At 35.1% G+C, this 288,358-nt stretch overlaps 1 protein-coding gene, 2 long non-coding RNA genes and 1 pseudogene across 3 annotated transcripts; 2 read left to right on the top strand and 2 right to left on the bottom strand.

Moving 5' to 3' along the window:
• The first annotated feature begins 27,459 nt into the window (after positions 1–27,459).
• On the top strand, positions 27,460–28,582 carry LOC114097228 (L-lactate dehydrogenase A chain pseudogene; annotated as a pseudogene).
• Positions 28,583–68,983: 40,401 nt separating this feature from the next.
• Positions 68,984–211,103, bottom strand: Dtwd2 (DTW domain containing 2). Its single transcript, XM_027941116.2, has 6 exons — positions 210,834–211,103; positions 184,566–184,656; positions 181,392–181,486; positions 180,867–181,059; positions 80,505–80,633; positions 68,984–70,426 (listed from the first exon to the last, which is right to left on the bottom strand). Exons 1-6 carry the CDS (start codon positions 211,049–211,051, stop codon positions 70,256–70,258), a joined length of 897 nt encoding a protein of 298 aa, XP_027796917.2. The 5' UTR covers positions 211,052–211,103; the 3' UTR covers positions 68,984–70,255.
• Positions 211,104–211,170: 67 nt separating this feature from the next.
• LOC139705678 (uncharacterized) lies at positions 211,171–215,346 on the top strand. The gene is made up of 3 exons (XR_011707496.1): positions 211,171–211,325; positions 211,613–211,733; positions 213,615–215,346. It is a non-coding gene; the product is annotated as an uncharacterized lncRNA (long non-coding RNA).
• A 26,578-nt stretch (positions 215,347–241,924) lies between these two features.
• On the bottom strand, positions 241,925–244,330 carry LOC139705679 (uncharacterized). Its single transcript, XR_011707497.1, has 2 exons — positions 244,143–244,330; positions 241,925–243,021 (listed from the first exon to the last, which is right to left on the bottom strand). It is a non-coding gene; the product is annotated as an uncharacterized lncRNA (long non-coding RNA).
• Between the last annotated feature and the right edge of the window lie 44,028 nt (positions 244,331–288,358).

Raw genomic sequence — 288,358 nt, forward strand, 5'->3', positions numbered from 1 at the left:
TAGAGGAAAAGTTTATTGGGGCCAGGTGGTGGAGGGGAGCTCATGGTTTCAGAGGTCTCAATCCTTAGAAAGCAGGCTCCATTCCTCAGGGCTCCAGGTGAGGCAGAACATCATGGCAGAGGAGTGTGGCAGAGGGAAACAACTCACATGATGATTTGGAAGCAGAGACTCCACTCTCCAGATACAAAACATATAACCCAAAGCCATGCCCCCCAATGCCCCACCTCCTCCAGCCACACCCCAACTACCTTCAGTTACATTCAATTAATTCCATCAGGTGATTAATTCACTGATTGGATTAAGGCTCTCCTGACCTGATCGTTTCTTCTCTGAACATTCTTGCATTGTGTCACACATGAACTTTTGGGAGATACCATATCTAAACCATAATACTGACTTACACAAACAGTACCCTTTCCATTTCTAATACTCAGTCCTATTAATCTAAAAAACTTCAATCTGATATCTAATTCAGATAATTTTTTGTCTGCCCCTATTCCCCCTCCAACCTAAGAAAAGACCAGGGCTTTGACTTGACTGACTGAAGTGGATGGGTAGGTGGCAGGCACAGTCTAACTTCCACCTTCTCTTCCAACCTTCCTCTGCCCACTGCTGCTTCCTCCCTATCAGAGTGGGACTGAGGGATCAAGAAAAGAACAGAAATTACCGTGTTGACTGGGCCAAGCTGTAATCTTTCCTGAGTTTAGAGTAAATGCCTTTCTCACTTACTGTATATACACTTCAGGGGCTGGCACTGGTGGATGGCAGCTCCAACATCATTCGCTAGTAGAAAGCTCAATTCCCTGGTACAACATACAGCCCAAAAAGGAACAAAAATGGCAGTCAGCCTTTTGGAAGTTTGCCCTTTAAAAAAAAAATTCATCTGGGACCTACATTTGGTCTTAGGAAAAACCAGCATCTCCTTCACAGAATGTGAATGGGGGCTCTCTCTCTTCCCCTTATGTTGGCTATGTGGAAAGAGAGTGGTTGGTGGCAGAGCTGCTTTCTGAATTTGTGTCCATCCTAAGCCTGCGGGGAGGTAGCTGAGTATCCTGTTGGCTTTGCTCTGAACTTAGAATGTATAATTTTGCCATTATTCAGAAGTAATCTGACAGCTTTTCAGTTACATTTATGTTAACTTTATTAAAAATAAGGATTTTTGTAATAATATATGCCCTGTGAATGATAATAATGGTATACATAAAGAACACTTTCAGAACACAGCAAAGGGACTGTTCACCAAGCAGGAGGGAGGATTGAGGACAATTTGCTAGAAGAGAAAATGACTTACCTAGTTTAAAATTGAAAAAGTAGAATTTTTTCTAGTAGAAATAGAAAGGTGGAGCAAGATTTCTCAGCCTTGGCATTATGTACATTTGGACCACATAGTTCTTGATCAGGTAAGGCTTTATATGTATCCCTGGACTCTGCACACTAGATAACAGTAGCTCCTTTCCTCAAGTTATAACAAACAAAAAGGACTCCAGACTTTGTCAGTTGGTTGAAACTGACCCTGGTTGAAAACCATTGGGGGAGAATCTTAAAGGCAGAGGGAAAATCATAGCCAAAAGTACTAGGTATGAAACAGCATGCCACTTCTGGTCGTGTAATTCTATCTTACTGGAGTATGAATTACAATGCAGCAAGTGTTGTGGTGTAGGGATGAGAAAACTGGGAACCTGATAAGGGCAGGGTGTTAAGGCATGCAGATGTGATGGAATGACTTCCCTATGGTGATAGCCAACCACAGAACAGAAGGACATACCTGGATTTGAACTGCAGACAAGAGGCCGTGGAAGGAGCAAGACTTTAGCGGGGTGTACCACTCAGGTGCTTTGTTGGAAGTCAGGCAAAGAGGCAAAGAAAATCACCTGAGCTGCAGGAGTGTAAGGAGACTGAGATGCCTGGAGGAAGCCTGGGGGAACAGTCCCACAGCTGATGACATGAGGATCAATCAGGAGGGATAGGCTTTCCCGTTCCTTGGCTAGGAGGAGAAAAAAACTTAGAAGTGTTGAGTTGTGGAACTTTCTTGTCGATGCATTTAAGAGTTTAGCCTACTTGCATTTTGACAGTTTTCTGAATTTTTCAAGGATGAAACATTCTGAGAATTCAAGTGACAAAGATATTTATCTTTTGACCCTGATCATTTTAAGTAACTTATTCAACACACAAAGTATCACAAACAAGCTGCTAGGCTTTGTCAATACTTTAGAATCCCTCATTTCAAAACTTATTCTGACATTACTTCAGCAAGAGTCAAACTACCAATGAAAAGTTATCAGGGTTTCAATATTCTCTCTAAAATAAACAATTTTTAAAATTATTAAGGCCAAGGTACTACCTACAAAGAGAAAAAGGAAACACTTTACAAAGGATTCAATACTAATGACTTTGTCCTAGGTTGTCGCTTTTCCTTAGAAGCGAACAGGGCTACAACCTTGCTTTGATACATTACAAATCAATTCCAGTGCAATCTTATTTCTGTAAAGGAAAACTATGAACCAACAGAATAGATAAGCAAAACAATACTGCTATAGCATTGATAAACAAGCACCATTGGTATTTTTCTTTTCTTCTTCTCCTTTTTTTTTTTTTTTTTTTGGTGCAGTACTGGGAATTGAACCCAGGGCCTCATGCATGCTAGGCAAGCACTCTACTGCTTAGTTAAATCACCAGCCATATAGCATCAGTATTTTTTAATGTCCTATATGGAGTAAATTGTCCCTCCCTGGTGGTCTAGTGGCTAGGATCCTATATGGAGTAAATGTTTTAAACGAGATTTGTCTTCTAAACAAACTTCTTGGGGTAAGCAACCTAGCCAGTTTAAGCTCCCCTTATTAGCTTCTTTTTCTATTATTTCCAGTGGCCTAAATCATTTAAACTGATATACAGAAGCTAAACTTCACACACACATGCATGCACCACCACCCCCCCAAAAACAAAACAAAACTCCTGATAAACAGCAGCTTAAGAGAGGACAGGAAAGGGGTAGAATTCAGCTCCAGTGATATAAATCTCTAAATGCAAATCCAAAACTTGACACAAGGCTACAACAGTGCCCCCGAATGACACAAAAGGCATTTGCCCAATTTTTTTTCCATGAGTTAATGTTGCAAGAACATAAAAAAGATTCCATTTCCTGCTGGACATATTCATTACCAACGGCTTACAGGTCCAAATGAAGATTTGGAGACTCTCCAAATAACATAATGAGAGGAAGAAGGAAACGAAGAAAATAGGGGTAAGGAGAGGAGGAGAATAAAGAGCAATTTGCACTTTGTTCCAAGCTTGTTTAACTGACTATAATCAATATCACTATTTACTGGATTTCAGATAAGTTGTAAGGCACGTGTCTGTGTTAGGAAAGCCAACTTCCAGGTTGAAACATCACATATGGGATAGGAAAGAATGACTATATTTCTTAGGCATCCCTTAGTTAATAGTACCTGTGTTTCATTCTTGGTTGCCCATTGCAAATTACTCCTCTACCTAACATAGTCCTAGTAAATAAAACAGGAATGATGCATCCAACATATTCTATGACTAAAGGCCATTTTTGATGTCTACTTTGACCCCATTAGAATTACCTCCAGAACAGTGCAACTCAAAGTATGGTCCGTGGACCAGTGACAAGCTCCAACTTAGATTTGCTGAATGAATCAATTTTCTTTTTATTAAGATGTGCAAGTGATGTACGTAGTTCAAGGACCACACTTTTAGCACTGCCCTAGAACTATGCTGCAAATCTGCAAACTGTCTGTAGTCCACTACTAGCTGAGTACAGAATTTGGATGTAAGCATTTAAAATATTTATGGTCATTTGACCTCGTGGTTGTATCTAAGCACCTAAGTAGTGGGGGGGCTCATCTCTTTCAATAGAAATGGACCAGTGGGGGTTTCAGGTCTCATGTGGTAAGTTGGATGTGATACAAGCAACTACCAATAATGGACAAATGAATCACGTTTTGTCATGATGGATTTTTTAAAATTTTAATAGTGCTTTATAATTATACATAATAGTGGGATTCATTGTGACATGTTTGTATATGCACACAAAATATTCTGGTCAGTTTCATAACTCAGTATCTCATTATCCCTCCCCTCCTCTCTCTCTGGTCCCCTTCTATTTTTCATGAGATTTCTTTCCCCCTCCCCCAGTGCTTTTTCCCCCCTTTTTCCTCTCTAGCTTCCACATATGAGAGAAAACAGGATCCTTGACTTTCTGAATTTACTTATTTCACTTAACATAATGATCTCACGTTCTATCCATTTTCCTGCAAATGACATAATTTCATTCTTCTTTATGTCTAAATAAAACTCCATTATATATTTTATATATATATAATATATATTATATATATTTATTTTATATATATTTTATATATATATAAAATATTTTCTTTATGCATTTATTGTTAATGGACACCTACACAGGTTTTATAATTTGACTGTTGTGAATTGTGCTTCTGTGAACATGGATTTTCAAGTATTGCTACAATCTGATGATTTTAATTTAATACTAAAGAGTTGTACAGCTGGGTCATGTGGTGGTTCCATCCTAGTCTTTTGATGAACTTCCATACTGATGTCCATAGTGCTGTACTAATTTAAAATCCCACCACCAGTTTAAAAGTTCCTTTTTCCCCATATCCTCACTAGTACTTTTTATTATTTGTGCTCTTGATGACTGTCATTCTAACCAGAACAAGATGAAAACTCAGTATAGTTTGATTTGTATCACCCTGATTGCTGAAGGTGTTGAACATATTTTCACATTATTTTTTGGCAATATGTACTTCTTCTTTTGAAAAGTGTTTAGTTCATATACCCATTTATTAATTGGGTTGTTTGGGTTTGGTTAGTAAGTTTTTAAAATGCTTTTTATATTCTAGGTATTAATTCTCTGTCAGAAGAGTAGCTAGCAAAGATTTTCTCCCATTCTACAGTTCTCTCTTCACACTCTTAATTGTTTTCTTTGCTATACACAAGCTTTTTAATTTGATGCCCTCACATTTGTTAATTCTTGGTATTATTTCCTCAGCTTTAGGGGTCCTATTGAGGAGGTGTTGCCTGTGCTTACAAGTTAGTCAGCTTTTTGTCACTATGACTGAAAGACCTGACAAGAACAACTTAGAGGAGGAAAAGTTTATTTGTCTCACAGTTTCAGAGGTTCAGTTCATGGTTGGCCAACTCCTTACCTCTGCACCCAGTGTCATGGCAGAAGGGCATGGCAGAGGAAAGCTGTTTAGTTCATGACATTCAGGAAACAGAGAGAGCTCTGCTCACCAGGGACAAAATATAAACCTTAAAGGCATGTCCCCTGTGACCCTCTTTCTCCAGTCACCACCTGGGACAATATCCCATTCAAACTTTAAATTCATCAAAGGGTTTAATACACTGACTAGGCTATAGCTCTCCAAATCCAATTATATCATCTCTTGAATATTCCTACATTGTCTCATGTGTGAACTTTTGAGGGACATCTCATAACAAACCCTAAGAGATTACATGTTGGAGTGTTGAAGCTATGCTTTCTTCCAACAATTATAGAATTTCTGGCCTAACTCCTGGGTGCAGGGTGAGAGAAAAGAATCTATTCTCATTCTTCTATATATGGACTACCAGTTTCCCCAGCATCATTTGTTTAAAAGGCTGTCTTTTCTTCAATGTATGCTTTTGGTGCCTTTATCAAGGATTAGATGACTATATCTGTGTGGGTTTGTCTCTGTCTTCTATTCTGTTCTATTTGTCTATGTGTCTGTTTTATGACAGTACCATGCAGTTTTTGCTACTATAGCTCTGTAGTATATAATTCAATATCAGGTATATTGATGCCTCTAGTTTTGCTTTCTTTGGCTTAGAATTGCTTTGTTTATTCTGGGTCTTTTATTCTTCCATATGAATTTCAGGACTATTTTTTCTATTGCTGTAAGAAATCCACTGATGCTTTTCTGGGGATAGCATTGAATCTGTAGATAGCTTTTGGGAATATAGCTATTTAACAATATTAATTCTATGTATCTATAAACATGGAAAATCTTTCCATCTTCTAGTGTCTTATTAAAGTTCTTAAGTGTTCTATAATCTTCATTGTAGAATGTTTCACCTCCTTGGTTAGATTTATTGCTAAAGTTTTTGTTTTAGTTTTGAGGCTACTCTGAATGGAATTATCTTCCTGATTTCTTTTTCAGCAGATATATTATTGGTGTATCAGAAAGCTATTGATTTTTGTATGTTAACGTAGTATTCAACTTTGCTGAATTTGTTTATTAGGTCTAGAAGTCTCTTGCTGGAGTTTTCTGGATCTTTTAAGTATAGGATCATATCATATCATAATGGATTTTTAAAAAATTAATCCTTTATCATAGCATATGAAAAGCATTACTTTAAAGCAGGGATCAGCAAACTTTTTTTTTTCTTCAAAGGGCCAGGGAATGAATATCTTTGGCTCTGTGGATTATAGGTGTCTGTAATGAGTGTTCAACTTCATCACTATACAGTGACAGGGACAATACATAAACAAGTGACTGTGGCTGTATTTCAATAAAACTTTATTTAATAAAATAGGTAGAGGGCTACATTTGGCCCATAGGTAGATCTGTGCCAACTCTTGTTTTAAAGGCTATGTGTTACCCAACTATAATGCCACCAGAAGATTGTGCTGCGTTAAAAAATCCTTCACTTTTTGTATATTTATGTGACACATAATAATTATATATATTTTGGGGGCACAGAATAATATTTCAATACATATATACAATGTTATGCCCAGATCAGTGTAATTAGCATATCTATCACCTCAAATATTGATTATTTATTTGTGTTAGAAACACACAAAATTCTCTCTACTGGCTATTTAAAAATATATAATTAATTATTGTAAACCATAGCTACCTCACTGTGCTATAGAACATTAGAAGTTATCTCTCCTATCCAACTGCACACCTGTGCAGGTTAACCATCCTCTCTCCATTTTCCCCTTCCACCCTGACTTTTCCAGCCTCTCAACTTCTTTGAGAAGTTCTTTTCTACTCTCAACTTCTATGAGACCAACTTTTTTAACTTCCTCATATGAGGGAGAACGTGCAGTACTTGTCTTTCAGTGCCTGGTTTATTTCACTTAACATAAGATCCTCAGGCCTATCTGTTTTGCTGAAAATGACAGGATTTCATTCTTTTTATGGCTGAATAATATTCTATTGTATATATAAATCATATTTTCCTCCTCCATTCTTCTCTGTATGAGCACCTAGGTTTATTTCATATCTTGGCTTTTGTAAATAGTGCAGCAATAAATGCAGTAGTGCAGATATCTCTTCGGCATACTGATTTCCTTTCCTTCCAGTGTGGATTGCTTGATCCTGTGATAGTTCTATTTCTCATTTTTTAAGAACCTACATCTGTTTTTCATAGTGGCTGTACTAATTTACATTCCCACCAACAGCATATGAGAGTCCCTCTTACTCTGCATACCCACAAATCCTTATTTTGTAAAAACTAAGGAGAAAGTGGAACCCACAGCCAAGGTCCCCTGCTTTGACCAGTTATTTTCCCTATCTGGAGGCCACAACAGAAATAGAAACTGCTCATCCCCTTGTGTTCCTATAAAGTGGGAAGTCCCTTAGGACAAGAGCAAACACCTCTCAACAGCCATCAGCCACCACCCAAGAAAAATAAGAGGATTAAAAAGGAAATGTTTGTATCAGAGAAAGAAAATATTAAATCTCTCTTCCTTCACTTCAGGGATTTGTATACTATGGCCCACACACCAAATCCAGACTGCTGCCTGTTTCCACGAATAAAGTTTTATTGGAACAAAACTATGCCATTCATTTGGATATTGTCTATGGCTGCCTTCAAACTGCAGAGGCAGTGTTGAATAGCTGTAACTGAGACCTATGGCCTTCAAAGCCTACACGATTTACTATTTGGGTCATAACTCAGCCCCTTTTATCAGAAAGTTATCAACAGGTTTTGTTACCATCAGTCAGACTACTTCCAACTACTTCCACTGGAAAATCTTCCTCTAGTAAACAAAATGGCAAAAAACCTTCTTGCTGAGTTTCTCTCAAGTTTCTTAACAGCTTTCAAGTAAAAATAAGTTCTTTTACTGTTAAGAATACATAGACAGAGTTATTTATTCATGAAGCAGTCTATTTTTCATGTAAAGGAAGCAATAACTTGGTGCCTTTTTACATTAGATTTATACAAAACTATCAAAAGCCTTGACACATGCAAAGCTTGACAGGGTAGATAATATTAAACCTGCATCTAGGCCTCTTGGAACAATCCCAAAGTTGGTGAACAGAACAGGGAGAATAGTTGCTAAACAAACAAGTTCTCTTATTTCCCAGAGAATTGGGGGCTGTTTTTGTTAGAGCTTCAAAGAATAGAAAGCATCATAAATACAGGGAGCAAACTTCAACAAACAAAACCTTCCGGACTTTGAATTCACAGTAAGCAACACTCCTAACACGGCAGGAAAGTAGGCTACAATGGTTTGAATAAGAGCATAAACACACACACACACACACACACACACACACACACACACACAGTGTAACATGGTGTTAACAAAAAACACAGTTGTTTCACGTTTAGACAGTTGCCGGGCAGCAAGTGCGGCATCATTTACCTCGTTCTGCAGATGCACCTTGTAAATACTATTAGTGCCACCTTCTGGTCATCTGATTCTATTACATGCCTCTTGTCAAAAAGCTTTGTTTTCCCCAAGCCATACAATGTGTATGGTAAATCATGGACCCCCTAGGAAAAGAGATCCTCAGGGATGTCTCGAGAACCAGATAGATTATAGGGAGCCCAGACCAAGTTGCCCTTGAACTAACTTTTAAGACCATATGTTCCTTTGATTTCACTGTTTAGTCACATTGGGAAGACCAGGAGAAATTCCTACTCCTTGACTCCGAAAGCTTGAGAACTCTTCATCAGCAAGAGAATTTTAGCTATATTACTAAGCTTTGACTACCTCACAGCTCTCCCCTTCCCTAAAGATATCCAAGGAGAAGGACAATTCACTAGAGAAAAACAGGTAAGTCAGTGCTTGGAGTCACTTTCCCTGGACAAAGAGTAAAGGAAGCCCCACTCAATTCCCAGGTATTAGACCAGGTTTCTTAAGCAGGCTCCCATGCTCCTTGTGGGGAATACTGTGGAAACCAGAGATTGGTAGGAGAGCTAATTGCTCTTCTGTTTTGCAACTCTCACTTCAGATATTAGATTAATAAACAAATTAATAAACTTTGCCAGAAACTGCCAGGCAAAGTCCTCCTACACAGTCACAAGGATGGAACACATTTCCTTCTCCCCAGACCAGGAGCCCTCTTCCTTCCCTGTCTTTGTGCCCAACCGCATCTGAATAGAGAACAGAGCAGGGCCTAGCTGAAAGGTTTTGAAGAGGGAGACCAGGAAGGAAAGGCTTAAAACACAACAGGGAGGTAAGGTCCAGTGGGAAATACATGAGGGCATGGGGGGAAAGTGAGAGTTTAGCTGTCACTCCCTTGACAGAAATGTGGTGCTGTCCTCCCTATATGAAATCCTTTTGCTTCTGATTTGAAAAACAGTTGCCTTCCTGAAAAGTAAAAACTATCTGAGGCCTTTTCTTAATCCATCTTGGACAGACTGAGTTGACGTCAACAAGTCACAAAGGGAGTTTCTACCAGTCCACCCGGACCTCGTAATGATGACAGTGAGACAGGACCAGGATGGCCCAGGCTCCCAAAGGGAGGGAGTGGAAGGATGTTCATAGGGATCCTCTGGGCTCTGTCAGGAAGAGCGAGAAATGCATCCCTCTGAGGAGAAAAGGCCTTTGTCTAGAAGACAAATGATTATGTTGGGGGAAATGTCAGACTTTGTGAAGCCAACCCATGGTAAAGGAAGCAAACTGCTGTCTCTATGGAACGTTAGATAAACATCTGTGTGCTGAGAAGATGCTGTCTAATTATAGCTGTGATTTATTGGTGAACATCATTTTCTTTAAACGTATAGGCATTTACTATCTCTGTTTTACTGAGAACAAAACTGAGGTGTAGGTAAGTTCATTGACTTTTCCAGAGTCAACAGCCCAGTTCCATTCCCAAAGCCTGTGCTCTGTCCACTCTACCCATACTTCCACGATTATATCCATTGGTTTTCTCTCACAAAATACTCCGCAAAATGGCACTTATACTGAAATGTCTGCATTTCTGAAATGAGGACCGAAACACAATTTTCACATTGGGATCATAATGCAGAGGTGCTCCTCTGCACAACTCATTTCTGCCTTTACACTCCAGCTGAAATGGGCCAGGAGCTTTGAAGTTGGTGCTAGTACCAGCTCTTCTTGCAGCCAAAGCCACAGTAGATGTTCCAAATCTTGCCCAGTGTCTTAGTGCAGGCCGCTGCTGCAAAGCACCATAGACTAGTTAACCTATAAACAACACAAAATTTATTTCTCATGCTCTGGAAGATTGCCATCATGGCTTCTGGTGAAAGGCCTCTTCCAGGTTGCAGACTACTGACTTGTTGTATCCTCACACAGCAGAAAGAGGACAAAAGAGTTCCCTGAGTTTCCTTTCATAAGGGCACCTATCCCACTCATGAGTGTTCCACCCTCATGACATAATTACCTCCCAACGTCATCATCTTCTAATACACTACAGGCTAAGATTTCAACATCAGTTTAAGAAGGACACAAACATCATTCCTTTGTACCCAATCAACAGCCTGAAATATACTTCCCATCCTCAGCCCCACACAGTCATCATCTCTTTTTCATCTTTCACTCTTTCTCTGGACCCTGCCCGGATGAGAGAAGGGCTTATGATGTATGGTAGGTAGATGTTTTACCCTGATCCATGAAAGTTTCACCAGCCACAGACTTTTCATAGCAAATGCTAATTGCTTGATAATCAACACAGATAAGAAACATGTCCACAATAACTATAGAAGACCCCAAAGATAGCACACAGACCCAGAAAAGGACTGGCTACCCTACACTGACCTCCTCAAGGTTGCACTCAGTAATATCCACATGGCACCATGGGGAGCAGGAAGTAGAGGAGCAAATCTTTGAAAGAGAAGAAATATGCTTTTCAGGTAAGAAGTCTGAACCTTGAATTTGAATGACTTTGCATCCAAAGGACACAAACCCAACAGAAACTTTAAAAAAGAAGAGGCCAAGTTACCAAAATACCGAGAACTGGAATGTTTTCTGTTTATTTCTTTCTGCTACCAAATGGAATATGGGATTGAGGTCACAATGAGATTACTAATAAGAATAACAAATACTATTTTTTCTGTGTACATTTAAATTGTTATATGTAAATGTTATCCCATGTGTACTTGTGTGTTTGCTTTATGTTAAATAGCCTCATTTCCTTTTGACACAGTTAATCCAGATTTCAGCAAGGCATTTTTTTTAAAAGTGTCCCATGACATCTTTGTGGTCAAGATGGAGAAATGCAGGACAAATGATAAGCTCTCACAGAGAGCTTATGTGAACTCTCATGTTGCCTATATTTTGTTCCTTTGTGCACAACAAATTTTCAGGGAAACATTAACAAAAGAGGATTTTCCTGTAAAAGAAGGACCAAAATGATGAAGAATCTGGTAATCCTATCCTAGGAAGGATGGATATTTTATCTTAGAAAAATCAAGACTCTGGGAGAAGGAGAGTAGGGCATATGCATCTGTGTTCAAGTGGAATGAGTATCACCTGGAGGTAACCAAAATGTAAATCATGAATCTTTCTTTACTACAAAATGCTCTGTGTCCTCCACATTCATTTGCCGTGCTCTATATTGTGACTCTGTTGTTTTCCACAATATCTACAGGTCAGGGTAAACAGTACAGAATGCTGAGAGATAGAAAGCCAGAGGTAGAGAGGAGATAGCAAAACTAGGAATGCTGGGAGAAGAATCAGCAGCCCCGGGAGGAGCTAATGTTCATCACTAAGTCCATATTCTCACACGATATCTCTGGTGCAAGTCCAAATGGAAGGCAAAAGGGTTCTATCACAAAGCAGAGGGAATGTGGCTTCATAATTGTCAAGTAGTGTGGAGATGGTAGGAGGGCAAAATCTGGAGCAGGTCTGTGTCCAGGAAAATTGCTCCAGGAACTGTTGGCAATTGTTGTAACATGGCCAAGTGCAGACCCAATAGAAACAGCTAAAAAGCTAACTTCAGTCATCATCGTTACAAGGAAGATTCCTTCCCACCCCCACTCCACCCCCCCCCAAAAAAAAAAAAAAAACTACTGAACAAGCAAGACACAGAGAAAGCCCAGAAAGAAGGGGATTATTCTGTCCCAGAGAAGATAGAGAAACTGCCCTCTTTCTATACCTGAACCATAAAATTGCCTAATTTTACCCACATTAGGATGATCATTTGACTTAAATATAATTGACCTTTAAGTGTTTCTTATCAAAATTCCTACATCCCTGGGAAAAATAATATATTAAGCCATTTCAATTCATTAATACTTTAGTGATACTTCACTCCAATAATGGCATTCATTTCCAGTAATGGCAGATAGCTGGGATCCAGGCTGCAAAATTAGAAATCTACTTTGTTTAGTTGAGATGACTGGTGGAAAGCCAAATTCCAGAATGATGCACTGCCCGGGGCTGGAATGTCTTTGCAGACACAACAGAGAGGAGACCAAACAGAAAGATGGCCTGAGAACCCTGAGTATCTGAGTATCTGGAGGTGAGGATAGGTAGAATATGAGACCCAGGAAACAGGAATGAGACAACAGGGGAAGATGTGTGAAGACTCCAAAGGCTACCTCATCCACATCAGAGTTCAGCTGAGAGCCAGGCCTTCCCACTGCTGTTTTATTTCTTGTCTCTTTTTCAACAGAAAAATGCACATGTGTTCGCTCAGTGAATTTCTACAATCTTTCAAAAAAAAAAAAAAAATCTTAAAAGAAAACTGCTTTTTCCTTCATAAAATTAGATTCCTTGCCAAAATTAGATTGTTTTACCTGAGATCCTTGAAACTAATTAGTAGACCTTTGCCTTTTGCAAAATGCAAAGGCGCAATCTCCCTCTGCCCATTTTTCATACTCAAAGCCCAGTAAATAAACAGAAAATAAGGAATGGTGGAAAAGCATGCAAGAAACTAAATTTAATGCTACATAGTCTGTGAACACATGAACTTGACTTATTTGTAAGCCAGCCAATTCCTCCTTATCTTAGAAACAATAAGGAAAAGGGAAGCCCAGGAATCTCCTAAAAGCAGGTACACTCATAGTTAGAAGTGACAGTTTTCAGGAAAAAGAGAGAAAGAGATACATACAATAAAACTAAGTAGAAGGCCTAACAACCAGGGGTCAAGTACACAGAGGAAGGAGCTCTAGTTGTTTTAAAACCCTTGAGGATATTGGAAGATCAAAGTTCACAGTTAAGGCTCAGTTGTTAGGAAAGGAATAATACTAAATGATTCAGGAATACTTATCACAAATCATGTCTTGCAACCTTTATTACTTGTGTCCTTGTATGGTGGTGTCCTTCTAGTAATTGAAATTATTTAATATCTTCAATGTATCCCTGGGCATGTCAGAGTTAAAGGTTAAACAATTACTGAATTCGGGTCCTGAACTGATGAGAGGTAAGGTGCCACATTAGGAAAAATGGGGAAAGGGCTAATATAAGCAATAAATTAAAATATGAAAGGGACAAAAATATCTCTCAACAAATACACACAAAAAAGAATTTATTGCAAAACAACATAGTACAAAAAGATGCCAGCAGGAAAGGATTAGAGAATCACCAGACAGACCTGTCTATGATGGTCCCTCACTTCTGAAGCCAATAGGTGGAGAGAGAGCACAGAGGTTCCCAACCCTATAAGTCAGGTGGTCAGGGCAATGGGGTAAGGGTCTTCTTATTCAAACTCACTTGCCAGGATCTGGCACTAACTTAGGTATTCCCCAAGGAGGAAGCAATGGTCTAAATATTTGTATCCTCCCTGAATTCATATGTTGATCTGCTAACCCCCAAGGGAATGGTATAGACCCCTAACCAGATGGAGCCTTTGGGAAGGCAATTCGATGATGAGGACATTGCCTTCAGAAATGGGAGATTACCCTTCTAAAATATTCCAGGGGATCTAGTTTGTCCGTCCTGCATGTGAGGACACAGAAGGTGCCAGCAATGAAAATGAGCCTTTACCAGACAGCAAGTCTGCTGATGCCTTGCTTGTAAGATTTCTCAGTCTCTGGAACTCTGAGTAATAGATGTTTGTCTCTACAAGCCACCCAGTTTAAGGTGTTTTTGTTATAACAGCCAAGATGGATTAAGATAGAGGAGTAATCGGCCATAGGTCTGAAAAGAGTTCATTCCACCCCATCCAGCATTTTCATGTCAAAGATACATCAAACAAAACACTATTGGTGACAATTCACTAGGACCCCTAGGACTCAGATGGGAAGAAGACAGACTCAAAAGTGAATTTACTAATTAATATACTCCATATCAATATATATTCCTTAAAAGGGCTACATGTAAACAATGTTAAACATGATTGGCCTTGCACAGATCAGCATGAAAATTAGAAAATGCATCAAGTACTGAGAATAGTGGACTTTGTTGACACAACTAGTGCTTTTATAAAATATTATTTTTTTCTTTAATAAGCTACTTTAAAAGTCAGAAGAATCATGTTTTTAATAAGGTAAATTTTAGTATATGTGGTAGACAATTGTTGACTTTCCTACTTCCATTGTATCTTCATATGCTTCTGATTTTTTTTTTTTTAAGAACTTATTCTTGCTCTTTGTCAGTCCCGTGGAGAGTTGGAGCCACCGACCCAGACCTAAACCAACCAGTGCTTTTCCCTACATCACAGTGAAGGTTCAGAGGTGGGTGTGACCTTACTCATTTCAATCAGAATGAAACCCCACAAACTTTACAGGACTACCTGGAAAAGAGGCAGAAACTAGTGAGTATATGGGGCAGGAATGACAGTGCTGACCACCGGGAACGTAATCCAGAGGAAGCAAAACACAAGAGATGGAGAGAAATGGGGGCCTAACAATCCCATCTGAGCCCCTTCATTAAACAGCCCTATTTGTACCTTTCACTTTCTATAACCATTAAATTCCCCTTTTGCTTAGGCTAATTTGGTTGTTTTTTTGCTAATAACCACTGAAATCACAGGCTGTACAGATTTCAGATAAGTGAGATGTTACTGTATATCAATGAATATTTATAAAGCCAATATAATTACATATAATATAATTATGGACTTATCACTTGCATCTCTAGATCCTGTTTTCCTTTTCAGCTAAACCTCAGGAATTATGAATTCTTCCTGAACACAAGACTTCTGTGTTTTGCAGCTCTAACCTAAAGCACACGGGCTATTTCTTCTTGTCATCTAATAACCCCAAAATGGGGATTATTTTTTTCTCATTAAATTATCTTTACATTTTTTTCTCACTAAAATTTTCTATTTAAAAAAAAATCTTAACTCTTTTTGGCTGAAATCTGTTATGTAAAATTTCCTCTGGCATAAACATTTTCCCCGAAAATTGCAATGAGTGAAAAGATTGCATTTGAAAAGATGATTTGTAAATTATTCTTAGGGATTATTCTCAGAGGGAAAGATTGTATTTGGTCTACATAACACTAAATTGTATACACAATATGTAGAATTAGTTTTAAAAGTGATTAGGAACCCAATCCAAAATACAAATAATTGCCTGTGAGTAACACAATAAAAGTTTAGACATGTTCTGCATCCATCAGTGTGAGTCTAGTGTGAAGGGTTACTAAAAACTGAACTTATATTAGCTTGTCATCTTCAAACCCAAGTCACTCTGCATCAGCCAGATCTTCCACAACGTCAGCCTAATTTCCCCTGATCCAGCCCAGGCTGGCTCTTTCTCTCAGTAGTGCTCACACACCCTGGAATAGAGACAGCTTTCAAAGTGTTTCTTTTTGAATATGAATAAAATGGTCACCTAAAGCCAGGAAGCTTCCTCCTTGGGGGGCTGACCTCAGACCTTGCTCACATTCCTCAGAGGTAAGGACAGTAGCTGGAGCTGAAGAAATGTGGTTCAGTGGTTTTGTGCAAATGAAATTTGAATCATTTGCATGATATATATATGGAGACCACTGTTTGTATCTAAGCTTATTAGCTGTTTTCCTTGTGAGCACACAAAAGAGTTACTGAAAGTGAAAAGAAATCCCCATCTGATGAGAGGAAACCTGAGGGGCCTCCCAGAGGACTCTTTGCTGCAGGCCTCATTTCATTCCCAATGACTTCAGCAGAGGCCTATTTAAAGGAGGTCACAGGTATTTACCTTTCTTCCCCATCTGTTTCAATCCGTTTTGTGAAGGAGAGAAAATGCCAATGCCAGTGCTCATTCTTGAGCCTTCAATACATTCATACTGCAGATTTTTTTCATGACAAAAGGAATGTCATTGGAAAAGATTTAAGCTTTGTTTTGCCTTATAATAGATTTCTTCTCTTAGCTACACTGGACTGTGTCCACCCAGTCCTGTCACCTGTACAAGTGATACTTTGTCAGAACAAAATAGTGGTGAGCATTTATGACCTAACAGGTCCCTAAATATCACCAACCTCTAGTCATACTGCAACACTGCTCACAAATAACCACACAGGAGACAAGAAGCCTGAACTGCAATTTACAAATGCAGTTATTTGATTGTTAGGCTAACATGTGAAAAGTAAGGTATAAAGAATCCTAAAGAGCGGATGTTCCAAAATCTAACTACATTTGCCCTTGTTTATATGTTTAAATATGTTAGTAATTAGCCTCAGTTAGTATACATTTTCATTCAATAAATATTAATTATATGTGTGCTTTCTGCCAGGCACTGAGCTCAATGCTAAATACACACAATAATGAAAAAGAAATATCTGCCTTAAAAGGATTTTCCCTTGGGTAAGGCAAACAATAAAATAGGCACGATTCTATAGTAAAGGTTGCATATTGTTGAGGAAAATGTAAAATGTATTTGTATTTAGATGTAAGTACTACCAAAATGGGTCACAGCTAACTGCCAAGAAGCTTCTCTGGGGGCCTTACCTTGGTAAATTTCCATGTACATGGCCTGATCAGTGATCCCTGGAAGGCACAGCAATCTGATTTCGTCAGCACACTGAGCATGAATCTATCTCTGGTGCATCAGCTTATATTGACTGAGTTTATCAACACTAATGCATAACCCAGAACTCTAATTAACCAGTTTACAATAAAACTTCACATTATTCTACTTCTGAAGACATATCTACCTATACACTCAATCTCATTTATATTCAGAAGAGTGTTTAAATGATTACAGAATCAAAACTAGGGGAATTATTTGATGACTTCAGGCAATGAAGACATGAGACATCCATCTCCACACTAGAGATACTGGTGAGAATACCTGGATAGTTAAGACAATAGTGACACTATCCCTGACCAAGGCAACAGAATTCTTTTCCTGCTGACCAAACTACATCTTCAGTAAGTTTTAATATATCTCATTTTAGTGTGTGTACATTTTTATAGCTGCAAATTATGAGCAAAATAAAAATTATCCATAATCACCTCCTATATTTTAGAATACATTCTCCCCCAATCTTTATCATGTTTATAAAAATAAATGGATGGATATGTGTGTGTATGTGTATAGATAGGTAGACACATAAAATAACTAAGAAGAAGACTATTAGCCTGACACTGTCCCCATACTTTCCTACCTAATAAGCCACAACCTAATGTAACAATATTTTCTGTAAGAAATAGCTGAGTTTTAGTCAATCACAAACAGCCCAGCTTCAGCCAATCACAAGCAGGCAACAGATCAGATCATGTCCAGATAAGACAAACATCTACCTATAGTAAATCAGATGATTTCTCTACCTTGCTTCTATGTTTGGTCTATAAGAGTTTGCTGTTCATGCTGCTAAATCAAGTTCTCTCAAACTCTTTGTTCTAAATGATATACAATTCATGTATCATTATTTGCTCATATATATTCTGCTAAGATAATTAGTCTAAAGTTATATATATATATATATATTATAGATAGATACTACTATACACACAAACATATATATGTATATGTGTATGTTTGTGTATATATACATTTATATATGGATATATATGTACACATGTGGGTGTATACATATATATCCACAAACTAGAGACGCTTCAATGTTTCATTTTGTTAGTGTCAAGATCCAAAGATATTCAGTTCAGCATCTAAAATAACTGAAAGTAACTCAAATATATGTAACAGTCTCTTGCCAAATAAAAAGATAATGCAAGAATACATTGAGCAGAAATTTTTTAAAATTCTACATTCTCTTTTTTTAAATTTTTTAATTTTAACTTATTCTCTTATCTCTCAGCAAATTTAATCCCCTCCACACACACACACACACAAACACCAAAAACCACTTTACCCCTTCTCATTCAGTCTCTTCAAACCAACAACCTCTTTTGCTCATTCCATTTTCTTCTTGGTCATTTTCCAGTGTGAATCGGGCTATTACCCCAGTCAGCATCAGCACTGTTTAGTATGAATTTTCTCCACCAATCTGTAAGCAAATCAAGGGAGACAATTATGTCGTTCTTTCCCATGGAGTCCCAGTGCCAAGCAGGTGTGCTCAGAACTATTGTTGATCAATGTACACACACACACACACACCCCTATACACAGTGTTTTATAGAATCAAATAAATCCTCTATATACCTTTGAATCACATTTTACATGATGGGTAATTTTCCAAGTTGTTATACTCTCATCTTATAGACCATATCTTATTGATTCTATAATGACCCATTATAGAACTGTCTCATAGTTTCATCATTTCCTTATCTATATATTTCTTTGCTTTATCTGTGTAAATAATGCATCAATTAACAAATCCCAAAAAAAACAAGAACTAAATGATTTCTCTGATTTAAGGATACCAATTCATAATATGCTGTGGGGGTGGGGTGAGAGGATTAAATGAATTCTAGATAGGGCGAAAGGAGAGGGAGTGAAAGGGAGGGGGCGTTGGGGATAGGAAAGATGGTGGAATTCGATGGTCATCATTATCCTAAGTACATGTATGAAGACATGAAGAATGTGAGTCTACTTTGTGTACAACCAGAGATATGAAAAATTGTGTTCTATATGTGTACTATGAATTGTAATGCATTCTATTGTCATATATAACAAATTAAAATTTAAAAAAACAGCAGTGTACATAATTATCTCTGATTAATCCCTCAAAATAATTTTCTAAAAATGGAATTGTTGGACTTGACTCAATATGAACTTTATCGGGTCTAATGCACATTGCCAAATCACTTTACAGAATACTTGTAACAATTTTATTCATGTAAGAGTACCCTTCTCCCTGAACCCTAATGGCAGGCACAGAGTACTGATGTTTGTTTTTATCTTTTCAAAACTGAAAATTGAAAAGCAATGTATTTCTACTGGATATATTAGTACCTTCAGGAAGCACAGACCTAACCTGGGATGCAACACATATTAAATCCTATGAGTTATACAGTTAAAGTTTCCAAGGTGACTCACTGTCCCTTATTTCCAAACTGATGCCTTAAATTTGTTTGGAATAAAGTAGAGTATAAATGAATACATTCTCTAAGTTCTTGATGAGCACCTCACTGCCGCTCCTAGAAGAGATAATAGAAGATTTCCCCATGTGCAGCAGAAACAAGCATAAACAACTCTGGAAAAAACATAGAAGGCTTTTTGGAGAAAAAAAATAATCAAAAGGACTTTGAATGAATGTTTTTTAACTTAGAGGTCTTCAATGAATCATGTGTCCTGACATCCAAGTCCTTGCACAGTCCCCTCCCACACTGAATCTGAGCCTGGCCAACCTCGTCTGTTTGGTCAAGGGAACATTAGCAAACATGAGCCGGCAGCAACTATAAAGGATCTTTCCACTGAAATTTTCTCCTATTATGTGAAGAAGCCCAGTTGAAAGACCACAAGCAGAGAAGAGTCTAGTCATCCCAATGATCCCAGTGGAGACACCAGGATATAAGTACGGCCATTTTAGACCAGCTAGCCCCAACAAAGCAGCTGACTGCCACCACAAGAGTGAGCTCAAATTAAACTAACAGAAAAATCATACAAATAATGTTGTTTTCAGCCATAACTCTAAATGGTTTGTGGTGCAGAAATTGATAACTGATCCAACACATTCTAAGCATAAGAAATGGCATTCATTTGACTTGTTCTGAGGGGAAAATGTGCATGTTTTTGAAAGTAACTAGATGATGTGACAAGGGCTGCAGTATTTGATAGGTAGTGGGACAAAAGAGGGAGTGCTTTCCTTGGTTAGTCAGAGGATTCACAGGGAAAAAAAAATACATGAATTTTATCTTGAAGGATAATCCCAACAAACTAAGAAAAAGATTCTAATAATTAGAGGAAACGATGAAATTGTAGAAGTGAGAAGCCAAACTGGATTTTCAGGAACTTGTATGTGATTTTACCCAGTAAAAATAGAGATACTTACTGGGAAAAAAAACAAAAAAAAATGAGGTTCTTTCGACTCAGAGAAGGATGAAATAAAATCCTAGTACCGCATTTTATAGACATTATGTAGAAGAGTCAGAAGAGAAGTCAGTGTGTGCTCTTGAGTCTTCGCTATTCTGTTTCTCTAGAATGCCAATATATTTCTGCAGGATCTGAACATATCATTGATGTATAAATGTCATGTTTCAGTTTGACCATGGTGATAAGGAATTGGGCTGGGGAAAAGTACTCATCAGGGTTAGGTCATATCTCACTTTGTATAGCTCATTCAGTAATAAGTTTATTCCAGTCCAATATCAAACTCATCATTTAATTCAGAAAACTTTTTGAAAAATTATCACTATTATTATACAACCTGGTATAACTTAACCTACAAACAAATTCAACAAGATACGGGGAATGGATATAAAGATCTGAATGATATTTTAAAAAAAAAACATGAAACTAGCAGCAACAACCTTTAAAAGGTCACATTAATTGTTTATGCTAATTAAAGAATTAGATCCAAAGTTGTTATTTTAAGCAAGTCACTGAATATAAAGATACTGAGAGTTAAATGAAGCAAGCAGCAGCATCTGATGTTTAGCTAGCAAGAGCAATTTAATGACTAAGTCTCTGAACTCCTTTTCCACATGGAGGCAGAATTTTACATTAGTAAGAATAAAATGTGACAAATAAAAAGAATAGTGGAAGACAAAATCAAAATTTAGTTTGTGTATATTCATGCTGGTATGGACTGTGCAACTATTGTGGAATGTATAATTTGGTCTTGGAAAATGTGCAAGGCAGCAAGTCCCAGACCTGGCTCTCTACAGAGATATACACTGTGAACATTAACTGACCCCAGAATAGACTAAGCCCCTTTAACCTCATTAGCTGTTGCTATCTACAGAAGAAGTCTACCTCTCAATTCAGATAAGGAATGACAGACCATGCAACAAAATTAGTGAGGGTCAATAGAACAAGAGTCAGCAGTTAATCGATTACAAAAGGAAAGCTTCAGTGAAAGGAGACAGACCCCTGTTTTCTCAGGATAATCAAATGCCTGACTCATGTAGTCTCATAAAATTGACTTTATTTTTTTTTCTTGGTCTAATTGACTGATGCCTGAGTATTACATAAACCTTAGGTATCCTCAAGATAAGACTAACTATACTACTAAAGCCAGACATCTGATTACTTTCATTCCACATGAAAGATAGCCCAGTGCAATAGATGGATGTCTTTCCCACCAAGACAAGCCCTTGTTTTGAAACTGCCCAAGGAGTACTGTATAAACTTTCTAAGGAACACCTTCTTTAAACCATGCTGAGAAAAAAACATTCAGCTATCAGCAGAAGAGATGAAGTTATAACTGCAAAACATATTAGACACAGAACTACTACTCTAATTTCTGTTTTGCTTATTCAAAACTGACTTCACTCTGGTATTTTATAACCTAGGATTCTATTTTAAATATTCAAATATTAGACTTAGGAGTTGGGGGTTGAAATTTTTTTAGACCAATAAATCATCCTAAGGAGAAATTTCATGTATAATATCTCTGGAGTTCAGACCACAATGTGCATGAAGAAAAGAAAGAAAGGGGGAAAAACCTATTAAAAAAAAAAAAAAATATATATATATATATATATATATATATATATATATAATCAACACATCATTTTTTTAATAGTTCTAATTATAAGAAAATTCTCCCATAACTTGGGGGTAAATGTGATTATCAAAATTTCTATTCCAGTGGCACATTCTGGGAATTCATGTGATTAATCTAGTACATTTGTTTTTGTATGCATACAAAGCTGCATTATTGAAAACTGCTATTTAAAAAAAATGTGTTTAATTCTACAAAATACAATAAGCTAAAACAAGAGACACTCCTGGAGCAAAGCCCAAATATCATCCCAAACAAAGGCATCACAGAAAATGATTCAAGTGGGCTGAGGATATAGCTCGGTTGGTAGAGTCCTTGCCTCGCATGCACAAGGCCCTGGTTTTGATCCCCAACACCACACACACACACACACACACACAGAGTTTAATATATTACCTCAATCTGTAAATATTTATAGGAACACCTTAAAATGCATGCAGACCTACCTCAGCTGATCTTGGTACTAAGTCAATTGCTATTGTTTGAATGTGTGCCCTCCAAAATTCAGGTGTTGAAACTTAATGGTCAATATAATAGTACTGAGGTGGGGCCTTTGAGGGTCGATTAAGCCATAAAAGTTTATCCCTCATGAATAAGATTAAGACTCTTATAAAAATGGGTTTCCAATAGCCTTAATTTTTCTTGTCTTTTCAACCTCTGTCATGAAAGGACATAGCATTCAATTCCTCTGGGTGCAACTATAAGCCACCATACAGGATGTAGACACTGAGCCTCCCACCAGACATTGAAACTCACAACACCTTGATCTTGAACTCCCAACTTCCAAAGTTATGAGGAAATACATTCTACTGTTTTTAAATTACTCAATTTCCTATGTTTTGTTATAGACACACAAACAGACCGAGACACTGACATTGTGGAACCAAACTTTAGACCAACCCCTAAAGACCCAGTTTCATGGCCTTTCCAGTACCAAGCCAACCCATGTGGTTTCAGGACAGCCCCACAGATTCAGGATCCTAGTCCATCCCCATGTACTGTTATAGACACCCTAGTAGTCCCTGGGACAAAACCAGCACCCAGGTCCCAGGCCTACCTCCACAAAATGAGCAACCAGGGCTACCTGGTGAAACCTGCTTCCAGACCTAGGATCCAGGACCACCCCAGGACACCCAAGTTTACAAGTTAGACGAGGTAGACCCAAGTACCAGAACCACCCTTGGGCTGACCTTTTTCTGAGCCAGGCAAGGGCCATCCTGCCCCAGGGCTTCAGTAGAACTTCCACAGAGGTACTCCCACCAGCATATCAAGAATCTCTGGATAGGTTTATGCTGTGATTTGGATATGAGATGTTCAAAAAAATCTCATGTGTGAGATGATGCAAGAATATTTTCAGAGGTGGAATGATTATGAGAGCTATGACCTATCATTGAATTTATCCATTTGATGGATTAATAATTTGAAAGGACTACTGTACTAGGTGGTAACCATAAGCAGACAGGGTGTGACCAGAGGAGGAAGGACACTATGGGTGTTCCCTTGGGGATTATATAGGAATGTATATCATGTCCTGGGCTCCTTGTGTACTCGCACCCGCCCTCATGCCGCCTTCTCAGTCATGATGTTCTGCCTCACCTTACACCCAGAGCATTAGAGTTTGCCAGCCATGGACTGAACCTCCGAAATCATGAAGCAAAATAAACTTTTCCTCCTCTAGTTTGTTCTTCTCAGGTACTTTGGTCACAGTCAGTAAATGCTGACTAACACAGCTAACTAGTAAAGGGCTTTACCTGCTGAATCCAATCTATAAAGAACAGTACAGGCACCAACTTCTTAAAATGTTCACATGCCCAAAAAGGCCAAAAAGATTGTGAATAATCAGGCAAATACAACACCACCAAAGGAACAAAATGAAGTGCCAGTCACTGACCCTAGAAAGGCAGATCTATGAACTGCCTGACAAAGAATTAAGAATAGATGTCTTAAAGAAGCTCAGAGAACTACAAGAGAATACAGAAAGACAAATAAATGAAAATGGGAAAATGATATTTACATTAAAAGAGAAGTTCAACAAACAGAGAAAGAGAAAAAAAAGTTAAAAAGAACCTCAGAAGTTTCCTTGGAAAATTTGGAATGGAACTACCCATTTGACCCAGCTATTCCTCTCCTCAGTTTATACCCAAAGGACTTAAAAACAACATACTACAGGGACACAGCCACATCAATGTTTATAGCAGCACAATTCACAGTAGCTAAATTGTGGAACCAACCTAAATGCCCTTCAGTAGATGAATGGATAAAGAAACTGTGGTATATATACACAATGGAATATTACTCAGCAATAAAAGAGATTAAAATCATGGCATTTGCAGGTAAATGGATGAAGTTGAAGAATGTAATGCCAGGCGAAGCAAGCCAATTCCACAAAACCAAAGGCAGAATGTCTTCTTTGATATGAGGATGCTGACTCATAATGGCTATGGGGGTGGGGGGAGCATGGGAGGAATGGAGGAACTTTAGATAGGGAATGGGCATAGGGTAGGAAAGACAGTGGAATGAATTAGACATTATTACCCTAAGTACATGTATGAAGGTACAAATGGTGTGAAAATACTTTGGGTACAACCAGTGACTTGAAAAATTGTACTCTGTATGTGTATTATGAAATGATTTGCATTCTGCCGTCATATATAACAAATTAGAATAAATAAATAATTTAAAAAAGAACCCAGGAAATTCTGGAGTTAAAATTCCAAGAGCACTCAATCACAAATTCTAAGAAATAGAATTAGTGCTCAGAAAGATCATTTGAAATTACCCAATCACAGGAACAACAACAACAACAAAAAGAGAGTGACAAAACATTTGGAGGAAAATGGATGGAACTTGAGACCATATACTACACAAAATAAGTTAAACTCAGAAGATCAAGAATCCTTCTCTCATATGTGGAAATTAGAGAGGTAAAAAGAAAAAAGGTGTGTATTGCAGGAGCAGGAGTGTCTCATGAAAATCAAAGGGAGATCAGTAGAATAAAGGGAAGAAGGAAGGGATGGAAAGGAAAAATACTGGGGAATAATATTGATCAAATTATATCATTCCATTGTGTGAACGTGCAAATATGTAAAAATAAACCCCACCATTATATATAACTATAACGCACCAATAAAAAGTGAAAAAAATAAACTTTCATGAGAAAAAAAAAGAGAGTAACAAAAGCCTATGGAATTTATGGAATATGATCAAGTGAACCAATGTACACATTGTAGGGATCCTGGAGAAACAGAGATTGGAAGGAGAAAAAGCTTAATTAGAGAAATAATGACAGAAATTTTCACAAATAACAGGATGAAATTAACATCAATCAGTAAGAGACAAAAATCACACAATTGTTTCAGAAAAAGAATTCAACAAAGTTAAATATCCTGTCTTTGATAAAAACTCAACAGCTTAGGTATAGAAGGAAGTTCCTCAACTTAATAAAGGCCACTTGTGAAAAACCCAACTAATATAATCAATGGGGGAAAAATGAAAGTTTTTCTCTAAGATCTGGAACAAGGCAAGTGTATGCCCACTCTCCTCACTTCAATTCAACACGGAAGGACTATCTAGAGTAATCAGGCCAGGGCTGGGTTTATAGTTCAGTGGCAGAACACTTGCCTTGCATGTGTGAGGTGCTGGGTTTGATTCTCAGCACTGCATATAAATAAAAGTCCAGCAACAACTAAAAAATATTTTTAACAATACAATAATCAGGCCAGGTGCAGGGGTGCACACCTATAATCCCAGTGGCTAAGAAAGCTAAAAGAGGAGGATCATGAGTTCAAAGACAGCCCCAGCAACTTATCGAGGCCCTAAGTAATCCAGTGAGACTCTGTCTCTAAATAAAATGCAATAAAAAAGGGCTGGGGATGTGACTCAGTGGTTAAGTGCCCTTGGGTTCAATCCCTTGGAGGAGAAGAAGAAGAAGAAGAAGAAGAAGAAGGAGAAGGAGAAGGAGAAGGAGAAGGAGAAGGAGAAGGAGAAGGAGAAGGAGAAGGAGAAGGAGAAGGAGAAGGAGAAGGAGAAGGAGAAGGAGAAGGAGAAGGAGAAGGAGAAGAAGAAGAAGAAGAGAAGAAGAAGAAGAAGAAGAAGAAGAAGAAGAAGAAGAAGAAGAAGAAGAAGAAGAAGAAGAAGAAGAAGAAGAAGAAGAAGAAGGGGGAGGGGGAGGGGGAGGGGGAGGGGGAGGGGGAGGGGGAGGGGGAGGGGGAGGAAGGACAGATAAGAAAAAGAAGTTAAAGATATTATATTGGAAAGGAAGAAGTAAAATAATCTGTATTTGCAGATGACATAATCCTATATGTAGAAAATTTCAAAAAGTTCAAAAAAGGGAATTAAGTTTCAGTTTATAAAATCAAAATACAAAATCTGTGGCATTTTTGTATATAAATAATAACCTTGCAAAAAGAAATTAAGTAAACAGTTTCTTTTATTATAGCATCAAAAAATAACTAAAATTCCTAGAAATAAAATTGATCAAGGAGGTGGAAAATTGGCACACAAAAAGCTATAAAAACAAACTGATGAAAGAAATTGGAGACAACACAAATAATGGGGAAATATTTCATGTTAATGATCAGAAGAATTAGTATTTTTTTTAAATGTTCATGACACCCAATTCAATATACAGGTTAAATACAATCCCTTTCAAATCCCACATTATTTACAAAAAACGGGAGGGAAAAAAACAATCTTTAAATTTGTATGGAGCCACAGAAGACTTCAAATATAAAAAGCTATTCTGAGACAGAAAAACAAAATTGGCAACATCACCAATTTAAAATATATTACAAAGCTAGGATAATCAAAATGGTATAGTACTACCATCAAAGCAGTGAACAGAACAGAACAGTAATACATAAATAATCTTAACAAGGGCACCCAGAAGACATAATAGAGGAAGGAGAGTCTCTTCAATAAATGTTGGAAAAACTGGATTTTCATATATAGGAAAATGAAGATTGTATACAAAAGCAACTCAAACTGGATGGCTTAAACATAAGAATGGGAGCCATAATGCTCCTACAAGAAAGCATAGGGGACCATCTCCTTTCCATAGGTCTTATCAATGACTTTTATATATAACATCAAATCTCAGTCTATGAAACCCAAATTAATAAATGGAATTACTTCCAACTCAAAAGTTTCTGTGCAATCAAGGAAAACAATTTTTTAAAAATGAAAAGGCAGCCTATGTTTATAGAAAAAAAATGTTTGCACACCATATGTCTCATAATTTATCCAAAATTTATAAAGAGCTCATATAGGGTGCCGGAGACTGCTGCTAAGTGCGGATTCTATTGCTGCGCACCCCCAACGCCTTCTCAACGTGCACTCCCGATTCCTTTTGGTTCCAAGTCCAAGATGGCAAGTCTCAAGGATCAGCTAATTGAGAATCTTCTTAAGGAAGAATAGGTCCCCCAGAATAAGATTACATTTGTTGGGGTTGGTGCTGTTGGCATGGCCTGTGCTATCAGTATCTTAATGAAGGACTTGGCAAATGAACTTGCTCTTATTTTCATGGAAGATAAATTGAAGGGCGAGATGATGGATCTCCAGCATGGCAGCCTTTTTCTTAGAACACCAAAAATTGTCTCTGCAAAAACTATAATGTGACTGCAAACTCCAAACTCGTTATTATCACAGCTGGGGCACATCAGCAAGAGGGAGAAAGCTGTCTTAATTTGGTCCAGCGTAATGTGAACATCTTCAAGTTCATCATTCCCAGTGTTGTAAAATACAGCCCACATTGCAAGTTGCTTATTGTTTCCAATCCAGTGGATATCTTGACCTATGTGGCTAGGAAGATAAGTGGCTTTCCCAAAAAAACATTTTATTGGAAGTGGTTGCAATCTGGATTCAGCACGGTTCCGTTACCTGATGGGGGATAGGCTGAGAGTTCACCCATTAAGCTGTCATGGGTGGGTCCTTGGGGAGCATGGAGACCTTAGTGTACCTGTGTGGAGTGGAGTGAATGTTGCTGGTGTCTCCTTGAAGAATCTGCTCCCAGATTTGGGCACTGATGCAGATAAGGAACATTGGAAAGAGGTTCATAAGCAGGTGGTTGACAGCGCTCATGAGGTGATCAAACTAAAAGGCTATACATCCTGGACCATTGGACTGTCTGTGGCAGATTGGGCAGAAAGTATAATAAAGAATTTTAGACAGGTGCATCCAATTTCCACTATGATTTAGGGTCTCTATGGAATAAAGGATGATGTTTTTCTAAGTGTGCCTTGCATCTTGGGACAAAATGCAATCTCAGATGTTGTGAAGGTGAATCTGCCTCCTCAGGAAGAGGCACATTTGAAGAAAAGTGCAGATACACTTTGGGGAATCCAAAAAAAGCTTCAGTTTTAAAGGCTTCTAATGTCATACCACTTCACTGTCTAGGATACAACAGGATTTTAGTTTGTCTCTGGCAAAGACTATATTGTGACTGCAAACTCCAAGCTCATGCATGTTGTCCTTTAGATGGCCTGGGAAAAACATCAATTTTCTAAAGTTAGAAATAGGAATGGCGCATAAAACCTTACAGATATCCTGATGCTGGGTAGTACTTAACTTGTGTAGTCCTAAAATAGTTAGTGTAAAATAGTTCCACCATCTCTGAGATTCCACTGCCAATGTTACACAACATTGTGTATGTTGTGTGATACACCTTTATCAGACATGCCTAGTCCAACTTTTTTCTCATTCAGTCACATCCTGGGATCCAATGTTAAATCCAATATCGCATGTCTTATGTATAACTGTTCTAAAGGATTTTATTTTGTGTATTATATGTATCTTGTAGTGTACATTTCCATATAATGTAAAAGAAAGATCTACAAATGAACATTACAACCAGCTATCCAAGTGTCACACCAACTGAAATATCAAATAAACCTTGAACAGTGAAAAAAAAAAGAGCTCATATAACTTAATAAGAAGAAAACACAACATTCGATTCAAAAGTGAAGAAATGATCTGGGTAGACACTTCTTCAAAAATGACTTAAAAATGGCTAACAGGTCTTTGGAGAGGTACTCAACATCATCACTAATCAGAGAAATGCTAATCAAACCCACTATGAGATATCTCCTCACACCCATTAGGGTGGATATTTTGAAAAAGACAAGAAATATCAAGTGTTGTCAAGGATGTGAACACTTTTAACACTTTGGGTAAGAATATAGATTAGTGCAACCATTATGAAAAATAATATGGAAGTTCCTTTAAAAATAAAAATAAAACAACTATATGATCTAGCATCCCTCTTACACTCAAAAGAAATTAAATCACTACCTTATAAAGATATCTGCAGGCTCCCACATTCATTCCAGAATTATTCATAATAACCAATTGACAGAAATAAATCTGTCAACAAATGAATGGATAAGAAACTTTGGTAAATATATACAGTGGAATATTTTTAAAACAGGAGATTCTGCTTATTACTATTAAATTAAGTAATTAAATAAATAATGCTCGGGTCTAGAGGACACTATATTAAATAAGAGAAATCAAAGACAAAAAGTATTGCATATCACACATATGTGGAATCCCCATACAGAGTACAGAGATAGAGAATAAAAGAGTGGTTACCAGTGGTAGGTGGATAGGTGGAGAAAATAAAGAGGCTAGATCAGAGGATACAAAGTAGCAATATATAAAATGAACAAATCTAAAGATCTAATATATAATATGAGTACCATAGTTCATACATTGTATCTAAGATTTTGTTAAATGAATACATTTAGAGCTGCTTTTGCCATGATAGGGATGGGGGAATTAGGGCAAATAATGGATATGCCAATTTGTTTCACTAAAGTATCCATTTTATAACATGTTATATCCTTAAATATAAACAATGGAGTTTATTTAAAGCAATAATGTAATTTTAAAGTTGCTCAAAGAATAGATTTAAATGTTTCTACCATAAGAATTAATAAGGTGATAAATATGATGAATATGTTAATTAGATTTATTTAATCATTCCACAACATGTACATATATTGAAACATCACATTGTACCACACAAACATATAGGATTATCATTAGTCAATTAAAAATTAAATAAAGTTAAAGGATGAAATATCTTAGGAAGAAAAAGATTTCTAAAGTACAATCCTCAACAGAACTAACAATCCAGGCCTTTTCAGATAAACAAGTTCTCAAAAAACTTCCCTTAGATATGCATTTTATCAGGAAGCCATCTCTAGCAAAATGAGAGATTAAATCAAGAAAAAAAGAAAGTATGAGGTAGAGCAAACTGGGAAATAAACAAAGAAAGAAGGCAAAGGAAATTCCAAGAATGATGGGAAAGGAAAATTAAGAATGATAGCTATATATCAAATCAAGTTAGCAGATCTAGATAGTAATATGATTGTCACAATTATAGAAACACTATTTTAAAAAAAAATTTATATGATTATACCAAGACATTGGCAGTAAGGCAAGAGTATGAATATGCAAAATACAGAACAAGATCCTTAATCTTTTAAAATAACAGATCATATTTAAACCAGAAACATCTAGAAATAGTAGTATTGGGGTATTATTTAGAAAGGTAGAGATAAACTGCAAATGAAACAGCCTTTGGGGGGAAGAGCAGCAATGCGTTAACTAGAAAACACTTTTTATTATAAACATTTTTATAATAAAAACATTATAAACTTTTTTTCATTTTTATACTGGGTATATATACAAATATATGTCTATATACACATACACATGTACATATATCATTCACACACACACACACAAAGTTAAGTTATAGGGAAAATTTAATAAGTCTACTATTTTCTTCCTAGAACTTAGTGGATTGTGAATCAAGTTGTGTGTATTCTCTACTTTGGAGACCATAATTTTATATAATATGATACAATGTTATTTTAATCAATCCTTTATAGAAATTTTGCAGGTAAGTAATATGCAGAGACCACTCTAGTGTATCTCAAATAATTCATAAAAGACATTTCATATAGAGCCAAGTATCTGCCTAAGTCATTCCTAAGGGTTCAGGAGCCCTATATCCTTTTCCTGCACAGAAAGATTCTCGCACCACAGTGTTCAGAAAAATCACCTGGACCATATATAAAAAACACAGATTCCATGTTCTGCATAGCTCAGTGCATTTCTCTTCAGTAAAAACTATACTAGGACCTAGGAATCTGCATTTTTACTATTGCCACAGATGACTTTATGTCATTGATGACTAGATCTTAAGAAAAAAAAACCATAAAGGTGCTCTTCTTAAATTCCATTTATTACAGTCAAGGGTTGGTAATCTTTTTCTATAAGGGGCTAAATAGTTGGTATTTTAGGCTCTACCAGCAATAAAGTCTGTATTGCACTGTTATGGTATAAAAATAGTTATAAATAATATGTAAAGAAATGAATGTAGCTATGTTCCAATAAAGATGTAGTAATTGACATAGAAATTTGACTTTCATGTAATTTTTACTAAATATTATTATTCTTTTGATTTCTTTCTACCATTTAAAATTGAAAAAAACCATTCTTTTTTTATAATTTGTTTTAATTAGTTATACATAACAGCAGAATGTATTTTGACTCATTGTACACAAATGGAACACAGTTTTTCATTTCTCTGGTTGTAAAGGATGCAGAGTCACACCATATGTGCAATTATACATGTACATAAGGTAATAATATCCATCTCATTCCACCATCCTTCTCACTTTCCTCTGTCCAATCCAAAGTTCCTCCATTTTTCCCTTGCCTCTGCCTCCCATTATGGATCAACAGCTACATATCAGAGAAAACATTTGGCCTTAAATTTTTTGGGATTGGATTGGCTTATTTCGCTTAGCATGATATTCTTCAACTCCATCTATTTACCTGCAAATGCCATAATTTCACTCTTCTTTAAGGCTGAGTAATATTCCACTGTGTATATATACCACAGTTTCTTTTCCATTCATACATTGAAGGTCATTTAGGTTAGTTCCACAGTTTAACTATTGTGAAATGAACTGCTATAAACATTGATGTGGCTACGTCACTGTAGTATGCTGACTTTAAGTCCTTTAGATATAAACTGGGGAGTCGGAGAGCTGGGTCAAATGGTGGTTCCATTCCAAGTTTTCTAAGGAATCTTCCTACAAGCAACAGTAAAAACCATTCTTAATTCCAGGGTCTTGTGAAAACAGGGGTGGGCCTTATTTGCCATCAGGCAATAGTTTACTGACTCCAGATTTCGGGTACTCCGCGGCCAGTTATGGTTTGGGTATGAGGTTGTCCCCCTAAAATTCCTGTGTTAATGCAGGTGATGCAATGATTACATTGTGAGAAATGTGACCAAATCAGTGGATTAAACCATTTGGTGGACTAATAATTTGAAAGAACTACTAACTGGGTGGTAACTGCAAACAGGCAAGGTTTGGCTGGAGGAAGTAGGTCACTGCCATCTGTCCTTGGGATTTTATTTCCCTGGTGCTCTGTTTCTGCTTCCTGACTGCCATGAGTTGAGCAGCTGCCGCAGCCCGGCTGGCTGGGCAAAATAACCGGGGGGTGACGAATAACTTGTGTATGTTGATACAGCAGGAGTGGAAGCCATTTATTGCAGGACAGGAGCAGTATTTATACATTCCACACAGCTTATCTAAGATACATCAGTCAACCAATAAGGAATATCCACACTTAATGGCTCGCTGGTGTTACTTCACAAACCACTCCCTCTGGCATTTTGCCAGGCGCCATCCAGACTTGTTTACAGACTCTAACATTTCTCTGGCAAAATGCCAGGCGCCATCCTGACTTGTTTACAGACTCTAACAAGTAGCTTTCCTTCACCTCACCCTTCTTCCACGATGCTCTGCCTCACCTTGGGCCCAGAGTAATGGAATCACTCAACCATCACTGGACCTCTGAAACTGTAAGCCAACATAAACTTTCCTTCTCTGTTGTTCTTGTCAGTTATTTTGGTCACAGCAATGAAAGCTGCCTAACACAACCACTAAGTAAGCACAGACTCACAGAGCACATGGAGAGAAGGAGGCTCTAGAAACCAAAACTAAAAGAGATCTGTGACTCACCATAAATCAACCATATAACTCTTAATACCAATGAAACTGACTGTGTAAAATTGGTCCTTCCTCTCTTCCCCACGTATTCTATCAGGGAGAATGATTTGTGACTTCCTTTCATCCTCTAGTCTTACCCCATTCTTTTGAACTTTCTTTGATGATTATTTTAATCTGATTTCACTCACATAAAGATACTGATAGGAAAGGTGAAGCACAGCATGCTCTCCTCCAAATAGTTTTCTTTTAGATTAGGATTCCCATCAAGAATCAGGCTTTCTGCAGGACTTAAAATTACCTTCTTAACTTATCCATATACATTTTGAAGTTGTAAAAGTAATTCTGAATTCGGGACATCCACTGATACACCAAAAAGTTTAAATTTGTCTGAATTGCTAACTATTGTCCGTCATACTAGACAAGATTTTTGTATCCCAATAAATCACTCATTCTTCTTGTCACTTATTTGATGATATTTATGAATAATAATACAGGATATAAGGATTAATAACAGTATATAATTAAATCTGGTTTAGAGTAATGGATCCCTAACTTGAATTTGGGATCATAAATATGATCATTTTGATGTCAGTTGTTAGGGTTTCAGACTAGTCCCTTGACCAGAAAATCAGGATGATATTTTTTCTTAGGTTTCAGGCTTCCATTAAAGATAGTCTGACATCTCTGAGGTTTTACCTGTCTTGAATTTTCCTTTTCAAGCACTCACATTTAGATAGAAACTATTTCAATTAAATATTAGCTTGTAATTAAGGTTTTCTCCTTTAATATTTAGAATAAAAATACATACACCAGGCTAATGCATATTTTTATCATCAATTTGTTGTCATTATTTTAGATTTTATAAAATAAATAATCCAATAATTACTAGACAAATAAACCAATCAGTATATCTTCTTATATTTTCAAGTTATAAATGAGGGGGTTTTACAATAATATAGTCATTTGAGACAATTCAAAAATAAAACTCACATATTAAGTGTTCAAGTTGTGTATCTTTGATTTTATCATGAAAGGCAATTAATGATTCCAAAATGCAGTACAATTTAATGGTCTGTTAGAAATTGAAAATAAAAAGGAAACATACTTCTGTGCAGGGTCTCCAGACTTAGTGAACACTAATAATCACATGGCCTTGAAAATGAATTGTCTACAATCTATTATCAGCTCTGTCCCATTTACATCTTAATTGCCACTTCACATTCAGACAAATAGTTTTCAAAAAGTAAATGAAACTGTGATTTGTCCAATCCTTTCATTGTTACTAATTCGATCAATTATTCAACATTGAAATTCCTTAGGCATTAAAAAAAATGCAAATATTAGCAGCAGCCAAGAAAGCAGATGTGTAAAAATGTACACAAGAGAAGAAAGTTTTGGCATTTTAACTCTATACTCTGTTTAATCTCACAGGTACCTCTGTTATTTCCAAATTGGTCTGAATTCTTCCCTAAAATTACACCACACACACACACACACACACTAACCTCTCTCCTCCCATTTTCTTCTCCACATTCACCCCACTCTTGACACTCTCCAGAAAAACTAGTTGACCTCAATAATTTAACATTCACTTTCTAAAATCAGAATGCTTGCTTTACTCTCTGGTATAAATCTTCAATATCCCCTGCTCCCTTCTAGCTATAAACATGCTAGAGAGATTAAAAGAAAAATGGAAGGTGAATAGCCTTTGAAACTAGGTTTTTCACTAACCTGCTGCTTCTCTCTGTTGTTCCTTATGACGCACCTAATGAACTTTTAAAGAGTCTGTCCATTCTAAAGCTGATTGCTACACATCCCTTCAAGGCAATTTGTTCATCATTCCTATATAATTTGTCCTCAAGGACTGCTGTTAAAATTAAAAATGGATAAAATGTTTCAAGTGCAGACAGAAGCCATAGGATATGCCCTCATGGATTGTCCTTGTCTCTACCACAAGGAACAAAGACCAAGTCATACAGCTCAGTGCATATTAAAATATGATCATTTTCCACCAAAGGACTTACACTAATACATCTGGAAAACTTCCACATGCATAGCAAAACCTGAAATAATCTTAAACAGAACAAATGCAACATTTTAAGTTGATTTTTTGAACCATAAGATCAGATAGATACAGCGAGAGCAATGTTAGCAGCCCCAACTATAATAAACGACCCAAAGTACACTGTTGGAAGCATGGAAATGCCTTTCTTAGCATCTTCTTTGACTAAAAGGAGGTTTAATGTAAGTACACAATGCAACACTAAAATAAAAGCTGCAGGTTCAAATGACAACAGAAGACAGGTAGTATAAATGATGTGGTAGGCTGGGGAGAAGTGGGAATAAGAATGTTAATCAATGGATGTGCAACTGATGTGATTCTGCAATCTGTATATGGGGTAAAAATGGGAGCTCATAACCCACTTGAATCAAATTGTGAAATATGATATATCAAGAACTATGTAATGTTTTGAACAGCCAACAATAAAAAATTAAAAAAAAAAAAAAGAATGTTGTCTAAATGGGGCTGGCAACACTGATTTCCATCTGAGTGTTGTGAGAGAGACTAAATCTTTTAATTATTTTTAAATAAGGTAGAAATCTTGATTTTTAAGTAAGATTCCCCAATGTGAAATTCTAGTAGCTATTTTTAAAAAATTAAACTAGGTGCAAGTCATGAAAAAAAATCAAGTCTATGAGCTCCTAGTCTGTCATATATACTCTAGAGAAATTATCATAGTCCCTCCTACTCTATCATCATAGGGCAACTCTTTAGTAATCCTGGTTTTTGGTTTTTGTTTGTTTGTTTGTTTTGGGGGGAAGGTATCAGATGGAGCAACTCCTTGGATGAGTATGTGACAAAACTGAGAAAAGAAGTACCACAAAATTATGCTTCATTACTACCTTTCCTAGGGCTAAACATTGGGTACTTTGGTCAGAGAAACATGGGATCATGTTAGACGTGAACTAGGGTAATGCTAACTCTCTTCTATCAATGACTACCTTAGTATGTGAGAGCTAAAAGTGAAGTGGGCTGAGAATGCAGAGAGCCTCTATAGAAAGTGTCAGGCCTTCTGCAGACAGATGACTTAGCAAACTAGCAAACATCTGTATAGAAGGTTAAGGTGATAAAAACAGAGCTGGAGGACTAGGTTCTACCATATCATACAGCTGTAACCCTAAAGCTGGGATCCCAGATCCTTGTCATGCCAGCAGGAAGAGGGAGCATGAAGAACCAGAGAGCTTCTTTACCTGGCTTACTGACCATTCTGCTGCAGGTGCAGATGAATTAGGAGAGGTCATCAAAGATGATATTTGGCCAAATCTATTGCAGTACTACTTGGTTTCTGTTATGGATGATGGAGAAGTGAAAGTAGAAGAAGAAAATGATAATGAAGAAGAAGAAGGATTGGAAGATATTGATGAAGAGGAGTATGAAGGTGAAGAAGATGAAGATGATTATGAAGGGAAGAAAGGAGAGGAGGATGAAGGAGAAGATGATTAATTGAACACTAATGGATTGCAATCTTTTTTTTCTTTTTTGATTTTTAATTCAATCCCTGGGAGCAAGTTGCATTCCATCCCTCTCCCTGCCTTGTGCTTAGTTGCTCTGTTCTTGAGATCTCTTTTCTCAAACCAGGGTGCTCAAATACCTTGAGCAAAGTACAAAGGGAAAAGAATCTCTACACCCTAATATTCTAAATTCATTTTTATTTCTTCTTGTCTCAAAACAAAAATCTGTATGGAATCAGCACCAGCATGCTCTGTGGGAAAAAATGAAACCCTTCTGCTTCCTCACTCTGCTGGGAGTGGAGGGTGCTGGGCCCCTGTGTAGGAGTGCACAGAATTCTAGATTTTTTTTCTCCTTTCTCTGTATATTGGGCTCAGAGATTACACTGTGTCTCTATGTGAATACGGATAGTTAGCATTAACCAACATGTATCTGCCTACTTTTTTCTTGTTTAAAAAAAGAAAAAAAATGTTTTAAAAAATGGGGTTATAGAAGGTCACCAAAGGATGGGTTTGAGATGTTTGGGTGGGTTAAGTAGGCATTTTGACAACATGGCTTCTCCTTCAGCATGTTTAATTGTGATGTTTAATGGACATCCTTGCAGTTTAAGATGACACTTTTAAAATAAAATTCTCTCCTAATGATTATATGAGCTCTGCCACTTGACAGGGGAATCAGTAGGATCTTATTTGAAATTGACATTCTCTATTGTAATCTTGTTTATTTATTTTTAAATTTTCTTTTTTGTTTTTACTGGAAAGAAAAAATGATGCTCAGCTTTAAATGATAAAACTGTACAAGTTGCTTTGTTACAATAAAACTAAACGTGTATACAAAGGACTTGATGCTTTTCTCTCAGAATAAATATATTTTTAATATGACATTCCAAGTTTGACTTATATAATAACATCGTTGTCAAACTTTGTCACCCTAACTTTATATAGGATATATAGTATATATTTGGATATGCACTTTGCATGATGACCTCAGGGCAACGTGGATTGAGTGAAGATATTTGAATCAATGTCTTAATTTCTCCATAGCTGGGAAACATGGATACAATTTGCTATTGGTTTCTGAAAACATAAATGTCATTTGGGATACTAGAACTGAAAAGTGAGTTCTGAGTGATACCCTTGATTTTTTGTCTCAAATTGGCAGTTTTTAAAGTGGGCTTTCATTTATCTGGATATAGTAGTGCTTGCTGCCACCATCAAACAGACCTGATGCTCTATTGACATGGGACAGTTGCTGGCATATCTTCATTGGCTCTATAAAGTGTGGCCAAGAAAATGGGCTCTCAGAGTAAGAAGTCCGGATTAGTGGTCAGGAAGACATTTTTGTCTCTTTAAGTCCCAGGTATCTGGCATACAATTCTCCAACACCAACGTGTGGATCTTGGTAGGATGATGTCCTGCTCTGTCTGCTCAATGCTGCTGTGCAGAGGGCAGCACTTTGAAAAGCTACCTAATGCATAAGCTTTTTAATGCTGTAAAATATAGCTGAAATTAAATGCTACTTTTTCACAGGTGAATTAGTGGATAGCCTGGTCAAATTCAAAGCTTTTTGTTGTGTAAAACTTTATATATGGAACTATTCCATCAAGAGGCAAAGCCTAATTAAAACCTGTCTAGATGGATAATAAGTAATTTGTGCACAGGTCTCTGTTTAGTAAATACATCACTGTATACCTGTCAGAAAACTTGCTCCAATAAAGGAACATGAAGATTTTTTAAAAATAATAATATGGAAGAAATGTAATGTGGGTTCTGGATAAAGTTTCTGAAAGTATAAACCCCTGATCTGATTACACTGCTGCTTGGAATGTAAAAGCAAGTGTATTTGCTTAAAAAAAAACACTTTAATAATTTTATGATAAAATTTCTACCATGAATATTTCATAAAGGAATCTGATTCAGGGAGAGACTGGATATTCTTGAGACTGTTGGCAATAGATAAAGCATTTTACATGGCTAGAATCCTTCCTCTTATGAACTACCTCTATGCCTCTCTTCTCTCCTGCTACCTCCTGTTTGTGAGGGTCCTATAGACCAGTGAACATTCACAAGAGCTCCAGATTGCTCTGGAGGAAATTCCCACATCTAGATACAGACCAAAGAATGTTAGGATCCACAGCAGCATGTCACAATCCAGAGCAACCTCTCTGCACCAGGAGGACCACACCAGTCACCTTCTAAGGCTGTATTGCATTTCCTTTGTGTAGCATAACTGAGAATGTGACTGTCAAGTGGCCTTCAGGGAGGGCTCTTCTACTGCTGGTCCTGAGAGTTTCTTTCTTAAATAGTTCTCCTGGGCTGGGTTGACAACTTGCTCTCTAAGGCAATGACAAACCATTAGCTGGTCCATCTTCAGCACTCAGCAGGAGACAGTTATAATATAAAGTCAAGGGGGAGTAATCCAGAGCAAACAGTGAGACTTTAAGTGTAAAGCCCTTAAGTAATAAATTTGGCCTTTTTCCTCAAAAGGCAACATACACAGTCTAAAATTCAGTATATTGCAGGGACCAATATTTCTTTTTGCTCTTGCTGTTTTTTGAGTGAGTCAGACAATTTGAGAGCACAATTTTTGGTATTATAGTATAGATTTTGTCATTCATTTCCTTCTTCAAAGGAGCGGGAAGGTCCACCATTGACGTTGTGTTTGAAATGCTGTCTTGGAATTGGTTGCAGAATTTCTATTGAAATCTTAAAAGCTGATAATCAGAAGCCTGGCTAATAACAAAATCAGACTGTCACTCTAAGAATTAAGAAGAGAATTTTGAGAATTATTTTTTCTAATATAGGAATAAACTATAATAAAATAAAAATAAAATATAAATAAATAAATTTTATAATAAATAAAAGTTGAAATAGGAGAAATTCTTCTGATGTAAAACCTATGGCTTATAAAACACTGTAATTGTGCATGGCTGATTGGTGAGATCACAGCAATGCATAATAAGAATTTTTATTTGTGAAATAGAAAACTCAGATTTCAAATTAGATCACTTAAGTACATACTTTATAGAAAAAAAGAGATTAGAGATCTATGAGCCATCTTTGACCTTACTTCCATTGCATACTTTATGAAGCTCTAAGATAAAAAGTTAAAACAGTTCTATCAGATGTATAATGTCCATTAATGAATAATTATTTTAGGATTTTTTTCACATATCACTCAATTCTCTTTTCCATATTACAAGAATATGCGGGAGACCTATCTTTATGCTATAATATAATTTCAGAAATGTTTTTCTATATTTCTTCATAGATCTTTGGTTATGCCTGCTTATTCATAAATACCTAAATAATTGAAGAAAAGAGATCTCAACATTAGCCTTGAAACATGTCACTTCCTTTGTTGCATGTGTGCTGGGGTGCACGTATGTTTATGTATACTGCTGTACTTATAACCAGAAAGCATTTTTTTTAAGCTTTACCTTTTGGGGAAACTCTATATTCACATCAAGTAATGCTGCTACAATGCCAGACAACAAGCACTCAACCTCCTTCTGGTTCTATTTTTTAAAAGATTGTTTTGACAGCTCTAATTATGGCAAACAGAAATGCCAGTCAGGTAGCTGAACTTGCGTTTCAAAGACTAACCCTCAGGACTGGATTTATTAAATATTAAATATGAGCATTAAGAATATCATACATTTTACATAGAATATTTTGGTTCCAACATGACTTCCTCACTGGAATCATTGGTCAATCCAGTCCCTTGCTACTATCTTACCTGAATTATGCACAAGGCATGACATTTTCCTGCAGAAATCAGCAAGTGAACTGGAACAACCTCTCTGCAGTAAGGCCCTGTCAACATATATTATGCTTCTTTTTCTGAATTATACTCTGATGATAATAAAGTGAAGTAGGTTAAGAAAGGAAAATTAATTTTCTTTATAAAAAACATCTAATGAAGCTTTTATTCACTTCTGGCAGAGATTCACCACATGTTGAGAGCAACATCCTGTGCTTAAAAGAAAATATCAAATTCTGTTCCCCACTCAAAAAGGAAGTGCTTGTGACATGATTTCTAAAGTGATAAATTAAGGAATTAATGACTAGATCACAAAGAGTGAGATGAGAATTGTAATAAAACAAGTACATAAAAATATTATTGTTGTTCTATTCTACCTTATAAAGACCTGAATAGGATTAAAATATTTACTAGATTACTGATGCCTACTACTCTGATTAAAAGTTAAAGGAAAGTAACAGATCATGTGCCTAGGATTAACATTCATTTATTTCTACTAGACTAATAAATATATAAAGAATATTAATTGTGTGATCAGTTGTACAAGTTGGCTTTTTTCTTTTAAGAATAGAATTTATTTTAGGGACAGCATCTATGTAAAAATATCTTTGCATCATCAATTTTTCCTATCTAAAACCCCAAATACATAGATGAATTGTAAACATAACCATTCTGATGACCCTAAAACAGTGTGCTTGTCTTTCTGAAATGCAATTTGAGTTGCAAAGATATTAATCGTATTCAATGTCATTTTAATGTTAAATATAAATTATTGGAAAGTAGATATATTTCATCTTAACTCACAAATAATTATAATACACAATTAGAAAGAACAAACAATACATTCTCCAACCATTCTATATAAATCTGAGTTCTACTGTTCTTTTAGAGTTGTTAATAAATCTTTAAGAGTAAAAACTCAAGGAATTTTTCTTTTGCAAGATTTGTTTTGATGGTTCCCAAGAGATGAACTAGAGAAAAATTCATCTTATGAGATGTGCAAAGGGAGCCAATTTGTTTTATTATGCAGGCAGGTTAGTCTCTTCTGTATCTTTATCTCAGGTACAAAAAAAAAGGACTTCTATCCAGCAGAATGAAATTCTTTCATATAATTATCTTTGCAGCAATAAACATGGACTTGCTTTTTCTTTCAAACGCATACTAAAATAAGTTTCCCTATGCTATACTGAGGTATATTAAGGACAGTTTCTCATGTAGGAAGTGCAGAGTGATAGTTAACAGGAAGAGCTCAGGAATAATAAAAACTCAAGTTCAAAGTTGGTTATGCCACAGTTTGCTGTTATTTGCCATTATATTTAGAAAAAATTTTTGAAAGCCTCAGCTTCCTTATTTGTGACATATATTATATATATATATATATAATTTATTATATTTATATATAATTTATTTTATACATACATAAATTATACATATAAATTATATTAGAACATACTTTACAGGGTTTATTATGAAGTCAAATATTTTATTTTCATAATTTTTAGGATTCAAGTACATAGTAAATACTTATTATTGTTTGGTTTTACAAAATTTAACATATTTTTACAAGAAAGTAATACAAAAGTAGTATCATAATACAAAAGTAATAGTTTAGTACAAATATATCTGTATGTACTGTGTTAGCTTTCCACTACTGTAACAAACTACTTGAAATAATCAACTTTGAGAAAAAAGAGCTGGGTGTAGTGGTGCAACCTGTAATTCCAGTAGCTCTAGAGCCTGAGACAGGAAGATTCTAAGTACAAACCCTCAGCAACTTAGCAAGGCACTAAGCAATTTAGTGAGACACTGTCTCAAAATAAAAAATAAAACTGGCTGAGAATGTGGCTCAGTGGCTAAGTTTCTTTGGGTTCAATCCCTGGTACCCCCCCCCCCAAAAAAAAAAATAGAGAGAAAAGTCGGATGTGGCACCGTTGCTTAAGCCTATGAGTGATGGAATAAGCTGCTCACCTGATAGCAACTGGAAAGAGAAAGAGACCAGCATCCTATAATCCCTTCAAGGAAACACCCCCCAATTACCTAACTTTCTTCCAACATCCACACCTCTTAAAGGTTCCACTACTGACCAACCCTTAAATATATGGGCATTTCGGGGCCATTCCAGATTCAAACTACATCATTTACCTTTTGTGTGTGTGTGTGTGTGTGTGTGTGTGTGTGTGTGTGTGTATACTTTGAAAGAGTATAAGAATTGATAATAAAAAGCAACAGTCTTGTGGCTGGGCATTTAGTTCAGTAGTAGATCACTTGCTTAGCATTTGTAAAGTCCTGGGTGGTGCTATTGGGAGGTGGTGTGGACCATTAAAATGATCAGAAGGGAGGTCCTTGGTCTGTTAGGGCCTGCTCTTGTAAACTACTGCTCTCACTCTCTTTTGAGACTGAGACAGCATGTCAAGTAGTCTGGCCAACCTACTGAATAGGCTAGATTGGAAAGAGACCAAGAGAGTGTGCTGCTGCCATTCTAGCTGAGGCAAAAGCCATGCAAATGAAGCTATCTTGGATCATCTAGTCCTGGTTGAGATTCCATATGACTATAGCTCCACATGCAATCCCAGGAGAGTAGCTACTGGGATTGACCACTACTGACCAATGTACCACATGGGCATTGGGGGGCCATTCTACCTGAGACCAAACCAGGTATCCAAATACTGAGCAAGTAAATGGTGGTTGCCTTAAAGCCCTAAGTTTGAGGTGGTTTGTTATAGAGCTATAGAAAACTCAGTGTGAAGACATTTGTGATCTATGCAAATAATCACCAAAAGCAACTTCAGTAGAAAAGGATCTTAATAATTAAATAGACAATATAACACCATCTGTAGGTGTTAGTCATCTTTCCCTGCCTCAACCCCAGCCCCTACCCTTAGTTCATGAACACTGTGATCATGAAGACAAGGATGAAAGTTACATGTGGGCTCAACAGCATGGCTTTCCATTTGTCAAGCCTTATCTGACTATATCATTGCCAAGTGCCCAAAATTCAGAAAATAACAGAGTCCAGTGCTATTCCATGGCTGGAACAGCCAGGCACTTAGCGCCAGCTTGACTACACGAGACTGTTTTCATCATGGAAAAAGCAGGGCTTCATTTTCAGTGGAATAAACATTTACCATGGATACTGATTTGTCTTCTCTGCCCACAATGCTTGTGCCAAAACTACATTTGAGGACTTGAAAAAAGTCTTATTCACCATCATGATGTTACACACAGCATTGTTTCTGAGCAGGGAACTCCTTTTATAGCAAATGAAGCTTGGGTATGGGTGCTTGCATATAGGAATTTACTGATACTGCCTCATTTTCTAACAACCAGAAGCAGCTGGTCTAATAAAATATGGAATGACCATTCAAAGACTCAGTTCTGGCACAAAGTGGAATATGTAAGGCTGGGTAATATCTTCCAAGATGGATACATACTCTGAGCCAGCAATTAATATATGGTACCATTTTTTTTCTATAGTCAAGATTCTTGGCTCCAGAAATAAAGAAGCAGAAACGGGAATGACTCCTTCAACTCTAATGATCTAGCAAAATTTTTGTTTCCTGTCCCTGCACCTCTAAAATCAGCTGGTTTAGATATCTCAGTTTCCAAGGGAAGAATATTTCCATCAAGAAATATAATAGTGGGGGTGGGGGTTGTGGTTCAATGGTAGAGCGCTCGCTTAGCACGAGCAAAGCCCTTGGTTCGATCCTCAGCACCACAGAAAAATGAATAAATAAATAAAATAAAGGTATTGTATCCATCTACAACTAAAATAAATAAATAAATATTACAAAAAGAAAAGAAATACAATAGTGGTTTCATTAAGGTGGAAGCTGAGATTTCTGCATTCATATTTTGATTCTTTGTGCCAGAAAACCAACAGGAAAATAAGATGCTTCTTACCAGAGAAAAACTGTGTTTTCAAGAACAAAAAAGGATGAGGAGAAGTTTGCCTAGGATGAAGATTTTATGGTACATCTATTAGTTCTCACATGTTCTGTGATAGATTAATGAAAATCTAAAAGAACCCAGAAGCCAGTCTTCTTTTGTCACCAGTCCTTCAGGTGATTTTTAAGATCACCTCACCATGCAAAGAACCACAATCACTAATTGCTGAAGGCAAAGGAAATGTTGAAGGGGTAGTAGAAGAGGAAAGTAAATAAAACTACTTGCCCAGTTACAGAAATAATGAGTTGTGATTGTTATTTTGATGTGTGTGTGTGTGTGTGTGTGAGTCTCCTCTCTCCCATTTCCTTCTAACAGAAGCTATCTTAATAATAGTTAATTATATACTCTTACATTTCCATATTTAAGTTAGAAATATAAAAGGTGGTGTGAGATCCAGTTGTAAGAGAAATAAACTTCATTCAAAGATAGATCAAATGAATTTGTACTTTGTATATCCTTTTCCAGGGAGAAATTAGCATGTTTTCAGTTGTTCCATAGATAAATACATCACAGTAAATAAAAGCACATTTTATTACTGTCCTTAATTGGATATTAGATATAGTTAAAAGATGAAGTAAAGGGCAGATTGTATGTGGTCACTGCATTGTAAACTTGATTAAAATGGAAACTCTATTTCCCATAATTATTCTATTTCATTTTAGAATCCAGGGGTTTAAGTTGGCCTGAAGAGGAAGGTGCTTGAGATTTGAGAGGTGGAAATAAATCAGCATCCATTACTCTGTGAAAGTCAATTAATATGCCAGGCAAATAAAGAGAAGCCTGGTAGCTTCTGTCTTCTAAATCTCCTTTTCTCTTTTCCTCCCTGCTACCCTATCTAAACAACAGGGGCCCTGGGCCCCTAGCAGATGCCTGACTGATAACACACACACCCTTCACAAAATTCCCCTGGCATTCTCACTTTGGTGCAAATAGTGCTTCACTTCTCAGATACTTCCCTTCAAGATCTCACTTGCCCACCTCTACCAGTGCCTCAGGAAGCTTTTTCAGTTCCACCCATAATTGTATAAGGTCTTACTATAAGAAATTCTTTTTTCGTAACAATATTGATTCTGCTTCTCAAACTTAACCCTAATATAAGGTCAAATCACAAATATGTATTACTCAGTTTTGTGCTGCTATAACAGAATACCACAGGTTGGGCATCTTAAAAAAAATAGAAATTGATTTTCTTACAGATCTGAAAAATTAGAAATTCAAGATTGACAGCTTGACATCTGGTAAGGGCCTTCTTTTTGCATCATCACATGATGGAAGGAAAAAGTGCAACAGAGCAAGGAGACAAGCTTGCCATATTATATAAGGATACCAATCCCACTTAGGAGGCAGAAACCCTCATGGCCTAATCCCTCTTAAAGTTCTCACCTCTTCATAATGTTATAGTGGCAATTCATTTCAACATAAAAAAAAGTTTTGGAGAGGACATGCAAATCATAGTAGATAATTTTTAAAACTATCTCCTTTTCTAATATAAAATATTTAAGCTACAAAATTTCCCTTTATCAACTGCTTTAAATGTATCTCACAAATTGTCATTATAACTACTTTCAAAATATTTATTAATTTACATCATAACTTTTTTGACCCAGAAGTTATTTAAAATTGTCAGTTATTGATTTCAAATTAATTTCCACTGTATCAGGGAACATGCTCTGTTGGCTTTCCATCCTTTGTAGTTTTATGTTAAGACTTGTTTAAGACCCAGAAGATAGTCTGTCCTGAATGTTCTATTTGCACTTAAAAAACCTAATATATCCTGAGTTTTGCAGCATAATGCTCTACAAATGTCAATTAGGTCAAGTAGGTTGACAATTGTTCAAAATTTTCTACATCTTTACTATTTGTTTACAAAGTACTAAGAGAAGATCATTTAAAATTCCACCAATGATTATGGATTTTGTATTTCTCCCTTAGTTCTGTCATATTTTGCTTCATGTATTTATAAACTCTGATATTGGTACGCACACATTTAGAATTGTTTTATCCTAATGAACTGATCCTCTTTAACTCTGATAATCTTTGCATGCAGTCCATTTTATATGAGATTAAGATAGATACACTAGTTTTTTGATTGGCACAGTATATCTTTTTTCTGCTTTTACCTTCAAGATTTTTTTTTTAAATATTCATGTCTGGTACCTGTTATAAATGGCATACATTTGTTTCTCACATTTATTCAGTGTGAGTAATTATGTCTTTCAATTTGAATGTTTAGTCCATTTATATGTAATGTAATTAATAATATAGATAGATTTAAATCCAATATTACTTTTGTTTTCTATTTCTCACCTCTGTTCTTTATTACTATTCTTTTTTTCCTACCTTACATAGGATTAATTGAATATATGTTTACTTTTTCATGGTGTTTCATTTTATTTCCCTTATTGACTTTTTACTTTATGCCTTCTTGAATTATTGATTTTTAGCAGCTGTTCCAAGGAGGTACTATATAATAAAACTTCCTCTGACAATAGAAATATTCTATATCTTTGTTAAACACAATAATCACTGATCATATATGGCTGTGGAACAGCTTAAATATGGCCAGAGCAACTGAGGAACTGTATATATTAAGTTAATTAAGTTTTAAATGAATGAAAATAGTCAGGTGTGGTTAATGACTACCATAATAAACACAGAAAATATAGGAATTACAATATGCTTCCTTATCTTGTAAATTAATATCATATCACTTTGAAAGCAAAATTGCATTCCTTTGAATTATTTATTACTGTCATATATTTTACTTCTACATATTTAATATAAATCCCATAATGTTTTTACTATTTTCGCTTTAAACAATTGCTTTTAAAGAATTTTTAAATGGCAGAAAAATAGACAAAATTTGTCTTTATATCATTATTTTATAGTTTTATAATAGTATTATTTAGCATTTTCAGTAGTAAAACATAATGCCGAGACTGGAGGAGGAAGCCCAGCCCTGGCCCCCGCCCGCCAGACCGGAGGAAGCCCATCAACCCTTAAAACCTATCAACCGGGGGTGTGGCTACCAGCACGGTTCTGCGGCTGATCCAGGTACCCAGTTTCCAACTCCCCCGCCCTTAGCTGCAATAACTCAAAATTTTTCCCACAAGCTTTTGGGGGGTGTAGCTATCAACGCAAAACAAAAACTGTATAGGCACCTGGTTTCCATCTCAGAGAGTAGAGTAGCGAGGCTACAGGTGGAAGCTCATGTCCTTTCACACTGGCTACATCCACCACCACAAACAGAGGCTCAAGCTAGGAATAGACAACCCCACCTACTAGAAGAAAGGAAAAGAGTGTTCTGAGAGACTTTTTTTTCCTACCTTTTCTTCTCTCTCTTTCACAACCTCAACATATGTGAAACCAAGAACTGTGCATGAAATAGGACTTTTAACAACTGACACCAGAATAATATAATATAGAGAAATTGTATATGCCCCACCTCCCCCCCCTTTTTTTCTTTTTCTTTTTTCTTTCTTATTTTCTTTTTCCCTCTCTCTTTTTTCTCTTTTCTTCGTTGATATTTTTTTTTCTTCATTCTTACTCCCTCTATCCCACTTTCAACCCCCTTTTACTATCTATACGTAGGGTAACTTACTAAATACAGATAGGAGGTTGAATCTATACATTCTTCCATAAATTACCAGTCTATTGGTTAGAGTTCTCCAAAGTTGCTAAGTTAGATTAACCTCATACCCTCACTCCTTTCCCCCTAAGCAAAACATCCTACGTCTGAAATTCAGTTTTTTATATGCCACCAGAAATGGTATGCCTTTTATGAAACTAATGACTATATTTTTAAATAATATTTGAAGCCAATATCTGTAGACTTAGAGTCTAACTATAAATGTATTAATAATGAAAATTTATGCTTAGATGATGTACTATTGATATTGGGAATTGTCAACATTGTCTTTCTCAACAAAATAGAGATTTGGAGCTATACAAGAGCAATATAAATATATAAGGGGGAAATCATTAACACAACAGTTTCACAAAGCTGGAAAGAAACATGAGCAGTATGAAAAGACAAGGAAAGAAAGAACCACAAACAATGCAGTTCAATTCAATATTAGAAGGGGTAATATCTGCAGCAGATGGAATGTCAGATAAAGAGTTCAGGATATACATGCTTCAGATGATCTGGAGTCTCAAGGAAAACATTAGACAGCAAAATCAGACAATGAAAGATCACTTTGACAATGAATTACATAAACAAATCCAAGAAGCAAAAGATCAACTATACAGGGAGATAGATTATTAAAAAAAATAACAAACAAACAGAAATCTTGGAAATGAAGGAAACAATGAACCAAATTAAAAGTTCAAATGAGAGTATTACCAGCAGAGTATAACACTTAGAAGATAGAACATCAGACAACGAAGACAAAGTATTTCAACTTGAAAAGAACATAGACAGCTCAGCGAGAATGTTAAGAAACCATGAGCAGAACATCCAAGAAATATGGGATAACATAAAGAGACCAAACTTAAGAGGATATAAGAGGTCCAAACCAAAGGAATGAGCAATCCGTTCAATAAAATAATACGAGAAAACTTCCCAGACTTGAAGAATGAAACAGAATTCCAAATCCTAGAAGCCTACAGGACGCCGAATGTGCAAAATCACAAGAGATCCACAACAAGACACATCATAGTGAAGATGCCCAACATACAGAATAAGGAGAGAATCTTAAAAGCCACAAGAGAGAGGAAGCAGATTACATTTAGGGGTAAGCCAATCAGGATAACAGCTGATCTTTCAACACAGACTCTGAAAGCTAGAAGATCCTGGAACAACATATTTCAAACGTTGAAAGAAAACGGGTTCCAACCAAGAATCATGTATCCAGTGAAATAAACTTCAGGATTGAAGATGAAATAAAAATCTTCCACAATAAACAAAAGTTAAAAGAATTTGCAGCTAGAAAACCAGCGCTTCAAAACATCCTTGGCAAAATATTACAGGAAGAGGAAATGAAAACCAACAGCGGGAGGTAGTACAGTAAAGGAAAAACTAATCAAAGAGGAAAAACAAATCATGTTAAGTTACATAAATAAACAAATATGGCTAGAAGTACAAACCATATCTCAATAGTAACCCTAAATGTTAATGGCTTAAATAGGCTAATAGACTGGATTTAAAAAAAAAAAGATCCAACAATATGCTGCCTACAGGAGACTCATCTGATAGGAAAAGACATACACAGACTGAAGGTGAAAGGTTGGGAAAAATCATACCACTCACATGGACCTCGAAAGCAAGCAGGGGTGTCCAAACTCATATAAAATAAAATAGACTTCAAGCCAAAGTTAATCAAAAGGGATAAAGAAGGACTCTACATACTGCTCAAGGGAACCATACACCAACAAGACTTAATGATCATTAATATATATGCCCCAAACAATGGTGCAGCTACGTTCATCAAACAAACTCTTCTCAAGTTCAAGAGTCAAATAGACCACAACACTATAATCATGGGAGATTTTAACACACCTTTCTAACCACTGGACAGATCTTCCAAACAAAAGTTGAAAAAAGAAACTATAGAGCTCAATAATATTAGACTTAATTGACATATATAGAATATACAACCCAACATCAAGTGGATACACTTTTTTCTCAGCAGCACATGGTTCATTCTCAAAAATAGACCATATATTATGTCACATGGCAAATCTTAGCAAATACAAAGGAGTAGAGATACTACCATGCATTTTATCTGATCACAATGAATGAAATTGGAAATCAATGATAAAATAAGGAAGAAAAATCTGTACATCACATGGAGAATAAACAATATGCTACTGAATGAACAAAGGGTTACAGAAGACACCAAAGAGGAAATTAAAATATTCTTAGAGGTAAATGAAAGACACACCATATCGAAATCTCTGGGACACTATGAAAGCAGTACTAAGAGGAAAATTCATTTCATGGAGTTCATTCCTTAAAAGAAGGAAAAGCCAACAAATAAATGACCTCACACTACATCTCGAAGCCCTAGAAAAAGAAGAATAAATCAGCAGCAAATACAGTAGAAGGCAAGAAATAATTAAAATCAGAGCTGAAATCGATGAAATTGAAACAAAAGAAACAATTGAAAAAATTGACAAAACTAAAAGATGGTTCTTTGAAAAAATAAATAAGATTGATAGACCACTAGCCATGCTAACAAAAAGAAGAAGAGAGAGAACCCAAATTACTAGCTTACGGGATGAAAAAGGCAACATCACAACAGACACTTCAGAAATACAGAAGATAATTAGAAATTATTTTGAAACCCTATACTCTAATAAAATAGAGGATAGTGAAGGCATCAATAAATTCCTTAAGGCATATGATCTACCCAGATTGAATCAGGATGATATATACAACCTAAATGGACCAATATCAATTGAGGAAATAGAAGAAGCCATCAAAAGACTAGCAACCAAGAAAAGCCCAGGACAGGAGGGATATACAGCAAACTTTTATAAGACCTTTAAAGAAGAACTAATACCAATATTCTTCAATCTATTTCAGGAAATAGAAAAAGAGGGAGTACTTCCAAATTCATTCTACAAGGCCAACATCATCCTAATTCCAAAACCTGATAAAGACACTTCAAAGAAAGAAAACTTCAGACCAATATCCCTAATGAATATAGATGCAAAAATCCTCAATAAAATTCTGGCAAATCAGATACAAAAACATATCAAAAAGATCTTGCACCATGACCAAGTGGGATTCATCCCTGGGATGCAAGGCTGGTTCAATATACGGAAATCAATAAATGTAATTCACCACACCATAGACTTAAAGATCATCTCGATAGATGCAGAAAAAGCATTCAACAAAATACAGCATCCCTTTATGTTCAAAACACTAGAAAAATTAGGGATAACAGGAAATTACCTCAACATGGAAAAAGCTATATACACTAAGACTCAGGCCAGCATCATTCTAAATGGAGAAAAATTAAAGGCATTCCCTCTAAAATCTGGAACAAGACAGAGATGCCCTCTCTCACCACTTCTATTCAACATAGTTCCTGAAACACTAGCCAGAGCAATTAGACAGAAAAAAGAAATTAAAGGCATAAATATAGGAAAAGAAGAACTTAAATTAGCACTATTTGCCGATGACATGATCCTATACCTAGAAGACCCCAAAAGTTCAACCAAAAAACTCCTAGAACTGGTAAATGAATTCAGCAAAGTGGCAGGATATAAAATTAATACCCATAAATCAAAGGCATTACTGTATATCAGTGACAAATTCTCTGAAATGGAAATGAGGACAACTACCCCATTCACAATATCCTCAAAAAAAGTAATATTCCTGGGAATCAATCTAACAAAAGAGGTGAAAGATCTATACAATGAAAACTACAGAACCCTAAAGAAAGAAATAGAAGAAGATCTTAGAAGATGGAAGGATATACCTTGCTCCTGGATAGGCAGAATTAATACTATTAAATTGGCCATATTACCAAAAGCACTTTACAGATTCAATGCAATTCCCATCAAAATCCCAATGGCATTCCTTGCAGAAATAGAAAAAGCAATCATGAAATTCATCTGAAAAAATAAGAGACACAGAATAGTTAAATTCTAAGCAGGAAGAGTGAAACTGGTGGTATTGCGATTTCAGATTTTAAACTATACTACAGAGCATTAGTAACAAAAACAGCATGGTACTGGCACCAAAACAGGCTGGTAGATCAATGGTACAGAATAGAGGACACAGAGACAAATCCACAAAATTACAACTACCTTATATTAGGCAAAGGTGCTAAAACCATGCAATGGAGAAAGGATAGCATCTTCAACAAATGGTGCTGGGAGAACTGGAAATCCATATGCAACAAAATGAAATTGAATCCCTTTCTCTCACCATGCACAAAAGTCAACTCAAAATGGATCAAGGAGCTAGGAATCAAACCAGAGACTCTGCGTCTGATAGAAAAAAAGTTGGCTCTAATCTCCATCTCGTGGGGTCGGGCTCCAAATTCCTTAATAGGACACCTATAGCACAAGAGTTAAAATCAAGAATCAACAAATGGGACATACTCAAACTAAAAAGTTTTTTCTCAGCAAGAGAAACAATAAGAGAGGTAAATAGGGAGCCTACATCCTGGGAACAAATATTTACCCCTCACACTTCAGGTAGAGCTCTAATCTCCAGAGTATACAAAGAACTCCAAAAATTAAACAACAAGAAAACAAATAACCCAATCAACAAATGGGCCAAGGATCTGAACAGACACTTCTCAGAGGAGGATATACAATCAATCAACAAATACACGAAAAAATGCTCACCATCTCTAGCAATCAGAGACATGCAAATTACAACCACTCTAAGATACCATCTCACTCCAATAAGAATGGCAGCCATTATGAAGTCAAACAACAATAAGTGTCGGCAAGGATGCGGGGAAAAACGTACACTCATACATTGCTGGTGGGATTACAAATTGGTGCAGCCAATTTGGAAAGCAGTATGGAGATTCCTTGGAAATCTGGGAATGGAAACACCATTTGACCCAGCTATTCCCCTTCTCGGACTATACCCAAAAGACCTAAAAATAGTATACTATAGGGACACAGCCACTTCAATGTTTATAGCAGCACAATTCATAATAGCTAGACTGTGGAACCAACCTAGATGACCTTCAATAGATGAATGGATTAAAAAAAATGTGGCATTTATACATAATGGAATATTAGTCAGCACTAAAAAATAACAAGATCATGGCATTTGCAGGGAAATGGATGGCATTAGAGGAGATTATGCTAAGTGAAATTAGCCAATCCCTAAAAAACAAATGCTGAATGTCTTCTTTGATATAAGGAGAGCAACTAAGAACAGAGCAGGAAGGAAGAGCATGAGAAGATGATTACCACTAAATAGGGAAGAGAGGTGGGAGGGAAAAGGAGGGAGAAGGGGAGTTGCACAGAAGATGGAAGGAGACCCTCATCGTTATACAGAATACATGTATGATGTTGTGAGGAGAAAAAGAAAAAAAAAAAGTGTGTCACATTAGATTGGATAGAGAGAAGTGATGGGAGGGGAGGGGAGGGGAAGGGGGGATAGGAAGGACAGCAGAATAAAATAGACATTATGATTGCTGTATGTATATAGGTGACTGTATAACCAATGTGATTCTGCAATCTGTACAATCAGACAAATGAAAAATTATACCCCAATTGATTCAAATGTATGAACTGCCAAGATCATTGCAATGTCATGTGTAGCTAATAAAAAAAATAATGCCATTTCCTTTTGTAGATCCAATTTCCATCTTGTATTATTTCCCTTCAAAAATTTTCAAGAATATCCTTTAGAATTTCTTGTACAGGACTGCTAGGCATGAATTCTCTTGGATTTGGTTCATTAGAAATATCTTTACTTTTTTCTTTATACTTTTTTTTAAAATTTATTTTTGTCTGGTGCTGAAGATTGAACCCAGCGCTTCACATGTGCTAGGCAAGACCTCTACCACTGAGCCATAACCCCTTGCAGAAATGTCTTTACTTTTTTTTTATATTTATTTTTTAGTTGTTGGTGGACACAGTACCTTCATTTTATTCTTATGTGGTGCTGAGGATAGAACCCAGTACCTCATACATGCTAGGCAAGCACTCTACCTTTAAGCCACAACCCCAGCCCCCTGTCTTTTCTTTTAAAAGATATTTTTGTAGGATATAATTCTAGTCTGATAGCCATCTCCCACCCCAGAACATTTAAAATATCTTCTGTAGTCTTCTGGCCTCTTTTATTTCTGATGGGGTTAGATATAACTTTTATGATTATTCCCTGTATATAATGTATTCTTTATATCTGTATGCTTTTAAGATTATTTTCTCTTCTCAGTCTGATGTCTAATTATGACTTTCTTTGGATTTATCCTGCTTGTGGAGCTTTCTGGACCTATAGTTTGTTACTTCTTCAAATGTTTTTCCTGATATACTCTTTCCCTGCAATTAAACATATTCAGTCATTTAATATTGTTCCATAAATCATTGGTGTACTAATTTTTTTGTTTTTTCTTTTAATTGTATGCTTTCTATGCTCAAGTTTGGATATTTCTGTAAACGTATCTTCAAATTTAATAACTGTTTTTCCTGTTCTGTCCGTTTTGTTCTTAATTCTATCCAATAAATTTCCCATTGCAGATATTATACTTTTCAGTTCTAGAATTTGGTTATATACACAGATACATAAATAGGATTTTAACAAATCTCCCTTTAAATTCTTCCACCTTTCTTCCAATTATATTCAGACTTTCCTATAATCTATTAGGGATTATTTTCTATGAACATTGTAGAAACTCTGTACCTACTGTCTTCTTCTGAAGAGTGTTGATTTTTGTTCTAATAGTTAATCACCTTGAATTTTTGCAGGCTTGATTTACACTGTTAAGGTGAGATCTATATCTGTTTTGCTATTAGTCCTAGAATTAATCACTTAGTCCTGAAATTCAGTTTTTGTTTTTTTTTCTAAAAATGTGGTTTCAATGGATGGGAAGCATTAGTTCTATACCAGATCTCTCTAACTTGGAAAAATTCAGACCTTCCAACACTGTCTCCATTGAGGTTGGCAACCTGCTGAAATCTCTGCCCAGCTCTCTTGTCTTACAGTTTATTTTCCCTTGATGCTTGGAATCTCACTCACTCAGGCAAAATTCATAGGTCAGCTAATAATTTAACAGCAGGCTCTATGCAAATTTTAGGGTACCCATTGTCCCCATCGCCCCCCTCACACACACTCAATTTCCATTCTCTCTACAATAACAAACTCTGCCCTTAGTTCTACTCTTCCTCTGCTGTGTGGACTGGAAAGGGTTCTCAGGATAAAAGCTGCATAAAATAAATGTCATTCAAGGTGGAGTCCTTTCTTGAAGGTTAAGATCTTACTTTCAAATGATCTCACACATTTTTTATTATTGTTTGGGGAATTTTTACTGAGAATTTTTAATTGTTGTATTTGCAAGACTTTTTTTTTCTGATATGAGTCAAGCTGCCAACCTAAAATATTGCTTTTTGTTTATGGTTCACCTCCAGTCTTTCATTTATTTTCACATACTATCATTTATTTTCACATAGCATATTGATTATTTTAAAACATAACTCTCTAGCTCCTGTACCCTATGATTCACTAGAAAGGAACTTTCACATGATGCCTCCTTAGGCCTCTTAACTTGAACTATAATCTGTCATATTAGCTTTTTAAATTCAAGAACATGTGGTTTGGCTTAATTTTCCTCTCCCTAAATCTCTACAGAATTCCCAGAATGTGCTCTGTTTTGAGCCTTTAGCAGGTCACGTGATTAAAAATACTTTACCAAGTGTCTATTAAAAGCACAAGGGTAAATTAAGTGAGGCAGGTATATATAAGCACCTAAAAAATTCAATCCAATAAACTAGTAATAATAAAACTGTGTCAAAGACTTTGGAAAATGATAATAAATAAATAAATAAGGTAGTCATATAATCAAACTTTATACTCTCATATGAAAAATGTCTTTATATATCCTTTAGACTAATTCACACCTCCAGTATATTAAATGTGTCATATAATCTTCATCACTTTATATTTACACATCAGTCACTTCCCCATAAACAATCATCTGGAGGATTTAAACACTGCATGTTCTCACCTCAGGGTGAATCCTTTATCTTACACAGCAAGTCATCTCCACGCAATCAGAAGTACAAATCTTCTAGTCTAGTTTTCTTTATATCGACTGACCTCTAGGTTTTTCTATACAATCCATTTCCTACCTCCTTCATATTCTTACAAATCCTTCCACTCTATTTTTTATAACTCATGGTCATCAACAGTGTAATTATGTTACCCTGTTTAGCAAATACTATATCATTTTACTGTTTTTCTAGTCCCCATCTAATTGAAAAAAGTGTCCTAATTTATATGACAAATCTAATTATCAGTAAACTCCCCTTCCTCTGGATATTTCCCTTACCATAAGAGAAATCTGATGTCCCCTGAGGATATTGCATCCTCTGTAGCCTTCTCAAATGGATGCTACTTTCCTCTTATTTCCCTCATATCTCAAAACCTAGAGACAAGGCATATTTCCACAGAGATGGCCAATATCATTTCCCACCCCACAGTCTCTTCCCATTCCATTAAAAACCTCAGCTCCCTTTGAAATACATTACCAGGCGTTATTACACCTTCCCCACCTTGTTAATATTACCTGTTGCTTTCCAGTCATCTCTGCTCATTCATTGACAAATTTAGAATCTACTTTCTACCACTACTCTTTTTATTCTTGAGAACTTCCACATCTCAAAAGTAAACCTTCCAATTCCATTCCCTCTTGATTTTCTAACATCCATAGCTCTAAACATCTATTTCTCTAAACCTCAGCATCATGTCTATGGTCTGCATATCATTATTATTAATAACTGTATAAAACCTTGAAATCCCAATTTTAAACTTTCTGTTCTCTGACCCTCACCATCCAACTTATTTACTATACAATACTCATTCCAATAATTTTCTGACTTCATTAATATTGACTTCTAGTCAATGACCACACCAATATTTCACTAACTACAGTCCGGCTGTCCTTTTCCCTCCTTACCCAGCCTAGATTCCTAAGTCTAGCACCATAACAATTTACTCCCTATCAACACCCCAATCTAATTGTTTCCTTACTGGAGAATATGGCACTCATATGCAAACATGCACACACACAAATCACATCACCATGGTGGCCATAACTGCTTCACTTTGAAAGGGGCAAACAACAATGTCAAATACTACTCTCCTTCCAGTAAGTTCCCCCACTTCTTCCAGATTAACTAGTTTATGTCCCCTTGCTCTCCATACATACATCTCAGTATTTCTCTTTACACTTATCTGATAACTTGTTACTTTCTCCAGCAAAGGAAAAAAAATGATAAAGAAAGGTAGACATAAGCAATGGGAACGTGGAAAATGACTTAATTCTATAGATTGAGCCTATGTGTCAGCACTTAACATGTTCTTAAAGAAAAAACTTACACATAGTATTTCTGGTCCTTAATATCCCTGTAACAACATATTTTTCATAGGATTGAGAAGTGTTTGTCCAAGATTCCTCCTTTGATAAGAGGAAAACAAATTGCACTGACTGAAGACTACAGAGCTCAGTGGTTTCAAGGTCTGTTATATCAAGTTCTAGACAAAATCAGCTGCCATGGACCAAAATGGTCAAAGTTGCTTTAGGTTACTTGGCATATTTTTAAATCTTATTACAATTATAAATTTTCACTCCTTTGGATTTCACTTAGACACTCATGAGTAAGACACACAAAACAGGGATTTAGAAACCTGATGCAATCCAACTGCCAGTTAAGAGCTAGGAGGTGGTGCTCAGGCAAGACCTTCTGGAATTTCCCCTACAATCCCCAATAAAATCTGGAGCACAAAGAAGGAAGGTGTTGCTCTCTTCTCTGAGAGGACCCTCTCTCTCTCTTGAGGATGCTTCCCTGACCTTCTTCTTTCTTTTGTAATAAACTTTGTTATACTTTTAATATCTACAAATCTACCCAGAGTGCCAGTCTTAATATCATGTCCTTTAAAAAAAAATCCTCTCCTTTGATCTCTTTGAACTATTGTTCCTCTGAAACGCCTTTTCCTAACTTGTGACTAACTGTCATCACATCCTACTACAGGATTCTTTTTGTGTCAGTTATGTATATTTGGAATTATTTTATTATGGTCAAACTCCAATCACCAGAATTTCAACTTGTTGAACACAAGAATTCTGTCTTCTACGTCAGTTAATTCTCTAGTACTTAAAATAGTACCTAATATATAGTAAATGCTAAATAAAAATATCTAAATATAGATATTGGATGGTTTATTGAACTGATTATTAAGAACTAGTAATTAAGTAAATCAAGATCTATTTAATAGGAGACATAAAAGATTTTACAGAAACTGCTTGAAGTCTGATTTTTATATGGATATTCAAGTCTATTTCACATATCCATTATCCAAAATAACGATAGATGTAGGAGAATATATATAATACCCAAGAAACTCTGTTTCTGCTGCTAAATACTAGAAATGATTCATATATTTCATATTAAATATTTATGTTATTTTAGTAATGGGATTATTGAGAGTTATCAGCAAAATAAAACATAGTAATTATATTTTTAAAAATTATTTTTGGTTGTAGGTGGACACAATGCCTTTATTTTATTTATTTTTATGTGGTGCTGAGGATTGAACCCAGTGCCTCATACATGCTAGACAAGCGCTCTACCTCAGAGCCACAACCCGAGCCCCATAATTATATTTTTAAAAAAATCATTCAGGTAACTTTTGTTACCAACAAAAAATAACAAAGGCATTATCCCAAATAACTTTATTATTAGCAATGTAACTATTTATTTTAAAATTAAAATAAAAGTTTGACATTATATTAATAATTTATTGAACATTGGATATAACAAATCGGAAATGCTTAGTTCTAAGTAAAAACTATTATTCTGTTCTATCAGTGAAGGCTTTAATAAACTAGACTAAATTAAAGACCAGTACCCTTAAAAGAAATGAAATCATTTAATATAAATGAAAAACCAAAACCTGACATTATAATTCACTTTTATTACTATTGCAACTTATGAAATAAACACTTTTTGAATTAAAGAATTAGCCACTTTTTAATATGTTTTACTTCGTACTTGTCTATTTTTACCATATTTACTAAATGGATTATTTTCATAGACTACATATGTTTTGAGCGAAAGTCTTGGGTGGTGTTGTTTGCCACACAGAATTTGAATTTGCAAATACTAAGAGTTACTAAAAAACTAAGTATTAAAATATGATGTCAAAACATTAGTTTTGTTTCTATAATCTTTGATAACTACACGTTTTAGTCAGCTTTTTCATGGTTATAAACAAAAGATCTGACCAGAACAATTTTAGGGAAGGAAAAGCATATTTGAGGGTTCATGGATTCAGAGGTCTCAGTCTATAGACAGATAGCTCTTCCTTGGGGCTCCAGTGAGGCTGAACATCATACTGGAAGAGTATGGCAAGGGGAAACAGCTCACATGATGATCAGAGAGCAGAAAGACTCCACTGAACAGATACAACACATAAACCTTAAAGGCATGTCCTCTAGGACCCACCTCCTCCAGCCACACCTTACCCACTTTCAGTTACTATCCAGTTAATCTCATCAGGGGATTAATTCATTGATTGGGTTAAAACTCTCATAACCCAAGGCGGACCTGCGACCCACCGGCAGAACAGGCGCAGCGGCCTGCTGAGGGGCAGAGCCGCCCCCTCCCCCCGCGCCTGCAAGGTAGGCGGAACTGTGACCACCGACGGAACAGGCCCAGTGGCCCGTGGAGGGGCAGAGCTGCAAACCACGCCTGCAAGGTAGGCGGGCCTGCGACCCACCGGCAGAACAGGCGCAGCAGCCTGCTGAGGGGCAGAGCCGCCCCCTACCCCTGCGCCTGCAAGGTAGGCGGAACTGTGACCACCGACAGAACAGGCCCAGAGGCCCGCGGAGGGGAAGAGCTGCCAACCACGCCTGCAAGGTAGGCGGACCTCTGACCCCCCGGCAGCACAGGCCCAGCAGCCTGCTGAGGGGCAGAGCCGCCCCCTCCCCCCGCGCCTGCAAGGTAGGCGGAACTGTAACCACCGACAGAACAAGCCCAGCGGCCCAGCGGAGGGGCAGAGCCATGCCCCGCGCCTGCAAGGTAGGCGGACCTGCTACCGACCGGCACAACAGGCCCAGCGGTCTGCCAGCGTGGTAGGCACATTGCCCCAATTGGAGGAGGGGCAGAGGCGCCGCCCACGCCTGCGAGGGAGACTTTGCAACTATATAAGAGCAATATAAATATATAGGGGGAAAATTCAATAACACAACAGTTTCACCAAGCAGAAAGAAACGTGAACAGTATGAAGAGACAAGGAAAGAAAGGACCACAAGCAATGCAGGTCAACTCAACGTTAAAAGAGGTAATATCTGCAGCAGATGGAATGTCAGATAAAGAATTCAGGATATACATGCTTCAGATGATCTGGAGTCTCAAGGAAGACATCAGACAGCAAAATCAGACAATGAAAGATCACTTCAACAATGAATTACATAAATAAATCCAAGAAGCAAAAGATCAACTCTACAGGGAGATAGAGGTTATAGAAAACAAACAGAAATCCTAGAAATGCAGAAAGCAATAAACCAACTTAAAAACTCAATTGAGAATACTACCAGCAGAGTAGAACACTTAGAAGATAGAACATCAGACAATGAAGACAAAGTATTTCAAATTGAAAAGAACATAGACAGCTTAGCAAGACTGTTAAGAAACCATGAGCAGAACATCCAAGAAATATGGGATAACATAAAGAGACCAAACTTAAGAGTCATTGGGATACAGGAAGGGATAGAGGTTCAAACCAAAGGAATGAGCAATCTATTCAATGAAATAATACGAGAAAACTTCCCAGACTTGAAGAATGAGACAGAATCCCAAATCCTAGAAGCCTACAGGACGCCGAAGGTGCAAAATCATAAGAGATCCACACCTAGACACATTATAAGATGCCCGACATACAGAATAAGGAGAGAATTTTAAAAGCTACAAGAGAAAGTAAGCAGATTACGTTTAGGGGTAAGCCAATCAGGATAACAGCTGATCTTACAACACAGACTCTGAAAGCTAGAAGATCCTGGAATAACATATTTCAAACACTGAAAGAAAATGGGTTCCAACCAAGAATTGTGTTTCCAGCGAAATTAAGCTTCAGGATGGAAGATGAAATTAAAACCTTCCACGATAAACAAAAGTTAAAAGAATTTGCAGCTAGAAAACCATCTCTTCAAAATATCCTCGGCAAAACATTACAGGAAGAGGAAATGGAAAATAACAATGAAAACCAACAGTGGGAGGTAGGACACTAAAGGGGGGAAAATAATCAAAGAGGAAAACAAACCATGATTAGTAACATAAATAAACAAATATGGCTGGAAGAACAACCCATATCTCAATAATAACCCTAAATGTTAATGGCTTAAACTCACCAATTAAGAGACACAGGCTAGTAGAATGGATCACAAAACAAGACCCAACAATATGCTGCCTACAGGAGACGCATTTGATAGGAAAAGACATACATAGGCTGAAGGTGAAAGGTTGGGAAACATCATATCACTCATATGGACTTCAGAAACAAGCAGGAGTGTTCATACTCAGATCAAATAAAATAGATTTCAAGCCAAAGATAATCAAAAGGGATAAAGAAGGACACTACATACTGCTCAAGGGAACCATACACCAACAAGACATAACAATCATAAATATATATGCCCCAAACAATGGTGCAGCTATGTTCATCAAACAAACTCTTCTCAAGTTCAAGAGTCTAACAGACCACCATACAATAATCATGGAAGACTTCAACACACCTCTCTCACCAATGGACAGATCTTCCAAACAAAAGTTGAATAAGGAAACTATAGAACTCAATAACACAATTAATAACCTAGACTTAATTGACATATATAGAATATACTACCCAACATCAAGCAGTTACACTTTTTTCTCAGCAGCACATGGATCCTTCTCAAAAATAGATCATATATTATGTCACAGGGCAACTCTTAGACAATATAAAGGAGTAGAGATAATACCATGCATCTTATCTGATCATAATGGAATGAAACTGAAAATCAACGATAAAAGAAGGAAGGAAAAATCATGCATCACTTGGAGAATGAACAATAGGTTACTGAATGATCATTGGGTTATAGAAGACATCAAGGAAGAAATTAAAAAATTCTTAGAGATAAATGAAAACACAGACACAACATATCGGAATATATGGGACACAATGAAAGCAGTTCTAAGAGGAAAATTCATTGCTTGGAGTTCATTCCTTAAAAAAAGGAAAAACCAACAAATAAATGATCTCATACTTCATCTCAAAATCCTAGAAAAAGAAGAGCAAAACAACAGCAAAAGAAGTAGAAGGCAAGAAATAATTAAAATTAGAGCTGAAATTAATGAAATCGAAACAAAAGAAACAATTGAAAAAATTGACAAAACTAAAAGTTGGTTCTTTGAAAAAATAAATAAAATCGACAGACCCTTAGCCATGCTAACGAAGAGAAGAAGAGAGAGAACTCAAATTACTAGCATACGGGATGAAACAGGAAATATCACAACAGATACTTTAGAAATACAGAAGATAATTAGAAATTATTTTGAATCCTTATACTTCAATAAATTAGAAGATAGTGAAGGCATCGATAAATTTCTTAAGTCATATGATCTGCCCAGATTGAGTCAGGAGGATATACACAACCTAAACAGACCAATATCAATTGAGGAAATAGAAGAAACCATCAAAAGACTACCAACTAAGAAAAGCCCAGGACCGGATGGGTATACAGCAGAGTTTTACAAAACCTTTAAAGAGGAACTAATACGAATACTTTTCAAGCTACTTCAGGAAATAGAAAAAGAGGGAGAACTTCCAAATTCATTCTACGAGGCCAACATCACCCTGATACCTAAACCAGACAAAGACACTTCAAAGAAAGAAAACTACAGACCAATATCTCTAATGAACCTAGATGCAAAAATCCTCAATAAAATTCTGGCGAATCGGATACAAAAACATATCAAAAAAATTGTGCACCATGATCAAGTAGGATTCATCCCTGGGATGCAAGGCTGGTTCAATATACGGAAATCAATAAATGTTATTCACCACATCAATAGACTTAAAAATAAGAACCATATGATCATCTCAATAGTTGCGGAAAAAGCATTCGACAAAGTACAGCATCCCTTTATGTTCAAAACTCTAGAAACACTAGGGATAACAGGAACATACCTCAATATTGTAAAAGCTATCTATGCTAAGCCTCAGGCTACCATCATTCTGAATGGAGAAAAACTGAAGGCATTCCCTCTAAAATCTGGAACAAGACAGGGATGCCCTCTCTCATCACTTCTGTTCAACATAGTTCTCGAAACACTGGCCAGAGCAATTAGACAGACGAAAGAAATTAAAGGCACAAAAATAGGAAAATAAGAACTTAAATTATCACTTTTTGCAGGTGACATGATTCTATACCTAGCAGACCCAAAAGGGTCTACAAAGAAACTATTAGAGCTAATAAATGAATTCAGCAAAGTGGCAGGATATAAAATCAACACACATAAATCAAAGGCATTCCTGTATATCAGCGACAAATCCTCTGAAATGGAAATGAGGACAACCACTCCATTCACAATATCCTCAAAAAAAATAAAATACTTGGGAATCAACCTAACAAAAGAGGTGAAAGACTTATACAATGAAAACTACAGAACCCTAAAGAGAGAAATAGAAGAAGATCTTAGAAGATGGAAAAATATACCCTGTTCATGGATAGGCAGAACTAACATCATCAAAATGGCGATATTACCAAAAGTTCTCTATAGGTTTAATGCAATGCCAATCAAAATCCCAACGGCATTTCTTGTAGAAATAGAGAAAGCAATCATGAAATTCATATGGAAAAATAAAAGACCCAGAATAGCAAAAACAATTCTAAGCAGGAAGTGTGAATCAGGCGGTATAGCGATACCAGACTTCAAACTATACTACAGAGCAATAGTAACAAAACAGCATGGTACTGGTACCAAAACAGGCGGGTGGACCAATGGTACAGAATAGAGGACACAGAAACCAATCCACAAAACTACAACTATCTTATATTTGATAAAGGGGCTAAAAGCATGCAATGGAGGAAGGATAGCATCTTCAACAAATGGTGCTGGGAAAACTGGAAATCCATATGCAACAAAATGAAACTGAATCCCTTTCTCTCGCCATGCACAAAAGTTAACACAAAATGGATCAAGGAGCTTGATATCAAATCAGAGACACGCCGTCTGATAGAAGAAAAAGTTGGCTACGATCTACATACTGTGGGGTCGGGCTCCAAATTCCTCAATAGGACACCCATAGCACAAGAGTTAATAACTAGAATCAACAAATGGGACTTACTCAAACTAAAAAGTTTTTTCTCAGCAAAAGAAACAATAAGAGAGGTAAATAGGGAGCCTACATCCTGGGAACAAATCTTTACTCCTCATACTTCAGATAGAGCCCTAATATCCAGAGTATACAAAGAACTCAAAAAAATTAGACAATAAGATAACAAATAACCCAATCAACAAATGGGCCAAGGACCTGAACAGACACTTCTCAGAGGAGGACATACAATCAATCAACAAGTACATGAAAAAATGCTCACCATCTCTAGCAGTCAGAGAAATGCAAATCAAAACCACCCTAAGATACCATCTCACTCCAGTAAGATTGGCAGCCATTATGAAGTCTAACAACAACAAGTGCTGGCGAGGATGTGGGGAAAAGGGTACACTTGTACATTGCTGGTGGGACTGCAAATTGGTGCAGCCAATTTGGAAAGCAGTATGGAGATTTCTTGGAAAGCTGGGAATGGAACCACCATTTGACCCAGATATTCCCCTTCTCGGTCTATTCCCTAAAGACCTAAAAAGAGCATGCTACAGGGACACTGCTACATCGATGTTCATAGCAGCACAATTCACAATAGCAAGACTGTGGAACCAACCTAGATGCCCTTCAATAGACGAATGGATAAAAAAAAATGTGGCATTTATACACAATGGAGTATTACTCTGCATTAAAAAATGATAAAATCATAGAATTTGCAGGAAAATGGATGGCATTAGAGCAGATTATGCTAAGTGAAGCTAGCCAATCCCTAAAAAACAAATGCTAAATGTCTTCTTTGATATAAGGAGAGTAACTAAGAACAGAGTAGGGACAAAGAGCATGAGAAGAAGATTAACATTAAACTGGGATGAGAGGTGGGAGGGAAAGGGAGAGAGAAGGGAAATTGCATGGAAATGGAAGGAGACCCTCAGGGTTATACAAAATTTCATACAAGAGGAAGTGAGGGGAAAGGGGAAAATAATACAAGGGGGAGAAATGAATGACAGTAGAGGGGGTAGAGAGAGAAGAGGGGAGGGGAGGGGAGGGGGGATAATAGAGGATAGGAAAGGCAGCAGAATACAACAGACACTAGTATGGCAATATGTAAATCAATCAATGTGTAACTGATGTGATTCTGCAATTTGTATACGGGGTAAAAATGGGAGTACATAACCCACTTGAATCAAAGTGTGAAATATGATATATCAAGAACTATGTAATATTTTGAACAACCAACAATAAAAAAATTTAAAAAAAAACTCTCATAACCCAATCGTTTCTCCTCTAAATTTTGTACTGTCTCACACATGAGCCTTTGGGGGACACCTCACATCTAAACCATAATATTATAAAAACTGGAAAACAGGATATTTATATTTTAGACCCCAAATTGAGGTTTTTAATATATAATTTTAAATGTTTCTTCATATATTTTACTAAGGAAGAAGCAATTTTAGAAGTAAAACTCTTAATAAAACCAAAATAGTAAACAAATATGCTTATAAAATTTGTTGACCATATTGGAAATCACTATCATTTTTCATATCAACTCATGTTTCCCATAAGATGACATTACATACACATACACACACACACATAAAAAGAAAGAGTTTTCCCCCCTTTAAATAATAAACTTGAAAGTAAAAATGGGTAACTGCTATTAGCATGCAAAATCAATGAAAAATATACTTGTGAAGAAAATAATCCTTACGCAGTTATACTTTTTAAAAACTGTTTTAATTCCTTAATATACCTCTAAAGAAGAAAAACAGTATAATTTCTTATTCAAAATGTTATCTTATCAAAGTATATTCATATCAAAAGGTATCTACTTCAGTTTTATACAAAATCTTAAATTAAATTTTTTTTTAAAAAATAACTATATTCTTAGTTCAAGTGAATAATTGTTAAAAACTGAAAAATTAACAAATAATTGTTTATTTCTCAAAAAAATTTTTTTGAGAGCAAAGTAACAGGATTTATTAGACTAGAAGGAAGGGAGGGAAGGAGGGAAAGAAGAGAGTAGGAAAAGTGAGCTCCAGAATGGGGAAGAGTCCTAGGAGAGGGGTACCAATGCTTTTTTAAAACAGTAAGAAAGATGCTATGGTTTGAATATTTGTGTCCCCCCAAGATTTACAGCCTGAAACTTTAACCCCCAAAGATGATGGTATTAGGAATGGGACCTTTGGGAGATGATTTGGTAATAAGAGTAAGCCTTCATGATTAGTATAAGTGTAAAAGAGACTTTAAAGAGTGAGCTCTCCCCCACCACCAGGTGAGGATGCAGCAGAAGGCAACATCTCTGAACCAGAAAGTGAGACTTCTCCAGACACTGAATCTGCTGGCATATTGATCTTGTACTTCTCAGGCTTCAAAACTGTGAGAAAGACACACCTGTAGTTTATAAACTACTCAGTTTGGTATTCTATTAGAGCAGAATCGATTAAGACAGGAAGGAAATAATCAGTGTGGCATAAAAAGTCATGGAGTATTCTGTGATTCCTACATAAATTTTAAATACAAAGTTATAATCTATTCAGACCTCCTTAGGACCTTTAGCAAAGAAAAATACTTATTCAAGGTACATGAATAATTTATAAAAACAAAAAGACCTAACATACATGATAAGTTTAGTGGGAAAAGAAACAATGAGGGTGATGAGAGAGAAAGAGGAAAGAGGATTCTAGGAAACAAAGTATGAAGAAAAAAGAGGGAAAATATGCTTTGAACCAATCCAGGAAATCCAAATTTAGATTGGGTGAATTAAGAACTTACTATTCATTCTTTTTGTAAAAGCCTACTTATAGGATACAATTAAATGCAAAGTCTCATTACATCTAAAACATAGTATTATTTATTTATAAAAATATCCATTCATACCTGTTTTAAAGAAGTAAATCTGCATAATAAACTACAGTTATATGAAAGTTTTTAATTCACTGGGCTGGGAATTTAGCTTGCTGGTTGAGCATTTTCCCAGCACATAGAATGCCCTGGGTTCAATTCCCAGAACAAATTAAAAAGGAAAAAAACAAGAAACTTTTGAGTTTACTACTCTGATCCAATCTTTGACTGTAATATCAATAAAATTTACTTCTATACTAATAAACAAATATATCCAACGGTCAAAAATTTATCCATAAGATAGAGAATCTGATAAAGAAACAGGAAGTTAAGTACTTTTCTATATAATTAACAAACAATGTTAGTAAGGCGTGTGTTTCTTCTAAAATCTTCAAAACAAAACCTAAAATATGAGCAGTCTTATTTAAGGAAAGCTGTGTTTGGAATCTTAAAGTTCACGAGGAGAATTTTTCCTAATATAACTACAGAAGTCCACATACAATTGATCACAACTCTAGGTATAGAAAATTGCCACATACTGAGATTTAGTTTGTATACTCTAGTTTTCAACCCTTATATGTGTGAGAACCTCTCAAAAACATCCCTCAGTACACATAGTGATTTTAAACCTATCATAAATGGGTTAAGAGCGTAGTCATCTTGTGCATGAGGAAATACTATTCTCTGAGTTAACATGATTCAAATCACAACTCACAAAATAATCTATACTATATCAGAGTGCAGTTAAAGTGTACACATAAAGCCAGCTATCAGCAACAAATCCAAAAACATGAAACTAATTTGGGAAACTCCAGTAAACATAAAGCATGTGGATTCAAAGACCAACTAATACAACAAAAATGTAACAATTTTTAAAAGCCAAATTAAATTTGTAGTTAAAATATGCACACAATTCTACATACTTTGAGAATTTTTAGTAATTAAAAACAATAAAATTAGCCAGGTCTGGTGGCACACACCTGTAATACCAGTGGCTCGGGAGGCTGAGTCAGGAGGATCATGGGTTCAAAGCCAGCCTCAGCAACTTAGGGAGGCCCTAAGCAACTTGGTGAGATCCTGTCTCTAAATAAAACACAAAATAGGGCTGGGATGTGGCTCAGTGGTCAAATACCCCTGAGTTCAATCCTCGGTATAAAAAAAAAAAAAAAAAAACTGATAAAATTAATAACATTTAAAAAGCTTCATAAGAACAGGTGACTTAAGAGAAAGATGGCATGCCAAAGAAGATCAAATGGAATCACCTTATTATTAGATTAAATGGAATTACCATGTTAACATGTCAATAAAAATAATTGTAAAAAATAATTAAAATCAATTAAGAAATCAGTAAATAATTTGGAAAACTACATAAAGTTTCTTGAAAAAAACATTTATACATTTCCCAAACAGTGAAATTTATGCTTTTCAAGTGCTCAAAAAATACTCTCAAATGCATTTAAAAGATAAAAGTATATTTTTAAAAGTCAACATAAATTGAAGTTTTGAAAATATAAATGGTATCTTATGTAGGAGTTTTTTAAAATCAGTAATAACACTAAAGGTAATTTGTGAAGTTTAATTTTAACATAAAAATTTACTGCAAGATTATTTTAACCCAGTTGTTAAGAAACAATTACACATTATTATTTCTTCTTTAATACCAAATAATGCTAATTAGGTATTAATGTTAATACCTAATTTAAATTAGGTATTTTAGGTAAATGAGCTAATCTGTTTCTTAAATCCAAAAATAAGCCAACAATGAAAAATAGGAATCTAACTTTCGTTCATTGTTTTAAAGTATTTTCTGCATCGTTTCCCCAAACATTAATTATAATTCTAATTGTGGCCAGTCTTATAGCTTCTAGTAAGGATCTAATCTAGGTCAACGATAAGCAAGTAAATGAGCATGAAAACTGTATGTACTAATACTATGATATATACTCATTTTATGCACACACACATCTTTATCAAGCTTTCCTTAAATTGTATGTTTAGTTTTTCCTTCCAACTTAACTCAGGATTAAAGGGAACTCTAGAAGTCATAAATAGAGACCAAAACCAAGTCCCTTATTTTTGCTAAAATGTCAATCTAACTGTAGTAGATTTAAGGTGGATGTAAATAAACATTGTATATATTTCTCTTAATGCTATTCAAAAATCTCAGAAAATATTTCCCTGGTGGGGGGGGAGCAATTTGATGTCTCAAATAGAAAGTTTCACTCATTAAAACAGTTTTAAATAACCTTACTTACAGATATGTGTTCTTAAAATAATGGTTGTGTAATATTCTACTTCAGTTATTTCTATATGGGAACTTAGTAAAACCTAGTTTATCAGTTAGTCAATAAACCTGTTCAATGAATACTAATAAATCTAAATTTATCCAGAATAACAAATGAGAATACATGCTATTTCAAAATAACATGCATCTCTTTAAAAATTCAGGCAATTTTCAGAATACTTAAATCACGTTGGCTGAGTTGAGGTTTAGTTTCTATAGAATAAAGTTTTTTTATTGTTTTATACTCTTTCATGAAATAAAAATTTGATTTAAACTACTTGATTATAATTACTTTCTTTTGCCTTGTACAGGATGCATTCCATTATTGGCCTACACCTAGTTACCCAGAAATATTAATGGAACAATACTGTTTCAATTAGGCACAATTTCTTCCACTTTAAAAATGAGGACTTCGAAGCCTAGTTCTATAACTAGTCATATTTTAAATTTGGATTTAAAAAAATGTAGTAGAGGCACATTTTTTTAAACAAATACAGTATGAAATTTTGCTTTTCAGAGTCAGTGAAATTTTTTTTATGTTGTTTTTATGGCTATTTGCTTTACTTCCTTCTTTCCAACAAGATTAATAGCAATCTTCATTCTTTACAGTTAGAAACACACAGGCCTAAATTGTATCAAAACATAACATGGTATTGCCTGGTAAAGTCAGGTAATCTAGCACCATAAGAACAATTTGTACTAAATTTTAACACTATTCATTAACAGTTCCATTTTCCTGAGTTTGCGTTTGTTCCTTGGCATTGGCTTGGGATATAATCCATTTTTCAGAAGATATTCCTTGCTGAGGCGAATTTGAGCACCATGCTGAAGTTGGAAAGAGCATAAAGCTTGAAGAGGACGAAGCAAAGTCTGTTAAGGGAAGAAAAAAAAGACACTGAAAATTTATCTGTGACAAATCATGATACCCTACTTTTTTCTTTCAAAAACAGAGGGAATATTGCCCATATTTCTATATGGAAAACAAAGTTTAAACTACGTTTTATTCAAACATAGTAAAAAATTGTTGCTCTAATACTAATTTAATCTATAAAAAGCAGACTAAAAGAAACTTTTAGTTACAAAGATAAGTACATTGAATTAGTTAAGTCAGTTTCAGTAACAAAGAAATGCAAACTTACTGACAATGACAATTAAAGGGTGACAGCAGGAGGTTAAGTGGTTTACTTCTTCTCTCCCCAGAGTCTAGGACTACATACAAATTAGATACCTGGGCTTTAATGCATATGAAATCATCCTAACTACACGTGTGTATCTGTCTAAATTACCCTATAGGGCCTAGCATGTAATATAAACACATAAACTGAGTGGATTTAGAAGCTAACAGTGAAGGAAGGGGTTGTAATATAACTATAGTACACACTCTACTGAAAGTTATTTAAATTTAAAAAGAAATTTTAAAAACACTATGTCAGGGTTTTAAATACATTTTGGATTGGATTGTTTTCTTGGTCTTTAAACTCCTGCCTTAAACCTTTTAAATAGTAATAGCAAATTTTTTTTTACTATGTAAATAGTAATAGCAACAATTTTTTTACTATGCTTGAATAAAACATAGTTTAAACTTCATTTCTCTTGTCTAATCCAATGAACTTCTATTCTTCCCTTGTCCCCTCTTATTGTATATTATCATCCACACATTGGAGAGAACATTCAGCCTTGTTTTTTTGAAATTGGCTTATTTTTCTTTTCTCTCTCTCTCTTTTTAAAATTTATATATGACAACAGAATGCACTACAATTCTTTTTTAATATTTTTTTAGTTATACATGGACAGAATATCTTTATTTTGTTTATTTATCTTTTATGTGGTGCTGAAGATCAAACCCAGTGCCTCACATGTGCGAGGCAAGCACTCTGCCACTGAGTCACAACCTCAGCCCTACAATTCTTATTACATATATAGAGTACAATTTTTCATATCTCTGGTTGTATACAAAGTATATTCACACCAATTTGTGTCTTCATACATGTACTTTGGATGATAATGATCATCATGTTCCACCATCATTTCTAACCCCATGCAACATCCTTTCCCCTCCAACCTCTCTGCCCTATCTAGAATTCATCTATTCCTCCCATGCTTCCTCTCTCCCTATCCCACTATGAATCAGCCTCCTTATATCCAAGAAAACATTTGGCATTGGGTTATTTGGGATTGGCTAACTTTACTTAGCATTATCTTCTCTAACTCTACCCATTGGGATTGGCTTATTTCACTTAGCATGATAATCTCCAGTTCCATCAACTTACTGGTAAATATCAAAATTTATTCTTCTTTATGGCTGAGTAATATTCCATTGTGTATATATACCACATTTTCTTTATCCATTCACCTGTTGAAGGGAACCTAGGTTGGTTCCAAAGTTTTGCTATTGTGAATTAAACTGCTGTAAATATTGATGTGGCTGTGTCACTGGAGTACGCTGATTTTAAGTCCTTTGTGTATATACCAAATGGTATATAACTGGGTCAAATGGTGGTTCCTTTCCAAGTTTTCTGAGGAATCTCCGTACTGCTTTCCAGAGTAGTTGCACCATCTGCATTCCTACCAGCAACATATGAGTTAAACTTTTTCCCCCACAGCCTCCACAAAATTGTTACTTGTATTCTTGATAATTGTCTTTCTGACTGGAGTGAGATAAAATCTCAGTGTAGTTTTAATTTGAATTTCTCTAATTGCTAGAGATGTTGAACACTTTTTCATTTCATATATTTGTTGACCATTCATATTTCTTCTGTGAAGTACTTATTCAGTTCCTTTGTCCATTTATTGACTGGATTTGTGTGTGTGTGTGTGTGTGTGTGTTGCATTTTTTAAGTTCTTTGTATATCCTGGAGATTAATGCTCTGAGGTGCTGGTGGTAAAGATTTTCTCCCATTCTGTAGGCTCTCTCTTCATGTTATTGATTGTTTCCTCTGCTATGAAGAATCTATTTAGTTTGATACTATCCCATACCATCACATTTCAAGTTATTGATTCTTGATTTACTTCTCACACTTTAGGAGTTTTGTTGAGGAAGTCAGTTCCTAAGCCAACATGATGAAAAATTAGATCTACATTTTCTTCTAGTAAGTGCAGGAGCAGGATCTCTTGTCTAATGCCTAGGTCCACGTTGAGTTGATTTTTGTGCAGGGTGAGAGATAGGGATCTAATTTCATTTTGTTACGTATGGATTTCCAGTTTTTCCAGCACCATTTGTTGAAGAGGCTATCTTTTCTCCAGTGTATGTTCATGGTGCCTTTGTCTAGTATGAGATAACTGTATATATGTGGGTTTGTCTCCGTGTCTTTTATTCCACTGGTCTTCATGTCTGTTTTGGTGCCAGTACCATGATGTTTTTGTTAATACAGCTCTGTATTATAGTTTAAGGTCTGATATTGTGATGCCTGCTATAGCACTTTTCTTGCTGAGGATTTCTTTGGCTATTCTGTACCTCTAATATTTCCAAATGAATTTCAAGACTTGCTTTTTCTATTTCTATGAAGAAAGTCATCAGAACCTTAATAGGAACTGCATTAAATCTATATAGTGCTTTTGGTAGTATGGACATTTTGACAGTATTAATTCTGCTTATGAAAGAACATAGATATTTCCATATTCTAAGGTATTCTTCAATTTCTCTCTTTAGAGTTCTGTAGTTTTCATTGTAGAGGTCTTTTACCTCTTTTGTTAGATTGATTCCCAAATATTTTATTTTTTGAGGCTATTATGAATGGTATAGTTTTCCTAATTTCTCTTTCAGTTGATTCATCACTGATGTATAGGAATGCAATTGATTTATAAGTGTTAATTTTATATCCTGTTACTTTGCTGAATTCATTTATGAGTTCTAGAAGTTTTCTAGTGAAAGTTTTTGGATCTTCTAAATATATAATCATGTCACTGGCAAATAGTAATAGTCTGAGCTCTTCTTTTCCTATTTGTATCCTTTAATTTCTTATAATTGCTCTGGCTAGAATTTCAAGGACTATGTTGCATAGAAGTGGTGAAAGAGGGCATCCCTGTCTTATTCCAGCTTTTAGAGGGAATGCTTTCAATTTTCTCCATTTAGAATGATGTTGGCCTTGAGTTTAGCATATAAAACTATTATAATGTTGAGATAAGTTCCGACTATCACTAGTTTTTCTAGTGTTTTGCTCATGAATGGATGCTGTATTTTGTCAAATGCTTTTTCTGCATCTGTTGAGATAATCATGTGAATCTTGACCTTAAGTCTATTGATGTGACGAATTACATTTATTGATTTCTGTATGTTGAACGAGCCTTGCATCCCTGGGATGGACTCCACTTGATCGCGGTGCACTGTTTTGAATGTTTTTGTATGCAATTTGCCAGTATTTTATTAAGAATTTTTGCATGTATGTTCATCAGGGATATTGGTCTGAAGTTTTCTTTCTTTGATGTGTCTTTGTCTGGTTTTCATATCAGGGTGATACTAGCTTCATAGAATGAGTTTGAAAGGGTTCTCCCCCTTTTCTCTTTCATGGAATAATTTGAGGAGGATTTGTATTAGTTCTTCTTTGAAGGTCTTATAGAATCCATCTAATCCTGGGATTTCCTTTATTGATAGGCTTTTGATAGCATCTTCTATTTCATTCTTGAAATTGATTTGTTTAAATTTTCTACGCCTTCCTGATTCCATTTCGGTAGGTCCTATGCCTCTAGATATTTGTTTATGTCTTCAAGATTTTCTATTCTACTGGAGTATAAATTTTCAAAATAGCTTCTCATTATTATTGGATATCAGTAGTGTCCATTGTGATATTTCCTTTTTCATTGCAAATTTTTGTAATTTGAGTTTTCTCTCTTTCTCTTTGTTAGCGTGGCTAGGGATTTATGAATTTATTTATTTCAAAGAACCAACTTTTTGTCTCATTGATCTTTTGATTGTTTGTTTCAATTTCATCAATTTAGGCTCTGGTTTTAACTATTTTTCTGTCTTCTGCTTTTGATGTTGATTTGTTTTTCTTCTCCTAGGGCTTTTAGATGTAACGTTAGGTTATTTGGCGGCTTTCTATTATTTTAATGAATGAGCTCAATGCAATGAACTTTCTTCTCACCGCCTTCAAAATCTCAGAGATTTTCACAAGTTGTATTGCTGTTAATATTTACCTCTAAGTATTTTTTTTAAATTCATCCCTATTTCTGCTATCCATTGGTCTTTTAATAGTGTATTATTTGGTCTCCAGGTGTTAGAGTAGCTTCTATTTTTTAATTTATCATTGATTTTTAATTTCATTCCATTTTGACCAGATAGGATGAAAGGTATTATCTCTCTCTCTCTCTCTTTTTTTTTTTTCGTATTTGCTGAGTTGCTTTGTGGCCTAATATATGGTCTACCTCAGAGAAAGATCTGTGTTACTGATAAGAAAGTTTATTCAGTCATTCATGGATGAAATATTCTATATATGTCTGTTAAGTCTAAATTATTAATTATACTTTTTAGTTCTATAGCTTCTTCATTTAGTCTTTGTTTGATGAGCATGTTAAAGTCACCCAGTATTATCGTGTTGTAGTTTATTTGATTCTTAATATTGAGAAGGGTTTGTTTGATATAAGTATATCTTCCATTGTTTGGGGCATAAATATTTACAATTGTTATGTCTTGTTGATGTATAATTCCCTTAAGCAGTATGAAACCCCATTGAATTTAACTGCTGCAATAAAGACTCTGTTTACATGCAGTCAAACATAATTCCTAATCAATGTACACCAACGGAAAAAACAATTAATATTTTGCAAAAGCTTTACAAAATATAATTGTTGAAAGTCCCTCAGGTATATTCTCATAATTTTTAAAAATAAAGCAGGAGAGGAAATGAGGAAGTATATATTACTTTACAGAGTGAGCACAGTGGACAGATTAAATTGTGAAATATCTTACAATACATAGGAAACATAACTGGACTACATACAGATTGAGAAAACTGAAGACTCTATTGGTATTTTAAGACATTTATTACATTCTTCATGTATAGGAGAATACTAATGTTCTTTTGGTCAAGAGCCTGGAACTTTTCCATCTTAAATATAAGATTTCATCCAACTAAGGTAATTAAGGGAATGAATTTTGGAGCTAGATCTAGAATACGCCCCCCTCCTTCTAGGTAATAGTCACCTGGGTTACTAACAAATATGCCAGTCGTCCTTACTGGTAAATGATCAGATTGCATTAATCACCCTTTAGAAGTTAGGCATGGCCTAATGAAATGTGAACAAAAGTAATGTGTGTCACCTCCGGCCAGAAGTGTTAAAAGTGGTGTAGGATTCACCACGTTTCCTGCATCTTCCTTGATGAAAATGGAATGATGTATCTAGATATTTTCTCCATCAATCCATGTTCCCCACTGACTGCAATGAGCAGAGATCCTATAGTCAACACCACTGGATAAAAAGCATCAAATAGGCTGTTGTCAATGATGCCATTTTAAGTCACTGCAGTCTAACCTAGACTGATCACTATCACTAGGTATGTATTTTAAGTTATGTAACCTCTGTCTCATTTTTTTCATCTCTAAAATGAAAAAATAATATCCATCTCACAAGGCTTTTATCATAGTACTGAGATGATACAAAGCATTGTGCATACTGATAATAAATGATAACATTTTTATATAAAAAAGATCATCATATCTGAGGCAATATGAAAGTATAAGAGTCTGACTGATTTAGAGGAACAAAGAAAATCCTCCACTTAAAAATAATTTAATTTCTAAATGTTTATTTGGGGAAACCATTGCTTTATAAATCTTTTTGCCTATATATGCAGAGTCTATTTTTAAGGGACCATTATCACCAGCTTCAAAGCTTTTTTCACATTTCCTTTTGAAAGTTCAGAAGGTAAAAATTAATAAGTAAAAGAAATCCTGCAATGAAAAAAAAATCACTAAGCACAATCCCCTAAGCCCAGGTAAGTAATACAGCAGATGAATAAAATACACCAAATTTTAGTTTGAAATTTCTTTTATCAATCTACAGGTAAGATTCAGAGGGACAAGAAAGGGTAAAAGGTTTAACTCTTGACTGCCTATGTTGACAACTGTGGCAATTAACAAACATTATGTCACTCAGTTCTCAAAGTACTGTGATGTAAACATACATACACACAAACATACACATTATAGGTAGGAAACAAGCACAAAGATTAAGTGAACTGCTCACTAAAGTGGTAATACTAAGTAATGAAGTTTTAAATCAAACCTACTTTAAAGCCCATGTCAAGCTACTTTTGGGAGCTATGTTTTCAAGTCATGCTACTTCTACATGCTCGAAAACTGCTTTAGAATAAAGGAAGAAGAATCAAAAGACTAACAAAGCTATTCCATACTGAGTTCTTAATTTTGAGGGGTCCTATGGCAACAGAATAAAACCATGAAAATTTATCACTCTTTCCCATCATCTTAAGGTTTTATTAAAATGTCCCTAATTAAAAGTTATTGAGCAAAAATGTATTTCATATGTAGAGTATATGGGAGGATATGTGTAGGACATATGCAAATATCCTTGGGGTCCTGAAACCAATACCCCACAGGTATTTGGGGACAACTGTCAAAACAAGCATATCTAAAGTAGAATTTCTGTGTTTTGACAAAAGTATAACTCCTGAAATACACATTGTAATCAAGATAAAAATCAACTCCATCACCTTAGAAAGTTCCCTCTGTCCCTCACTCAATTCTCACACTCCTGGAGAAGCATGCACTATACAAATTTCTATCTTCTTAGATTAGTATGACTGATTTTAAAGGTTCATATAAATGAAATCATGCAATTTGTGCTTTTGTGAATCTAGCTTTTTATCTTCAATACAGTGTTTTTCAGATTTAACAGCATTGTTCTATTTTTCAGTATTTTATATGATAAAGTTGTGTGTCTGTCTATTCTGCTGTTTAGATATCTGCATTGTCTCCACTCTTATCTATTATACAAACTATGAAAAGTTTTATAAAAATTTGTAATTAAAAGCTATCATTTCTCTTAGTACTGTATCTGTGAATAGAATTGCTGACTTGCAGAGTAGGTATGTGCTTAACTTCACAAGAAATTGCCACATAGCTGTTGATTCCACTGCATACAACTCCCTGCAATGTATGAAAGTTTCTGTTGTTCCATAAATGCCAATATTGGGCATGTTCAACACTTTTTATCTATTGAGTACAGTAAAATGTAATTGTAATACTATTGTTTGAATTTATTTCTCCCTTATAACTTACAATGTAAAGAAAAATTTACATGTTAAAAAATGTATTTCATAGCTTTCCTCTCCAGGTGTTCAGAGCAGACTATAATTTTTTCTGCACCTACATTTAGAACAGACAGGCTAATTTTTTACTGAAATTGATTTTAAGAGCTGGACTTAGAGTTCCTCCACCTAATAAAGTGGCTTTTACTATAAACTGGGGGTCAATTTTTGCCATCTGTAATAATAAGCAACTTGAAATCTTTCCTTGTACATCTCTTCTGCTCATGCTGACACCAACCATATTATCAACCCCCACAAAATCACAGGTGATTGTCAAACCTTGTTTTTCTGCTCCTGGCCATATAGTACAATTACTCTTAGAGACCAAAGTAAGCAAAATGAGGGCTCCAGAACCTTGGTTTACTGTGGGATTTTATGTTAAATTTAATCCACAGATAGTAACAAAAACTGAAGAGATCAAAAAAATTATCCACAATCTGTATCTTAAACTTTGGTTGTTCTTAGATATTATATTAAGAACATAAGATATTTTCCAAGTTTCAAGTTGTATGATAAAGTTGTGGTTTTTGTTTTTTGTTTTTTTTTGCTTTTAAGATATCATATCACAAAGCACATCTAACTTAGCAAGAGTCAAAGTCAGCTTTTGGCTTATATCATCAATGAATGCTTTTAATGACATCAACAGTCAAAGTGGTAAAATGTTGAAAATATGGTATGTTGATGAAGAAGAAACCCTGAAACAATATCAAGAAAGTTGTTCTAAATATATAACATCAATTTTTGATAAAGTTCCTTCTCAATTTTGAAACAACTCATTGTGGATCAGAATCGAGAATATTTGTAAAATAGAATGTGAAACATTCTTGGCTAATGGCTTTGTTGCCATAATGGTAGACTAATTAATACCAGATATTATACCTATAAAACTGGGAAGGGGAACAGCAGCAGCAGCATTTGTAGCAATAATACAACCCCTATCCCTAATCCTAACCTTGTTTTAACTATATCTACTATTACTATAAATACCATCATTACCAACAAAGAAGTTTCCAGTTAAGATTGCAGTAAAGATCCAATTTCAACTGTGGGAAAAGGAGAAGAAACTTCATAGAAGGCTGTTTCTAGGCTCAAAAGGAGCCTAGAAGGAGAGGGAAAATCAAGTTTTGAGTCTATATTCAAAGAATATTTTATTTTTCTAAAGATATGAACTTTTAACAAGACTTTGGTTTGATATCTGAGCCTAGAATTTTACACTGACAAAAAGGGAAATACAGACATTACACAGAAAGCAACTTTAAAAAGTAGCACTAGGTTACGTCTTTCTGTAAAGATATCTAAAAAAGTGTGTGTTGGCTTTGTTGTTGTTTTTTGTTTGTTTGCTTGCTTGTTTTTTACAAGGATACAAAGTACAAAAAGATGATGTTGAATAAACGAAAGAGAAAAATAAGTGCAGGGGAATATAAAGTGCTATGTTGATGGTTGGGAAGTAGGTAATAAAGTTAAAGAAAAGGCAGAAAAGTCTGAGAACACTCCCTAGTCAAGTGTCCTTGGTGAATTTTTTTTTTCCTCAAAGGAAAATAAAATTGCCTAGATCTCAAACTAAGACTACTTACACATATGCACACCCCCAAAAAAGCCCACTAATGAAAGCCTGCTTCTTTCAAAAGAAGGAAAGTCTCCAACTTTTGACATTTTTTATAGTTTAGGATCGGTTAGAGAAAAAGGCAATTCAGTGCATGCTTCTAGCACTTTTTAACACTCCTTGCTCTTGAGACACTGTTGTTCTCTTTAGGATTAATATCTTGGTAACTAATCCAGTTACTCTGAGCCAAGCTTTTATCCATTATTGAAATTTCCTTCATAGCTGATGTAAATCTTACAGTAGTAACTATAGTGTATAAAGAGGGAGAAAGAGTACCTTAGCATGCCTGTGTCATGGTGTATGGTGGCGGGCAGCGTGTAGCAGGAGGAGTTATAAACATTATCCTCTGACTTTTTTTCTTCAGTTATAATTATCAAGATATTTCAATTATTAAAAACCCTAATAACTTAAGTTTTACTTACATATATTTTTCTTTTACTATAAATGCAAAATTTCTTACATATTCTAAATATTGAGATGTTAATAAGCTCACTGAAACATTACTCTTTGCTGATGATTATTATTTATATGTGCAATTTCAGACTTTAATGGAAATTAAACAGAATGATGATTATAGGTTATATCCTTTTCATATTCTGTAGGTGTTTCTTTTTTTAAAAAAAAGTATCATTTTTAAACTTGAAGCAAGTATAATAAGATAAAGAGGATGTTAGCATATCTCTTCAAGTAAAGGCACCAATGCAAAAAATAATGATGTTGCTACAGAAAGTTATTTTAATTAAAGAAAAAAGTTGAACACAAAAAAATACAAACTACTAAGAAAAAAAGAAATAGAAAATACTAAAGAAAAATCTAGCTAAAAAGCTATTTAATGTTGTGCTACTTAAATGCAAGTTAGCATATTACAAATGTTGTTTGCACAGTTAAGTATGAATATTTAAATAATGCAATCTGGAATACTAACACAGAAAAACACCAGAGGGGGAAAGAGGGTTATAAAAGTACATAAATTCCTATCACAGATACATTCAATTTGTCAAATTGAGCAAATTAAACATCTAAATTTTTAAAATAAAATATAACTGAACTCCTACTTTCAAAAACTATGACTTTTCTCATACCTCCTGTATGTGATTATTTTTCTCCAAGATGGAAAGAGCAACAGCAGCACATTCCAGTGTAGAAAGGCATCTATTGGTTGGCTGCATCCGAATGACATACTGACTGGAAATGTTCGTTTTTAACTGCACCTAAAACCAAAAACAAAATAACAAAATGAAATTTTGGTCTTAAATTTAAAACTATAACGTTTGTGCTTTAAATATTAATTACTTTCCATCTACAATTGCTAGTAGTTTAAGAAATAACTGAATGTATCAGTTATTTCATATATAATATTCTTTTCTTCTTTTCACTGTTAAATAGTAGAAGGAAGATGATGGTTACACATTTATCTGACAAAGATGATACATCTAAAATATATACAAAGTCCTACATATCCAAAATACAGACTAATAACTCCCTCTCAGTGGGGAAAAAAGTATACACTTCATGAAGACAGATATAAGAAAGGTACACGAGTATATGAAAAAGAGCTCAAATGATCTAATGTAAGTTAAAACCACAGTGGAATAACATTTCACACTCATTAAAAATAGTTAAAATAAAATAAATAAAGATATACAGCAAATTAAACTCTCACAGACTGTAGAATTTAAAATGATATTACTTCACAATTTTTTAAAATCATGCTTTATCCCCATTATTTCTTAGTATAGTATAAAGTGTTATTTAAAGTGTCATAGGTATACCTGTGTAGATGGTGTATAAAGATATACACAAATACACACAAATATATGTAATCCTCTCTTAGGTAAGAAAAAGTATGCTATACATACTTTATATATACATTTCTCCATGGATATATTATTTTATCTGAAACCTGAAGATAGAGTCAGACATGAAAAACATCAGCAGAAAACCAATAGTTAACACTTGGGATTTTTGTCTCCTATTTTAAGTAAATAAAATTCAAACAATCTTATAAAGTCACATTCCTAGCCCACATTCTGAACAGAATCACATGTTAGGATATGCAGATAGAAGATAATTTCAATTTTTACTTCTTCAGGTGTTCTCTCTCGTTTTGTTAGTATTCTCAAAGTAGTATGAGATCACTTCAAATCCATGACATCTAATCCTTCAATTCCTTCCCTCTTCTGTGTCTTATGCAGTCCCTCATAATGAGAAATATAATTCTTCTAGTTTGGCTCTTTGTTTAAAACAATTTTTATCTATGGCTTTTATTTTTCAGAAAGGGAACAGGAAAGAGTGGGATACTATGGCTGCAGCTTAATGGACACTATGAGTATATATTTGATTTTGGAATACATACTTTATAAGCTGACTAATAATATTTGGAGTATGATTATATTAAAATTAATTTATATTTCTCCAAATGGAAAGATGTGAAGGAGATTCAGGGAAAGGAAGGATGAAAATGGTTAAGAAATATATACAGTGATAAAAGAAAGCCTATGATTAAATAACTGCAAGAATATTCACAATGTTGATTAACTGTAATTACTAACAGTTTTAATAATTCATCAAAGATGAACAGAGAATAGCCAACTACTGCTTTCAATACTTAATCCCCAAGTTTTCCTTGGATGAATTTATAATAGACATCCTATTATCACAAAATAATTGGGACACAGGCAAAATTCAGTCAATTTTACTTACTGGAATGAATTTTACTTTTTAAAAGACATTTGGTATTACAGGGAGTAATTTTATTTCCTATTGTAAGAAAATTCAGAATTTGAAATTTCATATGTTAAAAGACTTCAGGGCTGGGGTTGTGGCTCAGCGGTATAGCATTCACCTAGCAGGTGCAAGGCCCTGGGTTCAATCCTCAGCACCACATAAAAATAAAATAAAGGTATTGGGTCGAACTACAACTAAAAGACAAATATTTTAAAAAGTTAAAAAAAATACTTCAGAATATCCTTCACAAATCATCTTTCCAGGAATTAAAACTAAAAGACCAGATAGCTAATCTGTATCATAGTGATGACATACATGTTATTAGATGATAGCATGCTAAATGTGGTCTCATAGCTTCTCCTTTCATGCTTTTGTGCTATTCCATCTTCATCACATACTCTATTCAATTAGCAAATGAACAAGAGGAGAAAGAAGTGGATAAACTTTTAGGCAAATCCCAGTAGCTCAGTGACAGAGTGCACACCCTGCATTCTATCTCAAGCACTACTTTAAAAGAAACAGGGGTGAGGAGAATTAGCATAGACAAAAGCAGGATACATGGAAAGTGGGCTGGTTGAAAAATCATGATAATTTTATCGAACCTGACAATAACAAATCAATCTCACCCATGTCATTAGTTTCTTAGTTTCCCTTACCTCCTCCTCACCTATAAAATCAGATAGCTAGATGTGATGGTGTCAATTCTGACAGCTGAATTTATCTCGTAGGTATGAATCCTAAGATTTTATAAATACAGACAGAGGTAGATATATTTGCAAGTTTTGAAGTCATGCTGACTCAAAGAATGCCTCAGTAATTTTCTCTTTTTAAAAATATTTATTTATTTATTTATTTGTTGGTTTTCGGCGGACACAACATCTTTGTTTTTATGTGCTGCTGAGGATCGAACCCGGCCACACGCATGCCAGGCGAGCATGCTACCGCTTGAGCCACATCCCCAGCCCCTAATTTTCTATTTTTGAAACCTGGTTCTCTATGATATAAGCTGAATACTCTTAATGAGAAACAGGAAAATCACTGGTTGGTTCAAATTCTATTGGTATAGTTTGTGAGCTTATAATAAAGTTTTCATTTTAGAAACTTAAGCTTCAGACCTTTTCCATTGATTCTCTGAATCAGCTAAAAGTTCAATTTCTAGAAATTCTTTTGTTGTTATAATACCTTCCTTTTTTCTCTTCCATTACATTAGATAAATTTTTGGGAGACTAAGGCAGGAGGATTGCAAGTTCAAAGCTAGCTGCAGCAATTAGGAAGGCCCTAGCCTGTTTTAAAATATAAAATAAAAAGGGCTGAGGAGGTAGCTCACTGGTTCAGCACCTCCAGGTTCAAAAAAAATACCAGATAACAGTATGGATGACTATGATCGCTGTTCAGGTGCCTTTTTAAAAATGGTTTTACAAATTTCTCCTTCCTATTTATACATTTAGCTCTTTTTGTTACAAGTGATTTTTGCCATTAAAAGTTTAAATAACATACATACTCAGTGGTTTAGTAGTGACCTTTAGGACTAAAACAAATATTCAAGGAAATAACAGGTTGTGGAATATGTTTGCATATTATTAAAGATTTTTAAAAATAACTTATTGCTATAAACAATAATTAATTCTTTTGTTGGGCAAAACTAACAAACACCTTAAAATTTAAATTAGAATTTTAATTCAACTCCTGATAATACTGCATTTTAATAATCTGATGGTAATCACTTTTTCTCTATAATCAGGCTATCTTAAGTCAAGTTCATTACTATTCAAAACTATTGTGTGTCTCAATTATTAAGACTTTCTAATCACTTGATCAAATTACTTACAGGTTTCTAGGAAAATCAACCTATTTTCCACGCCGTCTGAAACAATTCTAGACTAGAATAGGCTTAAACAAACTTCTTTTTAGTAACATCCTGAAGTCTTACCATTGAGAGACACATATAAAAACCTCCTTTCTGTAGCAGACTTATTTCTATGATCTTTCCCAGGCTAGATTCATTATCTGAGTTCATGAGCTGCCCCTTGAAAGAGAAGCACTTAACTTTTTCTTCTAGCCCCAAGCCCTCAATTCATTTCACTCTTTTCACTCCCTTGATTTAGTTCAACTATATGACCTAATAGTGGTAAAAGTCCAGCTTTGGCATCAGACAGATGCCAGATCTAAAACAGATTTAGTCATTTATGTATAAGGTTTCATGCAGTTATAAATAATAAATAATAAATTGCTTCATTTAATTCTCATAAAGACCCTATGAAGTAGGTACCTTCATTATCTTCACTTTATAGAAAAGGAAACCAAAGCAGAGAGACATGAAGTAACATGCTCAAGGTTCCAAAATTTGTCATGTCAGAGCAGAAACAGAGGCTTATTCAAGAGCCTGAGTAAAACCACCAGGTTAATATCTTAAGTGGATAAATTTGTAGGCAAATCCCAGTATAGTAAACAAATAAAAACAAAGTTTTTCTATTGGAAAACAAGGCTGGGTACCCTGAAGAATACCCTGTAGAATCTTCTGAACTTAATCATTTTTTTAAAATGATAAGGAGGGAAGGGTCTTTTACACAACTATAAAAGTTACTTGCAAATATCAGTGTCTCTGCCTTGCTCCAGTTCTGACATACCACAAAGCCTGTCTCTGCCTTACTCCAGCTCTGACCTATTATAAAGCCTGCAAAGTTTTTACAAAAAGTAGAAATTCTAGGAATTAACATGGAAACTCAGAAAATATGATAAAAATAAAGTTCAAAGGGACATAAGTTGTAGATAAAATGAAAATATCAGTGCTACTCCTCAAACACATTATCACTTAAATTATTTACTTTTCTAGGCTTGTTTGAAAATCTACAATTCACAACAGTTTATATAAGAAAGCCTGTGTCCAAAATTTTATGTGTATATGTGTATTTGTAGAATATGTTTGATTTAAAATTTAGCCCTTTTCTACAGAATTTTTCATGCTAACACATCAGTAAGAACACTATATGTTACTTTTGATGTTAAAAACACAAATATATAGTTAAAGAGTCTAAACATTAAGCACTTAAAATTCTTCAGTTTCAGCAATCTAAATACTAATACAAAAATAAGACTGTGTTTACTGAGTGACAGCCAAACATCGTGATTACTGGATTTTCCTCTTAAGAATAATATTTTATCTTCACAGTCTTCCACTAAACTCCAATATACCTCGTATCTGAAGACCCTAGGAACTATCAGTATGAGAATATATTCAAAGGAAAAACATCCACATAGATTCGTAAGATCACAGGACTGAATATAATCGTTAGAAATTAAATAATCCAGAGGGGCTCGGGTTTTGGCTCAGTGGTACAGCGCTTACCTAGCATGTGTGAGGCACTAGGTTCAATCTTTACCACCAAATAAAAAATAAATAAATAAGCTAGGCATGGTGGCACATGCCTATAATCAATCCCACAGCTCAGGAAGCTGAGGAAGGAGGATGCAAGTTCAAAGCCAGTCTTAGCAAAAGTAAGGCACTAAGCAACTCAATAAGAACCAGTCTCTAAATAAAATACAAAATAGGGCTGGGAATGGCTCAGTGGTTGAGTACCCCTGAGTTCAATCCCAGTATAAATAAATAAATAGGAAAAAAAATAAATAATCCAGCTTCTTCTGCTAGGTATGATTTTTCTTTAAAAAAAAATTGTATTCACAGAATTAAAAGTTTTAGCCGGGCACAGTGGTGCTTGCCAATAATCCCAGCAACTCAGGAGGTTGAGGCAGAAGGATCACAAGTTTGAGACTAGCCTTAGCAATTTAGCAAGGCCCTCAGCAAATAGTGAGACCTGGTCTTAAAATAAAAAAATTTAAAAAGAGGGCTGGGGATGTGGCTCAACACTAAAGCACCACCAACTTCAAACCCCAGTACCCCCAAAAAACAAGTTGGGGTACTTGTTTATTTTTTTCATAATATTGAAATATAGGGGTGGAAATGCAGCTCAATGTGTAAAGCACTTGCCTAGCATGTACAAGGCCCTAGGCTTGATCTCCAGCACTGCAAAAAATATATATATATATATTAATGAATTTCCCATAATAACCTAAAATTATATTTTATTTAGATTCAAATCTTCTTCTTGATCTACCAGCATGCCAATGTAATAGCCAATTTAAAATGTCTTACAAGTCAAATATTTTCACCCAAAGAGAAACTTCATTTAACAATTAGCAGCTCTATCAGTTTCAAAAACTGTCATGGCATCATTAACAGCTTCTGAAAAAATGAATTGTAAATTAGCCTAAGTGTGAAATACAACATTAAACAATTACATCAGAAGTTCATGTGCCAAATACAACTTTTATTTAAAATTTACTCTGAGTTAAATTGTATGCAATTTCATTTGGCTGAAAGCATCTGTCTCTTCTATAACTTTGAACAAAATTTACATGCATGAATTTGGAGGCAGAAAAGCACAGCAACTAAGAGCATGAGCTCTGAAGTTAGACACACTAAGTTTAAACTGACAAAATAATTGTGGATTAACAGTTATTAACAAATACAAAAATAAGACTTTGTTAAATTAACAACCTTAAAACATTAACAACCTTAAAGGGTGATTACATCTTAAAAAGCTATCACACATGAAATGTTCAGCAATGTCTGGCACAAGCATTCAATACTGGCCAGGTGGTTGATGAGGAAGGTACTGCTGCTGATGATGTTAAGGAGGAGGATGGTGATGGTGATTCCCAGTGCTACCTTTGCAATCCAATGAATAAATGTAAAGTAATTCAGCTCTACTATAGAATGCCTGGGGAGATGGTCTAGTCAAGGGTGCAGCCAAAGGTGACACAGGACTCAGGACACCCTAAAGAACATTAACTTTTAAATAAAGATGGAAAAAGGAAAGCTATAAATACATAGAGAAATGGCAATGTAAGAAACAGGCAAAAGAAACAGAAGAGAGAGGTTTTACTGAAAGAGGGGAAAGGATTATTCTGCCAGATTAACATCACTAGAGTAAAAGTTTGGGCTAGGGATATAGTTCAATGGTAGAGTGCTTGATTAGCGTGTTCAAGGTTCTGTGTACTTAAATTAATTTACACATACACACATATATATGGCATAAATATTTGCATTAAAGATATATTTAGAGACAAAGAAAAATTTAGATTTTTATTATTTTTTAAAATTTTATTAATTTTTTTCATTTTCTTTGTTGATGGACCTTTATTTTTTATTTGTATGTGGTACTCATACATTTGAGGCAAGCGCTCTACCACTGAGCCACAACCCCAGCCCCTAGATTTTTATTCTTTTACCCTTTAAGTACAAGGTATGAGCACCACTAAAATTTGCAATAATTGGGCTGAGGTTGTGGCTCAGTGGTGGAGTGATTTCCGGGCACATGTGAGGCACTGGGTTCGATCCTCAGAACCACATAAAAATAAATAAATAAAATAAAGGTATTATGTCCATCTACAACTAAAAAATATTTTTAAAAAATTCTTTAAAACAATTTGCAATGATTACCAAAATAAACAGACTGTATATCTTTCAATTATTTCTTTAAAACATCCCCAAACAACACTATATAAACATAAAAGGCAGACTAAGAATTAACAATCATTTTTGAAAATCACTTTTTACGTGAAATTTATTTCTTAGATGACTGATTAAAAGTTTGTCTTATCTATCCATCGTTTTCAATGCATTATCTTGTATTCCTCTACCTCTACACATTTAAACATGCTTGATTTTATGATAATAAAAGTAGCAGAGAGACATAAGAAAGTGTTGATTAGCAATAGGTTGCCATGTTTCTTTGAACAACACACAGCACAGAACACATAGAGAAGACACTGTGGTTTATAATCTTTAAAAAAAGAAAATTATAAAATGAAAAGCATCAAAACTTTTAAGACTGTGCTTATTGATAACAAATAGTTTGACTTCATTTACAACTGAACCAAGTATGTAAAATTGCAAAAGCCTTCATGTCTTTCTCAATAATTACGGTCTATATTTTTCTAATAAATTTTACTGTATACACTTAAAGTATTCAATATGCTATTATGAGACTCAGAGAGATAGTAAAAAGGGCTATTATAGTGAAACAAATGAACATATTCATCATTTCAGCTACTCTTTTTTTGTTTTGGTTTTGTTTTTGTGGCAAAAGCAGATAAAATCTACTCAACATGAATTCCACATACAGTACAATTTGTGGTCTTCATATTGTATCTTAGATTTCTGGAATTTCTAGAATTACGTATCTGCCACTTGGTTTACTCTTACCTACATCTCCCCAATTCCTACTCCCCCATCCCAACCTGAATAAAACCATTTAATTCTCTACCTATATACTTAATATTTTAAAGATTCCACAGATCTGTGAGATCACATAATACTTTTCTTTCTGTGTCTGTCTTCTTTTACTTTGCATAATATCCTCCAGACTAATTCATGTTATGGCAAATGGCAAAATTGTGTCCTTTTCTCAGCTGAATAATATTCCATTGTATGTGCATACCACTGTTTCTTTATGCCTTTGTCTGCTGACAGACACTTGGGTTGTTTCCATATCTTGATTATTTTGCATGATGTAACAAACATGGGACTACAGATATCTTGATGATGTGGTGATTCATTTCCTTTGGACATGGGAAATGACCCATAAATGGGATTGCTGGGACATTTGTAATTTTATTTTTAATTTCTTGAGAAACTTCAATACTGCTTACCATGATGGCTGCACCAGTCTACACTCACACCAATGGTTTGTTATTTACTAAACATTTTTATAGAAAACATAAATAAAAGGAAACATATACAATATTCATGGAATAAATACAATATTATACAGAAGTCTTGAAATTTGCTCTACTAGTTAATGGAAGCTCAATAAGAATCTCAAAAAATATTTTTGCAGAATTTTATAAAGCTGATTCTGAAATTATGTTAATGAAAAGTACAAAAATATCAAGATAACCTTGAAGAAAAACAGTAGGATTTTTCCTACCAGTTAGACTTATTATAAAGTAACTAATTAAGATACCATGGAACTTGTACAGTTAGAATAGCATTTAAAGCACAGAAGTAAATTTTCACATATATGCACAAATGATGAATGATGGAGATAACACTTTTCAGTGACCTTTTCAGTAAGTGCTGAAACAACTGGGCAGCCATACAAAGGGGAGGGTGAAACTGGACTTGGCTCATACCAAACAAACAACTCAGTTGTGAGTAGATTAAAGACAAATATAAAACTGAAACTTTTAAAATATAACATAAAAAGGTTATGAGGTTATTAATTTGAGATAAGAATGAATTTCTTAACAAAATAGAAAACACTAATTTATTTTTTTTTTAAAAAGATTACAATAAAGGTCAGGATATGGGAATAAGAGAACTAGTAGTGAGATGGATAGATATAACTTATGGTGGCAAAAGGAGCCTTTTAGGAATGTATAACATTTCAGCAATGTTCTATTTCTTGACCTGAACAGTGGCTACAAGAATGTTAACTCTTTAAGTATTTCTTACTCAACATGTATTTTTATGAAGATCTAATAACACATTTTTAGAAATTCTAATAAGCAGCTGGGAGCAGTGGTGTACACCTGTAATCCCAGGAGCTGGGGAGGCCGAGGCAGGAGATTGCGAGTTCAAAGCCAGGCTCAACAACATATCGAGGCTTTAGGCAACTTAGCGAGACCCTGTCTCTAAAGAAAATATGAAAAGGGTTAGGGATGTGGCTCAGTGGTTAAGTACCCCTGGGTTCAATCCCCAGCACAAAAAGAAAAGAAAAGAAATTCTCATAAGTATTAGCTCAATAAATGTGCCTTCCAATTAGAAGTTTTTTTCTACTATGCAAAACACTGAAATCAAATGCAAAGAGAAGATAATTATCTGCAATCAGCTGTGTGATTTTGGATAGGTTACTTATTTTTCAGGGTTTAATTTTCCTAACATATGAAATTATAAATATATTCCCCTCTGAATCCTTAAGAGTCCTACCGGTTTTTAAATTCTTGGATTCTCTTGAGTTCCCATCAGTCAATTGAACATTTAATAGGGCTCTGATTAAATCTCGCATGTGCTTCTTATGGGTTTTTTACCTTTTTTTTTTAGTTGTTGATGGACCTTTATTTTATTTATTTTATTTTATATGCAGTGCTGAGAATCAAACCCAATGCCTTACACATGCTAGGCAAGTGCTCTACCACTGAGCCACAATCCCAGCCCCTATATGTTTTTTCCACCCTCCTTCATTCAGCAAAATGGAAGAAAATGTATGCACAAATTCAAGTTTAAATACATGAAAATATATTTCATTATTATTTAAAGAACAACAATTAGTCACATTGTGAGCATGAAATACTATCTTCTTCTCATTACAACAGAGTGCCGGGATATAAATAGAAGCTGACTGGTTAATAAAGTTTTAGAATTCAAATATATAATAAGCCTTCTTTCTGAGAGCTGAAAATGTTTGAAAAAGAAATTATGCTTTATATTTATAAAATATAAATATAAAGTTGTGAAATTTAATTTTATTAATTAAATTAAATTTTATTTAATTTTATTAACCATTAAAGACATACAATATATCCCCCCCTGAAAGATGGCATAGTTCCATCAACTTTCCAGTATGAAAAATGCCAGATATTGAATTTGATAAATGAATTAATTTTTAGAGATTGAGGAACTGCCACCCTGACACACTGATAACCACAATAGAGAGTAAAAAGAATGTGGAAAAGTATGTGAGATAAAAAAAAATTCTTACTAAATTACAGGGAATTCTTTTCCATTCAGTGACAGAGGGATTCTGATTTCAAATTAAAACTGAATTTTTGTAAAGATTATCATTCATCTTTTGAAATTATTTAAATAAAAATTCTGTTATCTACTTAATCAAAATAGTAGTGTGTTACCTCCACCATTATTTATAGAAAGAATTAATTACAAGAAAAGTTATCACTAAGATAATATAGAAAAATTTTTAACAAATCATGGTTTATTATTCATCTATTTTATCAATACCACATTCTTCTCAGTCCCTTACTACATACCATTCAGATTAAGGGTAGTGGTCTACAAGTTTTTTTATCCTGCATTTTGCCTGGATAATTACTATTTATTCTTCAGTTCTCAAATGCTAGAGAGTTCTTCCTGAATCTCCAACCTCAATAAAATCTGCATTTTAAAGCATGCCTTATTTATAGCAGTTTCAGAATGTAAATCCTGTTTGCAGAAATCCAGGTTAGAGATGATGATGACCTGAAATTAAATACAGCAATCGGGGAGAGAGTTATTTAAGATAGAAGCCATGCTAATAGTTGAAAAGATTCTGTGGCTTTGTGTCCCTGTATTAGAATTTTAACCTTGTCTAATAGAGAAATAATTAATGTAGATGGAATTAAATTCTATGTAATTGTAATTACATACTAATCTCAGTGGCTATTTACTGTTCTTACTCTGTGTTCTCATATCTAGAACAGTGCCCCCAAATAGTAGCTGCTACTCAATAAATATGTCAAACTAACAAACTTTGATCACAGTCACAAATAACTATAGTTATGAATTATCAATGCCAAATCCAGCCATGAATACCTAAATTTAAGGCTTTTGGTGACTTTATTGGGGAAGGAATTATGACAATGAAAGTGGAAAAAGGGTCTGTTTAAAGAGTTCAGGGATTTGTATCTGAATTAAAACTTTAAAAATTGATAAACAGCTACTTTAAATAATTAGTAAATTTTACATAGAAAATTGAAAATTGGAAAACAAGTAATAGTCATAATTTTTATCTATTGGGGGACTAATTAAGTTTATAATGTAGGCTAACAAACTGTACCAAATTCCTTCAAGAATTAGAAATTTGAACATTTGCTCAATTAAATAAAAAAATACATTTCTATTTAAGCTAAGGAATCTATTAAAAGTGCTAGAATTTATGATCCAAATATGAACTGTGTTTAATTACAAATATGTCATGCTTATCTAATTCTTTCCTAGAAATATTTTAAAACTTGCTTTCTCTTACTCTATAAATTCTAATTTTTACACACATTTTTCATCAATTTCTTTTGGTATACTGGAAAAACTCACTCAAAGCAAACTTAGGAGGTTATTAAAATCTACATTGAGAATATAAGTAATCTTTACTAAACATTATGATTTAATTTAGAGCACACATAAGGAGAAAAAAATCTTAAGGAAATAAACATGGAACATTTTTTAATGTATAGTCCTAAGAAAACTAGATGACACAAAAAGTTTTTCTATAACCATTATATTCTCCCAGGGAGGGAGGATATTCTTCCATCAAAATGGAGATACCAAAGTTTTCTAGATTATCAAATAAGAATAGATTTGATATGATGGGACACTAGAGTTATATGATCACAAACATATTATTCATAGATTTTTAAGACATTTCACATTCTATATGAAGTTTTACTATTATTATTAACACATTAGACAACTTAATGAGTTTTACTGTGGCATTTCCATACAAACGTATACTGAATTTTGATTATGTATTCCCTCCCTTCTCCTATCATCTACTTTCTCTCTTCTCTCTCCCTTTGACCCTATTTCCAGACCCTATGAGTTCCTTTTCTACTATCAGATTGTCTTTTTTGTTGTTCTTTTCTTTTAGTTTCCACATAAAAGAATACATGCAATATTTGTCTTTATGTGTCTAGCTAATTTCACTGAACATGTCTTCCAGTTCCATCATTTTCCTGCAAAAGGCAAGATACCATTCTTATTTATGGCTGAATAATACTCCACTTGTATATATGTCATATTTTCTTTACCCATTCATCTGCTGATGGGCACCTATGCTGATTCCAAATCTTAGCTGTTGCTGCAACAAAACTGTGTATGCAAGTATGTCTTTTGTATGCTGACTTCATTACCTTCAGATATACATATACTCAGAAGTGGCATCTGACATCACTGTAAGGAGTCAGTTGACTAAGATGCTTGGATTTATTTCTGGGTCTTTGATTCTGATTCTGTTCCACTCTTCTACAGATTATTTTTATACCAATGCCATATATACCGGATCATATGGTGTTTTAGTTTTATTTATTTATTTTATTTTAGGAACCTCTACACTGTTTTTCATAGTGCTTATAGTAATTTGCATCCCTACTGACAGTATATTAGAGTCCTTTTTTCTCCACACCTTCATCAGCCTTTACTTTTTAAAAAATAGCTACTCTGAGATAAGATAGTATTTCAAGGTAGAATTTTTGTTTTGTTTTGTTTTGTTTAGTTGTAGATAGACACACTACCTTTATTTTATTTATTTATTTATATATTTATTTATTTATGTATTTATTTATTTATGTATTTATTTATTTATTTATTTATTTATATGTGGTGCTGAGGATTGAACCTAGTGCCCCACATGCTAGGCAAGTGCTCTACCACTGATCTACAACCCCAGCCCTCATGGTAGTGTTTTTGTTTTGTTTTCTTTTGTTTTGTTTTAAGACAGAGAATTTTTTAATATTTATTTTTTAGTTTTCGGTGGACACAACATCTTTATTTTATTTTTATGTGGAGCTGAGGATTGAACTCAGCGCCCAGCGCATGCCAGGTGAGCGCACTACCGCTTGAGCCACATCCCCAGCGCCCCCTCATGGTAGTTTTGATTTGAACTTCCCTGATAAAGATGTTGATTTTTTTTTTCACATGTTTACTGACCTTCTGAAATTCCTCTTTTATGAGGCATCTATTTAGATCATTTTCCCATTGATTGATTGGATCGTCTGGTGGGCTGTTGGTTTTTTATTTAATTTAGATATCACTTTTCTGTCAGATGTATAGTCGGCAAAGATTTTTTCCCATTGTATAGACTGTCTCTTCACTCTGCTGATTATTTCCTTTGCTGAGCAGACACATTTAATTTGATTTATTTAATCCCATTTGTCAATTCTTTCTTTTGTTTCCTGGGCTATTGGAATCATATCCAGTGTTAGAGTCTGTAAACAAGTCAAAATAAAACCTGGCATTTTGCCAGGGGAATGTTAGAGTTCGTAAACAAGTCTGGATGGTGCCTGGCAAAATGCCAGAGGGAGTGGTTTGAGAAGTAACAAAAACAAGCCATTAAGTGTGGAGATTCCTTATTGGTTGACTGATGTATCTAGTTTATGCTAATTAGATAAGCTGTGTGGAATGTATAAATACTGCTCCCGTCCTGCAATAAACGGCTTCCACTCCTGCTGTATCAACATACACAAGTTGTTCGTCACCCCCCCTGATTATTCTGCTGCAGCCAGACTGCGGCAGATGGTGGCCCGTACAGGGAGCCCCGGGACACTCGGGGGTAAGTGACGAAAAAAAAAAAAAGCTGCTCGTCCATAGATAGGAAGGGAGCAAATCTGCTCGTCCCTAGACAGATAGGACGAGAGGAAAAATGACCATTTCCAAAAAATGGAGAAGATTGATACAGTATGTTTGTGTCTTGTTTTGTCTCAGTGTATTGTATTGTCTTTGTGATGAAAATATGGAAGGGGTGAGAAGTAAATTACTAAGGAAAGGAGGCACCCCAGTGGAACCAAGAATAGTTAGGGCATGTGTTGATAAGAGCCCAGGAACTCTAGTCAGAAAGAAAAAGAAAGTTCAGAAGAAGAAGGATTATCAGGGAAAAAGTTGCAACAAAAGGCTATTACTAAATACTTTTCGTTACCGGAGGGTGCGTGAAGCGGAGAGGCGGCTGCCAAGTGTGCAAGCCGGTCACAGCGCAGCAAGGATTTTCCAAGAGGCAGCGGCGACTGGCCCTTCCCTGCCTCCTGGCCGGGGAGCTGGCTCTTCCACTGCCGTGAGCCCAAATCTAGACCTGACCTGGAGGCACAGTCTCGCAGGCTCTTGCTCCCTGTGCCCAGTAGCAGTTTGAGTCCGGGACACTCCCCAGGGCGATCTGGGGCTGCCCAGGCGCTATAGCCAGCAAAAGACACTATCAGCGTCCCTGATGTTTGGTCATTTTCAATGCCAATAACTAAGCTACAATGGTTCTCCCACACCTGGAAGCTAATGAGTAATGAACACTATTAATGCTTATTTCAAATGTAAAAAACCTTGAGATAATATGCTAAATTGTTCAGAAGGTTGCTTTCTTAGTTGAATGCTACAGGATATTCTTTAGCCATCCGGAGTTCCTGCCTTCGTCCCAGTGCCGGTAAAGACCAAGGTGGAAGAATTTTCAGTGTTGCTGAAAACCGGACGAGACTTCAGCTGAAAAATGGACGAGACTTCGGATCAAGCTAGCTGCCTGCAGAACTTACCTGGACTGTGATTTAAGCTAGCTGCCTGCAGAACTTACCTGGACTGTGATTTACCTGGACTGTGAGTTAATCTATTGAGACACTGCTTTACCTGGACTGAGACAACAAACTGTAATCTATATCTTTGCTAACAGTGTCATTGCTGGTATAATTTTTCCAAGGGCTTCTTGCATGGAGCCATCAATTGGCTTGGTATTGTGACATTTTGTATCCTCCCTTTCTGTTTGTAGCAGGTTATTTATGGTGTTTCTGTAAAAACCACTATGGTTGTTATTTAAATTAAACAAAAGGGGGAAATGTTAGAGTCTGTAAACAAGTCAAAAATAACACCTGGCATTTTGCCAGGGGAATGTTAGAGTTCGTAAACAAGTCTGGATGGTGCCTGGCAAAATGCCAGAGGGAGTGGTTTGAGAAGTAACAAAAGTGAGCCATTAAGTGTGGGGATTCCTGATTGGTTGACTGATGTATTTAGTTTATGTTAATTAGATAAGCTGTGTGGAATGTATAAATACTGCTCCTGTCCTACAATAAACGGCTCCCACTCCTGCTGTATCAACGTACACAAGTTATTCGTCACCCCCCCAGTTATTTTGCTGCAGCAGCCAGACTGCTGCAATCCAGGAAATCATGGTCTGTGCCATATCTTAAATTTTTCCTCCCTGTTTTCTTCTAGTAGTTTCATGTTTTATATTAAGGTCTTTGGCCCATTTTGAGTTGACTTTTGCATAGAGAGACAGGGGTCTGGTGTCAATCTTCTACAGGTGAATGTCCAGTTTTCTCAGCACTGTTTGTTGAAGAGGCTGTCCTTCAACATCTTTTTAATATCTTTGTTTGACAGTCAGTTGGCTGAAGACCCATGGATTTTTCTTGATCTTCTGTTCCATTGGTCTCTTTTAGAGTGAATACGATTGTGTTTTTGTTACTATGGCTCTGTAACATGCTTTGAAATCAGGTATTGTGATGCTTTCAGGATTGCTTTGGCTATTTGGAATCTTCATGTTTCCATAAGAGTTTTAGGGTTGTTATTTCTGGGTCTGTGAAGAATGCAATTGGTATTTTAATGGAGACTGTAATGAATCTGCAATATCATTATTTTTAACAATATTAATTCACCCAATCCATGAAGTCTTTCCCCTTTCTGGTATCTTCAGTTTCTTTAGTGTTTTATAATTCTTAGTAAGGTTTATTTATTTGTGTGTGTGTGGGATATTGTGCATGGGATTGTATTCCTGATTTCTTTCTCAGAAAGTTCATCATTGATATCTAGAAAACTTCTAGATATTGATTTTTGTATCCTGCTATTTTACTTAATTTATCAGTTCTAACATCCTTTGGTAAGTCTTTAGGATTTCACATAGTCTACAAACAGGGATAACTTTTTCTATTTGTATCCCTTTTATTTGTTTTTTTTCTCTTGCCTGATTACTCTGGCTAGAATTTCCACTACTATACTGAAGAAGAAAGGGTACAAGTGAACACCCCTTACTTCTTCCTGATCTCAGAGGAAACACTTCCAGTTTTTCCCCATTCAGTATGAGGCTAGCTAGAAGTGTGTCTTATACAACCTTTATTATGTTGAGATATGATCCTTCCATACATAATTTGTTCATGGCTTTTATTATGAGGGCTAGTGAATTTTATCAAAGACTTTTTCTATACCTATTGAGATAATTATGTGATTTTTATCCTTCACTCTATTTATGTATGATATTATATTTATTGATTTGCATATATTGAGCCATCTTTGCTAAATAAACATTTAACTATAAATATCTTATTTTAATAACCACAGTAGTTACATTTTTGTTCCTTTAAAATTAAAATGTTGGGGCTGGGTCTGTAGCTCAGTGGTAGAGCCCTTGCCTAGCATGTGTGAGGCAATGGGGTCAATTCTCAGCACCACATAAAAATAAATAAATAAAATGAAGGTATTGTGAAAAACTTCTTAAAAACATTAAAATGTTGGTAATATTTTATCCAAATTTCTTACAATAACATATTTACATTTTGTTGTAGATGATAAAAATTTATTTTAAAAAAGAGGAAGTATCTTGCTGACAAAGGATATTTACTGTACAACTTTAAAAATAAACTTTTACTAAAGATGCACAATTTGGAATTACTTAATAATATTGTGTACAAGTGAATAAGCACATTATACTCATAGAGAAAATACTAATCCTAATTTAACTTACTAAGATACTAATGAAAATAAAGATGCTTATCTCAAAGTCTGAAATAAGAGTAAATATTTGGTGATTTTCAAAATAATATTCTTGGTATTAAGTCTGACATGATGGCTTAATAGGATAGCATATAACTCAAGGTTAGCACCCTCCTTACATGGTAAACAATTGGAAAATTTTGCATTTGTGCTTTGAATTCCTATAATTATCACTGTATTTTCTATCATCATTGTATTTTCTAAACATAAGCAACTTTTTTTTCTCAACATAAAGAACCATGTTGGGTACCTCTCTGTGTGACTGCAGCAGGTTGGTCCTAGACCTCTTGAACATGGAATATTTTGTTAAAAGTGAGCTTATGGAGAATGCAGCAGGATTACCTTGGCCAAGAACATTATGCATGTATTATAGAAGCTGTAGGAAAATACCCTTGGAAACTCTTGAATTCACAGGGAATTACTGATCTCCCTGCATGTTAATGTAAAAAATGAATGAAAATCCTAATTGCGTTAATTATAAAAGACTTACAAGATATAGAAATATATAGCATAAAAGTTGAAAAGCCATCTAGAGATAACAACTATTTACTTTATGGAATTTATGCTTCTAACACTTCAATTTAAAATATAATTATGAAAATTTTAACATCTACAAAAAATAATAGGTAATATTTGAGTTATGAAGTATAAGGCTAAAACTGATACCTCTGGAAACTCTAATAACTAACTTAAGAAATAGAATAAATCAAAATGACTGACACTCTCAGGATGCTTATTACTACATGCTCCACATACTGAGAGAAAGAGAAAAGGGGAGAGGGAGAAGATAAACACTACTCTACATTTTTTATAATTCTCTTACTTTTAGGTATCACACATAAAATATCATTCAATTTTGCCTATTTTTAATCTTTATTTTTTTGAAAACAGCAGGTATTCTTCTGTGTCTTCTCTTTTTAGCAGTATTCTATATATTTTCATTTCTGTCTCTCAGTATTCCTATATAGTCCCTGAAATATTTGGGATTTTTAAAGTTACTTGTTTTTATAAGAAAAGTAATAAAAATTCATGTACCTTGGTCTAGGAGTGCAGGAAAATCACTGAAGTACATGCCTCAGAGTAGAACTGGTAAGTACTGGTCTATAAAAATCTGCAACTTCATGAAATATTGACAAATTGTGTTCCAAAGTAGTAAGATTTTATATGCCTTTTAGTAGGGAATAAAGAGTTCCCTTTGCTTCATAACATCTCCTGTATTTGATATTATTAGACTTTTAATAATGTTTTGCCAATCTGGGTCATAAAATTATCTTTGTGGGTATTTTGTATTTTTCCTTTTTTCTACATTATTCTTCAGCTTATGAAACTCCTGAATGTTCTTTCTTTCATTCCAGTGAAGCCAAGGAGAGATTTTTATTATTTTTTAACAAAGAAATGTGGATGCATGCATTTTTCTTTTCATTAAAACCTTTTTTTTTTTAATTTAGGAGACCTTAATAATAGTCTCTACCTACCACTAACTAGGTGACTGTACTTCCTATTTGTGCATGTGTTGATAGCTTTTCTTTTTCTTTCTTTTTTTTTTTTTTTTTTTTGTTTGTTTGTTTGTGTGTGGTGCTGGGGATTGAACCCAGGGCCTTGTGCATGTAAGGCAAAATCTCTACCAACTGAGCTATATCCCAAGCCTGCTTTTCTCTTTTTAATGAAATATAATTGGTATGTTATGTATGTAAACATATATAATGCAAAGTCTTAATATGTATAGGACTTAATATATTTTTACAAAATGAGATTTTATTTTGGCCATCTGGTGGCTTATTTCTACTTTCCTATTAACAAACACTTTTATGAATCTTGTCATATGTTCATTCACCATTGTGGTCAACGACCATGTGGTCATTGTGGGAGGGGCGGTGATAAGCAACTATTCAAGTTTTTGCCAATTTTTGCAATATTAGGTTTTCTACCTTCTTATTAATTTGTAGAATCTCTTATGTATTATAGATATCACTGTGAATTACATTTTTCACTCTAACATCTTTTTATATCTAGAAGATAATTTTAATGAAATTAATTTATAAATCTTTTGTTTTTTGTTTAAGAAACCTCACATACTGAAGTTACCTAAAGTGATGAGAGGCAAACATCTAAACACTGACTGGCAGACACAGTGCTGAGCATTTTTCTTTTCCCACCAGCCAGAATAAAAAATCTCATGATTCACAGGGTATTGAATTTGATATACAGAAGGGCCTTATTATCTTATAATCAAGAATAAATAGGTCTAGAGTAAGCACTTGAAAAGTGAGCAACTCGAGTTGCTTGCTTCCTTTTCTACTCTGTTATTCATCAAGAATATGCCCTGTATAGCCTGCAGGAGGATGAGAAGCAAGTGAATAGTTGAATCACATCAGTGGTCCAGCCAGCCTATGCTAATTATAAGAGTAAGCTCAATCAATATCAACAGACTTCACCTAAAAGATATCTCACAGACCCACTATGTGTGCACAATAAATTACTGCTATATGCTACTTTGATTTTGTGCATACACAGCATTATTGCGGCAATATAAAACCAAATAAACATTCATATGACATGAAAGAGTTTGGCCTTAGAGAGATTGTAAAGCCTTGTGATATTTCAAAATGAGATCTTTTTTTCTGCCATTTAAAGAAAGAAAGAAGACTTAAAGATAAAGTACTTAGGGTTTCAGAAAAGAAAACTGAAGTTAGATAAGCTAATTTCAAAAACAGATTTCCCTATACAGGTTATTGATTTCAACAGAGATTTAACAGCACTAAGACTGTTGGAGCTGGTGAGAATAGTTTCTCTGGAGAAATATGTGATTGTCTTCCCAGTGTGTTCTTCAAAATTGTGTATGTTAGAGGCTCCTCAACTATTTAAAAAAAACTCAACTTTTAAAATATGCCCAAAAGGAAAATAATACAATGAATCATATACTTTTGCAATATTCAGACACCACAATTATCAACATTTTGCCAAATTTTTTCAGTCTATCCTCTCTTTTTCTCCTCCTCCCATTTTTTAAAATGCTAAACCAAATTACAAATTTTGTGCTATTCTATTCTTAAACATTTCCATGTGGAACTATAGGTGATTAAGACTTAAAATCATTACCATACCTTTATTATACTTAACAGAATTACTAAATATACTTTCATATTATCAAATAACCAATTTTTATTTATATTTCTTAATTGTCTCAAAAATATGTTTATAATTACTTTTTTCAAATTATGATAAAATAAGGTCCACACATTTAAGGTCCAATTCCTCCTTTTAAGTAAGACTATTTCAAAGATAGTAAGCCAGTATTTTCCATTGTTTCCCATTATGAGACACACAATATCTCATCACCCCACAGTCAATAATGGGAATAGAAATTCATCACTAATTAAATGTCAACATTCTGATTTCTCCATCAGAGAGTTTCTACTCATCTACTCATTTAGCATCCATTAGTAATCACTACCTAGAACCATTATCTCAGTGGAGAGTTGCAAGACTGTAATTTATCTACGTCTAGATTTCCTCACATTTATTAGTTAGAATTTGTATATAAAGAAAACCTTTTCCTATTAACTATTTAGTAACCCTGAAATACAGTCGTCCATAAGAAAGATGGGATAAAGGGAAAGAATAGAGTATTTACAGATTTTCAGAATAATGAGTTGACAATCTAATGAATGTCAATAAAGAATAATATTTGATTTATCATTTGCATTTTTAGTATCATGAATTCATGGCATATGTTTTGCAGGTTTCAGATAATAAACATTTTTAAATGTTGTGATCCAGAAATTAGTATTTTAGATACTTAGATTCTCCCATCTTCTGGGCCACTTTAATTGGCTTCTGTATCTTTTTAATATAATGTCATTAGTTTTGATGCTACCTTTGTTCTTGACACCAATATTTGGGTTCATTTGTTTTCTTTCATTTTTAATGACTGTCATTTTTTTCTTCTTGATATAATTATCTGTTCATGTAAAATATTTACACAGTTCCAGTCTATATGTATAACAAGACATGCTTACAGAAATTTTGCTTCAACATCTGCCCCTCTACCTATTCCTTCCCTCACTCATAAGTAAATATTTTGGATTTATCCTTCTCTTGCTTTATATGAAAATATAAACAATGTGTATTATATAGAAATATATATTTTGTATTCATATGTTATACTAGCTATATTACTATGTACTATGTTATGTAAAGGAATATTTTGTTTATAATATATATCAATTTTAATATACTATAACCTTAAATGAATATAATACACACTTTCCTTTTTTTACACCAAATGTAGCATATTATAAACATTGTTTAACACCTCACACTTTCCCCTTTATTCTTAAAAATATCTACATGTTATTCTTCCTTATATTCCTCTTTTGCAACTAAATACAAACTGATCATGTGGCTATACTATAGTTTATGCAACTAGTCCACCTTTGATGAATGAATTGTTTGTACAGTCATTGCTATTTACAAAGAAAAAAAACACAATAAGTAGTATTGCATTAATCTTTTCCCTGGATTCCTAGCAATCACTGAATCAAAGAGGAAATATATATATGAGTATTTGCTAAATATCATCAAATTACCCTTAACAGTATTGTAACATTCTGTATTCCTTCAAATGATACATGAAAGCCCAGGTTTACCTACAGGCTTAATAATGGAGTATGCTGTTTGGGATTTTTGATGAGTTGACAGTTTAGAAATGGTATCTGGATAATTTTAACCCATATTTAATATGCATTTTAATACGCATTATCATTGTTAGGACTGAGCTTCAGCCTCTTTTTCATATGTCTAAGGGCAATGTTTTAGTCAGCTTAATGTTGCTATGATCAAAATACCCTACAAGAACAACTTAGAGAATGAAAAAAGTATTTTAATTCACAGTTTCAGAGGTTCATCTATGGTCAGCCATCTATATAACTCTGGGTCAAAGGTGAGGCAGAACATTTAGGCAAAAGGGAATAGCAGAGAAAAGCAGCTTGGAACATGACAGAAAGCAAAGAGAGAGCTCTGCTCATCAGGGACAAAATATAAACCCCAAAGACACACCGAAGTGACCTACTTCTTCCAGTCACTCCAGCACCAAATTACAGGGAAATACATCTTATTCAACAAGTCCTTTCCTATAAAAGGAAATATACATTTAATAGTACTTTACTCTTTTGAGTCAATCACATAGTTATTGTATAAAGAAATTCTTAATAGAACTACTGTAAATTTTTTTAAAGATGGACAAATTATCTTTATTTATTTTATTTTTATGTGGTGCTAAGGATAGAATCCAGTGCCTCACATATGCGAGCACTATCGCTGAGCTATAACCCCAGCTCCAAACTACTGTAATTTTTTGTGAGTAGTTATGTGTGTGAGACTTCATACAGGAGGGACAACTATGATTATAATTTCAAGTTAATAAAGAAATTTTAATTTCAAAAAGGTTTGGAGTAATTGTGTTATTGTACATTATACTTAGAAGACATGAAGTTTGAAAGGAGAAAGTTAATTTTAGGCACTTTCACATGAGAAGCAGATCCAAAGCCATGACATTATACATTTACAAAGCAACTAATATGTACTTTGCCTTTTATAAATATTCTACCATTTAACTAGCTTCAATGATTTGATTAATGAAGGTGGATGTGTGTGTATATATAGTTTGTGTGTATACATATATATACACATACAATAATATATATATATATAATATATAGTTGAATAACTATATATATAGTTGAAATATATATATGTGTATATATATATACATTTGCTCCTATTTCCAAATTAAGAAACTAAAGCTCAAAAACATAATTATACAGAATGTTCAAGGCAATTAGCTAATGAAACAGAAAAGATTATAACAGTTTCTGTCCAGACAAGGATCTGTTCATTATATAATGTCAGAAATTATTACCAAAGATCACATTAAAAAGTCCTTTACAATATGGGTCCTATCCAACCCTGTGGCCTCTTCTCTTGCCATTTCTTTACTTGCTCCTCATTTCCCAAGGACCTTGACCTGCCTATAGTTTCTTTTATACATGATGTTCCTTCTCACCTACAAGAGTTTACTTATATCCTCCCTTTCTTTTATAAGTGTTCTTTCCTTTCCTTTCTCCTCTTCCCCTGGGTGACTTTTACATGTTCCTTAGGTAATATCCCTTCTTTAGGAAACACACTGTAATTTCTCCTGTCAGGATATGTGATATTTCTCTTCTCCCAAAATACCTACTATCATTTTTCTTGGAATACTGCTTGATAATTATATTCATGCAGTTATCTACTTCCTCTCTGCTCCACATGTTCCTTCAAGTACAGAAATGTTACTTTCTCTCTATCTTTGCACTTGTGGTGCCAAACAAAGAGAACAGACATGAACCACCATGTTCATGAATAAACACATGTGCAAGCGAACAAACAGCCTAGCCAATCAGTCACATTCCATTCACAAGGAAGGCAGGAGCTTTACATTTTAATTCTTTGAATCCTTTTCTCCCAATCACAGAGAAAAGTATCCTGGAATAGGATTTCATTTATACCAACAGAAAAATATCTAATATTTATGAAAATTACATCAGACAAAGAAGTGGATTCTGAACTAAGATACTTCATGATAATTAGAGGGGTGAAATGTATACAAAATAACACAGGTCCACAGAAGTGCTTTTAATTATAAACTACTGCATGGCTCCAAATAGATTTCCCAGGTGTTATGAGAGCTGCTGTGCAAAGTAAGGAAAGGGCAAGGAATCTCACCATAACAACCATTATGTAAATACTAAAATCCAACATCAGTAAGAAGATTTGCTTAAAAACATTTTTAACATCAAAAGAATCTTAAAATAAATATGCATGTTAAAGAACTGCTTTCTACAGTGATACTATAAATAATGACAAACTAGATAAGATTAAACAGACAAAAAACACAGAATGGGTTTATTCATTCTTAATGTGCTATCAGTCTACAAAATAATCATCTGAAAATTACATGATATTCTATTTTAGAAAAAAATATCTATTACAATCAGAGATATCTTTCAGACTCCTGTTCATACCTATACTTCAAAGAGTATTAAAGTTGGTATACATAAAACAATAATTTCATTTTAAAAATTGCTACTCAGAGGGGCTGAGGTTGTGGCTTAGTGGTAGAGTGCTTGCCTAGCATGTGCAAAGCCCTGGATTCAATTCTCAGTACCACATAAAAATAAATAAGTAAAATAAAGGTATTGACAACTACAATTAAAAAATAAATATTTTTTTAAAAAAAACTGCTACTCACAGAAACAAACTAAATATACATATGCCATGAAAATCTTATAATGGGTCTGTGTTAAAACATTGTTTTAAATGAGAGCTAGAAAAAGTTTCCTTCTTAAATACTTTTCTGCTTATATTTCAGAGTTTATCATGTAATGTATTATTTTATGTAGCACCAAACTTTTAATAATTAAAAGTGATATAAAATATCAAAGGGGAAAGGCTAAAATGAACCTTGTGGTGCTGGATTAGAGTTGGAGATATTGAACTCATTTATCTTCATGTGTGTAGTAACTATTAATTAAAATATACTAAAAATTAATATTAGTATATCAATATTTTTAAATTTTATTAACTCAATACATTAATATTTAATACATATGTACAACTAGATAACAAAATAATTAAAGATGTGTGTATACATGGGACAGCACACATTGATATATTTTCCAGAGCTATCAACTAAGTGAACCTAGAAGTAGTAATACCCTAAGTAGCAACAAACATACCTAGATCCCATACCTTGGTTTCCAAATACAATTTGTCAATAAAAGGAACCTGTGTTCCTTGACTGATTTTAGGACTGAGGCAGGAAAATACCAGATGAGCCTGTACCGTGTTGTAGTAACAGAAAATAAGGAAGTGCTTAAAAAAGAGGATGTGAGCCACAAGTGGTGGCACAGCCTGAAATCCCAGCAGCTTGGGAGGCTGAGGCAGGAGGATCACAAGTTGAAAGTCAGTCTCAGCAACTTAGTAAGCCCTTGTCTCAAAATAAAAAAGAAATAAAAAGAGCTTGGTATGTGGCTAAATGGTCAAGCACCCCTGGGTTTAATCCCAGGAAGGAAGGAAGGAAGGAAGGAGAGGGAGGAGGAAGGGAGGGAGGATATGTTAAAAGGACAGAGGAACCAACCTAAAGGAGTTGCCAATGGCCAAAGCTAAAACAAGTTGAGCAACAAAATATTGTAGATTTGGGTTATATCCCAAAGAATAAAACAAATACCCATGAGTCAATGTGGAAAAGAATAAATAATTAAACATTGGAATAAGAACAGAAGATTCTTTCAGATACTCCCTTATGGAGAATCCCACATAATATATTTAGATAGTCCTCTTTCCAGAAGATGGATCTTAATTCCCTTTTCCTTCAATGTGAGCTGGATTTACTGATTTGATTCTAATGAATCAGGAATAGAAGTGTAAATTTTCAGAGAAAAACAGCAGATACCACCTTAAACAAATGATCCAAGTTAACAACACCAGAGACAAGTTGATATCATGTACTCTGGTATGATGAGAAGGGTACTTCACCTCTGTTCTATTCTTTATCAAAATTTGTAACACTGGAATTGTGAAACTATATCAGATTAACCCAAATTAAGCAAAAAGTACTTCATTAGGATTTCTCATAAATGTTAAGGTCAAATAAGACATGGATCATGAAAAACAATGACTATGAAAGTGTTAAAAATTAGAGGAGACTAAAGAGACATGACTAAATAACATGGTATACTGAACTGGCCCTAGAACAGAAAAAAGATATTCACAGGAAACACTGGTAATATCTGAAGAAGTCTGCAGTTTGGCTAATAATACTGTACAAATGTTAAATTGTTAACTATGACAAATACACTATGGTTATTTACTATGTTAATATTAAGGAAAGTCAAATGACAGGTACAGAAACTCCACATACTGTCCTTGCAACTTTTACATAAAACTGTTCCAAAATAAACTCTTTTTAAACCTACATAAGAAATCAGTGAAAAATAAGAATAAAGGCTTACAATTTAAAAGAAAGTATAACTGCACACTCTACCAAGCTGCAAAAAAATTAAAATCCATAAGAAAAGTGGACTATTTCAATGTCAATTAAATCTATGCACTGACACTGTTTTCTGAAGCCTAAATAGTATTTCCTATCTTCTCCTACAGTAGTTTTCTTCTGACATATATTTTAATTTAATAATACTTGGATATTTTGTGCTGAAAGCAAATATGATTTTTACCTAAATGGTACTATCCTATATATACTATGCTGCAAACTTTTGTGGAGAAGGGCTTTTTTTCCACTTACATTATAGCTTTGGGATACTTCTAAGACTTTTAATAACTGTCAACTATATTAAATACTTCTATTGATTAAATGCTTCAATTATTGAAATGATTGTTCAAAATAAAATATGGTTTAACCGGAAAAAGGACACAGAGATGGGAAGGAATTCACTTATACAAAAAAAATAATTATATGCAATAACCAAAGGAGTTTAATAAACATTACTTTAAAATATTAACACTAAAACAAAAATATTCAAATCTCAAGTGATGTCTTTGATACCTTTCCCACATTATTAAGTATGTAAACAAGGTGCAAAAAGGTTTCTTTGTAACCTTTTGGCTACAAACAAAAATCACCCCAATTAGGGAAAATAAATATTTTCCTGAATCTCATAAAGCAAGTAGGCAAATGTCTGGGGACTAATAAAATGTAGACTTGTCAATTGCCAAGGATTAGAATTTGCAAGTATTTGAATCTGAGAAGATAAGAAACATTTAGGTCAAAATTACATGCCATAAATAGTTAAAATTAAAATATTTATCCTATTTTACCTAGTTAATGAATAAAAGACACTGGGAGCTACAAATATTATTTGTTAATAAACTCTGTGCATGAATACACTGAAATATAGTAAAGAAAACTTGGAAAATATAAATGTATTTTAGTTCTTGGGCTAAACAGAAGTCTTAAACTAGAATAATTAAATGTGGAAAAAACTTTAGCTGAATCTGTCCAAAAAGGAAGTTTCTGTATGTTCCAATTACAATTTAAATATAGCTCTGTTTAGAAGATTATATAAGAAAATGCAAGATATTCATTGAAATTTTCATTATGTATTGTAGATAATTTTTTTTTAATATACTGTGAACCAGGGGGTTTAACCACTAAGCCACATCCCCAACTCATTTTTGTATTTTATTTAGAGAGAGGGTCTCACTGAGTTGCTTAGGGCCTCAATAAATTGGTGAGGCTGGCTTTGAACTCACAATCCTCATGCCTCAGCCTCCCAAGCCGCTGGGATTACAAGCATTGTGTCACTGCACTAGAAAAGCTCTTTAATGGAAAGGTATATAACAACAAACAAATTCATAATTTGGTGGCAATTACAGTTTAAAGACTATAGTTTCATATATAAATTTTAATACCTCTGTTTCAGGAAAAACATCCTACTTCCAGGATTTATATATATATGTGTATGTTTCTGTTTACATTTATATGTCAAAAACCTTCAAAATTTTTCAAATAAGTCATCACTACTTTAATTGCTCAGGCTTTTGAATTTTGTTATACACCTATTAGGCAGAAGATGTAAACTTTTTTCTTTTGTTGTTTTATGTCAAATTCAACCAACAGAGGCATAATATTTAAAACTAAATAATACAATAAAGAATACTCTTAAATTTTAACAAAATGAAGAGCTATAATTTTAAATTTTCTACTAAGAAATATTTTCAGTTTTTTTGGCAATGAGTCCAGAAGTCTAAGTCAATAGCCTATATTATACACTATCAAATAACATAAGAGAATCATGAATAATACTGTACAAAAACTTAAGAATTACAAATGTAAATGTTATGGGCGATATGGGCAATGACCAAACAGACTCCGTTTTATCCTGAGACTCCATATCATATAAAAAATGCTTCTCCCATGGGAAAACCCTGCCTTTGTACCCACCAACAGTTGCTTAGCATAGCATACTGACAGTACGAAATGGCAAAATTGTTCCTTCTATTCTTATACGCTGTACTTGTGCAATGTACCCTTTCTGTGTAGAATGTTTAATGTTTGTCTAGACATTAGTAACCATTCTTTAAATTGTACTCAACTAGGATTGTTTTGACCCACTTCCCCTTTTACTTATCATTTTAGATTTCATAATTTTTTGTTTATGGGTTTGAACCATGGCAACAGCCACTTATGATCAATGTATTGACATGCTTTACTTGTGGTTTTAGACAATAAAAGTATGCTCTAACCCCTGAAGCGGGTCAAGGAGTGTAGACTTGCAGCCTGCTTCTCGTTCCACCAGCTGGTGCCTCAACTGCTAGTGAATAAAGATGGTGTCATTTGCTTTAAGACTGAACCCGTGATTTATTGCAATCTCACTATAACATAAATATGTACTTCTGTTTTTACTTTCCCCTTTGGTTTGTTTATAAACACAGTATACAGCCAAATATTATTTATGCAGTGGCACACACCTATAATCCCAGCAACTCAAGAGGCTGAGGTAGGAGGATTCTAAGTTCAAAGCCAGCCTCAGCAACTTAGCAAGACCCTGTCTCTAAACAGAATATAAAAAGGGCTGGGGATATAGCTCAGTGGTTGAGTGCCCTTGGGTACAATCCCCAGTACCCCACCCCCCGCCAAAATATATATATATATATATATATATATATATATATATATATATATTTTTATATAATATTCAACAAAAATATTAGCTAAAAAATCAAACCTATATACATACATATTTAAAGATACAATAAAATAAAAGTGATTTTTTTAACAGTGCTAGAAATGGAATCCAGAGCCTAGTACATAGTAGGCAGACACTCTACCACTGAGCTACATCCTCAGCCCATATAAATAAAATACACAAGAAACACAGCAGTAATTGAAGAGTCATTAAATCTCAAAGAAAACAAATACTCCTTGAGTTGCCTTACTTTGGCTTCAGTTTTTAAAGCTAGGACATCAATAAAATTTAAAGTATCCTCATTTTATCTCATTGATTTAAATTAAACATTTTAAAAATGGAAATACTAAATTTTTTATTTTTTCATAAATTATATAATATAACCTATTTGTTTAGGGTTCAGTAAATCTGAAAAACAAGAACCACTTCTAAGTTGATTTGCAACACATGTACTTAATTAAGCAAGGCCTTTCTTCCTCCTAGACCTTAACAGCCTCAGAGCCTACTCTAGCTGACAACCAGTTAAGTGTATGAAATGTACTTGGCTTTAAATAAGGTGCATTCGTGTGCGTGTGTATATGTTCTGGAAAAGAGAATAGTGATAGTCCTGGACTCAAATGCCTTAATATGCTACATTTTAGAATAACCAAGCATGAAAGTTATGAATCTAAAATTGCTAAAATTTAAGGCAATATGCCTTAAAACTTTCTTCTACCACTTAAAATTAATTAGTTGTTTAACACTAAACAAGCTCCTTAAATCCCCTGAGATTCTGTTTCCTCGTCAAAAATATGGGACAGTTATAGGGAACGTAACATTTATAAAATTTTGTGATTTTTTTTTAAATCATCAAAAGCATCCAAACTGAACTGTTTCTCAAAGGCAACACAAGAGTGATCACAGAATCAGACACACACTCTTTGCTGCAACAAAGTCATGTGTCAATTCATTTGTAATAAAGGTGGGCAGACTGACAAAACAGAATAAAGGGTATGAAGTAAAGATTTATATACTATGTAGGCAGAATGTATAATCCTTCAGTTGAAAATTGAATGGCATAAGTAATCTAACTCAAAGTAACTGACCAAAAAGAAACTAAGAATAATTCTGAGAGATTTTAAAGAATTCCACAGAGGGCAGGGGTGGAGGGAGGGGAGAGAACAATTCTTTAAAAATATACTCCAGGGGCTGGGGTTGTGGCTCAGCAGTAGAGCACTCGCCTAGCATGTGCAAGGCTCTGGATTCAATCTTCAGCACCACATAAAAATAAATAAATAAATAAAGGTATTGTGTCCAACTATAACTAAAAAATACATTTAAAAAGTGCACTCCAGCTAAACATGTTTTCAATCAATTTATTTACATTATCTGCTTTTTCTCTTTTTACCAAGAGAATTTTTCAGAACTGCAGATTAATTAAGAACTCTCTGGAGCCAGAGTGGCTTCAAAACTAGACCTGCCAATTTCTAACAATGTACCCTTAAATTACATAACCCCTCTGGTCTTCCACTTTCTTGACTACTACAGAAGCATATCAGAGAAATACATGTGATTAAATCTAGTTGGCAGATCAAGCCCAAGAATCTAATTCCTCTTATGTAAAATTCCTTACATTGATAGAAAATAAAAATACACATAAATAATTGGCATCCATAACAACGCTGTAAGACAATAAAAATGCACTGCAGAAAGAAATTAAAAAGATACCAATAAAAGGAAAAATATCCCATGGTCATGGATTGGAAGACTTAATATTGTTGAGATGTCAATATTACCCAAAGCAATCTACAATTTCAAACATACCTATTAAAATCCCAATGGTGTTTTAGCAGAAATAGAAAAATCCATCCTAAAATTCATATGGATTCTCAAGAGATCCCAAATAGCCAAGCTAATCTTGAAAAAGAAGAATAAAGTTGGAGTCACATTTTCTGATTTCAAAACTTACTACAAAACTATGTCAAACAGTATGGTACTGGCATAAAGACACTACATACAAACTAGTGGAAGAGAATACAGAACCCCAAAATAAACCCTGGAACATATGGTCAAAGGATTTACAGGAAGGGTTCCAAGACCATACAAAAGAGCAAAACAATCTTTTCAACAACATGTAAAAGAATGAAATCAGGCCCTTATCTAATGTAATAAACAAAAATTATTCAAAATGGATCCAAGACCTAAATGTAGGGCCAAAACTATAAAACTGTAAAGAAAAAAAAAAAAAAAAACAGGGGAAAGCTTCACAAGATTGGATGTTTGGATGTTCCAAAAATTTCCTGGGTATGACACCAAAGGCACAGGCAACAAAATAAAAATATATAGAATCAGATGGCATGAAAATTAAAACTGAGTATCAAAGAACATAATCAACAGAGTGAAAACACAATTCACAGAGTGGGGAAAATATTTGCAAATCATATATCTAATAAAATGTTATATACAAAATATGTAAGAACATCTCTGATACAACAACAACAACAACAACAACAACAACAAAAACAGCCTGATTAAAAATGGGCACAGATCTTGAATAGAAAATGCTCTAAAGAAAATAACAAGTAATCTTCCTACCACAGCCTCCCAAGGAGCTGGAACTACTAGTATATGCCACTAAACCCAGCTTAAAAACCACTTTTTAAATATCAGTTAAATCACACGAATTTTACAAGGATATAATTCAAGTGCTAGTATGCTAGTTTTGCCTTCTCTTCTACAAGAGATTTATATGACTCTAAATACCATAATCTAAGATGCCATTTTTTAAAAAATGAGTTGCTTATTTAAAAGAATGAGAATTGAAGGTTGGGGTTGTAGCTCAGTGTAGAGCCCTTGCCTAGCACAGGTGAAGCACTGGATTCACTCTTCAGTACCACATAAAAAACAAACAAATAAAAAAAATCAAGATTAAATTCTTTTTAAAAAAAAGAATGAGATTTGAGTACTTAAAAAGTTCATAAACCTAATAAATAGCATGGTTTATAAGCATATTAATAATTTGAAAATATTTCTTCTAATGACTACCAACATAATATGAAACTCATATTTTTTCTAGAAACTCAATATTTCTCTTTAAAAAGGACAAAAGATCAAACATGACTAGTTTAGAGAATAAAACCACTTGAAAAAAAATTTATAGTAAACAGGTAGAAAATAAAGCTAATAAAAATGAGACTTATGGTTATGATATGAACTTTACAAATACTTGTAGTACTTAAAAGTGGAAGAGCTAGAATAGTATAGTTTCAGAATACATATCAGATTTTTGTAAATGTATAGTATCTTTTTCTGTAGATGATTTTGTAGTTACCAGATAAGAAAGGTACAGGCAAGGGAAATATGGAGACTATGGTAAATATCATCTCTGTTTAGTCAAACCTATAATGTTCTAAGATTTTTCCAAAGCATTAACATTTGACAGAATGTACACCTCACTTCACTAGCGGATTTGTTAATCTATATGCATATACCGCACCACAGATCCCTTTGTATGCATTTCAAAAACTCCCCCACACAACCAGAATACTAAATTCTTTATTTTTGTTAACTATTTCAAGAAATTTTATGCTATTTCCCTTAATATGAAGTCAAGAAACATTAACTGTGTGATATATTATTAATCTGTTCTTCAGAAACTGATGTCTAGGAATCACAACAATAACTCTAAAAAATAGTTCCATGTTATGCAAGTTTTGCATTAGCTAAAGTTGAACTACTTTAGTTAGTATACTTTTTTGTATACTTATATACAAATTTCATCAAATACATATTGAAATTTATTTTGGTATAGTGGACTCTACTATTTTGCCAAACTTGAAAAAAAATTTGTTTCCAGAAAATAATTCACCACTTTCTACTCCAGCCAATTAAAACTTTTTAAAAATCATATAGCTTTTCCTCTTCACAAAAACTACTGTTTCAAATATCCCCTAACACTTCCTATACCATATCTGCAGGCTGTTAAAATACACTTTAAAAAACAAAATAGAGGAAAGACCAGTAGAGTAGATGAAGGGGATTGAGGAGAAGGAAGAAGGCACAGGATAGGAAAAAGAATAGTAGAATGATTCTGACAGAACTTCCATATGTTCATGCATGGATGTGGCACAGTGAGTCCCAGCATAAGTGCTATTCCCAGGCCACTTATTAAAAAAAAAAAAAAAAAGTAAATTATTAATGGATTGAAGAGGGATCACTGGAGGAAGTGGGGAGTGCTAGGGTCTGAACTGGAGTTGGTTATGTTCCATGCTTTTGTGATTATATCAAGGTGTATCCTAGTGTTGTCTATAACTAAAAAAGAATTTTTTAAAAATCATTGCTTTAAAAAAAAATTCCTAACGAGGCTGAGTGCAGTGACACATGACTGTGATCCCAGTTACACAGGAGGCTGAGGTAGGAGGATTATAGGTTCAGGGCTAGTCTAAGAAACTTAGCAAGACCTTATATCAAAATAAAATTTAAAAGAGCTGGGGTGTAGCTCAGTGGTAGAGTGCTTGCCTACCATGCAAGACCCTGGGTTCAGATTCCAGTACAGGAAAAAAAAAATTCCCAATAAGCCAGATCCACACATAACCACAATCTAATCTGGTTTATGTTTTATTTTACCATATTTTATCACAGACTATGTTTATTCAATGAAATTAGTGATCAAATAATCATTGTCTCTGTTCTATAATTTCTCATCCACCCATCCATCCATTCATCCTCTAATGTTTACTGAGCTACTTTATGTAGCAGGCACTGTACTAGCTCACTGGAAAAAATAACTGAAATATTTGCCTTTAAAATGTTTGCAGTCATTGAAGTTTCCGAGTGTACAAGAAGAAAATCTCTTTCTCAATTATCCTGTGGTCTAGAAAGACATACGGTCAAATAAATAGAGAGTTATCACAGCATATTGTAAATCCCTGTGACAGGAATATGTTGTGGGCACTATGGAAACAAATAGGAGGAAATGCCTATCTCCACTAATGCATATAAAGGAAAGCAATTTGGGGGAAAATGATAGACAAGTATTGAGCCTATAGAAAAAAATGTAAGTTAATCTGAGTAATGTGTTTAGGACTTTCAGAAACAAGGAATGGCATGTAAAATCAAGAAGAGAATTCAAGTAGAAGTGACAGAACCACAGAGTCTCTTAGTAATAAAAATGGAGTTCAAACAGCTAATGGACAGAGATGATGCTGTATACTACATGATATATTTCTGTCCAATATTATTTCATGAATATTCAGTTTATATTGAAATTATTTTGATTAAATAGGTGAATTTTCTCAGAAGTATGTCTTACAACTACATGTGATTCTATAATTATCTCCCACAAAAAGTTTTATTTTAAAAAGCTAGGTAGTGATTTAAAAAATTAATTAGAATTACATTTTAGAACAATTTTAGTAAGGAAATATAATCCTTTGATTTCCTGGTTCTAATAATTTTATAAGGGTGAGAATTTTATGTAAGTCATTAATATTAATTCAAGAAATCCAACTTGACAGTAGGAAAAATAAAGTCTAATTTATTTATTCTGGGCATCCTCCCAAAAGGAAGAAGTTAAGAAAAAGCAATTTGAAATTGCTGTTATTAGTAAAGAAAAAAATTGAAATTGCTGTTATTAATAAAAAAAATTTCTGGCCAGTTTGTGTGACTGAATGGTATGGTTGAATGAATGAGAGCTTTAGGTGGGTTTCAACCTAGATCTGCCACTTACCTAATCTTTCAGGACATCTTTCAATCTTAAATTTTTGAAAATAGTCTATCCTTTAAAAGTCTGTATGAAAATATGATATGTAGGAATGAGCTTTAATAAAATTGATCCAAAGGCCTAAAGCATGATTTAAAGAGATGTTCAGTTAATTTGACTCTTGTTCTGGATGACTGACACTAAGTTCAGACAAACCAGGTACTGTTTCCATAGCACACAAAACTTATTCCAGTCATAGAGACTTATGATATATTTGCACCACTTCTGATTATTTGGGAAGACCAAAGGTGATCAATGAATACTGTTCACATTCCAGTGTGAATATCTGCACTATAAGGATACATACTGTTTAACTATGAGACACATGGAGTAGCCTTGGCCACATGAAATGGTGCCTTCCACACATCCAGATCAGCATGCTGCTCTAGCCTTTTATATATAAAAGACTAGGCCTGAAGGGGAATGGTTGAACTTCCAAAAGTTCTAAAGTGACAGTTACTCATGGGACAATATCATCTGCAACTATGTACATCCTAGCAAAAATTCTGAGGTCTGGCACTATATTGCTGACCTTTCAACTGCTTCATTTTGTGTTTCTTGTTTTTCTTTTAGAACTTCACTGAATTTAACATTGATATAGAATAAACTGCATAAATTTAGAGTATGCAATCTTCTAAGTTTTGACTTACACGTATACTGTAAAACCATCAGCACAATCATAATAATAAACATAGTCCTAACTCTCTTAACCTTTTATAATCTCTTCTTCCTACCTCTCCTTTCTCTCCCCTCCTCTTCACCCCATCAAAGCAAGCAATGATTTGCTTTCTGACACTAGTTTAAATTCACTAGTTTTATGTAAGTGGAATTGCACAATGTATATTCATATTTATATAGCTTCTTTGAATCAAAATAATATTTTCAAATTCACCCATGTTATAGAGTGTATCAATAATTAATTGCTTTTTTCTAATCAATAGCTTTTCATTAAATGAAATATCACACTTTATGCAATCACTTGTTAATAGACACTTAGGCTGTTCCTAAGACTATGACAATTAAAACAGATATGAACATTCATATGCAATTCTTTATTTGGACATATATTTTCATTTCTCTTTGGCAAATATCCAGGAGTAAATTGGCTAGCTCATATGTTATGTGTCTATTTAACTTTTTAAGAAGGTGACCAACCATTTTCCAGAGAGTAATATCATCCACATTGCCACCAACAGTGTGTGAGCATTTCAATTGCTCTACAGTTTTGCCAATACATAGTATAGAGTCTTTTTAATTTTAGTCATTCTCACAGGTGTACAATGATATCTTATTGGGTTTTATCTGCATTTCTCTAATAACTAATGATGTTAAGCTCTCTTGTTGGTGTTGTTAAGCATTCTTTCATGTACTTCTTTGACATTTATATATCTTCTTTGGTAAAGTGAATGTTCACAATTTTTATCTATTTTTTAACAGAAATGTTTCTTACTGAAAACTATTCAAAGTCCGTTATATAGTGTGAATGCAAATTTCTTCTCAGATTATTCTGGACAAATATTTTCTCTTCATCTGTGTCTTGTCTTTCCATTCTCTTAAAATAAGTATATATGTTTTGTGTCTTTTGAAGAAGTTTTAATTTTGATAAAAGTACAAGTCTATTTGTTCTTTTATGGATCATGTTGTTGTTGTTGTTGTTGTTGTTAAATCTTAGACAAACCCAAGGTCATAAAGAAAATTCTTCCTAGGGTCCTGTCTTTTCACTCACAGGTACCTCTTGCAAAAACCAATCCAAGAAAAATTCACCTAACATAAAAATGAGTAATCAGTCAACTAATCAGTACAGGATCTATACAAAGCTATTACCAGAAAAAATAAGTAGAAAATTTAATAGGAAAAACAAATGATAAAGGACAAATAATTTAACATCAAGCAATAAATTACAGTTCATCCATACGTGAAATTAAAAATAACAATAAAAATTAATAAGCTCTTCACATACAGATAAAGAACAGGTCCTAAAATGCATTGTTAAATGAAAAAAGCAACCCATGTAACAGCAAGTACTTACCACATATCTAAGGTAGTAAGCATGTACATATATATTAAGTTGCATGTAAGTAAAATGACTTTGGAAAAATACACAAGAGTCTTAATGTATTGGTTGCCTCTAGAAGGACTCTACTTAAATGGGGCATGGAAGTGGGAAGAATACTTTTCACTGCATGTTTTCTTATCTTTTGAATTTTTTGCCATATAAATGTATTACTTCTATAAATTAAATCAAATTTTACAAATTTAATCAACTGTATGCTAATTATAGCCTTATAACAAGTATTTAAGTGGTGGGGAGGGGTGGATATGGCTGAAGAGAGGCTAACTAGCTCTCCATGGCCCAGCATCCAAACATCTGGATAACAGCTACTCAGTGAGGTGACCGAGGGAATTCATGGACATTCAATACTGAACATTCAGAGACTTGGAAAGATTAGGAAATGTTGGTCTTTGGTACAGAAGGTAAAAAAGAATGCATCAATGCAGAGTTTGTAGTGATCACGGGGAGGAGGAGTAACACAAAGGGAAAGACAGAAAAGCACAGTGAAGAAGTTTGGTATAGAAACAGCTGCAGAACAGATAAGCTGTCTGAATTTAACTGATCCAGGAGCTGCATAGCAGGGTAGAGCTTGAAAAGTGCCCAGCATTTGTTAATTTATAGGCGGAGGGCTGTGGCAGGGAACCATCTTGTGGAAGTCACACTAGGGCTTGCTACTTTGGAAACCTTGGAGATAACAGCAAATACTGCCACACTGTCTTAGCCAGCATCTACCTGTGACTAAATGAGGCCCTGGTAGAATACCACTGAAGCAGGCAAAGAGAATATATGAAGTGAAATTCAGGTTGGAAATATGAAAGGGAGTGCAGATCACATTCCTTTTGAGTCTAATGGCTCAGGCCAGTTGAAGAGAGTTGGGAAACTGCACAGGCATACGTGATTGCATGCATGGATTGGGCCTTGAAAGGCCTTTTTGAGAAAGATTCTATGGGAAGGAGATCTAGCCAAGACCCAATCACACAAGAGCGATTAGCATTAGCCCAACCCTGGGGGTATATGGATTTAATCTGTCCAGAGTAGACTCCAACCAAGGGAATAATCAGTTCAGAGTTCATCATTAGCTTGTCCCTGAGAGTGTAAGGTTCTAATCTTTTTGGAGTAAACTCCAGAGCATAGTACTTCCCAATCCATGCCACCTTGTGCTGGTGAGCACGGAAGTTAAGAGCGATTTCAACCTGCTTTGATTCAAGGCCACTCTACCTGGCAGATTAGCAAGCAATGCAAAAAGAGGAAGGGGTTAATACCCCTAGCCCATGTTTTCTCTAGGAGGTACACAGCCCAGAAAGATATAGAAAGAAGAAGAGATTGGCATAAGTAGTAAATATCCATTCTTGTTCACATTTTCAATCATTTCAGTAAAGAAAATTCTTTCATTTTTCATTAATATCTTTTTTATATTTGCTTATTCATTCATGTGTACACATACATGTTTTTCTTGTAATCTTTACTTGTGGTTTTTTTTTTCAGTTTTTTGTTATTCTTTTTTTTTCCTTCTCCTTCCAGTACTCATATTTTCTTGTTCTCTCCCTCTTTTTTAACTTCATTTCATTTTTTAACTTAAAAATTTTAATTTTTATTTATTAATAACCTTCACTTTCTACCTTTCTCTGCTTTCTCTTTCCATTTTTTTTAGTATCATAACTTTTCTTTTGTCTTCCTCTTCCCATTTCCTCTCTCTTAATTGTATTTTCATCATTTAAAAATGGTTTGGTTTACATAATGTCTGCCCCCATCATTCCCCTTGGTGTTGTTGTTAATGTTGTATATGTCTTCATTGGCACCTGGTATTTATCTTAATGCTATATCTGGTTCACTGCTATTTATTATTGTTACTGATTTTCATTCCTCCCTTTCTGCAAGGTACTGGGGATCTAATATGACATTTTCAGCTTGTAGGGTAGATGCTCTGTCACTGAGTTTCATTCATAGATGAGTTAAGAGACAGTACACACTGCTACGCACATAACCCCACCCTTTTCAAACACTGGCAAACACTTTAACAAAAAAAAAAGGAAGATAAAATCCCCAGTTGATGAGCAGGCCTGCAGTAGATTATGGCTTGCAGCAGGGGAGGGAGTGGCTAAAGACCTCATCCTGGACATCTGCTCCTACAGAAACAGCAGAGAGAAACAACACAGAGATTTTTACTCCTATCCTCTTTTAGAATATACAGTGTAGATAAAACTAAAAGAGTAATCAGAGGGTGTATCCCATTTACTCCACTGTCCACCATACAATTTTCTTATATGCTATAAGGACCCACCTCTGTGAGACTTACAGGGAAAGTGGAATCCTGAAGGTCTGCAACAATGTACAATGTGTCAAAGTACACTAGCTGCCACCAAAGCAGCAGCAGGGAAATAGTACAAAATCCATTTGGAAAGATATTCAGCAAATCCCAACAATTGGATTTCCCAAGACACATTATCATCCAGAGAAGGCTGTGCATTAAACAGGCCCTAACATAAAAATGGAAGAGAAATCCGACCCAAGAGATGTGCAAACCTCAACATAGAAATAAAAGAAATACAAACAAACAAGGCAATATGGCACAATCCAAAGTTCATAATTCACTAGCAACTAATTCTAAAGATATTGCAGTGGATGAACCACCTGATAGGGAATTCAAAAGAATGATTTTTAAAACTCAATATATTCCAAGAGAATACAAAAAAAGCAAATGACTAAATTAAGGAAGACAATGCAAGATATGAATGAAAATCAATAATGAGATAGAGATACTAAAAAGAACAATACAGAAATCTTAGAAATGAAAAAATAAGAAAAAAAATCAGTAAAAAGCCTAACATAGAATTCAACAGAAGAGAATTTCAGGACTTGAAGACAAGATAAATGAACTAGAACATGCAGAGAGTAATTTAAAAAAAAAAATAGGTAACTATGAAAAGAATATACAAGATCTTTGGGACAACATTAAAAGAGCTACCTTAAGAGTCAAATCTTAAAGGAGTAATAGCAATACAGGTTAACAGCGTAAGAAACCTATTCAGTAAAACACTAGCAGATTTCCCAAATCTTGGGAATGAGATGGACACTCTGGTATTATAGGCATTTAAGACCCCAAAAAGACCCAAACAGAAAAGAACCTTGCCATAACACATTATAGTTAAGATGACAAAAAATCAGAATAAATGAAGACTATTAAAAGCTGCAAGAAAGAAATACCAAGTCACTTACAAAGGTAAACCCATCAAAATAACAGCATATTTCTCAAAGAAACTCTAAAGGACATGAGGGTTTATTACCATATTTAAATCTCACAAACATTTATTAAGTAAATGCTATTATGATTACCACTTTACAAATGAGGAAACAAAGGGCAGAGAGACAATTTTTCTTATACTACAAATTAATTGTGAAGACAAATATAAAGAAAGTCAGTCTGCCTTCAGGGCCTGGGCTCCTAAGCATTATGCCATATGGCTTGTCCTACACATTTCATTATAATAGGATAATAGAGTTCTAATCAGATAACATTGTATACATATCAATAATTCACACTGTATAAACTCTGAAGATTTTAGATTTTTAATTAATTATTTAAGCACATATATCTTTGAAAACAGGCAGACCTTAATTTTAGACAATGTAACATTAAGGATGTAAATTAAGGCAATCATCAAAACACAAAATCTTGATAACCTAAGTTTTATGCCCTAAATACATGAATTACTATCTTTAATTCAGAACTCAAATAAATGTATAGATTAAAAAAATGTGTGGAAAATGTGGGTAGGGCTGGGTACAGTGGCATACACCTGTAATCCTAGTGGCTCAGCAGGCTGAGACAAGAGGATCACAAGTTCCAAGTCAGCCTCAGAAACTTAGTGAGGCCCTAAGGAACCTGGCAAGACCCTGTTTCAAAATAAAAAATAAAAAAGACTGGGGAGGGCTCGGGTTATAGCTCAGCAATAGAGCACTTGCCTACCATGTGTGAGACACTAGGTTCAATTCTCAGCACCACATATATATATAAACGTCCATTGATAACTAAAAATATATTTTTTTAAAAGTGGGGGGGCTAGAGATGTAGATCAGTGGTTAAACACCCGTGGGTTGAAACCATGGTACTTATTAAATAAATAAATAAAATGTGCATAGGTAATTAGTAAGTGGGTAAAAGAACAGAGCAGAAATACATGGAGAGCTGTGAAATTCTGCTGGTTAAATAATACCTAATATTTATGTAACATTTACAATCAATGAGATTTCATTAGTAACCTCTAAAAATAATGAGAGTGTTTAAAAATATGTTTTCTTTCTTCTTTTTAAATTTGGCTAAATTTCTTCCCTTTGTATTCAGGTTGTTTTCAATACCTATATAAAAGTTTTTCCTGATACTGTAAAAAATAATTTCATGATGAGTATGGCAAGGTATTAGAAGGTCAAGTATTTTTTTAGTCATCTGTTCCCACTATGCAATGCTTATCACTTCATAAACAGAGGCAATATTACCCTCATACCCTATAATTGAGGCACATAATCATACCAGCTGCCTAACTATGCCAAGCATGGCTGCCATGCACACAGCTCTTCTTTTTCTGAATTAATTGTGCCCACTGGATCAATTTAATACAGTGCTTCTCCAGCATTACCTTTGCCAACCGTGACAGCTGTTGCACAAAAGTCTACAATGCATACATTGCTGCTCACAGTGTACTCTGAACTATGGTTATGCAAAACATCTCTAACTAATGTACTCCTCCAAAAAATGTAAGTAATCAGAGGTTTAAACATCATCAGCAGGGCTGTGGTTGTAGCTCAGTGATACAGCACTTGACTAGAACACATGAGGCCCTGGGTTCAATCCTCAGCATCACAAAAAAATAAATAAAGGTATTGTGTCCGTCTGCAACTAATATGTGTGTGTGTCTGTGTGTATGCATATTTTTTTTATTTTTAAAAAACATTAGTATATACCAGAAGTCATAGATATGGATATATACAAACACAAAGTCATCTCATGTAATGATGCTTTCAGATATGATGCAACCCAGTAAGATTTACTGAATCAAGGCTACTAATTAATAAATACAAAAAATGTATTATAAACCTAACAGGATGGTTGAAGCAGTCAGAATTACCAAGAAATTACTAGTGATTGAATTAAGACACAAGCAAGCATCTCTTAACTTTACACATCATGAACACACCCACAAATTTTATATAAAAAATTAATCTCTGTTAGTGCTAATAAAAAAATATCTTGTTAAAATACAAAGCAATAGAGAAATTGAACTTCATTAAAATTAAAAACATCTGTTCTTCAAAATCCAACATTAAAGAATACAAAGGCAAGACAGATTAGAATAAAAATATTTGCAATACAGAAATCTGATAAAGAATTTTTTGCAGGATATATTTTAAACTCTTTCATCTCAGTAATAAATAATCTCCCCCAAATAGAAATGGAATAGACAGTTCACTAAATTAAAAATACGGATGGAAAATAAAAACACAAAAAGATGCTTAACATCATTTATCATAATGATGCAAATGCAAATTAAAACCAAGAGATATCAGGGTTAAAATTAAAAACAGTGACAAGCATTGGCAAGGATGTAGAATAACTGTAAGATGTATACAATGCTAACAGGAAATAAAATGGTATAACTACTTTGGATAACTGCAGTTTCTTATAAACAAAAGACACAGAAATTCCACTCCTAAATGTATTTGAGATAAATTAAAACCTATGACATAAAAGGACTTATAAATGAATGCTCAAAGCAGTTCCATCCATTCTTTTTGCATTCTTAGAAACATTACATATCCCTTCTATCTATGCTATACTTGGCCTCTCCCTCTCAACTAAATCATTCTTGTTACTTTTAAACATGTACAAGTCTCCCCTATTTGGAAAAAATAAACACGTACTACGAATCTCACAATTACATCCAGCTTTCACCTCACTTCTTTTCTTTCCAAACCAGTCAAAACAGTTTTCTACACTAACTGGAATAATTCCCTCACCTTTACTTGTTCCTTAAGTCAGAATGCCCAGTATCCATTCTATCACCCCATTAAAATAGTCTTACTTAAAACAACAATGCAACAACCATCATGTCACTAAAAGTAACGGACACTTCTCAGTCCTCATTTTAACTCATCTCAAAAAACATTCACCTCTAGTTACACTCTCTGCCCTTGTTCCCAAGGCACCAGCCTCCCTTGGTTTTCCTTTTATCTCTCTGGTTATTTATTCTCTCTCCTTTAGGATTTTCCTTTAGGATTTTATCCTTCTCCCCTGGCCATTAAATATCAAAGTTACTCAAAGTCCATCTTAAATACTCTTTTCTTTTTACTTTATATTCTCATTCCAGTTAATATCATTCATACCCTGGCTACCCTTAGCACCTAGCTGGAAAAAACTGACAAGCTGTAACCACTCCTTTGAACTCAAAACAGAGAATTATTACTTTAAAGAGATTCTGAATTCTCAATGTCTTTTAACTGGGAATAGCTCAGAAAACACAAATGAAAATATGGTAAGCACAAACACTCTACACCTGGTTAATACTTTAGGTTTCTCATAAGGAAGTGGTATGCCCTAATGGAAAGAGCTTAAGAATTCTTTTTGTGGCCTTAATTTCAATGTATACCAATGAGAAAAGGGAAGAAGGTAGGTATAAATGAGTTCAGAATGTACAGTTGCCACAAAAACAGGTACTAACACTGCAAATTACCATGTTTTCAGTGGCATCAAAATAGTGCTTATTAGACAAAATTACCCCATCTAGTGTACAGGGCAAGTAAGTAGAATCCAGAGGTAGATGCCATCATTGCTGTATATCTAGGACAAGATCCAAGTCAGTGGATGAAATTTTAGTGATACAATTTGTAAAAGAAAGCACTAGAAAATATTACACTAAGTAGAATTCAAGTCCCAGTGGGAAAAATGGAATGTAAAATCAGAAATTAAGGCTGAAAGTCATTCATCTGGAGTGAGCATTCCCAGTGAAGGAAAGCAGAAGGGTGGCTCACTATGATTGCAAGTGCTATAGGTTCATCCCCTCTTCAAACACAAAGCTAAGGGCATCAAAATATTCCTAACTCATAACAATAATGTATTCTACATTTCAAAAAGGCAGAAGAGGGCTGGGATTGTAGCTCGGTGGAAGAATGCTTGCCTAATGAGTGTGTGAGGCACTCGGTTCAATTCTCAGTACCACATATAAAGAAATAAAATAAAGGTTCATTGATAATGAAAAAATATTTTTTAAAAAAAGGGCAGAAGAAAGGATATTGAAAGTTTTCACTGTAAAGAAATGATAACTATTGGCTGAGATAAATGTTTAACCTGATGTAAACATTACAGAATGTACACAGTAAGCATTACATGTTACTCCACTAATATGTCCAAGTGATGTTTTTATGTATCAGTTAAAAATACATTAAAATTTTTTAAAATAAGAAATATTCCAAATTCTAATAACAAAGTGCCTAATATCCTCTTGACTGCCTTGATCAAAACTAACAAAAAACAAAACCAATTCTGGTGCTCTTAAAACTAAATAGATACTTATAAATGGTAAAGACCAGCAATGGAATCTGGAATCACAACACCTCTGTTTTCATTCTAGTTCTTTCTTTTTCAAGGAAGTATTATTAATGGTAAGTGGGGGTTACCCAGAAAGCCTCAATTATTCATTTATGACATGTAACCATTAACAATACTTATGTAAATCATCTTAGAATTTGTTTAAAGAAATTATATAATGCATGCAAATTTTTTTGCTAAAACACAATAATATCCCATAAGATGTGATTTACTGTTAATATTGAAAACAGACATAATTATTAAATATAAATAAAGATTGAATAACACTCAAGAGTTATGAATGAACTCAAATGTAAAAATATCACACTATAACCTAAAGTATGTAATAGCTACTGACAAGATTCAAGGAGTTTTCATGTTATTCAAAAAGAAGTTCCCAAGGGCTTGTAGAAGTTACAAACCAGTGAGTAAACAAGAAGCATTTCTAATCACATTAGAAAAAATTCCATATTAAGAAAAATTTCTAGTCACAAAAAGCAATAGTATTTTCTGCAAAGAGAATTTTGCCTCCATATATATTCTAGAGAACAAAAACTATGGTGAATCTGACCCCATAATACTATATGTAGGTCAGATTTTTCATTTTCAATTTTTTAAAAATGAACCTGAAAAAGAATAGACACTTCCTATGGAGGATATAATAAAAACATTAATTCTCTTAGAAACATAAGAGCCAAATACATGTTAATAAAACCACAGAAGGCATGAATAACATGAACACAATTATTCAAAGAATGAAAAGAAATGGCTAACATTTGGAAAAGACAGTTTGGGGAAGGAAGGAATTAACAACTTTATAAAACATGTGGTAATATAGGGAAATTGTTACTCCAATTATTCTAGCTAATAATAAAAATACAAGGTATTCCAGAAGTACAGATGAAAGAATAATCTCTCTAGTCAGGGTAATCTGATTTCTGAACTGACATTTCATAGCCCTAATATCGCAGAGACCACATGTAGACATTCCAGTCAATAGTCCCAGCTGCGTGCAGCCTTCCCTCAATCCCTGTCATAGATGTCTCGGACCCTCTAGCGCAGGTCAACCATTATATGAAAATCACTAAGAAAGCTCTGTCAACACCAAGTCAAACTTTAGTTTAGCAAGTCAAATTCTTGACTTAAAAAAAACAAAAATTCATTAGATTGCTAAAATGCTTATTGCTTCAAGAAATTAAATTTTATGGAAATTTGTTATGAAATATGTCTGGGGTTCCCATGACCACCCACAATGATCTGTGATTTGCTAGGAGTCAAGAACTCAGGATACAGTCAAAGTCATGACTACAATTTATCGCAGCAAAAGAAAACAAAGCAAAATCAGAAAAGAGAAAAAGACACATGACAGTTTGGATAAAAAAGAAACAAGATTCCAAGAATCCCCTCCCAGTGGAATCATAGCAGATATACTTAAATCCTCTGGAAGTAAATGGTGACAAAATGGGTAGTGTGGTCTGCAGAGAAGCTCATTAGAAACACAGTGCCTACAGTTTTTATTGGAGGTTAGTCATGTAGGTTCTCTCTGCTCAGCATATATAAAAATTTCAGATTCCCAGAAGAAAGCCAGTGTTCATCTTATACAACAATGCTTCCACAAACACCTCAGGTACAGTGAGTCACTCAAATCACTTAGAAAAAGGTTTTATAGTAAAGCAGAAAACTTTACCATTCACATCCCCAGATGCCAATGAAGGATCACCCTTAAAAGCATGTTTCTAAGGAGAGCACACTCAGACCTGCTATGTTAATTGTTCTGTACTTGCAGCAACGGAAAACTGGAACAACAGCCACATATCATTGTTAAAAACAATGTAGGCTATAAAAATCACTAATCTAACCTGACCTAAAATGGCCTAACTCCTGTTCCTGTGAGAAAATTAAGTTAAAGTACTACAAAATAAACAGTATTAAAACAAAATATAATAAATATTTATTTTTAAATATGCATCATTACAAAATATCCCAGAGTAAAATTAATATTTGAAAATTAATTCAACCTCAGTCTTTTATGCTAGTACATTTCAAGCTGCCTAGGGTGAACCTTGATACAAATTTATTTTGAAGAAAACATAACACTATTTGAAATGCAATCACCTAATGATCATTTGCTACCAGGAGGAAAAAATCAATGTGCAATGTTACAATGAATCCCTGATCAGCAAAGAATCATTAGATAAAATTTTAAATCCAATAAGGTTTGACATAAAAAATTACAGGAGTAGCCAGGCGCAGTGGCGCACCCCTGTAATCCCAGCAGCTCGGGAGGCTGAGACAGGAGCATTATGAATTCAAAGCCAGCCTCAGCAATGGCACTAAGCAAGTCAGTGAGACCCTGTATCTAAATAAAATACAAAATAGGGCTGTGAATCAGTAGCCAAGTATCCCTGAGTTTAATCCCTGGTTCCCCCGCCCTGGCCAAAAATTACTGGAGTAAGGCTGAGAGTATAATTCAAGTAGGACACTTCCTTAGCATGTGCAAATCACTAGACTGTATCCCCTTCACCTTAAAAATTAGAAATTTTAAAATTAGTAATTTTTGAAATTATAGTCTAGTACAAAAAAATTTACATTGGTTATCAACTACTTTTCTAATTTTAATCACAAAAAATTGTCATTTTAAAGATATTTAAGAGGATAAAGTGATATGTAGCCCATTTGTAAACACAATTTAGAAATAAATATTTCAGGTCCTAATAGATCTATAAATATATCATTATTAGCAGATTACATATTTGCAAAACTTCCTACTTGCTATAATTTATTTGTAACACCAATATGTGCATGAAGAGAGCAGTAAATTTTGAGTCAGGGCTAAAGACAGTGGATGAAATGAAGGGTGCATTTCCCAGCAGTTTCTCAGCTCAAGATTTAAAAAGCAGGAGGACTGCTCCTCAATGAGACAAGTGACTAAGGGAATTCACTGAAATTCAACATTGAATAACAAAATAATCACAGAGACCCAGAAAGTCAGAAACTTAGAACATAAGAAACAGTACATTAGAGACACTCCAGCTTGGCTGGTGGCTGCAGCAGCATCAACACCACCAGCCCATCACAGAAGAGATAGGAAGCACAGGCAGAGAGAGAGAGGAAGGCTCGGCAAATAAAATTGGCCTGAAGGAACCTGTGGTATGAGAGGGAGGATGATCTTAACTGACAGAGATGGTAGGGGAAGTTGTTTGATGAAAAGCAGGGCAAGTTCAACCACAATCAGTGTCATGACAGAGGGGAACATTTTTGAGTGGACAAGAGGCAACAAGCAGAGGATGGAGTTTGGGAAATCATAAAGGAAGTTGCCAGCCTGACCAAGCAGTTGCCTATTGTGGGGTCTAGAGTATGTCTGGAACAGTGTGACTGAAACAGGCACAGAGAGGACTGTGCCTAAAGCAACACAGGGTGGGGATACCTAAGAGAGAGTTTCACTTCATGGCTGTCATCCCATATAAGCATCTGGGAAGATGCCAGTAACCTGACAGTCAGGGATATCTATATTCTAGGACTGATCCTGGATAATTCACAACTATGAAGATGGAATATGTGAAGCCTGTCAAGGTTTATACTCCTCACCCTAAAAGTGGAAATTTCAGGAAACCCCTGAGACCCAGACATCCAGCAGAGATCAGCATCTCCTCAGCAACAGCAAGGTGTGGACCAAATCTCAAATACCCACCAACAGTATTACAAGAGTCAGTCAAGTCCAAACACCAGCTACCAGACTTCTGAGAATACCACATCAGCCCCACTATAGGAAAACACCAGTTGTCAACTCTCCCCAGCCTATCCCATCCTATACTGGGAGATGGGAGACAGCAACTACAACCAATTTTAGCTCCTGGCCACAATGACTGGCAGCTTGGGGAGAAACATAAACCCCCATCTCTGATCTAAGGGTTGCAGAGCCCCCAAAAAAATAAATACAAAGAGTGGCACAACAGCATAAGCAATGAACATCTTTTCAGAAAGTTGGACCACCTCAGTGGAAACAAGCTCTTTTTTGGCGGGTGGCAGAGTGGTGGGGGAGGGGGGACCAAGGAGTGAACTCGGAAGCACTCAACCACTGAGATACATCCCCAGCTCTATTTTGTATTTTTATTTAGAGATACAGTCTCACTGAGCCTTGCTTTTGCTGAAGCTCACTTTGAATTTGCCATCCTCCTGCCTCAGCCTCCTGAGCTGCTGGGATTATAGGCATGCGCCATTGCCCCTGGCCCTTTGTTTTCTCATTAAGAATTTTTTCCCTGCCCTCCAACCATTTTCCACTCTTTTGAAAATTTTACATTTTATTATTATTATTTTAATTGACTTTTTCCTTTGATTCTGTGTGATTTGTGTGTATGTGTGTGTGTATGGGAGAGTACGTGTGTTCATGTGTGTTATTTTTGCAGATAGATTAAAAAAACTATAGTATAGATTCACATTATTTTCCTTTTATTTTAATTGCTCCCTTCTTTACCCATTTATTATTTAGCCTTGGTTTGACTTTGGTGGAGTAAAATTTTACATGGGTTTGTTTTGTTTTGATCTTTTATTTATTTGCTTATACCTTGGTTTTTATTCTTCTTATTACCTCTCTTCACTATATTCCCCCACAAAGGACCAAATTTTTTCTATTCCCTTTTCTGTCTTTATTTTATGACTTTTAGTTATGTTTTTTCCTCCCTCTTTATAGCCATCATCTGCTATTTATCTCCTGCTTTTCCTCTGTTCATTTTTTAAATATTTCAAACTTTCTCTTGCCTTCCTACCATATTTTCTGTTCACTTAAGGAACTGCAGTTCCACTATCAGCATTGTATAGCTTATGTAACCCCTACCCCATTCATACTGTTGTGTTTTTTAATATAGTGTATGACATAGTGGACACCTGCTAGTTAATGTGTGATCTAGTTCACAGTTTATTGTTGACACAGATGTAAAATGCTGACACACCATTCCTCTACAGGGTGGTAGTTAGTATTATAGATGCAAATCTTTAGACATCAAATCTTTAAGACTGTACATCAGTTGTTAACATTGTTCCTAGTCCTTGTTCTGTCTTTCTTTGAGAGGGGAAGTAACTGGGACACTTCAAGCTCACAGAGTACAGATGCTGCTACCAAGCAACACTCATAACTCAGCCAAGTAACAGCAAACCTCACTCTATACATGCACTAGCCCCACTCAAACCTCAACAATACTTCAACACATAAAACATGGGAGAGAAAAAACACAGACCAATAACCAGGCACCAAGGAAAAATAATTAGATGAGGACCTTAGATACCACTCCTGGACATCTACTCATACTGCTAAAACAAGAGAGAAGTCCCTAGAACAAAAAGATAACTACATACCACAGGAAACACTTATAAAAGAGAATGAGGAATCCAACACAACTGACATACAAGTCCAAGATATGAGGAAATCAGCAAATTTCCTCTCAAAACCTATAGTAAAGAAAACCACAGATATGGAAGTGAACAAATTTCCAGAGAAAGACTACAAAAAAAAACCTGATTATTCAAATATCAAACAAGTAAATGATCTAAGAAATTAAGAATAAGTACAGTAGGTGAAAGACCATTTCGATAAAGAAAAGAGATATTGAAAACAATTAGAACTCCGGAAAATGAAAGAAACACATGAATCAAATTAAAAATTCATTTGAGGGGCTGGGGCTACAGCTCAGTGGCATAGCATTTGCCTACCACCTGTGAAGCACTGGGTTCAATCCTCAACTCTGTATAAAAATAAAATAAAGGAACCTAGTTCCCCTCTCTTAAAAAAATAAATAAATAAAACATCATTGAAAGTATCATCAACAGAACAGATTGCATAAAAAAAAAGAACTTCAAGCCTCAAAGACAAAACCTTGGGCCTTGAAAAGAGGGTATAATAAGGGGGTGGGGATAAAAGACCATGATTAGAATATGCAAGAACTCTGAGACAACACCAAGAGAATAAACCTGAAAGTCACTGGGACAGAAGAGAATATGGAGATACAAACTAAATGCATAAAAATAATAGCAGAAAATCTGCCTCACCTTAAAAATGAGATACACATCCACATATAGGATACATATAGAAGCCCAAATAGATAAGATCAAAAAAGAACCTTCACAGGACACATAATAATCAAAAGCCTAATATATAAAAAAGGAAAGAACATTAAATTAAAAGCTACAAAAAAATGTCAGCCCACATTTAGTGGCAAAACAATAAGGTTCATTTCTGACTTCTCAACTAGACCCTAAAACAAAGGAGGCCCTGAAATGAGATGTCAAGCTTTAAAAGAAAACAATTGCCAGCAAAGATTACTGTATCTAGCAAATCTATCTTTCAGAATAAATGAGGAAACAAAAACTAACCATGATATGAATAAAGAATTCATGACCATCAAGTCAGCACTATAAATAAAACTGAAAGATATACTGTATACAGAGGAACCAAAAAGCAAAACCCAAAGCTCCCAACAGACGAAGTTCACTAGAAGAGCAACGAACAAAATGAAAATCAAGACAGAATTAAATGTAGCAAACAAAACAAAATGGCAGGAAATAACATCTATCCATAACAACACTGAATATAAAAGGTTTCAACTCTCCAATTAAAAGACATAAATCGGCAGAATGAATCAAAAAACAATATAAAACTATATGCTGTTAACAAGAGACTCATCTCTTAAGCAAAGAAATTTATAAGCTAAAAGTTAAAAGATGCAAAAGGAGTCCAAAAACATATAGGAGTTTCTATTCTCATATCTGAAAAAGCAGATTTCAAGCAAAAATTAATCAGAAGAGACAAAGATGGCCACTACTTTCTGGTAAAAAGAACAATCCAAAAAAGAAAATATAACAATAGTAAATGCTTATGTCACAAATGTCAGTGAACCTAACACATCTATAGAATATTTCACCCCAAACAGCTGTCTTTGCTTTCCTCTCAGCAATTCATGAAACCTTTTCAAAATCAGATCATATTCTAGGTCACAATGCAAGTCTTACCAAATACCAAAGCACTGATATAATCCCACGCATCCTATCAGATCATGATGGAATGAAACTAGAAATCAACAATAAGAAAAATTATAGAAACCATAAACACACAAACACATGGAGATTGAAAAATACTCTTTTAGGGGTTAGGGTTTTAAATGAGGAATAAATCATAAAAGAAATGAGAGAAGAAATTCTTAGAAACAAATGAGAACAGGTATAACATATCAAAGTTTGAGGAACAGCAATGAAGGCAGTTCTAACAGAAAAATTTATAACACTAAGAGCCTACATTTAACAAATAGAAAGATCCCAAGTAAATAATGAAATGCTACACCTTACAGCCTCAGTAAAGGGAAAACAGACTAATGTCAAAATCAGTAGAAGACAGAAAATAATTAAGATCAGAGCTGAAATTAATGACACTGAGACTATAAAAACAACACATGGGCTCAATGCAATAAAGAGCTGATTCTTTGAAAAAATAAAGATTGATTAAACCCCTAGCCAAACTAACCAAGAGAAAGAGGGAGAAGATCCAAATTAAGACAACTAGACATGAAAAAGGAAATATTACTACATTCACTAATGAAATCCAAAGGATTATTAGAAGCTATTTATAAGTTTAGAAGTAAACTCCAATAAACTGGAAAATCTAGGAGATAATGACAAATTTCTAGATATACATAACCTATACAAATTGAACCAGAAGATTAAGAAAATCTAAACAGATGAATACCAAACAATGAAATTAAACAGAAATTAAAAGTGTCCAATGAAGAAAAGCCCAGGTCAGATGCATTCCAAGTTGAGTTCTACCAGACCTTAAAAAAGAAAAGAAAAAAAAACTAACTCTAGTCTTCCTGAAATTATTCCATGAAATTTAAAAGAAGGAACTACTCTCCAATATACTCTATGAATCCAGTATACAGAGTCACATCAAGGAGAGAAAACTACAGACCAATATCCCTGATGAACATGATGCAAAAATCATTAATAAAATATTAGCATTTGAAAACTCATCAAGAAGATAGTACACCACGATCAGGAGGGTTTCATCTCATGGATACAAGGTTGCTTCAACATACACAAATCAATAAATGGAATTCATCATGTAAATAGAATTAAAGAAAATAATCAAATGATGATCTTGATATATGCAGAAAAGGCCTTTGATAAAACCCACATCCACTCATGTTAAAAAGTCTTGAAAAACTAGGGACATAAGGAACTTACCTCAACATTATAAAGGCTATAATATGAGAAACCCAAAGTCAATATCATATTAAATGGGGAAAAACTGAAAGCATTTCCTCTGAAATTGGGAACAACACAAGGATGTCCACTCTCACCACTCCTATTCCATACAGTCCTTGAAACTCTAGGCACAGCCACCAGGCAAGAAAAGGAAATTAAAGGGACATTAAAAGGAAAATAAGAAATCAAATTATCTCTGTTTGCTGGTGGCATGACCCTATACCTAGAAGACCCCCCCCACACACACACACACCAAAAAAAAAACTGCACTAGAGAATAAATAAATTCAATTAAAAAAAATCAGCAAAGTAGCAGGATGCAAGGTCAGATATCATAAAGACAGAGGGAAAATCAACAAAGTAGATGGAGGCTGGGGGGGGGGGGCAAGAGGGACCAGAAAGAATTTGACCAAAATATGCTATGTGTATGTACAAATATGCCACATGAATTCCACCTTTATGTATATCTATAAAGCCCAAATTAAAAATATATAAAAGAGTGGAAGATAGACCAGTATCATAGAAAAAGAGGAATAGGAAAGAAAGGAGGGGAGGAAAATGGGAAGGGGAGGTACCAGGGACTGAAATAAATTAAATTCCATGCATGTATGATTATGTCAAAATGAACCCAACTGTTGATACAACTATAATGTACAAATAAGAGGGAAAAAATGAATGATTCAATACACACATTCTCAGCTGAAGTAGAACTCAGCCATGATTTACCTTCTTTTTTCAGCTCTCATACTGTAAATGCATCATTTTCACAGCCTATTAGTGCCACATGTTTGCATTTTGTGCTTTTTGTTCTTTCATGATTTTATGGTTTAAACCCCAAGTGTAGTGCTGAAGTGTTATCTAATGCTTTTAAGTTCAAGAAGACTATAATAAATGGAGTTTTACTCAGTCAAAAAGAAGAATAAAATTATGTCATTTGCTGGTAAACAGTTGCAACTGGAGAACATTGTACTGATTCGAATAAGCCAGACTGAGACAAGGGTCAATTGTCGTCTCTCACACATGGAGGCTAGAGAGAGGAAAAAGGGTGGGGGGATCTCATGAATGGAAGGAAGTCCAATAGAAGAGGAAAAGGATTGAGAGAGAGGGAGTAGGGAGGGGATGGAAAAGTACTGAAAAACAAAATCTATTAAATTATGTCTATGTATAAATATTACAATGAATACTTCTTATGTATATAATTATAATGCACTAATGTGAAATAATAATAATAATAATAGAAAGGAGTTCAGTAGAGTAAGCAGATCAGGGAAGTAAAGAGGGAAGAGAAAGAAGGAACTGGGGAAGAAGATTGATCAAATTTTGTTATGTACATTTTCAAATATAGCATAATGAATCCCACTATTATGTATGCACTATTGTGTATGCATCAATTTTTTAAAAGCTGTGATATATCTTACAAAGAGCATATGTGTTAGATAAGCTTTATTTAGGCATGAATTAGAGTACTGTTGGTTGTGAGTTCAATGCTAATGAATCAATGGTACATATAAAAAGGGTGTATGTAAACAGAAATACACATAAAATAAATTTATGTATTGATCAATTGACAAAATTGTTACAATCAACGGCCTGCAGAACTTTTTCCTGTATTTCTCCTGGGGGCAATGGTTCACCAGTTCAGTGTTTATAGCAACTTTATAGAACACAACTATCACAAATAACAAGAATCAACTACTAAAAAAATAAATAAATAAAAGAATCAACTACTTATGTAAACTTTTTCTGGAAGCTGAACATATACATTCAAGTGCCTGAATCATAAGTGTTTAGTTCCATGAATCTTCACAAAGTCTAAACAATACCCAAATCAAGAAACAGAATATAATCATGGGCTGGAGCTGGGGCTCAGTGGTAGAGCACTCGCCTAGCACACGTAAGGCCCTGGGTTTGCTCCTCAGGACCACATAAAAATAAATAAATAAAAGGATTGTGTCCACCTACAACTAAAAAATAAATATTAAAAAAAGAGAAAGAAACAGAATATAACCAGAATCCAGAAACCAATTCATGTTCTGTTTTTTGTCATTATGCCCAGCAAAAGAAACCACAACTCTGCCATCTAAAACCATTGTTTTGCCAGTTTAAAACTTTAAACTGGAATCATATGACATATTCCCTTATGTTTGGCTTTTTACATCAACGTTGTGTTTATGTAATTCATTCATGTTTTTTTTTAAGAGGGAGAGAGAGAAGAGAAAGAGAGAGAGAGAGAGAATTTTTAAATATTTATTTTTCAGTTTCCGGTGGACACAACATCTTTATTTTATTTTTATGTGGTGCTGAGGATCGAACCCAGTGCCCTGCACATGCCAGGTGAGCGTGTAACCACTTGAGCCACATCCCCAGCCCTCACTCATGTTTTTATGTGCAATTTAATCTTTACCATTCTAGATTATTCCATTAAATGTAAATAATAGAAAAGTTTGTCTTTTCTATTATTAATGGGAAAGGGTCTCTCATATAGTGTTAATATGAATATTCTTGTACTTGTTCACCCAATATTTTTTAAAAGTTTCCACTTTTATATGAAAACATAAAAGAAGTACTTATTGTTGTGAATGTTGCTAAATCAACAACTGAAAAACATGAAACTGTATACAAGTTAGCAGAGACAGAGTGAGAATGAACAAAAAGAGGGCAAATTTGTGGCAATAAATTGCACAAAAATAGTTCACTTTATAGAAACAAAAAAATTTATTCATCTAAAAACTACAGTCATAATACAGATATATAAACAACATAAAATATTTTATTTTAAAATGTACTAGATTACAGAATTAACAGATTAAAAAAACTTAGAATCAACAAAGGAAAAACTACTCCCAATTATATTTCCTACAGTACTTATAAGCAGAAGTTATCAATGACAATTATTTTCAAATCAATATCACTACCTCAGAATTTCTGTGTTCACATATATTTTATATTATCACAGTTCAGGAAGCCATCCATGAAATACATGAGGACCTTCTCTTGGCATGGTAACCAGGGAGAGATAGACCTGGCATTGAGAACTTTCTGTGGCTCTCCCATGGCAACAGATTGACCAATGCACGTGACCTTTCCCTCCACTCTGCTAGGAAGGTTCCTCATAGTAGTTCGGAAGATGGGCATAAACCGTTAGGAACTGAACAGTCCAACTTTAACCTTTTTTGGAGAAGAATGTTCTATTGAAGGCCTTTGTTGTCTCCTGATATAAATAATTTAAGTGTCAGCACCATTTTGCCAAAAGCTTCATCAGTCTGATCAGCTTGCCCATCCTGCCCCCACTTTTGAAACTATTTTCTGTATTCTGTGGTTTTTTTCACCATTCTATTTTTTCCTAGCTTTTATTTCTCAGCCAGCCCATTCCACTGAGGAGAACCTCATTCCCACCACCCCCCATGGGATGGGCGGGATCACAGGATTCAACTACACTATAAAGTATGTGAATATATTTAAATTTATAGTTACTTATATTAAAGTTTGTTATTCTAATACTAAAAACTATACCTATATTTTTAGTAGCCATAAGACAATCAATTATGATTGCCCTTTAAGTGACAAAATTCAAAAGAGTAAAAATGAGGATTCCAAACTCACGAGTACATCATACAATGTTTGCCTTTCTATCTATAAATTCACAAATAAATAAAAATAACATTGAAACAATCAAATTTGAGGGAAACCAGACACTAGAGTTTCACAATCCTTATCAGTTATTTTTTAACAATTTTGTAGTTTTTAAAAAGAATCAAATTAAAATGCAGATACTGGAATGCTTTTGATGATTCTTTCTCTAAAGCTTGCTATCTTGCCTAAGCCATGCCTTTTATGTAACTGAAAAAAATGTTATATATTAGTATACATTGTATAAGAGTACATTTCTGTATTTAAAGAAGGAAATTTATTGTACATAGTAAGTATTACCATGGACCACATGTTATATCTGAGATCTGTCATTATAAATTTAATTTAAAAGTTCTTTTTGCATGCCTGTGAGACATGGGAGGTTGAACCCAGGGTGCTTTACCACTGAGCTATATCCCAGGCCTTTTGATATTTTATTTTGAGATATGGTCTCACTAAGTTGTAGAGGCTGGCATCAAACTTGCAATCCTCCTGCCTCAGCCTTCCAAGTCACTGGGATTACAGTCATGTGCCACCATATCTGGCAGAAAGTTCTTTAAATGTGCCCTAACTATTCAGAAAGTAGATCACCTCTGATCATCAAGAGATTAAAATGACTTATCTAGAAATGTTTAAAGACATGGGCCCCAGGGAGCTGATAGAACTTTTAAAAGAGGATCTGATGATATGCCTATTTGATCACATAACACGCTTTTTCTCATAGATCACTGTACCTAGTGATCAGCTGAGAAACAAAATTTACAAAACTATAACTAGTAAACTTGGAGAGCTACAAATATGCTACTTGAAATATCATTTGTCACATATTCAAAGGCATAAAGAAAAAATTCTTTTGTGTTACTTGAACACAGTAGAAATTCAACATATATTTATAGGATAAATGAAATGTATGTAGGTATGCCTGTGCAATGTATAACTTAAATTATAAGGCACTTGAATATATAATGACCATAACCCATTTATACCTTTAAAAAGAAAAATAATAGATCATAAACTAATAGAGTATCTAGATTTCTATAAACCAAAAAATTATATTTTAATCTAAGACTGAACCTTTACACTTAAAATTTAGTTACATCTAAACATTTATCATAATTCTTCTCCAATATAAAATTCTCACTGGGTTCTATTCATGTTTAAGAGAATATATATGTTTTAAAAGTTTCTGATCAATGCAGATGATAAAAACAAGAAATACATTTCTACAATCACAATCATCCCTGCAAACATATATTTAGAAAAATACACTTATTATTTTTATGGTAATCAATACTTTATTCACAGTAGATTCAATAATTACTGGAACTCATCAGTCTATAGTAATTTTCCAGATATCTTCTACCATGTATACACAAACTACTTATAATATAGCTCTTGAGATTTGGAGGACAATACAAAGACCTAATAATTAAAAAGATAGAACTTAAATTCATATTTTTATGTCAAAGCTATTATACTGACTATATATTATATAGCCTATGGCAAATAACATGAGTTGAGTAGTTGGGCATGGTGGCACACACCTATAATCCCAGCAACTGAGGCACAAGGATCATCAAGTTCAAGGCCAGCCTCATCAACTTAGCAAGACCCTATTTCAAAATAAAAAGGACTAGGGATGTAGCTCAGTGGTAAATCTTCCCTGGATAAAATCTCCAGTACCAAATCAAAACAGAACAAAAGAGACAAAAAAAAAAAAAATGTGTAAGGTCTAACTTGAAGAGATTGAATTATTAGTGCAAGGTAAACCAATCTCAAAGGAAAATAGCAGAACAATGCATCCTATATCACAACCATCGGCATCAAATAAAAAAAATCACTGCTATGGTTTGAATGTGGTTTATCCATCAAGGTCATGTATGAGAAGCTTAGTTCCAGGTTAGTGGTATTACGAGGTAGTCCCAAACCTTTGAAAGATGGGGCCTTTGAAAGTGGGAGATCCTGAGGTTATTCAGGGGCATCTTCTTAGAAAGGTCATGGGATTCTGGCTAATTCTTATAATAGGGTGGTAATAAAAGTCCAAGCTTGTCCCCACCTAACCTCTCTGGCTTCCCGCTTCAAGATAAAATCTCTCCCTTATACATGCCTCTCCCCTGATGTGACACAGCCAGGAAGGCCCTCTATAGACCTGAACTGATGCCAGTGTCATACCCTTGTTATCTCCTGAACTGTGAGCTAAACAAACCTCATTTCTTTATAAAGTTAATCTGCCTCAAATATTTTGTTATAGTAATTAAAATTTGATTAAAATAATTATTCATTGATATCCCTCAAAATGGAAAAAAGAGTAGAAAATGTTATCCAAAGACATTATCATTTCTGCACTTGAAATCTTTCCACTGAAGATGACAGAAAATTCAATTCAGATCACTTCAGCAAAAACAGAATTGAAGGAGAATATCAGCAAGATGGCAGAATAAGAGAGGCAAGCCTTTTTTTCCATCCAGGAAAAAAAAAGTAGTAGTTAGGTAGCTATCCATTAAAAAAAAAAAAAAAAAATCTCTACAAGAGCTCAGAAGTCAAATGAAGAAATACAACACAGTGAAACAAAAACCTAAGAATAACTGTCCCCAAAAAGGTGGAAAAACTCTCATTTTGCTTATATCATCTCATCTCTGAGGCTAGCATTGCTCAGCAATAATAGAAAGTTCTTTGGCCAATAAGATCTCGCTGCAGAGAAAAGTAGAATAGGGTGATCAATCAACTTCCCTACCAGTTGGGGTTACTATCGGAAGGACTTAGATAGGTTTTACTCCAACAGAGTGATCACTGGATGGACTGGAATAACTAAGTGATGTGTAGACAACTAGAAACAACAACATAAACAAAAAGTGAATGAGCTATCAGCATCAGTCACAGGGCAGGTGCTACTAGGGTCTCCAGTGGTCAGCTCAGCAGATGATCCCAGCACCATTCATTACTGAGACCCTTCACCACTGAGAAAATCAACAGAAGATTTTGCCACTGAGGGCCTAGTAGTTTGTAACTTTCACCTTCAGTAGCTGAGCCACCCCCAGACAATGCCACCACAATGACCCAGTCTCGATACCCAGGCATCCACAGCACACATGCTAACATGTGCAATCCAGAGCCCTACAACCAGCTTGGGCAACCACAAAAATGCACACTCCCACAGCTAAAGCCTGCAGCTATGCAAATATACTCTGGCCCTATATCCACTGTTGGACTCAGGATACTGATAAGAGCCACAACAACCCTCACAGCCTTCCAGACACTCCCCTCCCACCAACACACACACAGTTCTTGCCACAAATAATCAGGTGATAGACAATGACAAGGACATAAGACATCCTTGCCTAAGACATAAGACATCTTTGCCTTGGACTGGAGCCAACATCTGTCTTACACTTAGCCCCCCCATGCCACTAGTCCCAGTACCAAAGTATACTACAATGTTTCCCTCTCAATGTTCCCATCATCCCTTCCTCAACAGAAGTAAAGGTTTTACCTTATTGAATCCAGTCCATAAAGTCTGGAAAATGTAACTACGTCTTCAAATGCACCAACACCCAAAGCTTCAAAGATCAAGAAGAATCAAAGACATACACCACCACTAAAGAAATAAATGTCTAGTAAGCAATTCCAAAGAAATGGAGATTTACACATTGCCAAAGAATTCAAAATAATTGTTGTAAACTATCCCAGCAAGCTATAAGAGAATGCAGATAAATAATTTACCAAAATCAAGAAAACAATAAAGAAGCAAAATCCTACATTTAATAAAGAGATCAAAAACAAGAAACAGAAATTTTGGATGTGAAAAAAACAATGATTGAACTGAAAAATCCAACAGAGAACTTCAATGGCCAACTAGATGAATTAGAAGAATGAATCAGTGAATTAGAAGATAGATCACTTAAAATTATCCAGTTTCAGGGGGAAAAAAAGAATGCAAAAAGTAAAGAAAACCTACAGGATTTATAAGATATTATCAAGCTATCACATATAAGATGGAAGATTCAGAAGAGAAAGATGATATAGTGACAGAAGAAATAATAATTGAAAACTTTCCAAATTGGAAGAAAGAAGAGCCAGACTCAGTAAGCCTATAGGGCTATTTTAGTTAGCTTTTTTATCACTGTGACCAAAACACCCAACAAGAACAACTTAGAGAAGGAAACATTTATCTGGGGCTCACAGTTTCAGAAGTCTCAGTCTACGGATAGCCAGTTCCACTGCTCTGAGCCCCAGATGAGGCAGTACATCATGGGGGAAGGGCTCATCAGAGGAAAGCTTCTCAGCTCATAGCAGGGTCAGGAAGCAGAGAGGCGGGAGGGAAGAGGAGGTAGAAGAGGCAGAGGAAAAGGAGGAGAACAACAACAACAAGAAAGGGGCCAAAGATATTCTCTTCCAGGGCACACCTCCTAAAACATCCCTCCTCTAGCTATACCACATCTGCTTACAGATATTAAAAAAGTCCACTCAAACTAGGTTGGATTGATTAGATTATGGTTCTAATAATCTAATCATTTCACCTCTGAAGATACCTGCATTAACTGGAGCTTTTGGGGAATACCTTATATCCAAATCATAACCTACCCCAAGTAGACTGAACCTAAAGAGGTTTATTATACTCAGATGTATTATAATTGAACTGCTAAAAATCAATGCAAATGGAGAAACTTAAAAGCAACAAGAGAAAACTAATTTTTCAAGGGAACCTCCTTAAAACCATTGGTAAATTTCAGGGACAGAAACCCTAAACCCTGCACACCAAAAAAGGTAGGATATATATTCAAAGGAATGGAAAAAAAATCCCACAAAGAACCTGTATTCTGCAAAGATGTGCTTTATCAATAAAGGCCTTCCTTCCCAAATACAGTTTGTTACCACTAAACCTGCCTTACAAGATATGTTCAGGAAGTTCTTCAAATGAAACTGAAAAACATTCTGCACAGCAATGTATAGCATATGAAAATATAAAGCTCACAGGTAAAGCTAAATATATGATAGAATACAGAATAATCTGACTGTGTTACACATCATTACACATTACAATGATGGCATGGCAATTATTCATAGCTAATATAAAATTATAATAAAAAAGTATTAAGAATAAACATAACTACTAAAATTTGATCAATAAAATAAAAAGAAGTAAACTCTGATTTCAAGAACATATATGAGAGTAGAAGAATAAAATGTAGAGATTTTATATGCAACTGAAGTTGTTATCAAATTAAAATACATCATTATAAATACAATACTTATACAAGTTTCATGATAACCATAAAAGGAAAACCTGTAATAAATATGCAAAAAGGTAAAGAAAAAGGAATTTAACAAAACTACTACAAAAATTGATCAAGTAACAAAAAAAGAGAACAAGAAGGGAAGAGAGGAACAAAAAATTGCAAAAAGGCCACATCAGTGTTTATAGAAGTTCAATTCACAATAGCTAAACTATGGAACCAACCTAGATGCCTATCAACAGATGAATAGATAAAGAAAATGTGGTACACATACACAATGGAGTATTACTCAGCATGAAAGAAGAATGAAATTATGGCCTTTGCAGGTAAATGGATGGAACTAGAGAATATCATGCATTATGCTAAGCAAAATAAGCCAAACCCAAAAAACCAAAGGCCAAATGTTTTCTCTGCTAAGCAGAGACTAATCCATAATGGGGACAGGGATGAAGAAACTTTGTATTGTGCAAAGGAAAATGAGAGGAGGGGAGGGGGTATGTGGATGGCAAGGACGGTGGAATGAGATGGATATTATTACCCTATATATGTGTATGGTTACACTATTGGGATGACTCTGCACCATATTCTACCAGAGGAATGATAAGTTGTGCTCCATTTCTGTACAATGTGTCAAAATGCATTCTATTGTCATGAATAACTAATTAGAACAAATTAAAAAATCAAATAAATTGAAAAAAGAACAAAAAATAACAAAATGACAAAAGTAAGTCCTTATCTATCAATAATCACTTTAAATGTAAAGGGATTAAAAATTACAAATTCAAAGATGAAGAGTGGCTGACTCATTAGAAAGTAAGATCCAACAGAAGACTGCCCACAGGATACTCACTTTCAATATAAGAATAGACATATACTAAAAGTGAAGAGATGGAGAAAAAGATATTTCATACAATAAGCAATGAAAAAAAAGTAGAGGTGGCTATACTTATAATAGACAAAATTGGTTTTAATTAAAAACTGTCATTAGCAATATACTATCATTATATAATGATAAAAAGCTCAACACAAAAGGAAGATATAACAATTTTTAAGTATTTATGCACCCAACATGAAATATATAAAAACAATTACATTTAAATATATAAAAACAATTACAGATATTTCCTAATTTACAATCATTTGACTTAGTTTTTTAATTACTTTATAAATGTGCAAAAGCTTTTTAAATTTTGAACTTTGCATGGTACAATACTCTCTTATGTGTCTGGACAGTGGCAGTGAGCCACAGCTCCTAGTCAGTCATATGTCCACAAGGTAAAAAAAAAATTATACTCTGCAGTTTACTGCCAAATGTTCTCTGGATACAGATATTCAATGAATTATATGAGACATACAACACTTTATTATAAAGCAGGCTGTATATTCAATGATTTTACACAACTTTATATTCATGTCCTGTTCATGTTCCATAAGCACATTTAAGATAGGCGATTGTGGAAACTAAATAACACACTTGAACAATTACACAAAACAGTGCTACAGCCTGAATGTTTGTATCCACATCAATGTACTGTATTGAGACCATCCATACAAGCCTGTCGGGGAGCCAGGCTCACAGTAAGCCTGGGTCCACCCCTCCACTGGCAGGCACCCACTGGAGCCCAGCCTCTGGCACAGGACTACCTCTTCCGACCAGCAGACTACCACGGGAGCCCAGGCCCAGCCCAGATCCAGTGGTCCAGTCCACACCAACTTGCACAGGACCCAGGTCCAGGGTAGGGCCAAGTTTTCACCCCCACACACAACTGGGAGCCTAAGCCTAACCCACTCCCATCTTGGGACACTTCAGTCATTGCCATAGCCTTCCGCACACAGTAGCCCCCAACTTTTTGACAAGAGACAGGGCCTAGGAGCAGCTACATCTCAGAGCAGGCATCTCAAAGGGAGATTGAGGCCCACCCTTTCAGCCCCATCTCTGTAAGACATTGCTTCCATCTTGGGGAAGTTACCTCAGCTATTGCCACCACCACCTTTAGATATAGTAGCATACATTGAGGGTCACCAGCAGGGTCTGGAAGCCCAACATCAAGGTGAGGTACTGACAATCTGCACAGGTACTTCAAGAATATAGGGAAGAAACTGTAATATCTCAGATCCACACTGCAAGAAAGGAAGACACATAGACAATATGAAAAAACAAGGGAGGAAAGTGCCCCAAATAAACCCAAAATAAATAACAGAACCCATGGACAACAAAGTATACAATTTGGAAAATAAAGTTGATCACACAGTGAAGATAGTAAAAAACCATGAACGGAACATCCAAGAATTATGGAACAGCATCAAAAGACCAAATATAGGAGTTACTGGGATAGAGGAAGGCACAGAGTTACAAACCAAAGGAATGTACAATCTCTTCAATGAGATAATATCAGAAAATTTCCCAAGCAAGAAGAACGAATTAGAAAACCAAATACAAGAGACTTATTAGGACACCAAATGTACAAAATCACAACAGATCTATACCAAGGCACATTATAATAAAAATGCCTAGCATACAGAATAAGGATAGAATCTTAAAAGCCGCAAGACAGAGGAATCAGATCACATATATGGAGAGATCAATTCTTATCTCAGCAGATTTTTCAAACCAGACACTCAAAGCCAGGAGATCGTGGAACAATATATACCAAGCTCGGAAAGAAAATGGATTCCAATCAAAAATCTTATAGCCAGCAAAACTAAGCTTTAGATTTGATGATGAAATAAAAATCTTCCATGATAAACAAAATTTAAAAGAATTTACAACTAGAAAGCCTGCACTATAGAACATCCTCAGCAAAATATACCACGAAGAGGAAATGAAAAACAATGATGAAAATCAGCAGAGGGAGGGATTACACTAAAGGAAAATCTAATCAAAGGAGAAACCAAGTCATGTAAAATACCAAAAATAAACAAAAAATGGCTGGAAATACAAATCATGTCTCAATAATAACCGTGAATGTTACTGGCTTAAACTCACCAATCAAAAGACATAGACAAGCAGAGTGGATCAAAAAAAAAAAAAAGACCCAAAAATATGCTGCCTCGGGCTGGGGATGTGGCTCAAGCGGTAGCGCGCTCGCCTGGCTTGCATGCGGCCCGGGTTCAATCCTCAGCACCACATACAAAAACAAAGATGTTGTATCCGCTGAAAACTAAAAAATAAATATTAAAATTCTCTCTCTCTCTCTCTCTCTCTCTCTCTCTCTCTCTCTCTCTCTCTCTCTCTCTCCTCTCTCTCTCTCTTTAAAAAAAAAATATGCTGCCTCCAGGAGACTCATCTCATAGGAAAAGACATCCACAGACTGAAGGTGAAGGGTTGGGAAAAATCATACCACTCACATGGACTGCAGAAGCAAGCAGGGGTTTCCATCCTCATATCAAATAAAGTAGACTTCAAACTAAAGTTAATCAGGATAAAGAAAGACACGACATATTGCTCAAGGGAACCATACACCAACAAGACTTAACAATTATAAATATAAATGCCCCAAACAATGGAACAGTTATGTTCATCAAAAAAAGCTCTTCTGAACTTCAAGAGTCAAATAGACCACAACACAGTAATTGTGTGGTGACTTAACACACCTCTTTCATCACTAGATAGATCTTCCAAACAAAAGCTGAACAAAGAAACTATAGAACTCAATAATACAATCAATAACTTAGACTTAACTGACAAATATAGAATATTCCATCCTTCAATGAGAGAATATACTTTCTTCTCAGCAGCACATGGATCCTTCTCTAAAATAGACAATATACTATGCCACAAAGCAACTCTTAGAAAATGTAAAAAAGTAGAGATACTACCCTGAATTCTATCATATCATAATGGAATGAAATTAGAAATCAATGATAAAATAAGAAATAAAATGCACTCCAACACCTGGAGACTAAATAATATGGTACTGAATGACAATGGGTTACAGAAGACATCAAAAAGATTAAAAAATTTTTAGAGGTGAATGAGAACACAGATATATCAAAATCTCTGGGACACTATGAAAGCAATTCTAAGAGGAAAGTTCATTACATGAAGTTCATTCCTTAAAAGAAGAAAAAGTCAACAAATAAATGACTTAACATTACATCTCAAAGCCCTAGAAAAAGAAGAACAAATCAACACCAAAAGCAGTAGAAGACAGGAAATAATTAAAATCAGAGTTGAAATCAATGAAATTGAAACAAAAGAAACAATTTTAAAAATTAACAGAACAATTATTCTTTGAAAAAATAAATACAATTTACAGACCCTTAGCCATGCTAACGAAGAGAAGGAGACAGAAAACTAGAAAACTCAGTCTATACACAAAGGACTTAAAAATAACATACTAACATATGTGATTAAAAAAATGACGACAGACACTACAGAAATACAGATGATAATCAGAAATTATTCTGAAAACTTGTACTCCAATAAAATAGAAAATATCAAAGGCATCAACAAATTTCTAGAGTCATATGATTTGCCCAAATTGAATCAGGATGATATACACAATGTTAAAAAGATCAATTTCAAGCAGTGAAATAGAAGACCCCATCAGAATCCTACCAATGAAGTAAAGCCCAGGACTAGAACTATACACAGCTAAATTCTACAAGACCTTTAAAGAAGAACTAACACCAATACTCTTCCATTTATTTCAGGAAATAGAAAAAGAGGCAGCACTTCCAAACTCATTCTATGAGGCCAATATCACCCTGATTCCAAAACCAGGCAAAGACACATCAAAGAAAGAAACCTTCAATATCTCTAATGAACATAGATGAAGAAATTCTCAATAAAATTTTGGCAAATTGAATACAAAAACATATCAAGAAGATCGTGCACCACGATCAAGTGGGATTCATCCTAGGGATGCAAGATTGATTCAATATACGGAAATCAATAAATATAATCATCACATCAATAGACTTAAAGGGAATAATCATATGATCATCTCATGAGATGCAGAAAAAAAAAACATTTGACAAAATACAGCACCTCTTTATGTTCAAAACACTAGAAAAACTAGGGATAACAGGAACATATCTCAACATCATAAAGGCTATCTATGATAAGCCCCAGGCCAACATCATTCTAAATGGAGAAAAACTGAAGGTATTTCCTCTAAAAACTGGAACAAGACAAGAATGCCCTCTTTCACCACTTCTATTTAACATAGTTCTTGAAACACTGGCCAGAGCAATTAGATGAAAGAAAGTAAAGCAATACATATAGGAAAAGAACTCAAACTGGCACTATTTGCTGATGATATGATTCTTTACTTAGCAGACACTAAAAGTTCCACCAGAAAACTTCTAGAAATAGTAAATGAATTCAGCAAAGTAGCAGAATATAAAACCAATACCCATAAATCAAAGGCATTTCTGTATGTATATCAGTGACAAATCCTCAGAAAGGGAAATGAGGAAAGGTACCCCATTTACCATAGCCTCAAAAAAAATAAATATTTGGGAATCAACTTAATGAAAGAGGTGAAAGATCTATATAATGAAAATTACAGAACCCTAAAGAAAGAAATCAAAGAAGACCTTAGAAGATGGAATGATCTACCTTGTTCTTGGATAGGCCAAATTAATATTATCAAAATGACCATACTACTAAAAGCACTACACAGATTTAATGCAATTCCAATCAAAATCCCAATGGCATTACTCATAGAAATAGAAAAGCAATCATGAAATTCATCTGGGAAAATAAGAGACCCAGAATAGCTAAAGCAATCCTTAGCAAGAAGAGTGAAGCATGTGGCATCACTATCCAGACCTTAAATTATACTACAGAGTAATAGTAACAAAAACAGCATGATATGGCACAAAAACAGACTGACAGACTAATGGTAAAGAATTGAGGACACTGAGACTAATCCACATAATTACAATTATCTTATATTAGACAAAGGAGCCAAAAACATGGATTGGAGAAAAGATAGCCTCTTCAACAAATGATGCTGGGAAAACTGGAAATCCATATGCAACAAAATGAAATGAAACCCCTATCTCTCACCATGCACAAAACTCAACTCAAAATGGATCAAGGACTTAGGAATAAAATCAGAGACCCTGTGTCTAGTAGAAGAAAAAACAGGCCCTAATCTCCATCATGTGGGATTAGTCCTCAACTTCCTTAATAAGATTTCTTTGGTGCAAGAATTAAAATCAAGAATCAATAAATGGGATGGACTCAAACTAAAAAGTTTCTTCTCAGCAAAAGAAACAATCTGTGAGGTAAATAGAGAGTCTACATCTTAGGAGCAAATCTTTACCCCTCACACATCAGATAGAGTACTAATCTCTAGGGTATATAAAGAACTCAAAAAGTTAAACACCTAAGAAACAAATAACCCAATCAATAAATGGGCCAAGGACCTGAAGAGACACTTCTCAGATGATGCTATACAATCAATCAATAAACATATGAAAAAATGTTCATCGTCGCTAGCAATTAGAGAAATGCAAATCAAAACCACTCTAAGATTTCATGTCTCTCCAGTCAGAATGGCAGCTATTATGAAGACAAACAACAATAAGTGTTGGTGAGGATGTAGGGAAATAGGTACACTCATACACTGCTTGTGGTACTGCAAATTGGTACAGCCAATATGGAAAGCAGTATGGAGATTTCTTGGACAATTGGGAATGGAACCACCATTTGACCCAGCTATTCCTCTCCTCGGTCTATACACAAAGGACTTAAAACAACATACTACAGAAACACAGCCACATCAATGTTTATAGCAGCACAATTCACAATAGCTAAATTGTGGAACCAACCTAGATGCCCTTCAATTGATGAATGGATAAAAAAAATGTGGCATATATACACAATAGAATATTACTCAGAAATAAAAGAGAATAAAATCATGACATTTGCTGGTAAATGGATGGAGTTAGAGAAGATAATGCTAAGTGAAGTTAGCCAATCCCAAAATACCAAATGCTGAACGTTTTCTCTGATATAAGGAGGCTGATTCATACTGGGATAGGGAGAGGGAGCATGGGAGGAACAGACAAACTCTAGATAGGCCAGAGGGGTTGGAGGAGAAGGGAGGGGGCATGGGGTTATTAATGATAGTGGAATGTGATGGTCATTATTATCCAAAGTACATTTATGAAAACACGAATTGGTATGAATATACTATGTATACAACCAGAGATATGAAAAAATGTGCTTTATATGTGTAATAAGAATTGTAATGCATTCCGCTGTCATATATAAGTAAAAACTAATAATTTAAAAAATGTACATATATTAAAACTTTACTCCTATAAGTGATGGTATTAAGAGGTGGGGCCTTTAATGGGTTATTGTATCATGAGGGGCTTTGCTCCATGGATGAGATTAGTGTACTTCTAAGAGGCCTAGCGATTTATTCACCCTTTCTGACACGTGAGGGCACAAGGAAGACGCTGTAGAAGAGTAACAATGACCTCAGCAGACACTGAAACTATTGGTGCCTTGATCTTGGACTTCCCAAGCTCTAGAACTGTAATAAATTTCTGCACCCCAAAAAAGTCATGCCCTAAAATGCAAAACAGATGCCTTCAATAACCCCCAAAATGTATTATTTATTTGTTTCAGCATCAATTCAAAAGTTTCAAGTTGAAAGTATCATTTAAATATCATCTAAATCAGATTTGGGTGACACTTCAGTTATGATTCATTCTGAGGTAAAATTCCTTTCAACAAGTTATCTATTTCCAAAATGCAATGGAGGGACAAGCAAAGGATAGACATTCTCATTCCAAAGAGAGCAACTGGAGAAAATAAAGGGGTGGTAAGTCTACAACCCCACATGGCAACAATATTAAATCTTAAGGATAGAAAATAATCTCCTTTGACCCAATATTCCACCTTCTGCAAACACTGGGGCAGGAATTAGGACCTCAATCCTCTAGGCAGAACTTCTCTAATGGTTTTGCTAGATGTGGCTCATGCTGCAACTCTCAGAGATTAGAGACCTGTGCCATGGCTCTCCTAGGCTGCACACTGGTGGCTCTAACAATTGTGGCTGCTGGGAGTGGCTCCATTCCCATGGCTCCACTAGGCATAGCCTTAGTAGGGGATTTCTGTGGTGACCCCACCTTGTGGTAGTCCTCTGCCTGGGCCCTCAGGCTTTCCTAGGAAACCTCGGAAAGCTAAGTAGAGGTAGCTATACCCCCCATAGCTCAGATACTCTGCACACTGGTAAAGACAGCATATTAGGATAAGACCAAAGTTTACCACTTGTTCTCTTCAGAGGTGTTGTCTGAGTCACACCTGGGCCCATTTGAGCCACACCTGGGGCAGCTGAGGAGTACTGTGCCAGAACACACAGAGCTAAGACTTTAGGTAGCACAAGGCAATAAGTACAGCAGTCCCTTAGATACCCAAAGTGGTATCAGACACTCTGCTCAACACCCCCAGGCCTTGGCACTCTGGGCCTGTGGTAGAAGTGGCAGATGCAATCATCTCTGAAATGCCTTCAGAATCATTCTCCCATTGTTTTAGTGAATAGCACCTGGCTTCTGTTTATCCACACTAGTCCTTATCAAACAAAAAATTCCTTGGCTGCACTACTGAAGTTCCCTCCCAAACACACTTTCATTTTTTAAAGCATATTAAAGCTAATAATTGCCCAAATCTTTTAAGTTCTGCTTCCCTTTTTATTATAAATTTCACATTTAATTCATTTCTCTATTCTCATGTTTTACTATAAATAGTCAAGAGAAGCCATGCTACACCCTCAACACTTGACTTGGAGACTTCTTCTACCAAATATCCTCATTCAGCTGAGACTGTGGATGTAGCTCAGTAATAGAGTGCATGCTTATCCCTAGTTTTAATCCCCAGCATTAAAAACAAAACAAAACAAAACATCCTTTTTCATTACTCAGAAGTTCTACCTTTCACAAAGCACTAGGACCTGAGCACAATTTATCTGAATTGTCATTTTATAACAAGGATGATCTTTTCTCCAGTGTCTAATAGTATTCCTCGTTTTAACTGAGTCTTCATCATAATGGCTTTTACTCTCCATATTTTTACCCACATTCTGACCATGACTACTCAGGTATGACAGAGACTTTCTCTATGGTTCTCCTCTTCTTCAGAGCCCTCTCCAGAATCATCCTCCGTGCTCCACTCATGGCAACAGAGGATTTTTTTTTTTCCTAGCAAGCACATCTAAATTCTTCCAACCTCTCCCCATTCCAAAGCTCTTTCCACATTCTTAAAGGTATTTCTTACAGCAATACCCCACCTCTCAGTACCAGTATCTGTTCAGTCCATTCAGGTTACTAAGACAAAATACCTTAGACTGAATCATGTGTTTTTTTGTTTGTTTGTTTTATTTTTTTGGTACCAGGGATTGAACTCAGGGGTGCTCGGCCACTGAGCCACATCACCTATTTCAGATTTTATTTAACGACAAGGTCTCACTGAGTTGCTTAGTGCCCCACTTTTGCTAAGGCTGGCTTTGAACTTGTGATCCTCTTGCCTCAGCCTCCCCAGCGTCTGGTATTACAGGCATGCACCAATGTACCTGACTGAATTTTAAAAATAAGTGTATTTTTAAAAAGGAATTTATTGCTCACAGTTCCAAAAGCTGGCAAGTCCAAGATCAAGGAACTAGTAGATGCAGTGTCAGATAGATATAGGTACTATAGATAGCACCTTCTATACATTCCCAGAGCGGACAGGACAAACAAGGTACCTCAGATCTCTTTTTTAAGAGCACAAATTCTACTCATGAAAGCAGAACCCTCATGACCTAACTACTGACACAACCCAATTATCAAAAATACAAATAACCCAATAAACAACAGGTAAAGGACCTAATCAGACACTTCTCAAATGAAACGGTACACAACATTTCTTTTTTTTTCTTTTTTAGGAAATGTGAGTCAAAATCACAAAGATAACATTTTACACCTGTTAAAATGGTATCATCCAAAAACAAAGAAAGATAAGAAATGTTGGTGAGGATACGGGAATACTTGCACATTGTTGGTAGGAATGTAAATTGTTACACGTGTGGAAAGCAGTATGGAAGTTCCTCAGAAAGAAAAGAAAAAACATAGAACTTCCCATCAATGCACTACTGATTATATATCCAAAAGAATTGAAAACATGGTCACAAAGAGAAATCTACACTCCCAGGTTCATAGCAGCATTATGAAACTGATAGCCACCATATGGAAACAACCTAAATGTCCTTCAACAGAAGAGTGAATAAAGAAAGTGTGGTGACTACATACCATGTAATATTATTCAACTGTAAAAATGAAATGTACTGCCATTTGCAATAACATGGATGGAGCTGATAGGATATAGGATATTGTCTTCCTCCAATTATTATCTCTGTTCTTAGCGCCACTCTCACAGACCAACTATCTATGGTGGCAAGTTGGCTACCAGCAACTCCAAATATTTATCAGGAGCCCATGTGTAAGTGTGCATTTAATGTATCGCACAAGGTGCTGGACCAAGGGAGTAAGGGGAACCAAGTCTAACCAAAATCCCAGGTAATCCTGGCATAGAGCTGCATCTTCAGAGAAGGATGCATATTTTTTCTTCACAATAAGACACTGTTAGCAAGTTATACAGAAGAGGGCACCTTTCTCAAATTCAATCATCCAGAGGGCACTAATTGGTAACTGCTCTCATACAGACAGAATATAAGTAAGCTAGCAGAGGTTTTGCTCACAGTTCCGGGACTTGCTTCCATTAAATATAACTGCTTTCATTTAGGACACAGATTTATCTCTGAACTAATCACCACATACTAAAAAGTCTGGATGAAACAAGCTCAGCTGAAGTAGTTGGACTGAAAGTGACAACAGTGTTCCCCACCCAAATCAAGCTCAGCAGGGTTTAGTAAAGGACAGGGGGATATAGAGAGCATAGCAAAAAACAACAAATGCCAATACCTAGGGGGAAAAAAAAACTTCTTACAATGGCTGCAAGGCCCTGCATCTAGCTCACATCTATCCCTACAAGTCCATCTTGACTGATTTTGTTTGTATCTCACTAAGTTCCAACCACCCTGGTCTTAATTCAGTTCCTCAAATATGCCTTTTTTCTACCTCAGGGGCTTTGACCATATTATTCTACTGGAATATTTTTCACAACTTACTTCATAGATAATCCCTCCTCATCTTTTAGGATTCAGAACAAGTATCACCTCCTCTGAGAGGTCGTCTCCTTTCCATGTATTCTCCATTTCAGTACTTTGAGATTTCCTTAGAAATATATATAACAATATTTCATTTATCACCTGTTAATTTTTGTCTTTCTTTTCCAAGTCCATGAGGGAAAAAAAAGAATTCATTTGCACCTTATGTCATTAGAAGGCTCTAGATGGAGCTCAAATGATTTGGATAAATGCACAGATTAAAAAGTGAATAAGGGGGCTGGGGTTGTGGCTCAGTGGTAGAGCTCTCACCTAGCATGTGTGAAACACTGGGTTTGATCCTCAGCACCATATAAATAAATCAATAAAGGTACTGTGTCCATCTACAACTTTAAAAATATTTTTTAAAGTAAATAAATCATCTATAATGAAAACAAAAGTAATAAACACAAATTAAACATACTAAAATTATTAATAAGATGCAACTTAATTTGATCAAAAATCAAAGTGGCTGCTTGGTGAAAAGAACTAGTTTGAAAGCATAAATCAAGACTATATTTACTATGGGAAAGAAACCACTAATGGGTATATTCTAATATCCCTAGTTTAAAAGGGTAGCAGGCAGAGACATACTGACTAGGTGTGTTGATCAGTTTTTCATCACTGTGACCTGTCAAGAACAACTGAGGAGGTGAAGGGGCCCAGCGGCCCGCCGGCATGGTAGACAGATCACCCCATTTGGAGGAAGGGCCCAGCCGCCGCCCGCGCCTGCACGGTATGCAGACCTGCGACCTGGAGAACAGGCCCAGTGGCTCGCCTGCACGGCAGACAGACCTCCCCAGTTGGAGGAGCCCAGCCTCCCGCGGTGGGGTAGACAGACCACTCCAACTGGAGGAGGGGCCCTGTCGCCCGCCTGTGCAGTCACCTGACTGAGCTCTTGACAAACATAAGGTTTCCCCAACACCCCCATCTCATCAAAAACCTTATGAGAAAAACTTATGGAACTCATCTAGGAAAATCCCACCAACCCTTAAAACCCACCAACCGGTTGGCTGGCGTGGCTGCCAGTGCGGTTCTGTAGCGGATCAGGCACCTGGTTTACATCTCAGAGAATAAGAGTAGAGAGGCCACAAGGGGAAGCTCAAGTCCTCTCACACTGACTACCACCACCATCCTGAACCCAGAGACTCAAGCTAGGAATAGACAACACCACCAGCTGGAAGAAATGAAAACAGAGTTCTGAGAGACATTTTTTTTTCTTTCTTTATTCTTTCTTTTACTCTCTTCTCTCTCTCTTTTCAGCCATTCACCCAGTCTCCTCTACCCTTCACCCTCGGGTCTTCGCAAACTCAACATATATGAAACCAAACATTGTGCACAAAAAAGGTCTTTAACAACTGAATCACCAGAATAATATACTATAGAGGAATTGCATATGCCCCACCGCCCTTCCCCCTTTTTATTTCTTTTGTTTTTTCTCGGATTTTCTTTTTCTCGCTCTCTTTTTTCTCTTCCTTTCTTGTTATTTATTTTCCTCCCTCTTACTCCCTCTATCCCACTTGCAACCCCCTAAATTTTACTATTCATAAGTAAGGTAATCTTATAAATACAGATAGGAATTTGAATCTATACATTCTTCAGTAATTACCCATCTATTGGTTAGAGCTCTCCAAAGTAACTAAGTTAGATTAACCCCATACCCTCACTCTTTTCCCCTTAAACATAACATCCTACACCTGAAATTCAGTTTTCTTAAAGCTACCAGAAACGGTATGCCTTTCATGAAACTAATGACTATATTTGTAAACGATAATCGAAACCAACATTTCTAGACATAGAGTCTAGCTATAAATGTAGTAATAAGGAAAACGTGTGCTTAGATGATGTACTATTGATATTGAGAACTGTTAACATTGTCTCTCTCCACAAAAAGAGACTTTGCAACTATACAAGAGCAATATGAATATATAGGGGGAAAATTCAATAACACAACAGTTTCACCAAGCAGTAAGAAACGCGAGCAGTATGAAAAGACAAGGAAAGAAAGGACCACAAGCAATGCAGGTCAACTCAACGTTAGAAGAGGTAATATCTGCAGAAGATGGAATGTCAGATAAAGAATTCAGGATATACATGCTTCAGATGATCTGGAGTCTCAAGGAAGACATTAGACAGCAAAATCAGACAATGAAAGATCACTTCGACAATGAATTACATAAACAAATCCAAGAAGCAAAAGATCAACTATACAGGGAGATAGAGGTTATAAAAAACAAACAGAAATCCTAGAAATGCAGGAAGCAATAAACCAAAATAAAAACTCAAATGAGAGTACTACCAGCAGAGTAGAACACTTAGAAGATAGAACATCAGACAATGAAGACAAAGTATTTCAACTTGAAAAGAACATAAACAGTTCAGCGAGATTGTTAAGAAACAATGAGCAGAACATCCAAGAAATATGGGATAACATAAAGAGACCAAACTTAAGAGTTACTGGGATACAGGAAGGGATAGAGGTCCAAACCAAAGGAATGAGCAATCTGTTCAACAAAATAATACGAGAAAACTTCCCAGACTTGAAGAATGAGACAGAATCCCAAATCCTAGAAGCCTACAGGACGCCAAATGTGCAAAATCATAAGAGATCCACACCTAGACACACTATAATGAAGATGCCCGACATACAGAATAAGGAGAGAATCTGAAAAGCTACAAGAGAAAGGAAGCAGATTACATTTAGGGGTAAACCAATCAGGACAACAGCTGATCTTTCAACACAGACTCTGAAAGCTAGAAGATCCTGGAACAACATATTTCAAATGCTGAAAGAAAATGGGTTCCAACCAAGAATTGTGTATCCAGCGAAACTAAGCTTCAGGATGAAAGATGAAATTAAAACCTTTCACGATAAACAAAAGTTAAAAGAATTTGCAGCTAGAAAACCATCTCTTCAAAATATCCTCGGCAAAACATTACAGGAAAAGGAAATGGAAAATAACAATGAAAACCAACAGTGGGAGGTAGGACACTAAAGGGGGGAAAATAATCAAAGAGGAAAACAAACCATGTTTAGTAACATAAACAAACAAATATGGCTGGAAGAACAACCCATATCTCAATAATAACCCTAAATGTTAATGGCTTAAACTCACCAATTAAGAGACACAGGCTAGTAGAATGGATCACAAAACAAGACCCAACAATATGCTGCCTACAGAAGACGCATTTGATAGGAAAAGACATACATAGGCTGAAGGTGAAAGGTTGGGAAAAATCATATCACTCATATGGACTTCGGAAACAAGCAGGAGTGTCCATACTCAGATCAAATAAAATAGATTTCAAGCCAAAGATAATCAAAAGGGATAAAGAAGGACACTACATACTGCTCAAGGGAACCATACACCAACAAGACATAACAATCATAAATATATATGCCCCAAACAATGGTGCAGCTATGTTCATCAAACAAACTCTTCTCAAGTTCAAGAGTCTAATAGACCACCATACAATAATCATGGGAGACTTCAACACACCTCTCTCACCAATGGACAGATCTTCCAAACAAAAATTGAATAAAGAAACTATACAACTCAATAATACAATTAATAACCTAGACTTAATTAACATATATAGAATATACCACCCAACATCAAGCAGTTACACTTTTTTCTCAGCAGCACATGGATCCTTCTCAAAAATATATCATATATTATGTCACAGGGAAACTCTTAGAAATTAAAAAGGAGTAGAGATAATACCATGCATCCTATCTGATCATAATGGAATGAAACTGGAAATCAACGATAAAAGAAGGAAGGAAAAATCATGCATCACTTGGAGAATGAACAATAGGTTACTGAATGATCAATGGGTTATAGAAAACATCAAAGAGGAAATTTAAAAATTCTTAGAGATAAATGAAAACACAGACACAACATATCGGAATCTATGGGACACAATGAAAGCAGTTCTAAGAGTAAAATTCATTGCTTGGAGTTCATTCCTTAAAACAAGAAAAAAACAACAAATAAATGATCTCACACTTCATCTCAAAATCCTAGAAAAAGAAGAGCAAAACAACAGCAAAACAAGTAGAAGGCAAGAAATAATTAAAATCAGAGCTGAAATCAATGAAATCGAAACAAAAGAAAAAATTGACAAAACTAAAAGTTGGTTCTTTGAAAAAATAAATAAGATCAACAGACCCTTAGCCATGCTAACGAAGAGGAGAGAGAACTCAAATTACAAGCATACGGGGATGAAAAAGGCAATATCACAACAGACACTTCAGAAATACAGAAGATAATTAGAAATTATTTTGAATCCTTATACTCCAATAAAATAGAAGATAGTGAAGGCATCGATAAATTTCTTAAGTCATATGATCTGCCCAGATTGAGTCAGGAGGATATACACAACCTAAACAGACCAATATCAATTGAGGAAATAGAAAAAGCCATCAAAAGACTACCAACTAAGAAAAGCCCAGGAACAGATGAATATAGAGCAGAGTTTTACAAAACCTTTAAAGAAGAACTAATACCAATACTTTTCAAGCTATTTCAGGAAATAGAAAAAGAGGGAGTACTTCCAAATTCATTCTACGAGGCCAACATCACCCTGATTCCTAAACCAGACAAAGACACTTCAAAGAAAGAAAACTACAGACCAATATCTCTAATGAACGTAGATGCAAAATTCCTCAATAAAATTCTGGCAAATCGGATACAGAAACCTATCAAAACGATTGTGCATCATGACCAAGTAGGATTCATCCCTGGGATGCAAGGATGGTTCAATATACGGAAATCAATAAATTTTATGCACCACATCAATAGACTTAAAGATAAGAACCATATGATCATCTCGATAGATGCAGAAAAAGCATTCGACAAAGTACAGCATCCCTTTATGTTCAAAACTCTAGAAAAACTAGGGATAACAGGAACATACCTCAATATTGTAAAAGCTATCTATGCTAAGCCTCAGGCTAGCATCATTCTAAATGGAGAAAAATTGAAGGCATTCCCTCTAAAATCTGGAACAAGACAGGGATGCCCTCTCTCACCACTTCTGTTCAACATAGTTCTCGAAACACTGGCCAAAGCAATTAGACAGACGAAAGAAATTAAAGGCACAAGAATAGGAAAACAAGAACTTAAATTAGCACTATTTGCAGGTGACATGATTCTATACTTAGCAGACCCAAAAGGGTCTACAAAGAAACTACTAGAGCTAATAAATGAATTCAGCAAAGTGGCAGGATATAAAATCAATACACATAAATCAAAGGCATTCCTGTATATCAGCGACAAATCCTCTGAAATGGAAATGAGGACAACCACTCCATTCACAATATCCTCAAAAAAATAAAATATTTGGGAATCAACCTAACAAAAGAGGTGAAAGAGTTATACAATGAAAACTACAGAACCCTAAAGAGAGAAATAGAAGAAGATCTTAGAAGATGGAAAAATATACCCTGTTCATGGATAGGCAGAACTAACATCATCAAAATGGCGATATTACCCAAAGTTCTCTATAGGTTTAATGCAATGCAATCAAAATCCCAATGGCATTTCTTGTAGAAATAGATACAGCAATCATAAAATTCATATGGAAAAATAAAAGACCCAGAATAGCAAAAACAATTCTAAGCAGGAAGTGTGAATCAGGCGGTATAGCGATACCAGACTTCAAACTATACTACAGAGCAATAGTAACAAAACAGCATGGTACTGGTACCAAAACAGGCGGGTGGACCAATGGTACAGAATAGAGGACACAGAAACCAATCCACAAAACTACAACTATCTTATATTTGATAAAGGGGCTAAAAGCATGCAATGGAGGAAGGATAGCATCTTCAACAAATGGTGTTGGGAAAACTGGAAATCCATATGCAACAAAATGAAACTGAATCCCTTTCTCTCGCCATGCACAAAAGTTAACTCAAAATGGATCAAGGAGCTTGATATCAAATCAGAGACACGACGTCTGATAGAAGAAAAAGTTGGCTACGATCTACATACTGTGGGGTCGGGCTCCAAATTCCTCAATAGGACACCCATAGCACAAGAGTTAATAACTAGAATCAACAAATGGGACTTACTCAAACTAAAAAGTTTTTTCTCAGCAAAAGAAACAATAAGAGAGGTAAATAGGGAGCCTACATCCTGGGAACAAATCTTTACTCCTCACACTTCAGATAGAGCCCTAATATCCAGAGTATACAAAGAACTCAAAAAATTAGACAATAAGATAACAAATAACCCAATCAACAAATGGGCCAAGGACCTGAACAGACACTTCTCAGAGGAGGACATACAATCAATCAACAAGTACATGAAAAAATGTTCACCATCTCTAGCAGTCAGAGAAATGCAAATCAAAACCACCCTAAGATACCATCTCACTCCAGTAAGATTGGCAGCCATTATGAAGTCTAACAACAACAAGTGCTGGCGAGGATGTGGGGAAAAGGGTACACTTGTACATTGCTGGTAGGACTGAAAATTGGTGCAGCCAATTTGGAAAGCAGTATGGAGATTTCTTGGAAAGCTGGGAATGGAACCACCATTTGACCCAGATATTCCCCTTCTCGGTCTATTCCCTAAAGACCTAAGAAGAGCATACTACAGGGACACTGCTACATCGATGTTCATAGCAGCACAATTCACAATAGCAAGCTGTGGAACCAACCTAGATGCCCTTCAATAGATGAATGGATAAAAAAAAATGTGGCATTTATACACAATGGAGTATTACTCTGCATTAAAAAATGACAAAATCATGGAATTTGCAGGGAAATGGATGGCATTAGAGCAGATTATGCTAAGTGAAGCTAGCCAATCCCTAAAAAACAAATGCCAAATGTCTTCTTTGATATAAGGAGAGCAACTAAGAACAGAGTAGGGAGGAAGAGCATGAGAAGAAGATTAACATTAAACAGGGACAAGAGGTGGGAGGGAATGGAAGAGAGAAGGGTAATTGCATGGAAATGGAAGGAGACCCTCATTGTTATACAAAATTACATACAAGAGGAAGTGAGGGGAAAGGGAAAAAAACAAGGGGGAGAAATGAATGACAGTAGAGGGGGTAGAGAGAGAAGATGGGAGGGGAGGGGAGTAGAGGGGGAATAGTAGAGGATAGGAAAGGCAGCAGAATACAACAGACACTAGTATGGCAATATGTAAAACAGTGGATGTGTAACCGATGTGATTCTGCAATCTGTATACGGGGTAAAAATGGGAGTTCATAACCCACTTGAATCAAATGTGTGAAATATGATATGTCAAGAACTATGTAATGTTTTGAACAACCAACAATAAAAATTTTTAAAAAAGAACAACTGAGGAGAGGAAAGGTTTATTTTGACCCCTGGTTTCAGAGGGTTCAGTCTGAGGTTGGCTAGCTCCATTGGGTCTGAAGAGAGGCAAAATATCATAGCAGAAGGCAAAATATCATAGCTACTCTGATCATGGTAGCCAATAAGCAGAGAAAGAGGGGCAGAAGGGGGCCACTACAAGAAATACCCTTCCAGGGTACATTCCTAGCTACCTACTTCCTCCAACCATGACTCAACACCTACAATTTCCACCACATCCCAGTAGTTTATTCAGCTACCAATGGATTAATGCATTGGATGTGGTCAGAGCCTCCATAATCTGATCACTTCCCAAAACCCAACCTCAGAATACTGTTGCATTGGTGATAAAGGCTTCAAACACATTAGACTGTGGAGGACAAATCATAACACTAGGGAAGGATGAAAGTACTGCCAGTTGGAGTCCTCTCTGCAATGGCAGATGAGCAAGGAAAGTAAGGTTTAAGGAAAATCTGATGCCAAAACAGTGGTTCACTTTTCTGACCAATTTCCTATTCTGGGGATTTAGAATTGGCAAATATATTTCAAAGTCATAGAACTAACATATTTGTCTTAAACATGTTAGGATCCATGAGGAAAAAAATATATACATATGAGCCAAGAATCATCATTCTAGCTCAACTTCTCACAGGAAAAAAAAACTATGTACCTGAAATGAAGTAACAAAGAAAAATGTAGAGTGCACTATTCTACAAGAAAGAATAGCAAACAAACCTACTGGAATTAGTGCAAGAGCAGTGGTCAAGAAATCTAGGAAGAAAGCAAGGGAACAAAGCTCCAAAACTATAGCTATTAAGGATTTCACCTTCTTACCCCACCACGAATAGGGCCATTGGCCAGGTTGAAGGAAGAACACAAAATACATGAAAGAGGGCAAGAACACCACATTTGTAATTGTTTGTTACTGAGGGTACTCATATTGTTTTCTGTCTATAATGTAAGCTATATGAAGACTGATATCAACTCTACTCTAGTTCACCAATAAAAGAGTGAACAATCCAAGTAGATGACAGAATACAGGTAAGCATTCAAAAATCAATTCTTAAATGAATTACTTAATGATCAAATAAATGAGTGAATATATAAACAAACATAAATAATAAATAAAAACACATTGTAAGACTTAATGCAGAGGAAAAAAATTTATACTACAACTTCTCTGCCCGTTCAAAAAAAATAAATATTAACCTATGAAACAATCAGTAAGATAAAAGAATATGTAAGGAATTAAATTACCTGAAATTATGACAAAAATAAGGACTAAAAGTATCATTTTCTAAAAAGCAGAACTGAAACTGAAGAAAAACATAAATGAGGCATGAGAAAAATCATTCAAATTTTAAAAAGTTTCTTCAATAATGATGAGAAAACCAGACATCCACATGCAAACAGAAAATGTTTAGGCCTTATCAAACTCCAAATAAACAAATATTAGCTGAAAATGGACAAAGTGAGGAGCAAGTGTTTAAGGTACCAACTTAGAATCACCAAACTTGCTCGTGCCTTGATATTGGACTTCACAGTCTCCAGAACTATGAACCAATGAGTTTCTGTTCATTATAAATTACCTAGTCTGTGGAATTTTGTTACAACAGAAATGGACTATGACACACCAATATCAGTGATATTAGTCACTTCTTTAAATATTTATAGAGCATAGCATGATGTAAAACCCTTGGCTGCAACAATAAATATAACAGACACAATTCCTGCTTTCCTAGAACTTACAATATCATAGGAAATAAATATAGTGAAATGTAATCAAAAGAATCCAGCAATATACTAAAAAGATGATATAGAACAACTGGAGGAAGTTTCCTTCCAGGAATGCAGACACAGCTCAACATTAGCAAATAGTCACAAAATTCACTAACTCATTCAATCAAAGGACTAAGGTCATACAGCTTATCACCATGGATGCTGCATGTATACATTTTATAAATTTTATTATTATTCCTGGATTTTTAAAGAATTATAAAACAGATATGTGAATTACTTAATGATCAAATAAATGAGTGAATATATAACCAAACATATAAATGATCTAGTGCAAAAAAGCCTAGATCATATTTAGTAACAGAAACAAGAACACTTTCCAATAAAATCAGAAATGAAAATAAAGACTCCCAATATACACAAATATAATCTTCAAAATTTAACTGAATTTTATTAAACTTTTTCATGTGTAATAAGTAGGATTTTTTGAAGTTTTTTATTGGTTCTTTTTAGTTATGCATGACAAGAGGATTCATTTAACATAATTTTATAAAAGAGTGGAATATAATCTGTTCTAATTCAGTCCCCCAGCATTTCCCCTTCCCTTCTTCCTCCTCCTGTTCCCTTCCCTCTATTCAACCGATCTTTCTGCTATTTACTTATTTTTTAATTAGTGTCTTATGGATGTTCACAATGGTAACATTCACTGTAATATATATATAAATATATGAAATTTAGGCCACATTCATTTCACTGTCTTTCCCTATCCCATCTCTCTTCCCTTCCCTTCATTCCCCTTTGTCTACTCCACTGATTTTTCTTCTATTTGTTTTTGTTGTTGTTATTGTTGTTTTTCTTTTTAGTTACATATGACTGCAGAGTCTATTTAGACATATTTACACAAATATGGAGTATATCTTATTCTAATTAGGATCCCAGTCTTTTGTATGTACACAATATTGAGATGCATTGTGGTGTATTCATATATGTACATAGGAAAGTTATGTCCCATTGATTTCACTGTCTTTCCTATTATCCCCACTCCCTTTCTTCATTCCCTTGCATAATCCACTTAACTTCTATTCTTCCCCTCCCCACCCTTGTTGTGTGTTAGTGTCGACATATCAGAGAGGACATTCAACCTTCAGTGTTTTGGAATTGGCTTATTTCACTTAGCGTGAAAATCTCCACATCCATCAATTTATTGATGAATGTCATAAAGTCATTCTTCTTTGTGGCTGAATAATAATCCATTGTGTATATATAGCAAATTTTCTTTATCCATTCATCTGTTGATAGGCACCTAGGTTGGTTCCATTACTTAGCTATTGTGAATTGTGCTGCTATAAACACTGATGTGACTGCATCATTGTAGAATGCTGATTTTAAGTCCTTTAGACATATACTGAGGAGTGGGATAACTGGGTCATATGGTGGTTCCTTTCCAAGTTTTCTAAGAAATCTCCATACTGCTTTCCATATTAGCTGCACCAATTTGCAGTCCCTCCAGAATATATGAGGGTACCCTTTTCCTCACATTCTCACCAACATTTATTGTTACTAGTATTCTTTTTTTTTATTGCAGTGGAGGGATGGGTGGATATCAGGGATTGAACTCAGGGGCACTCGACCACTGAACTACCTCCCTGGCCCACATCTCTAGCCTTATTTTGTATTCTATTTAGAGACAGGGTCTAAGTGCTTAATGCCTTGCTTTTGCTGAGACTGGCTTTGAACTTGTGATCCTCCTGCCTCAGTCTCCTGAGCTGCTGGGATTCAAGGCATGCACCAACCACACCCAGGTTGTTACTTGTGTTCTTGATAGTTGCCATTCTGACTGGAGTGAGGTGAAATCTCAGGGTGGTTTCAATTTGCAATTTTCTAATTGCTAGAGATGTTGAACTTTTTTTTATATATTTGATGACTGATTGTATTTCTTTCTGAGAAGTGTCTACTTAGTTCCTTGGCCCATTTATGGATGGAGTTGTTTTTTGATTTTTTTTTTTTTTTTTTGGTGGTGGCGCTGGGCATTGAACCCGGGACCTAATGCATGTGAGGCAAGCACTCTACCAACTGACATATATTCCCTGCCCCAGTGTTAGGCTTTTTGAGTTCTTTGTATATCCTGGAGATCAATGCCTTATCTGAGGTGCAGGTGGCAAAGATTTTCTCCCATTCTCGAGGCTCTCTCTTCACACCCTTGATTGATTCCTTTACTATGAAGAAGCTTTTTAGTTTGATACCATTCCATTTATTGATGTTTTTATTTTACTGCTTGCACTTTAGGAGTCTTGTTGAGAAAGCTGGTTCCCAAGCCCACATGATGGAAAGTTGGGCCCAGATGCATGGTTTCTGGTCTACCTAAGTCTTTAATCTACTTTCAGTTGAGTTTTGTAAAGGGTAAGAAAAAAAGGGTTAAATTTTTTTCTACTAAATATGGATTTCCAGTTTTCCCAGCACTATTTGTTGAAAAGGCTATCTTTTCTACAATTATGTTTTTGGTGCCTTTGTCTGACATAACTGTATTTATGTGGGTTTGTCTCCGTATCTTCTCTTCTATTCCATTGGTCTTCATGTCTGTTTTGCTGCCAATACCATGCTGTTTTTGTTATGATAGCTCTGTACTATAATTTAGGGTCCGGTATTGTAATGCCTCCTGCTTCATTTTTCTCATTAAGGACTGCTTTGGCTATTCTGGGCCTCCTGTTTTTCCAAATAAATTTCATGCTTTTTCTATTTCTATGAAGGATGAAGAATTTTAATATGAACTTAATTAAATCTGTATAGGGCTTTTGGTAGTGTGGTCATTTTGACAATATTAATTCTGCCTATCCAAGAACATGGGATATCTTTCCATCTTCTAAGGTCTTCTTCAATTTCCTTCTTTAGTGTTCTATAGTTTTCATTTAGAGGTCTTTCACCTCTCTTGTTAGATTGATTCCCAAGTATTCTTTTTGAGACTATTGTAATTGGGATAGTTTTCCTAATTTCTCTTTCAACTGATACATCATTGGTATACAGAAATGCAATTGATTTGTGGGTGTTAATTTTGTATCCTGCTACTTTGCTGAATTCATTTATGAGTTCTAGAAGTTTTCTGGTACAGTTTCTTAGGTCTTCTAAATATAGGATCATATTGGGCTGGGGTTGTAGCTCAGTGGTAGAGTGCTTGCCTTGCACATGTGAGGCACTGGGTTTGATCCTCAGCACCACATAAAAATAAATAATTAAAATATTGTGTCCATGTACAACTAAATATATATATATATATACACACACACACACACACACACATACATTAAAATACACACATACACACAAACACACACAGGATCATGTTGTTGGTAAACAGAGATAGTTTGAGATCTTCTTTTCCTATCTGTATCCCTGATTGCTTGATTGCTCTGGCTAGAGTTTCAAGAAGTATGTTGAACAGAAGTAATGAAAGTCTTCTATTCCTTTTTTTAAAATCCTGTCCTCCTTATTTCAATTAGCTTCTTCATATCAGAGAAAACATTCTACCTTTGACTTTTGGGGACTGGAATTTTAACTAATCACTAGGAATTCCAACTACAGGTGTGAGTTAAAAGGAAAGCAGCTGATGGCTTTTCTAGGCATTGTCGAATCTGAGTTGGTCACCCTCTCTTTTACTATGGACTGTTTATACATATGAAAAATAGTTTTAAATGTTTAAAGGAAGTTCTTATATCCAATGGAAGTAACTTCACAAACAGTATTACAATATGAACATCCTCATTCTCACAAAGATGATGTTGGGTAGACGACAATGAAAAAGTAAATTCCCTCTAAGGGACTGAGGTTGAGAGAAGCATAACACTGGCAGATGAAGCCACTCAAGTCCTAAATACATAAGAAATTGGTTGAAAGGAAGATTTCAGCCAACAGGAGTAAAGAAAGACATACCTCAAGGCTGATACCTCAAAGCTGTATTCAGACCCAGATCCACACATTATATATAAAGATTGTTGGATAAAAATGTTTTAAGTGTATAAAAATGCTAATTCTGTTGCCTTTCTGACTTGGCAGTTACCTTTCAATGTTTACGCTCACATTTTCTTTAAAATTAGAAATAAAAAGGATGTGTATTCATGATCATTATTTTTTCAATTACTGTCAATAAGAAATTCCACACCATAATTTATAACATACCACTAGTCTACTAAAATATATTTTGGAAAAATTAAATCCAATAAATACCAGAAATTATTTTTCTTTAAGTTTCATATAGATAAACCTTTCCTCATATATGTACAATGTAAAAAGTTTAGGAAATTATATTATAATAAAATTTGTCTTCTCAACTTAGTCACATTAAATGTTCAACTTTTTGTCACTAACAATAATATTGAGAAAGATTCAGAGCAATCCTTTTGAGTTGCATTAAAGACTTATTAAAATAAGTACAGCTATGTTTGAATTCAAGAATAAAAGCTATTTCAGTGATTAATCTATTAATTATTGAGATTTTCCACAGATATAGCACAGATGTTACGAATCCTTTTAGTCTTTTCATCCTTTTCCTAAATACACAAGTATATACTGCTCACTGAAGCTGTCTGGAAAACTTTAAAAGGCAAGAAACATCAAATGGACAGTCTCACCACCAAAAGATGACAACAGTATCAATCAGATTTCTTATTTATAAAACACCAACCAATCTGACATATGTAAATAGAACCAGGTCTTATTACAAGCCACTAGACAATTCAAACATCATTGAGAGAATTAGAAAGACAGACTCAAAGTTAAACTTCCAGAAGCAAATACCCAAGGCCACCACAGAAATGGCATGATGTAGACATTATCTTTTCTCTGTTATTATCAAATGCCAGGAACCCAAGGTTACTGTAACTACTACTGTCTCCAATGCCAATGTCACTCTTGCATCAAGAATATGACAGTGAGAAACTACCATTGCAACTGCTTCTGTCTTTCTCAAAAGCAAGACATATTCGCCACCACTCACCCATACCTTAAAAATGGAGATTTCACATAAGGGCCCTTCCTCTCACTTGCCAAAATCTTACTCACAGGGGGCTCTGACCTGATAAGTAAAGATAATTTGTCTGACTACTAAAAGAGACTGGATAATGTACTCATAATTTATATTTATTTAATTATCCTGACAGAAAACATGGGTTTCTAGATCACAGAGAGATTTATAATTACTCACAAAACATCTTCTATCAGTTCCCCCAACACACTATGGAGCAACTCAATGAAAGCAGAGGTCATGTGCTCATGTAGAAGGAGCCTGAAAGAAGAGGAACTCCAAAACTATGAATCTCAGAGGTTATACAGGAACTGCTGGCACATCTATTCCTCTTATCCTGTAGGATGTAAACAAATTGTCTATGTGAGGAAGAAGGCATGGACAATCTATGAAATATAAGAAAATGGCTATGGGTTTTAAAACCCTTAAAGTGAAAATAAATGACAAGGGTCTTTTAAGTATATCACCTTTAGAATGCAAGCAAATGATACTGGGTCAAAACATCATCTCCAACTTCCAAAACATACAACATCCAAATGACCTTAAAGGGAGGTGCCAGTGCTTTGTGCTCAAAAAGACCTGAAAATGAATATATATAAATACACACACACACACACACACACACACACACACACACACACAGTGGGCTGTTTCCAAATACTGGAGAATTAAACTTTAAACTTTAAGCTCTAAGTTTCATATATAAAATCCACCAAAAGGGAATTCCCAGAAGATGATGATAGCATTATTGATGGTAACTACATCACTATTTAAAATTTCATGTTTTTATCATTCCTGTTTATTTTTCTTACAGCATCTATACTTATATTGAACTAAAGATCATCTCATAGTATGCTTTGCCTCTGTTGAACATATTCTCGTGTAATTTAAGTCTCTAACAAACAATGGAATTATATTTATTTGAAGCTATACTGTTTGAAATGATGGTAGGAAACAAGGAGCCCCAACAATAAATCCCCACTTTACACTTATCCTAAAAGGCAGCTTGGAATGGTTTTCACAACATGTCTAAGACTCAGGGAGCTTAAAATCCACCACTCAAGACCATGATTTTTAAATCTAATATTAAATTGAATTACTATAATTAATTAAGCCACTATCTTTTCCCACTTATTTGATAACTATCTCATTGTTAATTATTTCATCATATTAAAAGACATTGTGCTCTTGAACCCATTAGCAATCTTTTTTAATTTTTTTATTAGTTGCTCAAAACATTACAATGATCTTGACATATCATACATTTGATTCAAATGGGGTACGTAATCTTAATCTTATTTTTCCACGTGTACAGATTGCAGGATCACATTGGTTATTCAGCCACGTTTATACATAGGGCCATACTAGTGTCTATTGTATTGTGCTGCCCTTCCAATCCCCCCCCTTCCCTCCCCTCTTTCTACCCAATCTACTGTGACACATTTCTCTCTCTTTTTTCTTCCCCCTCACACCATCTTATATGTAATTTTGCATAACAATGAGGGTCTCCTACCATCTTCCCTGCAATTCCCCTTCTCTCTCCAATTCCCACACACCTCTTGTCCCTATTTAATGGTAATCTTCTTCTCATGCTCTTCCTCCCTGCTCTGTTTTGAGTCGCCCCCCTTATATCAAAGAAGACATTCTGCATTTGTTTTTTAGGGATTGGCTAGCTTCACTTAGCATAATCTGCTCTAATGCCATCCATTTCCCTGCAAATGCCATGATCTTATTATTTTTTAGTGCTGAGTAATATTCCATTGTGTATAAATGCCATATTCTTTTTTATCCATTCATCTATTAAAGGGCATCTGGGTTGGTTCCACAGTCTAGCTATTGTGAATTGTGCTGCTATGAACATGAACCCATTAGCAATTTATTCCCAAATATCATGTCAAGTACAAATCTATTTTTTCCAAAAAGTACCACAATTGTCCCAACAGCATTTAATTAATAACATTCCCCAACTATTTGAAATCTCATCTTCCTCACATGAAAGTCTTTAATAACAGTACCACCTACTTCATATCATTTAGCAGATATATTATAGATGGTTTAACATCAAAATGTACATAAAAAATGAAAAACTAAAAATTAAAAAATTAGGAAAATATTAATGTAAATTTTGGATGTGGAAGAACCAAGTAAGAGAGAAATGCCAGTCTCCATAAAGAAGTAAACTGAAAAATCTAACCACATATATTTAGATTATTTCTACAGGACAAAATAAACTAGAAACAAAGTCAAAGGACTTTAACCTTTATAAGACAAAGTATGTGAAATGCATGAGACAAGAGAAAATGGTTTATCTTCTTTGAAAGAGGGCTATAAACTGGTAAGAAATGATAAATAAACCCTTCCTAACCATCACAAAAAAATTGGCAAAATATAAAACTAAATGATTCACAGAAGAAATATAAATAGTCTGTCTTATGGTTTGGATACGAGGTGTTACCCAAAAGCTCCTATGTTAATACAAGAGGTGTGAGAGCTGTAAACTAACCAGTGGATTAAGCCATTTGATGGATTAGTAATTAGAAAGGACTAACTGGGTGGTAAGTGCAGACAGGCAGGCAGTAGTTAAAGGAAGTATGCCACTGGGGCATGCCTTCAGAAATTATATATTATTCCCTGGATCCTCCTTTCTCTTCGTGCTTCCTAGCTGCCATGAAGTAAGCAGATGTCCTCTGTCAAACTTTTCTGCCATTATGTTCTACCTCACCTCAGGCCCAAATGGATAGAGTGTGCAAACCACAGACTGAACCTGTGAAATCATGAGCTCAGAATAATTTTTTCCTCGTTTAAGTTGTTCTGGTCAGGTGTTTTGGTCACAATGATGAAAGGCTAACACAGTGTGTAAGACTAAAAAGGTCTTCAGCCTCAGTAAAAGAATGGAAATGAAAATTCAATTAATGAGCTATCAATTACTCATCAAATGAGCTATCAATTACTCATCAAATATTCATAATATCCCTTACTTGAAAGTTTAAATGTGTATTCCTTTTGATTTTATAATCTTACTTTTAGGATAGTATCCTATAAAAATAAATATCACAGTAAATCTTGACTGAGAACAAATGTCAAAAGTGTTTATTTCATCAGAGGGAGATTTATAATTTATAATCTATACTATTTGAGAAAACACAAACATACATCTCTTTAGGGAAATCACTGATAACTTAATCCACTAGGTAGATTCATGTTATAGAATATTATGAAACGTAAATCAGATATTTCTGTGGACTGAATAAGATCCTTCCAAAATTCATTAAGTCCTAACCCACAATGTGACCTTACTTGGAGACCAGGCCTGTGCAGAGGTAATAAAGATTAAATGAGGTGTTAAGGGTGGGGCTCTATCTCATAAGGCTTAATTAGAAAAAGAAACACCAGAGTTCTCTTTCTTTTCCATTCAAGGACATGTGCAAGTCAGAAAGAGAGCCTTCATCAGAAACCAAATTAACTGGCATCTGGATCTGAATTTCCAAGCCACTAGAACTGTGAGAAATTAATTTCTGTTGTTTAAACCATCCAGTCTAGTCAGAGCAACCCAAAAGGACTAAAAGCCAACTAAGACAGAGCTATATGCATCCATCTGGAGAAACACTCCCATGGAAAGGAAATATGGGAATAAATTTACATTGTATTATCATCTTATTTCTTGTTTATTTTTTTTATTTCAAGAAATAAATCAAAGATCCTCTATCTGTTAATATATGTTGATACAGTACACATGAATACAGGAAAAAAGTTAAAAGCAAACATAACATACTTGTAACTCAACACCTAAAGATATGGGGCAGGCAGTGGAATGCTATCTAGAAGGATAGCAGAGATAATTACTTTTACTTTGCTTCAAAAAACAAGTTAAGCTGGGGCTGTGGTTGTGACTCAGGGGTAGAGCCCTCACCTAGCACATGTGAAACACTGGGATTGATACTCAGCACCATGTAAAAATAAATAAATAAAATAAAGGTATTATGTCCATCTACAACTAAAAAATATATTAAAAAAATAATAAGTGGGCTGGGGATGTGGCTCAAGCGGTAGCGCGCTCACCTGGCATGCGCATGGCGCTGGGTTCAATCCTCAGCATCACATACAAATAAAATAAAGATGTTGTGTCTGCCAAAACTGAAAAATAAATATTAAAAAAATTCAAAAAATAAATAATAAGTCAAGCAAATGCACATCCTTCTAAATCTCAGAAGATATTTTTAAATTTAAAATATATTTTGAGCTGGGTGCAGTGGCACAGGCCTATAATCGCAGCGGCTTCGGAGGTTGAGGCGAGAGGATCACGAGTTCAAAGCCAGCCTCAGCAAAAAGTAAGGCACCAAGCAACTCAGTGAGACCCTGTTTGTAACAAAAAATACAAAATAGCCTGGGGACATGGCTCAGTGGTCAAGTGTCCCTGAGTTCAATCCCCGGTACTCCCCAAAAAAAGGTATTTTGAATTTTATCTTCTTTAGCATCAAAAAATGATATCACATGATTTCATTAATTACTGAACTGTGTATTTCAATAAAAGTGAAAATTCAAGAAATATTATGGTTTTATATACTAATAGGTTTTATGGGCCAGGATACAATTTATAACTATATTCACTGAACTCTTAACTATATCAAGGAATAAGGCAAACAATTTATACTGTCTTAAATGGTTAGAGTTGATCCAATGTGAGTTTATTTTCTTTTTTCATTTATGTAGAGAGAATAAATTTTATATTGCTCTGTTAATTACTTTTCTAAGTGCTAATATATCCAAATACTGTATAGGTACACATGCCTCTTTGCAGAAAAAAATACTGGCTTTATATGAAGGGAACTTTTCAAGATAGAAATATTCTCTATATCTCAATTATGACAATGATTCAATTGTATTCATTTGCCAGAATTCATCAAATCATGTTTAAAATGGATAATTTATTGTATATAAGTTGTATATCAATAAAGCTAATGTTTTAAAAAACAAAAAATGGAGAATTTATCTCAAATCATTTGCAATGTAGAGAAAAAATTCCTATATTATAGTTATTCTATATTTTTTCACATTTTCAAAATGTAAAGGGCAAAGAAAAATACTCAACACAGTCTTAAACAAAAAGTATTTTTCCAAAAATTAAAAGCATCAATCCTTTTTTTTAAATGGTTGATGTGTTTTATGCCTTATACAATAGCACAATACAAAATGGGTCTTTCAGCCCTGGAATTGCAGGTCCTTTTGTAGAAATACAAAACAGTTATAACTCCAAGATTCTGCATCAAAACTCTAGAAGTTTCTGCAGCCTACCTTTTTTTAATTTATTTATTTCATACATGACAATAGTGGAATGCATTACATTCATAATTATCCATTCACAGCACAATTTTTCATTACTCTGTATATAAAGTATGTTCATGGCAAATTATGCCATTATACCTGAGCTCTCTTATTGATTTTTTTTTTGCATTACAATTCTTAATACACCTTTATACCACAATTTATCATATCTCTGTTTGTATAAAAGGTATGTTGAGCAAAGAAAAATATACACACTAAGACCCAAAACACACATAATATTTACTTACCTGGATATCAGAACAGGCACATATATTCAGATTAGACAATAACTGTTCAGGCATTAGGTATACCTATACAGTTAACAGTTCCTAAATTACCACACATACCAGGAATGTGCAGTTTCCTTTCCTACTTCAAAGCATCACCTAGTGATCTTGTTAAAATGAAATTTTTTAGTAGTTCTGAGGTGGGAACTGAGATTATACATTTCTTAGCTCCCAAATGATACAATGCTACTGCTGGTCCACGGACCACAGTTTGAGAAGGAAAGCAGAGCACATCCTTTCACATTCTGCTACTGTACACTTATCTCTACACAATTTATTATATTTCAAAATAAAAATTCCTAAATTTAAGGAACTACATTAGAACAAATGATTTGTGACATATAATCGCAAATTTCAGTAAATTCTAAAATAAAATTAAATACAGATTTTTAAATTAGAATATGCTAGATTAAGTATAATATATTGAATTAGAATGCAGAAGATACAGATTCTACTACAAATTCTCCATTTAACTGGGTCATTTATTGCTGGTCGGTAGCTTCCACATTTTTGAAATCTGAGGAGTAATCTTTAAGATTCCTTCCAGTTCAAAAATTAATATAATTATATTATTACTTGCCAAGGGATTTGAGAATTTCTCCCAATAAGAGAAGTAAGATCACAGTTAAGAACTGAATAAAGAACAAATGGAAGAAGCACAGGAAATTCCATGCCTAGAATTCTGATAACCATTTTTAAGTTTTTATTTATATATATATACCATAGTGCCTACCACATCCTATTTATCACCTAGACACATACAACAAAATAAACGCAAATGTGTTCAAGCTAACTCCACTTCTATATGTAAATACTACCTACAGGTTCAGAAATCGCCCTGATTGCCTATGAAGAATACAAAACACTATAACAAATGAACCAGAAAACTCTAGAAAGTACAAATATGTCAACAAATTTAACAATGGTATATAAATTATAAAGTAAATCACTGATATGGGAGGCCTTTGGTATTATGGATTTAACATTCAACTGTTCTAGCTGTATCACAAGGTCACTAAAGTTTTACAATTACGTATTTTGCCATGGCACTAATATAAGGATGATACTGGAAACTACAATACAGAAGTCATTTAACAAACACCTAGTACAACAGGCTACTCAAAATCTATATGTCAATGAGGCAGCACTGCTCTCTACTTTTCCAGAATCTTTTACATTATCAACTCAGTTAAAGTGGGAAAAAAATATAAAAACCTTCTTTTGATGTGGAAAAAGGGGTATTAAAAAGTAAACCAACCCCCCAATGCTGATAGAAATATTAAAAGAAAATAGTTTTGTATGAAACAAAAAGGACAATAATGAATTTGGCAAGAGATCAAATATGTAACATAAACTAGTCCATAATAACTATATGTGGACAAAAGAAAAAGTTGTCATGAAAATCCCTTATCCAATGTGTGCTCCCAATAGTACTCTGCTTAGCAAGTGAGAAATTACGCTTTAGTAGATGTCGTTAAGGCAGCAAAGCAAGGATATGCAAATACTCCGTGGAAATATATTCATGAAGAAAGCCAGGGACTCTGCAAACATTTCCATACTCACCTTGGATTTATTTCTAGCAAATGTCAAAAGTCTCGTGTGTTACATTCCTCTGAGGGAAGAGATTCACTGACAAATGGTCTGAATATGTTCAAACTCCAGATTAAAAGGAGGCTAAATTAATAGGTTTGAATTACAATTCTTTCATTCCTTAATTATGTAAGTATGAAGTTCACATATGGTTACTTGCTTATTAGAAGAAAAAAAATATTTTTTTTTCTATAAAGAAAGCAATACAGCAAGCTGTGGTGGCACGGCCCTATAATCCCCGCTACTTGAAAGGCTGAAGCAGGAGGATTTCAAATTTAAGGCCAGCCTAGGCAACTTCAGTGAGACCCTTTGTCAAAACAAAATTTATTAAGAAGGGCTAGGGTGTACCTCAGTGGTACAGCATTTACCCAGCATGCCCAAGACCCTCAGTTCAATCCCCTCCCCTAAAACAAGAACAACACTCTAGACTTTAATATTTGATGCTAATTTTTGTTTTCTTTCCAACATTTTTCACTTATGTATTTGGAGCAAAATTTTTATCCTATTATGGAAACAAATGAGTCAATTAAATTAAGAGCAACAGCTAAGACCAATCTATGAAAAAACAGATGTAAGGTTATATGTGTACTGAAAATGGGATAAAAAGATAACAAATCGCATTTAGGAATAAAATCTAATTGATTTTTACTACAATGTTTATAAATTTTGAAAAATTAGACAAAAATTCATTTTATTTCTTGCTTTGTAACACTATAAAATAATTATTTTAAAATTTATATGAAGCACTAACTTTAATTCAACCAAGGAATGTATAAGCAAGCATATACCTTGATTTCAAATAAACAATTAATATGTAGCAGACTATAGTATCTAGAGAGTCTGTTGTCTGCCCAGACACCTGTTTAAGTCACCTTTCTGATAACAACAGCTCATGTACTCTGAGGAACTTCCTAATTCAGGCAGTTCTGTTAATATCATTCTCCATCAACCCTAACTGAAGGGATATCCAGGATTCTACTGTGGGAAAGAGAAATCATCTTTGGATTAGGCCAAATTAAAACAGGATTAATCTGCTGCATCCTACAGACAACTTCCAATATAAGGTGAGAAGTCCATTCATAAGAGAAAAACAGATTAACACAAAAGAAAGCAAACCTCAAAAACAGAGCTGTTTGATAACCAGATCTAGCACAGCTTGAGACATTTCTAGCTACTTGGAGCTTCCCAGGTATATGACCTATATAATACTTCCTTTCATGTTTCAGTTAGTTAAAGTTGAATTTCTGTCAATTACACATTAAATAGTCATTTTTTTTTACTTATTTGTGTCTATTAAAGCAGGGCCCTAACAATGTCTATTATGTAATAAAATAAATTAATTTTTCTTCCTAAAAAATTGGAAAACAGGGCTACTAATGAACTGAATATTGTCATACACTAAAAATCATCACATATAAATGAGTAATGTTTCAAAACTTAGACAATGTTTAAAATGAACTAATTTTAAGTGTTACACAAGATAGTTCAGAACTCACTGTAAAAACCATAACAATTATCAGTATCATTTTACAATTGTATCGATGTCTAAAAATAAGTCTACACTTACTTCAAAAACCAATACCTTTTTCAACTCAATTTATCTATTTTTCCATTTATATACATTCATACATCACTTAACCAATAGGAATTCATTCTGAAAAATGAATCATTAGACTATTTTGTTTATAAACACTGTGTGAAGGCTGGCATATGTGAGATACCCAGTGGTGAGCTCCTGCCTAGCATGCACAAGGCCCTACATTCAATCCTCAGTACAGAAAAAAATCAATGTAAACAGTGCATAAATATCAAAGAATGCACATAAGACAGCCATGATGTCACTAGGCTGATACAATCTTATAAGACTGCTGTTCTATATACAGTCTGTCATTGACATTCAAGGGTACTTAATTACTATTCTTGAAACTTTTCTGTAAGTTTCAAGTTATTTCAACATAAAAGTTTACAACTTGGTATGGTTAAGAACACAAGCCTTGGTCTAAACTAAGCAAGTTTACATTGCAGCTATAAAAGAGACACAAAATAAAAAGTAAGTTTTAAGATCTCTGTGTCTCAGTTTTCTCAGCTGTTATCTATGTTTCCTCAACAGATATTAGTTCATAGGATCTGAAGGAACAGTAAATTAATTAATATATATAAAGCACTTGGAATTGGGACTGGCCCATTCAAAGCACTCAGTTCAGCAGCGACTTTCTAAAACTGTTTAGAACTTATTTAAGTATTATCTAAAAACTATGTCAGCATTTTGGTCAAAGGGAATCAAAGAACTTGAGATAAAAACTTCAGAAGTCAGGGTTTCATTGTTATTCACTAAGTGCATAGCTTGTATGCACCAACAGCAGAGCAGATGAAAACTACTGGGAATTCAAAGATAACATCATTAAAAATACATAAGGACCGAAGTTTTTCATTCATATTTTTTCAGCATATACAGCTCAAGTATACCAAAAAGAATGCATAAAATGCAGTTAATAAAATTAAAAACAATAATGAAATATTTATTGACTAGAGACTATATATTTTTATATTCATAGAACATGAACAAAAATCTATCATGTATTTTTCCACACAGAAATCATAAACTTATTCAAAATACTGCATCCAAAGTTCTTGATCATAATTTAACAAAATCAGAAATAAAAATAAAAGAAAAAATATTATTATACTTGGTGATTAAGAACTCATTGATAATCCACAGATTAAAAGAAATCAAGATAATAAATTATTTCAATGCTATAGATAGAACAGTTCAACCCAAAATGATAGGATGCAATGAAAAGTTAAACTAAGAAGAAATATTGCAGCCTTCCTTCTCTTTATCATTAAAGAAGGAACTAGAAACTTTAACAAAGGAACTTAGTTATTATAAAAAGATCAGATTTGCTGGAGGTAGGCACATGCCTGAAATACCAATTGCTTGGGAGGCAGGAGGATCTTGAGTTTGAGGCCAGCCTGGGCAACTTAGTGAGACCCAGTTTCAAAATAAAAAGGGATGGGGATATAGCTCATTGGTGAAGCACCTCATGTTCAGGCCCCAAAACCACCACCAAAAAAAGAAAAAGTTGGATGGCTTAAACAACAGACATTTATTTCTCACAGTGCTGGAGGCTGGAAAATCTGATTGGGGTACCAGTATGGTCCAGGTCCTAGTGAGAGCTGTCTTTCTAGTTTGCAGATGAAGTCTTCTTGCTGTATCCTCTTATGGAAGAGAGAAAGAGAGGGACAGGGTAAAGAGATACATATTTTATGTCTCTTATTTTAAGGGCACTAATTCCATCATGAGGGCTCCATGCTCACGACCTAACTATCTCACAAAAGCCCCATGTCCAAATGCTATCACATTGGGAGTTGGGGTTCCAACTTATGAGTGTGATAAGGGAGGATCAAAATTCAGACCACAGCAATACCTGAAGTTCAAATCTTAAATGATGCTGGGAAAACTGTACATCCTATAAATTAAAAATAAAAATATGCCCTATCTCTTGCCATATACAAAAAGCAATTCAAAATGAATTAAAGACTTAAATATAAGATCCAAAATTATAAAACTACTACTAGATGAAAACAGGGGAAATGTTTCACAAAATTGGTCTGGACAAAGATTTTCTGAATAAGATTTCAAAAGCACAAACAGAGGCAAAAATAGACAAATAGGATTACATCAAACTGAAAAGCTTCTGTACATCAAAGGAAACAACAGAGTGAAGAAATAACCTATAGAATGAGAAACAATATTTGCAAATGGTGCATCTAACAAAAGGAGTTAATATCCAGAGTATATAAGGAAACTAAGCAACTCCAAAAAAAGAATCCAGTCAAAATTCCCAAATAACATTTGTGAAAAGAAGATGTACAAATGAACAATAAGTACATGAAAAAAAGCCCAAGATCACTAACTGGAGAACAGCAAATCACAACAGATGTAACCTCACCTCAATAAGAATGGCTATTATCAAAAAGACAAAAAGTAACAAATGTTGGTATGTATATGGGGGGAAGGCTACTCCTATACACTAGGTGGAAATGTAATTACTAGAGCCATTATGGAAAACAGTATGGAGGCTCTGCAAAAAAACTAAAATTAGAATTATCATGTGATCCAGCAATACCACCACTACCTATTATAACCAAAGGAAAGGAAATCTGTATGTTGGAAAGTTATCTGTACTCCCAGGTTCACTGCAGTACTATTCATAATAGCCAAAATATGGAAGTAATAAAAGAGTCCATCATTAGATGAATGGATAAAGAAAATGGTGTGTGTGTGTGTGTGTGTGTTTCTTGGGATACTGTTCAGCCATTAAAAAAAAAGAACAAAATTGTGTAATTTGCAGCAACATGAATGAACGTGGAAATCATGGTAAATAAGCAATATAAGCCAGGCACAGAGAGAAAATACCACATGATCACACTCCTCTATGGAATCTAAAAACAGCTGAAGTCATAGAAGCAGACAGTAAAGTAGTGGTCACCAGAGACTGGGGAAGAAAAGAGAGATGGAAGGAGGGAGAAGAGATGTCAATGAATAAATTTACAGTTAGCAGAAATACATTCTGGTCTTTATTGCACAATAATCAACAATAATGAATGGTATATTTCAAAATAGCTATAACAATGATTTGAATGTTCTCACCACAAAGAAATAAAATAACAAATGTTTGAGGTAAAGGATATGCTAAATACCTTGGTTTAAATATTACACAATGTATACATGTATCAATACATCACATGTCATACATAAATATGTACAATTATTTTGTGCCAATTAAAAATAAAACTAAAAATTAAAAATAAAACTGACCAAGATAGAAATTAATAATAAGCCAATCCCAAAAAACCAAAGGCTAACTGTTCTGTCTGATATACAAATGTTAACAACAAAGGGTATGGGGAGAAGAGAAGTTCAGTGGATTAAATGAAGGGGAATGAAGGGAAGGGAGGGGAGAATAACAACAGGAAAGACACTGGAATGAATCAGGCATAACTTTCCTACATTCATATATGAATATACCATCAGTGTAATTCCCATCATGTTCAACCACAAGAACAGAATCCTAATTAGAAAAAGTTATACTCCATGTGTATATAATATGTCAAAATACTCTCTACCGTCATATATATCTAAAAGGAACAAATAAAAAAAGAAAAAAATTAATGAAATGAAAATAAAGTAGCCATTATAAACTATCTAAAATCTTACTTTTTATTTTACTTTTTAATTGTAGATGAACATAATAACTTTATTTTATTTATTTATTTATTTGGTGCTGAGGATGGAACCCAGTGCCTCACATGTGCTAGGCAAGAGCTCTAACACTGAGCCACAACCCCAGCCGAAATCTTACACTTTTTAAAACTCAAAAAATAAAGAAACCTCTCCTAACTCTTCATGGAAAAATTATTCGTATGTGTGTGCACACAAGTGTATGTGTGTGTGATTAAAAACAAAAAACAGATTCCAGAGAAATTAAAATAATTATTTAAGAATATATGTTAGTATACAGCAACTAATGTACTAACTTAGAAGAAAAACAGAATTCCTTAGAGAAATATAAAAGTTATTAAGAAAACAGATCCAAATACAAGTAAAAAGCTTGAATAATTACCACAAAAAAGTATGAGCTCAAAAGAGTTCATTCCAAGAACAATTGAATGGCTCAATATTAGAAAATATATCATCATAAATAATTACATCAAAAAATTAAAGAATAAACCATGTGATTATAATAATGAGTAACAAAAAGTATTTTGTTAAAAAATTTAGTCATTCCTGGGCTGCTGTTATGGCTCAGTGGTAGAGTGCTTGCCTAGCACATGTGAAGCACTGGGTTCAATCCTCAGCAGCACAAAAAAATAAATAAAATAAAAGTATAAAAAAATACAATAGCACTATTAAAAAATTCAATCATTCCTAATGAGAACCAGGTAATTTAGTGAGTAAATTAAAGTATTTAAGTATAATCTTAATGAAAAACATTATATATACATAAAAATAATCCTGGAATACTTCTCTGATTAAATGTCTAAGAGACTTTTTTTTTTCCCCTAGTAATGAGGATCAAATCTAGGGTCTCATGCATGCTAGCCAAGCACTAGGCCACTAACCTTTATCCCTAACCCTTTTTGTTTAGAAACAGCGTCTCACTAAACTGCCAGGCTGGCCTCAAACTTGCAATCCTCCTATCTCAGCAGCCCAAATTGCTGGGATTACAGGTATGTGTCATTATACGAGACTCTTAATATACAAATGCCTATATTCCTATATGACTATAGGAATTGAAAAGGGATGACAAATTTGGAATCATATATATGTATATATACATGCATATATACACACACATAAACGTATTCAAATACACATAGCACATGTAATCAATTCTACCACTTTCCTCTAGATTAACACATATAAATGCCACTAAATTAATATATTAAAATGTATGTATTGCTTCACAGAAAATATAAATAATATACATAATTATACATTTGTATTTATTTTCTGTCAAAACACTAGTTTTACCTGTTTAGGAAGTCGGAACAAGGAATTTTTATAGAAAATATCCTTAGCCTGGCTCCATGTACCATCAATGATGATGATTGTAGAAGGATAAACAGGAGAATCTAATATAAATTCTTCCAAATCTGTAGCTTCAGCCCCTGGATATAATATTAATGTACTAGACTTCCGGCAGACAGTTGAAAGTTCAACATCTCTAAAAAACAATATATTTAAATTATCTTTATTAGCTGTGGGGAAAACAAAAGTTTTATGATATATATTGAATTCCTAATAAAAGTTCCTCTCTACCTAGTTATTTATCTAATCAAATAAAAATACTAATTAGTTCATAAAATATAGGTTAAGTGTCTCACAATTTTGTGTACTCTACTGATTCGTTAGCCACAATTCTACCAGCCTCCCAATCTTCACTACTCTTCTCCATCTAGACTTTTCTATCCAATTGCCAAGGGCATAATTTTAACTCTCCCAAAGAAAGATCTGTGTAGAAAAGAAACATCTTAAATTGCCCTAAAATTCATTTACCTTTCTTCACTAAAGCGACGACCAATCTTTACTTTACACTTGTCCTGGGGGAGGCATGCTGCTAGGAGAGGAACTGTCCGCAACACTTTGTTTTCCTTTAATGAAAAAAATTAATGGAGACATAGATTTTTTTACTTAAACACACTTTTAAAACATTTATAATGAGGCAGGGGCTGAGGCTAGAGCTCAATGGTAGAAAACTTGCTTAGTATGCATAAGGCCCTGGTTTCTATTCCCAGTACTACAAAAAAAAAACTATGGTCTGGATTGTAGCTCCATGGTAGAGTGCTTACCTAACACACATGAGGCCCTGGGTTTGAGCTCAGTACCACATAAGAATAAATAAATAAAAATAAAGGTAATATGTCCATCTATAACTAAAATAACAAAAAAAGTTTTTTTAATTATGAACATTTGATTTATAACTTTACATATAATTCTCATAAATCTTTTACTACAGACCACAGTTTAATAAGAGGTAAAAATTTCTCTGATATATCAGCACTTAGCATAATATAAGTGTATCTTTTTAATGTATGTAGATATGTTTTTATTCTATGTAGATATGTTCATAGGTTTACTTATCCAATAAAATAATATCAATCTATATAATAGGATTATGAAAAACATAAATTTGTGTTTAGATAAACTGAATTTTTTTTTGGCAAGGATTTAATTTCAATAATAACTACATTCTGTACTATATCAGCTTGAACATAACTGCCCAGATCTTTATGACTGGACAGCAAGAAAATACTCAAAAAACAAAACAATGGGGCATACCAAATGGTCACAGAAGCCCATCTTAAAGAGTTCCAGATGCTCTGACTGCAAATTGGTGCAGCCAATATAGAAAGCAGTATGGAGATTTCTTGGACAATTGGGAATGGAACCACCATTTGACCCAGCTATCCGTCTCCTTGGTCTATACACAAAGGACTTAAAAACAACATACTACAGGGACATAGCCACATCAATGTTTATAGCAGCACAATTCACAACAGCTAAACTGTGGAACCAACTTAGATGCCCTTAAATTAGATGAATGGATAAAAAAATGTGGCATATATACACAATGGAATATTACTCAGCAATAAAAGAGAATAAAATCATGGCATTTGCAGGTAAATGGATGGAGTTAGAGAAGATAATGCTAAGTGAAGTTAGCCAAGTCCAAAACACCAAATGCCGAATGTTTTCTTTGATATAAGGGGACTGATTCATAGTGGAATAGGGAGAGGGAGCATGGGAGAAATAGACAAACTCTAGATAGGGCAGAGGGGTTGGAGGGGAAGGGAGGGGGCATGGGGTTAAAAATGATGGTGGAATGTGATGATCATTATTATCCAAAGTACATGTATGAAGACACAAATTGGTGTGAATATACTTTGTATACAACTAGAGGCATGAAAAAAATGTGCTCTATATGTATAATAAGAATTATGATGCATTCCACTGTCATATATAAATAAAAAAGTTTAAAAAAAAGAGCTCCTGATGCTCAAAATGGAACAATTTGAAAAAATAAATAAATAACATAGTATTCGACTATAAAGCAAAGTGTAATATGGACTAGAATGATATAAATGATTGAATAAATAAGTAAATAGGGGAGAAAAAAACAAATCTTCCTTACAGTACAATTCCAAATAATAAATGTAAATACTCCCCACTCCAAAAAGTGAAGCTGTCTCCCTCCCATTTCAATGTGGACTAGAATTATAGCCTTGCTTCCAAAGAATAGAGAGAATGGAAACAGAACCAAATAACTTTGAAGAGGAGAAATCTAGTGACTGATTCTGAAAATTCCATTCATTTAGCCATCATCAGTGATTTTTTTCCAATATTCTAGCCTTCAACATTGGGAACCACCTGTCTTGTTACCACAAGAATTCTATCTTAAATCCTGTTAAGACAGATGTTTAACTGTTATTTCATAACACACTTTCCTCCTTAACATCACTGTGAGTTTTTGACATAGATTTAGTCACTTTCTAAAGTCATTTTCTACATACATATATACCTGCTCTTAAAAATGCTCTATCCTATCACCTCTATATAATCTCCATCAAGTCTTCTTTTCCCAAAGCCCCCTTCTGAGCCTATCCAAATGCTTTTTACTCACTTTTTTATGGGACATTCATCAAATTGACATCTTTTTACCAAAAATAGTGTCCTGAAGATAAACATAGGCAGCCCGGAATTACTAAATTACAGAAAGACTGAAAAGTTACTTTGTTGATAAAGAAAAGCAATATGGGGATATTTGTGTATGCATACAATACATATGTAGCATGCACTATTTTGGATGGATCATCTAAACTGTGGATTAACTATGGTTAAAAAAAATTTAAGAGATTTGAAATATATTAAAATTTCCACCAGTTAATGAAAACACCTACATTTTAAAAGCCATCTTATGTCTAGAACTACATAATAATTCCTTCTGTAAAAGCCAGATTGAATTTAAGATGTCCTGACTTCCTACAAACTCAGTTTAAGCTTCAGTTTATATTAAATTCATTCATACTATGCAATGAGTAATTTTGTATTAACTAATTAAAAGCTTCCTATAATCTCCTTCCCTCCCCTCTCATTACTGTAGTTAATCAAAGGTTAAAAACATATATATACAATGGCACAATATAATTGTAACCAGAATAAAAAAATTAATTAAACATCTTTAAATATATCACACATATTATAAAATATAAATTTGCTCTATTCATCTTGAAGAAACTAAAGATTTTTTTTACTTTTTTACTCTGTATGACTAAAATGCCAAAGCTACTTCTACTTTTTTACTTTGTATGACTAGAATGCCAAAGCTACTTCTACTTTAGCAAGAAAAGACATGAAGAAACATAAGCTATGACCAAAATTTTTAAAGGAAAGATTTTCTTAGCTCTTTACTTACAAAATTACATTTTTCTTCATACAAAAGTTGTTGGAGTTCTAAATGTATACACTAATAAAACCATTTTATGAAACATGTTTCTAAAGCACTTGATTCTATATTATCATATAATATATAAAAAAATTTCTTCAAAAAAAGTAAGCATTTATCAACTACTTCTTCTTGAAATGCTAAAAAGCTGGGAGGGATGAGTATCTCTGTGTTTCCTCTTGTGCACTCATATTCTATCTGAAATAGTATGGTTTATAAAATCTTACCTCTGCTGGATGCTGAATTATGTACAAATGGGTAGAGATGTGCAGAGGGTGTACTGGTAGAAATGGACACAAACATACTTTCTGAGGTCGGCTAAAGAGCAAAAAAGAAAACAACCTGTAAATTTGTAAAATATAATGATATGACGATATCCTAATACTTAAACATAATCCCACTATGTTATATAAAGAGGTTTGCTAAAGCTGTAGTCTTTTCAAAATGAAACACCAAGAATAAACTTAATTACTCAGTCTTTAGACATGAAAATTGGGAAGAGATTTATGTAAATTCTTTATCATTCATACAAATTAAAGTACCTCAAAGAGTCTTCTTAGTGAACGAATACTTTTAAGTCACCATGGACTTTTATTTATGAAGAAACACTTTTTCTAACTTTCACGCTAAATTTACCCTTAATGGCCTCAGTAAAAAGGTCCAATGAGACTAATTTTTTAAATAATAAATTGAACTGAAACATTATGGCCTTTTAAAATGTAGTTTTGAAAAATCTAAATAATTAAATATAACTCTATAGAAATCAAGTTATCTCAATATCTTAAAACCATTAATATTTACCAACTGTGCTCTAAAATTCTATTAAAAGTTGATTGTCTGAAGTTGGTTAAATTCTTAGCCCACACCACTAACACTGATTTAATCCACAAATCTCTGCAATATTTAGAACATTTTTAAGTACAGTATCTAAGCAGAACAATTCTGTTCATGCTGTAAAACATTCCTCTCTCCTCTTATTTACAAATTTCTCTTACTCCCAGAATTTTTGAATTCACTTTAATTATAGTCATATATATTTCCTTTATGCTTCTACTTATATTTCTATTTTAAAACTTGACTACCCTTATGATTTATTTTATTTTCATATATGCTTTTCTCTTTCAGACAATGAACCCTCTAAGAACATGCTTTTCATTTAAGTTTGTATCATCCAGGGTAGTCTTTCTCAAACTTCAGCTTATATCAGAATCACCTAGAGGGCACATTAGACTGCTGAGTCTCACACCTTTAGAGCTTCAAATACAGTAAGTCTGGGAATTTACATCTCTAATAAGTTCCTGGATGGTGCTGATGTTGCCTATGGGGGAAGAATAAGGTCATGAAAGACAAAAAGACCAGTTTGAAATGCAAGTCACTAGAGATGTCCACCCAAGTGAATTTTTTTTTAATTTAAGTAACTTTGAATTCATTCGTATCTAAATCCTTCCAACTTACCCATACATGCACCTGAGGACTGGCAAAGCCTAATAAATTTTTGTGAGCAGTAGTGAAAAGAAAAACAAACTACAAAGCTGTGGGCAAAGAAATTAACCAGACCATTTTCCTCTACATGAAAATATGACCTTCACTAATTAACTAGTTCTGTTACCCTGGCTATCTGACAACTGTATTGCTAAGCAACACTGTATGTGATTAAAATGATCCAACTGGTAGACAACATATAAACTGGAGAATTATAAAGTGATGGGGATACCTTACTTTAAGCTTCCCTAAATTAGGACCCTAGAAATTTGCTAGAGAGTTACAGGAGATACTGGCTCCTGGAAAATAGCAATGTAGGTTCCCATTACTGATCAGTGTGGAAAATCATCTTCCAACTCATGGACCTCTATGCTAGACTGCCACAAGAGAAAAGAACCAAGGCTGCTCCAATGCAAGCTGTTGCTTTTGTCCTATATGTTATATTTCTGGCAACATATGTGATCTATAGTTTTGTTAAGCACCTGCTGCCAGGTGCTTTGCTTGGCATCCTATCCCAGATATCTACAGAGTTTAATGCATTTTGTGGTCTTTGCACCAATGCCCCTTTCTAAAATAGTGTCTCTTCTCCCACTATTACCCTCAATCTCTTTACCCTGATTTTTCTTCATAATGTTATCATTATTTGGCATTATATCATCAGGATGTATGTTCTCTTTCCTGCAATGTATGTTACAGGAGAACAAGAAATTGGCCTACCTTTCTCGCTGCTATATTCCTAGCATTAGTAGAGTAGGCTCTCAAAAACATTGTTGAACACAGGAAGGAATATCTCTACATTCCCTCTTACCTTCACATTGGGATGCATTTCTCCTACAACACAATTTCCTATCCTACACTTTTATTTTCTTCCATAACAAATTTTGATCTCTCTTCCATGTTCTCTATAGCACTTGCGCAATTAGTTTGTAATATAAATGAAATCCAGACTGTAAGGTTTCCCTATTATATTTTGTAATCATTTTAACAAGTGACAGTCTATAAGAGGCAAAATTATTTGCTGAAGAAAATATTTACTAAAGAAAAACACAAGCACTTTATGTGTAACAGTGTTAAATGTGATTTAAGCTAAAATTAATAGCTTTGGCTAATGTTTTGATATTTTCATAAAATATCATTACCTATTTTCTCTAAAGCATATCTCTTTTATTAACCTAATTTTAATTAAAATTACTATAATAAAATTATAATTCTTTAAAACACTTTATTTTTTCAACTTCATATTTAGCAAGTTACTTTATAACCAGAACTTGTGCTTGTTACCTTAATATTAATCCTTCTCATGCTTTCCTCCTCTACATGCTCTGCATGCATTATCATAGTGAACAGGTCTCCAACTATTAAACCATCTCTTACTAAACTAGTAAATAAGTGCAGAGTAATTGCTAACCTCATTCTAGAATCTTTTTTCAAAGAACAAAAATATCACCCAACACCCAAACACAACTCAAAGTTTTAAATATTACAAATGGAAAACAGACTAAATGACTTTAAATGCAACAAATTTTTATTCTAATATTTACTATACATCTAACCACATGCCTGACATTAAGTGCTTGAGACAATAAGCAAAGACTCCTGCTATTATGGAGCTTATTTGTTCTCACTCTGCCAGAAAGAATTTTCTGAACACTCTTTGCCTCCTATGAACTATTATATTTGACAGGTAACTAACAATCACAAACTTCACACCTAAACAGACTATCAGTAAATAAAGAGCATTCATTCTAAAATAAAAATTAAGTTACTTCTAGGATTTCTATAGTTCTTTTTTTTTTTTTTTTTTTTTTTTACAATTTTCTATAGTTCTAAGGAGTTAAAAAGAAATCTAAAGAAACAAAAACTGGTCAGTAGATAGAGGGTTGATGAATAACTACCAAAATGTGTCACTGACAATGTCATTGTCTTGGGCATGTCCCACATTTCCAAAGTACTTCTTCATAAAACTACTAACAATGAGACACCAAGAACGTTCTAGGGAATAATTACTAAATACAAGCAAATATAAAAATGTAATCATCAATGTCTAGTTTTTGAGCTAATTTATAACAGAATGGCCAAAATAAGAACTGAGGTTTTCCATCCACTACATTTACAGGGTTATAAATGTATTTTAAATAATGTTTTTCTACTCACTAGAGTTTATGTTATTCAAAATCTATACAACACAATTAATGCTAATTATATTCTTAAAATATAATGGAAGCTTCAAACAATTTCCCTAAGGGAATTTTATAAAGTAAGTTTTTTTCTTCTTTTCTCATTAAATATGTAGAAATGAATAAGATTGACTTGCCTTGTACCCAATACAAGGGTAATCTGTCACTCTGAACATGCACTCTTTGACAGCCTGTGGGATAATAAAATTATATCTGACATACAACTAGAGATGCTGGGACCCACAAAATCATCTTTGTGGACTGGGGTTGTGGCTCAGTAGCAGAGTGCTTATCTATCATGTGTGAGGCACTGGGTTCAATTCTCAGCACCACTTATAAATAAATGAATAAAATGAAGGTCCATCAACAACTAAAAAATATATATATAAAATAAATCATCTTTGTAAAGCTTAAATTTCATACATAATATTCACTGAAAGATTTTTCCTCATAAGTACTGATTTTAGCCAAGATAATCTCACATAAACTTTAAAGATTAGTAATTAGATGCATAATTACTACTTTAAAGGATTTCTTTTATCCACTCAACAAAAGCAAATGTAGAACCCAGAAAAATAGTGCATCTCAAATTTTCCAGGATGCAATAAATTTTTATAATCCCAACAAAGTGAAAAGACAAAGAACAAAAAGTTGTATGCTTTTTCATTGGGTTAGTTGAATATCTACACTGCATTACACATAAAAATGGCAACAGCTTTCTATTTTTAATAGGCTTTGGAAAAGAAAATACCACAGTGCCCTCTGCTGTCTTTTAAAGAAACCAAGATGATCCTTAAGATAAATGCTAATTTTTAAATTTCTGAAATTACTTACTCATCATAACCAATGAAAAAAGAAAGATCTTCATAAATTGTTAATATAATATTATAATGAATTTTCACTTCACAAGTCAAAGAAAAGTAGGTAACGTCTTCCATGTTTGACTGCTTCATGTAAAAATAACAATATACCACTCCCAATTTATTTTAAATTAGATTCATAAATTTATCTTACAACTGACTTCAGGAGTGAAGGAAAGACAGACTTAAAAGGAAAAAAAATCACTGTTGTAAAATAGGTAGTAATTTTATAACAACAATAAATATCTTTAGATGAGAGTTTCAGAGACCTGTGCCCTAGAAAGCATGACTAGAGCAGTGGAGAAATCAGCAAGATCATCTAAACTGTAGATTCATATCTTTCTGCTGCTAACAATGAATCTTACCCTAATTATATATAGTGCTTTTTTTATAACTTTATGTATTTATTTGTTTATTTATTTTTATGTGGTGCTGAGAATCAAAACCAGTGCTTTATGCCACTACCTTCACAGTGCTTTGAAGTCACTAAGAATAATAATAATAATAATAATAATACATAATACTATGATTATTTAGCACTTTAAATCATTTATTTCATCATCATTTATTCCTTCTTAGTATCTATTTTTTATATAAGCCACATCATCAGTATGTAATAAATGCATGTAATTATAAATACAAGTATACATATTAGAAATGTAGCCTACTATTTTTATTCAATTGTGGTATGTCATCAAAATAATCTTTACTACTGGCCTGGAAATAAGCTTGTTCTTATACTGGATCTATAATTAAGGAAAGTTTCTGTGAGTGTTATTCTAATTAAAGAAATCTTCAGAGATGCCAGATGTCTGCTGACCAAAATTCTTGCATCCAGAGAGATGACCATATTCAGCAGCTAAAAAAACTGTAATGAAAAATGACAAATCAACTGAGAATCTTACCATCATCAGGTATATTCATTTATCCTATGATTTACTACTTAGTAATTTTTCTCTAACATTTAATTCACTAGAATCCCAGCAGAAACAATTTCTTCATCATTCCATGCGATCCTAACTGTACATTACTGGGAACTAGATATGGAATAAATAATGAGTGAATGGATAAAGAATACCCACATGATTTACTACCTTGTTTTTGTTTTGTTTGCAGTGCTGAGGATTAAACCTTTTGCTCTGCTACTGAGTTACATATAAATTATAAATCTTACCCTAATTATATACATTGCCTTTCTTTTATAACTTTATTTATTTGTTTGTTTGCTTGTTTATAAATTAAGATCTACAGCAGAAATCTATGCTGCTTACCCACTGGCCAGCGAAAGGGAACAACATGAATATACATATTTATAAGCAAGAAATCAAAAAGGTATTTTACAGAAAATAACACTAATAAACATTTTCATTTTGCTCATTATTTCATCCCCTTCCCATATCTAAGAACTATCTGTGTTTTAAAATATAGATTTATGTGGATAATTTATTGGGAGAGCATTTAGCTTAATGTTATATAAATGTCCATTCCCACAAAAGAATATAAAAAGAATTGAGAATTTTCCTTGGCATAAAGATAGAGAAAATATATTAAGATTTAGGTTGGGGTTAGTATATACATAAAAGAATATAATATTGCTATGAATAATCCATGGATTTTGATGGCCTCCCCCCCCCCCCCGCCAAAAAAAAGCAAATTTCACCAATCCGATATTTATGTACAGCTGATAAGTGAATATTACTGAAAGTCTCAGGATGAAAAAAATCTCCATCATGAGGCAATTTATTTCTGGTGACCTGCAGCATTAACACATATAAAATTATTAACTTGCCTATAGAAAAACTACCCTAATAGTGAAGAAGTTGGATTATTAAAAAACACACCAACTTCATAAATAGTCATGATATTTCACAGAAGGGAAAAGAAGAGGAAAAAGGCAAGGAAAGGAGAAAAGGAGGAGGAGGAAGACTGGCAGGAGAAAAAGTAAAGAGGAAGATCTTAACATTTATTATATACTTTTAGGTGACAAACTATGCTAAATGCTTTATCTTCATTTAATTCTCTGTCAAAGGGGGATAGTATCATTGTCCTACTTTACAGATGAAGAAACTAAGACTTAGAGAGGTTAAATAATTTTCCCTCCAAAAAAAAAAAAAAAGATAGAGCTGGAATACAGTTGTTTATAGAACATGCCTTTACAATACATTTTATTAATTCCACATCACATACACACTTAATGTTCAATGAAATATTATTTTAATATTTTATTCTAATTTGTTATATAGAAAGCAGAATGCATTACAATTCACATATAAAGAACAATTTTTCATATTTTGGGTTGTATACAAAGTACATTAACACCATTCATGTCTTCATAAATGTACTTAGGGTTATAATGTCCATATCATTCCACCATCTATTTTACAGCCTTGCCCCCTCCTTTCCCCTCTCTCCCCTTTGCCTATCTAGTGTTCATCTAATCTGCCCATGCTACCCCTCCCAACCCCACTATCAATCAGCCTCCTTCTATCAGAGAAAACGTTCAGTATTTGTTTTGGGGGGATTGGCTAACTTCACTTAGCAATATATTCTCCAACTCCATCCATTTACCTGAAAATGCCATGATTTTAATCTCGTTTATTGCTGAGTAATATTCCATTGTGTATATATACCACATTTTCTTTATTCATTCTTCTACTGAAGGGCATCTAGGTTGCTTCCACAATTTAGCTATTGTGAATTGTGCTGCAATAAATATTGATGTGGCTGTGTCCCTGTAGAATGCTGTTTTTAAGTCCTTTGGGTATAGACTAAGGAGTGAGATAGCTGGATCAAATGGTGGTTCTATTCCCAGTTTTCTAAAGAATCTCCAAATTGCTTTCCATATTGGCTGCACCATTTTGCACTCCCACTAGCAATGTATGAGTGTACCTTTTCCCCCACATCCTTGAGAACACTTATTGTTTGTTAGTATTCTTAATAGCTGCCATTCTGACTGGAGTGAGATGAAATCTTAAAGCAGTTTTGATTTGCATTTCTCTAATTGCTAGAGATGTTGAACATTTTTTCATATATTTGTTGATTGACTGTATATCACCTTCTGAGAAGTGTCTGTTCAGTTCCTTGGCCCATTTATTGATTGGGTTATTTGGGGGGGGGTAGCTTTTTGAGTACTTTATATACCCTAGATATTAGTACTCCACCTGATGTGAAAGTGGTAAAAATTTGCTTCCAAGCTTTAGGTTCTCTATTCACCTCACTGATTGTTTCTTTTGCTGAGAAGAAGCTTTTTAGTTTGAATCATCCAACTTATTAATTCTTGATTTTAATTCTTGTGCTTTAGGAGTCTTATTAAGGAAGTAGGGGCCTAATCTGATATGATGGAGGTTTGGGACCTACTTTTTGTTCTATTAGATGCAATGTCTCTGACTTAATTCCTAGGTCCTTGAGAGAGAGGGGTTTCATTTCATTTTGTTGCATATGGATTTCCAGTTTTCCAAGCACCATTTGTTGAAGAGGCTATCTTTTCTCCAGTGTATGTTTTTGGTGCCTCTGTCTAATATAAGATAAGTATAATTATGTGGGTTAGTCTCTGTGTCCTCTATTCTGTACCATTGGTCTATCAGTCTACTTGGGTACCAATACCATGCTGTTTTTGTTATGACTGCACTGTAGAATAGTTTAAGGTCTGGTATAGTGATGCCACCTGCTTCGCTCTTTCTTACTAAGGATTGCTTTAGCTATTCTGGGTCTCTTATTTTTCCAGATGAATTTCATGACTGCTTTTTCTATTTCTATGAGGAATGTTATTGGGATTTTGATTAGAATTGCATTAAATTTGTATAATGCTTTGGGTAGTATGGTCATTTTACAATATTAATTCTGCCTATGCAAGAACAAGAGAGATCTTTCCATGTGCTAAGGTCTTCTTTAATTTCTTTCTTTAGCATTCTGTAATTTTTGCTGTAGAGGTCTTTCATCTCTTTTGTTAGATTGATTCACAAGTTTTTTCTTTTTTCTTTTTTTTTTTTTGAGGCTATTATAAATGGGGCAGTTTTCCTAGTTTCCCTTTCAGAGAATTTGTCCCTGATATAAAGAAATTCCTTTGATTTATGGGTGTTAATTTTGTATCCTGCTACTTTGCCGAATTCATTTACTAGTTCTAGCAGTTTTCTAGTAGAATTTTTTGGGTCTAATAGGTATAGAATCATATCATCGGCAAATACTGCTAGTTTGAGCTCTTCTTTTCCTATGTGTATCCCTTTACTTTCTTTCATCTGTCCAATTGCTCAGTGATTTCTAATTTCATTCCATTATGATCGGATAGGATGAAAGGTAGTATCTCTACTTTTTTATATTTACTAAGAGTTGTTTTGTGACATAATATATGGTCTATTTTAGAGAAGGATCATGTGCTGCTGAGAAAAAAATGTGTATTCATTCATTGAAGTATGATATATTCTATACCTATCAGTATAAATTATTGGTTGTATTATTGAGTTCTATAGTTTCTTTATTGAGTTTTGGTTTGGATGATTATCCAGTGTGAAAGAGGTGTGTTAAAGTCACCGAGAATTATTGTGTTCTGGTCTATTTGACTCTTGTACTTGAAAAGAGTTTGTTTGATCAACATAGATAGAGGCTCCACTGTTTGGGGCGTATAAATTTATTACTGTTATGTCTTGTTGGTGAATGGTTCCCTTAAGCAGTATGAAATGTCCTTGTTTATCCCTTTTGATTAACTTTGGCTTGACGTCTACTTTATTTGATATGAGGATGGAAACCCCTGCTTGCTTCTGCAGTCCATGTGAGTGGTATGATTTTTCCCAACCTTTCACCCTCAGTCTGTGGATGTCTTTTCCTATGAGATAAGTCTCTTGGAGGCAGCATATTGTTGGGTCTTTTGTTTTAATCCAATCTGCCAGTCTATGTCTTTTGATTGGTGAGTTTAGGCCATTAACATTCAGGGTTATTATTGAGATATGATTTGTATTCCCAGCCATTTTTGTTTACTTTTGATATTTTACTTAACTTGGTTTCTCCTTCAATAGTGTAAATTATTTTAACTATTATTTATCATGGAAAGTTTTCATTTCATCATCAAATCTAAAGCTTAATTTTGCTAAATATAAGATTCTTGGTTGGCATCCATTTTCTTTCAGGACTTGATATAAGTTGTTCCAGGATCTTCCAGCTTACAGGGTCTGGGTTAAAAAATCTGCATACAATCTAATTGTATGTGTATATGTAACCTGATTCCTTAACATAACAATAATAAATTCATATGCCCCCTATATGTAATCTGATTCCTTTCTCTCGTGGCTTTTAATATTCTCTCTTTATTCTATAGACATTTTCATTATAATGTATCTTGGTGTGGATCTGTTGTGATTTTGTACATTTGGCATCCTGTAAGCCTCTTGAATTTGGTTTTCCAATTCATTCTTCATGTTTGGAAAATTTTCTGAAATTCTTTCATTGAATAGATTGCCTATTCCTTTGGTTTGGAACTCTATGCCTTCCTCTATCCAATAACTCTTAAATTTGGTCTTTTTCATGATATACCATATTTTTTTAATGTTCTGCTCATGGTTTCTTACCATTTTCACTGTGTAGTCTACATTCTTTTCAAGATTATATTGACTTCATGGTCTGAGGTCCTGTCTTCCAACTGGCCTAATCTGTTGGTGATGCTTTCAATTAAACTTTTAATTTGGTTTATTGTTTCTTTCATTTCAAGGATGTGTTTGTTTGTTTGTTTGTTTGTTTTAGAACCTCTATCTCCGTATTGATGCAATCTTTTGCTTTGTTTATGTAGCTCTTTGTCAAAATGATCTTTTTCAGCCTGTATTTGCTCTCTTATATCATCCTTTAATTCGCAGAACATTTTAAACATGTACATCCTGAACTCCTTCTCTGTAATTTCTTCTGCTGAGCTGGCCATGGATTCTTATAATGTGGCATCTTAATATGTTTGGGGCACTTTCTTCCCTTGTCTTTTCATATTGCTTGTATGTCTTCCCTTCTAGCACTGTGGATCTGAGGTGTTACTGTTTATACCTTAGAGGCTTATAGTGCCCTTGTAGGGATCCAATACCTCACCTTTCAGGTGAAGGACAATATTATCAGATCCTAATATAACAGTATACACCCTAAAAACAAATGTTTGCTATTAAGATGTTTATAGTTTAGGCACAGTATATAGAAATGGTGAACTGAATTACCATCTACAATGCATCAGGTTTGCAAAAGGGTTTACAGTTCCTGATGGTGGACAAAGGACTAGGGGTAAGGAGTAGGATGAAATGCTGAGGAGATAGGAGATGAGGACATAGAGTTAATGTATCTTAGGAAGTGTGAAAGAGAAATCTAGAGAGGAAGATTAGTAGCAGAAGAAGGGAATGGAAGTAATTTTGGGTTTACAAGAAAGTGGGAAGACAGTAGAGTACATAAAACAAACACATACTATATATTAAGAAAAAATGTTAAAATAGTAGAAATTGGTGGGATAAAAGAAAAAAAAGAATATACAACACAGCTGTAATATACTATTCAGAAGTCCCAGTCCTCAAAATCTTAATTCATGCAAAATACTTGGTTTTGCATATGTTGGGGATGTGAGGGCGAGAGAATAGAGAGAGAGAGAGGAGAAAAAAATCTTGAAGGAAAAAACAGGATTATTTTGTTTGGAAATCTATATCTTTCCTGCTTCCCTTCTCATCCAATAGGTGGGGTTGTCTGTTGTTAGCTGGTCTCCGCCCTCAGAATGGTGAAGGTAACCAGGGTGTCATTGTGCTGGTGTAGCAAGACTGCTGAGGAGAGGGGAGTTAGAAACTGGGTACCTGGCCAGCTAGAGTTCCAAACTGGGTGTCCCCCCCCCAAAGATGGTGATGAAGGTGACCCAAGATAGAGGTGCCTGCTTTCAGCAGTGGGCTGTCAGGTCATGTCAGGGGAGCCGAGCAATGGCATTGGACGATGAGTTCAGAGACGAGCTCTGTGGTGTACAATGTGTGGCTGTCAGCTGACTTCGGAGCCTATGAGAGGTTGCTGGCAGGCTACTGCACGAAGTTCTGCTGCTGCAGAGTCCCAAGATGGTAGCAACCAGGGGAGCCCCACAATGGTAGATGGGGGTCCACATGGGAGTGGAGGCCAGAGTTCCTGCATGTGGGATGCTGCCGGGTGTCCTGAGTGGGAGTGGTGTTGGTGATTTCTGCTCAGGTGGGTGGCCAAAAGTTCTGTGAGGATGTTGATGGTGCCCTCTCAGTTACCCAGTAGTCCTGCATGGGCGAGTAGCTGGGAGACCTACTCTGATGCTGTGGCCTGTAGCCCTAAACGGGCACAGTGACTATGATTCCCACATGGGAGCAGGAATATCATTGGCAGAGAAGCAGTATTTTCACTACTTGAGTCCCAGGTCAGGGAGCAACACAGAATGCTGCCTCCCTCTGGCCCATCATTTTGGATCCTCAATGAAATATTTTAACACATAACTCTAGTCTCCAACCTCAGGCCCCAGAATGCCTACCATTAGAATTAAAACATTTGGAGATAAGATAAATAAAAAATTTTAAAAATATCCTTTTAGTTTGAAAGGGAATCTAGAAGGAAAATGTCAAAGTCCAAACATTTATAAAATTCTCCAGAACAAAATGGCTAAAAATAATTAAATATATGTGATTAGATACCAAAAGAACTACATAGAGGCAATCCCACAGGAAGCTTACAGTAGAGAAAAGAAATATTCAAAGGTTAAAAGACAGCAAGTGGCATCAGAGTTGGATCTTGAACTAGAGTAGGTTTTCACACAAAGAAATGAGGAAGGAGCTTTTCATATAGAAAAAAAAAAATACAGAACAAAGGTATAGACCCAAACATTGAAAAAAAAAATAACTTTCAAGAGCAGTTCAATGGACAATGGGGTATGTGAAAGTATGGCAAAGAAAGGGACAAGTGGACAGGCTAAGGATTAACCTACAAGACTAGATGTCACACAGGTGTCTGAACTCTTTTCTTTACATAATATATAAGCATGGAAGGTCTCCAAGAAAGGAATAAAATGAGCAGGCCCAGATGTTTAGAATAAACTTTGTGAAAGGGAATTGGATAGATGACAGAATGGAGCTTGGGAATCTATGACAATAAGTACACAATCATAAAAATTCATGATGGAACAACAGCACTGAGAAAAACCAGATTCTAAAGAGGAGTTTAAATAGTACTCTCCTGTGAAACTCAAAGTAGTGATTCCCTCCTTTTACCTCTGTGCTCCTAAATCACATTTTTCATATTATAGTACAATTATTGCCTGATATGTATTTCTCTTCTTAAAGATCTTATCTTTCAAGGTTGCTCAGTAACAATACAATCTTAAAAAAATGGCCCAAGTAAACACATCCTTGGTCTTGAATTTGTAGCAAACTCAAATGATGGTGTAGACATACAAGACTGTATGAATTGAGCAGTATCACCCAAAAAGATGTCTAAGTCCTAATCCTTAGTATCTGTGAATGTGACCTTATTTGGAAATCACGTGTTTGTAAATGTAATTAAGTATCTCAGCATTTAGGGTGATATTCAATAGAGTGATTGTTATAAAAAAAAAAAAAAGAAGAGAGAACTTATAAACAGAGGAGAGATCAAATTGAAAAAGAGGCAGAGAATGCAGCAATGAGTCTATAAGTCAAGAAACATCAAGAATTACCAAGTAGCCACCAATTTTAGTCTTGTGCCTTCCAGAATTGTGAGAACAAATTTCTTTTGTTTTCAGCTACCAGGTTGTAATAATTTGTACTGGTAGCTCTAAGAAAACATTAGACCCAAGGATGGTATCTCCTAATATCTTCTCAGTTGCTACTGTGCCTTATTCATCTAGTAATGTCTCCTGTGAGGAAATTGATATCACTGACACTCCTGGGTATCCTGGCCAGAAAGCTATATTGATACTATCAAAATTCCACAATGTCTCTGAACATCTATATCAGTTTCCTAGACATACAGCAGACTATCACTGTTTCTCTACTATTCTAGCAAATTTACAAAGGTAAACCTCAAAAAAAAGACTATAAATGTGGGATTTTGATTTATATTTTAAACAAGAGAAAAATGAACTTCAGTGGAGAAACTGGTGAATTCTGAACATAGTTAGTAGTGTACCAATGCTCTTTTCTTAATTTTGATTACTCCATGAGTCTCTTACATTTCTGTATGTTTGAGTCAGACACTAGATTTTGTTCTGGAGTATCTTTTCAAAGATGTCTTTATGTGAACAGCCTCAGAATACACAGGTAAATTGTTCTTCTGGAGCAAAGGACAGGTTTTCCTTGCGATCCATTATAAAAGATTCAGGAACCATAAATGCAGCTGTGATGCAAACCCACTGTGCGCCCATCATCCAACTTGTATTCTCTGTGAAACCCCTATAGGACCTGGAGTGGAAAGGGAGAGCAAGGAAGAAATAACACAAACAGAAAGTTCATGCTACCTGTCGTGTCATGAGTTATTAAAACCTTCATCTTTGACCCAGGAATTTCACATTTTAAAAATAAGCACATTAACTTTTCCACTTGCAAACAGGATAAAATCTCAGATCTTTTACAGTTTTTGATATTATTACAGAACTAGGGCCTTCTGAGAAACTGAGGCAGCATGAAGACCCCCTCTTCAAACCCCTATTCTTGTAACCAAGTCAGAAAAAAGATTTCAGACATGTCGCTCAGAGAAAGAGTTATGAGTTTATAGAATGAATAGGAAAAGAAAAAGAAGATACTCTCAAGGGAGAGAGTGAGTCTTCTCAGAACAAAGGGGAACTGACACAAACATAAAGCTCATGCTACCTGAACTTTAGTTTTATTGGGGATCCCAGAGAAGTTTCCAGAGAGTCCCACCCAGGTACACCTCTTGACTTTGGTGCTAGGGATTGAACCCATGGCCTTGTGTATGTAAGGCAAGCACTACCAACTGAGCTATATCCCCAGCCCACACCTCTTGAGTTTTGACTGACAGCAGTATAACATCAGACATTCAAGTCCCCACTGTCATGGCAACTCTGGGTCACCTTGGCCCATGCTGACCAGTACTAATTGGATTCTTAACCATACATTCTTACAAAGTTTATGGCTAGAAAGAACTATCCTTATCTCCCAGAATCTAGTCTGTGAAAAGAAAGACCCAGAAATTCCTAGGTACATATCCAAAAGAATTAAATGTTGGCACTAGAAAAGATATTCAAGCAGCACTGTTCACAAAAGTCTCTCCTTTCAAAATAATCTGGGTTCTTCTTATCAACATTATTTCCTTCCTTCATTTCCTTGCAGATAACAGGTAGTCTGCTGAGGAATGTGATATATCCTGTGTACTTAGACCAGGTAGGGCGGCAGGCAAATTGCTTTTTGGCAAAGAAAGTATGTGGGGATCAGCACAGTGGGTCCATTTTATAGAATTATTCTCTTAACCTTGTATTCCCACCATTCTCATCTATCTGTCCCCTAATAATATTACCCTAGTTATGTGCAATTACTCTGTTAAGTTATTAGGTGAAAGGTATACAGAGTTCAGTAATCACTACTCAGTACCCAAAACTTTTGCATCATCCTAACATAAACTTTACCCCTAGTCACTTCCCACTTCCTCAGCCCCTGATAACTTCTATTTCTGCAACTTTTCAGTAAGTCTAAAATAATTTCAACCAGGTGTAGTAGCCCACACCTTTTACCCTAGCTACTTGGGAGGATGAAGCAGGAGGACTGGCAAGTTCAAAGCCAGCCTCTGCTTGACCTTGTCTCAAAATAACATCTAAAAATAAAATTATTTCAAAATTAAAAGTTATAGGGCTGGGGATGTGGCTCAAGTGGTAGCACGCTCGCCTGGCATGCGTGCGGCCCAGGTTCGATCCTCAGCACCACATACAAACAAAGATGTTCTGTCCGCCGAAAACTAAAAAATAAATATTAAAATTCTCTCCTCTCTCTCTCTCTCTCTCCCTCTCTCTCTCTCTCTCTTTAAAAAAAATTAAAAGTTATAACCTGATCTAACATATACCCATTCTAGAATAGCAATGATGACTTCATCATTATGATATTATTATGATCAGGTTCTCCTTTCTCCTTAGTAAAGAAAAATGAATTCAGTTCAGTGCTCTTACCACTATATAACAATGTCTTATTACATTTTCTAATGATAAAAATGGCAAAGTTTATGTGATTTGCATATTTTACAACAAAAAAAGGTTTTTGAAGCTCAAAAAATTTTTTCTATATTGACTATAATTCACCTTTCTTTTAAGCTAAAGCAGCTTCCTAAAAATATATTTAACATTTCTTGAGCATTTATTATACAAAATGCACTCTGGCCATCTTAAGTTATGTGATTCCCCTAAGAACACTATGAAGTAGACAACTATGATTATCTCAGCTTTACAGTTGGTGAAGCTGAAGTACACAATATCTGGTGACTTCCTTAATGTCAGAGAGTGAGGATTCAAACACAGTTAGTCAAACTTTAGTTAAGAGCCCATTCATTACAATTTTTCTGTAGAAAATATTTGAATAGACATTTCTTCAAAGAAGATATGCAAATAGCCAGTAAAAATATGAAAAGATATTCAATATAATTGAAGTAATGCAAATCAAATCACAATGAGCTATCACTTTACAACTACTAAAATAACTATTGGAAAAAAAAAAGGAGGACAGGGCTGTGGATCAGTGGTACAGCACTTTCCTGGAATGTGTGAATTCCTAGGTTAAAAACAATAAGCATTGGCAAGGATATGAGAATCAGAAACCTCATACATTATTGGTAGAAATATAAAGTGGTGCAGCTATTATGAAAAACAATTTAGCAATTCCTCAAAAAATTAAGCACAGAACATGTGACCCAGAAATTCCTAGGTACATATCCAAAAGAATTAAATGTTGGCACTAGAACAGATATTGAAGCAACACTGTTCACAGAAGTCAAAAAGTAGAAACAACCAGTGTTTATGAACAAATGGGTGAATAATAGTAGACAAAATATGGACTGCACATACAAAAGTAATGAAATTTTGATACATACTTCAATGGGTAGACTTGAAAAAATTATGTTAAATAAAATAAGCAAAAACAGATGAACAATATTATATGATTCCACTTATATGGGATATCTAGAATAGGTGAATTCACAGAAACAAAAAGTAACCTAGAAGTTGAGAGTAGAATGGAGGTTAACAGAAGACAGAGACAGCACACGGAGGGAGGAATAAAAACTTGATCAATGGGTAGTAGGTTACAATTGTACAGTACAATAGCTACAGGTAAGGAGAATGTATTATACATTTCAAAAAGCTAGAATAAAGGATTTTTGAATGTTTTCATCATTTAAAAAATCAAGATAGGTATTTTTTTACCCTGATTTAAGCATTACACAAGGTATATATATTATACAATGTATAAACACCACATGGTACCACATAAATACATATAATCCTTTCTTAGCAGCAGCAGTAAGAAAAAAATTATTAAAAAAAAATAGAAGTTACCAAGGGCTGAGAAAGTGCTAAGTGACTGGGGGTAAAGTTTATGTTAGGATGATAAAAAAAATTTGGGTACAGAGTGGTGATTACTGAATATTATGTGTCTAATGTTACTGAATTGTAAACTTACAGATGGTTAAAATAAAATATATATATTATGAATATGATACTGAAACCAGAGTTTTTCCACAGCTTTGTCCTCTGCAGAGTGCAGGAACATACTGTAGCTCCATGCCCTGCAATGTTGCAGCAGACCACAGCAGCTCACCACCAACTTCATCTTTCTGGGTTCTTCTCTTGAGAATTCAAATAATGAAATCACAGGCAAGAATGAGTGTAAGAGTAGGATTTATTTAAGTGTGAATAGAAACAGAATTCCTACAGGTTAAGTGTGGACTCAAGAAGGTTGCTGCTTGAGGGTGCTGGTCTAGGGGTTTATATAGCACTTGGGTCAACACTACTGGTCCAAATGTCTGTTAATCCGTGTTTAGAAAAGTACCTATTGATCCAAATTTATGCTAATCAGGGTTTGGAAAAGTACTATGCTATTAATTAACCCTTGAGTCTGAACATTCATTCAGGTCTGTCCCACTTCTATTTTCTTGTGCTGGCCTGCAATCACAGCTTCCCAGGAGATTGAGATCAAGAATCGGGAATGCTCAGGATTCAGAGCTTTGGTGCTGTGTGGAGTCAGATTATGCAGCAGGTGTTCTCACGAGCCCAGAGCCCACGGGGTGGCAAGTCAGCATGCCCTGGCACACTGCACCAACATGGCCGACTCTATGTTGCAGCAGTCGGTGATCATTCTTGGACTCCACCCAGACTGTGGCTGCTGCTCTGGCATTCCAATGTTCCACTACCGCTTCTCAGCAGGGATTATTGGATTGACTGGACTGATTGTGCAGCTTGGCAACCAGGGAGCCATGTCAATACCACAATTCAAAAAAATGAAAGATTAGCCTGACAAATAACTTGTTTACACAAACAAACAGATCAGAGATTTACCACTGGGTCAATCCCTGTAACCTTTCACAAGGTCAACAGGTTATTGCATGCCTTTTCATTTTTGTTTTCCTTGAGTAGCACTGGAACATTTCTTCCACTTATTTCATTTCATGCTCCCTCTTTCCCCATAATCTTTTTACTAAGCTTTCAACAGAGAAAAACAAAAATCAAGCAAATGAAAATTCAGCAGAAGGTAAATAATCAATTCCTATCAATAATATCTTCAAACATGTTTTTCTAACTGCAAACTGAGAAACCATCAAAAGAAATGAGAACCTGATCATAGGCAAGTATGAGATTGAAGAGATACAGGTTGGATCTTAAAGGGGGCAAGAATTAAAAACTGTTCATTTCAAATTATTAAAAGCAGCCATAGCCAAAGGAAAAAGGATTCTATGTAGAAGATGACCAAGAAACACCTCACTGCAAATACTTATCATAGTCAATAGGAAAATAAAGGCTGTCATACTATTCATTTAAGCATAATTTATTATTATGTAGCATGGCAATAAAAACATGAAAACTAAAGCAGTTGTGCCTCCTATTAGTCGCCTGACCTTGACCATCTTCTATAAAAGGGAAAAATGCTATTTTAATCACAAGGTTGTCTCATGGATTAAATAAAAATGTACATGTAAAAGCACTTTGTAACTTGTGAACTCCTTTTAAACAATACCAAATTTCAAATGAACTTAAGGAATTTATGTGTTCTGATGTTGTTTGAAGAAAACTATTTGAGGGTTCTAATATAATTCTTAGTTTTCTTAGAGAAAATAAACATTTAGAAAGCTCTAATGTGTTTTTTAAAACTAGTCACTCCCCTGTGGAGACTTAATTAAGATTTAGGAAAAAATTCTCTCTTGACACATATCATCTTTGCTCAACTTTGAACATATGATTAGCTTCCACAGTAATTTATAAAATCAGTTAGCTTTGCACATGTATTATGAATAAACTACTTCAAAGAATAAATATTATTTTCTATATAACAGGAAAGAACAAATTGCTGATGATTTTCTTTTGGGAATATGATATTCTGATGTATACAAAAGGTCAAATTTTCAGAATCTCTTAATTTTTTTGTTTTGTCTTTGTTTTTGTTTTTTGTGAGTTTTATTTGTTAAATACATGACAGCAGAATGCATCACAATTCTTATTACACATATAGAACAATTTTTCATACCTCTATAAAGTATGTTCACACCAATTCACGTCTTCATACCTGTTCTTTGGATAATGATGTCTACTACATTCCACCATCCTTGCTAATCCCCTGCCCCCTCCCCTTCCCTCCCACCCCTCTGCCCTATCTAGAGTTCCTCTATTCCTCCCATGCTCCCCATCACTATCCACTATGAATCAGCCTCCTTGTATCAGAGAAAACATTCAGCATTTGGTTTGGGGGGATTGGCTAACTTCACTTAGCATTATCTTCTCTAACTCCATCCATTTACCTGCAAATGCCATGATTTTATTCTCTTTTATTGATGAGTAAAATTCCATTGTGTATATATGCCACATTTTTTTTATCCATTCATCCACTGAAGGGCATCTAGGTTGGCTCCACAGTTTAACTATTGTGAATTGTGCTGCTATACACATTGATGTGGCTTTGTCCCTGTAGTATGCTGTTTAGAATCCCTAATTTTTATCCTAAAAATTATCCTTAATAATCCAGTTGTCTTTAAGCATGCCAAAGTAGTTTTTCCCCCAAGTGTTGATGCCAAGTGAACAGTTTCAATTATTCTAAATCAATTACCCTTAAAATTGCCATTTTTCACTTTTCCCACCCAAACATACAAACAGATATACACTACTGCTCAGTCAAACTAGGCACAAAGATATACATGAGACCCAGAAACAAAACAAAAATGTCTACTGGGGACACAAATGAGTTAGGCAGGAATGATTTGAGAGCTAAGAGGACCTGGACAGATCATGCCCAATCTACAGGCACAGTCAATATTCAGCTCAACAAACTACTATTCAGGGAAGTAGTCCCTGAGTTGCCAGATCTTCCTACTTTCTTGGAAGCCAGAAAATAGATTTTTTTATATAAAAGTCTTATTTTCTTTAATTGTTAGCAACTAACATAAAAGCTGTAAAAATACAGTGTAAAACATCTGTAGGATGGCAGTTTGTGGCTCCTGCATTCTTCCTAACCATTTGCAGTCCTTTCTCTTTCCCCTCTCCCTTCTCTCTCTCCTCCTCTTCACCTTCATCCTTACCTCCCTACCCCCACAACACTGGTATCCACATCACTTTTTTCTCCAGATTACTCATGCATAAAGAATAGGGAAAAGTTAAGATACATTAAGTAAAAGAACTAGAGAAAATATTAAAGTTCAGGCATTTGTTACTAACTTTAAAAGTATGAAAACTGCTAGGCAAGATGGCACACACCCATAATCCCAGTGACTAAGAAGACTGAAGCAAGACAAGCTTGAGGCCAGCCTGAGAAACTCCATGAAACCCTGTCTCAAAATAAAAATTAAGAGAGCTAGAGATTGTGGCTCAGTGATAGACCACCCCTAGGTTCAATACCCAGTAAGGGGGTAAAAAGTATGAAAAATCACAACTACTCTTGCAGCCTTAGTGACCCACTTTCGCTAGTAACTATACCTACTGTGCAAATAAAATTCTAAGACCTCTTCCACAGGAGTGTGAAATTAGGTACTTGTATGAGCTTGGAAGCCAAGTGGCCTGAAGCTAAAGATTCAACTCTGCAATTCGCCTATTACCTCTACCTCCTGAGTATTAAAAAGTGAACAGTAAACCCTGAGTTCAATATCCAGCACAGGGGAAAAAATACAGTAAGAAAGTATAATAAAGTGAACAGCATCATCAATTCCAAAAAGTTGTTACAAGAAGTAATAAAATATAGTATGCAAAGTATGGAGGTCTGGTGTGTTCCTAGAAGATGGCTGATGGTTCATAAATGGGTGCTAAATTCATAGATGTGGTTTATTATAATCCTGAAAACTTTGTACTTTTCTTGAGAAGAAAGGCTTTGAGAAAGAAAAACTTGTTTCAAGGTCTGAATCAATATGAATGAACACTTTCCTTGCTGTTTCTTCCCTTGAACAGATTTTTAACACAGTTTTTAGAAATTATTATTCTGAATGATGATTTCTAAGTGGTATATGACTTCTCCTCAAACTCACAGCAATATCCACAGAAGATGCGTAATTAGGATTCCTGTCTTTCTGGAATAACTCTTCTAGTGAAGCCTTTTACCATTACATCATCATTCAGTTTCATGTTTCTATAAAATAAAGTAAATGGGCTGGGGTTGTGGCTTGGAGGTAGAGTGTTTCGCTTAGTATGCATGAGGCACTGGGTTCAATCCTCAGCACCACGTAAAATAAAATATTTTTTAATTAATTAATTAATTAACGTATAAATTATATAGCTAAAAGTCCCCTATAAAAGCCAAACTTGGGCTGGGGTTGTGGCGCAGTGGTAGCATACTTGCCCAGCATGTGTGAGAGACTAGGTTCAATTCTCAGAACCACATATAAATAAATGAATAAAAGAAAGATCCATCAACATCTTTAACATATATATATTTTTTAAAAAGTCAAAACTGCCATCACCATTCAAAATAGTAGTTATTTCAGTGGCTGGTTTGGCAGGTTCTACAGCATTAGACCCAAACATCCTGACAGAGCTTATTTGGCCCTTTCTAGTCCAACTGTCACTAATCTCTGTAGCCTCATTTCTGTAAAATTCTCTAAATACTATTATACATGCTGATCACTCTGCCAGGAACATACTGTTCCCTCCCTCAACTTCTAGTTTCTTCCCTAGTTAACCATAAATATTAGAAGCCAGATTAAATATTTTCCCTATGTCCTTCTGTTTCAGCTTAGATATCAATTCCAAGATTTCCATGACTTTTTCCCCATATCCCAACTCAAAATAACCATAATTTGGTACATGTCCTTATGTGTTCCTAAAACATACTGCATATATCATCTGTGAAAGAAGCTAATTTTGCGGAATCCAACAAGAAAAGGACAACATACTTAACACAGATACTACATGTGATTTTCTAACAAAATTAAAGACTATCAATATTTGTGAAGCACTAATAACTTGAATATGTGTACTCTTATCTTCTGGCTCTTATTCCCATGATGTCCTGATTTTAAAGACTGCAAAAGGATATCATATTCTTATAAAAGAATTTAAAACTTCCCATTCTAGTCTTATATAATTTAAGTAAGATTTTAAAAGTCTGCAAAATAATTTTTTTTTTGGGGGGGGGGGGGGGGGGACGGGTGGTTAACCAGGGATTGAACTCAGGGGCACTGAACCACTGAGCCACATACCCAACCCTATTTTGTATATTTAGAGACAGGGTCTCACTGAGTTGCTTAACACCTCACTTTTGCTGAGCCTGGCTTTAAACTCATCATCCTCCTGCCTCAGCCTCTGAGCCACTGGGATTACAGTCAGGTACCACTGAGCCCAGCTGCAAAAGGATTTTAATCTAAGCAAAATCATAAAGATTTTCACTCTGAAAAATTCAAAAGAGTCTTTTTCCTATTTTATTCAGAGCCTTGGGGCCTCAATGATTTTCAAACTCTTTCCAAATGCATTCTGTAGTACATACATGTGTATGTGAGGAACAAAAATCTTATTGTAGTTCATTAAATATAAAAATATTTAATCTGGCTTCTAATATTTATGGTTAACTAGGGAAGAAACTAGAAGTTGAGGGAGGGAACAGTATGTTCCTGGCAGAGTGATCAGCATGTATAATAGTATTTATATTATAATGAACTATAAACAAGAAACACATAAAGAAAAGAATACATTTATAGAATCTATACTATGTAATAATAAATAAGTTTGGGATTTTTTTTAAAGAATATTCCACTCATGTTTAAGATGTGTTATATTTCTAATGAGCAAGATTATGCTGAGAAGTTAAATTGAGTTTGTATTTCCCAAACAAACCTAATTTCTAGGACTCCCTAGGCAGTGACAATTATAGTAATGTATTTAGCAAAATGAATACTATGTAAGTTGATGGCCAAATAATGGAGATTTACTGATTGCTCAACTCTAAGAATACATTTTTTAAAATACTGTAAGCACAAATATAAAGATCATCCAGGAAACTAGTAGAATTCTAGCAGGCCAATCAAATAAAATATAAGTATTTTCAATTCATTTATACATTATTGATAGCACCTAAACATTCTCCCTAATTCTAGAATTGTATTTTTTTTTCTAGAACTATGTTCTCTTCTATTCAATCAAAGCAAATAAAATGTATGCCAAGGAGGAGAAAATCTTTTAAAAGAAATTTCATGAGAAATAAGCAAAGTAAAGAAATGTTAGGATGAATTATAATACTAAAGTATTAACTGAAAGTCAATGGAAACAAAATCCAGCAAGTCATTTTTATTTTAAAAAAAATAAATATCTACTAACCATATGCGATTAATTTAAAAAAAAAAAAACTATAAACAGCATTCATAATAGACTGAATAGACTAAAGAGTACATGATAAAGCTTGCAAAAAATTTAACCATGGATTCTTCCTTTCACCATCCTATTGAGTCCTCTTCAAAGATTTCTAAATGGTATCCTCTGACCCCCTTATACAACTTGTTTAAATGAGTTGCATTCACATACCTCTTTGTGCAAAACATGGTCCCTTCTAGTCACAAATTTTCCATCCTCCTGATTATACAGAGATGCTCCTTGACTTACAATATGATTAGGTCTGATAAACCCATATTACACTGAAAATACTGTAGTCAAAAATGTGTTTAATAAGTGTAACCTAAAGAACACAATAACTTAGGAACACAGTATACATAGAGTACTGGTCATGACCACAGACTGACCGGGAGCTGTTGCAGCCAGAATCTAAAGAGAAGTTCCACATATCCCTAGCCCAGCAGAAGACCAAAGTTCAAATTTGAAGCACAGTTTCTACTAAATGCATATGGCTTTTGCACTCTTACCAAGTTGAAAAACTGTAAACCAAACCATCATTAAATGAAGGGTCATCTGTACAGAGTACATCTAGAAAATATACAACTATCCTTACATTCACAATACCTTCCTCTGAAGTCATACAATCTAGTCCGGGGAAAAGGTTAAAATGTCCAAAGTAAAGTACTTCTTAAAGACATTCAACCACATTCTGTCCTTCTGCTCTTCTTAGAATGCTTTTCTCCAAACCTCTGTTTTCAAATGGATAATTTGTGACTAGAAAGGACCATGTTTTGCACAAAGAAGTATGTGAATGAAGCTCATTTGAACCAGTTGTCTAAGGGGGTTAGAGGATACCATTTAGAAATCTTGGAAGAGGACTCAATAGAATGGTGAAAGGAAGACTCTTTGGTTAAAGATTTTATGCAAGCTTTATCATGTACTCTTTAGTCTATTCAGAACTACTATTCAGAACCACTATTCAGAACCACTGAAATGTTATCTCTTCAGAGATCTCTTCTGACACCACTTAGGTATTTTCTATCATAGCTTCCCATTCTCTTCCATCATTGCTTTTTTTTTCCCAGTCTGTAATTACACATTTGGATGATTATTTGCTGTTTAATTGTCTGTATCCAGTAAGAGAATAAACACTCACATGGACATGGATTCCACTGTATTGTCAGTGATTAGCAAAGAAGACAATAAAATATGAATGTGTAGGTCTGGTGCTCAGATAAAAAGGTCTGGGCTAGAAAAACTGAGATATGGGTAATCCCTAACCATGAAACCTGGTAAGATCACAAGTTGAAACTGTGTAGGGTTAGAAGAGTAATAAACCTTAGAACTCAGATCTCAGGAAACCGAATATTTAGAGTTTGAATAGAATAGGCAAAGGAGACTAAGTTAGAAAAGCCAAATAAAATCAAAGGGAAACCAAAGAAGTAAGTTTTCAAGAGTGAGTATTCAACTCCAGAATGCTGCCAAAAGAGTGAGTAAAAAGTGAGCCAGGTGCAGTAAAACCAGCTCCTCAAGAGGCTGAGAAACAGAAGGATCACCAAGTATGAGCCCAGCCTAGGCAACATAGTGAGACCAGTCTTAAAAAATAATAATAATAATAATTAAAGGCTGGGGATGTAGCTCAGTTACAGATCTCTTGCCTAGCAAGCACAAAGCCCTATATTCAATCCCTAACATGGGGTAAATAAAGGAAAAGTTCCCTAAGGATGTTGCTGATGTCTTTAGTGAGAGCTATTTTGGGGCAGTGTTATATCTAATGGCAAACTGCACAATTTTGATTCCAAGGTGAGGAAATAGAGGCATGGTTTAGTCTGGATCTGAAATGTTTGGTTTAATTTAGTTTGGTCCATGTGTTGAAGGCTTGGCTACTGGCCATGGCACTACTGGGAGATGGTGGAATCTTTAAGAAGTGGGGCTAGTGGAAATAAGATGGGACCTAGTGGAAGGAAATTAGATTAATGGGAACATGACCTTGAAAGGGATATTGGGACCTCAGGCCACTTTCTTTCTCTCTACTTCCTGGTCTGCCAGGAGTGAACAGGACTCCTCCACTTCCAAGTGTTCCCCACCATAATGTACTGTGCTGCCACAAGCTCAAAGGAACAGGGCCAAGTGACCATGAGCTGAAACCATAAGCCAAAATAAACCTTTCCTCCTTTTAAGTTGATTATCTCAGGTATTTTGTCAAAGTAAGGGAAAGCAGACAAAAAAAAAAAAAGGAAAGGATCCACATGGAGGTTGCTGATGACTGATAGAGATCTGCTGTAATCAGGGAAAGAGATGACTTGTAGGTACACACAGGAGGTAAAAAGACTGGTATATCTGAAAATATTGAAAATAACCAAGCAGAGGAAGCAAATTTCACAATCCCAAAATACACCAGACCACGGAGGTAACCCCAAAAACTATGTAAACAGACATTTTATGAGCATTCAATGTTGTTGCTATTTTGCTTGTCTAAAAAACTTTCTCTCCATTAAACTCTAAGTACCCCCAGGCAGAGTAGGGACTATACTTTATTCATCACTGCTTTCTTGGGACCCAAAATAGAGCCTGCATACTTCAGGTGCTCAGTATTTCTAAATAAATACAGAATTCTGAATAACAACCTTAATTATTGTAGTAGCCTTCTTGCTTGTCCCTCTCCTCCAATCCATTTTGTTGTTGTTGTTTTGTTTTGCTTTACTTTGCTTTTTGTAAGAAGACTATGCTACTTAAGCACTGCAAGTATTGTCATTACACCTTTAAGAGCTCCCTCTCAGACTCTCAAGTTTCTTGGAAACGGAACTTATGCCTGATGATCCCATGATACGCCAATATCTTGCTGGACGTCAGGCTAAATAATCGAACCTAATAAGTGGCTTCTTACTAAAGAGCTATGTTAGGCGTTTTCAGTGACTCCAGGTCCACCAAGGTAAACTGCCGCACCAAGCACCGCGCTGCCAGAGTCCTCCTACCCGACAGGGAGCGCTGCACCTCTGAAGGCCGCCACCTGCTGTAGTCCCCGCCCCCCGGCCCCGCGGTCACCTGCAGCGGCTGCACTCGGGCCTCCGCTCAGCCGGCTCCACAGGCAACTCCCACAGGCCATCCGCACTCGCGCTATCGGCCTCTGCGCCCCAGGTGGACGCTACCAGCGATGCACCGCCCTCCTGCCGCTCCTCCTCACTAAGCGTCTGAGACCTCAAGGCCCCTGACGGCCTCACGATGAGGTCCGGGGGTGTTCGCGCCTCTTTCTGCGGCTCCATGGCCAGTGCTCTGGGCAGGCCGTCGCATTGAGGACTTACTGACGCTGGAGGGCGCTACGCACTATAAAAACCAGCCTACGCCGCTGGCGCCACGCAGCACGCATTCACGCACGCCACGTATGGGGGCGGGTCTCCGGTGCCCGGGCTTGGAGTCCCGCCCTGCTGCGGGGAAGGAACGAGCCTATTGGCCAGGGCCCTTTGGGACGTGCCACCAGGTAGGAAAGCATGAGTTGTGTGGCACTGTAGGTGAAATTAGGCCGCGTCCCTAAGACAGGTAAGGGCGTCCTCTCCCAAAGCACTCCAGATAACCAGATTTGAATGTAATACCCATAAAACTAAGGATAAGATGGAATTCTGCATTTCCTACCTTCTGGCTACAGTTTATAAGAATTTACTGGATTCCCAGGGTAAGGTGCATCCAGAGTAGTTTTAGCAGCTAGTTGAAGTACTTGGTAGCTAAATGGCCAACAAAGGCCTACTGAAAACAGAACTCTTCTGCTGCTCTGTTTCATACTATGTCCTGTTCCCCATCCTTTGATATTTCTTCATACTCTTCCACAGTACACACCAAATAGTTGTTAAATGAAGTTTTTAAATTGTCCGAGACCCTTGGGATCAAGATGCAACAGGAGCCGTGGACTGGAGTATATATAGGTTTTATGGTTGAAAAAAACCATAAAAGGTAACTACCTTACCCCAATGTTTTATAGCTTCTGGTTAACTGAAATAGCCAGGTAGCTCAGTTTTTTAAAAAATCAAAATGTAATCTTACTTAGAATGAGGTTAGAAATGCTTCTTGCCCAAAATGAGTGCTGATTTCTTTTCATTTGTAATGTTTCCTGTTATTTCTGCTAATATACAACATTTAAAGAATTAAACTTGGTTTTCATCAATCATGTGAGTTGTTTTATGATCACAATTATATTAATTTTTTTGTCAAGAAGGATTAATAAAACGGACTACCAATAATATAATGGAGTAATATTATAATTCTTAAAATGTTTCTCTGTCAGTTTTCTCAGTCATCTTAAAATAATATTTGTGAATAGAATACAGGGTTGTTGTTTTCAGCTATTCTGCACTATTTTCCCTTGGAAACAACACCCCTCTTTTCTTTTGGAGTACCCTATATAAGGTTAGAAAATGTCTGGAAAAGCCACATTTGATGGTAGTAGGATGAGAAAAAGAATTGACACTTAAACCAGTTGGAATTGGGAGATAAATTAAACACAGAGACTATAGGAAAGAAGATGAACCAAAATTTAAATAAATCCTGGCTATAGATTTAGGAGAATGAGCTTTAAATTTTTCTTTCCTTTTTTTTTTTCCTAGTACTGGAGACTGAACCCAGGGGTGCATTGCATTATTACTGAACTGTGTCCCTGGTTCTTATTTTGTATTTTGAGACAGGGTCTCTAAGTTGTTGAGAGTTTCACTAAATTGCTGAGCTGGCTTCCCACTTTCAATCCACTTGCCTCAGCCTCCTGAGCCATTGGGATTACAGACACATGCCATTATGTCCTGGTGGGGAAACAACTTGTTAACTGCATAAGTACACTTTTGTGTGACTATCTAAACCAAAGGAATCTGCTCCTCTCTAGTTTCCATAAATGTGCTCTCTCCAGGTACCATAGCATACACCTGTAATCCCAATGATTTGGGGGCTGAGGCCAGAGACTGCAAGCTAGAGGCCAGCAATAGCAACTCAACAAGATCCAGTCTCAAAATTTTAAAAAGGGCTGGGAATGTGGCTCCATGGTAAGTGTCCCTGGGTTTGATCCCTAGTATCAAAAAGAAATATTCTCTTAAGTCATTTAAGATTTCTCTAAGCTCCCAACATTGCTGTGAGACAGCAAATGAGTCATCTTTGGCTTTCTCTTTAACATCCATATCAGATCATTGACTACCCTGCAAAGGATTTAAAATCCAGCCATTTAGCTCTCCCACTACTTTTTCCCTTGTTTTTCTCATCTTGCATAGTCTATTTCCATTGTTATATATGTGGTCTGTTTAAAGAACAACCCCTAATCTGGGCCTGGTGGCTCACCTCTGTGATCCCAGCAACTCAGGCAAGAGGATCAAAAGTTTGAGGCCAGCATCAGCAAAAAATACCTTTGTATTTAAAACAAAAAATAACCTGTCTTAAAACAAAAAATACAAAGGACTGGGGATGTAGCTCAGTAGTAAAGCACCCCTGGCTTCAATCTCCAGATCCCTAGTAACAACAACAAAAAAAAGATATAGTCAGAAAAGAGAGTCAGTTTCCCCTCTCGGAGGCAGGAAAATCACCCACTATCCAGATTTATGAGCTTTGATCTTGAAAAAACTGAGAAAATGTGATGTTACCAGTGGCATACTTGGTTTCAGAATAAAGATTATCAGTGACCCACCTTCTGGAAAATTCCAAGGCACTAGGAAGGGGAATAAAATATCGTTGATGAGATATAACCACTTTACCTGTGGTAAGACATTTTAGTAAGATGTTAACTTATGTTTTGTTTATCTTTCAAGTAGATAACCTAACCATTATACTTCTTTCCATGGGTCTTTGTGTGGTTTGAAGACATCCTTGCCTGGTCTTATGGGAAGAAGAGGATACTTCAGTGGGAGAAGAAATAATGATAATGATAAGGATTGAATATCCTGCAAATCCAAGAAAATGTGAATTCAGCACTGGATAAACCTTGATTTAAACGAAACAAAGATGACATTTTTTTTTTTTTTTTTTTTTGCTATGTACATTTTCTATTACTGTTGTAACAAATTACCACAGGTTTAGTGACTTAAAACAACACACAGTTTTATATGTCAGGAATGTGATAATGGATTGCACAGGACTGAAATCTAGATATTAGACTGTATTCCCTTGGAGACTCTAAGAATCCATTTCCTTTTTCATTTAGGTTGTTGGCAAAATTCAGTTCCTTGTTATTTTCTTTCTGGCTTATCACCTGAGGATAATATCCAGCTTCTAAATGTCACCCATGTTCTTTGTCTCATTGTCCCCTTACTCCATCTTAAAAGGCCAGCAATGGTAGACTGAGTCCTCTCATTTTTCAAAACTCTTCTGCTTCTTCCAATACCTTTCTCTGACCAACCCTCTCTTTCTGTACAACTTCCATTTGCACATAGCTAAGACAGGATAGTCAAGTCAGCAGCAGCTTTATATATATATAATGTTTTATTTATTTATTTTTATGTGGTGCTGAGGATCGAACCGAGGGCCTTGCACATCGAGGAGAGCTCTCTACCGCTGAGCCATAACCCCAGCCCCAGCAGCAGCTTTAATTCCCTTTTACTTTATAAAGTAATATATTCACCTGAGGTAAAAATCATGCCTCTGCCCACCATAAATTTGTTCAACTAAATTTATGATGCAAATTCATACAAACTACATATGGAAAAAAATGGAAAATTGTATACAGAACATCAAATTTCTATCAAGATGCTGAGGTTGGGGTCTATTTTCATTTTTTTTTCCTTATATTCTACACAATGAACATGTAAGCAGTATTTTTAGAAAAATGTGGAACATTAGATATCAAAATTAATCATCTACAGTGGGTATGGTGGCATGCCTGAAATCCCAGCAACTTGGAAGGATAAAGCAAAGGGATTACAAGTTGGAGGCCAGCCTCAGCAATTTAACAAAGCCGTAAGCAATTTAGTGAGGCTATGTATCAAAACAAAAAGGGCAGAGATGTGGCCCAGTGGTTAAGGGTCCCCTAGGTTCTGTCCCTGGTACCATAAATAAATAAATAAATCCAATTATCTGACTAGTTCCAAGTAATACAAGTAGAAACAGTTTCATTAATTCCATTGTGTGGGAGGCCAACCTTCCGGGTGACTGAGTTACACTCCCCAGCTGGGTGCTGAGGCGCTCAGTCACAGAAATGGGTGTGTCTTGCTACAGCCCCATGGGTGAAACTATACTCACCTGTTCCTTTATAATATAACCCCTTGCCTTGTTTAGGATAGAATCTTCCATGGAAGTGCCTTGTGTGTGTCCCCTCCTCTTACTGTGCCCTTGGGTGTGGCCTACCCAGGTGTCAGTCAACCTGCTGACAGTGGACATCATGAAGATACACTCAGCCCCCTGAAACCTGACTCCTTGCCTCATTTGAATAGCTTCTCAATAAAAGGGGTCAGCGCATGCTCTCGCTCTCTCTCTTTCTGTGGACCCTTAAGGTCAGAGGAGCCGTCACAGCAACCCCAAAGAAAAAGGTATTTGTGTCTCTTGTGTGGTTATTTCGTGCAGCCCAGTTAGCCCAGTTTAACTAGAGTGACCCCTGAGCCTTTTAGTCGCGAGAACAGAAACCCCGGCACCATTCCCTGGTTTCTTGGATGAACTTTCTAGTCTTATGTGAATTAGTAGTGAGTCTAGTGATGCTTGTATTTAATACAAGTTCTCAAGCACATCTGCATGATTGTTTTGACCTAAATTGTTCTTAAATGACCTCATTGATGATGGGGAGTCTTCTCTTCCTCAAACCCCAGCTTCCTGTGCATTTCACTACACCCTTGAACTCTAGGGAAGGGGTCAAACTTGTCTTTCTCTGCAAGGCCTTCCTTCAGGCTTTTTCCCCAACGTCTCACTAATATCTGCTAGACCATTTTTTCATTGGTTAGACCACTGACATAATGTCTATCTTTTTTTTTTTTTTAAATTCCTGATAGTAGCTCTAAATAAATTTTTTTGTTGTTGTTTTTCTGTCAGATTTTCTTCAGAGATCTACTCCAATTTCCTGGCTATGCAGTTTTACTTTTGTATTTTCTTTAAATTTTAGATTTAATTCACTTGGAAATATATTATGCCTTACTCACACGAAATTTTGATTTTACACTATTTTTTGAAGCATCTTGTTTATTGGATTTCAATTTTTCAAACCCTAGTTTGTTTTTTAATTCATTTTTTTTAAGAGAGAGAGAGAATTTTTAATATTAATTTTCTTTTAGTTTTAGTTTTCAGCAGACACAACATCTTTGTTTGTATGTGGTGTGGTGCTGAGGATCGAACCCGGGCAGCACGCATGCCAGGCGAGCGCGCTATCGCTTGAGCCACATCCCCAGCCCCAAACAAACCCTAGTTTTTTAACGCACTTATTTTCATATTTTGAGTTAAATAATTAAAAATCTAATCAGATGACTGGCAAACTGCTTAATTTATTTTAATGAAACAAAGATTAATTTAGTTACCAAAATCAGCTGATTTTAGGGTAGAATGGAACTTAAAGATGTTCTAGCCATTGCTTCTCAATCTTAGATTACATTGGAATCACCTGAGAAAACTTACCCCCGACCCCAAGTCAGATCAACAGAACCTGAGTGGAAATCTTGCAGGCATCAGTACTCCCATGAATTCTGTCTTGCATCCTGAGTTGAAAACCATTCATCTCACCTAAAATGCTTTTTTTACAGATGAGAGGCTAAGCAAAGAAAATGACCAAGTAGAAAATTCAAGTTTTGTTACTTCAGATCTGTAGATTTTTCCACTACACACATAGTTCTCAATCTTTGGGGTGATTAGAATCCTCTATGGAGCATTCATAATTATTTGATATAGTCTTAGGTTCTACCTCAAACCTACTGAAACAATCTGTCAGTCCTTAGTTAAACCAGATGGCACCAAAGTTATGAACCATTGCAATTTACCTAAAGTAATAGGTTTTTCTCATTAAAAGGAATATTAATAGCGAGGCATAGTGGGAAACATCTGTAATCCCAGCTATTGTAGAGACTAAGGCAGGAGGATTGCAAGTTAAGGCCAGCCTGAGCAACATAGCCAGAACCTGCCTCAAAATAAAAATACAGAAGGGCTATGGATGTAGCTGAGTGATAGAGGTAGAGTGCTTTCCTATCACGTGTAAAGCCCTGTGTTCAATCCCCACTACTGGGAAGGAAAAAGAAGCAAAGAAATCTCAGTAATAAACTTTTTTTTTTTTTTTGGGGGGGCGGGATTTTTTGTTTTGTTTTTGTTGGTGGTTTTGTTTGATTTTGATGACAGGGTTCTCATTATGTTGCCCAAACTGCTTTCAATCTCCTGAACTCAAATAATGCTCCCACTTCAGCTTCCTGAGTATCTGGGACGTACACGTACATGCCACCATGCCCAGCTCTCTCTCTTCCTTTTTCAAAAATCGATTAATCTTTGTTAGATTATGTATTACTTGGCGGGGGGGTTGCTTTGGCAATTTAAAAGTTTTGGGGGAAAGGTTGGATACAAGCATGACATTTGTGTGGTATGTATTGTTTATAAACTATCCAATTTGGAGGAAACTTTCCCCACAGCAATAATTCATTGTCACAATCCCTTCTTTCCCTTGTTTTTCTTCCCTATTCTTTTTTTAATAATATCTTTATTTTATCTTTATGTGGTGTTGAGGATCAAACCCAGTGCCTTGCACATGCCAGACAAGTGCGCTACCACTTGAGCCACATCCCCAGCCCTCTTCCCTATTCTTGTAGTTCTAAATTCTGTAAGATGTTGAAGTGAAACAGTAAATAAGTATAAAATTTAAGTAGGAATAATATGACACAGGATGATTAAAATTAGAATGTCTAAAAAGTTACTAAGACCTTGGCTTGTATAATGTTTCAGTCTAAAAATATTATTTAATTAATAATTAATTGATAGTTTAATCAGTCTTGGGGAAAAGCACATATTACTGAAAACTTTTCACTCGCTAGGCATTACCTTACAAGCTCTATCTCATAAAATCTTAGCAACAACCTATCAAATAAATATGAGTGTTTCCACTTTACAAAGAAAGAAATAGGCCTAGAGAAATTAAGTAACAAGATCACACAATAACTGTTTGAGATTTCATAAATTGGAATCTTTTAACAGTGATGCTTAATACCAGGGTATTTGTTCTGCAAAACTCAATAAACACTAATAGTTCTAGAACTCTCCTCATTTGAGCCAATAACTGAAAGTTATAAGCCCTGGCGCAATCTCTCTAATTATTCTCTTCTCAACTTGAAATGTAAAGGGAAATAGGGTACTATGAATTTCACTTAAAAGATAATGTGTATTAGGGCTGGGATTGTGGCTCAGTGATAGAGTGCTTACCTAGACTATGTTAGCCACTGGTTCAATTCTCAGCACTGCATATAAATAAATGAATAATGGGCTGGGGTTGTGGCTCAGCGGTAGAGCACTCACCTTGAATGTGTGAGGCCCTGGGTTCGATCCTCAGCACCACATAGACATAGATAAATAAAATAAAGATGTTATGTTCAACTACAACTAAAAAAATAAACATTAAAAAATAAATAAATAAATAAATAAATGAATAAAATAAAGGTCCAGTGGCTAGAGATATGGCTCAGCCATAGAGTGCTTGCCTTGCACATTTGAGGCACTGGATTCGATCCTCAGCACAACATAAAAATAAATAAACAAAATAAAGGTATTGTGTCCATCTACAACTTAAAAAAAAAGAATTACAAGGTTAATTAACAAAAAAAAAAATTAAAAGATAATGTGTTTGGGGAGGCTGGGGTTGTGGCTCAGTGGTAGAGTGCTCGCCTAGCACATTTGAAGCTTTGGGTTGGATTCTCAACATGATAGATAGATAGATAGATAGATAGATAGATAGATAGATAGATAGATAGATAGATAATAGATAGATAAAGGAGTTGTGTCCACTTACAAATAAAAAATGTGTTTAAAAGAAGATAATGTGGGGATGGGGTTGTGGCTTAGCGGTAGAGTGCTTGCCTGGCATGTGTGAAGCCCTGGGTTCAATTCTCAGCACCACATACAAATAAATAAATTAAATCACGGTCCATCAGTGACTAAAAAAAAAAAAAAAATTTAAAGATGTGTTTTGTATTGAGTAGAGAAAAAAACACTGATCTACCTAAGCTACTACTTGTGCAGATCATGAATACATTGTATATACAATGTGTTTGTAATTAGTAGAAATGAGCAGAGAGAAGTTCAGTTTTGCTCATCTGCTTCCTCCAAAGCAACAACCCTGTATAAGATTTCCTATAGTACCCAGCAAGGACCTTGAGGATAGGAATTGTCCTATATCCCTTACCCTTCTTATACTTAACCTACTTATCAGCAAGGACCCTCAAATACACAGGTAGATGTCTGGAATATTAAGGAAAGATCAGAGATATACATATGGATTTGAAGATTGATACTGATATTATGAAGAATGCTTTGATTTACAAAAAATAAAAGGAGTTCAACTTTTCCCTAGATATGCCTGGTGTTTGCCTGATTTCAGAAGGGGTGGACCAAGGAAAATGAGCCATTGCTGGGCTATGTTTTACCATGGCTAGAGCAGCACCATGAACTCATTTCATATCCCTTTGACTGGGCTGTAGGCATCCAGAAGATCTGGAACATAAAGATGACCTCTGGTTCTTCTATAAACATTTATTTTAACTTACTGTTCAGGAGGGCAAGATGAGGGTGGAGTTTGTGGTAAAAGGAATAGGAAACAAATGAGTGAGGAAAAATCTGAGAATTCTCAAAACAAATGTAAGTCCTTGAAATAGTATATATGTGATTTAACAAAAATAGAATTCTAAAATAAGTATCCTTTGAATTTCATTATAATACCAACCTAGAAATTCCTGCACATATGAATATGATGCAGCCTTGCCACTGACATACTCCTTTGAACAATCTGAAATAGAGCAGCATATGATGAATTCCATGCTGCAACAGAAGGTATTATAGCAAAGCCCTGATGTTGTTTCTGAAATTATAACTTACATTTGCATAGCACTTTGAAATTTATAAAGTTCTTCTATCAATGTTATTTTATTTGTTCTTTCCTGCCACTTTCATAATGTAAATAAGATATCTGTTATCTATGTTTGATAGATGAGAAAAAATGACAGTCTCTGAAAATATAGTCTAAATTAATCTAAATTAACATGGCTTTTTAAGTGATAAAGCTGGGTTTAGAAAACAAGACCTTCTAATGCCTGGCCTGTTTCTGTTTCTCTTTCATTCTTTCCACACTGTTCAGTAGTTATTTGTTTCCCAATTTTTAAAGGTATAGAATCAAGATACCTTAAAGCATAATAAATGGTTTGACATCATGAAATTACATCAGATTGGAATTTCTATTTCCTGAGTTGCTCTTTCTTAACTAATCCATGATCACTCACATGATTCAGTTAGAGGCTACAGATGTTTTTACCATTGTCTCTTCTGGCAAAAGAGCTGAAACTGAGGAAGTAAACATGTCTGGCATAAGTTCTCTTAAGAATGCTTTTAATTTAATTTCTCTCTACTTTTATTATAGCTTTTCAAGTAACCAAAGAGATAATAGCTGTAATATATGAGCAACATAAATGTTTTAAAAACTCTTTTTCAGAAGAAAGTTTAAAACTCACATAATTGGGGTTGGGGTTGTGGCTGAGTGGTAGCGCGCTTGCCTAGCATGCATGAGGCACTGGGTTCAATTCTCAGCACCACATACAAATAAAGATCCATCAACAACTAAAAATATTTTTTTTAAAAAACTCACATAATTGCTAAAGCAGATGTGAGTATTGCCAAAAAAAGGGGGGGGGGAGTTTAAAGAAAAACTAAGCATTCAAATAATGTTAGAATATCAGATGTGAGGATGTATGAGTGCATTCAATGTGGCAGTCACATAGGAGATTTTAGATTTTACATTTTGGAAACACGTTATACACAAAGCATCTATGAATTAAAAATGCCATTTTACAGGAATATGATAGATGATTTATTTTGTTTGTTTTAGAAAATGTGTAAGTGCAGTTTAGCAAAGAGAATAGCAAACTGAAATGTTTCTCTTCTAAAATACCTTTTTTCTTTAAAAAAAATTCATTAATTCTTGCATTCAAGTAATAGCATTTAGATACAAGTTCCAGAACTAGAATGTAATATGACAATGTATCAGCAGACAGTGATTAATTTTAGCCTGAGGTATATAGTTATTGTCACAAGTGATTTGTTACTTGCCTTTAGAAAGTCACGAAAATAAAAACATAGTGGCCAATCACTATTACATAATATAAGCCAATAGTTGAAGACTAAAAAGATTCATACTCTTCTATGTAAGGATTCTGGTTGTGGAAATGTACAAGGCAGCATTCCTCTGGTGAGCAAACTCCCAGGGGGTAACAGGTGCTCTGTTTCCCGCAGTTGGAATATTCTAAAGTTTCTCCAAGGAACCTGTAAGATAACTAATACATGCTCAATGCCTAACTACTATGGTAATCTCCTTCATGAGGAGGCTCTGTGCTAGAGTTTTATCAGCCTTGGCTTAATCTCAAACACTCAGCTTTTGAGAATAAAGAAACTCTCTTGTTAGATAACACAATTATGTCACTGCATCCTCACCTGCCCACATAACAGTAACTTTATACAATAAGCAATATGTACTAATGATGCCAATTACTTAATGTAACCTATGAATATAAATAAAGCTGGCAGCTCAGAGGAACAGCTGTTTTACTTTGGCCCTGCACCTTGCTTCTGTCTCGTTTTGTTTTTCTTTACAGCTGGCACCCGAGACAGACACATTAACAGGGGAAGGGAGTAGCTTACTGCCTGAAACAGGCTTTGACATGCATCTTTCATCTGGTACCCAGCCTCACTTGTAAGCTATGGGAAATTCCCTGATGCTCAACACCATCATCATCAAGCTGAACTTTCTGATTTACTTCACAAGCCTGGACTGTAAGTAATGCTATTTACTTATTTATTTTCTACTTTGCTGGCAGAAATAGATTCTTGTTGCTCCTGGTACCCAGAAAGTGATTCTTTATGTTCAAAAGATTGGGAAGATATAGGTAAGAAGCTTGATGAGGAGCCATGGAGCTCCTGTGCTTGTGCTGGAAGTTTGTTTTCTTTGTCATGATGCCATTTCTAAATTTAAGCTTTATAATTCTCATCCCAGGCTCTCTTTCCCTCCCACACTGCCCACTGCCACAATCCCAGCGCCTCCTGGGTGTGTGGCCCCTTTAAATTATCTGCAGTGGCCAGCAGCAGCAATCACCCCACCCCCACCTAGATCCTGATTTAATGGAAAATATGCAACAAGTACAGGAGAAAGGAAAAACTCATAATTTAGCTGTTTGTCCTATTAGGCTGAATCCCACTTGCCAATTAGAGCATGAACAATTAAAAACAAAAAGAAGAAAAAAGAACTCTCCAAAAAGAATATAAACTACAACTGTTATTTAAGAGAATAATCTTATAAAATAAAAAGTGTTACAACAGTTTTCCTCACCTCTTAGCTTCAGCTGGATCTCTAGCTTTCCTAGCCTTATAGTTAAAATGTAAATTACAGGGCCTATAAGACTACTAGGCTTATGAAAACCAGTTTAGATGAAAGAAGGAAAAAAGTGTCCCTTTTAAATCAAAACTGCTTAGCTGGCTATCTCAGCTGTTTTCAGCCAGCTTTCTTAACCAGTTCCTCTCTAATGTTACAGCACAAAAAGACAAAAGTAAACGATTCCAAATGTACAAGCTTTCTTTTTCAATTTTTTTTTTTCTGAGAATTTCACAGACTTCCAACTGACTCTTATCTGAGCTAAAGGTACACTCTGACCTGATGAAGAAGTTAGTATTGCAGCCATGTACGTTTTTTAATACTCTACATAAGTTAATGTATTTTTCTGATCAGTCTTATTTTATCTAACTATAAAGGTTTTTACATTCTGTCCTTGTCCAGATGCCAACTTCTCCAGGGTTAGCTCTCAAATACATTCAAAAATTTATTTTAATAAATCATTCGGAGGATATAGACATGGTGATGTTGGAGTTAAGATGATAACCATCTGAAACCTTTGATCTCAGTGTCCATCATGGCTGTTGGATTTTATACCTGGCATTTCCAGCTGTACAGGCCTGTCCTATGCCTATATATTAGGTATTTGTTATCAAAATTTGTATTTAGACAAATGAGCAGTCATAAATGAAAATTTAAACCAAAAAAATGAATCCAAATAATTTAATTCAAATCAAGTAATCAAATAAAAATATAGATGTATTTAAAATTCTAACTCACAAATATTTTCTAGGTGGTCAGACAATAAAGTGTTGATTTCTATAAATCTCTATAATGTAATAATGTAATAGTCATTGCTTCTAGGATTTTTCTTCAACTGGAAAAGAATGATTAATACTGTTAATTACATTTTTCTGATATTTTAATTTTTTACAGTTAAAATGAGTAAATTAAATTTAACATAAGTGGAATGAATCTTCATAAATATGTTTTCTCAAATGGATAAATTAACAAAGAAGTTTAAGATTGCTTTGTCTGGGTCTTCACTAAAGCAAGGTTACTAAGAGTTAAAGTTCTAACAGGTGTAATTATATATACAAAGGATCCAAAATGTTTCAGCTGTATTCAATTAACATAATATAAACAACAAAGTATTTCACCTTATTTAGAGGAGTAATTTACCTAAAGTTACAATTTTGCAAATTTTCAAATTATAAATTTAAAAGGAGAGAAAGATATATAAGATTGTTTGTAATGGAGAATTAAATATAAGATGTTTTCAAATTATAAATTTAAAAGGAGAGAAAGATATATAATATTGTAATGGAGAATTAAATATAAGATGGTTTGTGATGGGAAATTAGATATAAGGCTTGTGGAAGGAGTTAGACATAAGATTTATGATGGAAATTAGATGTAAGGCTTGTATTAGCATATAAAGGAAACAGAAAATGTTTCTGGGTAAGAAAGTCTTCTATGGTAAAAATTGTGAAACAATAAGAGGGTCTGGGTAAGTGACAAGAGTGTCTGAGTAAGTGATAAGAAAGTCTGTGTAAGTGAAGGGTAAATTTCAAAAAGTTTGTATTTATGATTAAATTGGCTATAATTAGCACAGTCCATTAAATTTATTTGAAATTTAATGTACTGATATAAAGCAAAGTCTGAAACATTGGTCTACTCTTACCAAGATAATTTTCTTGTATTTGTTAAGTTTTATTACTTGGGAAGTTAAGTCTTAAGGAAATTAAGGTGTGTTCCTGTTTTAAAGTTCCTGTTTTTACTTTGTAACTGGTTAAAAATTGTTATTTAGGTTATTACAATATTGTTGACACCCAAAATATATGTGTCTAGGTATATATGTGTGCATCTGAGAACTATTCTGTTTAAGCTTTGCCTAAGTGTTATGTAAAGACTTGTCTTACATCTGTTTGCCTTGACAAAGTCAATTTCTACACTGTTCCCTAAATGTATAAGAGATTTAAGGATATCCTTTGATTTTTGTTAACCCATACAGATCTGTAATTATTATTATTACTATACACTCTGGATTCTCAAGTGTACTTTAAAAGTTAAACTTCATTAAATATAAAGCTTAAGAGAACACTTTCCCAAGTTGGTGTTCTCTGGACTAAAAATTACATATTATGAAGTTTTATCAAAAAATAGGCTTTAAAAACATTATTGTTTATCCAACATTGATAAGCTATTATTTTTGAGTATTATGCTATATTCCAGATTCTAAATTTTTCTTCAAAGTTAAACTTGATTAATATAAAAACATCAGTGTAATTATAAACATCAATGTAATTGTGGGGCTGTTAACTGGTTTCTTCATATTCTAAAAGTAGTCATATAAAGTCTTTTGAATATAAGGTTTAGGAGAACATCTTTACAAAACTGATGTTCTCCAAATTAAACTTCTCTATAACAGTGGTCTATTATAAAAATAACAAATCTAATTAAAACTTTATATGTGAGCTTTTAAATTCTATAATTAGATAAAAATAATCTGTCGTAAATTATAAAATTTTGTGTTACTCTCTATACTGAGAGGTGATGTCAGATATACTTTTAATAGGCAATAAAGAGAGCCTGTTTTATTTAAGCTTTCACAATTTGAGATGTAAAGATATTTTTCCTCTTCCCCACAAAAGCGTTTGAGGCTCTCTTGCTTTGTTTGATTTATATTTCATATGTAATGTTAAATTATGTTAACTGATTCACATAGACTCAAAAAATGATATATAAAAAGTTTATAAAGTAATATTTAAGAAAGAGACTAAGATTATTTTTAAAAATGAAACACCTTATCTAAGATTTGTCTAGAGACCACCTCACCTGAGTTAAGATCATATACTTCTAATCACATGCGGAAAAAGATATGCTACTGTGCTTACACCAACAGGTCCTATTTGGATTCCGGTTTGGTTCATGAGACCTGTCAATCATGAGTTGACAGAAGGGACTTCACAACTCAATCCCCAAGTTTCATTTGACCTTGGATGAGGAGGATTCTGTCAAACAAAGACAATCACTCTCCTCGAATGAGAAGGAACACCATAAGATGGCCCCAATACACCCAACCTCCAGTGAATTGGGGAGATATAAAATCATTAACAGCCTCCGTTCAACAGCTGTTGGCTCAAAGGGGGTTAAAATACACTCTGGAAAATTTTGTTACTGCTTTTTGCTAAATTTACACACAAAACTCTGTAAATGTTTTGATCCTTATGATAATGTTGTTCTGCTATTATACCCCAGCTATGGGAAATCCAGAAAAAATCAGACTCCTTGTTCTTAGGTGGATGTTTACCAATACTGGCACTGTTTTGTTATGCTTGTTACTGTTAATGCCTACCTTATTTTTTTTTTTTGCCTCCACCAACATTAAAGAGAAAACAAATGTTATTCATCCAAAACACCATACAACAGAAAAAGGGGAGCTGTAAGGATTCTGGCTGTGGAAATGTACAAGGCAGCATTCGTCTGGTGAGGAAACTCTCAGGGAGTAACAGGCGCTGTGTTTCCCACAGTTGGAATATTCTGAAATTTTTCTCAGGAACTAGTAAGATAACTAATACATGCTCAATGCCTAACTACTATGGTAATCTCCTTCAAGAGGAGGCTCTGTGCTAGAGTTTTATCAGCCTTGACCTTAATCTCAGACACTAAGCTTTTGGGAATAAAGAAAATCTCTTGTTAGATAATACAATTATGTCACTGCGCCTAAACCTGCCCATATAACAGTAACTTTTTAAATGAGCAATATGTACTAATGATGCCAATGACTTAATGTAATCTATGGATATAAATAAAGCTGGCAGTTCGGAGGAACAGCCCTTTTACTTTGGACCTGCACCTTGCTTCTGTCTCTTTTTGTTATTCTTTACACTTCTATACATATATCAGCCAAGCCAGAATTATTCTAAGACAGTATAAACCATGATGTGAAGATCAGTAGTATATGAAAGCCAAAATAGTCCATAATCCCCCCAAAAGAATTTAGAACATGGATTTAACTAAGGTGAATATTTCATATCTGAGAGTTCATAATTCCTTTTAAAAGTTTAGCTATATTATAAATAATAAAGATCTAACTGGACAAGAGCTAGGTTTTATATTTTGGTGCCAAACTACAATATGTTCAAACCAAAAATCATGACAAATTATCTGAAATAATATGAAATCAGTCCTATTCTAGATACTTTAGGAAGTCTGGCCAACCCTTTTTCTATCTCCTACCCCAGTTTCCTATACCTTTACCCACAAAGTCCTCTTTCCTAAGTAAGAAGCTCTTGATTCCCTACTTGGCCCTAAGCTTTGGAAAACATCCTGTCTTCCCTTACACATGACAATCTAAAAGTTCTTTTCTATTATGCTTCTGTATTTTTCTCAGCAGTTAAAAATCAGTTTTTAAGAAGTAACAAAAATGTTTTCAAGGAATTTAAAGATCACTAGTTCAACCATGCAAGTAATTCAGTAGTGACGAGGAGCTTGCTAGTCTTGCCATTTGTTATGTTCTTCTGAGTCCCAATAAAAATCTCCAGCCTCATACCTAGGCCTTCCTGGTTGGTAAATCTGTCTTGTTCCTTCTACCACCACAGAGCGCCTCCACTAAGACCAGCCTCCTAATACTCTCATCCAGGGAACTGGGACCTCCTCAACTACTGGCTTACTCCCCCAGTACTATTCACCATAACAACCCTCCCTCTCAAGTCACCCCTGGATACCCAGTTGAACTTTCCTGGTGGTAACCACTTTGCTGGCTCACTGCTGTTATCTGTGGCTGTACTTCCTGGAGACCAAATTCTGTAAGACTTGGGAAGATTACAAACTGATGCCCCATGGAGCAAATTTAGCCCACTAACATTTGGTGTGGCATATTCAATGCTTGAAATGTTTACATTTGAATGTATTTAAGCCAGCACTCCCTACACTATCTGTCCCTTTATTAATTTGCTTTCTGCCTTGGACTTGATGTCACTGAGTTAAGATTCTTAGGGAGCGAGCCCCTCCACTCTCCCAAGCTCATCATCTTAGCTGAGTTCTACTCGGTTACTTCAACAGCATGTCTAATTTCAAATTTAAATTTTTCTAGTCTTTCAATCCCCATTGACGTCAGTAAACCCTTGTAAAATGACAACACAATCTTAGATTCTCAGAAGGAGAGATGGAGAAGGTACTCTAGAATCACTAGATACTACTCTAGAATTACTGACTTGTTTACTACAACCCTCCAAATTACAGCTATTCTCCAAAGAAATCTAAAAAGAAAGTCACCAGAAGAGGGAAGCAAAGAACAACCCAGATTTGCATGATGATGCAAATCTGATTAACTACTTATATAAGTAGTAACTGAAGTTTTGACAAATTTGAAACAACCAAGCAGGAATGTATATTGCCCAACTTCTCCATGTACAGTAGGTTCAGGGCCCTTCCAGAAAGTTCTCTCAGCCTCAAGCCCACATCCTCTAAGAATTCATTCCTATATTCCTACAACATGTTAAAAATGTATGGAGTTTTGAAAAATATGTCATATCAGTTTGGGGAAAGATTTGGAGGGGGGAAAGAGTCTAGATAAGTGAAACAAAGAAGAATAAGTCCAAATGGGGTAAGAAGCAAAGAAACATGAAATAAGGAGGAAGTGGAAAAGGGAAGAAGGGAAGCAGAAAAACAAACTAAGAATTTATTGAGCATATACTAGGTACTAAGTGCACACCTGATCCTTTTATAGATAGAATCTCACTTAACATTCACACCCTCTCTTAAATTCAGAGATTAAAGGTCAAGGACACAAAGTAACAAAGTTGGAATGTAAAGCCATTTCTTCAGCTCAAAAGTCCATGCCCTTCCATGACACCAAAACTCTCTCAAAGATGGTGTATTTTATCTGTGCAGCCAACGTTACATGAAAACTAACTCAGTAGTGATTCACATGAGTTGAATGAGTAAATTTAACTTACAGAACAATCCTGTGAGATAAATAGTATGTTTTCTCTTTTCATAGATGAGGAAACTAAGGATCAAGGAAGTAATATATTACAAGTCCAGAGTGCTTACAAATATATTTGCAGTATAGTATCTCTTGGTATATGTCACAGACAGATGAGGTGAGATAGGCAGGGTCAGGGTTCAGCTGAAAGCACCATAGGGCTGTGCTTCAAGAGAGGGATCCACCCGCTGTTCCTTTCTCTTTTATAGGGCAAGTTAAGAGTGGACTTATAAGCAGGAGACATAAAGTCTGGGCTGGGGCACTAAATGGTCTGAGTTTAGGTGCCAGCTGTCTGGCCACACTCCTTGTTAAACTCTGTTGGAAGTTGGTTTTAGGCATAGCTCTTCTCCTGAGGAGAATGGGAACCACTGGTGCCTTAGTTGTTTCAGAGGCTACCCTTTCCAGTGGCAAGGAAAGAGGTGTCCCCAGTCCCAGCTAGTTCATCCAGACAACCTACAGAGAACTGCTAGGTTCATTTATTAGACAACCCATGTTTTTATTCACCAAAAATAGTGACAGAGGCAGAACTTGAATCTGTGTCTTTTTATCTCAGAACTCAGGCAGGAGTTGGAAAGCTGGTCTTTGATGAATGAAGAAACAGCCAAATCCCATGCTGTAGCAGATTCACGTTGTTTTATGTGATTTATTTAGTATTTCAACTCTTTAAACAGCAGGTCAAACAGTAAATGGTTCTTAGTGTAAGAAACATTCAAAATACCCCAGACATAGCAGAGGAGTGGGGAGGAAGCTGTCACCAACCTGGAGGGAAAGAGGACTTCAGAAACTGGCAAAGGAATCTAGGGAAACTTTCCAATTCAATTCATTGTTTGAATTAAAGCACAGCTTCATAAATAACAGAACTCACTGTTCTTCGTCAAAAAGTCTCTATGAAGAACATTCTGTTTAAACAAATACAAGAGATCAAAGAGTATTTCCACTCTAAGAGACTTAGATCTCTCTTACTAATTTATGATGTTATTTTTATTTGTAAAATGAAGTCAACTATATGTAAGGAGTTCTATTGTGAATAATTTCCCTGTAAGTTTTTAAAATTCCAACTAACTTTTAGACTATAATTCTTTGGTTTTTTTTTTTTTTTTAAATGAGGTCTCACTATGTTGACCAGGCTAGACTCAAGTACTCTGCGTCAGCCTCCAAAGTATAAATCATCTTTTAAAGGCAGATTGCTTTATACCAGGTATACAGATTTCCCCACTGTTATATTTACATATCTCTGTGTAGATCTAGAAAAAGACTTTTATTTTTCTTTATTCTTTAGCGAAATATTTTGTTATACATGTGAAGAACCAGTTTTTATTAAATTATATGAGAATGTTTCTGTTTTTATTCCTTTCTATCTAAAAAATGAACCAAAGATGACAGGAAAGAAATCAGAGGGATCTTTAATCAAGTTTTTTGCACAAATAGCTCATTTGATGGAATGATACTTCCTCCTTTTTGCCTGTGACCAAAATCAAGGCTTCAGTGTTCATTTATTCCTATATTTGACCCTTTAAGCATGGGTCTATGCATCAAGTGACACATTGCTAATGTTCATGATTCACAAAGGCCACTTAAAAACAAAACATTCATTCTGCAGATAGATTTTTCTTCCTTCTTCCTCTTTTATTTCCTTCCTTCTCCCTTCTTTGTCTCCTTCCCTTTTTTCTTTCTTCCCATACTCTATAATTCAGCTCATGAATAAAATTAACATTAATAATAAAAGTTCTATTTTATAATAAATGGAATGTTACAATATGAGATAGTAATTTTTATCTTAATGGGTAGGTAGTGTATTTCACTTTCTACATGTGATTACTATATTGTTAATGTAACATTATGCTTTGAACCTGCATGTTGGTAGCTTCTAAAGAGCATTTCTTGGTAGCTGGGATCAGAGGGTAGGTGAGTTGGACATGTGACTTACACAGGGTTTGCCCAGAAGTACATCCTGAAACAAGAATTTAAGCATGGCGAGTTTATTTGGGAGGTGAGTCCCAGAAGCACCAAAATAAATAAATAAATAAATAAATGGAAAAATGTTGCAGGGAAGGGGAAAAATGGAAACCAAGACTTGGTAATCAAGGTGATTCCATCTGTGGGTAGTTAGGCATCAATCCTGCTAGATAACTCCGGCAGACGGGTAAAACTTGTTGAATACTCCCACTAAGAGCCAGGGGAGAATACAAGGATATGTTAATTTGCTTGACTATAATAATCATTTAATTTAATATGTATATCAAAATACATTAGATAACTTAAATATATACAACAAAACTTTTAAGACAATAAAACAATAGATAAATAATAAATTGTTGAACCTATAACACATAGAAATGTAATACATTTGTCAATAAGGGTACAAAGGAAGTGAGTAGAAAAAAGCTGTATTGGACTAAGGAAATGACTCCAGGTGGTAACTTGAATCCATAGGAATAAAAGAAGAAAACCATAAATGACAAATAATAATAAACAACATCTAAAAATATATGCTTGCTGTCTTTTCTTCTCTTAGCTTCTTTAAAAGACATAAATACTGAAGCTGATAAATTAACATATATACAGTAAGCCCTCGAGTAACCACTAAGGATGTAATAACAAAACAATAGTGGGAAAAAATCATTAATAAAATTGAAATCCAAATTAGAAAATGTTATGGTTTGAATATGTACCCTTTGAAATTCATGATGAAATTTAATTCCCATTGTGGTAAAATGAAGAAATAGGGCCTTTTGGGAACAGATTAGGTCCCAGAAAGGGCTAATTAGGCCTTTTTTCCCTTCTGGCTTCTGCCATATGAAGACACAGTGTGGCCTCTAGAAGTAACAACAAGGTACTATCTTACAAGCAGAGTGTCCTTACCTTGGACTTTTCAGACTTCAGAACTGTAAGAAATGTATTTCTGTTACTTACAGGTCACCAGTCTATAGTAATTTGTTGTAGCAGCACAAGCAAAGGCTAGAAATTATTCACATGATGCAAATGAAAGCAATAAAGAGGAACAAAACAGACAAGAAAACTAAAAGTAAATTTGCAGATCCAACTACATCAATAGTGACATTATATGTGAATGGAGGGACTAGGAATGTAGCTCAATGATAGAACTCTTGCCTTATGTGTAAGGCCCTGGGTTCAAAAATAAATAAATAAAAATAAAAACCAGTTGTATGATATTTGCAGGAGAAATACTTTCAATTCACATATACAAATAAGAAAAAAATAAAAGGATATAGAAAGATAAATCATGCAAATAGCAACTACAAGAAACCTAGAGTAGCTATTACTAATATCAGACAAAATAGACTTTAAAACCAACAAAAAATAATGTTATGGAGTGCACTTAAATCATTGAATTCTATGTTCTACATGTTTTGTTTTTTCACTTTTGTTCAAACAGATTCTCAAACCCAATCAACAGCTCTAATTTCTCCTTGCTACTCAGGAGACTGCAGCAAGAAGTTCTCTAGTTCAAAACCTGTCTGGGCAACTTAGTGAGACCCTGTCTCACAATACAAAATAAAACATCCAAATTCCCTCAAAAATTCTGGGACGTGTTTCTTTGGCCTCTGGAAAAATGCCTGACCTTCAAAATTCAGCTTAAATCCAACTCTGTAAAGACTTCCCTAACCATTCTTACAGCCTTCTCCCTGACTTCTAAACACCTCTAGTCAAATTTGTCTATCATTTTTAGTGCAACGAGTATTTCCAGTTCATGAATTAGGGCCTACAAACCACCAAATAAACAAAATCTGCTTCCTTTTTCTGTTTTCCTGGTGCTCTGCTGGCAACTCCTCAGATCACTCCACTTCTTCTGGGATCCACCCTCCTTCCCTCTTTAAAAAATGCTCCCAACTGGCAGTCACCTGGAGCACCTTTCCTTCAATTTATACTATTCTGTCTTAAGTAGCTTTCTCCTTTTGTACATGAACTGAAAACTCATGGGACTTGTGGCATATATAACATAGCCTACTAGGCTTTATAAATATCATATTACTTTATTCCAAGAGTAATTTGCTATTTCAATCTATTGTAAACACTTAAACTTAATTATATCACCAATGATTTTTGACATGTACATTGCTAATGTTTTTACTTTGATAAGAAAAAAGATTCACATGATGTTTTGGTGTATCTCCCAGAGCTCGCCCTCAGGACCAAGGTACTCATTTTCTCCCAACTACATGTTGCGTGAGTTGCTATCATAACAAAGTACGACATTACTGAGTGGATGAAACAGCAGAAATGTATTATCTTACAATCCAAGAGGTAGAAGTCTAAGATGAATTTGCCAGCAGGACTAGACTTCCTCAGAAGGCACTAGGGAAAGATCTGTTTCAGGTTCCTCTCCTGGCTTTTGGAAATACCTTGTCTTATGGCACCATATCTCCAATCTTCATGTGGGATTCTCTCTTTATTTGTCTATGTCCGTGTTTCCCCTTTTTATAAGGAAATGGTTATATTGGATTAGGGCCTGCACTAATGTCCTCATCTTAACTTGAACATCTGAAAAGATCCTATTTCCAAATAAAATCATGTTCACAGGTAGTAAGGGTTAGGACTTTAACATCTTCAACATCTTCTAGAGGGGGCCAATTCAACCCATGGTCATATGTGATTACAAGTGATTTGTGTAAAGTATTCTTCGTATCAGTGAGCCTTTTTAAAACATGAAAATTCACATGACCATGCATACCCATTCTCATTAACAATGGGTATGAAAGAAAGTTATGACCCAACAGTATTTCTATAGAAATTGCAAGAAGTCCAGTTCTTCAAGGTGTACCTAAGCTGTTTGGAGGCTTTCAGATGTTCGTGTGTGTGTGTGTGTGTGTGTGTGTGTGTGTATACACTCTAAACTGCATTTTGCTCTTATTTGCAAAATAGTGTTCTCACTTTTCTGTACAACTGCTTCAGCTGATGGTGGTAATGCCATCTGTCCTTACTGATACCCAAAGCTGCTGCCATTTTCTCCTTAAAGTGTCTCCACTCCTAATGAATACTGAATCCATCTTTTTGGCACAGGATATAGTTACAACATAGTTCTCATACATTGCTATCATGTTCCATTGGTATATTTATTTATCCATATGCCAATACTACATGGTCTTAATAAATGTACTTTAAATAAATCTTATTATGTAATAGGACAAGAGTTTCCATCACCATGATCTTCTCCATTTACTTTTTTCCCCTCTTTCTTCCTCAGGAGCATCATTGCTGTTACTTACATTAGTAAGTTGCATCAGTTAGATTCAACTGATCAGTTATAAGAGAAGAGTATATTAAGATTCTGATTAAAATGCCATCGGATCTATTAACTTTTCAGAAATTCAATCTTTTTGTTGTGTGGGAAATTACCTTGATGTACAGTTAGCCTAAAGGTATACTACCAGGAAAGCTATCTCGGAGTTCATAGAACAACAAGATTTAAAACTAAATTAAAATATTCAAATCATGTGGTTATTAAGTCCCTTTAAAACACACAGTGAGAAACAAATGGCAAGAGAGGAGGATAGGATCCAAGCTGCGGGAAGGACCACATTACCTGCCTCTTGTTCTCTCTTTCCTACCACATGAGCTTTCCCCACTAATAACGTAGTAGCAAGGTACAAAGTTGAGATTTGAACAAGGAGGCCCACAAGCAGAAGGTACTGTGGACCAATAATACATACTTCTATTGGTGACTCAGGCAAGTACACCTGGCCACAACAGCAGCTTTCCAATTAGCCTATTGAATATCTTGGCTTTAATTCATGCTGATTGGATAGAGATCGTGTGAGGTCAGAATGGGTACCACTAATGAATAGTTGAACTATGACACTACAAATATTGAGTGTTTTCATATACAACATATATTTAGTGCATCCTAAATATTAAGTGTCTCTTGTATACTTAGTGTATCATGAACATTTAGATGTGTTTTGTGCCTCATGATCTTTAGTCCTCCCAACCCTTTGTATTTGTTTATACATACACATATACTACATAATTGCTTATCCATACTTAACACATCTAAAGAGTTTCATCAATCCCATTTATTTTTTTATAGCAGAAGTGAATATTCTGAAACAATACCACCAATCCACATCACACTGTTCAAGAACATTATATATTTCTTCATTTATTTTATTTAAATCCCCTTTAATATCTTTAAGTAAATTTTCTCCTTAAAGAGTTTATACATCATTTCTTAACCACTCATTCCCAAGTATCATATCTATTGTTGATATGTAAATAGATCTTATACATCTTTAACAACACCTTTTCTAATATTCTATCACCCTATTCAAGCAATACATTATAGATGAGAGCATGAAGATTTGAGTCAGATAAACCCAGGTATTCTACTTACTAGCTAAGCAATCTTGAACTTTTCAACTTCTCTGAAAGTTAACATTCTATTTTACAGAATAAGAGTTGTAATACCTGACCTGTGAAAAACATGCATAGTACTTGCATGAGACACGTAAGTTTATGTAAAATTAATGTGCTTGAAAAGATATCATTTAGGAAGTAAAAAGGCAAAGCAAAAAACTGGTAGAAAGTTTTTGCAAATCATATGCCTGAAAAGGAACTTTTATACAGAATACATAAAGAATTCATACAATTCTACAAGAATACAAATAACAGAATATAAAATAGGCAAAAGATACAAATACACATGTTACTATAGATATATAAATGATAAGCACAAGAAAAGATGCTTAAAATCATTAATCATCAGGAAAATACAAATTAAAACCACAATAAGATACCACTCCATACTCATAAACTGGGTACTGTGGCCCATGCCTGTAATCCCAGCAGCTTGGGAGGATGAGGCAAGAGGATTTTGAGTTCAAAGCCAGCCTCAATAAAAGCAAGGTACTAAGCAATTCAGTGAGACCTTGTCTCTAAATAAAATACAAAATAGGGCTGTGAATGTAGCTAAGTCATTAAGTGTCCTTGAGTTCAATCCCTGGTACTAAAAAAAATGGCTATATATTTTTTAAAAATCATGATTCTTATTCATTACTGATGTTATATGTAATGATCAGCTCCTTTAGAAAAGTTGGGCAGCTAACTCAAAATATTAAACATATTAAAATATTAAACATAAATCTTATGATCTAACAATTCCCTTCCTAGGTACATATCCAAGAGATATGAAAACATACATCTGCACAAAACTTGGTGACCAATGTTCAAAGCAGCAACTTTTATAATACCAAAAAGATGTAAATAATGCAAATCTCCAATGGATGAACAGATAAACTATTATACATATTCATACAATAAGATGTTATTCAGTAGCAAAGAATGTCAAACTGACACATGCTACAGCATGGATGCACCTTGGAAACATTATGCTAAGTATAAGAAGCCCGTCACAAAGAGCCAGATTTTGTATAATCCCATTTATATGAAATGTCTAGAACAGGCAAATGTATAGTATGAGACAGAAAATAGATTTGTGGTTGCTGGGGGCCAAGGGGAGAGGGAAATGTGGTCAACTGCTAAGAGGTACAGGGGATCTTTTGGGGGTAATAAAAGCTTTCTAAAGTTAGATTATAACTATGACTGCAGAATTCTGTGCAGCCAAAAACATTGAGTTGGACATAGGTACACATGGCCAAATTTTATGTTGTGCAACATATATCTCAATAAATCCCTCTTAAAAACATAATAAACCAAAAACCCCAGAGGGATGGGGATATACCTCAGTTGGCAGAGTGCTTGCCTCACATGTACAAGGCTGTGGGTTCAATCCCTAGCACCACTAAAAAGAAAAAAAAAAAAAAAAAACCCTCATCTGAGGAGGAAAAAAGTAACAAACACTTTTGAAACTATTTACTTATACAGAAAAGCAAAGAAATTATATGACTTTTTTTGGGAGGGGGGGTTGGGGGTACTGGGGATTGAACTCATGGGTACTCAACCACTGAGTCACATTCCCACCCCTATTTTGTATTTTATTTAGAGACAGGATCTCACTGAATTGCTTAGCGCCTTGCCTTTGCTGAGGCTACATTTGAACTTAAGACTCTCTTGTCTCAGCCTCCCAAGCTGCTGGGATCACAGGCATGCACCACGTGCCTGGCCATATGACTCTTTTTTTCTTTAGTGTTCCCAATTACCCTTAAAACTACCATCGCTAACATATAAATTCTATTAAATGTATTTCCATTTTATAATTTTTTAAAAGATTGTTATTCTGAGATATGGCCCAGATTCTCATCCTCACTCAAGACTAGAATCACGGAGGCAGAACTCTAGAACTATCAATGATGCCTAGTTACTTAAAATTTTGAGTCAGCTGGCCTAAGAATAGAACCAACAGTGTCATCTTTTTAAAGTTCTCCATGGATCCAAGTATCCAGTCAGAACTGAGAACCATCGATGTAATAAACAGAATATGAAATTATGAAAACAAGCATTTTTTTAGGTAAAGTAAAGAGTAGATATATAAGAGCTGGGAGTATAGCTCAGTGGTAGAATGCTTGCCCAGCATGTGCAAAGCCCTGGGTCTATCCCAACATCACACACACACAAAAAAGGTACTTTTTAAAAATTTTATCTTATTTTTTATTATTTCTTATATCTATCACAATAGAGGAGTGCATTACATTCATAATTTTTTTGCATTACAATTCTTAATACACCTTTATACCACAATTTATCATATCTCTGTTTGTATATGTTATGTTGACACCAAATTCACATCTTCATACATGAATTTTGTATGATGATGATTGTCTTCTTCCACTATCCTTTCTATTCCCATTCTCCCTCCCTTTTCCCCTCATCCCTATTTCCTATCTAGAGGCAATCTTCCTCCCTTGCTCTCCCTCCCAACCCCATTTTGAGTCACCCCCCCCCTTATATCAGAGAAGACATTCGGCATTTGTTTTTTTGGAATTGGCTAACTTCACTTACATTATCTTCTCTAATGCCATCCATTTCCCTGCAAATGCCATTATCTTATTATTTTTTAGTGCTGAGTAAGATTCCATTGTGTATAAATGCCACATTTTTTTTATCCATTCATCCACTGAAGGACATCTAGGTTCCCTCCACAGTTTAGCTATTGTGAATTGTGCTGCTATAAACATTGATGTGGCTGTGTCCCTGTAGTACGCTGTTTTTAGATCCTTTTGGTATAGTCTGAGAAGAGGAATAGCTGGGTCAAATGGTGGTTCCATTCCCAGCTTTCCAAGGAATCTCCATACTGCTTTCCATATTGGCTGCACCAATTTACAGTCCCATCAGCAGTGTATGAGTGTACCTTTTCCCTCACATCCTCACCAACACTAATTGTTGTTTGTATTCATAATGGCTGCCATTCTTACTGGGGTGAGATGATATCTTAGAGTAGTTTTGATTTGCATTTCTCTGATTGCTAGAGATGATGAGCACTTTTTCATATATTTGTTGATTGATTGCATATCCTCTTCTGAGAAGTGTCTGTTGAGGTCCTTGGCCCATTTATGGATGGATTATTTGTTTTTGTTTTGTTTTGTTTTTGTTTTTGTTTTTTTGGTGCTTATCTTGTTCAGCTCTTTATATACCCTAGAGATTAGAGCTCTATCTGATGTGAGGGGTAAAAATTTGTTCCTAGGATGTAGGCTCTCTATTCACCTCACAGATTATTTCTTTTGCTGAGAAGAAACTTTTTAGTTTGAATCCATTCCATTTGTTGATTCTTGGTTTTAATTCTTGTGCTATAGGAGTCTTATGAAGGAAGTTGAGGCCTAATCCCACATGATGAAGATTAGACGCAGAGTCTCTAGACTAATATTTTTTTTAGTTGTTTACCATTATTTATTTATATGTGGTGCTGAGAATCAAAACCAGTGCCTCACACATGCTAGTCAAGTACTCTACCACTGAGCTATAACCCTAGCCCCCAAAGGTACATATTTAAGAAAAAATTTGGTTTTTGTCAGTACAATGACAAATAAAAAGTAAAATACTAAATTTTACTGCAAATTTGTTGTCTGAAGCTGTCCTGTACATTATACTTTGTAGGATGTTTAGCAATATCCCTTTAGTTACACTGATAGATAGCTAAAACTCCCGTCCCCAGCTTTTAAAATTGAATGAGAAAATGTATATAACATACATAAAAACAGTAAGTCCTCACATCCTCAAATAGAGCCATCTGTGGGGGGAGCCACTATGAATGATTCATGCCTTCCATCCTGAAGTGAGAGGCTTTGACCAGTCACTTACATTTCATAGTGACATGGATGTTGTCCTGGTTCAGGAAGTTGTGGGCTACTTCAGATCTTCAGATGTAGATGTGTCGCCCCATGGGTTGAATTACACTCACCTATTCCTTTGTGATACTACCCCTTTGCCCTGTTTGGGATAGAATGTTCTACAGAAACTCCCATTGTGTGTCCCCTTCTCTTGCTCTGACTTTGGGTGTGGCCTTCCTAGATGTCAGTCAACCTGCTGATAGCAGACATCATGAAGTTAGACTCAACCCCCTGAAACCTGACCCCTTGCCTCATTTGAATAGCTTCTCCTCAGTAAAAGAGTTCAGCACGAGCACTCTCATTCTCTCTCTTTCTGCGGACCCTTAAGGTCAGAGGAGGTGTCACAGGACCCCAAAGAAAAAGGTATTTGTCTGTCTCTATGTGGTTATTTTGTGCAGCCCAGTTCACCTGGAGTGACCCTGAGTGTGACAATTTCACAAAAACAATAGCAAAATAAAATTCATTTCTCTACAGGTAAAGAATCCTTGTATCAAGCCTCATAAAATTTTCTCCTTTTTCTCACTCTCCAAGTGCAGACTTCTAGTACATAAACCCAAATAATCTTTATCTAATATTTCAAAATATAAAGATTCACAAAAATAATCCAAAGAAGTCTGTAAAAGCACTTTTCCCATGGGAGAGAATTCACTTAATAACATATCCCATTAATCATCTTAATAATTCTCTACATTTATTTAGAGTGTCTAGAATTATAAAAAAAAATTTTTTTTTCTTTCTAAAGACAAAATATTCCCCAATATTAAAAAGCTGAACATCACAGATTTTTCTTCTAATTCACTTACTTTCTACACTTCAGCCCACAATACTCTGCAATCCTAAGCACGCTTAACTTCTGGAGAGAAATTCCAAACCCACTAAATTTCTAAAAATTGCCCTGGAGTCCTCCACAGGCCACCAATTGTTGCGTTCAACTGCAAGTGAACTGGGCTGCACAAAATAACCACACAGAGACAGACAAATACCTTTTTCTTTGGGGTCCTGTGATGCCTCCTCTGACCTTAAGGATCTGAAGAAAGAGAGAGTGAAGTGCACATGCTGAACCCTTTTACTGAGGAGAAGCCATTCAAATGAGGCAAGGGGTCAGGTTTCAGGGGGTTGAGTCTAGCTTCATGATGTCTGATATCAGCAGATTGTCTGACATCTAGGAAGGCCACACTCAAAGTCAGAGCAAGAGAAGGGGACACACAATGGGAGTTTCTGTAGAACATTCTATCCCAAACAGGGCAAAGGGGTAGTATCACAAAGGAATAGGTGAGTGTAATTCAACCCATGGGGTGACACATCTACATCTGAAGACATGCCCTCAACTTCCTGAACTAGGACTACATCCAGGTCACTATGAAATGTAGTGACTGGTCAAAGCCTCTCACTTCAGGATGGAAGGCATAAATCATTCAGAGGAGCTCCCCACACATCTGTTCATCTTCATAACTGAAGTTTTATATTTTATAAACCTAGAATCTATTATTTTAATCAGACTTGAAAAATGTTTCCAGTGTATAATATCTAGCTTTCAAGCATAAAATGCAGAATAAAGTTTACCACTTTATTGATGACTTCAAATTATCATTATGAATTATTGAAACTTCAATAAAAGGGGAAAAGAAATATATACTCACAGCATGCCTACAGAGTTCTCGGCAATTTATATCATCATGGAACTAAATTCTGATAATAGCTATTTTAGGTAGATACTATTATCCCCATCTTTTAAGGGACCAAGTTGAATTTGTAGAGAATTTTTCTAAAGTTAAGTCATTGCTAATACTGGCTAGCTGATTCCAAAGCACATGTCCTATTTGCCACCCCAGGCAGCTACATAATAAATCACTTACAATAAATAATATATGTGGAGCTATTTGCCCTGCATTAAATGGCCCAGACCACTGTGCTTCTTGTGTTTATGGATCTGGTTATGCTCTGCTGAGGACTTATATGGCATATTATTCATTTCCTAGGTAGGAGCCACTTTTCTCTGTAGCCCATCCCCTAGCTTGGTCCTTGCCCAGAATCTATTTGCTCAGGTCTTGGGTAGCCTTGTGGTTTAAAAGATGCAGAACCTCTCCCAACCCTAGTGATCTTGAAGGGTGTCAATTATGATCATTCCATTTCCCTTGCCAGAAATTGGTTTGGGCATGAATATGTGAGACAATTTTGGTCAATGTGACATGACAGGAAGCCTGCTTGGGGGCATCCAGCAGAAATTTCTCCTAGCTGATAAAAATAGACCCAAAGAAGAAAATGACTCCTTTTCTTCAAACTGATGACACATTATCTTATATCATCTTATGGTCATAAGGAAACAAGCCTCAGAACAAGAACCAACAGGCAGAAGATAACAGTGAAAAATAGAAAAGCTTAAACTCCCATGTGATTGCACTTATATGAAATACCTAGAACTGGGAAATCCATAGAGAAAGAAAGTAGAGGTCATCATGGGTGAGGGGGAAAGGGGATGAAGATTTCTCACTTCATGGGTACAAAGTTTCCATTAGGGGTGATAAAAGTTTTTGGAAACAGTAGTGATAATTGCACCACAAATGAATATGTAGTTAATACATTTGCATGTACTGTAATTAATACATTTGAATAAAAATGGTTAAAACAACAAAAAAAAGAAATTATTGAAATGAATACATTGTACCTTCCTAGAAGGTATAGTCTAGTCACAGAGATGGTGCTTTTGTTTTGGTCTCTCATACTTGACACCATGTAGTATCTTACATGTGTTTTAACAAGTGAAAAACATTTGAAAAAAATAAAAATTCAGCAAATTAAAAAACAATTGAGAGAATCTTATTTTTTTTTCTTTTTTTGCCCTGTAAAGTTTTTTTAGATACAGTCCTATCTCAAGACGAAAAAAAAAAAAAAAAAGTTGGAACTGACTGCTTCATTTCTATGGGAAACAGCAATGAATGAGATAAGATAGCTGGTGTTTATTAGTATGCCAATTTTTCAGAACACTGAAAAACATTCTTTTGTTCATTAAAAGGTATGTCACTCAGGAAGCAGGTGGCAAAAATGTTTATCTTGCTTCTGAATTCCTCCTTCAGGTCTGCTGATGTGGTACCACCAAAAGTTCAACTATGACCAAATCTAGTAGTCAAGTTGTTTTGGGTACTTTGGGTGCTGGGTAACTCTAGCATTCCTGGTTATATCATTTTTGCTTTTACTTTTTTCCCCTTTCTCTTGGAAGCTTAAAGAGTTCTTTTACCTAAAGGTATATTAACATGAGAATTTCTGTCATTGGCCACAAAGTTTTGGGATCTATCAATGGATAATTAGCAGAACCTGTCCATTCTTACAACCTACATATCTGTGCTTCCCTAATAAGTTGGAAAATAGTAAGTACAAAATATTGTTGTATCAATGAATAAATTGATGCTGTATGATCCAAATAAATTTTTACTGACATATTCATGTATTCATTTTTCATTGCCACTGAAACACTTTTTCTTAAAAAAGTAAATAGTTATATGGCTGGGGTTGTAGCTCAGCAGTGGCACACTTGCCTGTCATGCATGAGGCACTGGGTTCGATTACCACCACCACATATAAATACATAAAATACCAGTCCATTGACAACTTAAAAAAAATCTTTAAAAAAGAAAATAGTTTAAAAAAAGTAAGTAGACAATTACAATAAGGAAGTTTAGATGTTATGCTAGAGGTATACCCAGGTTATTGTGGAAGAACAGAATAGTGACTTTTTAAAATCGTGTTTTTCAAGCAGAGGAAATAACATTTTCAAAGGTGATATAACTATCACCTATTGTGGATAGACTGAAAATCCTATTCTGGCGTATTCAGTCACATCTCCCCTCTCCTTCCAAGATTATTTCTCAGGACCATTCTTCTGGTTATGTTAATCTTTCAAGTGTACATTGGCATTTTAGCTCTGGAAGCAAAATAGGAATGGTTACAGGATAGAAAGAACAAATGGGCAATAATTAGCCAAGAACAAGTTGAAATGCTGAGATAACCAACCCATGGGGTAAAGAAAATACAGGAGCAAAAAGAGTAAAGATTACAAGGGCCAGTTGATATTGAAGGGAAAGAAAATACACAACCCCAAACAGACTTAAAATAGTAGAGGTATATTAAGAGAAAGCCTGTAAGTTTTAGACTTTAATTTCTATCTAAATCACTACTTTCCTTATTGATAATTACTTTCTTATATAGTTAATATGAATGAATTTGTTCTTCAAAACTCAAAAAGTGTGGTGAGACCAGCTCTTCCAATATGCATTCCCTCTGATCCTGTTTGAGTAAGATTCTTCTCTTCCCGCCCCACACCCTCAAACATGCTCTATCTCTATTCTATCTTATATGCCATTTACCTTTGATGAAGCTCCTTTTCTTCTCTCCAGTTAGTCAGTGAACTGATATTTTGGGCCTGAATAAAGTGCTAGACATTTTGCTAGATTCTGGAGATACAAAGATGACTCATACTTGGTTCTTTCCTTCAAAGTTGGAAACAACCTAAATGTCCAACAGTGGAGACATGGTTAAAATAATTATGGTATGCCTGAAAAAGAGATTTCCATAGTCCTTAAAAATCATTTTACCAAGAATGCCTAAATAATATGAAGAAATTCACACAACCTAATGGCAAATGACAAAAAGCTAGTCTGGATACTGATACAGAAAATGGGCTTTATGCCTTGAGTCAAATCAAACTTGGTGCAGAGCTGCCCACACACTTTCTAAATGTAGGACCTTGAGCAAATTACAAAAACTTTCTGACATTCAGTTTCCTCATATGTAAGATGGCAGTAATAATAGTAACTACTTTTATGAGGTCCTGGTGATGAGTAAAAGAGAATATTAATGCAAAGTGTGTGGCCTGATGCCAGCTCTTTGTAAGCAGTCCACAACAGCTACCCAGTGTGAGTGAGTTATGGTATACTAACAAAATAAATATATGCATTGTTTATACACAGATTTTAAAAGGAAAATGTAAATAGTAAATAGTGATGGGTAACTTTTATTAGCTTTCTTATCCTTTATATATTTTCTACAATTCTTTATCCTTAAAAAGGAAAAAGAAGAGTCATTTGAAACAGGTTATTTTCCAGTTTTATTTTTTAAAAAATCTATTATAACACATTATAATTAATAAAATTAGAATTAGATTCTATTGTAGCTTGAATTATTATGCCATTTAACTTATTCTTAAATATTTAATCCTATCTCAGAAATTAGCAAATATTAAAACATCAAGAGGGATGTGGAACTACTATTAGAAAATAAAAAATACCAGCATATGCTTAGATATGAAGTCCTGCTTTAAATGAATAGTTTTAAATTTAAATTTGCTGAGATTATTAGGTGTGTTTGTGTGTATGTGTATGTGTCCATTTAGGAATTATTATTGTAGCAACAGAATTTGGCTTACTATACAATAAAATCAGTGTTGATATTGGGTAAAGAGGTGGAAAAAAAATTTTCTAGTCCCTTGAGCAGATCAGATATAACTAACACCAAAGCTTATATAGAAAAAAATCATATTCTGCTTATTCAGAATTGAATCATGAACATAGAGAAAAACAATATAGCCTCAAAAAAATGTGGAATACTTAACCAGATATGGTGGTACTCACCTGTAATTCCAGCGGCTCAGGAGGCAGAGGCAGGAGGATTGAGATTTCAAAGCCAGTCTCAGCAACATCAAGATGCTAAGCAACTCAGTGAGACCCTGTTTCTAAATAAAATACAAAATAGAGCTGGGGATGTAGCTCAGTGTTTGAGCGCCCCTGGGTTCAATTCTGGTACCAATAAATAAATAAATAAATAAGGGCTGGCAATGTGGCTTAGTGGTTAAGTGCCCTGGATTCAATCCGTGGTGCCAAATAAATAAATAAATAAAGGAATACTTAAATATTCATTAATATTTATTCTCATTTAAATATAAGAAACTAAACATGAATTTTTAAATTCACTGGCTTTTCCTATTATTATAATGTAATACAGAAACCTTCCTTACAGATCTATACTCTTTTAAAATAAATGGCTACTTTGTGCTATTTTTTTGGTAGGACAAATGTTGCAGGAAATGAGTATATAAAATAAGAAACAGGAAGTATGGGTGGTTAACAATGGGTTTAATTTTTCTCCTTACTTCCACACAAACACCTGCAGAGTTTTTCAAATACTGTACATGCACTAATAATTCCCAAATTTACAAGTACTGAAAATGTCATTTCTCTTTTTTCCCTGCCTTCTATTTCTTTTTCAAATTTCAGCCTAAATGTCAATTCCCCAGAGAATCTCTTTCCTAAGATTTAAGACTAAGTCACTTGTAAGAGAAGGACCCTTTTGGCCTTGATCCTCAGTAAGAAATATGTTCCGTAGCATGACCTGGTACACATGCAAATAATCATTCTTAAACAAATATTTATTCCTATGTAGCCAGTCACTATAATAAAGCACTAAGTATTCTAAGTGAATAAAATAGATTTAAAACTTTGGCCCTGATAGAGCTTACATTTTGGTGATCTTCTTTCTGCCTTTGCCTCCCTTAAAACTAGACTCAATCAGGCATCTGGCCAGACAGATCCTAAGTCAGATCATGCCACTCTTTTATTCAATACCATCTAACAACTTCCTATTTCACTCAGTCAAAACCAAAGGCCCACCGTGAACTGTAAGGCCTTATATGATCTGCTCCCCAAAATTAGCTTTCTTTCCTTAGTACTTACTGTTCTTGCAGCCTTTCCCCTTCATTCATATTGGCCTTCATTTTCTTCAAACAGGCCAGGTGCACTCAGGAACTTTGCACTGGATATTCCTTATGCCTGGAGTATATCTTCTCCATAGATCTCTATGACTCACTCCCTTATTTCCTTGACATCTTTAATAAAAGGCACTTTGCCATCGAGGCTACCCTTTGTAAAATTTAAACATCCATCCCTGACATTTTATATATTTCTCCTTGCCTTTTGTTTTCCAGTTTCTTGTTACATTCTAATATGTTCTACATTTTATTAATTTATCTTATTTATTAGCTATCTTTCCCTTAGATTTGCATTAGTTTATTCACTGATAACAAATTGAAATAAAGCTTTCACAAAAGAATTCTTATTCTCTTATTTTCTGTTCTTTTCTTTTGTTAAAAATGCTTATATTAGCCAGGCAAGGTGGCCTAAGCCTGTAATCCCAGCTACTTGGGAGGCTAAAGCAGAAAGATGACAAATTCGCAGCCAGCCTGGGCAAGGTAACAAGACCCTGTCTCAAAAAGAAAAATAAAAAAGGGCTGGGGATGTAGGGGATGTAGCTCAGTGGTAGAGTGCCCCTGGGTTCAATCCCCACTACTTCAGTCAGGGGATGGGGGTGGGGGTTGCAGGGGAAATGCTGATCTTAAGCCACTAGATTGATTACATAACCCACTTATGGATCATAATCCACAGTTTTAAATTACACTATTTTAATGAATGCTTTCATTGTATCTTACACATTTGTTTCACAGCATATCGTGAGTCTGTGTGTGTCTGTGTTTGTGTGTGTATGTGCGCGCGCACGCACTTACTCTTTGTCATACTGTGAGTGCCATGAGATGATGAAGAGTCAGGGCTGTCATACTTACATTTCCAGTACTAAGCATACTACTGTAACAAACCCAAGTCATGCGAAAGCAGAAGTCAAAAGGGAGCAGTAACTGTAAGCAGAAGTCAGTCACCAGGTCAGTGATGAACAGAAACTCAGAGGGAAGTAATAAACATGATCTATGAGAGAGGAACAGAGCTGGAGTTCCAGCTCTAAATCCAAGACTTTATTTATTTATTTTTATTTTTTTATTTTAATTTTTTATTGTTGGTTGTTCAAAACATTACATAGTTCTTGACATATCATATTTCACACTTTGATTCAAGTGGGTTATGAACTCCCATTTTTACCCCGTATACAGATTGCAGAATCATATCAGTTACACATCCATTGATTTACATGTTGCCATACTAGTGTCTGTTGTATTCTGCTGCCTTTCCTATCCTCTACTATCCCCCCTCCCCTCCCCTCCCCTCCCCTCTTCTCTCTCTACCCCCTCTACTGTCATTCATTTCTCCCCTTGTATTATTTTTCCCTTTCCCCTCACTTCCCCTTGTATGTAATTTTGTATAACCCTGAGGGTCTCCTTCCATTTCCATGCAATTTCCCTTCTCTCTCCCTTTCCCTCCCACCTCTCATCCCTGTTTAATGTTAATCTTCTTCTCATGCTCTTCGTCCCTACTCTGTTCCCAGTTACTCTCCTTATATCAAAGAAGACATTTGGCATTTGTTTTTTAGGGATTGGCTAGCTTCACTTAGCATAATTTGCTCTAATGCCATCCATTTCCCTGCAAATTCTATGATTTTGTCATTTTTCAATGCAGAGTAATACTCCATTGTGTATAAATGCCACATTTTTTTAATCCATTCATCTATTGAAGGGCATCTAGGTTGGTTCCACAGTCTTGCTATTGTGAATTGTGCTGCTATGAACATCGATGTAGCAGTGTCCCTGTAGCATGCTCTTTTTAGGTCTTTAGGGAATAGACCGAGAAGGGGAATATCTGGGTCAAATGGTGGTTCCATTCCCAGCTTTCCAAGAAATCTCCATACTGCTTTCCAAGACTTTTTTTTAGCCCCCCCCCCCTTTTTTTTTAAGAGTGAGTTTTTGTTTTTTGAAACAAATGCTACATAAATAGCAGATATATTGAACATCTTGATCGATCAGGGCCAACAATCCAAACAAATGATAATAGTTATTCAGTAAATAAATAGTAATAGTTTCTAAATTTTAGGAGATTATTATTGAATATCTGGAGTAGCTAATTTATTACAGAGATGGGAAGACAAAGGATGATGTCTGATGTGAGCCCCGTGTCCTTTTCCCACCCAGCTGGTTTCTTTTACTCTGCTGCATAGCCCTGCCACATGAGGAAGGCTCCTGCCTGACTCTGCACAATAAGAAGAAAGAGGATCTAGAATGTATTAGGAAGATATTTTCAAATGTAAATAGAACTCCAGGAATAATCTCTCCTTGAGTGTCCTCTCTTCTAGGAAGGAAATTTAGATGCACAAACCTAATCCTCACTCAGGGAAGAAGTTTAGATTAGTGATGGAGGACATCACAAGTCTAGGTAAGAGTACCAGCCTCATTTTCTATAGGACTATATGGACTATGTATGTGGTTTAGAAGTAGAACACTTGCCTATTGCACAAGGCCCTGGTTTAAATCCACAGCACTTAGGCCACAAAGGAACTTTAGGCAATACAAAAAACTTGATATAATTTCTTGCATCTTATCAGATCATAACAGTAAAATTAGAAATTAACATGACAAAACATTGCAGAAACTTTTTAAAAGCATAGAGATTGAACAATACTCTTTGGGGTTATGAATGAGTGATAGAAGAAATCAAGGGAGAAATTTAAAACTTCTTGGACTGAAATAAGAATAATAAGACAACATACCAGATCATCTGGGACATTATGAAGTCAGTTCTAGGAGGAAAGTTTACAGCTAAGAGTGCTTACACAAGAAAATCAGAAAGATCCCCCAAAAGCACCTTAATAATACATCTCCAGGCCCTTGAAAAAGAAGAACAAACCAATTCCAAAACCAGTAGAAGGAATGTAATAAGTAAGATCAGAGCCAGGCACAGTGGCTCACACCTGTAATCTCAGTGGCTTGGAAGGCTGAGACAGGAGGATTATGAATTCAAAGTCAGCCTCAGCAACTCAATGAGGCCCTAAGCAACTCTGTGAGACCCTGTCTCTGAATAAAATACAAAAAAGGCGGGGGGGATGGGGGTGAGGCTCAGTGGTTAAGTGCTCCTGAGTTCAATCCCTGGTACAAAAAAAAAAAAAAAAAATCAGAGCTGAAATCAATGAACTTTACAATTAAAAAAAATATAAAAAAGGATCATAGAAACATAGAGTTGGTTTTTTGAAAAGAAAAGCAAGATTGATAAGGTCTTAGCCAAACCAAAAGAAAAGGGGAAAAAAACCAAATAAATAAAATTAGAGATCAAAAAGAAGAAATCACCACAGGCATCGTAGAAATCCAGTGGATCATTAGGAATATTTTGGAAATCTATACTCTGAATAAATTGGAAAACCTAGGGAAAAAAATGGATACATTTCTAGACAAATACAATCTGCCAAAACTAAATCAAGAGGACATGGAAAATCTAAACAGTCCAATAACTTACAATGAGATACAAGTGTCAATAAAAAGACTTTCAACGATGAAAAGCCCAGGACCAGATAGATTCTCAGCTGAATTCTACCAAACCTTTAAAGAAAAACTAATGCCAATACTCCTCAAATTCGTCCATGAAATAGAAAGTGATGGAACACTTCTAAATTCATTCTATGAAGCCAGTATAACATTCATACCAAAACCAAATAAGGACACATCAGGAAAGAATATGACAGAACAATGCCCCTGATGAACTTAGATGCAAAAATACTTAATAAAATATTAGCAAATCATGTTCAACAACATAGTAAGAAGATTGTACACCACGAAGAAGTTGGTTTTATTCCAGAGATGCAAAGATATACACAAATCAATAAACATAATTAATCACATTAACAGAATTAAGGACAAAAATCACTTAGTAATCTCAATATCAGAGAAGGCCTTTAACAAAATTCAACACTCATTCATGGTAAAAACACAGAAGAAACTAGGGAAGAAGGAACCTACCGCAACATTATAAAGGCTATAAATGAAAACCCAAAGCCACCCTCATAGTAAAAGGGGAAAAACTGAAAGCATTTCCTTTAAAATCTGGAACAAGACAAGGATGTTCACTCTCACCATTTCTACTTAATATAGTACTAAAAAATTCTAGGTGGATCAACTGAGCAAGAAAAGGAAATAAAAGAGATAAAAATAGGAAAGGAAGAAGTTAAATTATCACTGTCCACAGATGATATGATCCTATACCTAGAAAATCCTAAACACTAATACAAATTTAGCAAAGTAGCAGGTTACAAAATCAACATACAAAAATCAATAGCTTTCCTACATACCAACAATGAATCTGCTGAGAATGAAATGAGGAAAATAATTTCATTCACAGTAGCCTCAAAAAATAAATAAATAAAATACCTAGGAATAAATCTAACCAAGGATGTAAAAGACTTACATAATGAAAATTGAATAACATTGAAGAAAGAAATTAAAACCTCAGAAGATGGAAAAATTTGCCATGTTCATGGATAGGCAAAAATAAAATTGTTAAAATAACTATACTACCAAAAACAATTACAGATTCAATGCAAGCCCCATCAATACCAATGAACACAGAACAAGAAAAAAAATTCCTAAAATTATTTGGAAGAATAAAAGACCCAAAGTAGCCAAAGTAATTCTAAGCCAAAAAAGCAATGCTGGGAAGGCTGGGGATGTGGCTCAGCGGTAGAGCACTTGCCTCACACATTGAAGCCCTGGGTTTGGGCCTCAACACTGCAAAAAATTAATGAATAAATAAATAAAAAGCAAAGCTGGAGATAGCACAATTCCTGACTTCAAATTGTGCTACAAAGGCGTAGTAACAAAAACTGTATGGTACTGGCATAAAACAGATACATAGACCACTGGTACAAAATAGAAGACACAGAGTTAAACCCAAACATCTAAAATGATCTGTTCCTTGACCAAGTTGTCAAAAATCTGCATTAGAGAACAGACAGATTTTTAACAATGGTGCTGGGGAAACTGGTTATTCTTAAGTAGAAGAATGAAATTAACCCTTATTTCTTACCCTGTACAAAAATGAACACAAAATGGATCAAACACCTAGGAATTAGACCAAAAACTATGCAACTTCTAATACAAAGTACAGAGTCAACACTCCAGCATATAGGCACAGGCAACAATTTTCTTAATAGGACCCCTAAAGATCAGGAAATAATGCCAAGAGTTAATAAATGGACCAGCATCAAATTAAAAGGCTTCTGCACAGCAAAGGAAACAATTAGGAAGATGAAGAAAGAATATAGAGAATGGGAGAAAATCTTTGCTAGCTACTCTTCTAACAAAAGAATATCTAGATGTGCAAAGAACTCAAAAAACTTTACACCAAAATATCAAATAACCCAATTAATAAATAGACAAATGAATTAAAGACAATTATCAAAAGAAGAAATACAAATGGCCAAAAAATAAATGAAAAGTCTTCAACGTCATTAGAAATTAGGGAAATGCAAATAAATATTTCGCTGAGATTTCATCTTATACCAGTCAGAATGGCAATCATCAAGAATACAAATAATACCAATCTCAAAAAACCAAAGGCCAAATGTTCTCTCCAATAAGTGAATGCTGATCAATAATGGCAGGGTGGGACAGGATATGGGAAGAATGGAGGAATTTTGATTGGGCAAAGGGGAAGAAGGGGAAGGGAGGAGGTGTGGGGGAAGGAAACATGATGGAATGAGATGGACATCATTACCCTAGGTACATGAATGACTGCACATATGGTATGACTGACTCTACTGCTGGGAGCCATTAGCCAAGTAGGTATGACAATTTCCTTGCCAGCGTACCCCATGTTGCTGACATGTTGCAGCGACATTGAATGTAGGTGACCTTGCTCAAGGACCAAGGCAGATTAGGGTGTTCCCGGTTTTAAGATAATCGTGTTTAAGGCGTTCCCAGTTTAGGTTCCAGGTTTAAGGTTTAAGATTATTCCTCCCGGGAATAGGGCGTATCCTGCTGCCTGAGTTCCCCTTGAGTTCTCACGGGATTCAGACAGTATATTTTGGGAGACAGAAGCCCAGTGGAGGTGGATTTGGGCAGAGAACGTGGATTTCCCCAGAACGTGATTGTAGACGGCTGGTGTGAGTTCGGGAATAAAGAGTTGCTGTTTGAATCTACAAGCTGTGTGGTGGCTCGTGATTGTGTGCCCAGCCAGACTGCGGCATTTGTGCCCAGCCAGACTGTGGCACTCTACATTGGATACAACCAGAGAAATGAAAAGTTTTGCTCCATTTGTGTATGATGAATCAAAATGAATTTTGCTATCATGTATACCTAATTAGAACAAATGAATTAATTAAAAGAATAACAATAAATAAAAATAAATAATAATAATAAATAATATATAATAAATAATTATATTATTTAAATAAATAATTTATTATATATTATAATAAATGTATATACATAATCAATAATAATAATAAATAAAATAATAATAAATGCCAGAGAGAATGTGGAGAAAAAGGAACACTTTTACATGTTGGGAGGACTGTAAATTAATACTTCACTATACAACCACTATGGAAATTAGTATGGAGGTGCCTCAAAAGACTAGGCATGGAACCACCATATAACCAAGCTATATCACTCCTCCATATTTATCTTAAAGAATTAAAGTGATCATACTATAGTGTAACATGCATACCCATGTTTATAGCAGCACAACTCACAATAGCAAAACTATTGATCCAGCTTAGGTGTCCATTATTGGATGAATGGATAAAGAACATATGGTATATGTACACAGTGTAATTTAATTTTCCATAAGGAAAAACGATATCGTGTCATTTGCAGGAAAATGAATAAAACTAGAGACCATTATGTTAAGTGAAATAAGTCAAACTCAGAAAATCAAAGGTCATATGTTTTCTCTCCTTTGTGGAAGGTGGAGATGAAAAAGGAAAAGAAAGGTGGAGTTCCATCTCATGAAAATCAAAGGGAAATCAGTAGAGGAAAGGAACCAAGGGGTGGAAGGTGGGGGAGAAACTGGAAAAGTCCTAGGGAGTTGTATTGGCCAGATTGTATTGTTATGGTATGTGCATATAAGAGAATATGTAACAATAAATCCCAGCATTATGTGCAACTATAAAAATTTAAAGTAAAAAATAAATCCCAGCATTGGAGGGAAAAATAACTATAAAATTTGACCATTTAGATGATCCTACCTGATTTACCAGATCTAACATTGGAGATGACAGAAAAAAATTCAAGTAGAAATAGTGGTCTTATGTTTAATCTAACTACTTATACAGACACAGACATGCAAGTATTTTATTTACTTTTGGTATATTTTATACATGTAAATTATTTTACATATGCAAATTTCCTTAGCAGTAACAGATTTAGCCATAAAGCCAATAAACTTTACATTTCAGTACTTCTCATTGACTTGGGCCCCTTCTAAAAATGAACCTAATTTTGTCCTTTTTTTGTTTTGGTACAAGAGATTGAACTCAGGGGCACTCAACCACTGAACCACATCCACAGCCCTATTTTATTGTATTTTTCCATTATTTTTAAGAGGGCGTCCCCCCAAAATGAATGCAATTCATGCCCCCATAAAATCTGGATTGGCCCATGCCTTCAGGAATATTATCGATTGTAATGGCTGATTCAAGATCAAGTTGGGAGTTTTAAGAACTCAGGTCTAAAGAGCAGTCCTTGGTTTCATGAGCCCCAACAATTAGGTTACAAGTTGAAGAGTTGCAGCTGTAACATTTAAAGAAAGAAAGAAGAAAAAAAAAAACAGCCACTTTTGCTTCCCTCTTCTTACCTACTGAAGAGGATAAATCAGGGCTCTTAGGAAAACATAAAAGAAGATGAAGAACCATAGTATAGCAAGTGAATATGGAAGTAATTGCTCATAGTCCCCAAAAACTGTGTAAAAAATATACTTTGTAATCATTATTTGACTTGTAATTTATATAGATCTTTAGTAAATCCTGATTAGAAATGTAACAGACAAACTGGAAATCTGGATGTAGAGGTGTGACGTAAAACTAGATATTCACATTAGTTTTCAAGATCATACTTATAAAAAAAAACTATAAGAAACAAAAATGGATCTGGAGATAATAGGAAAATATCTATAGTACACCCTTCCCAGTAAACACCAGGCAGAACATCCCCCAAAGAGTTTGGATCTAGTAGAACTTCTAGAGAGATTGCCCCACTCTAAAATGCCCTCGGATCCAATAGAATTACATTCTTTTCAGAACTGTTTCATAGGGTTAAAAAGTGGTATTAAAGAATTTTCAACTAGTGAGAATTAGAACTAAAGGGATGCTTAGAAGCCTGATCTTCTTTATTTGCATAAAAATTTCCTTTAAAAAGTTCATTTGCTTAATATCACATAATCACAAACTAACCCCAAAGACTGGTAATAACTCATTCATTGCATTTTGTGTATGATTTTACTGCCCCTGCAATTTAGAAAATTAAAATCTTCATGTATTAATTCTGCTTGCCTATAGCTTTATACTCTCCATATTAGAAAATAATTTCTCATACTAAAAGAAAAACAATCTCTTCCTCCTAGTTTAGAAGCATTACATTTGGCTGGCCAATGACTTAACATAATATTGATTAATTATAATAGAAGTATAAAAGGAAATACAAATTATTATTACACTTAAAATTACCAAAAATTCCAGGAGATAGATTATATATTTTTAAATAATCATTACCTGTACAACATTTTTGCTATTAAAATGTAAGATAAGAGTTTATTAAAATTGTAAATCCCTTAGTTGCAAGAAATTAGAATACATATTTTTTTAAGTTGCCAGCCATAAATCTTTAGTCCTCACACATCAGATAGAGCACTAATCTCTAGGGTATATAAAGAACTCAAAAAGCTAAGCACCAAAAACACAAATAACCCAACCAATAATAAATGGGCCAAGGACCTGAACAGACACTTCTCAGAAGGTGATATACAATCAATCAACAGATATATGAAAAAATGTTCAACATCTCTAGCAACTAGAGAAATGCAAATCAAAACTACTCAAAGATTTCATCTCACTCCAGTCAGAATGGCAACTATTATGAAGACAAACAACAATTTGTGTTGGTGAGGATGCAGGGGAAAAGGTACACTCATACATTGCTGGTGGGGCTGCAAATTGGTGCAGCCAATATGGAAAGCAGTATGGACATTTCTTGGAAAATTGGGAATGGAACCACCATTTGACCCAGCTCTCTCTCTCCTCGGTCTATACCCAAAGGACTTAAAAACAGAGTACTACAGGAACACAGCCACACCAATGTTTATAGCAGCACAATTCACAATAGCTAAATTGTGGAGCCAAAGTAGATGACCTTCAATAGATGAATGGATAAAAAAAAATGTGGCATATATACACAATGGAATATTACTCAGCAATAGAGAATAAAATCATGGTGTTTGCAGGTAAATGGATGGAGTTAGAAAAAATAATGCTAAGTAAAGTTAGCCAATTCCAAAAAATCAAATGCCGAATGTTTTCTCTGATATAAGGAACCTGATTCATAGTGGGTAGGGAGGAGGAGCATGGGAAGAATAGATGAACTCTAGATAGGGCAGAGAGGTGGGAGGGGAAGGGAGAGGGCCTGGGGTTAGAAATAGTGATGGAATGTGATGACATCATTATCCAAAGTACATGTATGAAGTCACAAATGGTGTGAATATACTTTGTATACAACCAGAGATACAAAAAATTGTGCTCTATGTGTGTAATAAGAATTGTGTTGCATTCTGCTGTCATATATAAATTTTTTTTAATTTATTATATTAATTAGAAAAAGAAATTTAAAAAAAAAAATTGTCAGCCATGCCCAGATGAGCCTGGAACATTTTCTGTTATCATAAAGCAGGAAATACTGAAAACAAACTAACCGACAAGCAAAAACCAAGGATGCAGTTATGTCAAAGTGAACTTAGAGCCAACTAATAGAACACTCAATGTTCAAATCTGTAAAAATGTAAACCACAAAATGAAGTAATATTGAGTTATAAGCCCATGTACAAAGTAAAAATCAGGAAGAGCATGGTTGTGCATGTCTGTAATCCCAGTGACTTGGGAGACTGAGGAAGGAAAATCACAAGTTCAATATCCATCTGTACAACTTAGTGAGAATTTGTTTCAAAATAAAATGGAAAGAGCTGGGATCATAGCTTAGTGGCAGGGCACTTGCCTCGTATGTGCCAGGCCCTGAGTTTGATCCCCAATATTGCCAAAGAAAAAGAAAAGAATCTATGAGTCTGTACCAATATAAACAAATTATTGAATAATTAAATCGCTGAGAGAAAAGAGGTGAATCTCCCATGCCAGTACTCCTCAAAACTTTCAAGGTCATCCAAAACAAGGAAATATCTGAGAAAATGTCATAGCCAAGAACCTAAAAACACATAATCTAAAGGTAATGGGATATATTTAATGAAATCTTGGGACAGAAAAAGGACATTAGGTAAAACTAAGAAATCTGAATAAATCACGGCCGTTAGTTAACAAAGTATCAATATTGCTTCAATAATTTTAACGAATTAATTTACACTAACATAAGTTAATAATAAGAGAACCTAGCCGTTGAATATATGAAAATGTACACTCTTACATTTTCCTTAAATCTAAAATTGTTCTAAAAAATCCCAGTTTATTTTAAAGTTTTTAGTAATTCTAATATAATCATATCATTTATACATTTCATCATGCTTTCTGTTTTTTCAGTGTAGTTTTAGGAAGTGAACACTGTTAATCTTAGAGAATTTATGCTGCAGACAGCTTTAATTCTACTTAACCAAAGTGGAATAAGCAACTTATTTAATTAATTTAATTTATGGCAGGCTCTGGATATTGTTTGGATTTTTAAATTAGAGAATAATTTTAAATTAAATCCAATACCAAATGTTTCTTTCAATTTGTTTTATTTAACCTAATTATTGGAAGCATACAAAAGCCATAAAACTTTTTAAAAAATGTTTTTATTGGTGCATAATAGTTATACAAAATAGCAGATTTCAATGCAGCAAATTTGTAGATTAACATAACACAATTTGATCAGTATTATTCCCGAGTACCTCCCTTTGCTTTTCCCCTTGCTGCTCCTGATCCCCTTCCTACTGGTCTCCTTTCTGTATTCATGAGATCTCTTTTGTTCCCTTTTTTTTCTCCTTAGCTTCCACATATAAAAGAAAACATACAACCCTTGACTTTCTGAACCCAACTTATTTAATGTGATGCTCTACAGTTCTATATATATTCCTGCAAATTATTTAATTCTTTATGCTGGAATAAAACACCATTGTGTAAATAAACCCCACTTTCTTTATCCATTCACCTGTTGATAGACACCTAAGCTAGTTTCATAATTTGGTTATTATGAGTTGTACTGCTACAAACATGGGTATACACATATCTCTATGGTATGTTGACTTTAGTTCTTTTTGGTAAATTCTGAGGAGTTGTATAGCAGGATCATATAATAGTTCTGAGAACCTAGGAGATTCCTAGTCTTTTAAGGAACTTCCATACTGATTTCCTTACTGGCTGTGCTAATTTACGTTACTATCAACATTGTAGAAGACCTCCTTTTTTTCCCACATCCTTGTCAGCGTTTATTGTTATTTGTAGTCCTGATGATTGCCATTCTAACCAGAGTAAGATGAAATCTCAGTGTGGGGTGTTTGTTTGTTTTGGTACTGGGGATTGAACTCAGAGGTATTTGACCACTGAGCCACATCCCCAGCCCTATTTTGTATTTTACTTAGAGACAGGGTCTCACTGAGTTGCTCAGGGCCTCGCTAAGTTGCTGAGACAGGTTTTGAACTCATGATCCTCCTGTTTCAGCCTCCTGAGCCGCTCAGATTACAGGCTTGCGCCACCACACGCCTGGCTCAGTGTGTTTTTGATATGCATTTCCCTAATCTTTAAAGATATTAAACATTTTTATGTTTATATTGACTTTTTATTGGGATATTTCATTTTTAAAAAAAGAAACAAGGGCTGAGAATGTAGCATAATTGAGGAGTCCTTGCTTGGCATATGCATGGCCCAGAGTTCAATTCCCATTACCACCTCCAAGACAACAAATATTTCATTTAGAAGGGAGGTGGGATTTTTATCCTCCATATAGTTATTCCAATTCCTAGCTCAGTGAACCCAGTACTCCACAATACTCCAGCTATTCAGGAGACTGAAGCAGGAGGATCTCAAGTTCAAGGGCAGCCTGGGCAAACTAGTAATACTCTGTCTTAAAATTAAAAAAAAAAAAAACAATTTATAAAAGGTTGGGAGTGTACTTCAGTGATCAAGCACTTACCTAGCAGGTCTGAGGCCCTCTGTTCAGTCCCTAATATGGGGGGAAAATGTAAATAAGTTATTCCAGAATTGATCTATAAAATATGTCTGAATTTTTATAAAACTGTATGTTAAAATTAGACTCTAATCTTGCAAAATTCTATTATCTATGCATTCAAACATTTCACAAGTACCTTATGGTACATTTATAGTGACATTTTCTAAATGTAAGAAGCAGATGACTCAAGTAAATTATACCAGATTCTCCATGAGTCAGAGGTAGAACTGTTCCATTGAGTCATTACCTATCAGTCGGAAATTGTCAGGAGAATTATTTAAACATAATCTGAAATCATATTAAGGAAATAAAATAGTCCTTTTCCTACTACCTTTCAACGTAGTAGGTTTGAAAACAAATTTGTGGAGTCAAAAACTAAAGACATTTCTAAAATGCAAACCAAAGATGGAATTGTTACGTTAAAAAATTCTAATATCTGTTGCATTTATGATCTTCAGGACAGAGTAGTAGCCTAAGCCATTTTCAGCTAAAGTCCTATATACTAAGATGCTTCCTTTCTGTTTTTGTGCCTATGTAGGAAGCATATTAGATAAGCCAATATCATTTTATTAATTCCATCATTACTATCTAGGCATCCCAGCTTCTGAGATAAGTAATGTAACAAATAACACCGTGGCAGAAAACATAATTATGAAATTATTCTAGGCCATAGGCCAAGAATATCTGATCAAAGAGTTTTTCACTGATCTTTTATTGATGACATTTCTTGTAAGAACACATACCAGAAATAAAGTATCAATATTTGTATGCAATCCTAATTTTTTAAATAAAAATTAGTTCTCATGAATACCTCAAAATAGGTTGGTCCAGATAATCTGGTATTTAAGAAATACAAAATTGTGCTAGCAAGAGACTATGAGGTAATCTATTTAAAGAAGTGTGGTTTTCAAGATGAGTAATAAGTAGAAAAAAATTTGATCTGAAGTATACTTGAGAATAATACACTGATAAAGTTCATCCAATAATTCTAGAAATGCTTGATATTGTCACACAATTCTCTGACCTTGTTGGTTGAGCCCTTGAGGTCAATAAGAAATGTGTATCAAACAAACAATGATTCTAATCAAATTCTTGGTTGCCTAGTTACAGTACCTGAATTGAAAAATAAAACACTGTTTCTATTAGTTAGTACATGTTGTTAGTATAAATTCAGAGTGACAGAACTAATAGCACCCAGAGATCTTGCCCTAAATAGTTTTGTATAAGGTAAGACTAACTATATCCAGAAAAATAGAATTAATTTCAAAAAATACCCAAAGGTCCTCATTAGAAAGCTGTCTTACTGTGGACTCAGAGCACATACGGAGAATACCTTACCATACAGCTTCATTATCACATGCTCCACGAGGCCCCATTATGGGTCTCATCATGGGTGGAACCCCTTTCTTCATGATCACATGAAGAAATCTCAAAAAGATTTTCCACAGTGGAATCTAAGATAGACTTGCTTCATCAAGGAAAGCCCAATTTCACTGAGTACTTGTTTAACTCAAGTCTCTGTTTAATGAACCAATTCTTATATCCAAGCAAATCCTTTTAACAGTAAGGTGGGTGATATCATTCAACAAATGGAAAGCATCACACAAAAGTTATGTTCCCAAATATTGTTATATTCAATGAGACCAAGCTAGAATAAATTTTTTATATTGTAACTGTGTTTACATGGAACTCTGTGGACTTCAGAACAATAGAGCACAGAGAAGTGAAGCAAACATGGATAGACCCACTGGGCAACTCTCAAAAGGTGGAAACCTCAAATGTTGGCAGAACAGGGGATTTGTGCTGATGAAAGGGTTATTGCTTTTTAAAAAAAAAGTGCAAAAAGATTTAGAGATATAAGAAAAGGTTCCATGGTATTGAATTTGAAGCCTAATTTGATGTTCTCCCACATGACAATATTAAAAATAACAAAGAATTCCCTAATACACAAGCCATCCTTTTCAATGGCAAACCCAAGAAGAAAATCTTTGCTTTATTACTCTTTTAAGCAGCCACCAAGATTCTCTAGTAATTGGTTTTCTTTTAAAGATTATTTAAGCCAACCAATATTTAACATTCTATCAAATTTGTCAAAATGAGAGTGTATTCTACTGAATTTTTCCATTTTGTAAATCAATTTATTGAAAACATCCCTTTTAGGAAATAACTGAATCTGACATCTAGGGAATGAGCCAAATGTCTGCTTAGATTAAATGATATGTGTCAAAAATTAGAGTGAGAATAAATAAATATATATGTATGTATATATGTACATACACATATATACATTATATATAAGTGTGTTTATGTTTATATATATATATATATATATATATATATATATATATATATATATATATATGTTAATATTATATATTTTTTTAATCTGTGAGGATGAGAATATTTCTGAGTTTCCAAAATACAGTGGTTACCTCCAGGAACTGTGTGGCTGGGAGATGAGGACTGGAGAGAGACATCTCACTATATATCCTTTTATAACTTTTAAATTCTATTTTATTTGTTATTGTGTTAAGGTGGGGTCTCACTATGTTGCCCATTGTCTCACTGTTCCTGGGCTCAAGTGATCCTCCCAAGTAGCTGGGACTACAGGTGTGTGTCACTATCCATTGGATTTTAAGCAATATGACTATATTATCTATTAAAGAAGAAAACACGTTGTTTTTGTTTGTTTTTTGGTGTGTGTGTGTGTGTGTGTGTGTGTGTGTGCAGGCCTTGCACATTGTTGTACCATTGCTACATTCCCAGTCCAGGAAATGGAATTTTTTAAAAAATCATATCAATATATTTCCCTTGAAATATTATGAATACCAACAACAATGTAATCACTGAGAAAATCCTATTCTTAAAATGGTTAAATACATGGCAAATGTCATCCTACCCGTTGGGTTAATAAACTATGCTATCTTACAATCGGAAAGAACACAAATGTTTTTTGGAGACAAAGAATGATACTTCAAAAAACCATCTCAACAATTATATTTCACTATGCATCATCATATATTATTTAACATAGTCCTTAGGGCAAGAAATAGATGTGCAAAATTAAAACTTTCAGCTCTTCTGATAAAGGGGTAAGTTAGGAGTAGAGAGGTAAGATAATGTTCTGTCCTTTTCAAGTCTTAGAAGCTTTTACTGGTCCCAGTGAGGACAAAGAAACCAAAGGAGAATGGGCAGGACCATGTACAATAGACACATGAATTATTCAGCACAACCTATTTTAAAACCTACATTAAAAGAACATTTCCAAGCCAGGCTTCTTGACACACTGTAATCCCAGCTACCGGGATGCTGTGGCAGGAGGATTGCATGTTCAAGACAAGCCTGGGCTACTTAGTGAGATCCTGTCTTAGAAAAAAAAAAAGCAGGGGGTTGGGATGTAGCTCAATGGCAGAGCACTAGCCTAGCCTGTGTGCGGTCTGGGGTTCAATCCCCCTGTGTGCTGTGTGTGGGGTGTGTGTGTGTGTGTGTGTGTGTGTATGACAGATTATATTTTTACTACTCTTAGGGATTTAAATTCAAATTATTGAATCCATTCATGACAATAAAGAAAATATCTTTAAATTACTTCTCTTTAAGACTAGTAAAAAAAAATTTTTTTTAATTTCATAGAGACAAAACTGTAAGCCATGGTGGTAGTGGTAGGGATATACAAGAGACTGAAGAGTATAAAAACAATAATGTTTTCCAAGGGCCACTTCTCTAATCCTATCTCTAAACCAACCCTTCCTTCCTTCCTTCCTTCCTTCCTTCCTTCCTCTCTCCTTCCATCCTTCCTTCCCTCCCTCCCTCCCTTTCAATGAGACTTCCAGGCAGCAAGAGTTCTAGAAGCCATCTTCTGGACAGGTACACAAATAACCAAATAAGTAGCACATAGCTAATTAATAATAAATGCCATAAACAAAGTGCTATGGACACACACAGAAGTGTAGGTGAGTATATTCCAACCTGAATATTCCTAATGTTCCTATATTCCTAATGAATATATACAATTTTATTTATCTTTGAGAATTAATGGAAATTTTTTGGTAAAATCATTTGTTAATATATTATACAATATGTCAAAAAGCATTTATTTCTTTAAGTGATAGCAGTGATTTGGATAGATGAAAGTAATTCATAATGTGAAACCATTTTACTTAGTAATGCCTTTGAAGAAGACTGAAGCAAAACATTTACCTTCCTTATTACATTGAACTAATACCAAAATTAATTTTAATCTACTAAGACAATAATGAGTTTTAAACAGAATAAATTAGATGAAGGAAAATGCTAACTAGAATTTTGTTAGGGTTAGCCCATAGAGAAGGTAATCCAAATTCCAACCTACATGTAAGACATTTATAACTCATAAAATAATATTCTCTTCTTTCTCTATCACTCTTAAAAATGTTTCTTCAAACCCTCCATTCTTTCTCAGTGTCTACTGTGATGCTAACTGGCTTTGGCTTCTTTTAGCTACTTCTAACAGATTCAGATCAAGACTAGATTAGACACAACAGGGCCTTGTGATGGCATAAACAACCTCCCTCCGATAAATGGACCTGAAACATGAAAGAGGTAAACAAAGCGAAAAATCTTGGAGGTGAGCTATGAGGTTCACAGAGGAAAGTTGAATATTTGGTGCGCCCACAGAGGCACACATTTAAACAATATATAAAGGTCTGCCTACTATGGACCAGACACAGATTTCTTCTAGACTTGTTTACCTCTATCTAAGTATACAATAAAAACTCCAACTCTGACCACATTTAAATGTGCAATAATGATAGTTAAACCAAGGAATATCAGAAGGGGCTTATATGCCTTGTTATTTTATTTAAAATACCAATGATAACCGTTAACTGTTATTAATAACACTAGTAAGAATTTACTGTTTGTCAGAAACTGAGCTAAGCATTTCACTTGCATTATGATAATGTTTAAACATTATGATAATGTATAAACATCTCTCATCTAAACATCTTTGTGAAGAAGGTACTATTTTAAATTGTTTTACAAATAGGGAAACCAAGGCAAGTATACATACATACTAAGTGTCATGGCTGATTTTAAATTATATGCACTTGCACTTGGGAGACTGAAGCAGGAGGATGGCTTGAGTCCAGGAATTCAAGGCCAGTCTGGGAAATATAACAAGACTATGTTATACGAATGAATAAATGAATGAATGCAGTTATCCTCTGTGTTGTACTAACTTTTGGAATTTTAGTGTTAAGGTGGAAAGAACAGATGTTATTTATAGGAGTATGAAATGATACACATTAGTACATTGACAGCTTAAGGGTGACTCCTCTTATAAATTATGTAAGTTCAAGCCAATTTTATCCACTGACTTTTATGGTTCAGCTGAGCCACACACCAATGAGGTATATAGTTTTGGCTCTAGAACTAATTGCTAACATTGAGCCTTTAGTATGGTCCAGGAGTTGATCTAATTCACTAGCTAGCTGCTATTTTTATCACCCCTTCTAAGACCCTGAGGAATTAAAGTTTCATTGCTGGAGAGCTCCAGAGCCAGAATTCAAACACAGACAGTATGATTCAAGGTCCTAACCACTGCTCTGTATAGCCCTTCAATTAAAAGAAGCTAACAAGTCAATTACAACAATGAATCTCTTGCCTCAGAAGTGTAGTCAAAGCTAGTTGCCTAAAAGCAGCCAAGAGTTCCATCATTTTCACATGCAACCTTTCTTCCTCCTATGCTGGTAACTCTATGGGGGAGCTAAATCTTACATCACAACTAGACAGTGAAGGGGAGAGGAATAACCATAATTATTTAAGTGGCATGGAGACCTGTAATATCAACCACTCTGCACATATGATCATTAGAGCTTCCTACTTCATAGTGGAACAGCTAGTAAGGCTCACTAAGGACTTATTATTTACTCTTCAGGAATAAACAGAAAATTCTTCAGGAAAGATGAATTTCTTCATTAATTGTCTATCAGTTATAGAACACCTGCTCCTCCTTTCACTGTCTTACCAAGTCTATAACCTTGGGCAGGTTCACTGCTGTAGGCTTGCTCACCTTCAAAATATCTTATTGATGCCTGAGTGGAAGGAACACTATAAATACAAAATATTAACTACACTTACCTTTGAGACTGTAAACATAACTAGAGATTTTAATGAGTTTACATAAATTAGCATTTGCTTAGTGTTTTATATTTTCACAATCTAATTTACAAACATTTGTAAGGTCATTTCCATTCCTCAGTTGCAAAAACAGAATCTCAGTACGGCAAAGTGACTTTTTTAAAGTTACATAGCATATTAAAAGTGGGAATTCGAAGCCTAATTTTTTTATTTTGTTTATTTATTTATTTATTTATTTTTATGTAGTGGTGGGGAACGGACCCAGTGCCTCACGCATGCTAGGCAAGCACTCTACCACTGAGCCACAACCTCATCCCTAGTTCTTTTCTTAAAGCTAAGTCTTAGTCCACTAATAAATAAAACTGTCGGGATCAAAATAAATTTATAATAGCAAAAACTGAAAATTTGCATATGAAACATTCTATTTATTAATAAAAATTTGTATTTTTACCAAATCGCCTCCTTTCAATTTCTTTGTTTGATACAGGGATCAAGGTATATACATCTTACACAATGAACAATAACTCCTATTGTCACCCAACCACTCTAGCCACACTAAACATTTGTAGGTATCTGAACTAGCTAAGCTGTTTTATAATCTTGTTTGAGCTGCCTTTTCTTATGCTGCTTATTTTCCCTGGAAAGCCCTCCCTTTTCCTTTGTTACCTCATCTTCCAAAGACACCACACCCTTTTTATTTGTACTAGGGATTAAACCCAGGGCTGCTTACCCACTAAGCCTCATCCCCAAACCTTTTTATTTTTTGAGATAGTGTCGCACTAAGTCACCTAGGTCCTCACCAAGTTTCTGAGGCTGGCTTTGAACTTGCAATCCTCCTGCCTCAGCCTCCCAGACTGCTGGAATTACAAGCATACACTACCACATCTGGCTAAGGGAACACTTTTGTAAGAAACAGATTCACTAATACTCCTTTTCCTTATCATAAGAACTGGCCATTTCCTCCTGATTATGTCTCCCATTTACCTCCTAGCTTACTTATTTCTGTCAGAATACTTGTATACCTAGTTGCATTTTATAGTTTCACATACCTCCCACTTAACTTGATTGTAAACTCTGTGACTACAGGCTTAGTACTGTAAATATATAATAGAGTCTTTGAAACTCTCCAGTATGTAGTTTTTTGAGGTACATAAGGGCTAGGATCTTCACTGAGTGCCAGAGCATTTCATTTTTTTAGCTTCTTGTATGCACTCTACTTTTAATTAATTAAAAAACTTTTTTAAAAATTTTTTTGGTGTTGGAGACTGAACCTAGGAGATACATCTCCAACTCCTGCATCCCAACTTTTATAATAGCCACCTTCTTAGGGAACATTAGAACATTTAGAATTCTTTAGTTAGCTGGCTTATGTGTGCATGTGTACACATCACACATACACACACACACACATGCTGGAAACCAAACCCAGTGCCTTGAGCAAGCTAGGCAAGCACTCTATGACTGAGTTACACCCACAGCTGTTTCTTCTTTTCTTTTTCTTCTCCTCCTCCTCCTCTTCCTCCTCCTCCTTTTCCTCCTCCTCATCCTTCTTCTTCTCTTTTAATAATTCACCATTCTTAATTGGGCTTTTCTGAGGTCAAGAACCATCTGCCTCAGAACATTTTAACTTCACTGACTACCCCCCAAAACATATGTTCTATCTCTATAAGTGTTAATGCTTTTATCTAGCCAAAAAGTTCCAGTGACAGGGGCTGGGAGTGTAGCTCAGTGAAAAAGTGCCTATCTAGCACATATAAGGCATGGTTCAATCCTCAGCACAACATAAAAACAAATAAAATAAAGGTATTGTGTTCATCTATAACATATATATATATATATATATATATATATATATATATATATATAATAAGTTTGCTTGTTTTGCTTTATTTTTAACACTGTCTTCTGCCTAATATTTTTTCTTTTTTGGTTTTAAAATATGACATATCAACAAGCAAAGTTAATTCTACATTTTGTAAATAGCTTTCTAATAAAATCTACTCAGGCATAGTTTATCTCACAGAAGTGAGACAGTTAGGAGTTCCCCCTTTTTCAGGTAATAGAAGTAATGTAGAATGAGTTAAAGTGTTATAGAAATATGTAGTGAGGAAAATAATAGGATTTCATAAGAGGTAAGTTTCTTCCTAAGAAATGTGATATATATTCATTGGGAACCAAAGACTGTGTAACCAAACACAATGGGTTTGCATCTTGGTGAGCACAAGCCAAAAAGCACAACCAAGACAAAAGAGTAGAGAAAGATCTATTACCTGCAGCAGTTAAGGAGAGTACTGGGATTGTTTTCAAAGCAATATCCTCTCCCAAAAAGACATATTCATGAGGTCTATACCTATTAATATAGGAAAGCACATGAGGGATGGCCACATACCTGAGCATGCTTAGTTTAAATTCAAATGGGAAAGATGGTAGATGCATTTCTGGCATGCTCATTCAGGGTCATAACGATGGCAGATATGAATGCTTTGGGCATGCTCAGTTCAATATTATAATGATCCAAGTTTATTCTAGGTAACTTAAAAGAATGAATTAGCAATTGGCACCAAAAAGGACACGAAGACCATTGGTACAGAATAGAAGACACAGAGAAAAAAACCACATAAATAATGTCATCTCATACTAGACAAAGACGCCAAAAACATATATAGGAGAAAAGATAGATTTTTCAACAAATGGTGCAGGGAAAATTGGAAATACATAGGAAGCAAAATGAAATTAGACCTCTATCTCTCATCCTGCACATAGCTCGACTCAAAGCAAATCAAGGACATAGGCATTAGGCCAGAGACCCTGCACCTACTAGGAGAAAAAGTGGGCCCAAATCTCCATCATGTTGGCTTAGGAACCAAATTCCTCAACAAGCCTTCTAAACCACAAGAAGTAAAATCAAGAATCAATAAAAAAAAAAAAAAAGAATCAATAAATGGGATGGTATTAAACTAAAAAGCTTCTTTACAGCAAAGGAATCAATGAAGAGTTTGAAGAGAGAGCCTCCAGAATGGGAGAAAATCTTTGCCACCTGCGCCTCAGATACAGCATTAATCTTCAGGATATATAAAAACTCAACACCAAAAAAAAAAAAAAACAAACAAATAACCCAATCAATAAATGGGCAAAGGGATGGAACAGACACTTCACAGAAGAAGAAATCTGAATGGTCAACAAATATATGAAAAAATTTTAACATCTTTAGAAATTAGAGAAATACAAATTAAAACTATGCTGAGATTTCATCTCAATCCAATCAGAAAGGCAATTATCAAGAATACAAGTAACAATAAATGTTGGTGAGATGTAAGGGAAAAGGTACACTCATGCATTGCTAGTGGGACTGCAAATTGGTGCAACCACTCTGGAGAGCAGTATGAAGATTCCTCAGAAAACTTGGAATGGAACCACCATTTGACCCAGCTATCCCACTCCTTGGTCTATACCCCAAGGAATTACAATCAGCATACTCTAGTAACACAGCCACATCAATGTTTATAGCAGCTCAATTCACAAAAGCTAAGCTATGGAACCAACCTAGGTATCCTTCAACAGATGAATATATAAAGAAAATGTGGTATGTAATCACAATGGAATATTACTCAGACATAAATAAGAGTGAAATTATGGCATTTGCTGGTAAATGGATAGAACTGGAGACTATCATGCTAAGTGAAATAAACCAATCCCAAAGAACCAAAGATGAAATCTTCTCTGATATGTGGATGCTAATGCACAACAAGGGATGGGGGGAGTAGAAGTTCACTGTATTAGTCAATGGGGAATGAAGGGAAGGGGGGATGGGTACAGGAAATATAGTAGAATGAATCTCACATAACTTTCCTAAGTTCATAAATGTATACATGACCAGTGTAACCTCACATCATGTACAACCACAATAACAGGAAGTTATACTCATGTATGTATAATATGTCAAAATAATTCTATTATCATGTATATCTGAAAATAACAAAAAATAAATAAATTGTATTACGTTATAGTTTACAAGCAAAAAAAAAAAAAAAAGAATGAATCAGTAATTTGACCTGGAGACCTTAGCTGCTTCTCCCCAAGTTTTTCCAAAAAAAGTCTTAACTGAGACAAAAAGAAAGGGTGACTCTGAAGATTCATTAATGCAGGAAGCATTTACCCCCTAAGGTGCCTGCCTGGTTTAGTGGCTAAATGTTGCAAATCAATATTCGTTCCGTCAGTGATTGATTGCGGTATTTCAAACTCTAAAATGTTCAGCAAGTTGTCAAAGATATTTTTAAGAGGAGATGGCTATCATGAGGTACCACTCTAAGGAGCCTTATAATTTGGGTTGCCAGATTTAACCTATAAAAATATAAAGGGCTTAAGTAGAGTCTTTATGACAGCGCAACTCTATAATGTTATAATGGTTAATAGATGCCTTAAACATTTATCTAAACTCAGTATGTACAATACCAAGAGTAAGCCCTGATGTAAACTGTTACTTTGGGGTGATAATTATGTGTTAATATAAGTACATCATTATAAATAATGTACTGTTCTGATGGGAGATATTGCTAATGCAGGAGGTTACACCTGTATGAGGAGAAAGGTGTTTATGAAAAACCTCTGTATCTTTGTCTCAATAAAACTCTTTTGAAAAAAAGAAGTCTTAAAAATATGGGCTGTTTGCAGTGGCATACACCTATAATCCCAGCTACTTGGAATGCTGAGGCAGGAGGATTAAAATTCAAGGCCAGCCTCAACAAATTAGCAGGATCCTGTCTCAAAACATTAAAAGTGCTGAGGGTGGGCTGGGGATGTGGCTCAAGCGGTAGCGCGCTCGCCTGGCATGCGTGCGGCCCGGGTTCGATCCTCAGCACCACATACAAACAGAGATGTTGTGTCTGCCGAAAACTAAAAAAATAAATGTTAAAATTCTCTCTCTCTCTCTCTCCTTAAAAAAAAAAAATAAAAAAAAAAGTGCTGAAGGTGTGTAGCTCAGTATTAAAGTGCCCCTGGGTTCAATCCACAGTACTAGGGTGGGGAGGGGAAACTATATATATATACATACACATACATATATATATATATATATATATACATATATATATATATATATATAGTAAGCTTAATTAACCTTGAAATTCAGATAAACAACAAATAATTTTTAGTACAAGTACATCTCATGCAATATTTAGAACATACTTAAACTAAAATTATTCTGAAATCATCTGAAATTCAAATTTAACTGGGCTTCCTGTATTTTATCTGGCAATCCTACTTAGGATATGTGTGGGCATTTCTGGTTGGCACATTGTGAGATGGGGTGAATGGAGGAGTGGAATGTGTGTGTACTTTTGGCAGGAGACAGGGTTACTTTATGTCCTGAAATTATGGTATAATCCCACACAGTAAAAAATTGTCCCACCAAAAATACTAATAGAAGCACTTGTGAAAACTGACAGACTTATTGGGGAGAAAAAACAAACCAATATTTCCTCTGCTCTCTTAGATATAGCAATGGGGGCCTTCTAATTAAATTGACAAAAGACATATTAACAGGGAAAATAAAGTTTGTTTATGCACACAGGAAACTAACAAGGAAGCATGTACCTCATTAAATGGTTAGAGAATTGTATACTTAAATTCATAAGGAAAAGGGAGCAGAGAGAAAAGTTTCTATGAAAGAATAAAGAAGGTTCCTTAGGGAAGACACCTTTGGGTTTTGAGAGTAAAAAGGGAAGATAAAAAGTTTCTGGTGATGTTTCTCTGTTCAGGTAGGAATAGTTTTTCTGTCTTGGAATTTGTGGTAGGCTTATTCTTGGCTTCATTTCTGGGAGTAAAAGTGACTTTTAAGAGGGAAGTTATGGCAGCCTCATTTCCCAAAAGTTTCTGCTTTTAGTAAAGGAAACTCTAAGGAGGTTTCTTTATGCATGTGTTGAATTTGAATGTCCTCAATTTAAAATCATCTTCATACCAATTCTGGGATTCTGAATAGGTCTCTACAGACCCTTGTAAATCTGAATTCTTACTCTCTCTCTCTCTCTCTCTCTCTCTCTCTCTCTCTCTGTGTGTGTGTGTGTGTGTGTGTGTGTGTATGTGTGTGTGTGTTTCCCACTTATAGTTGGGGGAATTGGTATTTCAGTGGAAATTAGAGACTAAGAGTTGCATGTGTTTAAACAACTTCTCTTTTTTCTTTATACTACTAACTCATAATAGTAAAGGTCATACTTTCTTAATCAATTCTATATTTTTGTTTTTAAATATAAAAATCGGACTGAAGACAGTGTTGCAGTGGTGGAATGCATGCCTAGCATGAATTAAGCCCTGGGGTCAGCAAAACAACAACAACAACAACAACAAAAAAAAACTAACACAATCCCAATATTGTTAAGGATTTTAAAGCCGGACTGTGAACAGTGGTTTTGTTTATTGGTAATGTTGAAAAACACACCAGTATAGTTTCTTTTCTCATTTTGGATAATAAAAAAATGTACAAAAGAGATTCTTTGGGTTTACAACCTAAAGCTGGTCATGGTCTAAGTTTTTTACTTTCCAAGAGATACAACATCTAATTAGGTCATACTTCTCCAAATAGTACCTTTCTTTATCCTCTTAATTTTATCTTAAGTATATGAAGTACTTGACTTGGAACCTCTTTGAGAAGTTTAGAAGTGCTTAATGTGACTCAAAGCAAAATTTAAGATAAAAAAAATACTATTATTAGAAACACTCTCAGCTAACTTGTTGAGATGTGCTCAGGTTCTTATCCTGCTAACTAAGCATCTACCCTGGAGCTGAAATGGGAGAATGCTAAGAGTTAGCCACTGCTACAAGGAATTTGCAGTCCTCCCAAACTTAGTGAAATCTAAAAGAAATCTATCTTCTTTTTTGTTTGTTTATTTTTTGTTTTTCCCCCATGGTGATACTGGGGATTGTACCCAGGGCTTCACACATGCTAATCAAGCATTCTACATCCCCAGTACTCATGTTGGGTCTCATACAGTTGCAATCTCCCTGCCTCAGCCTCCTGAATAGTTGGGAGGATGCCGCAGTCCGGCTGGGCAGATAACCGGGAGGTGACAAGCAACTTGAAGGTTGAAGCAGGAACTGCTTTATTGTAGGGAAAACTCAGCGGGCACCCAAGGTAGCAGGAGCTGCTTTATTGCGGGACAGCAGAGGTATATATACCTAACTGATTACACACAGCTTGATTCAATTAGCATCATCTAAATAACAGCAATTAGCCAATAAGGAATCCCCACCATCTAAATGGCTCAGTGGCGTTGCTTCACAAACCACTCCTCCTGGCAAACTGCCAGGCGCCATCTTGACTTGGTTTGTGGTCCCCAACAGGAGGACAGGCATGCTCCACCATGCCCTGCACAAAGCTATCTTTATCAGGTTTAAATTCATAACTATGCTCATGTTCTGGTTTTGAAGGCTTAATTGCTATTCAAGAGTACACTTCACATCTCAAATCTTAGTCCTCATTTTTTTTGTTTTTGTTCTGTGGTATTGGGGATTGAATCCAGCAAAGCATTCTACCACTGAGCCACACCCCCAATGGCTCTTGCTCACCCCGGTTTTTTTCTTCATTTTTAATCTTTTTTTTTTAAGTAGTAGATGGACACAATACCTTTATTTTATTTGTTTATTTATTTTTATGTAATGCCAGGGATTGAATCCAGTGCCTCACACATGTTAGGCAAGCACTCTACCACTAAGCCACAATCCCAGCCCTCTTCTTATTTTGAGAAAGGGTCTCCTTAAATTGCCAAGGCTGGTCTCCAACTTGCAATTTTTCTGCCTCAGCTTCCCAAATAGCTGGAATTATAGCACATTACAGTGCCCTGGCTAGTCCTCATTTTTTTTTTTTTTTTTTTTTTTTGGTAACCTAAAATCTCCTCATATCTGAGATTCCTCAAGAACAATGTTTCTTTTCTTTCCCTTTTGTTTTTGTTTTGTATTGTTTAGTTTTTGTTTTGAGATGAGATTTCATTATGTTACTCAGATTGGCCTTAAACCTCTAGGCTCAAGTGATTCTCTCACCTTAGCCTTTCAAGTAGCTGGTACTACAGGTCTGTGCCACTGCACCCAGCTGCTATATCATAGTTATATTATTATTATTTTTCCCAGTGAATAATGTAGCAGAAGATTTGGGTGCCTATCCAACAGCCATTTTCAATCACCTCTTTCTTGTCCTTATTTTTCTAAGGTTAAAAAAGTCTGTTATTCCCTGGCCTCTTTTGAAGCTAGGCATTTCCAATGCAGTCCACTTATGACCATTAAGATTTAATAGGAAATGTTTGGTAGCTTCCTACAAAAATTTTCCTTCCTGATAAAAGATAGATGGCTTCCTACCTTTCCTCCTCTTCTTTATGTTGTCTGGCAAGGAAAAAATATTTGGTGCTTTGAGAGCCAATGTGTGCTCATCAGGGAGAAGCCCATGCTTTCCTGCTTAACCACCCTGGAACCATCTTTGTTGTATAACACAATTGTATGTTCTTACTGTTTAAGCCATTGCTGGTTGAATAATCTCTTATGTAGTGCTGAATATATCCTATAAAAATATCATTTATAGGTTAAAATGCTTAGTATATCTATCATTTTGCATTTATTGATTAATAAACATATGTTATCTTTCATTTGTTTTTGTTGTTGTTCTGGAATGACTGCTAGGAAGTTGAGTGGATTATATGGAAACCTATGAAGCAATCTGATATTCCAACAAGAAAGAAAGAAGTGGATATACAGACTATTAACGTCACTCTATATAGAAACATTAAAGGGATCCATAAATAGAAATTGCTGTGCTAATATGAACATGACTTTTAAACTCAGTGCTTTTGTAACCCTAATCCATATCACTACATACACTCCTTTGGAAAGAACATTTGTTGTGACAGAATTCACACACTATACAATTCACATTCCCTCCTTGAAAAGAATTTGCATTCTACTCTGCAGGAAGGGTGAAGACTGTCAAAGCTGACATTTCTTACCCCACTTCTATCCTCTCTACCCCAAAGTCTCTATTTCTACATTTGCCACTGCCAAGAACAACTCCTCCACCCTTGATTTCTTATCTCCTTGGTGTTTACACCACCAAGAATCTTGGGTTTTTATTTGGTGTTGGGTATTGAACCCAGGGCCTCCCACTTGGTATGCAAGTACTCTCTACTGAGCTAGCCTAGGAGCTAGTTCTTAAATGAGCCCTTCCAAAGAAGGCATAGGTGATAGAATGTGACGTAAGTGGGTCTAGCTAAGTAGTGTGGTCAGACAGCAAGAGGTCTGGGCAAAGCAAGATTGTTGACTAGACAGAGGCAGCAGGACTTGGCAAGTTTAGGAAACCCAGAGGGCTTTAAAGCATCCTTTAAAAGTAGCAATCAAGGCCAAAGAAGCAAACTAATTAGACTCTTCAGGACAGTGGTCCAGAGCCACTGCTAGAAAGGACTTGTTCTTGATTGAAGCTTAGGTGACCATTGTCTTTTTGCCTACTGTAGTCTAGGTATTCTCTAGTTTGCACCTCTCCCTGTCATAACCTTCAAGATAGGGCAATTTAAAAATATTCTAATTCTGAAAAAACAAACGAAAATATTTTTTTAAAGAAAGATTGAAGGAAAGAAAGAGAAAGAGAATGGGTCTTCATCTATTCAAGAGCTCTCAGTGTCCAGGCCATCGTCAAGGCTTGACTGGAGGATCAAGTCCATATGTTAGGTAGATTCATCAAAGCCCTATAATTTTCTTTGTAGTTTTCCTCTTTCAGGATCTAGCCTGTAGTTGGATATGGTGTCATGTATCTGTAATCCCAGCTACTTGAGAGGTGAGGCAGGAGGATTATGTGAGTCTAGGAATTGGAGGCCAGCATGGGAAACGTAGTAAGATACTATCATAAAAAATGGAAAAGAGATCCAGCTTGAAAAAAGGGCAATGATTAAGTGCAAGGGCAAAGACAATTTATAGTTATTGTTAACTGATATCTTAACAGTGCTGCTTTCTTATGTCTTTATCATCAAATATAACATTGATACCCTCCACTTTACCAAAAGTACATCCTTCAAAGTCATTAATGTCATCCTAAAACCTTAAATCCAATGCTCTCTTCTTGGAATTTTAATTTTTCCCCCTGAACATACAAGCAACATATTTCTTTAAATCCTTCAATGACTAGGTACATGCTTATAAATAACAGCAACTTGGGAGGCTGAGGCAGGAGGATTGCAAGTTTAAGGTCAGCCTCAGCAATTAAGAGACAGCATCTCAGAACTTTTTAGCAAAAAATAAAAACTTCTGGGGCTGCACCTCAGTAATAAAGCACCCCTGTGTTCAATACCCCCCCACAGAAAAATTACTTAATAAATAAAATTGAAATAAAACCCCTCAATGTACCTCACATTCACTTGACTGCATTGAAGGAGTTGACCCCTGACTACTAATACTGAGAGATCACTAAGCTTTTTAGTTTTGGTTCTCTACTCTTAGTTTTCTAAACACTCTCCCCTTTGGAAATCACCTCCCTTCTTTAGGTTGAATTCTTGACACTTCATGGATATCTCTCAGTTTTTAATACTAGTTTTAATATCATTCCTGAGCTCCAATCTCATTTGTCCAATTATCTTCTACCATGGATACACTATAATTACTTCAAATTCAGACATTAAAATTAGTCTTAGCCTGAGCTACCCCAAATGACTTACTATATTATTCTCTCCCTATTTTTACTACATTAGTAAGATACCATTTCCTTAGACATCTAACCCTGCTGGTCAGTGGCTTGTCTCAATTCTTACACATAAACCTTCAAAATAGTATTCGTCTTCTTTTCCAATACAAAAACTTCTCTAAGAATGGTATTAAGCAAACACATATACCATGTTAGACACCAAACTTCATTATCTATAATACAAAATTAGAAACATGTAAAATTAACTATTCTAAAATTTTATTTTTAAAAATGAAAGCTTTAGAATGAGATTTTTTTCCCCAGAAATATATGTATAGCAGAAGTGACTTTTTTGCATATAGCAAAAGAGGTGTTTGTTTTCTTTATTTCTAGTTATAAAGTTTCAGAAAGCAAAAGACCTTATTGAAAACCCTTGATCATTTCAAATATGCTTTAATTAAAACTCTATTTGCAACCTGGAGATTTCTATGATGCTTTTAATGAAGAACTGTAATAAAAAGTCTCTGCACTGAGAATATGGAAGTGTTCTTCTAGAACACAGAAAAAGGTATTGCAGCCATTTGAATTTCTGGCAATTTCACCTACAGAAATAAGGATTTTTAGAAAGCTACTTACGTAAATTTCCTTCTTACAAAAGCTTCCTTTTTCTTTCCTTTGGGATACAGAGAATGAAAACTCATTAAGTGAAAGATTAAGCAGTTCATCCATTCAGCTCTGTTCTTTCTTCCATTTGTTCAGCCAGATATTTTTCTGCAAAATTTGTAGCTCATGTCTATACCTTCATTTAAAAAATCCTACTAGTGTCATTTGAACCCAATTATGAAGTTATATAAGGAAGCACTTTTCAGGAGTGGTATTCCTTTATTTTCCAAAGATGCAGGAAAAATGCAACTCTAATGTTGATTGGAACAATAGTTACAAAGTATTAATCTCATGATCCAGATTAATAGAAACAGAATTCAAATCAACTTACAAAAAAAAAAAAAAAATGGATAGGATGAACATTAAGCAGGACTTGACCAAGGGTTCAAGTGAGGTTGTCATGACTTCCTCTTACTCCCTATGAGAAACAGAGTGCAGCAGGGTGCAGTGGCACACTCCTGCAATCCCAGCTCCTCAGGAGGCTAGTGCAGGAGGATTGAAAGTCCCAGGCCAACCTGGCAATATACTGAAACCCTATTTTAAAATAAGTTTTTAAAAAGTCCTTGGGAGGTTCTCAGTAGTAGATTGCTTGCTTAGCAAGCATGAGGCCCTGAATTTAATCCCCAATTCGCCCCCCACTCCACACACATAGTTCAGGAAGTGTGTTCTGGGACAATGGCCCACTCTTTAGAAATAAGAGAGATCCCAAGTAGCTACTGCAGAAAATTCTGGAGAAGGATTCTGATTGACTCAGTTGGGATCCATCCCTGAATCAGTTACACAGTAATCTAGCAACCTGAGGTGAGGCAGGATAGCCTGGCTGTTAATGACATGTGCTCTGTTGTTGGATATTCCAGACTTAAATCCCAACAAGCTGTGTGATTTGGAGAAATTACTGACATTTATTGTTTCAGTTTCCTTGCTTGTAATCTAAGAACTACACTCTGGGGACTACATTCTGTAAAAATACATAGAATAAGCCTTTACATTTTATGTGAAGATACAAGAATTATTGCATAAATTTTACCTATTATTCTTATTGTTGGTCATTTGCTTATCATCCCTGCAGTTTGGATGAGAGCAGGTGCTATTATGAGAAGAAGGTGGTAATAGAAATGAAGGATGGGGGAAAAAAAAGAGATGAAGGATGGTGTACACTGTGCTAGGCAACCAAATAGATTAACAACTACCTCTCTGAAAGGAGGTTTGAAAATTTTTTATCAAATTCATGATGTGCGTACCCTTTAAAGACCAGTTGCTTAGCATATGGTATATATGTATGTTGGACTATTAGGTAGTCTTTTAAAATGATGCTGAAGAAGTATGCTTATTTTTTGAAAAAGAAGTTCACAATAAATACTCAATGATATAGTCTCATTTTCTTGGTAATTTATATAGAATATATTTTAAAAACTAATAATTATTAACACAGAGTGATGAGATTTGTATTATTTTTATCTGCCCTTTTTTCTTCTGTATGTTCTGATTTTTAACAATGAACATATTTACATTTTAAAAAATTAAAATGAGTATATATTATCTACCATTTTCAAATCATTGTCTTTTTTGCTGAGAATTACACTCCCACTTTCCATTTGTAAGATAGTTCAAATTTTGTTTTTAAAATGCACAACTTATGTTTACTGTTCTTTTTTAAAAACAAAAAATTCTGTAGTTGTAGATGGACAGAATGTCTCTTTTATTTATTTATTTTTATGTGGTGCTAAGGATCAAACCCAATTCCTCACACATACTAGGCAAGTGCTCTGCCACTGAACTACAGCCCCAGCCCCTTGTTTACTGTTCTTTAAAGCTATTTCATCATCTCCATTTGCTTCTGTCTTGATCATCTTGCAGTTTTATAATTATTATGCTTTTCTTTTACCTCAGAAAATTTATTTTTAGCCATGCCTATCCTATTGCTCTAATTTATTAATGACATGGAATGATATTCATGTTTCTTTAGTTTGAAATTTTCCTTTTCTTCTCATTTCATTATTTTATCATCTCATCTTTGAGGATTTTTTAAAATTGAATTTGTGTTATTTCAGAGGACATTTTCTTCTTTGGGGGAGCTAGGTCTTACTCTTTTCTGGATTTTGCATGCTAGATTTCTTAACTTAATGAAGTTAAGAACCTAATGAAGCCAGATTTAAAGATAGGTAGTTAGTGTAGTTAGGTAAATCGGGTCTAATAAGTAAAATCGAAAATGAAGGACGTATTGATAATGGAGTCTGGGAAAGCAGAACAGCACTTGGAATGTTAATGTTCCCAAGGCCCAGAGCCCATCCCAAGGACATGTTAATGAAGCAGCTCTCAGCAAAAGTGGAGATGCTAATCCAAAAGTCCTTCCTGCCCAGATTACTCCTTTGGCCCACCTGTCCCCCACCCTATGGGCCTTCCCACCTACATTCCATCACTGAAAGATAACAGAACAAAGGACAGGAATGCAGGAAAGCTGAAAGAAGAACTTAGCTATAAAAAGGGGAACACATCCACCCTTCCATGGATTCCACCTCTTGGGTCCCTTCTTCTTCCTCCAGGGAGAAGTCTTTTCTGCTGTCCTTTAATAAAGCTTCTATTTTCCACTCTAAACTTGCCTCGGCGTGCTTCTCTGGTGTTATACTTCAGCATTGGGGAAGCAAGGACTCGTCACCAGTAAACAGCGGTAACACTAAGTAATGAGCCATGTAGATTGAAGAAGCATGATGAAAAAAGGTGCGGTGCAATTGAAGTCCCACTTCTACCCACGATGACATCAAGAGTCCAAGTTCCTGCCTATTTCATAGATGTCATAAAAGCTATTCCCCTTTGTTCTTTGCTTGAGTCAGTCTGGGAATTTCTGTCCCCCAAGTACTGTCTTCCTTCTGACTTGAGTGGCAGCCCATGCCCCTATTCCTTTGCTGGAGCCAGCCTAGGGGTCCCTGTCCCCTTGTTACCAAAAGCTCCATCCTTGTCCCCAGTGCCAATCCAATAACAAGGACATGGTTCTGAGAAAAAGGAAAGAGGAGTATTGTTGTGCTAGTAAAGGATAAACACAGGAGACTCCTTATAAGATCCTTGTTTAGCATCTGGATGGCCATCTTAAGTGACAGCCGCCATTTAAAAAAAATATATATTTATTTTTTAGTTGTAGTTGGACACAATACCTTTATTTATTTATTTATTTTTATGTGGTGCTGAGGATTGAACCCAGGGCTTCATGCTTGCTAAGCGAGCCTGCTACCACTGAGCCACAACTCCAGCCTGACAGCCGCCATTTTAAGGAATAGGTTTTGCTTTCCCACCCAAGGGCATTTCGAGAAAGGCTTACCATTCCTTCATACCAATCCAACCCTTAACCGCCCACATTAGGACCTGCTCTGCTCTGATTCCTGAGCCTGCCCTATAAAAATCCCAGAACCCAAGCCTGTTTTGTCTCTATCTCCTATAGGGAGATGGCCTTTATTTTTTAGCTCTGATGAACTCTCATGTGTATCTCTGCCTGGTTTCCATCTTTCATTTCTCACTTACCCTCTCTCATGCCACACTTTCCCTTCACTCCGACCCAGAGGCTGTGATTTTGCCCATCAGCAGGAATAGGGGGCTTTTAAAGAGGTGATTAAAAGGCTACATTCCATATGCTCTCAGTTGGAGTTGTAATTCACTTGTTAATTTGGTAGCCATTTCTGAGATCTATCTTATTCCTTGAAAGGTTTTATCCCTTAGTCCACTATCCCCAAAGTCTGGTGGGTGTGTGCTCAAAGACAGATAAATCTTCCTAAAATGGAGAAGAAAGGTAATCCTGTTTTCCCTGAGATTAGGGAGGGGAAGAGATTAGGGAGGAGCAGGGAAAGAGGAAGAGAAAAAACATGTCCATTTAAAAAATAAGTTGCAGTGGCAGAGCAATAAGGGATATATCCAAAGCATAAAGTGGACCACTGTTATACCCCAAGTGCTATCTCCCTTCTGGATCAAGCAGAGCCCTTAATAAAAACCTCACTTGTGTTTTAAGTTCTTTCTGGGTCCATTGTTTGTTTTCTACAACTCTATATCCAAGAACCCAAGGTTGGTAACAGTTGCATAGACATCCTTTTATTATTTTTATGAGATAATGAGTTCAGAATGTGAAATTCCAGCAACACATTCCACCTGTTTTGGCCTTAGCTATGGTATTAAGGATTTCTCTGATTCCTAACTTCCTCATCTATAGTAAGTTGACAATGAGGAGGAAAGTCCCTATTGGTGACTGCCATGACAAAGGCCCTTAAGGGACAGAGACAGATTGAGATTAATTGAAATGTTGTGTTCCATTTGTGAAGATGAATTGAAATGCATTCTGTTGTCATGTATAACTAAGTAGAACAAATAATAATAATAAAATAAAAAGAAATTATTGGGGGGGGGACAGTTTGCAGTGGGGAGGAAGGCAATGACAAAGATTTCTAGAAATCAGAGCGTGAGAAAGAGGCATAATTACTTCTAAGCTGATTTCTTCTATGCTCTTTTCATTCCAAGCACCTCAGAATTTAGACTGTTTGCTTTTCTTTAAACTATCACCACCCATTTACTCTTTCAAAATCCACCTCCTCTTGAAGTCTAGCATTGAGGACAACATAACTTCTTATTGGTCTACAAATCCTAGTAACCTCTTGGTAGTTTGGTTTTCTAATAGTTTTTGCTGCCAGTAACATGAAATACACAGAATTTCATTTTTAAAGAAAAAACTTCCTCTCCCCACCCAAAGCCATTCTTCCTCTTTTATTTCTTGGAAACTAAAGAAACAAAAAAGCAACACCATAAAAATCACACTCTTTGAGGATTCAAATGACAGAATGATACAATTTAATTGCAGCTCAGGAAATAATTAAATTTAACAATTTCCTTGGACTTTGTATATTATCAGGTAGATTTTTTAACTTAGGGCTAAAGGGTGGAAGAACCTATAAGGAAGCAGGATGGAGGCAGGCAGTTCTGCCTTCTAAATCTACAAGAAAGGATCAGGAAGGGAAGGATGAGGAACAAACATGTACAAATTACTTTATCCTCTCCCTCTTCTTATTTTACTGATCTTCCCACCAGGTCATCATTATGGAAGTTGTCAGAAATGGATTTGGGATTGAACAGAGCCGTCCTAAGGCTAGTTGTATGACATCAGGGAATAATCTACAGGAGCACAGCTTGAAGGTATTAAATAAAAAGTACAGAAAGACCAGTGTTTTGAACTATGTTTCTGCACAGACTAGTTTAAAATCAAAATGGAGTCATGATAAAGATGCATGTCACCAAGCTGAAACTAAGCTATTTATCTGAACTTGTGAGAAACCTGAAAAGGTCTGGCGAACGTCGGAGGAAAAGACCACCAAGAGACCGTCTCATGCAACAGCAAAGGGTTTATTGGGGGTCCAGCATGCTGGGGCTCAGAGCTCACTTCAGAAGAGCAGAGAACAAAGAGCCCCGAGAACAACTTGAGCAGTTTATATACATTCTTTAGAGAGGGCAGGGGCCTTACATACATCATAGCCTCCTTTAGCAAATCATCATATACCGCGGGAAAATCAAATAACAACTCTAAAACATGATTAGCACATTCATTGGCGGGAACAGGTCAGGTGGGGGTGATTGGTTAGTACTAAGATAGGTATATATTTAAACTGATTGGTTGAAGCCCTGAGATGTATACGTGCTGAGCTGCACGATTTCTGGGAAGGGGTTATTTAGTAACTAGGTGGTCAGGGGAAGATTTCGACACACATCTAACAGGCAGTTCCGGGAATTGTCTTAACTGCCACAGGAATTTCAGGCTCTGAGTGCAGCTTGGAAACTTTACAAAACCTGGTCCTTTACATTTTAACTTCAATTTCTTTTATTCTTTCAAAACCAAGATAGTCAAATTTCCCAAACAGGCCAGTTTCAATTGGCATGAAAATGACATTCCCGCTGCTTTAAACTTACACAAAAGATATAACTTGATGTTAATTGATCAGTTGTTTTCCTGGCACCCTGGCCCTGCTTTATAAGGAAAATCATTTTGAAATGACTAAACTGGCTTTTTGTTTCTATTTTCTTCAAACATTTCTTTGTCTATAGATTCAACCTCCTTTGTTTGGATGATTAGGACACTTATTCTTTATTTTACTTTTTTGATGAACATGTATTAATTATACATATTAATGAGGTTTATGTATTGATATTACAATACACGTATAAAGCATACACAGATCAAATCAGGGTGATTTAACATTTACCTCTCTTTATCATTTCTCTAGGTTTGAAGACTGTATGCTTCTCTTCTATATCTTAATAAAATATATAATAGATTATTTTGAACTATAATCATCTCACTGTGCTTTAGAATACCAGAATTTATTCCTTCTATGTAACTGTTTTATAGCCATTATCCACCCTCCCTTTATCAACCTCACCCTTACCAATGCCTAGTAATTACATTTCTATGCTCAGGTCAACTTTTTTTTTTTAGTTATTGAAGCATTTATTTTATGGAATTAAATGTTATTCTATTCTAGAATTAAAATAGGGCTGGGGATATAGCTCTGTTGGTAGAGTGCTTGCCTCGAATGCACAAGGCCCTGGGTTCAATCACCAGCACCATAGAGATAAATAAATAAATAAATAAAGCTAAAGCCAATTAAGATCTTTAAACTAACTTATTCTAATTTTCATCCTTTGGCAAAGGTAAATTAATTTTCTATGACCAGCCATCTCTCTCTTATATTTTAGAAATCTGTTATATGTATGTAAGCCAGACCCTATCTGTATTTAGCCTTACTCTCAACTATTAGTATATACTCTGTGCCATAACAAATGTTGGGGAATCATAGATACAATATATATTCAAAGATTTTTGGCTAACACTGTTTTTCTCTTTAAACTAAGTTGTCATGTGCTCTAATAACAATTCTTCGCCACAAAAAATTACTTTTTAGAGTATCCTTCTTATCCTTCCTATGTCAGCAAACATTTTTTCTCTAAACTGTCAGATAGTAAATATTTTTGGCTTTTCAGGTCATATAGTCTCTGTTAAAACTGCTCAACTCTGCAGTTGCAATGTGAAAGTTAATAGACAAAACACAAATGACTATACATGGCTATGTTCAAATAAAATTTATTTATGGGCTTGTGAACTTCTTAAATTTTTATGTAAGGAAATGTTATTGTTTTATATGTTAGTCAGCTTTATTACTGTTACAAGATGCCCAAGTAAAAAATTAAAGGAGGCAAGATTTATTTGCAGTTGTGAGTTTCAGTCCATGGTCATATGGTTCTACTGTTATGTGCCTGTGGTGAGGCAGAGCAACATGGTAGAGAAGGTGTGGTAGGTAGAACAGAGCTGCTCACCTCATGGTAGCCAGAAAGCAAAGGGGAGAAAAGGGTCAGGGAAAAGATATAGTCACCAAGGTCATGACCCCAAGGACACAGTCCCTTCAACTAGGTTCTTTTTATTTATTTATTTATTTATTTATTTAAAGAGAGAGAGAGAGAGAATTTTAATTTTTTTAGACACAACATCTTTGTTTGTATGTGGTGCTGAGGATCGTACCTGGGCCGCACGCCTGCCAGGCGAGCACGCCACCGCTTGAGCCACATCCCCAGTCCTTCAACTAGGTTCTAAAGCCCACAGTTTCCACCACCTCCCAGATGTCCACTCAATTATGATTCCATCAATGAATTAAATGTTTATTATTGAGGATAGAGTTCTCATGATCCAATTACTTTGCAAAACACCTCTGAACATTACTGCACTGGGGACTAAGCCTTCAACACAAGACTTTGAGAACATTTCAGATACAAACCATAACCTCTTATATTGATCCTTTTTGATGATTTAAAAGTGTGAAAATCCATTCTTAGTTTGGAGGCTATATAAAACCAAAAAGCAAAACAGATATGGTCCATGGGGCGACAGTTTTGGCCCAAATTCCTCACTATAAATATAGGAAAACTGAGTGCCTAAGGAGTTAAGATGTTTTTTTCCAAAATCGCTTGGGTTTAGTGACAGAGATAAAATTAGCATTTTATCCTGACTCCTCAATTCATACTCTAGTCACTTTACCATATTGCCCCTCAGCTTAAACTGTTAAGTGTAGCTTGGTTAGGATACTGGATGATGATGATTGCATAAGATGAGTCTGCGTAGAGTATTTTATTTATATGTCAAAAGTTTTGTTTTGTTTTGTTTTTGGTAACAGGGATTGAACCCAGGAGCACTTGGCCCTTTTTTATTATTTTATATATATATTTATTTATTTTTAAAATTTATTTATTTACACTAATTTCTTATACATGACAGCAGAATGCATTTCAATTTATAGTACACATATAGAGCAGAATTTTTCATGTCTCTGGTTGTTCACAATGAAGAGTCACACCATTAGTGTTTTCATATATGTACTTAGGTAATGATGTCCACCATCTTTAATACCCCCATGCCCTCCCCCTTCCCCTCACTCCCCTTTGAGGTATTCAAAGTTCCTCTATTACTCCTATGCTTTCCCCCATCCCCATAATGGATGAGCATCCACATATCAGAGAGAACATTTGGCCTTTGGTTTTTTTGGGATTGGCTTATTTCACTTAGCATAATATTCTACAACTCTATCCATTTATCTACAAAGACCATAATTTTGTTCTCTTCTATTGTTGAGTAATATTCCATTGTGTGTGTGTATATATATATATATATATATATATATATATATATATATATATATATATATATACCACATTTTCTTTTTTAAAGAGAGAGAGAGAGAGAGAGAGAGAGAGAGAAAATTTTTTTTTTAATATTTATTTTTTAGTTTTCGGCAGAAACAACATCTTTGTTTGTATGTGGTGCTGAGGATTGAATCCGGGCCGCACGCACGCCAAGCGAGTGCACTACCGCTTGAGCCACCTCCCCAGCCCATACCACATTTTCTTTATCCATTCATCTATTGAAGGGCATTTAGGTTGCTTCTACAGTTTAGCTATTGTGAATTGTGCTGCTATAAATATTGATGTGACTGCATCCATGTAGTATGCTGTTTTTAAGTCCTTTGGTTATAAACTGAAGAGTGGTATAGCAGGGTGAAATGGTGGTTCTAGTCCCAGTTTTCCAAGGAATCGCCATACTTCTTTCCATATTGGCTGCACCATTTTGCACTCCCACCAGCAATGTATGAGGGTGCTTTTTGCCCCACCTCCTTGCCGACACTTATTGTTGTTTGTATTCTTAATAGCTGCCTTTCTGACTGGAGTGAGATGAAATCTTATAATAGTTTTGATTTGCATTTCTCTAATTGCTAGAGATGTTGAACTTTTTTATATATTTGTTGATTAATTGTATATTATCTCCTGAGAATTATCTGTTCAGTACCTTGGCCCATTTATTGACTGGGTTACTTGGGTTTATTTTGGTGTTAAGATGTTTGAGTTCTTTATATACCCTAGAGATTAGTACTCTAATGATGTGCGCATGGTAAATAATTGTTCCTGTTCTTTAGGCTTTCTATTTACATCACTGAGTGTTTATTTTGTTGGGAAGAAGCTTTTCAGTTTGAAATCGATCCCATGTATTGATTTTTTATTTTATTTCTTGTGATATAGAAGTATTATTAATGAAGTCAGGACCTAATCTGACATGAAGGAGATTGGGCCTACTTTTTCTTTTACTAGGTGCAGCATCTCTGGTTTAATTCCTAGGTCCTTGATCCACTTTGAGTTGAGTTTAGTGCATAATGAGGAACAGGGGATTAATTTTATTTTGCTGCATATGGATTTTCAGTTTTCCCAGCACCATTTGTTGAAGAAACTACCTTTTCTCCAATATATGTTTTTGGAGCATTTGTTTAGTATGAGATAAATATATTTGTGTGGGTTTGTCTCTGTGTCTTCTATTCTGTATCATTGGTCTACAAGTCTATTTTTGTTGCAATACCATACTGTTTTAGTTACTATTACTCTGTAATATTGTTTAAGGTCTGGTATTGTGATGCTACCTGCTTCACTTTTCTTGCTAAGGATTGCTTTAGCTAATTCTGGATCTCTTATTTTTCCAGATAAATTTCATGACTGCTTTTTCTATTTCTATGAGGAATCCCATTGGCATTTGATTGGGATTACATTAAATAGTACTCTCCTTAATATGGTCATTTTGACAATATTAATTCCACCTATCCAAGAACAAAGGAGATATTTTCATTTTCTAAGATCTTCTTTAATTTCTTTCTTTACCTTTCTGTAGTTTTCATTGTAGAGGTCTTTCACTAAGTTGGTTCCCAAATATTTTATTTGTCTATTTTTTGAGGCTATTGTAAATGGGGTAGTTTCCCTCATTTCTCTTTCAGAGGATTTATCACTGATGTTCAGAAATGCCTTTGGTTTATGGGTGTTGATTTTATATCCTGCTATTTTCATGAATTCATTTATTAATTCTAGAAGTTTTCTGGTGGAATTTTTTGGATCCTCTAGGTTTAGAATCATGTCATTGGAAAATAGAAATAGTTTGAGTTCTTCTTTTCCTATCTATATCCCTTTAATTTCTTTCATCTGTCTAATTCCTCTGGCTAGAGTTTATAGAACTATGATAAATAGAAGTGGTGATCCCCATAAAACAAATGCCAAATATTTTCTCTGATATGAGGATGATGATGGAGGGTGGGAAGCATGAGAGGAAACTTTAGATAGGACAAAGGGGAAGGAAAGGAAGAAAGGGGGCAAGGGAAGTAGGTAAGACACTGGAATGAGATGGATATCATTACCTTAAGTACATGTATGAAGACACAAATGGTGGCACTCTATTTTGTGTACAACCAGACATGAAAAATTGTGCTCTGTATGTGAACTATGAATTGAGATGCATTCTGCTGTCCCATATAACAAAGTAGAATACACACACACACACACACATATATATAGTGAAAGAGGGCATCCCTGTCTTGTTCCAGTTTTTAGAGGGAATGCTTTCAATTTGTCTCCATTTAGAATAATGTTGACCTGGGACGTAGCATAGATAGCATTTACAATGTTGAGATGTGTTCCTGTTATCCTTAGTTTTTCTAGTGTTTTGAACATGAAGGGGTACTGTATTTTGTCGAAAGCTTTTTCTGAATCTATTGAGATGATCATATGGTTCTTATCTGTAAGTCTATTGATGTGATGAATTACATTTATCGATTTCTGTATGTTGAACCTACCTTGCATCTCTGGGATGAAGCCCATTTGATCAAGGTGCACGATCTTTTTAATATGTTTTTATATTTGATTTGCCAAAATTTTATTGAGAATTATTGCATCTATGTCCATTAGAGATATTGGTCTGAATTTTTCTTTTTTTGATGTGTATTTGTCTGGTTTTAGAATCAGATTGATATTAGCCTCATAGAATTAGTTTGTAAGTGTTACCCCTTTTTATATTTCATGAAATAATTTGAGGAGTATTGGTATTAGTTCTTCTTTGAAGGTCTTGTAGAACTGTATCCGTCTGGTCCAGAGCTTTTTGTGGTTGGTAGGCTTCTGATGGCATCTTCTATTTCATTGCTTAAAATTGATTTGTGTAACTTGTGTATATCATCCTCATTCAGTTTGGGCAAATCATATGACCCTAGAAATTTGTCGATGCCATTGATATTTTCTATTTTATTGGAGTACAAAGTTTCAAAATAGTTTCTAATTATCTTCTGTATTTCTGTTGTGTTTGTTGTGATATTTCCTGTTTCTCCATAGATGTTAGTAATCTGAGTCTTCTCTCTCCTTCTCTTCGTCAACATGGCTAAGGGTCTATCAATTTTATTGATTTTTTCAAAGAATCAACTTTTTGTTCTGTCAATTTTTTTCAATTGTTTCTTTTGTTTCAATTTTATTGATTTCAGCTGTAATTTTAATTATTTCCTATCTTCTATTGCTTTTGGTGTTGATTTGTTCTTCTTTTTCTAGGGTGTTCAGATATTATTTGTTGACTTTTTCTTCTTTTAAGGAATGAACTCCATGCAATAAACTTTTTTCTTAGTACTGCCTTCATAGTGTCCCAGAGATTCAATACATTGTATCTGTATTCTCATTTACATTTAAGAATTTTTAAATCTTCTATCTGATGTCTTTTTCAACCCATTGTTCATTCAATAGCATATTATTTAGTCTGCAGGTGTTGGAGTAGCTTCCATTTTTTATTTTATCATTGATTTCTAATTTTATTCCATTAAGATCTGATAGGATGCAGGGTACAGTATCTCTGTTTGTTTTTTTTTTGTTGTTGTTGTTGTATTTGCTAAGAGTTGCTTTGTGAGCCTGAGGTTGTGGCTCAGTGGTAGAGCGCTCGCCTAGCACACTCAAGGTCCTGAGTTTGATCCTCAACCTCACATAAAAATGAACAAATGAAATGAAGATGTTGTGTCCAACTACAACTAAAAAATAAATATATTTTTTTAAAAGAATTGCTTTTTGGCATAATTTTTGGTCTATTTTAGAGAAGAATCCATGTGCTGCTGAGAAGAAAGTGTATTTGTTCATTGAAGGATGAAATATTCTATATATATCAGTTAAGTTTAAGTTATTGGTTGTATAATTGAGTTCTGTATTTTCTTTGTTTAGCTTTCGTTTGGAAGATCTATCCAGCAGTGAAAGAGGTGTGTTAAAGTCACCCAGAATTATTATGTTGTGGTCTATTTGACTCTTGAACTTGTGAAGAGTTTGTTTGATGAATATAGACGCTCCATTATATATTTATAATTGTTATGTCTTGTTGGTGTATGGTTCCCTTTAACAATATGAAATGTCCTTCTTTATCCCTTTTGATCAACTTTGGCTTGAAGTCTACTTTATTTGATATGAAAATGGAAACACCTGCTTGTTTCTGCAGTTTATGTGAGTGGTATGTTTTTTCCCAACCTTTCACCTTCGGTCTGTGGATGTCTTTTCCTATGGCGCAAATTATGAGTCTCTTGGAAGCAGTATATTGTTGGGTCTTTTTTTTTTTTTTAATCCAATCTGCCAGTCTCTGTCTTTTGATTGGTGAGTTTATGGCATTAAAATTCAGGGTTATTAGTATTCTTAGTCACTTTTCTTTATTTTTTGTATTTAACTTGAGTTGGGTTTTGTTTTTTGGGTTTTTTTTTGTGGGTTTTTTTTTTTGGTAGTGGTGATTGAATTCAGGTGCACTCGACCATTGCAAAATCAACAATCCTATTTTGTATCTTATTTAGAGACTGTGTCTCACTGAGTTGATTAGTGCCTTGCCATTGCTAAGGCTGGCTTTGAACTTGTGATCTTCCTGCCTCAACCTTCCATGATGCTGAGATGACAAATGTGTGCCACTGGGCCCTGCT

This window comes from Marmota flaviventris, chromosome 5 (assembly GCF_047511675.1).
Source record: "Marmota flaviventris isolate mMarFla1 chromosome 5, mMarFla1.hap1, whole genome shotgun sequence".
Classification (NCBI taxonomy): Eukaryota; Metazoa; Chordata; class Mammalia; order Rodentia; family Sciuridae; genus Marmota; species Marmota flaviventris.

What these genes read in the sequence shown, in the direction of transcription:
- Dtwd2 (XM_027941116.2), bottom strand. Translation starts at nt 211,051, where the DNA reads ATGGAGCCGCAGAAAGAGGCGCGAACACCCCCGGACCTCATCGTGAGG. An exon ending in CCCGAGTGCAGCCGCTGCAG is followed by an intron (nt 184,657 to 210,833) that starts GTGACCGCGGGG and finishes TTTGCTCTTTAG; the next exon opens with CCGACCTCAGAAAGTATGTT. An exon ending in CGTCGCTTTAGTGAAGAAAG is followed by an intron (nt 181,060 to 181,391) that starts GTAAATGAATTT and finishes ATTGTTTTTTAG; the next exon opens with AGATGTTGAACTTTCAACTG.